This window comes from Phycodurus eques, chromosome 8, assembly GCF_024500275.1.
Source record: "Phycodurus eques isolate BA_2022a chromosome 8, UOR_Pequ_1.1, whole genome shotgun sequence".
In the NCBI taxonomy this organism is placed as follows: Eukaryota; Metazoa; Chordata; class Actinopteri; order Syngnathiformes; family Syngnathidae; genus Phycodurus; species Phycodurus eques.
Genome location: NC_084532.1, coordinates 17,009,705 through 17,298,062, shown reverse-complemented (window position 1 = coordinate 17,298,062; position 288,358 = coordinate 17,009,705). Strand labels below are relative to the sequence as shown.

At 40.7% G+C, this 288,358-nt stretch overlaps 10 protein-coding genes and 1 non-coding gene across 22 annotated transcripts in view; 6 read left to right on the top strand and 5 right to left on the bottom strand.

The window, feature by feature from the left end:
* The first annotated feature begins 8,794 nt into the window (after window positions 1–8,794).
* hmcn1 (hemicentin 1) lies at window positions 8,795–88,331 on the top strand. The gene is given in 109 exon segments (XM_061683353.1): window positions 8,795–9,274; window positions 24,162–24,232; window positions 25,968–26,126; window positions 26,204–26,326; window positions 26,863–27,034; window positions 27,242–27,348; window positions 30,350–30,470; window positions 30,612–30,875; window positions 30,956–31,100; window positions 31,258–31,379; window positions 33,643–33,912; window positions 37,399–37,540; window positions 37,618–37,745; window positions 37,840–37,953; window positions 38,071–38,229; window positions 39,244–39,435; window positions 39,512–39,607; window positions 42,884–42,936; window positions 42,938–43,012; window positions 43,133–43,277; window positions 43,819–43,931; window positions 45,035–45,194; window positions 45,653–45,818; window positions 46,204–46,331; window positions 46,734–46,985; window positions 47,419–47,514; window positions 47,671–47,865; window positions 47,951–48,081; window positions 51,905–52,052; window positions 52,404–52,530; window positions 52,619–52,773; window positions 53,059–53,337; window positions 53,543–53,824; window positions 54,211–54,319; window positions 54,395–54,564; window positions 54,779–54,933; window positions 55,184–55,307; window positions 55,414–55,515; window positions 56,477–56,653; window positions 56,791–56,942; window positions 57,100–57,223; window positions 59,354–59,529; window positions 60,349–60,445; window positions 61,136–61,258; window positions 61,456–61,611; window positions 61,957–62,238; window positions 62,315–62,482; window positions 63,161–63,274; window positions 63,360–63,446; window positions 64,452–64,643; window positions 64,735–64,908; window positions 65,091–65,204; window positions 65,306–65,451; window positions 65,533–65,683; window positions 65,909–66,106; window positions 66,190–66,303; window positions 66,431–66,618; window positions 66,708–66,804; window positions 66,890–67,051; window positions 67,143–67,256; window positions 67,337–67,539; window positions 67,852–67,933; window positions 68,014–68,145; window positions 68,315–68,464; window positions 68,579–68,738; window positions 68,809–68,933; window positions 69,032–69,215; window positions 69,977–70,074; window positions 70,161–70,439; window positions 70,525–70,721; window positions 70,846–70,927; window positions 71,014–71,150; window positions 71,276–71,417; window positions 72,624–72,768; window positions 72,910–73,037; window positions 73,131–73,287; window positions 73,775–73,896; window positions 74,015–74,179; window positions 74,336–74,443; window positions 74,548–74,685; window positions 74,767–74,901; window positions 75,305–75,574; window positions 75,674–75,864; window positions 75,973–76,186; window positions 77,853–77,987; window positions 78,060–78,250; window positions 78,360–78,441; window positions 78,527–78,796; window positions 78,883–79,053; window positions 79,146–79,316; window positions 79,551–79,721; window positions 79,840–80,010; window positions 80,111–80,281; window positions 80,420–80,590; window positions 80,659–80,805; window positions 80,890–81,027; window positions 81,167–81,288; window positions 81,691–81,928; window positions 82,121–82,183; window positions 82,480–82,599; window positions 82,679–82,813; window positions 82,917–83,030; window positions 84,382–84,507; window positions 84,583–84,711; window positions 85,698–85,879; window positions 85,881–86,067; window positions 86,261–86,380; window positions 86,504–86,630; window positions 87,177–88,331. Coding segments are annotated over 109 exon segments (16,875 nt in total). The 5' UTR covers window positions 8,795–9,018; the 3' UTR covers window positions 87,544–88,331.
* On the bottom strand, window positions 48,228–48,309 carry trnas-aga (transfer RNA serine (anticodon AGA)). The gene has a single exon. It is a non-coding gene; the product is annotated as a tRNA-Ser (tRNA).
* Window positions 88,332–88,743: 412 nt separating the features above from the next.
* arpc5b (actin related protein 2/3 complex, subunit 5B) lies at window positions 88,744–92,377 on the bottom strand. The gene is made up of 4 exons (XM_061684675.1): window positions 92,113–92,377; window positions 91,199–91,271; window positions 90,943–91,119; window positions 88,744–89,936 (listed from the first exon to the last, which is right to left on the bottom strand). Exons 1-4 carry the CDS (start codon window positions 92,250–92,252, stop codon window positions 89,874–89,876), a joined length of 453 nt encoding a protein of 150 aa, XP_061540659.1. The 5' UTR covers window positions 92,253–92,377; the 3' UTR covers window positions 88,744–89,873.
* A 5,819-nt stretch (window positions 92,378–98,196) lies between these two features.
* Window positions 98,197–118,803, bottom strand: LOC133406764 (cytosolic phospholipase A2-like). Of its 3 annotated transcripts, none has more exons than XM_061684664.1 (19): window positions 118,392–118,803; window positions 116,398–116,497; window positions 115,832–115,913; window positions 115,094–115,242; window positions 114,734–114,847; window positions 114,567–114,604; window positions 113,766–113,910; window positions 112,257–112,393; window positions 111,649–111,871; window positions 111,430–111,544; window positions 109,828–109,965; window positions 109,623–109,712; window positions 107,117–107,182; window positions 106,217–106,347; window positions 106,016–106,127; window positions 102,092–102,276; window positions 101,712–101,901; window positions 100,369–100,526; window positions 98,197–98,756 (listed from the first exon to the last, which is right to left on the bottom strand). In XM_061684664.1, the coding sequence occupies exons 2-19, from the start codon at window positions 116,413–116,415 to the stop codon at window positions 98,601–98,603; spliced, it is 2,247 nt and encodes a 748-aa protein (XP_061540648.1). In that variant the 5' UTR covers window positions 116,416–116,497; window positions 118,392–118,803; the 3' UTR covers window positions 98,197–98,600. The 3 variants fall into 3 exon arrangements, with proteins under 3 accessions (XP_061540648.1, XP_061540647.1, XP_061540646.1); XM_061684663.1 differs by lacking the exon at window positions 118,392–118,803 and adding an exon at window positions 116,715–116,914; XM_061684662.1 differs by lacking the exons at window positions 116,398–116,497; window positions 118,392–118,803 and having other exon boundaries at window positions 115,832–116,387.
* A 534-nt stretch (window positions 118,804–119,337) lies between these two features.
* Window positions 119,338–123,711, top strand: ptgs2b (prostaglandin-endoperoxide synthase 2b). The gene is made up of 10 exons (XM_061684665.1): window positions 119,338–119,514; window positions 119,615–119,731; window positions 119,819–119,962; window positions 120,054–120,197; window positions 120,612–120,793; window positions 120,867–120,950; window positions 121,036–121,282; window positions 121,573–121,859; window positions 121,956–122,103; window positions 122,863–123,711. Exons 1-10 carry the CDS (start codon window positions 119,454–119,456, stop codon window positions 123,273–123,275), a joined length of 1,827 nt encoding a protein of 608 aa, XP_061540649.1. The 5' UTR covers window positions 119,338–119,453; the 3' UTR covers window positions 123,276–123,711.
* Window positions 123,712–140,363: 16,652 nt separating this feature from the next.
* On the top strand, window positions 140,364–144,045 carry pdcb (phosducin b). Of its 2 annotated transcripts, none has more exons than XM_061684667.1 (4): window positions 140,364–140,507; window positions 141,590–141,636; window positions 142,039–142,169; window positions 142,888–144,045. In XM_061684667.1, the coding sequence occupies exons 2-4, from the start codon at window positions 141,594–141,596 to the stop codon at window positions 143,401–143,403; spliced, it is 690 nt and encodes a 229-aa protein (XP_061540651.1). In that variant the 5' UTR covers window positions 140,364–140,507; window positions 141,590–141,593; the 3' UTR covers window positions 143,404–144,045. The 2 variants fall into 2 exon arrangements, with proteins under 2 accessions (XP_061540651.1, XP_061540650.1); XM_061684666.1 differs by having other exon boundaries at window positions 140,366–140,507; window positions 142,039–142,187.
* Window positions 144,046–148,664: 4,619 nt separating this feature from the next.
* Window positions 148,665–180,083, top strand: tprb (translocated promoter region b, nuclear basket protein). Of its 2 annotated transcripts, none has more exons than XM_061683096.1 (51): window positions 148,665–148,825; window positions 149,132–149,236; window positions 149,322–149,395; window positions 149,526–149,622; window positions 149,812–149,915; window positions 150,069–150,233; window positions 150,320–150,412; window positions 150,519–150,599; window positions 150,703–150,790; window positions 151,078–151,218; window positions 151,431–151,534; window positions 152,484–152,681; window positions 153,187–153,294; window positions 153,419–153,642; window positions 154,641–154,804; window positions 154,956–155,098; window positions 156,621–156,769; window positions 157,816–157,978; window positions 158,049–158,183; window positions 158,266–158,406; window positions 158,636–158,804; window positions 159,068–159,234; window positions 159,401–159,553; window positions 159,639–159,755; window positions 161,501–161,704; window positions 161,815–162,002; window positions 162,371–162,518; window positions 162,885–163,022; window positions 163,173–163,304; window positions 166,423–166,553; window positions 166,694–166,904; window positions 166,970–167,113; window positions 167,259–167,448; window positions 169,785–169,999; window positions 170,088–170,161; window positions 170,278–170,474; window positions 170,662–170,952; window positions 171,100–171,260; window positions 171,346–171,426; window positions 173,446–173,631; window positions 174,882–175,004; window positions 175,695–175,788; window positions 176,139–176,248; window positions 176,525–176,599; window positions 176,695–176,786; window positions 177,568–177,665; window positions 177,756–177,854; window positions 177,952–178,102; window positions 178,816–178,943; window positions 179,029–179,115; window positions 179,870–180,083. In XM_061683096.1, the coding sequence occupies exons 1-51, from the start codon at window positions 148,675–148,677 to the stop codon at window positions 179,917–179,919; spliced, it is 7,032 nt and encodes a 2,343-aa protein (XP_061539080.1). In that variant the 5' UTR covers window positions 148,665–148,674; the 3' UTR covers window positions 179,920–180,083. The 2 variants fall into 2 exon arrangements, with proteins under 2 accessions (XP_061539080.1, XP_061539079.1); XM_061683095.1 differs by having other exon boundaries at window positions 177,565–177,665.
* prg4b (proteoglycan 4b) lies at window positions 179,698–189,219 on the bottom strand. 6 transcript variants are annotated; one of them, XM_061683097.1, is made up of 15 exons: window positions 189,150–189,219; window positions 188,983–189,061; window positions 188,676–188,792; window positions 188,074–188,196; window positions 187,718–187,798; window positions 187,537–187,596; window positions 186,329–186,388; window positions 185,986–186,240; window positions 184,880–185,824; window positions 182,965–183,051; window positions 181,908–182,044; window positions 181,660–181,816; window positions 181,457–181,564; window positions 180,694–180,822; window positions 179,698–180,219 (listed from the first exon to the last, which is right to left on the bottom strand). In XM_061683097.1, the coding sequence occupies exons 2-15, from the start codon at window positions 189,047–189,049 to the stop codon at window positions 180,110–180,112; spliced, it is 2,436 nt and encodes an 811-aa protein (XP_061539081.1). In that variant the 5' UTR covers window positions 189,050–189,061; window positions 189,150–189,219; the 3' UTR covers window positions 179,698–180,109. The 6 variants fall into 6 exon arrangements, with proteins under 6 accessions (XP_061539081.1, XP_061539082.1, XP_061539083.1 ...); XM_061683098.1 differs by lacking the exon at window positions 186,329–186,388; XM_061683099.1 differs by lacking the exon at window positions 187,718–187,798.
* Window positions 189,220–194,654: 5,435 nt separating this feature from the next.
* Window positions 194,655–247,508, top strand: fcho1 (FCH and mu domain containing endocytic adaptor 1). The gene is made up of 27 exons (XM_061684311.1): window positions 194,655–194,757; window positions 210,656–210,705; window positions 220,112–220,203; window positions 223,738–223,812; window positions 224,561–224,702; window positions 224,842–224,994; window positions 225,168–225,272; window positions 227,058–227,156; window positions 227,298–227,394; window positions 227,610–227,727; window positions 227,938–227,962; window positions 228,427–228,487; window positions 229,968–230,149; window positions 230,315–230,339; window positions 231,987–232,037; window positions 235,769–235,820; window positions 236,214–236,338; window positions 236,454–237,530; window positions 237,696–237,802; window positions 238,522–238,717; window positions 240,295–240,409; window positions 240,507–240,662; window positions 240,748–240,880; window positions 244,068–244,264; window positions 244,746–244,810; window positions 246,614–246,781; window positions 247,226–247,508. The coding sequence occupies exons 2-27, from the start codon at window positions 210,676–210,678 to the stop codon at window positions 247,252–247,254; spliced, it is 3,675 nt and encodes a 1,224-aa protein (XP_061540295.1). The 5' UTR covers window positions 194,655–194,757; window positions 210,656–210,675; the 3' UTR covers window positions 247,255–247,508.
* Window positions 247,509–247,709: 201 nt separating this feature from the next.
* Window positions 247,710–276,211, bottom strand: rfx2 (regulatory factor X, 2 (influences HLA class II expression)). Its single transcript, XM_061684047.1, is given in 19 exon segments — window positions 247,710–249,361; window positions 251,293–251,335; window positions 251,409–251,562; window positions 253,518–253,726; window positions 253,814–253,963; window positions 254,216–254,313; window positions 254,446–254,597; window positions 256,692–256,804; window positions 259,750–259,868; window positions 260,033–260,151; window positions 260,411–260,530; window positions 260,697–260,734; window positions 260,736–260,879; window positions 262,062–262,136; window positions 263,336–263,603; window positions 263,834–263,916; window positions 264,756–264,845; window positions 265,268–265,376; window positions 276,178–276,211. Coding segments are annotated over 18 exon segments (2,199 nt in total). The 5' UTR covers window position 265,376; window positions 276,178–276,211; the 3' UTR covers window positions 247,710–249,245.
* A 5,140-nt stretch (window positions 276,212–281,351) lies between these two features.
* acsbg2 (acyl-CoA synthetase bubblegum family member 2) overlaps window positions 281,352–288,358 on the top strand; it is a 20,165-nt gene continuing 13,158 nt past the window's right edge. The window contains exons 1-2 of one of the 3 annotated variants that reach the window (XM_061684188.1): window positions 281,352–281,430; window positions 287,447–287,567. In XM_061684188.1, the coding sequence (XP_061540172.1) occupies window positions 287,470–287,567 (98 nt within the window). In that variant the 5' untranslated portion in view covers window positions 281,352–281,430; window positions 287,447–287,469. Of the gene's footprint in view, window positions 281,431–283,763; window positions 284,073–285,281; window positions 285,453–287,446; window positions 287,568–288,358 lie in introns of those variants that run through there. The other 2 variants (XM_061684189.1, XM_061684187.1) reach the window with 2 other exon arrangements.

Here is a 288,358-nt window from a genome sequence, read left to right as displayed (position 1 = left end):
CAATGAGGTGAACTTTATCACCCATAGAAAACTATAACAACTTCACGCTTTTCTGCAGGGACGTTACTCCCAGATATAGAACAATGTGTTACACGATCTCGTGAATTGTTGTTAGTACCCATTCTTGTCATGTAACTGCAGTTGAAACCAGAGGTTTACATACAATATATAAAAAGACACTCCCCGCCCCTCACTGTCTGACATGAAATCACACTAAACCTCTCCTATTTTAAGTCAATTAGGATTACCAGAATTATTTATATTAGCTAAATGCCAGAATAATGAGAGAATTTTTTTAAAGATAATTTTTCATTACTTTCTTCAAAGTCAGAAGTGTCAGTGTTTGTGGTGGCAAGACAAAAAGCTGGAGGACCCCCGCGCAGGGAGGCAAAGCACGATGAATTTAAAAAAAAAAATGTTTATTTTCAAAAACACAAGAGGCAAACAAGGTTCACAGAAAACTAAATACTAAATGAACAAAAGGCTCAAAAAACAAGGTTCAACCTAAGAAAGAAACACTAGGATTAAAATCACAACATAAAACAAACTTCATGACAAGAGACAAAGAGACAACAGACTACCAATGACAATCTGACAAGGACTGAAACCAGGGAACTAAATACACGCAAACTGACGAGGAACAACTAGACTAGTCTAGCTGGAGGAAGCTGATTGGTTGACACAAGGTAGCGGGCTGACGAGAACAGGTGGAGACAAAACCGAACAAACAGAACAAGACATTAACCTTGTCAAGGGACACAGGGGAAAACAAGACAGGGAATAAAACAAACTAAATATAATCAAAACAAAAACACAGACCATGAAAAGAAGTTGACATAAATTTCACTTAGTATTTGGTAAAATTGCGTTTAAACTGTATTATTTGGATGAAACATTTTGGATATCCTTTCACAAGCTTCTCACAATAGCTGGCAGGAATTTTGGTCTATTCCTCCTGACAGAACAGGTGTAACTGAGCCAAATTTGTAGGCCGCCTTGCTCATACATACCTTTTCAGGTCTGGCCATAAATTTTCAAGAGGTTTGAGATCAGGGTTTTACGATGGCTACTCCAAAACATTGACGTTGTTATCCTGAAGCCACTTTGTAACTAGTTGGCAGTATGCTTCAGGTCATTGTCCATAAGGAAGACTTATTTGCGCCTGAGCTTTAACTTCCTGCATGATGTCTTGCGATGTTGCTTCAGTATATCCACATAATGTTCTTTCCTCATGATGTAATCTATTTTATGATGTGTGCCAGTCCCTCCTGCAACAAAATAACGTCACTTCAAAGTCGCTAAGGTGTTCTCAGGTTTTGCGAGCTTCCCTTTTTTTCCTCTAAATGTAACGATACTCATCATCGCCCATCAATCGCTGGTGTATATATATACATATATATATATATATATATATATATATATATATATATATATATATATATATATATACATATATATATATATATATATATGTATACATATATATATATATATGTATGTATACACAAACATGGTGCACAGAGTCCATCAAAACATGCTTTGACGAGTTTGAACTTAGAGTCCTGACCTCAAGCCCATCAAACATCTTTAGGAGGAACTAGGACAGTGACATCTGACCTTACAAACGTTCTTCAGGAAATGGACAAATATTCTCACACTTCAAACAAGTAGAGAAAGATGGTTTCCTGCATCAACTCCACATTTTTGTATAATGAAACACTTTATTATTTGAAAAGCATCTGAGTACCCCTTAAAAGTGCTCCATAAAATAAATGTATTCTTTTATAGAAACTACACCTGATAACATTCACTGTTCTCTCTCTAACTCTAAAATAATGACTTTTAAATATTTGATTTCAAAGTTACATATAGTACTTCTACTGAATAAGCCGTAAGCAAATGTGTTTATTCTACAGTTGTTAGTGTGTCATTAAAGACACTTGTGTGGTTCGGTTTAGAGTGTACCTCATCCATTTCACTTTTTTTCTGTGTCAGTCCTCAGAAAGATAGAGTCACACTATTTCATCAACCCACGCTGCTTTGAGATTAGTCAAGTTTTGTTCGATACTTTTGTTATAATGCTTAATCCCTTTATATTGCTTGCATAAACTACTGAGGAACAGGGTGTACCCCTGGCTCTTGAGAAAGTGATGATTTATTTATGTTAAGAAATATGTTATGCAATGACATCCTGAAAGCTAGATTGGACATTGCGTTGACACTGCGCTTTTTATATCCTTATTTGTTTGCCATGCAAAACTCTTGAAAGCAGATGCTCTTTTCCCGCATTACGAGTGCGCAATTTGGTTAGTGAGGTTTGGACACCCATTTGTATGTTTCTATGTACATTTTCCCATCATCATCTAGGATATTATGGTACCTCTGCTGCTGCTGCCTTTCCCCCTCTCATTCACCATGTCTCGATTCCTGCAAAAAAAAAAGAATAATAAATTGTATAGTGTACACAAATGGGGTGTAAATGGTGAAAATTTGTGTGCACACGTGTTTGCATGTGTATCACTTACAGGGCTCTTACAGTATGCATCGTTACACATTTAGTGGGAACAGGTAGGTTTTTAATCTGGAGCCATAGAACAGAACAACAGATTACAGGTAGACTGTAATCTGCAGGCACTCCTTCAGTGTTCCCCTTGGGGGCGCCAAAGAATTTCTGAGATGCGCAGAGGTGATGGGGCGGGGGAGGGGGGTGGGGGGCATCAAACAAAAACCATGCAATGCCCAATGAAAAATCCAGAATACAGCCATAGATGTTATGTTGGAACTGGTGTAGTCAGCATTATGTTAGAAGAGACAATCGTAGCTACTCATTTGGAGATTTGTGTTTTCAGTAGTCCCTCGTTCATCACGGATGTTACGTTCCAGAACCCCAGCAATAGACAAATACTTGTGAAGTAGCGACCATATATTTATTATTTATATATATCTTAAAACCACGTCCTGGTGCAGACGTCTGTAAGTAAATTCATATGACTTGCTAAAAAGTTTCAGTTCTGTCTAATCTATTGTAATTACATTATCCCGAAGCTTTATATCTTGTCGATATGCATTTTGCCACATTATTTGAGTAACCAGTGTGTGTTTTTTTTTTCGTTTTTTTTTCTTCAACGGAACGGTATCAAACATTTTGCCACGGTGTATTGTATAACTACAGAAGCAAGAAATTACGACGTGAAGAATAAAAGCATAATTCTAAAGTTTGAAAAGTAGGTTTACATCCATGTTTTACAACTTCATATAACAACTATTTATGTCAGACTGCTGTGTGTGGTGAAAAATAATAGTTATCGCAAGCACTTGGTCCTAAATTGAAGCACTTTTCCAACACCTTTCGACATTAAAATTACATATGACCCTGTGTGTATGCACGTTGGAAGTGCAAAGACTGAACTCACATTGCTGTCCTCATTGGGCCAGTCAGGGTACAGTTGAGAATTATTTTTCTCTGCAAGCGCCATTTCAAAATGTTTTGCCTGTTCCTCTTGACCTAGACATAACCATCGTGGACACACAATAGTGTCATAAACACACACTCAGCTGTAACAGAAACTGGGTGCTCACATTATTGCGCCTCCTTGTGTTGGAAACACTGGTAGCTTTCTAAACTGCAGCCACAGTACACAACAGAATAGAATAAATTACACGAGAGTGATCAACCCACCAGATGGAAGTATGCATGCTCTCCTTCAGTGTTCCCCTCGGGGGCGCCAGAGAACTTTGAGGATGCGCAAAGACTGAAGGAAAAAAAAAAAAACAATAATAAAAAACATGCAATGGCCCGTGAGGGAGGAAATCCGTAGGCTCTGAGGTCAATCTTATCCCGCACATTAATTTTCATTTTTTAAAAAATGAAAAAATATTTGTTTTTGTTTTGTAATCACTTGAGAACTATACCACTCTATCCCTTTCTCTATCTGGCTAACACGCAGAAGCTAATGTTCACGTTTATCTAATCGGATTGGCTACTCTAATGTCCTGCTTTCTAGTTTTCCTAAAAAGAGTATCTCTAGTTTACAATTACTACAGAATTTGGTAGCACGAGATCTATTTGTCTATTTACTCAATACATTCTAAATGTTTATTGTCAGAAATGCACAGACCTTTTGTAACAGTATAAATACTGAGTATTTCATCTCAGTGGAAAGGAATATTTAAAACATTTTTTGTGAGTCTCTAGCTCTATAAAAGAAGAAAACAAGTTTTATTTAAGGTCACCTTTTGATTTGAGTAATAGACAACACTGTTGGAAATGTAGTATATACAGAATAACAACTACACAAAAAAAAGAAACGAAGACGAACTCATTATTATGTAGTAATGTATTTTTTCACAGTCTCTCACCTGCTCCTGGCTGACTTCTTTTTAAAAAATAGCATATGTCCATCTATTAAAAGCAGACATTTGCAAATAGTTTTTCATAAGGTGTCCTGTCGTAAACTAGCATTTAACTAGGTTAACACGTGGAGTTATGGCAATAAAAGCGACCTGATGCTGCCAGCGTTTTGTCTTTTTTCAAAACTGAAAATAAACACCCAGACTGCAAAAACTCAATATCTTAAAAAAAATAAGACTTATCACCTTGTTTTTAGACCATTTTCCCTTGTTTCAAGCTAATTTCTCTCTAAAATAAGTAGAGAAAAAGTTTGCTGGGGGATTTATTTATTTATTTATTTTTACACTCCATGGCACGTTTTTATTTTTTACGTGATTTTAATTATAAAATAAAAATAGGTCGAACATGATTAGCAAATCATTGTATTCTGTTTTTATTTATGTTTAACACAACGTCCCAACTTCATTGAATTGGGGTTGTAGATAAAGTTAAACCAACCTCAGCTGACTCACTTCCCAAGCGGTTCTGTTCCTCGTCATAGGCTTGGATGGATGTTCTAGCCATTGTGCAAAGCCCTGATGGAACAGGTGACGATGACTTAACAAAGCCAACTCTTCCAACCTTTTAAAGATTAAAGTGTCACGATTGGTAATCGTATGAAATAGGACTGGACACAAAAGCAGGCAGAGGCGGAGGAAGCAGATGAGAATGGTTTATTAAGTAGTAGGTCGTGGGGTAGGATATCCGAGGAGTGATGGTGGTCCATTGGAACGGGGAAGGTGCAGGAAGCGGGAGCGTGGGCAGGTGGAAGAGTTTAACGGTGTGACTGGAGCGGGCAGCGAAGCGGGAGACACGAATGGAGCAGTGGGGACGGAGGAGGACACAAGAGGATTAGTACAATTATAACTAACTAACTAACTAACTAAATAAATAAATAAAAGTAGGGCAGTGAATTTCAAAATAAGAGCAAGTAAATTAAAAAAAGGATTACATGTTCAAATAAAGCGCTTAACTTCAGAAAAATTATTTGAAAAAAAACCTAACAAAATACAGATATTATTTCATGTTTTGATCATATGGGTAGAAGCAAAATCATGCATTGTAAAAATGCATTATACATAGGTAGAAGGTTTTTCCAGAATTTTGAGGTCAACTTTGGGGGTGCGTATTATACATGGCATTATACACGAGAAATTACGGTAACAATTTTGGTTGTAGTATGTGTGGTGTGCTCAGATAATCTCAACACAGAACACCACACACAAAGATTCTGATCGACAACCGATCTAGAATAAAGTCCTTCAAGACAGAAATCTCACGTGATCAAACATAGTCTAACAAAAAAAAGAAAAAACCCTAGTATATACGTTGCGCTAATGTTTCCTGATTCCAGAGTGCTGCTGAAGGGACCAGAAGCAGAGTGTTGTAGAATGGTGATGTCGTCAATAAAGACTTGCTTTCAAAAATACTTCTCAACATCTGGTGAACCCGCTCCTACAAAGTATGACATCAGGTAGGATGTTTTCTTTTTTTAATTTATTTTTTTATTTATGGTGGGCTTTTGCAGATATGCAAAGACAAACAAAACGTTGCCCCGGTGAATAAAGATAATTCCGTTTCAGAAGCAAAACTAATTTCCTCCACTTTCTTCTCCGTGTCATGGTCCAGTTTGTGAACATATCATGTTAATGATCTTCAAGCTTTTAAGAGTGAACGCTTGCTCCAAATTGCTCTTGTTGTTTTGGTTCTGAATGTGGATCTAGGGGCGGATCTATTCTGGTGGGATACAGGGGAGCCTCACAGCCACTCCAAAATCCTGAAAAATTCGGCCTCACATTCTGGTGGGATACAGGGGAGCCTCACACACAATTCGGAACTATTTTTCTTATAACCTTCAATGGAAAGTTTTGAAAAAGCAAAGTTTCAAAATATTATTGGTTTTAATAAATCAAAGTTGAAGAATTTCAACATGGCCCTTGCATCCATTGATTTTTGTGTATGCAGCTCTCTGAGAAAAACTTTGGACACCCCAAATCTAGCAGCTAGATTGAATCATACAATGTAGGTAAAATGGGTTTAATTCAAAATTTTATTTTTGTATGTTTTCTACCGGATCACATGATTTATCAACTTTTGGTGCGAGACGGTGGATGACTGGTTGGCTGACACATCCGCCTCATACTAATTGCCTATAGGTGTGAATGCAAGTGTGAATGGTTGTTTGTTTATTTATATTATTATTCATATTATTTTATATGTGCCCTGCTGGCAACCAGTTCAGGGTGTACCCCGCCTCTCTCCCCAAGTCAACTGGGATAGGCTTCAGCTCACCCATGACCCTAGTGAGGATAAGTATGATAGAAAATAGATGTATGGCAATTTTGGACGAGGTAGCAATGTCATATAATATTCTTGATGGAATTTTGATTTAAAGTTCAAACTCAAAATAAAAATGTCTCATAAATTTGACACAACGGAGAAAAGTGTTGTTGTGAACAAGCCTGTCAAAACAATGGCCACAAACAAGCTGAAAGGATAATCAAATCAAATTTTTTTTTTTAGCTCAATGTATTGTACAAAATTAATATACTGTATACAAAGCCCTTTGTGAAAATTTGTATGCTAGCTACTGCTAATCCCCTCACGCACATTTGGTCTTTTTTTTTTTTTGGCAGGTTTGAGTGAAGGGGGATTGTTTTCACAATGCTCTTCACAAAAAAAAGAAACATTCTCATTTTTACATGATTGTCATCACATTAACATGTGTACGCTTAGAGTCAAAAGAGTGACTTGAAGGTGAGGAAGAAAAGGATTAAAGAGGTGTGAGTCATAAATCTCCCAGTACACACTGATTCAGGAATGAAGGCAAATGAAAGACTGCATTTTCCCAATTCATCATTGTGGGAGCTTGGTTGGAGTCAGGTGGTGCTTTTTTTGCACTCTGAGGTCAGAGCTCATCCACTGGCTTTTATAGCATGGCTCTTTTGACGAGGTGTGAAGGTATGGCATAATGAGGCCTGTTTTGAGTCGTAATGCAATTTCTTGTGACCGACGCACCTTCATTTGCATAACCAAGATATACAGAACTGATGAAAATGTTCTTGTTACTTATGTTGCACTGGAGTAATATATGGAGGCTTAACACAGAAGCATATGACAGATGCTGCATCTACGTTTTACTTTGTCCTTTATTGCTGTTCCCCCACCCAGTGTAAGCAAGACTTCAAGGTTTCTAGCCAGGCATACATTATGACCTAAGGCTACAAACTAAATGTTACTTCAAGCAACACACATACAGGAAAAGGGGCAGCAGTAGCTCTGTAAGGACTTGGTCTTGAATTGGAGGGTCACAGACACGTTTTGTCCTGCTTGGACAAAAATGAAGGGTAACTCGTCGTTGAGAGACGCTAGTTTGTTTCCCGACTACTAGCAATGATTGATGGCATAACAATTAGAGGGCAACCATGCTCGAAGCTTAAATACACATCACTTTGATGGGTTAGGGGGGTTCCCCAGTTCCATTGCCACTGCTGCCGAGGTGCCCTTGAGCAAGGCATATGAAGATTTGAATTAAGGGGTAGGGTTAGATAAGAAAATAACTTCTTACTTTTATGGACAAACTGTGTTGTGCACTTTGTTATAGTGCACAGCCATGTCCAAAAGTGTTTGTGACTCAGATTTTGTGCTTCAGTTCCTTTGCTGCTTTTTTTTTTTTTTTTTTTTACAGAATACTTTTATTAATTTAGTCTTATCGTTTATGTTTATAATACCGTTCTTCCATTTTCTATAGCGCTTGTTCTCATTAGGGCCATGGGTGAGCTGGAGCCTATCCCAGCTGGCTTTGGGCTTGAAGTGGGGTAAACCCTCGACTGGTTGCCAGCCAATTTATTGCAGGGCACTTATAGACACTCTACAATTCCCATTCATATTCACACCTATGGATGCATGTTTTTGGAAGGACGCTGGAGAAACCGGAGAAAACCGAGACACGCTTGGAGAACATGCAAACTCCAAACAGGAGTGCCACTGCTGAGATTCTAACCCCGAACCTCATAACTGCTAGGCAAATGTGCTGACCACTAGATCCACCATGCTGTCCATATATATTTGCTTTTTAGGTCCATCTAATATGTATATACTGCACTTCACAGTTCATATCACAGTTCTGACTTCATTGTTTTGATGTGTATTTTGCTATTGCAAACTGACATACAGCATATAAAACAAAGTGACACGTGATGTGACCATCGCGTGTGTTGTGCGTTGTGTAGCCTCGGCGCAGCCCCACCACCGTTAACCCCCCCACCCCCCCACCCCCAAGTGCTCGTCCAATCAGAGCGCCGCTACTCTTCTCGCGCTAGCGTGCGTCTTGCAGGCTTTGTGCTGAGAGGTGGTCTTCAACGAAGACCACTGACTCTGTACACTTGGAGCCCAAGAGAAGGGACTCAAGGCGAGGAAGAGCCTCGCAGGTCACTGCGTAAAAAGAAGGCACGGAGGGCACCAATGCTGCATCCAAGCGCAATACTTTTATTTGTCTTATCTTTTTAAAGTCGCTTGAGAAACTCAATGTCTGTGCTCGGTTATCAAGACTGACAGTTGGGCTTTGTATTTTATTTTACAATTACTTTTTGTTTTGTTTTGAACAATTTCATATTTTCGGATCTGAAATGGGCACCCGATTCGGGTGGTTCCTCTTTGCCCTTTCAATGGCGCTCTCATTCGGGCAGGACGCGGGCACCAAAGCCACAGAAGAGGACATCCCGGAGGGCGCTTCTACCCTCGCATTCGTGTTTGACGTGACCGGCTCCATGTACGACGACCTGGTCCAAGTTATACAGGGGGCGTCCAAGATTCTGGAGACATCCTTGAGTAGACCGAATCGACCGCTCTACAACTTCGCTCTGGTCCCCTTCCATGACCCAGGTCCAAATTTCATTTTCATTCACGCTTGCAGCATTTTGGATAGAGAGAAAAGTGAGAAATCTAATAGTTTGCTCACAACCCGCCCAGTGTTGCTCACACCTCCAGATGAGGTTTGGTGTCTGCACACGGATGTTCAGCCTGGCGGTCACTATCATTAGCATTCCGCCAGCTTTAGTGTACTGTGTGTGCTTTAGCGTTGCAATGTTATGTAGCTTGATGATTATCATCACCCAAGGGTGCTCTATTCTTTCTGAGCAGCTCGTGATCCCGATATGTACTCTGTTGAACTCATGCAACATGCTTTAAGATGCTTTTGTTTTCACTAGTTTCACAACTTTGACATACTAATAGGACAACTTCATGTAACTAGTAGGGCACACATGTCAACAAGTGCGTAGCACTGCAGTGGACGGCAGTAGGGGAAAAAATACTAGTAAGACACAAGATGTCATTCTACTAGTGCACTGAAATGTCTTACTAGTGAGGACAACAAACATACTAGTACATGGACCTGAAGCTAGATAACAAGGATATTGAATAAATGCTGAACTAGCTTTCCATAGAAAGTGTTATGAAGACAGTCTACTGTGTGTATGGAAAATAATGAGTCTGGGGGATCCCAGTTATAGAGTGATTGCTGGATAGTACACTGTCATAAATTGGGGTACACACTGTATCTGACACTCATTGCATTAATGTACCCTGTACGGTAATTACTGGACTCCGATGTAAGTCTTCGTACCCTTCCAGCACCAAAAAAGAGCAGGTATCCTCCCGTGATTCAGTGGTATAAAAGCAGTACACTTCAGGGTACCGCTGCATTGGCCATCAATTGAATCCCAGAAATGTAGTTGAGACCATATTTTTTGAATTTGAATTTGAATTTTTTAAATTAAGAGCCCCACATCTATCTTTTGTGAATATGTCAGATGTTTTCTGAATCTTCATGTGTGGATCTGGATGTAAGAAGTTGAAGGTGTCCATGATGTGAAAAATGCTCCTTTGACAAAAGGTTAACGGGGGTGGAAAGCAGGGATAAGCATGTGACTACATTTCGTATATCAACTCTGGGGATGATTATTGAGTATTTATCAACCTGCTGCACAATACTTATTGCAGAGGCGTGCATGCGCCCTTAAAGGGAACATATACTGTATATTTTAAAACAGTTCCCAGGTCTCTTAATAAGATGTCTCTGAGATGCTTTTGTCAAAATACCCTAAAGATGAAGAAATATATAACTTTACACCCCCTATTTTTTGTCTTGTTGAAATTAGCAAGAGACAGCCCTCATCCCACCTCATATTTTGCCGAGTCAATGGTGAGTACAGATTTCGTTACGAGGGGCATAGTTCAGCGTGGCTGCACATATATCCTCAAATTGAAAAAAAGTGACTCCACACTGGGAAACATCTGCCAGCATGTAAAACACAGCATGGATTGTCTTTTCACGTGTGGAGTCAACACTTTGTCAGTTACACTTGTCATTTACTGTAAGGACCTTTGCATGTAGCGCAGCGGACACATCACCAAACACAAATATACTTCCGTGGCTCTGGATCTTCAGCCAGCCTATCTTTCAAGTCATGGGGGGAGAAACTCTGTGCGGTGGTGTTTATTATACAAATTACCCCCACTGTTACGTAACAGAGGGGACGATGTTCAGAACAGCTTGGGCAGAATGGGCAAAATATTCACTTGTTTTTTTTATTTCACACTTGGTGGGTAGACATTCTGGAGACCCCACTGTTTGTATACAAGCACTGAAAAAGTACATTTTCCACTTTAATAGTATTATCTACTTCAAATACATTTTAGATGGCAGATAATAAAGTGTCTTTATTTTAAAACATTATTTTTCACAACAATCATTTTATGTCATGGAACACACAGAACTACAAATGGAATCTATAGAATCTTCCTATCCATGATTGGTTCTTGTAGATAAATGTAATATTTCAATCGAGGAAAGGCAAAATCTCTTTCCTAATGTTCTGAACCCCAGTTTGTATGCAGCTGTAGTCCTGAGAATAATAATTCTGCTCAGAGCAGTTGTGCCACTGAATAGGTCTGTGTGGATGTAAGCCTTAGTTAAGGTAATGTTCTGCAAATTAGTTTAGACCGAATCAACAGCACGTCTGCCGGTTGAGATAGGGATGCACCAAAATGAAAATTCTTGGCCAAAACCGAAAATGTGGAAACAAAGGCCAAAATCCGTATTTTTTATTATATTCCATAATCGGATACAAATAATCCTGTGTACTGTTCAATTTCACAACATAATAATTTATCTATAATCGTAATGGTTAATAAATTATGGCTTCAATATTTGTTATTTTAATGTACTTGCATTGCATTGCATTCGCATCAATCTTGTAATGGCGGACGTCTTGCAGCCAAATGTCTTCTCTTGCATGCTATTTTTGAATGTCCTATATCCACTATTGCTGCTGAAACGATGCAAATTTCCCCATCGACTAATAAAGATGATCTTTTTATATATATATATATATATATATATATATATATATAACTTATATTATAAATATTTATATATCAATATACCTTTAACCTTATAGGCAACTGTTCTCAGTTGGCAATGACGTAATATTTAATTTCCAGTTTCAGACAGTGTCCTGTGTCGCAGTGTATTCTTTTTTTCTGAGGACACTTATTAATTTGCCTGCTATTTTGCTGTTCAGAGTTGGATACTCTCTGTTATAATGCGCTTCAGGCAGACCTACTGTATGTGACAAGTGTTCTGCATCAACCAATCACTTATTTCGGTGTTTAGCGACTGCATGTCATGATAGCTTAGCAATTTGCATGGCTTCGCTGTCGTTCTCCTTTGAACTACTCCTCGTCCTCTCTTCGTGAGAACGATACATGAGCGATGCCATAGAGGTGATGATTAGTGACTTATGCTCCCTTGACACAGGACGCAAAGCCAACTTTGGCCTCCGCGGCTCCGCATTGTGTTTAGCTACATTTTGACCTGGATCGGATTACAAGATTTTAGCCTGTTTATTTGGCCCAATTTGGTATCGCAGGCAATTTCCCAGGTCGAGCATGACATATTTTGTGGATTATGTCCATGACCAAAGATTTGGTCCTTTGATAACCCTATGACAGAAAAATGAAAAGTTCAGCATTTTTTTTTTTGGATACCTTCCATGTAATGTGACGTATAAACGACAACCCTCCGACATGGTGCGTTGACATCGACCAATAGGATTGCATATTGTAATCGGCGCATCACCTCCCTTGCTCGCCATTCTCAACATTTATTCAAGCGCACAAACATTTAGAGCTTTAGAGCATGAATTGAAAGTACGCCGGCATGTTTACCTACAAATTTTTGTGCTAGCGCTAGCTAGCTACATAATATTATGTTACCTACTTGTGCATGATCATAAAAGTATCTGAACATTACCTAAAGCTTTCCTAGAAGAATGGACACGCCAGAACGTCCTCTCCGGAGCACTTCTGGCATGGTACCATCGCGAGAGACCAAATTTGTCGTTTAATTAATTTGTCAGGCATTAGCTAGCCAGCTGTAGCTCGTAGGTAGCTGGTGCGGCGCAAAAGAGCGTGCCAAGTATTGCCCGATAGTAACCAAACAGAGGAAAGCGTGGAGGCTGTGTGATTGTTCAATGTGGCCGTGCTGTTTTTTTTTTTTTCTTTTTCTTTTTAACTATAGTGTACACAACCACGCGGTGGCCACGGTTTTTGCTTGCATCATCACAATATCCCATCGGCCATGTTATTTCGTTGACAAACGTCTTTCGTCCAGAAACTTTTTTTAACAGTATCTTTTAACAAAAATATAATAAAATATTGTATTTAAGACTTTAGTTTACTCTTAATGCTTTTAACAGAGACAAAAGCATCCTAAGAGAGCTGAGAAATGGTAGTAGAGTTCAGTGAAAGGAGGGATTCCTATTCCAGATGTTTGTTTTCCTCAGCTAAGTTTCTGCATGTCACAGATTCTTTTTAAGCTCAATTTTGCAATCATTTATTTAAGCAGGCAGCTGTGTTGCCTAGAATAATAATTATCTTCAGGGAGAAACTATGCACAGTGTACACAAATGATGAATTAATTATTTAATGCCTCTGGGAAAAGCCAAAGAAAGTCAGATCATTAGCAGATAAAAAAGGAGGAAACAGTAGTGTAATAAGGCTTAATTCTAAGCAACTGTTACCCTCTCCAGGAATAGTCTAATCACATAACAGCTCTATTGTTGTCTTCGTGTTTGTCCACATTATGACATCAATTGATTTCTTAAAGCTTTTACGAGGATATGCAAATGTCTTCTCCAAAACCTTCAGGGAACCAGAGGATGAACAGCACAGCACACTGCAAGCCAAAGTAGCAAAATATTTCCCCAAATGTTCTTCCCCAGTATCTCTGCTGTCCTTCTTTGACCATATATATTTTAATTTTGCTTTCCCAAATAACCTTTTTTTATGATTAGAAACTGTGTCTGATAGATTTATATGCCCTTCCTCCGCTGACCCAGTAAGACAACACAGTCCCTCCTGTTTGATTTGGCTCCCTTTAAATCAGAGGCCCTAACTGTGACACAGTAAACATCCAAGAGTGTGTTTGTGTTTCACTCACCCTGTGTTTTATGCTTTAGTGTGTGTTTGTGTCAAGCGAGTGTCAAGAGGATGCCTGGATATTTGGTTCAGTCAGGAAACCCCCACAATCCCCAGACCTCCCCATCTTGCAGAGGGAAAGCAAAATGATACTTCATAGGTTATTTTTCTGAGGCACAGTCTTGTTTATTTAGCACTACACTCTCTAATGAATCTGTTGAAAGATACTGTTCTTTTAGTTTTCAGTTCCTTTATACTTTTAAAATATCGAGTTCAGATTCCTTAATTTTCACTTTTCCTCCTCTTCTTTTTTTGGATCAATCTCAAATCTGTCCATTTGTTTCTTCTGCCATTTCCAAGTCAGAAAATGTTAAAACTTGTTTCCAAGTCTTTGATGGAATTGCTGCAATTTCGGAATTTGCATTATCTTAAAAAAAAACCTGTATTTACTTCGGGTGAAGTTCTGTGACACTTAGGGCCCTATTTTCATGAGCGGCGTAAATCCTGTGCAGTGCGTGGGGTAACTGTCTTTGTGGGTGTTTTGCATTTTCTTTGTCTTTCTGTGTCTTCCAATAATGTAGCTTTCCCAAAATACTGACCATCATCAACAAGGGCTCTTCCATCCATCCATCCATCCATCCATTTCCTTTACCGCTTATCCTCACTAGGGCCGTGGGCTGCTGGAGCCTATCCCAGCTATCTTTGGGCAGGAGGCGGGGTATATCCTGAACCGGTCACCAGCCAATCGCAGGGCACATAGAAACAAACAACCATTCGCACTCACATTCACACCTACGGGCAATTTAGAGTCTTCAATCAACCTACCATGCATGTTTTTGGGATGTGGTAGGAAACCGGGGAACCTATTGGGGAAATTGTTTTTAATTCCACACCATGACCAGTATTCTGGAACAGGCTGCGTTCAACTTCACCTGTACTATACATTGAAATACAGGCGGATGGCTAATGTCATGTTACTGTTTGTTTAATTGGTGCGTTCTGGAGATTTCTTCTGCTAAGTTGATGCCCTGACTTGACTGGCTCAGCCAGCTCTCTTTAGTTAGAGGACTATTGAAGCTTGAAGCATGGAGTGAATAACTGATGCTGTAGCTGATTAAAGGCACTTATCCAAGAGCTTCCTTTGTTGGTGTTCATTGTCCACCATCCCCTTTTACCTTTTTTTTTTTTTTTTTAGAGCAGCCGTTTCTGTCTGAAGTGCCCCACCTATGTAAAGATTACAAGGAGCCTGCTTTTGGCTGGGCACAGTCAATAATGATGCCATTAGACAGGAATGTCAAAAGATAAATGAGGAGCTTTGGGAGAACAGAGTAGTTTGGCTAACTGCAATCTGTGTCTTTCAACTTGGTACAGTATATTTGAATGGGCTTACATTTTAAGGACGGGAGCTGCCTCACCTAAAGTGCCTTAAGGCACTCTTAAGACAATAGCTTTCGACTTCATTTAGCTTTGTAATTAGTGGTCAAAGGTTATCCCGAGGCCTACGGGAACGTGTGTTCATCCTTCTCCGTCCTATTGAATTAGCTAGGGGAAAAGGTGTAAGAATATCCTAGAAATCACTTAACATGCCCTGCCTGATGTGACTTACACTCCCCCCTCCAAAAGTTGAAACTATCACCGTATATGTGCAACCTACTTCCGCATTGGGCAAAATAGGTCGAAGCACTTCCTCCTGGCTCGGGTGAATGATGAAGGGGACCGTGACAAAACCCATCCATCCATCCATCCATTGTCTTCCGCTTATCCGAGGTCGGGTTGCGGGGGCATCAGCCTCAGCAGGGAAGCCCAGTCTTCCCTCTCCGCAGCCACTTCTTCCAGCACTTCCGAGGGGATCCCGAGGTGTTCCCAAGCAAGCCGAGAGACATCGTTTCTCCACCGTATCCTGGGTCGTCCCTGGGGTCTCCTCCCGGTGGGGGAGGCGTCCAGGAGGCATCCTAAACAGATGCCCGAGACACCTCATCTGGCTCCTCTCAATGCGGAGGAGCAGCGGCTCTACTCATCCCCTTCTCACCCTATCTCTAAGGGAGAGCCTGGACACCCTGCGGCGGAAACTCATTTCGGCCACTTGTATCCAGGATCTTGTTCTTTCGGTCATGACCCACAGCTCGTGACCATAGGTGAGGGTAGGAACGTAGATCGACCGGTAACTTGAGAGCTTCGCCTTTCAGCTTAGCTCCTTCTTCACAACAGCATACAAAGTCCGCATCACTGCAGACGCTGCACCAATCCGCCTGTCGATCTCCCGTTCCATTCTTCCCTCACTCGTGAACAAGACCCCAAGATATTTGAACTCCTCCACTTGGGGAAGGATCTCATCCCCGACCTGGAGAGGGCACTCCGTCCTTTTCCATGGTTTCAGATTTAGAGGTGGAGGATTCTCATCCCAGCCGCTTCACACTCGGCTGCGAACCACTCCAGTGAGAGTTGGAGATCATGGCCTGAAGAAGCCAACAGAACCACATAATCTGCAAAAAGCAGAGATGCAACACTGAGGCCACCAAACCGGACCCCCTCTACGCCTCGGCTTTACCTAGAAATTCTGTCCATAAAAGTTATGAACAGAATCGGTGACAAAGGGCAGCCTTGTGGGAGTCCAACCCTCACTGGAAACGAGTCCGACTGACTGCCGGCAATGCGTACCAAACTCTGACACCGGTCGTACAGGAACCGAACAGCCCGTATCAGGTGGTTTGGTACCCCATACTCCCGAAGCACACCCACAGGACTCCACGAGGGACACGGTGGAACGCCTTCTCCAAGTCCTGCCAGAGAGGTGACATTCCACGTCCCTAGAGCCAACTTCTGTAGGCGGGGATCGGATCGCCAAGGTCCCCGCCTTCGGCCACCGCCCAGCTCACACTGGACCCGACCCCTGTGGCCCCTCCCACAGGTGGTGTGCCCATGGGAAACGTTACCCTTTCGGGCTGTGCCCGGCCGGGCTCCATGGGTTCAGGCCAATTTTTGCTGCTTTATTAAAAAAGAAAAACTGTAATACCAAACAGCCATGAGTATTCAGACCCTTTGCTGTGACATTCATATATTTAACTCAGGTGCTGTTCATTTCTTCTGATCATCCTTAAAATGGTTCGACACCTTCATTGGAGTCCAGCTGTGTTTTATTATACTGATTGGACTTGATTAGGAAAGCCACACCCCTGTCTATATAAGACCTTAGAGCTCACAGTGCATGTCAGAGCAAATGAGAATCTTGAAGTCAAAGGAACTGCCTGAAGAGCTCAGAGACAGAATTGTGGCAAGGCAAGGTTACAAAAAAATTCTGCTGCACGTAAGGTTCCTAAGAGCATAATCCTGAAATGCTCCATAATCCTGAAATGGAAGACGTTTGGGACGATCAGAACCCAATTGAGCAGCTCTGGAAAGACGTGAAAATGGCTGCTCACCAACGTTCACCATCCAACGTGACAGAACTTTCTTTCTCAAATCTACATTGCGCCCTACTTGTGTTTGAAATATTTGAACTTGTTCTACCTGATGCAATGTCCAGTTTACATCTGGCATCCAGGTGTAGTTCTGCGGTAGACCTAATTTCTCTCTCTTTGTTTGCAACATATTCAACTGTGTGGTGCTGATGCATGCAGAAAGGTAGCCTGATTGACAAGAATGCCTGTATGCTTTATAAAACGTGTGTCAGCACACTACACGTGCTGGAGGAGTTACAGGCTACAAGGGTGAAGGTCAGTCTGCCTGTGCCCCCTGGCCCATGCGTCAGTGATGTGTGGGGGAGAAGTCATGAGATCCCCTCTCCATGGCTGAGTGGTAGAGACCACCTTACGTCAGTGTTTACCAGATGCCGTGCTTTGCTCATGGGCAACTGTTGTCCAAACAGGAAAGGCTAATACTGTATAATCAATCTCCTTTTTTTACACCACTCCTGGGCAAAGCTTAAAATTGCTTTAGTAAGCTCTGGAACACAAGCTGGAAATCTCCTAATAAGCATCTGTGTGTGGTCTACTGTGCTAATCTGCTGCATCTTAGGTTTCTTTGTCAATTTGAGAATGCATAATTATGCCTTGCTTTTTAAAACAAACAAGGCACTTTGCGCAGTATAACACTCAGTCAAAGCTGAATGCACTCGTTATAAAGTGCTCAGTCATGAGATTTGCAGATTTGTGGTTGCATTGTTGCCACTTAGTGTAGAGCCTCTACTTAACTTAAAGTAATCACTTAGGGTAATAAAGTGCATCAAATAACATGCCCCAGCACAGCACAGCCGTTTAATTTTTCTGCGCTCGTTCTGACCTTTCAGTGAGAAGCCTTTAGAGATTTAATAACCGAACAACACTCTAAGCCACTTTTGTCATTTTGAAGCCTCAACCCCAACATGTCACCAAGGTGATGAATAGAGCATCTCTCTGACCTCTTTGTTGTCGGACAGCACAGTGATCAGGTTGTTTATCATGCTTTTGTTTTCAACGTGTAAATCAATCACCATCACTTTTTGATATATTTTTCTGTATTTTCCTGTGATAAACAGTTTGTTAGAAAAGTTAATGACGTTTGGCGGAGTATGGAGCAACACTATAACAAAGACTTGGAGTCATAAATATTCTCAGAATTTTTCCTGGAACATTCTTCTTCTTGGGTTATGAGCAGTATTATACTGTATTTTTCAAGTGTAGCTTAGAGTTCTGCATGGATTAATAATATAATTCATAATAATTTTAGGGGGAACCCAAGGGAGAAATCTATATTTGCCTGTCTCCATGAAGTTTCATCTGGAATTCATCAGAACAGCATAGTTAATCCTCATCTTCAATCCTTTTATGATGGGAAAGGTCATTAAAGTATTGTCAGAATGATAGTATTGATTAAAATTGGAAGGGTTGTTAATTAGATGCTATTTCCCTCTTGTGTTAGGCATTTCAACCAACAAATCATGATAATATGGCCCAGATGTATGTTTACCTGGTGTCGACTATATCCAGATCATGGAGTTCAAGTGCATGGTTGAACGGCGTTAAGGTCAAGGGTCAACAGTGGAGACGGGTCAGACAGGGTCTGAAAATGTATAACTCATGCCTCCCTGTGGCGCCAACCTTTGAATTCCACACAGGAACATACAGTATATCTAATCTTCACACACCTAGAATAAAGGTTATCCCAATTTATTTAGTGCAATTGCATACATTTGTCTAAGGATATACGTATAAAATAGCTTTGCAATGACACGTCACTGAATGAGAAATCCAATTTTATCTCATTTTCATCAAATTCCTTATAGGAAAGTGTTGATTATTGGTCACTTTTAGGTATTGTAATTTGAAGCACTTTTGAATCATACATGGTTATGTGGAACCACGATGGGTCCAACGTTAATACATTCCATTGCCTCAGCCTGCAGAATTCAGTTACTTAAGAGCGAGAGGATTATGCTCTTATTCCCTTTGAATTGTGTTTGTAGACAATACAGACTGAAAGTACTACATGCATGACTCATGCTGACAGATGACCTGCAACTTCCTCTAAACACTAATTTGGGATGTTATCGTCAATCACATTGCAGTTTAGTGTTCTTGGATGGACAGCAGTCTCAATTGCAGTTATGAATGAATCCACCAATCTGTTTCCCACACACAAATGCACATATACAGTAAGTGCCTCAAGAGATGTCCCTGTGTAGTGACCAATGGTCACACCTGAGAGCCACATATAAATTGTTGCTGTCACTTTCAGCTCGTCCCATCAAGGCCACAGCGGGTTAAGTGCACAGTTTTTACACCGGATGCCCTTCCTGACACAATGCACCCACTATTTTTTTTTAAATCTAGGCTTGGAACCGGCAGTGGCTGTGTTTTTGGTCACTGACTTAGAATGTATCTCTTCACGACCAGTGCGAGAGCCACCCATAACTAGACCTCATAAATGCACAAACAATTCCCAGAGCACATAATTAAGACATCCCTTGGGGTCACTCACTCATCTGTGTTGTGTCTCCAACAGCGAAAAACCAGTCAAATGAGTGACTCATATTGGTTTCAGATCTCACATCACTCTCAGGAACAAACGCCTCATCCGGATTGCTTTGTCTCTTGTATGTTAGGATCTTCATTTTTGGTTTCATACAAGTTTGTGTGTGTATGTGTGGATTTGCAGCTCAAATGTTAGTGTGGGATCGAGGCCCGACATTCTGTGATACCACTGCTGTATTGAGTGGGGTGGTGCCACAATAAGCAGCCTATAAACACGGTGGTCCTCCTCCGTGTTGGGGAACTTTCCATTACATGCTCATGCTCATTTATAGTAGTTTGAAATAAAATCCTGTCATCTTGGTCACTGCAGGCTAAAAGTCATTAAACATTGGCTACGGTTGTCTAACATGGTAGGCAGTGAGCGAATTGAGGGGTTAGAATGGAGTAGAAGGAACCTAGCTGTACTGTCGTTATGGAAAATACAAGAAGGAAGCAGAGCCAAGGCAAGGTCTTGCTTAAAATGTTCAGCCTATTTGTTTTCCACCAACATCTAGATTTCTTATTAGGGAGATGCCTTGGCACTTGAATTACGTCTGATAAAAATATTAACCTAATTGTACAAAAATGAAGTTTGGTCCCAAAAGTATAACAGTGAACATGTGCATGCTCACTAGTGCATGCTGAACAGCGTGCAGTTCCAATTGTGTTCTCTCAGTGAGGCCAATGGAATGAATTACACCCCTTAGCTGATGGTCATTGACAGCCACTCTTGTTCTGGCACATTTTACCCTGAGTCAGCGGAATGACAGTGCGCAGCGTGTGTTTATAGCCTCTGTTGCCTTTTAAGTGCCGCAACAGCTACTTGTTGTGAACTGTACACGTGAGTGTGTGGGCTCAAAAATGTAAGACCCTCACTGCCCTTTCTCACACTGACAGTGGCAACGTTTAAGTCGACTGCCACTGAGGTCGTACCATTGGAACTCGACCAATATTTTTATTAAAAAGTTAAATTTAAAAAACACAAGGAATCAAGCAGCAGCACTGAATGGATTTTGTTCAATCTCAGAGGTTACAAAGACTGTGCTTTGGTTTGTTTAACTTTTTTTGTGAAGGACGAGCAGTTAAGACAACATAGCATTTTCTTTTCAGTCGGCCAGGTCTGCTTTGCCAGATACAGTTAGACTACTTGTAGAAGATGTCTTCTTACAAACTAATTTTAATACTTTGTATTCTGTGTTTGGGCCAAAAACAATTAGTTGCTGTGCACTAAATGCCCCAGTAAAACAGGTAAACTGGTGCAGACATTTATCAGTGGCGATGTGTTTATGGCCGAACAGAACCATTTTTTAGGTCCCTATTAGAGGACATATTCTGAGAAAAGATGTATGGCTGCCCTGCTTTTCTGAACTGCGCTGCTGCCAAAAAAATGATTTCCTGCGAAGACATCCGTAACTGTGACCCCCTCAGTTGAGTGGCCTCTGAATTCCATGCTGTTGATGTAAGGAAAAAGAAAGTCACACCCCAGTGAATACAAATGCAATTCCAACTAAATTAGCCTCAGTCTGAATGTTAGTCTGAGGTGAAAATGACATTTGCCAACTTTTAGTCCACCTCATTAAATGATTATTTGAGGGTTACATCTTGCATGTGATGTGCAGATGTGGCCTGCATTCATGGCATTACAGATGGATGCTGTAAGAATAGGTGAGGCTTTGATTATTTGCTTGATTATTTACTTATGTCAACTTGTATTACTATCAAACTGAGACAAAAGGAAACGTTGCAGATCTTTAGTTCTGTTTGTCTGATCTATGCTGGTCATTTTTTTTCTTGGTTGTTCTTAACAAATTTTGCCAGCATTCTTTCACTCTTAGTTCATTCACTTAGCCTTACTCATGCCAATTATGTGTTCTTTGTCATCTTGGAGACAGCATTTATTTCTTTTCCTTTTCCCTCCAGCCAGGATTGTAGTCAGGTTTCTCCTGTACTGCACGTTGGTTTGTGTCATGTAAATGTAACAAATTGGATCTGGAACACTTGCGGGATCTTTGCACACAGAAGCCACTGACATTAAATATTATTTACATAAGAACATTTTACAGAGGTATTCATGTTTTCTTTGATTGAAAAAAAAAATGATTGAAAAAAAAAAAATTAAATTCTGCCCAGCAAAGAGAGACTCACTTATTGTATTTCCTAAGGATATCACAAAAACACTGAACAAAACTTACACACAAGACAGTTTTCAACTGTCCGTAATTATTGTACCGTTCACCAATAAATAAGAATTGTATTTTGTTCATTATCTGACATTTCCAGTGTTCCTGTGCGTAATCAGTGCCAGTCCCTGCAGCCTACTCACCTGACATTTTTTGGGTCCTACTGCAAAACACTCCATTCCTGGAGAATTTTAGAATCAATATTTATCTAGCAAAAAAACATAAACCATTTAAATAAAATACATGATATACACAAGAGATGATGATTATTAAATGTATTAATGTGTGCAGATCGCTACAGACATGTTTTGCTAGTCGAACTTGGCTTGCTCTGACCAATCAATCCGAGGACGGAAAAATGGTGACGTTATTCTAGGCCAGCTAGCTGGCTCTTTGAGGCGAATTTGAAATCTGATTGGTTAAAGAAAAATTCCCATTTCTAATATACTGTAGTTTAACTTACATTTTTATATGTGCCCTGCAATTGGCTGGCGACCAGCTCAAGGTACCCCGCCTCTCGCCTGAAAATACCTGGTATAGGCTCCAGCACGCCCGCGACCCTAGTGAGGATAAGCGGTACAAAAAATGGATGGATGGTCAGCACTATTGATTCTGAAGGCCCTAGGAGATTACATTGACATGGCAGCATGAAGAGGCAGAAATCTATCCATCCATCCAATCTCTTAATCGCTTATCCTCACTAAGGTCGCGGCTATGTTGGCGCCTACCTCAGCTGACTTCGGGCAAGAGGCAGGGTATACCCTGAACTGGCCACCAGCCATTTGCAGGGCACTTATAAACAAACAACCATTATCACTCACATTCACACCTATGGACAATTTTGAGTCTTCATTTAACCTACCCTGCATGTTTTTGGAATGTGGGAGGAAACCAGAGTACCCGGAGAAAAGCCACACAGGCACAGGGAGTACATGCAAACTCCACACAGGAAGGCCAGATTTGTACCAGGGATCTGAAAACTGTGAGGCAGATGTGCTAACCAGTCTCCACCACACAGTGGCTGAAATCTAATTGGACAAAATAAATACGTAAAAATAATAATAATTGGACAAAAAAAATCTTACAAACACATAAACGTACTGGAAGCAATGCAGACAAGAAAAACCTTTGGGAATAAATTAGTCATATATAAATAAACAAATATTAGTATTTACTGTAGGTTGTAAATATAGGTCAGTGTTTCTGATAGTGTTTAATGATCAAATTCAAGACTGTTGTTTTTAGGGTATTTTTTAATTTGATCTAATCATCTCAAGGTAAAAGGAAAGTGCAAAGTGGCGTCTTTGTCTGCATATGTGTTGTTTTGTAGCGATCATCAGGCTCATTCCACAGCACAGCTGCAGTGGCTGAAGTCATTCAGTTTGAGTTAAGAAGAGCTGAGCAGCTCATTAACAGTAAGACGAGAAACAGCAGTGACTGCCAACACAACACTGAAAACCCAAGTCTCGGAGGGTCAAAGCGTGAAAAAAATGTGAACATTTGATAACTTAAATGTATTCCCTCTGCAAAAACATACAGCAGACATATATAAAGTTAAGCCCCAAAATATTCATACCTTCGCCAAATGTTGAGGTAGAGTGATTTTTATTGTGCTGTGTGATTGTCTGGGAACCAGTCCAAGGTGTATCCTCCCTCCTGCCTTAAGTCAGATGGGATATGCGACACCTCACCCAGAACATGATCAGTCCTAAAAAAAAGGCTGGATGGATTTGTTGGCTTTTATATGTCGGGTATGTTTGGCTACAAGAAAGTGCTGAAAGACAGAGGAAGTTGTGTGAGGAATGTACATTTAAAATATTTGCCAAATTTCATTGTTCTTTCGTTAAAATAATGAAACTAAATTATTAATATCCCAGAAATGGTTTGGGAATACAAGCTTTTGACCATTGTAAAGGATCACTATCACATTTTGTATAATCTGCAGCATTGTAACTATAAATGTACAACATTGAATATGGCCTGTATTTGGAAAAGGTATGAATAATTTTGGACATTTCAACTGCCTGGAGCTAAGCATTTGCCAAAAGGATTAAGCGAATGTAATTATTCTTATTTTACATTTTCTAAAACAGACATTGTTTTTTATTTATTTTTTTGCAGAAATTGGACCGGTAACAATCACAACAGACCCGAAGAAATTCCAGTATGAGCTGAGGGAGCTGTACGTTCAGGTGGGTTGGGCAGGCATCAGGTTTACAGAGGTTCAGACTGGCAGCAAACAAAGGTCATGTCACAAAACAACTCATGCTGAAAAATTTTTTAGGAATGGATAATGAAGCCTAGTAAGTTAGTCTGCTACTTTGCGTTCACAAGAGAATAAAAGTGACTTTATTGGGCTAGTTTTTATGTGTATTCGCTTTACATCGTGTCAGAAGCAAGAGGATCTACAGCCCAAGAATTTGATCAGTGTTGATCAACAAAAATCCATCTTAGTCTTCTATTATTTCCTATTGTGTGCACATTGCAAATGAATGAAATCTGGACTCTCCCTAACTAATGGAGACCGGCAAGAATCCCTCAGAGTAGTTTAAAGCAAGCTGTTGGCTATTGTCTGTGCATCCTTAGGCTTGAGTTTGTGCTAATCTGGTGTGTGAGTGTGTCGCGTGGAGCATGGAGACAATCTAGTTTCCTCTCACTTCCTGCTTGCTGCACTAGCATGCCTATCTGTCCTTCCTTCACCCTTCCACTTGTCCAAAGATGTTTTTTTTTTGGGTTTTTGTTTTTTTAAATCTACATTTCAGTTATTGACCAATTAATAGTTTTTAAATGTTTTGGGATCTTAGAAACAAATGTTTTCAAAAAGAAATTCAAAAATATCTTGAGTGTGCCAATATTGGGTCAATTTGGGGAGGTGTCTGAGTCCAAAAGCAGTCTGAGGACTGTCTCATGCCTGCAATCCTGCAGAGGATGTTTCTCTTTGACACAAGCAGTCAGTCAGACACAGATATTGACCAAAGAATAGCAGCCAAGAAGGGCAATCACATGCTTTTCTAATCTACTTGCTTTCTTTGTTTCCTCTCTGTATCACTCAGTTACGTGACGACTGACTGCACGCCCCACCAGCTTTAAGGTCCACAAGAATTTTACGATTGGATGGAGTTTAAGTTGGGTTATGATTTACATACAGGAGATGACTTTTATCCAACTGCAGCGTGCTCCATTCCTGGTCAATGCCCCACCATAAACAGAAGCAATACACAAATTTGAGGATCAATAGCAACAATTTGGCATTTGCCGATTGTGTCGAATCTGCAATTTTATTTCAGATTGATTGCTAGATTTCATTTAAATAAAACTTTAAAGCATATTTTCATGTGAATGATATCATGTCTTTAATATTACAACCGCTCTGGAGATGATCTGAGTTTGAACTTCGACTCAGGTTGTCTTGTGATGTTATCCGTGTGCTTGCATGGGTTTCCTCCCACGTTGCAAAAACATACATGTTAGGTTAACCGAAGACACTAAATTGTCCTCAGGTGCGAAAGTGACAGAAATTGGATGGCGACCAGTCCAGAGTGCACCCTGTCTTTAACTCAAAGTTAGGTGCAATAGGCTGCAGCTCTCCCACCACCCTAATAGAAAATGTATGTGATGTATGGCTGGTTTTGGTCATTTACCAGACAACATTATTGTGGAGCTGAAAAGCCAAACATTTGAAACGTTTTTGAGCAGTGGTACTGTTCTTATGAGACGAAAACTGAGCTGTCAGTGTGTTGGCATGCGATGGTAGTATGGCACAGTCAAAAGAGTCATGGCGTAACACAACTATGCTGATGTGTTGCAATTCTTCTCCAACAAAGTGTACAAGTACAGAATTGATACTACGTCAAGCAGATATATTCAAATGAATTCATTTGGTAACTATAACTTGGAATGTGCTAACAATACTGTTTTCATTGCCAGGGTGGTGGCGACTGTCCAGAAATGAGCATTGGTGCGATAAAAATTGCCCTGGAGATCTCACTGCCTGGATCCTTCATTTACGTCTTTACAGATGCCCGGTCCAAAGATTACAAGCTCACCTATGATGTCCTTCAACTCATCCAGCAGAAACAGTCCCAGGTTTGTCTGTTATTCTTGGAAATATATATTATGTGATAATTCAGACTGACGTACATTTGTATTGTGTGTGACTGTAGGTTGTGTTTGTGTTGACGGGGGACTGTGATGACAGGACTCACATTGGCTACAAGGCTTATGAGGAAATCGCCTCCACGAGCTCGGGACAGGTCTTCCATCTAGACAAGAAACAGGTCAATGAGGTAAGAGTGTTACTAAACAGAAATTCATTCCTGCATTTCTGTACTCCGACGAACTTTGAAGTGCAAGTTTCAAGTTGTCTGAGTCATCGGGAAAATATTTTGATTCACTAAGACATGCCTTGGCCATGGTTATAAAACCAGTCAGTCATGGTAAAACTGCAGAATTTAAAAAGGAGCAGACAATTTACAACTTCTCTGTATGTGTCTTTCATGGAATTGAACTACAGGTCTAGTTAATTAGGAATGTGGTTGGTATCAATCTTTACAAATTATTTTAATTCACTCAAAATTACTTTGGACTGTTTGGACATCACAATTGAAGGGATTTCTAGTAATTCAGCCAATGTGTAGAATTGATTGTTGATAAATCATGCACTGAAGCAATTGATTGAAAATGGAGCATCCAGCAATGGCTCTGTTGAATTAGTACAGTATGTGGTCAAAAGAAGATTGATAGACAGACAGATCAGATCACAATCATCAGCAATGTAAAGATTTATTGTCAACAAGTAATGGTGGCATTTTTTATGTCATAGGTTTTGAAATGGGTGGAGGAGGCTGTGCAGTCCTCAAAGGTCCACCTGCTGTCAACTGATCACTTCGCTGGAGTCAGCAACACTTGGCAGATCCCCTTTGACCCCAGTCTCAAGGAAGTCACTGTTTCCCTCAGTGGCCCCACACCAGACATCCAGATTATAAACCCCCAGGGTAAGATCAATGTTACATACATTCAAATGTGTGTTAAGACTGCCTTTTTAAATGGACTGTATTTTTATGACACAGAACAGGAAGAGATAATTAAGATCCCATAAACAATTGATAGACAATATTTAACCATGCATGCGCAGGCTTTGATAATGTATTTATTTTTACGAAGGGGCGAATAATAACCCCAGGTTGATGTTTTGCCTCCAGGGAGGATCATGGGGAAGAGTGATGGTCTGACTGAGCTGTTGCACATTCCCAACTCTGCCAAAGTTGTCAACATCAAGGACCCGCAGACCGGGTTATGGACTATCAAGGTATAAGATCCTGTCTTTACCTGGAAATGTGAATGACATTACAACCTTGTAACAACAAATCCCAGCGCTAAGCTGTCTTTTAAAAAGACCTACAGCAAATGGTTCAGGACTGAGGTTAAAAATCACACCCCAAGAGGCAGCTGGGCCTTTGAGGAAGGTTCTTAATTTGAATTACTGCGCTAATATGTCAGGGTGTTCAGATACCGTGATAACCAATCAATTTGACATGCATGTTTTCTCCAAGCAGTCCAGGTAGGTAGTGAAGAGGCTGAAACACTCACCTATATTTTTATTTGGGCATACATCTTGTAGCACCATCCTTGTATTGTTAAAATTAATGGCACCCTTCTATCAAAGTAATGCCAATTGGGACACACATTTCACAGTGTCAACGCCAGATGTTGGAAAATGGCAAGCATTTTTACCTGAGTGATTTGTGGAAGGAGCCATGTATTCTTTGCTGATCCCTGCTGTGACATTTACCCGCATAGCTTCATTATTGTGTCAGTACTCACTTGATTTACTGGGAAACCTATGAGCTCCATAAATGTGGCATCCCAAATGACTCAGGTGCTACAGTGAAACATTTTTTTTTTTTTAAATTCACGGTTTTAGTTTTACATTGGGATTTGGCTATTTATTGGAACTGTAACACACACCATGACCAATGAATTAATAAATAATGGGTTGCTCTCAGCTCTTCTGTTGCTCTTAAATCTTACTGCTTTAGCGTACCAAGAAATTTTTTTGACAATTTTATGTGTTCAACCTTTCTGTTCCAGCACTACTGTCTCCTCAAAAATAATGTTTAATGCACTTTGAGTCCAGTTCTGTCTTACAAGGTACAATCAAGGCCGCTGGTTCCCAACCTTTCCTGTGCTCTGCACAAAAGGTTTATGGTCTTACACCTCTACAAAAAGAGTACTGTGTATAATCTGTTGTTTTTAATTGACTAAGAGAAAATAATACAGTATATGGTTGCTGCAGAATTAAAACATTATTTCAATTTATCAATTTGATGTATTGTTAAAATTTGGGAGCCTAACAACCAGTGGCAATTGTCTTAACAAGAATCAGGATTTTCCACCAGAACTTTGTACAATAGGAATATTCAGCATTCTGTGTGTTACTTCTGGGAGCTCTTTTCATCTTGTGCTATTTAAACTTTTCATTCGATTTTTGCGGGAACTTGAATAAAAGTACTTTATAATTACATTGACAGCTTTCATCTAAAGGCTTCTGTCCCATTTGATCACTTACTGTATCGTTCCTGTATTGTCATTTATCTCAGTCCAATAAAAAGAGAAAAAAACCTTCCTGCATTCTTGTTCATGGTGTTGACCATGGAGCCCTTTTCCAAACTCAACTCCTCCAAAGCTGTTTGCTGTTTTCAAGATTAATATGAACTCTTTCTCATATGTTTCTCAAAGAACTGTGGAAACACACTTCATGGGGATTTGAGTGATGCTGGTTTTGAGTAATGTTAATAGTCTGTGACAGGACAGAGAAGTCTAAAGGTCTGGCCATAGATTGTGTTTGAGAAGGAATTGGATCCGCTTTAATCTGCTTCCAATCAAATATTCTACAGTGGGGTTGAGGAAGGTGTTTTACCCAGATGTCTTACATGCAAAATGTCTGTTTCCAATATTTCACACTTGCGTGGTTTTTCTTCCAAAATGTTTAGTCCACTCATTTTCTATATACAGCTTTTAACAATGTCTTGTTCTTCACTGTAAAAGTGGTCAGTGTGTTAAAATGGGTTGTAAATTGCACATTTCATAATTATGTCTGCACCTAATCCATTTTGTCCTTGTGGCATTGCATTGCTTCAGGAGCTTCACTTAGCAGATGTTATCCTCCCAGTATTACAGTATGTACAAAACTAGAACCCACTCTGTAGACTAGCATTCTTTTGAGAGGGAGTTTTGTCATCTTAAAATAGTGTTCTCTTTCATGTTAGGCAAATGCTACTGACAGTTAAAGTGCACCCACTGCTAAGGCTGCGACACCTCCAAGGTGTTTCACCTCACCACACATATACTTTAATCGTAATTACTCAGTCTCCAATGTGGGCCAGGCATCAAAGAAGAAGACCGTGAGCCATTCGATGTATTTGATTATAGTGATTGTGTGTGTCTAATTAAAGTACAGTATGCATGTTTGACTGATTGGATCATTTTCAAATTGTGGATGTTTTATAAGGTCATGTGTAAGATGCTTGAATGTCAGACAGTCAGACTTAATCATTTTGGCTTGTGGACACTTGCAAGCACACAAAAGGCTGTTATTGAACAGAGGTCCTACCTCCTCTGTCTGTTTTTGAAAAGATAAAAGCAACAGCTGTCCAGAATGGTTAACAGCAAAGATTTGTAGTGAATTCCAGACAGAGCATTTACAGACCAATTTCTGTATACCAGTAAGAGCCGACCCCAACCATAATTTGATATACTCAAACATGCAAACATTCTGAGCGGCACACCATGAGACAAGGACACTAAAACCCAAATGCAGTCAATTACAGTTAGTGAAGAATTGCTTGATAGAGGCTAAAGACATGTAGGTGTAGTGGGGTGGAGTGCAGTATATCATTCGTCAAAAAGAACTAAAACCCATGGAGGAAAACGTGAGCAAGGAGGTTACAACCCTTGTGTGGCCTTCTACTCTTAGTTGAAAGTAACAAGAAGGCTAAAAACAAGAGTATTAGTCAGAATTAGCTAGCTAGTAAGCTACAACCTACAGGTCGTCTTCTATTATTATGTGAGAGCAACTAACAAGGAATGTAGTAAGGCTGAAACCCAGCTATTGTTGCGGTAGTCCAAATTAATATTTCTGATGTTTATATATATGTATATACATATATATATATATATATATATATATATATATATATATATATGTATATATGTAGTGTGCAGAGCCGTAAAATTCTGGGTTCATTACACATGGACAGTTTATGGAGGGTTTGGGAGATTTATTACATGATCTCCTCTTTTAATTTCAGACTTCTAGCGAAGGAAGACACTCTGTTCGAATCTCAGGTCGCAGCAGTATAGACTTCCGAGCTGGGTTCTCTCGAAAGCCCATTGTGGATTTCAAAAAGACAGTCAGTCGCCCAGTCCAAGGTTAGTGAGGTTAAATTGTTTTTCCAAATAATAAGGGTCAACACAGCTTTGTTTGTCTTTAATCATTATTTTCAATTGTGTGTCGTCATCGGACTTGTTTTTGAATATTACAATTCAACTATAAATGAACTTTCTGTCCAGGTATTCCCACCCACATCCTCCTGAACACAACAGGTCTTTCTCCACCTGCTCGGGCTGACAGGCTTGAGCTCTTGGCAATCACAGGCAAAGTTATTAAAACTCTGCCAATCCGCTACTACCCTGAACGCCAACCATACAGCCTCTGGAACGTCACCGATTTGATTCCACCAAATGAAGCGTTTTTTCTGCGGCTGACAGGATATGACCGGGACGGTTTTGTGTTCCAGAGAGTTTCCAGTGTGTCCTTTTCAAGTATTATCCCAGGTCAGCGATGCAGGCTGTAAATATATTGACAATATGAACAATAAAGGATTAACTTTGCTTTCGGGTGTATCTCTCGTTAGATGCCCCAAAAGTGCTGATGCTAGCAACTACGCATGGTTATTATCTCCAGAAAGGGGCTGTTAGATGTCAAGTGGAAAGCCTGATTCCCTTCACGCTTCGCTTCAGCAGGGATGGAAGACGACTTGGGGTGGATCAGCTATTCAGGTTAGCAGTGACGGTGACAAGGACACTAAACCGTTTTAACTGCAAACAGAAAGAAGTGATTTCACATTGTACAATTATCATCTAGATAACCTGAATATGTACTTCAATGTTCTGTATTGTTGGATATCTTAAAGCTCCGAGACTTATTTGATTCCAGTGAGTCTGACACGGCATCATGGGAGATAGAAGAGGTAACTTTAAAGGATGAAGGATACTATGAGTGCATTGCTGTCAACAGTGCTGGGACAGGACGAGCTCGCACCTTCCTGGATGTATCAGGTAAGCACAAATTTGAACACAAGTCACTTACACTTACATATGGATATTTTCTAGGTTAAAATAATAATATTCACAAGCATCCCTGAATTCATTCAAACTGCAATTGTACGCATTTTTGTCTTCAATCAATGGGAGATAATAATAATAAGTTGTTTTGGTGTTTTTTATGTAATAAATAATCAATGAATCTTTGTTCATTTCAGTTAGTAAAATTATAAGAGGCGGCACGGTGGAAGACTGGTTAGCACATCCTCCTCACAGTTCTGAGGACCGGGGTTCAAATCTCTGCCCAACCTGTGTGGAGTTTGCATGTTTTCCCCGTGTCTGCGTGGGTTTTCTCCGGGTGACTGGTTAGCACATCCTCCTCACAGTTCTGAGGACCGGGGTTCTGAGGACCGGGGTTCAAATCAAATCTCTCTGTCACATGCAGGGTAGGTTAATTGAAGACTCTAAATTGCCCGTAGGTGTGAATGTGATTGCGAATGGTTGTTTGTTTATATGTGCCCTGCGAGAGGCTGGCGACCAGTTCAGGGTGTACCCCGCCTCTCGCCCGGAGTTAGCTGGGATAGGCTCCAGCCCGCCCGCGACCCTAGTGAGGAAAAGCGGAACGGAAGTTGAATGAATGAATGAAAACTATAAGAGAAAACAAGGACACCATAACACCATATGAGTCTTATGCTTTTGTACAAACACATTTCTCATTATATAGAAATCTTTTGTGGAACATTATATTTTCAATTGTGATGAGTTACAGCATGATTGCTAGAAGTCATATTTGTCCAAATGCTGCTTTCCAAACTTCCTGCTTTTTGAAACTCCCCCAAGCTCACTTCAAAGGAGGCCTAGGATAATGTCGGGAAAAAAGTTGAAACTCCGAAACCTACAGTGGGCTTTCAAAAGTAGTCATACACCTTGAAAATTTCCACGTATGTCAACCTTCCATTAGATGGCAGAAGGTACAATAAACCTTTGTATCCACCTTTTGCCATTAATGCTACAGAATAAGTCAGAGTTTCCTGCAAGTACATCAGCTTCATGTTCAATTAAATACGCACAGAGTTCACACTAAGTAAATCTGTGAGGAAATTGAAACAAAATCATCATTATTTTGAGGCCTTTTTTTTTTTTTTTTTGTGTACTGTGGGAGTTTTAAAATGTAAAATGGCTTGTCTCAATAAAGGTTGGAAAATATTGAGTTAATCAATGTATCGCTTCAGTTGTTCAAAACTGTTTGAAGACATCGTTGTTAGTCACAACATTTTCTATTATTCCCGGGCCAGTCACAGTCAAAACAGGGTGTAAGGCACCCAAACTTACAAATACACAATTCACATTCATACAGATATAAATAAAGGTTTTCCTAATCCAGAAAATCTCAGCATCAGAGCCCAAGCTTCCATTTCCTCTCTCTGCTCCCTTGTCTTCCTTTTTTCACAGTTTAGCTTGACTTGGGAGCTGCGGAGGATTGGAGGGGAATTGATAACACTCCACATCTCATGGGATGGTAACATGAAAAGACAGAAATAGCGAACGCTTTGTAGGATAAGACGTTCACACTTGATAAATTAGGGTTAAACAAAGTCTGGTAGAGGTTTTTATAGTGTGGGTTGTTTGGACCAGTTTAGCTGGAATATGATCATTAAATGGATCAAAGACATGGAGCCATGCTAAAATGACGGTGGAAAATGGGAAAATCAACAGTTATGTCTGCTTCTGGAGCCTTTATTAGGGTTATATATTTCATTCAGCTGGTAAAAAAATACCACACATCATTATCTTTTGGAAGTCAGCGTTATTGAGTTTTGTCACAATACGTCACCAATGCTGTTCAATTAGTTGCGGCTTTATCCCAATATATATATTTTTTCTCTTCTACCGTTGGTCTGGCATTAAGTGAACCTGGACCACAAGTGACATAAAACCCAGTATGTATCATGCACTGCACTGACCAAGATCAGAGATCCATAAAACCAGTCTCAAAGAATCGTCCATAATCCGCACCACTAGATGCTTCCTTGTTCTAAACCTCATGTCTACTCAAAGTTTCTTGGATATCAGTTAAGTCATATATGTACAATCCTTCTACAGTAATTTAAAAATGACGCCAAGAACAAAAAATATTTCCGTTCTTCTTACATCTTCTGACAGTCAACATACTGTTACATTATAATGTGTAGAATGCTACCCTACAATAGTGTCTATAAGAAAACCTTTGTATTTCATACTTGATAATATAAACTAATATGATTTCCTCCTTCTGCAGAGCCACCTCCCGCCATCACAGTTCAAGCCAATGTAACAGCTTCTCCGGGATCCCAAGCTGTCCTCACCTGCCATGTTGTCAGCACAGTCAGCTTCAACCTGACGTGGCTGAGAGAGGGTCTCGATGCCCGCTTGGACCCACGGGTACACATCTTGACTGACCTCTCGCTTCAAGTATCTGCTGTTACGCCAGATCACTCAGGCTGGTATGAGTGTATTGCTGTAAATGAAGGAGGGATGACAGCAGAGCGAGTGAAACTCATTGTGCAAGGTAAGGAGTGTTTTTATAAATATGCCCATTTTCTGTTGTGTACAAATTGATTTATTTCTAAGTCTTCTGAGTGTTTCTAGGACATGGGGTCCGTGTTTTTAAAATGTATTTATTTATTATTTTTTTAACAGTATATGTGTCTTTAGGTGTTAGTATCTCTTTGTGTTTCAAATTTCTACGGTGTCGCCTCACAAAAAGGTGCTAATGGGTACGAATAGGAAAGAGAATTCTGAGGTCTCTGATGTTAGAGACAGATGGTCTGGCTCACAGTCTCTCTGTTGTAGTTCATCCCAAAAGATGTTCAACTGGGTTAAGGTCAGGGCTATCAAGTACACTATGTTCACTAAATTCATCCAACCATGCCTTAATCGATGTTGTTTTATGCACTGGCGCACAGAAAAGGACCTGCACACAAAAGTGGAATTCTAAAACACAGTAATTGGTTATTAATCATGTCGTCTGGTTGAGTGATTGATTTTATTGCCTACTATCCCCAACTGTTTCCATTAAGATGCAAGTATAGACTTATCCACTGCCTTGGCGTGTGTACGAACTTTGATTCAAAGGAAATTAAGCCTTCTCGCTTAATCCCTGACGGTTGCCTGTTTAGTTTACACTGTCTAAAAGGCCAACTCGTTGCAAGACCAAACTCATTCCTAATATAGCGGTATGATCCTTTGGCTCACAATATTTCATTCTAATGCTTTATTGGACATGTGAAAGGATTTATGCCCTCTTGGGCAACTCCAAAGCAAGGATTTTACATTTCTAGATAGTTCTGTTCGTCACATTTCAAGAATCAGGAGCTAGTTGTTCAACTGAGAGAAAGTAACAGCGGCACCACAGTGCATGCCAGGAAATGTTCATACAATATACAGTAGCTATTAAATCTACTAGTATCAGATAATCTCTGCCAGAACCCATTATGGACAGTCAGAGCGTCAGCCTCACACTGGTTAGAGCGTCAGCCTCACAGTTCTGAGGACGCGGGTTCAATCCCCGGCCCCGCCTGTGTGGTGTTAGCATGTTCCCCCCGTGCCTGCGTGGGTTTTCTCCGGGCACTCCGGTTTCCTCCCACATCCCAAAAACATGCATTAATTGGAGACTCTAAATTGCCCGTAGGCATGACTGTGAGTGCGAATGGTTGTTTGTTTCTATGTGCCCTGCGATTGGCAGGCAAACCAGTTCAGGGTGTACCCCGCCTCCTGCCCGATGACAGCTGGGATAGGCTCCAGCACGCCCGCGACCCTAGTGAGGAGAAGCTGCTCAGAAAATGGATGGATGGATGTTCTAACATCTTCAACTGTAGTTACTTTGTTATACAACTGCCAGTCCCATAAGAAGTTTATTCACAGGCCATATTGTGCGACCAAAATTCCTCCTTTACAATTTTTGCCTGATTTTGATGCTTATCCTTTATAACTTTCAACCTCCCTGCTTTTTTTATGCATGTTTGTATTTTAATTAGTCTCTTCTCTTTTGTTGTGCTTTTTAAAAAAAAAAATTGTGTGTGCCTCATCTCCCACTCCTTCTCTCAAACAGCTGTCAGCAAGCCCTGGGGGGATTGTAATTACCCCCCGGTCTTTGCCATCCTAGTCATTTGCCTCACTTTGAAGAGGGTCAGGTCTGATGACCCACAATACTAGACAGAATATAGTGGATGTGATAGTAGGTTCACATTAAGCTAAAAAACAAACAAACAAAAAACACAACAACAACAAAAAAGAAAAGCATCTGTGATGCCATGTGCCATTTTCTTTCAAGTGAGCCTGCATAGCAGCACTGAGACAGAAATCTTCTTGTTATTATTGGACCGATGACTCACATACTGTTCAAGTTACATTACATATACGTATAATATTGGGTGGCACATTGGACGTGTGGTTAGCACATCCGCCTCACAGTTCTGAGCTTGGGGATTCAAATCCGGGGTTCTCCCCTTGCTTAATTCTTGATTCTGATTAAGTGGGTTTGTCCGGGTTCCTCCCACATTCCAACATGCATGTTCATTGAAGGTTCATTGAAGACACTAAATTGTCCAATTGTCCAGTGATGTCCTCTGACATCACTAAAATCAAAGTACTTTGGTGGTACAGCTGTTATATCCATAAATATTACATTTGAAACGTGACCCATAATTGGTGCAGACATACGTATACAGCAAATGTGGTGAAAACCTTTGTGTTTCAAATCCAGCCTTGCATGTGTGGACTTTGCATGTTCTGCGTGGGTTTTCTCCGGGTACTCCGGTTTCCTCCCACATCCCAAAAATATGAATGGTAGATGAATTAAAGACTCTAAATTGCCCGTAGGTGTGAATGTGAGTGCGAATGGTTGTTTGTTTATACGTGCAGTGCGATTATGCTGGCGACCAGTTCACGGTGTACCCCGCCTCTCGCCCAAAGTCAGCTGTGATAGGCTCCAGAATGCCCACGACCATAATGAGGATAAACGGTTCAGAAAATGGATGGATGGATGGATGGACAACAACAGAAACCAGTAGCAAACTTTAAAGAGAACTAGGGTCTAAATCATTGGGTTTTGTACTCATGATAGCATAGCGGTTCACTTAGCTAACTTTTGTGCAGCTGATCAATTCCCCTTCAATCTTTTGACTCACAAGCAGTCTAAGGTGTTGTCTAAAGTCAGCTGGGATAGATGCAGAAACTGCCAATAGTACCATAACAGTATCTGCAGTAAAAAAAAAAAGAATGGATTGTCTTTTTTATTGTCCCACTTCTAACCACAATTTGGAGGTAAATCATAAAAAGGGGAAATTCAGCCAGGCTAGTTTACGTAAGTAGGTGAAATGGATGATGTTAGGTGGATAATAAAGAATCTTAAATTAGGAAACTGATCGATGAAAGGCAGAGAGTGGATTTGTGGATAACTAAGGAGGGGAGGTTCTGTGAGGAAGCATCTTTTAAAGACACATTGCTGCTAAGTTAGGTCAAAAGAATGTGTCTTTGCCATCTGTGGACAGGGTGACTTCATATATTTAAAGAGGCAAGTGAGAGGATAGCCTAGATGGCCCTCTGACATATGTAGGCCAAAGGTCAAAAAGTACAGACCCACATCGTATGGCAATCTGGTGTCTACAGCCCCATGCTGTGCTATGTAAAACGGTAAAAGGATGAAATCATTTTCTCACATCTTTGACGCACCCTGGAATTGTCATGTCTGCTGGAAGCACAGTTTCCCACACTGTGCTTTCTACAAGCGTTCTTCAGTGACTGAATTTGGCAGTTCGAGTGGAACACACCCTTAAAGGGACGAGGGACACATCATGAATCAATTGGCTTGTCTCTGAAGATTCCACAGTTTACCAGGTCTGGGGACAACATGAGGAGGTTGTGGAAGATTATTTTTTTGCAGCAACACTGAATTTGATTGAATTTATGAGTGCCTGAATGAGATACCGTAGAATACTGTTTTCCTGATTAGAATGCTTGATTATATAAATCTTAAATGTCATTTTCTCTTTAGAGGTGCCTAGAGTCTCAGTAGAGCCTCGGAACCAGACGTTTATAACAGGAGAAGAGGTGAAGATCAAATGCTTGGCCAGCGGCTACCCTCCACCCCTTTTGGCCTGGACACACAATGGCTTGTTTATCATGGCATCGAGCAGGTAGTTTCGCTATTTATTTGAAAAGTTTGGACCTTCTATTGGCTCTTTTTTAAGATGTAAAATCAAATTTTGTTCAGACACAGAATGACAGCTGATGGCATGCTATCAATAAGAAATGTGGAGAAGAGGGATGAAGGTGCTTATGGCTGCTTGGCGAGCAACCAAGCTGGAACTGACGCAATGGTTTCCGTCCTCACTTACATTGGTAACTGATACGCAAAGATATTTACTGAACATACACATATGACAAGATATATGACAAAAACTGTACAGTGCTTACTTTAGTGCTTCCCCTGTAGAATCTCCTGTGGTGACAGTGGCTGTTGATGAGATTCTCACTGGCAGGGGAGAAAGCACCACGATGGCCTGTTCTGCATCTGGAATCCCTCAGCCAGAAATCTGGTGGTACAAAGGTAAAAACAGAGAAACAGAGCAATGTGGATGTATTTTAGACGAAAGAGAAAATATTTAGGGAAGAAAGTAAAGCTGTGTAATAAGTATAACGTCAAGCAATCTCTTCTGCTCTCCAGGGGATGTAAAATTGCAATCAACGTCTTCAGTGGACATCGATGCACTGGGAGGTATAATGACCATCGAGAATACCCAGGAAATGGATGCTGGAGATTACACTTGTGTGGCTTCCAACACTGCCGGCACCTCATCAGGAAAGGTTGCTCTTGATGTTGGAGGTAATTATTGCCTTTCTTTTTTTGTTCGTTTCCTTTGTATGAGCAACAATTAAGTTCAGAATGAACTAAGAATATGAATGCAGATGTAAAGCACTATGAAACTAGCACACTTTATTACTCATATTTAAAGGAAGCCGATTGTCGTTTTTCAGTGATCTCGGTTTGATACCAGTTGCGTGTTAGCGAAAGATATACAGTACCATAGCAAATCAACACCTCAATGAGCATCTTTTATCCCATTTTGAACGCTTTATAGCAGTAAATGTCACAGATGCTACAGGTTTTGAGTGAGTGTGTAATTGGCATGCTAACAGCAGGAATGTTCACAAAAAGCAGCAGTCTTTAAACTGAATGTTTGAAGGCTGCCTCAGACATTGAATATGCCAGTACATCCAGCCAGGTCTCACAACAAACAACCGTCTAAACCCCACAAGCCTCGGAACAACACATCAGGTTATTCACTTTAGATATTGTCTGAGATCAGTCATCCTCTAGACCATAGTAGTATGTTGGCGCAACAGATTAGGGTAGGCCAGTGTTCTCTTTTTACACAGTGGATGAGTGTTCTCTTCAAAGACAAATCTTGGTTTATACTCAGGCAGGCAGATGGAATGGTGTTGGGTAGGCTAGCAATGATTAGGATGTGGAACAGATCAGTGAAACATCCAGAACATACTCGTGTGAAATGGGTACATAATAATGCAAATGCCTTTTTGTACTGGTAGTAAGACATTGTCAGATCAAGGGCACAATATGCCTGGTTTATATTTTAATTAGCTGTGTGGTGTGTTCTTTTATAGAGCGATAAAAGATATACTTGGATTGTTTGCACATGCACACAAATAAAACAATGAGGGTGTTATTGTGTATAACTGACACAAGTAAGTCTCTGGGACAGTTCTTTGATGTGTCAGTGCACAATCCTTATATACTGTAATGGCCAGTTTGGTTCCATGTAGCACATATTGCACAGATTAAATGTAATGACCCCTGCCTTCTTCAACTTCATTGCAGATGCACCAAAGTTCATCCAAAAACCATTAAACCTGACAGCGGACATCGGCTCCAATGTGACCCTACCGTGCCAAGCCCAAGGCTATCCAGATCCACAGGTCACCTGGAGCAGACAGGATGGTTTGCCCCTTTTTATTAAGCACCACGGACATAGCACCATTACTCAAGACAAGGGAGGTCTTCATATCACCAGTGAGTTTCTCATTTACTGACTGCATGAGAACTATATTATTTGGATTTACACATGACAGTTCCTTTCCTATGTCAGAACTGTGGGTTGAGGATGAGACAGAATATGTCTGTGAGGCTTACAACCATTTTGGCAAGATCCAAACCCAAGCAAGCATCACTGTGACCGGACTGGGTAGGTACAAGGATTATTAAATATGCAAATGCTGTACCTTGTTTTATTTTATTCATTTGTCAATATTTACCAGGTTCACAGATCTTGTATGTGGAGTACAATTCCTAAAACAAAATAGAACATCCTACAAAATTTGTGTCAGAATTTTTCTTAATGTGTCGCTTTGAGCATTGACACATGCTACTTCATTAGCGCTTGAACATATGTACCTTGTTAACCACTGTTTCCGTTTGACTGTTCCTCTGCTGTAAAAACACTCTAAACCCTTTTATGTAGGTCAAAGGTCAAAAGGTACAGAACCACATCGATGGCATATATTATATATTGGAATATAATCTTGTCAACATTTTTACATTCACACAACCTTTGCGAGGATAAGCAGTACAGAAAATGGAGGACATATACACACAAACACACAAAAAAAACTTAAGCACATGCATCGAGATATATTTCGGACAATACAGGTAATTGAAGGGTAGAGTAGTCAAAATAAGGAATTAGTGGCCACAATGTGTGTGTGAGTTTGTATTACCAAGGAAACAATCTCCTTTTCTCATTCAACACCCATTTGTATGTCACAAATTGCACAAATTACATCATTGTTGTTTGTGTGAACATGTACCGTCTCCAAATAGATAGGTGTTTGCATATATGTGCACTGTGTGGTGCTGAGTGAAAAACAGAAAGTATGTGAACACTCTGTAACTACTTGGATTTCTGCGTAAATTGGCCATAAAATTTTATTTAATCTTCATCGAAGTCACAACAATAGACAAACACTTGCTTCCTATCATTGTGAAGCAGAATTCACCAAGCGTTGGATTGTTCACCCACTCATAGGGAACGGGAGTTGGGCTTATACTGTTGTGAGACAGGTTAGTTTTACCCTACTGATGATGTGTTGTTGCAATAGTAATCTTAACACACAAGTAATTATTCTGCATTCTTGTTTTTGTTGGACACTCCAAGTAAACATTGACAGTGCAGGGTGTAAAATGTATGTGAACTCTGAGTCTAATGACTTTATTAACCAATCGGAGGAAAGAGTCAGCCTACCTAGAGTCCAATAAATGTGATAAGAGTGGAGGTGTTGGTTAAAGCTGTCCTGCCCTATAAAAAAAAGCCGCCAGTTCTAAGTTTTCTATTCTCTAGAAGCACTGCCTGATGTGCCTCGCACAAAGGAGCTCTCAGAATACCTACAATTGCGTATTGTTAAATTTCATACCACTGGAAAGGGTCACAAACGTATCCCTAAAAGGCTTTATGTTCATTAGAAAATTAGTCTAGAAATCCATCCATCCATTTTCTGAGCCGCTTCTCCTCACAAGGGTCGCGGGAGTGCTGGAGCCTATCCCAGCTATCATCAGGCAGGAGGCGGGGTACACCCTGAACTGGTTGCCAGCCAATTGCAGGGCACACATAAACAAACAACCATTCACACTCACATTCACACATAGGGGCAATTTAGAGTCTTCAATTAACCTACCATGCATGTTTTTGGGATGTGGGAGGAAACCGGAGTGTCTGGAGAAAACCCACACAGGCACGGGGAGAACATGCAAACTCCACACAGGCGGGGCCAGGGATTGAACCCCGGCCCTCAGAACTGTGCGGCAGATGCTCTAACCAGTTGTCCACCGTGCCGCTAGTCTAGAAATTGAGAAATTTAACCACTTTTGCTAATTCCCGAAGAGTGGCCATCCTGTAAAGATGACTGCAAGAGCACAGCGCTGAATGTTCAGTGAGGTGGAGAAAAACACTGAGAGTTAGCTTATAAACTTATAGAACTCTCTGGCACATGCTAATGTCTCTGCTTGCCAAATCTACTATCAGTAAAACATTAAACAAGAATGGATATTTCTGGAGGCCACCACGGAAGAAGCCACCAATGGCCAAGAAAACGTTGCTACAGATCGACGGAGTGTCTTGGTCTGGGACTGCCTTTCTCCCTGAGATTGCTATCATTGACAGAAAAATGAAAGTTTATCAAGACATTTTACAAGAGCCCTTAAGATCATCTGTCTGCCAATTGAAGCTTGGAAGAAGATGGGTGATGCAACAGGACAACAACCCAAAGGACAGAAGTGGATTAACAAGTGAATGACTTCAACAGAAGAGCGGCCCAGCCAGAGTCATGACCTCAACTCGATTGAGATGCTTTAGCAGGACCTCAAGAACTGAAGTGAAAGAAGACTGGTCAAAAATTCCTCCTTATCGTTGTGCAGGTCTATTCTGTGATTATAGGAACGTTCGGTTGAGGTTCTTGCTACCAAAGAAGGCTCGACCAGTTATTGAAGCCAAAATTTGACATACAGCACCTTTTCTAAAACTGCACTGTGATATTGTGCTAAGTAAAAACATACAAACATATATAGATTTTTGTGTGTGTGCTATTAGAAAACTACAGTATGTTATGACCAAGATTAGATGATACTTTGTGACCAATTTATGCAGAAATCCGGATAAATTCAAAGGGTTCAAAAACTTTTTCTTCCAACTGTATATGATTGCATTTTGAATTTTGCAGGGAAGCAAAGGGTGAATGTCCATACTTTTAGCAGATGTGGAAAATGCACGTGTTTATATTACTTTCTGTCGACAGCAAGCAATCTTTTTTTTCCCTCTCACTGTAAATATAAACTCCTTATAGCCTCACTCATGGCCAGCGGCTTCAAATCAAATTGGATTCCACATCATTTGAAAAAATATGTGTACAATTAAGACATGTAGCATGAAGGTTGCAGCAAGAGTTGTTGTTAGCTAGTTTGATCTCAGGATGTGACATGTGCCACAATTCTTTAAATCAGAATAATCTTTATACGCCAAGTATGTTCTAAATACACACAAGGAATTTGTCTCCGGTAGTCGGAGCCGCTCTAGTACGACAACAGACAGCCGATTGACAGAGAACACTTTTGAGACATAAAGACATTAAGAAAAACAGTCACTGAGCAATATATATATATATATATATGAAGATTAAAACAAAAAACTATGAGATGTTTAAAAGAATGTTAGCCTATCCCAGTAAGCATAGGGTAAATGCATAGTCCACCCCTGACGGATCAGGGCTGACAGAAACAACCATTCACACTCACATTTGAGCTTAGAGACAATGTAGAGTCTTTACGCAAGCACATGGACAACATGCAGAAATGCCACAGATAAATAGAACAAAACCCAAAGGTCCTCGTAGACATGAATGCACTTTTTCATTGTCAATGGTCAATTGCTATTGTCCTAAGCAATCCATGACTTTTTGAACGTTATCTACAGTGCCGCCTATCATTGCAATGAGTCCGGTGGTGATCAGTGTGCTCAAAGACCAGCATGGTGACTTTACCCTGTGTAATGTTGGCTGGCAATCCGCTGCCTGAGAGACAGTGGTTACACAACTATGGCCTTGTAAGTACAACTATCAATAAATACAAGTTAAATAAAACTGTTTTGTTTCTTTGCTATGCATATGTTCTTTGACTTGAGTATCATATATAAATTAAAGCCTATAAACCTGCCTATTTTCAGGTGACCTCAGATGAGTATGTGACCATATGGAGGGATGGCAGTCTGCACATTGAGCGAGTTCGGCTGGACGATGCTGGTGACTACACTTGCTTGGCTGAGAGCGTTGTTGGGGCCACCAACCACACCACCACTGTCAACGTCTATGGTATGGTGTTTATATATATATATATATATATATATATATATATATATATATATATATATATATATATATATATGTGTGTGTGTGTGTTGTGTGTGTGTGTGTGTGTGTGTGTGTGTGTGTGTGCGTGTGTGTGTGAAGACTAAAACAGAAAACTATGAGATGTTTAAAAGAATGTTAGCCAGATTAGTCATCAAAGATAAATGCAAAAGTATGCCATAGAAGCTTGTCTGTCATATGCGCATTACACCCTTTTATTCAGTCAAATTCATTTTATTTATGTATTTTTTGTTTCCCCAAAAATGTCAAAGGCTATAAAGCCTTGAAGAAATGTGTTGTGTGACTAGAAAAATAAAACAGGTTGCGATTATGGGATCGTAACAAGGTGGGGAGAAAGGAAAATGTATTACCTTTGCCAATACTGTCTTCCGTGAAGGAAAGACATTCTCCAGATGCTTCTGAGATGCAAGACATCCTGATAATGTTAAAATAGTTCATCCACAAAAATATTGCAATGACTTTCCTACTTTGTTTTTGCTATTAGTGATTCCATCCATTCAGCATGGCCCTCAAGTTTTCAGCACAATTGAGGGGAAACCCATCTCTCTGCCCTGCCATGCCAGTGGAATACCTAAACCCAAGATCACCTGGTCTAAGGTCTGTATTGGTATTAATTGATTCTGATTCTGAACATCATGTTATAGTTATATACAGCATATACTCCTCAGGTACATGGGTGAACCAAGAGCCTATCCCAGTAAGCATAGAGTAAATGCGTAGTCCACCCCTGATGGATCACCAGACAGTATCAGGGCTGATAGAAACAGCCATTCACACTCACATTTGAGCTTAGAGACAATGTAGAGTCTTTACGCAAGCACATGGACAACATGCAGAAATGCCACAGATAAAAGGTCTCATCTGTAATCTTGTAAGATAGCAATGTCAAAAATATGCTAATTGGTTGCCGTACTGGCAATACAGAAAATAATCATTTTACTTCAGCAGAATAATAAAAGAGAATGTATACAACACCCCTGACCCTAGTGAGGATAAACAGTTCACAGAATGGATCGATGGATGGTATACAACATGAATTGGAATTTGACATTTTGGGGCTCTCTGCATCACTGTCAACCAGTTTTATGGCATGACTACTGTCGTATTAAATCATTTCAAAGACATTCATCCACATGCAGGAGCATTTTATGACACATTGATTCCATTTGACACATATTGTAGGCATATTGTAGGCACACCTCTCACCTTAAAATTGTGACAGCTGATTACCTTTTTGTGTGTGTTAGACAAGGATGAGCTCTGTGAACTAAGATGCAGTAGATACTGGATGTGTGTATTCAATATCTCAAGTTTTAGGGGTTGTTTAGTATTACATGACAAGAGGCCACCCATGTTACACTGTAAATCGACTCTGGAATTTCAGTATTCCATGATGGGTAAATGCGTGCGTGCCTGTGTGAGGCCACGTTTATTTACCATGTGTTGCACCATTAAACTACCTGTGTGAACTGTCTTAAAGGTACACAAGATGCTAATCCCTGCTACTGTATGTCCCACAATCAATATATACAGTAATCAATAGCACACTATGCAGCAGATACGCGCTAGCTTTGTTTTTTGGTTCATTTGATTGTCTGACGCATTTCATGTTTTTGTCCAAATTTCTTTTGAGTTGAATCGTTGGTATAGTGACGTGAGTAGCGGGTGTTTCCATTCACCCTTTGAGATTTGTTTTGAAGGGTGGCGAACTTGTGAACTTGGGTGGTCCAGCCTTCTCTTTGGACTCTGACAGCAGCCTGCTCATTGCCTCACCCTCTGGAAATGAGACAGGAGAGTTCCTCTGCACAGCTGCCAATACTGCCGGTCACACCTCGAGAAAAGTTCAGCTTACTGTCTATGGTAATGCTTATGTAATACATTAAAGCTGACACTTCTGAAAGTGCTTAAATGTCAATACAGTAATGCTAACTATTCTTAAATATTGGGAAACCCCATTGACTCCAGACAATTGGCCTGATTCAAAAATACGTTTGAAATAATTTCATTAAATGTGTTCTTAAAAAGGTTCATTAAAAGATTTGGGGAATTATGAGGTCATTGTAATGATGAAGATATACTATTACGCTATTTAAATCCTAAAATATCATATGTATGTATGTCTGTGAAGTATTAATTCAACAGTCTTTTTAAAAAGTGCTCAGTAGCTAATTTTGTGAATCAGGCCCAAAAATGTTTAGTTCATTCAACTGTGTCCTGTACCGTAAAAACACCTTGGGGTCAACGGGTTGAAGGAACATTATGTGTTTCTCCCTGAAAGACTGCATACAATATACATTTTTTTTTTTGTTTGTTTCCAGTCCGCCCTAGGACCAAGGCTGGCGGTGCCAGTGGCCCCTCTGATCTAATGAGAATGTCAGTGATAGAGGGTGAGGATGCAATTTTGCCATGTGATGTCCACAGTGTCCCTCCACCCTCCATTAGCTGGGCCAAGGAGAAGCAGCTCATCTCTCCTTACTCCCTGAGGTAAAACATACATACATATTTGACCCCACGCAATGTTAGTCACAAATCTCTGTGGATACTTTTGGTATGTTAGAGATATTAGGATAGAATACCCATATTGTCACTGCAATCCAACTGTATTGTGCAATAAAATGAGGTTTTTCAGACGCATGTGCAAAACATTATACGGTACTGATATGGACAAATAGTATAACATAGCTATGCAAAATATGACGCCAATACAATAAGTAATATTTAACTTAACATAGACATGATCTGAGCACAGTGTTGTGTAATAGGCAACATTGTTCAGTCTGTACTATGGTAGAGTATGAGAACCTTTTCCATTAATATTTGCACTGTGTCTAATTAATAAACTTGCTTTTAATGTCTGTGTTCCTTCCAGGCACAACCAGCTCCTTTCAGGCTCACTGAAGATCTTAGAGAGCAAAGTGTCAGACAGTGGGCTCTATGTGTGTGTGGCCTCCAACATTGCTGGCAACCTAACTCAATCATTTGAACTGAGTGTTCTGGGTAAATTGACATTAGCATTATACTGTACACTACAATACTAGCAAAAAAGACCATGTTACATTATTAGTTTATTTGTGATTCTGTCACAAGATAAAATTATCAATGGTATGTACATAGCATAATTTTGGGGTGCTGATTTTTGATTTTGAAGTCATTGGGACACACCTCATAATGAGGAAAAATTAATTCATCAACCTAGAGGTGTAAAGCAATTCTGTGCTTTCTTTATCAATTATCAAGTATTCCCAGAAGAGTAGAAGCTGTTATGGCTGTAAAAGGGATAACATTGTTTTCTATTTTCATTTCTTGCTAGGTTTTCCAATACTTTTTTTTTCCAGAATGTACTTACTTAAGATGGGAGAATCAAATGTATTATCTTGACTTTTATTATCTACCAATCAGTGCCCCCGAGTATTCAGACTGGTCCCAAGGTCATGAAAGTCCATATGGGTCATCCTGTCGAGCTTCTGTGTATAGCGCAAGGGGTACCGAAGCCAACCCTTTCCTGGACGAAGAATGGCAGGAGGTCTCCAATGTCACCTGACGGCAGTCTCACTTTGAGCCCAGTGGGACTGGACGATGGAGGAACTTACACCTGTACAGCAGCCAACATTGCAGGCAGTGATGAAGCTCAAGTTCAACTACTAATACAAGGTTGGTTTCAAATATGATCTAATCTGATAATATCATTGTACAAAATGTTGGGCCAGGCCATTTTCAGGATTTTTTGACTTTATTTTAATTTTTTTGGTACACTGTTTTCAATGCATGGCTTGTTTACGGGCACAACATTAGGCACCGTATATTTGCTCGATATAAATGGGTTCTATAGAGAGCTGTATCAAAAAGTATATTGTGTGTGTGATGATGACATTTGGTTTCACTTTTCACTCAAATTTACTGAAAATTACCAGTAATAATTTTTCTATAATGCTGGCACACAAACACGCACACACACTCTCGCACATACAGTACACAAACAAGAGCTCTTATCTACTTTTGTTAACAGTTTGACCCTGGAAGATGTCTGCACTCATCTTTTGATAACTACATTGTGGTGTGTAACTGTCCCTGTTTGTATTTTCAGTTCCACCAGTGGTCGAAGTATTGGAGCCCCCATTCAACAGTCCCTTACAGGAGAGAATTGCAAACCAACGTATCGCCTTCCCCTGCCCTGCCAAAGGTACATGACAGTAATCACCTATGCTTATCCACAATTTACTGAACATTGTCTACTGTGAAGGCGCTTACAGTACTTGAAAAGTATCTTAAGTATTGTCACCTCTGCTTTTCACAACCATACATTACAAAACCTTTTTTGCTCCACTTGTTGACGCAGGCCTTCCCAAACCAGTGATTCGATGGTTGCGTAATGGCCAGGAGCTGACTGGTAATGAGCCCGGTGTGTCTATCCTGGAGGATGGCACACTGTTGATTTTGGCATCTTTGTCACCGCTGGACGACGGGGAGTATGTCTGTGCTGCCGCTAATGATGCTGGGTCCACAGAGAGGAAGTACAAGCTCAAAGTCAATGGTGACTGACCCAATTAATGTGCTCAGTACCACTAAAATCTTTGCTGATTGGATCTCCTATTATAATCACATGTAATGCTTCCCAGTGCCCCCCACACTCCGTGACAGTGATGCATCAGGAAACCTGTCTGTGGTTCAGAGCCAGCCCACCAATTTGGCGTGTGATATAACAGGAAGTCCGACCCCAGTAATCACCTGGTTCAGAGACGGAATTCCTGTAAGTGAAAGGAGCCTGTACAAGCTCACATTTGGGACTTCATAGTTCTAGGTTTTTCACTGTGAATATCATCATAGAGACTTTAATGAGCACTCCATCTGTTCACATGCTGTATGATCAGATTTTTTCTTGAAGTTGGAAAATGCCGTTGTTGGCAGGATTCGAACCTGCGCGGGGAGACCCCAATGGATTTCTAGTCCATCGCCTTAACCGCTCGGCCACAACAACCTGTCAGGATGTGGCTCTCTATCGACCTCATCATTATTACATGTACAGCGCCAGTTTTTGCAAAAAGAAAGAAATACAATAAAATCCAAATCCTATCCCAGGCCCCGCCTGTGTGGAGTTTGCATGTTCTCCCCGTGCCTGCGTGGGTTTTCTCCGGGCACTCCGGTTTCCTCCCACAACCCAAAAATATGCTTAGTAGGTTAATTGACAACTCTAAATTGCCCGTAGGTGTGAATGTGAGTGAAGTGTGAGTCTTTGTTTGTATGTGCCCTGTGGTTGGCTGGCAACCAGGTCAGGGTGTACCCCACCTCCTGCCTGATGATAGCTGGGATAGGCTCCAGTACGCCCGCGACCCGAGTGAGGAGAAGCGGCTCAGAAAATGGATGGATGGATGGATGGAGATATATCTATATATATATATATATAGATATAGATATAGATATAGATATAGATATATAGATATATACACATACAGACCCTTTAAAAAAATAGAATATCATGAAAAAGTTCATTTATTTCTATAATTCCATTCAAAAAGTTAAACTTTCATAGATTATAGCTTCAGGGCCCATAATTTCAAGTATTTATTTGTTTATTTTTACATCATTTGGGTTTCCAGCTCATAAAACCCACAAAATCAGGAATTCAAAACATTTGAATATTGTGAAGAAATTACCATTCTTCATTTTGTAGAAAAAAGAGAAAGAAATTAGGGTCATATTAAATCACTCAAAATATGGTACTTTCAAAACGATGTTTTCATCTTCAGTACTTGGTTGGGAATCCCTTTGCTTTAATCACTCGATGTGCCATGGCATTGAGGCAATCAGCCTGTTGCATTGCCTGGGAGTTATGGAAGCCCAGATTTCCTTCATGCTGTCAGTTCTTTGTTTTTGGGTCTGGTGCCCCTCATTTTCCTCTTGATAATACCCCATAGATTCTCAATGGGGTTTAGATGTGGTGAGTTGGCTGGCCAGTCAAGCACTGTGATGGCATGGGCATCAAAGCAGGTTTTGGTGCTTCTGGCGGTCTGGGCAGGGACCAGGGGCCTAATGTAAAAAAGGTGTGTACGTTCTTTTTCATGGCAAAGTTCAGATGTATCAAGAGTGAAATGTCCGTGGAAATGTGCGGTGCCTCACGCCAACTTCATGGCTGGCGTGCGCACGTTTGTGCAGCTGTTGGTGCTTTGGCGACACTTAGAGGTGATGCTGGGAAACTGTTATAATAAATCTGCACATCAGAGACACATGAGCAATTAGCACTGATGAACAATTCATACCCGACAACATTTGATTTCAACAATGTAAAAGAAGCAAGGACTCGGAATTCACTTGTTGACCAGTGTATTTAATGAATCACTGATATTTCTGAGGACGCCTATAAATTGATGAAGGCGATCATTTATGCCGCCTATTGCCCTCACAATCTTCTCCTGTGACTCTAGCACAGCACGGGTGAGGACACGGCCAGTTGGGCCGGCAGCAGCAGCCGGTTGTTGAAGTGTAATTGATTCGCAGACGGTGGGGATGCCGGAGGAGATCTTCCTCCTGTTTTGGCTACACTTTGGCGGTGGGCAGCTGTAATGCACCTAATCCACCGTAATGTCTGACCACTTCTTTTTTAATTCAGCGTGTGCGCACCGTTCTAACTCAACAGCAATGACAGCCGCACACGCTGTCCCATTCACTCCTTTTTCGCTTGACGTTAACGCTGGAGGACAGCGTGCCAAAAGAGCATTTTCTTGCGCGCAACCACTTCATTGAGCAACTTCACATTCATAAAAAAATATTTTTCTTCATTACCATGCTCATTTTCCTTTTTTTCCTGATCATGCAGAGATCGGGATCCCAGGCGCAGGATTCATTTAAATATGATTTGCATATTTAAATGTGGGCATGCACAGGGAGGAGTCGGCTACTCCAACATGTGCACTCATTTCCACGTTGATTTGGATGTACGAAGGAAATGTGCTTGGATTCATGCGTACGCACAGATTCATACATCTGGATATTTTTGTGCGTACGACGTTTTCTGGATTTGAGTGAGCGCCATGTTTCAATAAGAAATCCTCTAAAACATTCTGATAGACTGTTGTGGTGACCTTGGATTTATATATATATATAAATGCATTGAATCTGTCCTCACCTATGTGGAGTTTGCATGTTCTCCCCGTGCGTGCGTGGGTTTTCTCCGGGCACTCCGGTTTCCTCCCAAAACCCAAAAATATGGATGGTAGGTTGATTGAGGACTAAATTGGCTGTAGGTGTGAATTTGAGTCTGAATGGTTCTTTGTTTATATGTGCCCTGCGATTGGCTGGCGACCAGTTCAGGGTGTACCCTGCCTCTCGCCCAAAGATAGCTGGGATTAGCTCCAGTACGCCCGCGACCATAATGAGGATAAGCGGTACGGAAAATGGATGGATGGATAGATATACAGGGATCTCGTTTGATGTGTGTCCCGTGTCTGTGATGCATGAAAATTAGCATGGACGCGTTAAGCATATTCATTCTGCTTCCGTAGACTCATGGTTTACGTACGTATGTTTGTGTGCGTGCGTGTGTGTGTTAGTGAAGAGCTTCCAAACACAGCAAATCAAAAGTACCAATACTGTCTTGGTGCTAGCCAATCAGAGGCAGAGTGGGACAGGTTATTGTTCCATACAATGGACATGGGAGTTTTTTCTGGATTCAATAAACATTCATTGTTGTGGTAACACCCGCCACGCTGCTCACGACGCTGGCAGAACGGTGTTTGCAACACAACCACAACTGGGACACTTAAGGGAAAGTTAACCTTTTATTACATTTGCTAGCCTGCGAACTAATGAGCTAGCAAACTTATTTATTTATTTATTGACATTTACGATCAGCAAGATTTAAAATTGGACTTCTGGAATTGTCCTTTAATGTTCTTTTCTGAGACAGAGAGAATATGATAAAAATAAAGAATGGGAAAGTTATTGACAAAAACTTTGCTATGTATTGCAAGTAATTCAAATTAACTAACAGCATTGAAAATATTTTAAAACCAATTTTTTTCTTAGTATTAGATATTTCTTAGTAGTTCTATAACTGAGTGGCTCCACTAAGAGCAGGATAGGTAGTTAATGTCCTGTCTGTATAATGCCCCCCACCCCCCAAAAAAAAAGTCAAATGTCAATGTTCCGCGTTATACATAGGTATAGTGGAAAATGAAAAAAAAATAACTTTCCCTTTTTATAAATGTATGCCGCCATCAAAAGGTAATGAAAAAGCTGTACACTTTCATTCCAATATGCCACCGCCAACTAGAGGTTACGAAAAAGGCTGTGAATGTCAAAATAAGAGGAAGTAAATAAAAATAAAGTATTACATGTTCAAATATAGTGCTTAACTTCAGAATAATTATTTGAATAAAATAACAAAATGCAGATAATACTTTGTTTTGATCGTATGGGTAGAAGCAAAATCATGCATTGTAAAAATGTATTATACATAACTGAAGGGTTTTCCAGAATTTTGAGGTCAACTTTGGGGTGCGCATTATGCACGAGAAATTACGGTACTTTTTTTGTATGTTGTATGTTATTTAATATTTCATTATGTTGTTCAATAGGTAGAGGCTAGTAACAGCATTGAGATTCTCGATCAGGGCAAAACCTTAAAACTACTGAAGGCAGCCATAGCAGATGCGGGCAGCTACACCTGTAAAGCCATCAACATTGCTGGCAGCACAGAAAAATACTTCTTTGTGGATGTACTGGGTGAGTAAAGGCAGTCACTAATGACTAACCATTAATTTAATCTCTATAAAGTACAATGCTGCATTGACAAGCAAGTTGCTCCGGGGTGGGATCTGTTTTAAAATCTTGGCTTGTGCAGTTCTGTGTGGAGGTTTGCTATTTTTGTCTCTCTCCACCTGCTTCAACTTCCTCCCACATTCCAAAAAACATGTTTGTCAGGTCCTGTGTTATTGTTAATGAATCATTTAATTGATTTGTGGTAAATCGAAGGTGTACCCCTCAATATTAGCCAATTGACATAGGAATTCCGGACAGGATATGTTAAAGAAATTGGAAGAATTAATGATTTATTAACCATATTTCCTCTGTCAGTCCCACCAACAATTGCAGCGTCAGACTCCCCCCAAGATATGTCTGCAATTCTCAAACAGGAGATCAGTTTGGAGTGCAAAACGAAAGGTGTGCCATTTCCCACGATCCAGTGGTACAAGGACCGAAAGTTAGTACCCAATAATATTATAATGGTCAAATTCAGTGAAGTCCTTTTTTAATCTTTCTTTTTCACCTATGCTTTGTCATGTTTCTAGGGTGGTATTTCTCGGGGATCCAAACTTGGAGGTCACGAATCATGGTCAAGTTTTAAGAATAAAGAGTGTCCGTCTAGGAGACCAGGCGACGTATCAATGTAGTGTCATGAATAGAGCAGGCAAACAGTCCAAGGACTTCAATCTCAGCGTGTATGGTGAGTGTTTTGACAAAAAAAGTACTTATGGAGTGAGGCATTCCTGTTGTATGAGCAATCCTTTTTTATGAAATGCCGTGACAAAATATTGGGAAAATATCTCTGCAACATCTAATATGGCTTTAAGAATGGCATGATGTAAAAATCTCCAGAGAAGGATTTATTGCTATTGGTTTCTGGAAATAGATTAGTTAATTTAATATGTCATTAAATTTGTCACACAAAAATCTAGAGGAAAATTCATAAATTAAAATGTTTTTTTTTTTTTTTTTCCTTGTGTTCAAGTTCCCCCATCCTTAAAAGGTGGAAACAAAACAACAGAAGTCACCGCACTGCTGGACACAGTCGTCACACTTGAGTGTGAGGCACGGGGAGTACCACTCCCCATCGTCACCTGGTACCGAAAAGGAGAGGCCGTCCTGTCTAGCCGTCAGTCTCAGTACATAGAGCAGGGTCGTTACCTGAAGATCCCTCGGGTGCAGGCATCTGATGCTGGGCAATACACCTGCAAGATGACCAGTGTGGCCGGGACAGCTGAAAAGAGCTTTGAGCTTGATGTCTACTGTAAGAAATCAATATTTTATTCTCGCTGGGCTTCTACAATTTACTACTGACCATATTTTTACACTGTAAATACTTTTTATACTTATACTAATATGACACTTTGGTTTGACAAAGCTGAAGTGGAAGTAGAATATCAGATAACCTGAACCGCTCTCTTCAATTTCTCATTCTTTTTTTTTTTTACTAATTCATCTTCCACTTCCAGTGCCTCCTTCCATCGAAGGGCGACAGAGCGGGGCTTCTGAAAGAAAGGTAGTTCTCGGTAAGCCTCTCATCTTGGAGTGTGAGGCAGGTGGCTACCCTCCCCCTTCCCTTACCTGGCTGAAGGATGGAGTTCCAGTGCAAGATGGAGACAGTGTTCATGTCCTCGAGCAAGGGAGGAAACTAAAACTCCTGTCAGCCATGGTTTTGGACTCGGGACGCTATGTTTGTGTGGCAACGAGCATTGCTGGGGAGACAGAGGTCAAATACGACGTCAGAGTTTTGGGTATGCACAAATATCTGTGGGGACATATTTGTATTTTATTATAATATAATGCATTTCACGCATTATCAATCCAATCACATGCAAAAAATAGATTCTCCAGGCAAATGGGAGAGGCTTTTAGGCTGTTTTTTGTTATATTTTGGATGCCTTGCAACACTATTCAAACCTCTATCCCAAGTGCTTTTAAACACCTTTGTGTGTCATATGTATTGTTGATTCTTTGTATCTATACTCTGTGTTTGGATTCCACTTGTGAAAGTTACACCTCCTTTGTCTGAGTGCCTTTGCAAATGTAACTGATACGGTCTTGTTTAAAATAAGGCCCATTGCAAAGACCAGAGGATATGTACATGTGAGAATGTATCTAAAAAAATAATTTCTCTTAGTGCCGCCTTTAATTGATGGAGGAGATGAAATGACTGACAGCAATGTAATAATAAACAGTCCTCTGGAGCTGGACTGCCACGCCACTGGGGCTCCTGCACCCGCCATAACGTAAGACCTCAGATTTATAAAATGTTTATTTTACCTGTTACATAGAATTCGGAACAAAGTCATCTCCGTCCTTAGGTGGTATAAAAATGGTCAACTTGTCACACATGGCGAGGGGCTTCGACTTGCAGCCAATGGATGGCGACTGATTATCCCCCGCACTCAGGTCTCGGACACAGGTCGCTTTCAATGTGTGGCCACCAATGAAGGAGGAGACCATGAGAAAGACTTCAATGTGGTTGTACAAGGTAATGCTTTCTTCAAATAAAAATAAAGAAGTTTTATATTTGTGCATTAAATATTTTGCAACATACAGTACGTTAATTCAAAAATGTACAGTCTAAATTCAAGCTGCAAGAAATCTTTGGGTGAATATTTCTATTCTTTTTCTTTTCTTGCTTTATCCAAATACTATTTTGGCTATTCTCCCATTCTATAAGTCTACCCTCTGAACTATTCTAGTTCCTCCATTGATTCGATCCCCTGGGACTGCTGAACGTGCGGTGGTTCTGCATAAACCAATCAGTCTGGAGTGCATCTCCAGTGGCATCCCTGCGCCCACCATTACCTGGCTTAAAGACAGTCGACCTGTTGATACATCACAGGGGCACTTTAAGGTTTGATCAATTGATTTGAGTATGACAAGTAGTCGTTGTCTAATTAAAAACAAGAGTTGGTCTTAGTTTTATTTGATTTAAAGAGTAGAGAGAAAGAGAAGAGGTATGTAATGTAACTCTTCACACCTAAAACCAAGACAACTTTTTTGATCTCTGAAATCTAGAACAAGCAGTGAAACTTGCAATTTAACATGAACGGTAATTAGACATGTTTGTCGTGTGTCTGTGTGCATGTTTTTTTGAACACCAGCTGGAGTCAGCAGGCAGAGTGCTAAAGGTCAAAGGGGCAAGACAAGAGGATTCTGGGAAATACACCTGTCTGGCCACAAATGCTGCTGGTGAAGCTCAAAAAAACATACGGCTCAGTGTCCATGGTAACAAAACAATACAGAGTGGACTCCTCTGTGTCTTGTTTTCTCCTGTGTATTGTTATGCTACTGTATATATAATTAACTCTGTGTGTATGCGTGTGTTTCTTAGTGCCCCCCACAATCTCCACCACTGGAGACATCATCAACCAGACCATCCTGTCAGGCTTCTCTACTGAGCTTGAGTGCAAGGCTGCAGGCAGTCCATTACCTGGTGAGACTCACAAACAACCTCTGTTCTTTTCTAGTTCCGAGGCAGTTTCTTCTGACACTGCTCTAGCCTTGGCTTACCCTATGACTCTATCAGCAGAAAATTGATCTCAGATGACTCCCTACGGTTACGTCATTCTATTCTGACTGCCATTCATTCCATGCAATGTAGCGTGTACTGTACAGATAAGCACCCGCATTCCAGCATAATTGAAAATTTTATACGGATGTTTTTGTATTTTGGATCTGATGTTGCATTCCAGATCTACTGGGGTCTGTGAAATAATGTAATGCAAAAATGTCCTAACAGGCATCTTCTAAAACAGGTCTAAAAAAGTGCTCAACTATTTTAATCAATTTCAGCTATGAGAGTGGACCCCCCTCATATTCGCAGTTTGGCATCCACGGATTCATGGATTTATTTTCCATTTTTTCCCCTTTTTTTTTCTGTTTTTTTTTTTTCTTCTTGGCCGGAACCAAACCCGAAAATGCTTCATGGTGGTTTATCCGCGCTTATTCAAGAATGTTAAGTGTTTTAAAAAAACAAAACAAAAAACATCTTTCCCCGCCCCCACTGCTGTTATAATGACCGTCAATTATCCGCTGATTTTCACTTTTCACAGTGTGGTTCTTTCCCTACCCCCCGCGAATAGCAGTGGTGTACTATATCTGTTTCTCAGAATTGTTTTGCCTCCTGCGCACATTGAACTAGAACAGAAGTTGCAATGCCCTCAAAAATTGCATGTGAACACTCTTTGCCAAAGAAAGATGAATTGAGGATGCTGATACTGTTCGATACATGCATATCACCATGCCATATGTTGGCAATCCCCAGCAACCATACTCAAACATGCAATAAATACTACAGGAAAACCATTTTTCATGCAATAAAGAATGATGATGGGCAATATCAATAGTGTGATTGCTTGCCTCTTAATGTTGACACACGTTCCTTTGTGTAACAGCGATAACATGGTACAAAGATGGCCGACCTCTGACAAGTGCAGCGGGCGTGACTGTGCTAAAACGTGGCCAGGTGCTTGAGATTGAAAGAGCTCAGCTATCTGATGCAGGGATATACAGATGTGTGGGAGTCAACTTGGCTGGAGTTGCAGAGATATCCCGCAGTTTGCAGGTGTTTGGTCAGTGTCTTTTTCCCCCCCATTACTGCAGATGTTTTCTGATCCTTTATCTGTTTGTGTCAGTTAAAATATCAGATCGTTGTTATGGATTTGTTCAGTAAATAAAAATTTAAAAAATTCCCTCTTTTTTTATGTAGTGCCTCCAGTCATCTCGAGCCGAGGTGGCACGGTAACTGTGGTAGTGAACGAGGCTGGTAGACTGGAATGTGAGGCCACTGGAGTGCCCTTACCTGGTCTCACCTGGCTCAAAGATGGCAGCCCTGTGACAAGTGTATCCCATGGCATACAGGTTTTTTAAATACCTTTTTTGTTGTTGTTGAAACAAACAATAAAACCATGAGATGCACAACACATTATTACTAACAATATTATTATTAAGCCTTTCATCCACGCATATCTATACAGTAAATAGACAGACACACTCGCTTACTGTGGCCGTCCCTCAGGTCTTGTCCGGTGGCAGGGTGCTGTCTCTGAGCAGTGTACAGGTGAGTGACACGGGCAGGTATACTTGTGTTGCTGTCAACGCTGGAGGAGAGCAACAGCGAGATTATGATCTCCGGGTTTATGGTGAGTCCATCAGCATTTATTGGTTGTTCTGTTCATTCTTCATTCATATTAAGCCATATGACACAATTTCACGCTTCTTAGCAAGTGTTTGTTAAAGTCCATGGATCACTCGTGATACCTCTAAAAAACCTTAAGTGGTCCATGTGATTCTCGTGGGTGCGTTATTAAAACATATTTGTCATATTTTTTTTAAACAAAAGCATAATTTAAATGAGGCTTCATGCACCTTGCATCTTAAATGTATAAAGTACATTGCCAAAGTGCAGTGAGATACCACAGCCATAACATTAAATTTGGAGTTTAAATGTCTCAGTATAAACAACACCCTTTCTCTCAATAAAACAACGAAAGTCATGCAATAACGGAATGACTAAACTACATTAATTGTAAAGCAGTAAGGGGTTGTAAAATGTAGTGATGGGGCAGTAAACTCTTGTTTTTGGATATTTGGAGAATTACGTTCTCTAGAATTAACTTGTCCTTTTTCTGATGAAGAAATGGAAAAACACCAATCAAAAATCTCTGGGGCTCTATGGGTTTGCTCTTGATTTAAATCCCACTCCTGTGAGTCAAAATGTTTTTTTCAGGATCTGACATGTTTTTTTGTGCCAGAAATTTGCTTATATGTTAAAGTATTTAAAATATCAGTAAAAATGATTGATGATGATGATGATGAATGATAAAAGCTCTTGGCAAGCACTGAGGAACAAAAGCTCTGCTTGTTCCATTGTTCCCTTTACATCTTTTTCTTATTTGTTTTACTGACAAATTGCTTTTGTCATCAGACTGCACTTTGTCTTCCACCAGACCAACAGATCACACCGGTAGTGTACCACAGGGGTCTTGACAAAAGCACGTGTATTGAGAGGAAGTGCGGTTGGAATAAGCTTAGCCTTGCAATAAACATTGTCAGCTTCCTGCAGGGTGCTGAGCGTGACGGCATTTCAGTTTTTTACACAAGTCCAATCAAAGTCACTTTGGCAACATAAGACATGGTTTACATGGAGGGAATTATGGGGGCTGCACATGTGTGTCTGTTTAAACATACACTGGATGTATGCGGAATGCAAACATCCACATGGTGAGTATTTCCTCCGAAGGATCAAGAAGAGCTTGTCTGAAGAAATGAATGCAGATTTGCTGTGGTAATTGCTCCCATTCTTCAGCAGTTTCCTGTGTCTGGCCAAATACTGAGTTGAGGGCCTGTTTGAATCCTTCCCCTGTGACTTGTTCTCTGTCTGTCAATAATGTGGAGGAAATTGCTTTGTAGGCATTTGATCAGTCAGGCCATGTTTAAACAAACAAGCAGAGAGAAATAATGAATGTAGAAAACCTGAGTAATGACCATAACAGGTGAAGTAATACAGTTGCATGTTGACTTATCTAAGGTTATTTCATTTAGTTCTTGAAATAGGCTCCAGCACAAATGAAGATCACTTCTCCACTACAGTCCTATTATGTTGTTGTCCTATTATGTGAGCTTTGCTTTCATTGCTGCCAAGATCTCAACATCAACATCTCAGTGCATGTGTAATTTAGGTAGTGGTTAGGTGTTTGATAAAAAAGCTGTCCTGACTTTAAATACACAAACAAATGTTGAGTGGGTTTATTGGTGCTGTCTTGGCACAAGATAATGAGCACCAAATGCCCAAATTAGAAAATCATGTATCAAGTAAGATCACGTCACTCTGCCCAGATAACATTAATAAACTATGATGCAGAGTGAAAGTGAACATCTGTAGAGCTCCACTGTCCCCTTCACATAAGAATTTTTTTCTGCCTTCATAAGAAAAATAGTGCTTAGTGCTCTTGGTCAATATATTTGTTATTGTAATTTTGGTTTACTGTGGTGTAGTACTTCACTACATCATATAGAGAGGTATCTTTCTTTTGCCTCCCTCATTTCACTCAATAAAATAGTAACCAAAACACCTTTTAGTATGACCCGCCACCACAATGATAAACATATTGTGGAATTAAGATCCATTTGACAGTTTTAATCAAACCAAGCATCATTATCTTTGTTAGGACAACATTTTGATGACGCTCTTAGTGTGTCCAATATGTTTAATGATATAATCTTCTGCTTGAGGCGTTTTATTTGTAACCGTACACACATAACTTCCACAGTGCCGCCCGACATCAAGGGTGAGGAAATGAACGCCACCGTGATGCTCGGTAGTCCTGTGGAGCTGCACTGTCTGAGCGATGCCATTCCCCCACCAACTCTGTTGTGGCGCAAAGATGGTCGCCCACTCTTCAGGAAACCTGGTCTGACTCTCTCAGCAGATGGAAGTTTGCTCAAGGTAGGAAATATACCTTGGCAAACAACTACAAACTTAGTGCTAAAATCACTTGTTATTTCCCACCTTTTCTTTAGTTAGTAGTATATGTCGTATATATTTACTTGAAGTGTTTACATACACTAAAGGGACAAACCTCTTAATACATTTATTAATAGGTTAAGGTAATTAATCAATCAGGGCTTGGCTTTGACGCCTTAATTAAGCATACTACGACGGCAGCACAGTGGTGTTGTGATTAACCCGTCTGACTCAAAGTTCTGAGGTTCTGTGTTCCAATCACGGATCAGGCCTTCCTGTGCGGAGTGCCCTGTAATTGGCTGGAGACCCGTCCAGGGTGTACCCACCAAAGACAGCTGGAGTAGGCGCCATCTTAACCACAACCCTAATGAGAAAATGTAGAAAATAGATGGCTGGATAGATAGATGGATGGCGGATGGATGTCCAAAATGAAGACATGTATCTTTTTCCACCTTTGTGGGAACAGTTTGGCGCAGCTTAGATACGTTTGGTGTGGAAGAATGTGGGAGCCCAGTCTTCAGCTCCATTAAACACTTGTAGGATGAACTTGAGATTGTAAGCGAGTCCACTTCTCATGTCCTCAGAAATGTTCTTCAGGGTGAATAGACACAAATTCCCATAAAATCCCATCTAAAATCTTGTCTTTCCAGAAGAGTGGAGAGATGGGAAAACTCCACACATTCTTGCTTTATTAATTCATGTAGGTGTAACGGTTGCGTGTCCCAATACTTGTCCATAATAGAATGTACAGTGTCAGGATTGGTATTAAGTGAACAATTCCTCTGTAAATCCGATTGCTAGATTGCCAGTGCTCAGGTGCACGACTCTGGCAGATATACCTGTGAGGCCACAAACATTGCTGGCAAGACAGAGAAGAATTATAACGTGAACGTGTGGGGTGAGTTTTGTGCTTTGTCTTTATGTGTTGCTATAATAAAGCATTCAAACAATGTATTTTACAGGGTACTAAAGCCACGATGTCAAAACTTTGTTATATTTTAATTGTGCGTATCTTCTTTATCAGCTGCTGTTTACTTAAATCGATAAGCATTTATTCTTAAGAAAATATGTTTAAAACATCGCATCTCCCTTCTTATACAGGCTTATGAGAGCCACCATTTTTAGATTGTGACACGTATTCGCCAGTTCTGGCTCATTAGGCAGCTTTATGTACAACGAAAACCATACAGATTTAATAAATATTCAGCAAAGGACAAGCTTCATATTGCCGTTGTTGCACAGAATCCTCACAAAAAAGAAAATAATATGAGCTGACACCACAACAGACGGAAATTGGAGTTAATAGATTTTCTCTCAAGCTATTTCAACCCTTTAGATTGATTGTTAATTTGCAAAAATCACAGACCACGTGGGGACTGACCATTGGTATCGATTTGTGGAAAAAAATATTTAAAAAATGGACCATATTTGGACTTACAAGGCTTCTGTCCAACATCAACGATGTGAAGAAAAAGAAAGAACATACAGTACATGGATTGTGATTGTTTCCTTTACACCTCAGTGAAATGTACCTGTAAAATTGGTTCAGTACTTGGCACCCCTTTTTGGGGACTTATCATTACTACAGTTTCTCCCAGTATTCGAGGCTCAGAAGAGGTGTCACCGCTCACAGTGATTGAAGGAAGTCTCATCACACTGGTGTGTGAATCCAGTGGAATACCACCTCCCAGTCTGAGCTGGAGGAGGGATGGTAGGTTTGAATGTTTATATTTAACAGAATATATGCAATGTTATAGCAAGAACAATACCGGTATGCTTCTGTACAATACACTTACTGTGTCTACAAATATTTGCTGTGAACAATCTGTTAATCATACATATGTAAACTGCAAAACATTAGTGGGTGATCAATACATTAGTGGGTGATCTTTCATGTATGCGTTTCAGGTGCGGTGCTCCAGCATGACCAGCGGCTCAGGGTTTTGTCAGGCGGTCGTCAGCTCCAGATTTCCAGTGCTCAGAGGGCAGATACAGCTTCCTATGTCTGTATGGCCTCCAATGCAGCCGGCAGCACCTCCAAGGAGTACAGCCTGCAAGTTTATGGTTCGTATACTGTAACTGATATGAGGCATCCATTTATTACTTCAGTCAAGACAAATTTATTTCCATATTGCAAATTGTATCTGTAATATGTCCCGGTCTAATAAAATGATGGTTGAAATAAGTGGGTTGAGTATAAGTTGAAAAAAAAAAAAAGTTTTTTCATTTTACACAACATTCCAACTTCGTTGGAATTGGGATTTGTATGAAAAACCTCCAACTGAAATATCTGTTTAGTATTGTACTGTACATATTAACTGCAGAAGAAACCACAGGAGTTGTCTAGAGACATATAGTATACTCCTTAAACAAACATATGTAACTAACTGTGTGCTCTTCTCACTTCAGTCCGGCCTTCCATCAGACGCAGGGAGGGCAGCGCAGATGACGTCATTGTGACAAAAGGAGGCAATGTGACATTGCAGTGTGCTGCAGATGGCGTGCCACGGCCAGCAGTCAGCTGGCTGAAAGATGGACGACCCATCACAGGCTTGCATGGGGCTAAGCTTCTGAATGAGGGAAGGCTGCTTCAGATTAAAGATGCTAAGGTTTCAGACACAGGACGCTACACTTGTATGGCTGTTAATGTGGCAGGGCAGGCAGACAGCAAGCATGACATCAGTGTGCATGGTATGAAGCGTCCCCTATTTTGTTTAGTCTAATTGCATTGTGCTTTAGTTTACTTTTTTTACTCTCTGTTTTCCAGTCCCACCTACTATCATTGGTGAGGTTCAGTTCCCAAAAAATGTCAGTGTTGTTGTGAAGAACACTGTGGCTCTTAGCTGTGAGGCTTCTGGTATTCCTCTTCCTGCCATCACCTGGCTGAAGGATGGTCGGCCAATCAGAGGCACCAGTTCTGTTCGTGTTCTTTCAGGTAAACTTATCCATCCATCCATCCATTTTCTGAGCCGCTTCTCCTCACTAGGGTCGCAGGCGTGCTGGAGCCTATCCCCAGCTATCATCGGGCAGGGGGCGGGGTACACCCTGAACTGGTTACCAGCCAATCGCAGGGCACATACAACAAACAACCATTCACACTCACATTCACACCTAATGGCAATTTAGAGACTCCAATTCATGCATGTTTTTGGGATGTGGGAGGAAACCGGAGTTCCCGGAGAAAACCCACGCAGGCACGGGGAGAACATGCAAACTCCACACAGGCGGGGTCGGGGATTGAACCCCGCTCCTCAGAACTGTGAGGCTGACGCTCTAACCAGTCGTCCACCGTGCCGCCACTAGTATTTTATATATATAATATAAATGAACATTATTTCTATGGGATGATGGTGCTATTCAAAAGTAAAGTAAGATGAATTGGGCATACTCTGTTTAGACAAACATACTGACAGTTAACCTGGAAGCTCATCAAAGAAGTCATGGATTATTTTTACATCTGAGAGCATGATAGCCCAATTTCTAGATAGTTTACTATGGACAGACTGCCATTTTAGGATCTAGTGTACAATTTATGAATGTTTTTAAGCCTGAAATATGTATAAACGTTGCCAAATGACAAATGATGATTAAATTTAATGTGTTTACTCTCTAGGTGGACGTAACCTGCGTCTAATGCATGCTGTGGTGGAGGATGCTGGGAGGTACACCTGCATTGCATCAAACAGTGCTGGAGAAGAAAAGAAGAATTTTGACCTTGATGTCCTTGGTAAATGAAGTTTTCTTTTGTTTGTTTTTTTGTACATATGGAGACATTGATTACTCTTTAACATGTTTTTACCTAATCACAACAGTTCCACCAAGCATTGTAGAACAAGGAAGTGTTACAGACACAAAAGTGAAGGAGAGGCACAACATTACTCTGACCTGTGAGGCCTCAGGTAAAGAACATTATATACTGTAATTTCTCGTGTATAATGCACATTTTTTGCCCCCAAAAATTGTCAAAACTCAATACTGCGCATTATACATAGGTATAGGGGCAAATGGAACAAAACGTTCACATTTTATACATGTATGCCGCCATTCTGCCTGGGTAATCAAATATATGAGCACAACTGTGTGTTTTGTAATTTACTAAATAAAAGTAGGGCTATGAATTTCAAAATAAGAGCAAGTAAATTTAAAAAAGGATTATGTGTTCAAATAAAGTACTTAACTTCAGAATAATTATTTGGGGAAAAAAAATAAAATACAGATAATACTTGTATATAATAAATGTTTTGATCATATGGGTAGAAGCAAAATCATGCATTATACAGGTAGAAGGGTTTTCCAGAATTTTTAGATCAACTTTGGGGGTGCGTATTATACATGGGTGCGCATTATACATGAAAAATTAGGGTAAGCGGGGTGTCAGACAAGTTCCAGTACTGGTCTCAGAAAATATATATTTCAAATCCAAACTACAAATGTTCCCCTTCGACGTAATCCCCCTTGAATCTAATGCACTTTCCCAGCCTTCTCTGCCATGCCGTTATGCATGGAAAGATTCTTCCGGGAACCTCTGCAGCATTGTTGCATTAGCCATCTTGATGTCGTCCACATCTTCAAAACTGGTCACCTTGATGACCCCTTGAGCTTGTAAAAGAGGAAAAAAAATAGCACGGAGCTCGGTCGGGTGAGTAGGAAGTTTGGTTCGGAGCAGCGATGTTCTTCCCAGGAAGGAACTGTCAGACGCTTTTCTTGCCCACCCAACGAAACAAAAGCCTCAGGATCTCTTTGGCGTGCGAGTTGATTGTCTGCCCCGCATTGAAGTGAAAAGATCAAAGATTATAGTTTGGATTTGAAATACAATATATCTTTTTGTGACTTTGTTGACATACCTCGTACATGCCCACACCATTCTCTGCAAATATTGAAAGTCTGTATGTCACTTTTGTTAGGTAACCCAATTCCAGAAATTACATGGCTAAAAGATGGGAAAGAACTGGTGCCTGATAGGCACAACCATGTCTTGTCTTATGGACGTTACCTCCAAATTTCTGGTGTGCAAGTGGCTGACACTGGCAGATACAGCTGCCTGGCATCGAACAATGCAGGGGATCGCAGCCGCCATTTCAACCTCAATGTCCTGGGTACATACACACAAGCTTGCTGAGGTTCATTCAGTTACTGAATTAAAATGTTGTCACGTTCTATTATTTGACTCTCTTCTATTCTTGTCAGTTTCTCCTACCATTGCTGGATCAGGACCGGATGGTTTGGCAGAAGAAGTGACGGTAACCCTGAGTAGCCCCACCTCACTGGTGTGTGAAGTTCAGTCGTACCCGCCTGCGCTGATCACCTGGCTCAAAGATGGCATAACGTTCGAATCCAGTCATAATGCCAGAGTTCTTCCAGGTGTGGTATTATATTTAAGTCTATCTTGAATTCTTCTAAAGGTTATTTCACATCTAACCACTTCACTGACTTGGCCTACATTGATCGATATGTTTCATGTCAGTGACAAAACATGATATGAATAAATAACCTGAGTATTGTAGACATGAATATTCTGAAGTTCTTTGTTTATCCTTTCCCAGGTGGGCGAACCCTGCAGATTCTTAAGGCAAAGGAAGGCGATGCGGGGCGTTACACTTGTGTCGCCACTAATGAAGCTGGAGAGACACTCAAGCACTATGATGTCAAAGTATATGGTGAGCTTACACCAGGAGCATGTTGTGCCTTATTTAATAAAACTGTCTTGACTCTCCTCATTTTAAAAACTGTAATGCTTTTTTTTCTTTGTTGACCTCAGTCCCCCCACAAATCGATAAAAATGATATTCCAGGCGAAGGACTGACCCCGAAAGAAGTCAAGGTCAAGGTCAACAGCACACTTACCCTGGAGTGTGCAGCTCAGGCCTTTCCTACCCCAGCGTTGCAGTGGTACATGGACGGAAAGGTACATGATCATCTTTTCAGTGTAATGCATTTATGTCTAAGTTAAACTCTCATTTCTCTTGCTGATCCTTCTTCTGTATAGATTCTGCGGGCAGATGAGCATGTGTCCATCACAGCTAATGGTCGGATTGTTCAGATCAGACATGCTCAGGTGTCAGACACTGGTCGCTACACTTGCATAGCCACTAATGTAGCGGGAGAGGACGAGAAGGACTTTGATGTAAATATACAAGGTGAACTAGGTTGACTGATGATAATGTGCCTGAGACCAAACGTGAAATTAATGGGTTTTTAGATAATTTCTCTTTCGCACAGTTTTTTAAAATCATCATATTTTTAAATCATTCATTCAATCTCATCAAATGAGAATCCTGTACTACTCCATAACCCTAAAACTATTCCATGAATTATATACAGTGCATATGTTTTTTGTTTTTTTGTTTGTTTTTTGGCCTCAGTTCCTCCTAGTTTCAACAGACCCGCTGGAATTGGTGATACACTGTCCCCATCAGGCTTCGGAGTGGATGCTCGTGATGTGATACTCAATAATCCAATCTCTTTGTATTGTGAGACCAATGCTGTACCCCCTCCTACACTCACGTGGTACAAAGATATCCAGCCACTGACCTCTAATGACAATATTCTGATCATGCCAGGTGAGACAGAAACAACTGAAATAAAGAGTAGAAAGAAAGAGAACGAGCCCATGCATACCAACATGTCAATGCTTTACTGTCAGGAGGAAGAGTGTTACAGATCCCCAGGACTCGGACGGAGGACTCGGGCAGATACACATGTGTGGCAGTCAATGAAGCAGGCGAAGACTCCATTCACTATGATGTTAGAGTATTATGTGAGTACATTACATTGAACTTGGACTGGATTCAGCATTTTGAAAAGAGTTTTTGCAACCTCTGTTTATATATATATATATATATATATATATATATATATATATCCATATATCCATCTTATATTAGGGCCCCCTACTATACGAGGAATACACAGAGATATACCTGATGAGGTGACAGTCTTGGCCAATAAAACAAGTATTTTGGAATGCCACGTGAATGGAAACCCCGTCCCCAAGATTACCTGGTTTAAAGACAGTGAGCCAGTCAGCCCTGATGGCCCTCATAGGATTCTGTCCAATGGCAGAACACTTCAGGTAGCAGGTCTGCGACTGTTACTATATATCTAATTAACGCATACATCTAATACTATGCATTCTGTGTCGGTACGTGTATGCACTGTCAGGTGTTGACGGCTCAAGTGTCTGACACAGGACGCTATGTGTGTGTGGCTGACAATGTGGCTGGAAGTGTTGAAAAATCCTTTCATCTGAATGTGCACGGTAAGACAAAGAAATTGTAAAATGAAAATGTGTTCCAATTAGTTTTTTTTTTTCCAACACTACGTCGGTATCTTTCTTCTTTCAGTTCCTCCAACTATTTTAGGCCTAAACCATGAGAATGTGACAGTAGTGATCAACAACTTTGTCTCCCTGTCGTGTGAAGCCACTGGTTTACCGCCTCCTACCTTGAGTTGGTTAAATGACAGGGGTCCAATTCAGGCCAACCCCAATGCACTCATCATGCCGGGTATGTTAAACTGATGTCAGGGAGAAGTACTAAACTGTCAAATGTAATTACATGAATTCTTAATGTATAGCAGTTTAATTTTTGCCTGCAGGTGGTCGTACTTTACAAATCCTGAAAGTCAAAGTATCCGATGGTGGAAAGTACAGTTGTGTTGCCATGAATGCAGCAGGAGAGGCTTACAAGAACATATACCTGACAGTTTTTGGTCAGTCCTCCCTTTATGTAATGTACACTGAATGCAAGAAATGTCAGAGTAAAAATGTTCCATTCTTATTGGCCTCTTAGTTCCCCCGAGTATCCGGGACAATAACGGGGATTCTCCTGTGATTGTCAATGTGCTTGCGGGTAAACCAGTGACTCTGGAGTGTGAATCCAATGCAGTACCACCTCCCACCATCACCTGGTACAAGAATGGAAGGATGGTGACAGAGTCTGTCAACTTGCACGTGCTGGCTGGGGGGCAGACGCTTCAGATCAGAAGCTCAGAGGTGAGTCTCATTTTTGTAGTTTTGAACACCTATGATGATTTGTCAAGTCAAGTTGTTTGTACATTGGTGAGCGTGTGCGTGTGTGTGTGTGTGTGTGTGTGTTTTTTTTTTTTTACCTCTGATGTTTTTGCCAACTAAAACATCTTCCTCTCCGTTGGGAAGCCTTAATTTGTTTATGCTACAAATTACTTTTCAGCAGAATGTTAGCGCTTTCCTAAAAAATTGAAATGTTTACATAGATCTGATATATAAAAGGATAATTATAATTGATTTAGAATCTTGATTTTTAGATGTGTGTCATTTCACTTTCAGGTGTCTGATACTGGGCAATATGTCTGCAAGGCCACTAATGTTGCTGGTCAGGTGGACAAAAACTTCCACCTGAATATTCATGGTATTCAGTTTTACCTGACTATTTATTTAATGTGCATTTTATTTATAAGTTAAGACTTATTATTTGGACGTTGCTTGCAGTTCCTCCTGATATCGATGGCCCAGCTGAGGAAAAGGTTGTAGAAACTATCAATAACCCAGTCACCTTTGCCTGTGATGCCACTGGGATCCCTCCTCCCAGTCTCATGTGGCTGAAGAATGGACAACCAATAGGTAAACCTGTTCCCATGAAGAGATGCAGAGACCATTTTTTTGTCTTGGTGGTCTTCATGCCCATGTGAATGAACAGGTTCTAAGTGTCATATTGAAAAGCTTTGAACATTGAATGAAGTTGACATATTCGTTTTATAGAATGACAATTATATGAATGTGATTTGTTTAGAGAGCTCCGGTTCTTTGGAAATGCACATCTTCTCTGGAGGCAGCAAGCTTCAGATTGCACGGTCACAGATGTCTGACCGTGGCACTTACACTTGTTTGGCTTCCAACGTGGAAGGCAAAGTGCAGAAAAACTACCACCTCACCATACAAGGTACCTGTGGACTTTGAACTTGAAGTTTCATGTGAAGAACATGTTCTTAAGCTAATATGTTAAATTTCTTGAGTGCATCCACTTGACTGGAGCTAAAACCAACAAAACTCTTAGTCCCTCCTAGTATCTCTGGGTCAGAGCTACCCAGTGAGATTGGAGTCTTGCTAAATGAAAGCATACAGCTGACATGTCAAGTCCAGGGATCGCCAACTCCGACAATCCAATGGTTAAAAGATGGAGAAGTCATCAACAATGCAGGGAATAAGGACTTCAGGTACATTGCTACATGCAACAAAATAAATGATGATGATGATGATGATGATGATAATTATGACGATGTTTAGGATCAGTCCAGATGGCAGCATTCTCACTGTGACTGCTGCCCACACCACTCACAGTGGCAAGTACACCTGTGCAGCCTCCAACAGTGCAGGAGAAGAAGACATGATATTCAATTTGAATATATATGGTTGGTCAAACACAAAAGTCAAATGTTTTGCATAAACAATTTTGTCCAAATTTATTTACTCTCCTGTTAATCACCTAGCACCCCGCTTACTCCCTCAGTGCCTCCTGTGATCGAGGGCATCAGTCAGAAAGTTGAGGAATTGACCACAGTCCTTGACAGCACAGTCAACATCGAGTGTGTTGCAACAGGATCTCCTCTGCCACAGCTTAATTGGCTCAGAAATGGCCTTCCCCTTGCAGTGTCCTCACACATACGTCTTCTCTCTGCTGGCCAGGTGCTCCGGTAGGTCTTTGGACAGGGCTCTATTCAGAATCTCCTCTGTGGGCATACACCAATTAAAGTGCAACCTTACTATGAATGGTTTTCCCTGTGATCTACTGTATCTTTCTGTGTAACCCTAACCAGAAAACTGCAATAATAGCACTAAAAAACATTAGATAGATTTAATTTTGTCTCATGTTGCAGCATCTTTCCATTATCCATAGTAAGAAATAGTACAAAAATGTTGTGTATATGTACATATGTACTGTACATGCACTCCGGCACTATTTTATGCCATCTTTGTATGGGTGCGGGACTACCATGCCTTAAATACAACTGCATTGTTGTGCTCATCACGACACTCCAGTCTCATACCTTTATAAAGTCATTGTATTTTTATTATGCAAAACCATATCTTCAAGTTACAACACAATGGACTTAGGAACACAGGTGCAAACAATTCAGCAGTCAAAAATAAGTGTGTATATATTGGAGGGCTGACGAGAACAGATGGAGACAAAAATCAAACGAGCAAAGAAGACATGAACATGGGACACAGGAAAACATGAAACAAATGAAATCTAATCAACCAAGTCAACAAAAAGCAGAGAGTGCAATTCATTTTCTCAATCATGACATCGTCTAATTATTCTGAGAAGTGTTCATAGAAAGCATCTATCGGTAAATGCCACATTGTTCTTGAAAAGTGCGACGCCTATTTGCAACTTTCTTTAAAAGTCCAAAATGTAACAGCATGCTTACATGTTTGATGTATCGACCAGGATTACACGCACCCAAGTGTCAGATGGTGGCACCTACACCTGTGTCGCATCAAATAGAGCAGGAGTTGACAACAGACATTACAACCTACATGTGCATGGTGAGTCTAATGTGGTAATGTTTTATAGTCTTGCGGTGCAACTATTTGGAAAACTCTACACTGTTACATTCATTTTTTCCTCTCAGTCCCCCCAGTTCTGGATAGCGCAGGAATCACAGAGGACATGACTGTAGTTAGAGGAAACCTGGTTTCTCTGCTGTGTTTCGCTGATGGAACTCCAGCCCCATCTGTCACCTGGCTCAAAGATGGGGGACAGCTCTCATCAGAGAAGCAACTGAGACTACTGAACCAAAATACTACTATGCAGATCCTCCAGACTCAAGTCAGCGACACAGGACTCTACACGTGTATCGCTAGCAACACAGCTGGTCAAGCAAGCCGTCACTTTAACTTGAAAGTGCTTGGTAGGTTAAAGTCATAGTAAGACCGTTAATGTCTCTCCCCACCATTGGATTTATGGTGGTGATGTGTCTTAACTTTCCCTTTCAGAACCTCCACAAATCGAGGGATCTGGTGTAGCTGCAGAAGTGTCTGTGGTGGTTAATAATGTACTGGAGCTTCAGTGTGAGGCCTCAGGTATCCCTCCACCCGCCTTGACATGGCTGAAGGATGGACGTCCCCTCCTCCAAACAGACAGCCTGCGACTCCTTCAAGGAGGAAAAGTGCTCCGTGCGGCCGCAGCACAGGTCACAAATTCCATTATTCTTTAAGTAGTACTCTGCCTGGTTAAATCTAAACTATTCACAACATACATGCTACAATACACACTGTATTTAATAACATAAGACACATGTTCCAATGTTAATTCAGTTGGAGGACACTGGCAGATACAGCTGCTTAGCCAACAGCCCAGCAGGCGATGATGACAAAGAGTTCTTAGTGCGAGTGCATGGTGAGTAACAGATGCATAGTGAGAGTGAATGATGGTACCCTCACCTTTTGAATGGGCTGTAAAATGTATCAAGCTTTGCTTTTCAGTTCCCCCGAACATTGTGGGGGAGAGCACACCTCAGGAGGTGTCAGTGTTGCAGAACAGACAGGTGACTCTGGAATGCAAGTCTGATGCTGTTCCACCTCCAACTCTAAACTGGCTCAAAGATGGTCAACCATTGCAGGTAAAAAAAAAATAAAAATAAAAATATATATATATATATATATATATATATATATATATATATTTATATATGATTCAATGACTTCTCCTGATTTAAGTGCATTAATGACTTTTGCCATTGTTTAGTTGTCTGCACGTGTGCGCGTTCTCTCAGAGGGCCGCTACTTACAGATCAACATGGCCACGCTCGGTGACAAGGCTCAATATACCTGCGTGGCCAGTAACATCGCTGGCAAGACCACACGAGAATTTAACCTGATTGTCAATGGTAAATGTATTTGTTTTGTATATTAACCAATTCAGAATGTTTGTAAACAACAACGATACTTCCAGGTGGCAGAAGGTGGGCGACTACCACTGACCTGAACTAAAAATAAAAAATGGGTTAGATTTTTGGGTTAGATTTAGATTTCTTTGAATTTCCCTCAAAAAAAAAACAAGATCTAACTTAATCCAGCAAAACAAGTGCGTGTGGAGGATAAGGCAAGTGGGCATTGGAAATACAGTGGCCCGTTCTAATTGCAATGCATTATTGACTAAGCTTATATAAATCGCCAATGAGCATTTTGGGGGTTAGTTTCCCACCCACACAAAAAAAGAAAAAAGGAAAACAATAATAAAAATTGAAAAATAATGGGAAAAAATTTGCAAATAAATTGAGGGGAAAACAATTTACGAATAGGTGAATCTGTGGGTGCCAGACATGCGGGCGTCTACCTAATATAGTTCTAAAGAGAAGATAACAAGACTGCCTGGTGGCGTAGTAGCCACTTCAAAAGAGACAGACCAAGAACCAAACCTCCATTATCGGGTTGAAGAGTGAAGTGTGTGGAGTTTAAGTGAATGCCTAGCTAAGTAGACGAAAGCGCACTATCAATTTCACCTCCCAAAGAGCCCTTGTGTGGCTCACCCACTGGGCAACTAAACCAAGTAACAGAAATGTCAAGCTCAAGCGATCATATTATTTTTAGTTAGATAACAGGGAAATGAGATATTTACCATAGCCTAACAGATTGTAAGTCACAGTATCAGTCACCAAAAGAACCACTCAATGGCAAGATAGGCTCATTTACAAATTATGGTACCATGCTTGCCTTGAGGCTACATCTACCATTAACAAGGTTAAGGTTTTATACATTGCCATCTCCTGGATTTTTAACCAGTTTCTCTGTGATAATGTTAACTATGTCTGAATTTCCACTGCATCTATTTTTGAATCAACTTACCGTTGAAATGTAAACTATGGTGGTGGAGAAGAATGTTAAAATCATCTTTCAAGGCATATAGCCTGTTTTCTCAATTGGTCTTCCTTGGTCAAATAACGTGTTTGTTTACTAGTGGTCCCATTTGAGAATGCTTTGCCTTTTGCCACTTGGAAGTCATGTTGAATTGGTCTATATAGAAGGTTAAATTGATTGAAAGAAACTGTATAACAAGACTTGGGGAAAAAAAACATGATAATTTATCCCTTCAGTGGCCCCAACAATCAAAGACGGCCCTCAGGCACTGTCAGTTCGTATTAATAAGCCAGCCGTGCTTGAGTGTATTGTAAGTGGTGTACCAGCACCTCGAGTCACGTGGAGGAAACATGGAGCCATATTGGCTGGAAATAACCCCAGGTACAGGCAAACTCTGTCAAACTCATAAAGTTGTCTACTATCATTCAAATGTTGATTTTTGCTTTTTCTAGGAATTACCCATCATTGTTGTGCAACCTCTGCTATCAAAATTTGCTACTTCCTTTATTTATGTCCGTGCAGGTACACATTTATGGAGGATGGCTCATTGCACATCCACTCTGTACAAGTGACTGACACCGGCCGCTATTTGTGCATGGCAACAAACCCAGCTGGCACACAACGCAAGAGAGTAGATCTTGAAGTACACGGTGAGAATAAACATGCAAAGACATAATGAATTGACACATTTAACTGTGTCCATCAGCCAATAAACATGTTATTTGTATGCTCTCATCTCGCAGTGCCTCCGTCTATTCTTGATGGACGCACCAATGTGACGGTTACGGTTAATGTTCAGACCACCCTCTCTTGTGAGGCCAGTGGCATACCCAAGCCCTCTGTGATCTGGCTGAAAAACGGCCGAGGAATCAATACTGACCAGAACCAGAATATGTACAGGTTGATTCAGGTTTCCTACCTTTCTGTTTCATTATCCAGGATCTCCTAACTCAAGCGGCTGTTTCACTAGACAGAATATTTTGCATACTGTATTATGTGTTCATGTATTTTACATTACATTCTAGCAATACAGTGTTCTCTTGCTATTTTGGAGGGATAGGGACTGAGCCCTGCCACAAAAAGCGAAAATGTGCTAGTTATTGACTTCCCCTAAAAAGGATTGTACACTTTGTACAATAGGTTTCTATAGATATTTGGCAGCAAAGCACTAAACATACTGTAGTTCCTTTGGCAGCAAGGTTCCACAAGATGGTGGCAAAGCACTACATGAAGCCCCTCAACTCACTTCATCTCAGTTCCTTGGCACCAAAGCAATGATTTTACAATATATGAGAAAGGGCTTTTGCTTGAGCACGAAACAGCAAATAGGCAGGTTTTAATTTAGTACGTTAACTGATTTAACAATAACTTAATTTTTTATGTGTAGGTTGCTTTCATCGGGCTCTCTAATAGTGATAGCGCCCACAGTGGAGGACACGGCTTTGTATGAGTGTGTTGTCTCAAACGAGGCAGGGGAAGATGCCAGATCCATCAATCTCACTGTCCAAGGTGAGCGACATCATGATTCCTATTATATTATGTTTAAGAGTGTCTGGACAATATTTTGATGGTGATTCTAAAGTAGAAATACTTTCAGTCAACTATTTAACTGCTGCTGTCTTCCCAGTTCCTCCATCAATAGCCGATGAACCCACAGACCTGGTTGTAACGAGATTGTCCCCAGTGGTCATTGCCTGTACTGCATCAGGCATCCCAGATCCCACAATTCACTGGAGCAAAGACGGCGTCAAGCTGGTCACACAGGGACAAGGATACAGAATCTTGCATACAGGTCAGGGTTTTAACGGTTTTGTTAGTACGCATTTGCAACATCCTTAATATTTTCTCAATAGCTATTACAGGCATACCTCATTTGAGTATCTGGTGATTGTATAGCAGTGATTAATCACTGCTATGATGCTGACTTGGGATATTGGACTGTGTTCAGGTCAAGTAGAAATAAACTCAGCTGAGCTCAGTCATGCAGGACGCTACTCATGCACAGCCAAGAATGCTGCAGGCTCTACTCATCGCCATGTGCAGCTTATAGTGCAAGGTAAGAAGACAGCTTTTTGGATCTTGAGTACCGGTAAATTATTTCCATATATTACTAAATACTACAATTAGGTGAAATGTTTATTTTCACTTTGATTTCCCCAGAGCTTCCTGTGATCCATTCACACCCATCCGCACTGGAGGTGATCCTCAACAATCCAATCTTGCTACCCTGCAGGGCCACGGGCTCACCAAGGCCGACAATCACCTGGCAGAAGGAGGGCATCAATATACATACCACAGGTAGCCACCACGTCTGTGTGTGTGTCTGTCAGTAATCACGTTTGATCGCTTGTAAAAGAAAAGTCTTTTGTTTTCCAATAGGTGGAAGTTTCACAGTGCTACCTAACGGAGGTCTACAGATCACCAAGGCATCTGTGTCCAACTCTGGAACTTATATATGTGTAGCTCAAAACCCAGCGGGTACAGCCCTGGGAAAGACCAAACTCAGAGTACAGGGTAGGTAAGACAAAATTAAGTAACTGTTATTTCAACAGCTTAATTTCTTACATTGAATGGTCTCCAGGACTAAGTCATTCATTCATTCGTTCATTCAGTCATTCATTTTATTGTTAAAAAAAAAAAGAACACCAAGACAAGCAATACAAGACAGCAACGTGTGTGGAGATGAAACAAGATCCAGAGACAAACAAGAAAAGATGTAAAATTTTAACATTAAAAAGTGTGTAAACACAAACAAACTTGCAGTCAAATGCAGTCACTCAGGTCTTAATGTATGGAGTTGCTGAGTTGCAATCAAAATATATCTACTCTCATTTTTCCCATATTGCTTTATTTGTTTTTAAATAATTCAAATTATATTCACGATATGGACATCTTATGGTTGTATGGTCCTCTCCAGTACCTCCAGTCATCAGCTCAGAAACCCAGAAATACCTGGCTCCTGTGGACTCCTCCGTGATGCTGCAGTGTCACTCGGATGGCGTCCCTCCACCTTCTGTCACATGGCACAAAGATGGGCAGCCCCTGGGGGAATCTGTACGTCAGCGGGTGCTCGGTTCAGGCTCCCTTCAGATCGCATTCATCCAGCCGGGCGATACGGGAAGATACACTTGCACTGCTGCCAATGCCGTGGGAAGCACGAGCCTGGAGATGAGCCTGACTGTGCAAAGTGAGTTTTCCTAAATACAAACAGCTCACTGTTAGCACATTGTATTGCATTATATAAATCAAATCACCTACTGATCATTAATAAATGTTCTCTTTACAGTTCCCCCCTCCATTCATGACTTAGCACAGGAAGTAGTTGTGTTGGAAAGTAATCAGGCCCAGCTAGCATGTGTGACAAAGGGCGTTCCTCAACCAACCCTGTCTTGGGAGAAGGATGGTGTTCCTTTCGGAGAGGGAACTGGGGAGTACACCATTTTACCCTCTGGGGAGCTGGTTATCGATACTGCTCAGGTGAGGCCTATAGCTCTGTATTCAGTGTACTTACAGTATATTGTTTGTGCTGTTTATTTTATTGCATGAAAATGAATGATCTCCCTCCTTTTCCACAATCTACATCAGCCTGGTGATGCGGGCAGTTATACATGTGTTGCCACCAACGAAGTGGGTCATGACAGTCAGACAGTGACCCTGTCTGTTCATACCCACCCTGTCTTCACCGAGTTGCTTGCAGACGTCTCCCTCAACAAGGGCGAGCGCCTCCTGCTGGACTGTGGAGTCAGTGGGATCCCCCCGCCTAGGATCACATGGGCCTTCAACAACAACATAATTCCAGGTGCATCACTGATTATCAAAATGATACCATAAAACAAAAAGTATTTTGGGGGAAAAAAATCACTGAACATTTGTTAAAAGAGACATATTGTGAACAGTTTCTAGGTGTCTTAATAACATGTCTCGGATATTCTTCCATCAAAATACCCCAAAGATCAAGAATTATAGTACGGTTTCCACCCCGTGACTGTTTGAGGGGGCAGTCCTGTCTAATAAAAATGAGCGACTGGTAACTATACCATCCCATTGCTTTGCTACGACAAGGTGTCAAACCCAAGGACCGGGGTCCAGGTCGGGCCCTCAACATCATTTTATGTGGTGCGCGAAAGCAAATCATGTGTGTCAACTTCCATCATTCCTGCTAAAATCTGTACCAAAACTTCAAATTGTTATATGTAATAAATAATGTTGAGATATTGGATAGTTGGACAGACTATTATCCTTCTGATTTAAAAAGGTTATCCATCAATTTGTTGTGGATTTGTAATAATATGATGAGGTGATTAAACATTTATATGGTTTCACAGTCATAACGGGCCTGTGAGGAAAACAGAATGTAGCTCGTCGCAAAAATGAGTTTGACACCCTTGGTTTACGACTTTTCGTAACCACGATGAGCGGGACGGAGCTAGGCGGTTGAAGGAGGCAAGCGTCTTCTACTTTCTTTCGGCGAAATACGCTGTTTTGAACTCAGAATATGTGAATCGTATATATCCGATGAGTTTTTCTTTGGGGCGGGGGGTCGTCATCGCTGGCATCATAGACTGTTTTGTACTCCTTGAACGCTGGCAGCTAGATCCGTTCCACACATCCACCATCAACACACAGATGTAATTTCTGAATATTACTCCATGGCGGACGAATATGCGAGCGCATTGGCCTGAGGTTCCGCCTGTGCGCTCAGGACCTCAAAATTCAAAAATAGCCAGTAAAAACAGAAAAATATTGGACTTAATAGTTTCCTGGAGGATGCATTTGGGATTAGCCTTTGAAGTTGGTAATAGTGAAAAATGAAGTGAAACAGACAATGATTGTAGTCAATTCTTTTCCAGAATGAGAGCGCTTAAAGAGGAGGATGCTATTCATGGGGCACAGCTTGAAGCAGGCATCAGGTGTAGGTGGTGATGGGCCTGGCTCAAGTTGGAGGCCAGAACAAAACGGCAAAGAAAAATGAGGCAAACTTAATTTTAATCTTAAATTTGTACATCAACATGTACTTGAGCGGTGTAAATATGTTTTTCTGCGTGAAGAATTTTACTTACATTTAAGAGTCTTCCAGATTGCTTAATTTATGTTAAAAAATAACTAAATAAAAATGTCTGCAGAGGCCCGGGGATCCCCCCAGATCCCCCCTACAATGTTTTTTTTTGGTCACCTTTTTCATGCCTTTGGTGTTTGCATGTCTGAATATAACCTGATGTCCCACTGCTTTTGCCCTTAAAATGTAACAACATGAGAAAGTATATATATATTTTTCCCTATAATCCACTTGACCTAAGTTTTGTGTTTCATTGACTTGTATTGAAATTAAACAAAACATGATAATGAGCTTGCACGTGAGGGAAGATAGGATTTTATTTTTTATGTTGATGAAGTTTTATCTTCATTTAAGTTTGACTTTTTTTGAACGATTTTCTGTCATTGTCTCCGATATGTTGCTACTGTAGTTCACTATGATCACATGAGCGGCCACAGTGAGTTGGTGATAGAGAGAGTGAATAAAGAAGATGCTGGCACTTATACCTGTATGGCAGAAAACTCAGTTGGAAGTATCAAGTCTTTGGGCTTTGTCCATGTCAAAGGTAAGAAGACATTTATCCTCCTTTAAAACTTGCATCTTAAAACTTTATCATTATTTTATTTTATGCTTTCAGAGCCTCCCATTATTGATGGGGACCTTAACTCCAATCGTATTGAACCTTTGGGCGGCAATGCCATCCTGAACTGTGACGTTCGGGGAGACCCACTTCCCACCATCCTGTGGAGTAAAAATGGAATAAACTTGCACATAAACAACCGCATTCGTCAACTGGACAACGGTTCTCTAGCTATCTATGGCACAGTGGTATGAAAGCACTGTAGATCGTGCGTCTAATACAATGTAACATTTCCACAGTTAAGTGCGTAGCTTTTTGACACATTTTATGTGTGGGTTTTAATTACATTTTCTACAGGTTGATGATGCAGGCAACTATATTTGTGTGGCAACGAATGATGCTGGTGTTGTGGAAAGAAGTGTCACGCTGACCTTGCAGAGTAAGCGCTAAGTGAAAGTCATTTTCAGGATTGACCAATACAATCGTGTGGTGAAGTCAACTTGCATCTGCATTATCTTGTATAGGTGCACCCACCATTATAGTAGAGCCTGTAACAACAGTGGTGGATGCTGGCACTACATTGGTGCTCAACTGCCAGGCGGAGGGTGAGCCTACCCCCGTGATAGAATGGTCCAGTCAAGGGCGTACTCTATTGGGCCGCGACCACTTCTCCACTCTGTCTAATGGCTCCCTTAGGGTAAACAGTGCCCAAAAGGAGGACACAGCTGAATATGAATGTGTGGCTAGAAACCTACTTGGATCAGTACTGGCTCGGGCTGGATTAACTGTTCAAGGTAAGTCCTTCCTCTGCCTGTAATAGTCATGGTCATACATAATAATACAAAAGTTGACAATTGCGTAATTTCTTTCTGTTTTCCAGTTCATGGAGGCTACGCCGAGTGGGCTGAGTGGGGCCCTTGTAGTTTAACATGTGGGATTGGTTCTCAGAAGAGGCAAAGACAATGTAACAGTCCTCTTCCTGCCAATGGAGGACGCCACTGTGCAGGATCAGACACGGAGACACGCAGTTGTCACGGGAAGCCTTGTCAGGGTAGGAGTACCGTTAACGTCTGGTGATGGGGGATGTTACATGAATGTGCATGCAAGACTGCAAATCCTCAGTCTTTACTTTTCAATCTATAGTTGACGGTAACTGGTCAGAGTGGTCTTTGTGGGAGGAGTGCTCTCGTACCTGTGGTCATGGTAACAGAACAAGAATGCGGACCTGCACTAACCCCCCAGCTCAGCATGGAGGGTGGCCATGTGAGGGAAGGACCATGGAAGTCATCATGTGCAGTGTCCGGCCTTGTCCAGGTAAGAAGACTAATGTGCTTTTACTCACTGTAACACTCAAGTCACTGGCCATAATACTTAATAATACAATCTAATGATTGTCTAATAAGATTCTAATTCAGCTTTTGCAAAGTTTATGATGCTCAGTTTTTAAAATATTGATTACATTTTCCTCAAAGTGTAGTATTATGGGTTAGTATCTATCTAACAGTGAAGGCCACCAGTGAAGTGCGGACTCTTTTTGCACTGATACAGTGGCAGGTGGCTGGGGGCCTTGGCTACCTTGGAGCCCATGCAGTGAGACCTGTGGAAAGGGTACGCAGTCCAGAATCCGACTGTGCAACAACCCCCCGCCAGCATTTGATGGATCACCGTGTGAGGGCACAGACACACAAACACAAGTGTGCAAGGAGAGACTATGTCCTGGTAAGCACTCTGTGGTGGACTGTATCCAAGCCTCTTTGTTGAATTAATGATACAGTATGTAATAAGGAAATCCTTTTTCAGGCATGTAGCTAACTTAACAAATGATTATATTCACTAGTGGATGGGAAGTGGTCATCGTGGGTGAGCTGGGGAGCCTGCAGCGTTTCTTGTGGGGGCGGAACCAAGCAGAGAACACGCCTCTGTGCCAGCCCTGCCCCACAATACGGTGGCAGGCAGTGTGACGGCAACGACGTACACATTGACTTTTGTAATAGTGACCCCTGTCCAAGTACGTTATCACCAGTTTAGCCGTGTGTTTGTGTTGTACGTGATTTCGTTCTTGTGGTTAATTTCTCGTCCTTTGATGTGTGTGATATTGTGCCCATCAGTAAATGGGAACTGGGGTCCATGGAGCAGCTGGGGCAGTTGCAGCAAGACTTGCAATGGGGGGCAGATGAGGCGTTACAGGACATGTGATAACCCCAGGCCGGCCAATGGTGGCAGAGCATGTGCAGGCGCGGATGCACAAATACAGAGATGCAAGACAGCCACGTGTCCTGGTGCGTGTTTGTAACTTTAGTAGAACATTGTGTCGGCTTGTGTACTGAAAAACATTCTGTGATTTTTGGACAACCATGCTGTTTGAGAGAGTTTGTCTGCACATGTGGTTCATGTGAATCTGTTTTGTGTAATTGCAGTTGACGGTAATTGGGGACTATGGCAGTCTTGGGGAGAATGCTCTGCTTCCTGTGGGGGTGGAGAAAGGAGACGCATGCGTCTCTGTAATACCCCATCACCAAGCAACGGTGGTCGCCTGTGCCCAGGAGACTCCTCCCAGCTGTCCAGGTGTAACATCAAGGCCTGTCCAGGTAAGGCATTTGGATATAGAACGTGCCTTATACTAAAATCCATGTTAAATATTGCATCTCGTTGTCAGGTGGGCCACAGATGGCACGAGGAAGCATAATAGGGAATATCAACGAAATCGAGTTAGGTATCGCCATACTGAATGCCACCATCATAGACACCACATCGAGTGGCAGACTCATCAAAGCATCTATTTCAAATATACCAAGATCATTAGGTCAGTTTTAGAAGTAATTTTGTAAACCTTCATTACTTGGGACATGTCAAATTAAATGCCTCAGTCCTCTAACTTTGATTCAAGGGCCTGCAATGAGGAAGCTCATCTCCATCCTCAATCCCATCTACTGGACCACTGCACAGGAGGTAGGAGAAGCTGTCAATGGGTATACATTAACCGGAGGTATCTTCAGGCGAGAAACGCAGGTGGAATTTGCCACAGGTAGATATGCGGCCATTCACATAAACGTCATGACAATGCAAATATTGCTTCATGTGTTTAGTATGGCTCTAAAATGCTTCTGTTGGAGAACTGACATTTTAAAACAAATAAGTGCAGGGATCATATTTCTCACACTTAGGTGAGATTCTGAGGATGACTCACATTGCCCGGGGCTTAGACTCAGATGGAGCATTGTTACTGGACATAGTAGTGAATGGACAAATCCTCCAGCTGCCCTCACATGTTGACATCAGCATCAAGGTACACACATGAATACACAAATAAATATGATACATTATATCTTCTTTTTTCCCATGCTTTTTAGAGCATTTCCACTTTTAAATGATATTTCTTGCACTGTATGCTGTTTTTTGTTTGTATTGTTTTCTCTTTGCTTTTAACGTTTCTAAGATGTCTTTTTTTCTTTTGTTTTAAATGCTTTTAGTCCTGTAAAGCACATTGAGTTATCTTGTGTTTGAAATGCGTTATATAAATACATTTGCTTTGCTTTGCTAAAGTTTCTGCTTGACACATGCAAGTGCCCCTTGCATCCTTCGATTTTTATGTATGCCGCCCACGGAAGAAAAAGTTTGGACACCCCCGTTAAATAGTAAATAACAAAAAGTGACTATGCTAAAGCCACGTGAGCTGTGTTCCTATCAGGACTACACAGAGGACTACATCCAGACAGGTCCAGGCCAGCTCTACGCTTTGTCCACACGCATGTTCAGCATTGACAGGGAGAGCGTGCCCTACTCTTGGAACCACACCATCTCCTACGACGTGTCCAGGGGCAAGATGCCCTACCTGGTGGAGATGCTTCATGCCACAGCCATCAGCGCTCAGTATCATGCCTTGGAAAAGGTGCTGGAATACAGCATCCAAGCTCGTATCAGCAAGGGTGAGAGAACGGATCTTAATTAAGAATGAGGGCAACATTATTTTTACCCTGCAACAGAGATTAAGGGACCCAAGGCTCTGTTCGAGTATAGCTTTTCTTAGTTTTAGTTCCTAAGTTGATCTGCTCCATTTCCGGTTGATTTGCTTTTTCTGTCATTCATACTAGAAACAAATCCAATGCTTTTCATTCCAGGTGATCGTAGTAACCGGTGTCCTCATGGGTTCACTTTGGTTTCTGCAGGCCCATACTGTGCAGGTGGGTGTTCTTTGCATAATTTGTTGTCGATAAGACTTTATTATTTTATTATTTGACCTTACAATGTTACTAACAAAGTTGTATTTGGCATAAAACCACTCATCCTTTAAGAATAAAAATACAAGGCAGCTCTTGAGGTCCATCTGTGCTAATGTCAGTCTTACATAAAATACTGAAGTGATACTAGGGTAAATATGATACAAATATTTTAACAAAGAAATCTACTCAAGTAAAGTAATAATATGTAGACTCTATTATATTACAAGACTGGTTAATGTGTTGTTTATACACTGCAGATGAGAATGAGTGTGAAGTGGGAAATCCCTGTTCTCATGCATGTCACAACGCCATGGGCACCTACTACTGCTCTTGTCCCCGTGGGCTCACGATCTCAGCGGACGGCAGGACCTGTCAAGGTATACAACACTCATACACACACACACACATTGAATGTCCGCTGTTGTCATTTCGTAACCAAATATTCATCCCCACCAGATATTGACGAGTGTTTGCTGGGTGCGAACGTGTGTCATGCCGGACAGGACTGTGAGAACACTATTGGATCGTACCGCTGCGTTATGCGCTGTGGCCGCGGCTTCAGGAGAACTGCTGACGGTCACAGTTGCACAGGTACAATAACACAGAAAGATCAGCAGAGCCTTGAATCATGCCTCTTTCCAGTGTAACATGTTGAAGTCTTAACTTTTTAAATCTCTCATCTTTTTGTACTCAGATATAAATGAGTGCCAGGAGTCCAATCCGTGCAATCAACACTGTCTTAACACCATTGGTAGTTATCGGTGCACCTGTGAGCCCGGTTTTCAGCTCAGAAACCGACGCTGTGTTGGTAAACGTCCCCTTCAAAAATCCTAACCTAAAAGCAACATATTTACAGGGAGTCGTCAGTTCATACACATATTCGACGATTCATTTATCGTGCTGTACCATATGTTTAGTGCTGTACATAATTTACACATATCCTGTTTGGGCTACAGAGAACCTGGAGTCTATCTCACCTGACTTCGGGTGAGAGGCGGGGTTCACTTTGGACTGATCACAGAACTGACATAAAAACAGAAACATTTACTTTCACACCGGAAGCGAGAGAACCTACGTCAGCGAACCAAAATCCTGAATAGCATTCAAATTAAACCGTAAACAGCCAAACAATCCTAAATTGGCGACTACATGTACAGTAAACTGCAGATTTTTTGGTGATAGTGACCGACCCCTGCCGCGAATAGCGAAAAAAACATTGCATTTGACGCTCCCCAAAAATGTTCATAATTACCTCCATCCATCCATCCATTTTCTTTACCGCTTCTCCTCACTTGGGTCGCGGGCATGCTGGAGCCTAGCCGAGCTGTCATCGGGCAGGAGGCGGGGTACACCCTGAACTGGTTGCCAGCCAATCGCAGGGCACATAGAAACAAACAACCATTCGCACTCAGAGTCATGCCTACGGGCAATTTAGAGTCTCCAATTAATGCATGTTTTTGGGATGTGGGAGGAAACCGGAGTGCCCGGAGAAAACCCACGCAGGCACGGGGAGAACATGCAAACTCCACACAGGTGGGGCCGGGGATTGAACCCGGGTCCTCAGAACTGTGAGGCTGACGCTCTAACCAGTCGGCCACCGTGCCGCCTTCATAATTACCTATACTGTATACATTTTTAAAATCGTAAATATACCACAAATTATGATCTCAAAACACTTTAATATCATTCTTACTCATTTTACGTTACCCTTGAAAATAAATGGCTTAGAGATTATTTCATTTTGAAAAAATGCACATGCAGCAGAGACTCTGTAACTTCCCCTAACAATCCAGGCTGAACTTTGCTCCTCCCTGTCATACAAAGATATTTGTCTCTCAGTCAAGATGTCACACAACTCAGCAATGTACACCCCTTAACACAAATTAGTACTTTCCTATTAGTCAGGGCTCTGGCGCCATCTTGTGGCATTTTAGAGCATTATAGAAAGCACACAAAAAATGTGAATAAGGGAGCTCCTCAGCAAATAGCTGAAGATAGGTTCCACAAAAAAACATGAATGGGTGAATTTGTGAGGACCTAATAGGAAATCGGTGGGTTTTTACTGTACAGCATTTAAACAACTGGTATTCTGGGAAATGACACATTGTAGGTTTTTTTTTTTCCAGAACTGATGTATTTTCTTCCAAATGTCACCTCAGATATAAATGAGTGCAGACAGAGGGTTTGTCGATCAGACCAGCAGTGTAAAAATACACGTGGGGGTTACAACTGCATTGACCTGTGCCCCGGTGGTATGACCAAGAGTGCCAATGGGACATGTGTAGGTCAGTATTGTGTGTTCTTTGTGCATGTAAGACATCCGAGTTGTGTTCTTCCACTTACACCACACTCTGTCGTAGATATTGACGAGTGCAGGGATGGCATCCATCAGTGCAGATATAACCAGATCTGTGAAAACACCAGAGCGAGTTACCACTGCACGTGTCCACGTGGCTACCGATCTCAGGGTGTGGGCAGGCCCTGTGTTGGTACGTACTTCATCTTTGGCTCTTCTACACACTTATGAACCATCAGTAGCTTTCAAAAGTCTTCATTTGCAAAGATTGAGCAGCTAACTTTTGCGTGCACATGTAACTTAGAAGGAAGGATTATTTTTGTATTTTTTTTAAAGGGCTTGCTAGTTGCTTGCGCTTCTCTTGACCTTACGTAAATCTGCCAGCAAACTCACTCCTGTAAACGCACACATTATCCTGCTGTCTGCCATCTTGTTCAAACATCACCGCTTGCTTACATGACTCAAGTGCTGAAAACTGCCTATTTACTTATGAACTCTGCATCACAAACGTTTAGAGATGCAATGCATGGTACCGTGCCCTTATTCTTCTTAGACGAGAGAGAATGGGTATGGAAAGACTTAAAGAAGAAGACAGTTGATAGTTCCAACCCTCAGTGGTTTGGACTCGTACTTCGACTGTACAAAGACCAGCACCTTTTCATTTCACATCATTATCACACTCTGTCAGTTCTCACTCTTCTACTTTAGGCTTTTCAAACTCTCGTTTGACCCTGCTTCGTAACGGCACACTCCTGCCTGTGACATCATCAACATGTCTTGTAGTTGTCATCAAATTTGAATATCACATTGTCGCAAACTTGATGATATTTTTTTTGTAATTTGAAGGTTTCATCTTCATAACTAATTTATCATTTGTGATTCGAAGCAGCAATAGATGACTGATGTGTATTGAGTCTCAATACATTTCACGTGGCATTTTAATGTATTGTTGTTCAGTGGGGTAACTGAAATATCCCCCCCCCCCCCCCCCCCCCCATCCTCATCTCTCCTGTCTATTTATGTGACCCGCACCACATTTCTTTTATTTCTGTCCTTGTTATCTTTTCTCCTCAACCGTCTCCACATGACTTACTTCCTGTACTTACTACAATTTCTCCTATTCTCCATTACTGCTTTTTCTATTCTCCTGGTGCTGGTCTTTGTTTGTGTTGAGGGCAGATATAAATGAATGTGAGCGGCTTCCGCAGCCCTGTGCCCACCGGTGCGTCAACAGTCCAGGCAGCTTTAGGTGCACCTGCCCACCGGGGCGCTACCTGCTGGGGGATGGCAAGTCTTGCGCCGGGCTTGAGCGCCTGCCAACGTATGAGACTTACTCATATGGCTTCCGAACATCACAGTCCATACCCTGAACGCAAACCCTACCAGCGTCTCTACCACAACTTGGCCTCTCACAGCTATCACTCCTTCACCGCCAACACAAGGGGGCACGACAGTGGCCGTAGCCGCAGAGGAGTCCGCATTAACTCAGCGCATCAGGGCCCCGGAGCTTGTCAGGAGGGGTTTGTGTCCAAGGATGGCCGCTGCTTAGGTAACTATGCAGGGTAGGCAGGGTCACACAGAGCAACACAGTGCACCTGCTTCAATTTGGACTGAAAATTTTGATTATTTTATTTTTGTTTTATTACACTGATTAGAATTCTTCCATGGAAGGGGCAAAATACACTATGTGTTCCACTCCCCAGTTTGACGATGCACTGCTTGCCTTCTGTGTTATGTGCCAGATATCAACGAGTGTGAGGTGAGGGATGCCTGCCAGCACGAGTGTATGAACACACCAGGGAGCCACAGGTGTCTTTGCCCGGCTGGTTACCACCTCATGACCAACGGCAAGACATGCCAAGGTGGGCGCCACACTTCCATACACACCATACATTGTGTTTGAATGACTGATAACCAGTTTAAAGAAAACGTCACTGTAGCACATAAAAAGACATTTGGATGTAAGTTGCCTGTTGTATTTCTAGATATAGACGAGTGTCTTGAGCAGAGCATCCAATGTGGATCCAACGGCGTGTGCTTCAACATGAGAGGAAGTTACCAATGCATTAACACACCTTGTCCACCAAACTACCAGAGAGAGCCCACCACAGGGTAAACAGCTGAGCCCATTTAAACTGTCCGCTCCTCATTGTCGTGTATATTTATGTTCCAGTGACCTTCAAATTTGTTCAACCGGGTTTGTCTCATTTCTTTCCATTTCTCCATGTCATGTTTTTGTTTTAAACTCTAGTTTCATTTAACATATACAGTACCTATATTGTAATAGAGTCACTGACACCTGAACTCACCTGACTTGCACCATGCATGTAGCAAGGGTTCTGTTCCTACACAGTGATGGTGTGAATGGGAGTGGGAAGGGCTGTGTGTGTGTGTGTGTGTGTGTGTGTGTGTGTGTGTGTGTGTGTGTGTGTATGTATATATATATATATATATATAGAGAGAGAGAGAGAGAGAGTCTAGGGTGTACCCCACCTCTCTCAACAAAGTCAACTGGGATAGGTTCCAGCCCACCTGCGACCCTAATGCGGATCAAGTGGTATAGAAAATGGATGGATGAATGGACAGACATTCAAAATGTGTTGCTGCCTCGTTGCAGTTTGATAAATTCTCACCTTATGCCTGCGATCTGTGTTTCAGGTTCTGTCTGAAGAACTGTCCTCCAAATGACCTTGAATGCGCTCTGAGCCCTTACGCCCTCGAGTACAAGCTGCTGTCTCTTCCCTTCGGAATCGCAGCCAACCAAGACCTCATCCGACTGGTGGCCTACACGCAGGATGGCGTGATGCACCCGCGGACAACCTTCCTTGTGGTGGACGAGGACATCACGTTGCCTTTCGCCATTCGAGATGAGAACCTCAAAGGGGTGCTGTTTACTACTCGACCTTTACGAGAGCCTCACACGTACCGCATGAAGGTGCGAGCCCTGTCCTACAGTGAAGACGGAGGCATTGAGTATCAGACCACCTTCATCGTCTACATCGCCGTCTCGGCCTACCCCTACTGAGAGCACTTTAAATGACGCCAGGCTGAAGGTGCGTCGGGCTTCGGTTGCATCCTCCTCATGCAGCTCCACTGGGATACACTGCGTTCACATCGAGAGAATGAACTAAGAACATTGACTTGTGTGTGAGGGAGGGGCTTTTGGAAAAAGTGGATTGAAAGAAAAAACATGTCATGGCTATTTATTTGTTTTAATTCCTGTCCTCGTGTTTGTAAGGCCTTGGTTAATCAATAAATGATTGTTTCCTGTCACTCACAAAACGCTCACCAGATGCACAGAAAGGCATGGTCACTAGTTGGTCAAAAGTATTGGGACATGTGGCCGTTACACCGACAGGAAGTGAAAATATAAGCATTTGTGAGATGTGATGGAACTGAGTGAAAACGTGCTGGCCAACCATCTCTCTTTTATGAGCCTGAGCTCTGGTGCACATCATGCTGGAACAGGAAAGGGCCTCGACCAAACTCGTCCTACATGAAAAGGATTATCCAAAGTGTCTCGATAGGTCTTGATGAGTTAAGATTGAGGAGGAACTAAATCCAACCCCTGGTTGATTAATTGACTTGGTGTGTCCCAAGGTTTTTTGTTTAAATACTCAAAGCTTTAACTTATTGGGAAGTTCTTGAACATAATTACATTGTGGAGAAGTGTCATTTTATATGTGGCATAAAGGCACACTGAGGAAGCATCCCATCATACCCACGCATCATGAAAACCCTGGTTTATGTCATCCTGTTTTCCACCAGCTGAGATTTATTTTATTTTAAACTTGTACATAAGTGTTGTTTGTTACATTGCAATACTGTACTTATCCGATTTTTTAAAATAAAAATTTAATTGCATCACAGCTTTAATGGTAAAAAGGGGTACCCTGAGGGGTAAAATGTCTAACTTTGAGATTTAACGTTGGCATGTCACCTCTGGCCTTCCTGTGTGGAGTTTGCATGTTCCGACGTTTCCTCCTACATTCCAAAAACATTTATGTATGTTAATTGGAAACTCTAAATTGTCCATAGGTGTGAATGTGACTTTGAATGGTTGTTTTGTCAAAATCGTATGAGCCCTGTGATTAGCTGACGACCAGTCCAGGGTGTACCCTGCCTCCTGCCCTTAGTCAACTGGAATAGTTTACTGTTGAACCTAACAAGGGCAAACAGAGAAAATGGATGGATGGTAGGAGAACAACAACAAAAAAGACAAAAGTTTCAACCAGCATTGATACTATTTATTTTTTTGTCAAAAAAAGCACAAACATAAAAAAGGAATATTTCGTAAGGCAGTTTTTTTGTACATCAGTTTGGTTTGTTTCCTTGACGCCTCGCCCTTTGACTAGAAATACATGACGCAGAAGACAATCACATAGTTCTTCTCATCATGTCAAAACAGCCTTATACTGCATTAGAAAATACATCTAGCATGTTGGAATGCATAACCACTGATGACAAGCTTGAAGCATAATGATTCCATTTCCAAGAATGAAAATAATGTCAACTGTAGTGAAGCTTTGGTGGAACACTGAGGAAACTTCACACATTAGAGATTCGAAATAAGCAGAGAAATCAAAAACTGCTGAGGGAAATTGTCTCTAAAAAGGGTTGCTGCTCTTACATAGTTGTCTTTTCTGTTGACGTCATTTTGTTTACTACTACACAAGGACATCTAAGTCATGTAAACTGACATGTAATCTAATTGTTTCATTTGGCAACAGATGAGCTACCTCGTAAGGCAGACAAAACCTTAACAGGTTTCCCCTGGTTATACAAAATGTTTGGGATAAATAATGATGTCAATGACAAATCAATGTGCCTTATATTTGAACTTAGATACGGAACACACAAAATATACAAAAGACAGGTACGGAAATCCTGGAGTCAATGCTCCAATTATATTTTTTAAATCGACAATTAGTTTCTGTGCATAAACACACAGACCAAATATGTATCACCCATTATTTGTCTCTCCTATTAAGCAAGAATCCTGATTTAGCTCGAAATCATTTAAAACATGTAAATGAAGTTGGGATTTGGTCATGAGGTGGTTAAACACAATAAACATTCCTGTTTAAAAATGAAAAAATAACTACTCTTAAGGTCATTAGTCCTAGTTGAAGAGCTCCTAGAAACAGAAACAGCCGGGAAGTGTATGCACTTAGTGACGAACATGATTTTGAGCACGAGGATAAATGTGCCAAATTATTTTAGAACCTAGTGTGACCCAGATAAGATTAGCAATTTGATCTGACACAATCCCACCATCTTCACTCATCTGATTTTCCTTATAGTCCATATGCCATCTGATACATTGTGTGTGTGTCTGTCAAACGTGCTCCACATTTAGACCGTCTTCCTGGCTGTCAACACCCGCACAATACTGCCCACTCCTCCGGCGGCCAGCGCCTGCAAATGAACGCAAATGGGTTTATTTACTTGTCAAATATTGGTAAACTTCTACTTCAGAAGACAATAGCATCATCCTACAACTGTAATATTTTTCAAAATACATTAATATTAAGGAGGGGGATGAATACATCGTCAACAGTTCGGAATTCTAGTGTTTGTATTTCAATGCTATGTTGTGTAGTAGAGTGAGTTCCAACCAGTGTGCCATGAGAGATGTGTGCCAACAGAAATGATCCCATTTTACTTTATTGGTGTAAAAATTATTATTTATACAAATTATATATATTTGTTATCTGGCCGTGCCAGCAACATATAGTGACAGGCCTTATATGGCAGAATGTGAATAACTGACGTGTATCTCCTTTTTGTGTTGCGGTGTGCTATGACATCTTTGGAATTAAAAATATGAGCGTTGGCTCACTTAAGGTTGGGAAATGCTGCTGTAGTGAGCCTTGCACAGCCGGCAGAAGACACAGTTTATTCCAACACAGTTACTTTGCTGGCCAAAGTTTGAAGAAGGTTGCAACCAAGTCAAGCCATCGCAGCCATGTTGTTATGACACTATTATGCCACTAAGTGAATCGACAGAGGTTTACGAGTTAAGTGTGATGTCACCAGAATGGCAGAGGAAAAGTGGGATGACAACAGAGACATTCTTGCTTTTCTTATGCTTATAATGTATCGGTCATTACCTTTGCTTGCATTTATTTCAGCAATATCACAATAATAATACGATATATAATGATTATGCCGTTTCACCTATACAATCAATTCAATTATTAAATACTGTATCACAATGCTTTAATTGCAGCAGCAATACCTATAAAAGAGATTATTAGTAGTATTAAAAATTACTAGTCAACTAGCGATATGGAATGGAGTGTGTCAATTTTAGAGGTTCCGCTGTACTGATGTAGTAGGGTAATTTAATTGAAACAAAACATACTGTATAATATATTTTTTTTTTCTAATATTCCTGAGTGGACCCGACATCAAAACGAACCTTTTCATGCCACTGCAAGAGGACAGCGCTGCTGTTTTCCGATGGCCTCTCAAAGCCTTTGTAGATGTATTTCATAAGCAGGTCCACGCCGTTCTTGTCCAGAGACTGAACTCCTTTCTCGATGTCGCTGCTCTTAAAGGCGCTAAGGACCTTCAGCACCAAGCTCTCAGCCCGGTCCTGGTGGCATATTGGACTGACATGGGAACATGTAACCACTGGACTTGAAGCTAAAACGTCAGAAAGAACCAAAACCCACCTTGACGTTCTGGTTCTTGGTGTTGATGGGTGGGTTCTTAAGGACGGCGTGAAGAGCTGCCATGTTGTCTCCTGTGCAGAGTCCAGTTAAGGATGTCAGACATGTTAACAAGTAAAATTCAACATCTTAAAATAGAATTATAACACAGACAGCAACCTGTGATATAAACACAATGATTGTTTTTACTGTATTTATATTTTCGAGGAGCATCGGCAAAGCGGTGTGCGCCTCGGGCAGTAACACACCTTTGCACGCCACTGGGAACACTTTTCCTTCATTATTGTGCTAAAATTACAGTGAAATTGAAAAGAATCATTTGTGTTAAATCATTATAACGAAATAAATGTTTTTTGTTTTTTTTTTAAAAACGTAACTAACCAGTCAGGAATCTCGCATCTGATAGGTTGAAATATGAGGTGGGCGGGGCATGGCGCTTTTACAATCAGGAGGTGGGGGGGGGGGCATGGCGCTTTTACAATCAGGAAGTGCCGCACTTTCATACCTTATAAGGCCTTCCATCCAAACATTAACGGAAGATTGCGTTGAAGCAACATTTCCGAGACGGCACACACGACAATAAAATGTTTAGCATTCACTCGCTTGCCGAGAATGAGTGGTATAAACGCGAGAAGTGTCTGATAAAACGCGAAAGGTAGCTCGCTTGTATCGTATTTCGTTAAACCATCCGAGCCTGCTCTCCCTGGGAAGCAGAAATCCCTGGAATGTGACTGTCAGGCAAGTCTCGGCAGTGACTAGCCTCATTGTCAACGCCCGATTAGCAAGACACCGAGCCGCCCAAGCACACACTAATACAGGGCATTTTGGACAGTATTCCATCGTGCCATTTCCCATTAGCATTTCCCACAATATGGTTTGCATGCTAGCATAAAGCAGGATAATAACGTAAAGGATATTGTCTGATGAGGGAGTCCACCTCCGCCTCGTCGGGACCCAGCTGGTTCTCCCCTCCGTCCTCTTCGTCCACAAATTTGTTCTCGTCGTACTCATCCACGTCCACTCCCCGGAAGCGGGCGGACATCACGTTCTTCGACATTTCGGTAGTGGGGGAAAAAAGGGCAACTCAATGAATCAAAGAGCGCTAACGTTCAATCTTAATTTCCGGCCTTGTCGCAGTCGACTACAAGCAGGAAGCCTCCTGATGTCCTCTTCTTCCTTGTGTGCCTTTTGGTTTCCCTATTTGTACGCCATCGCCACCTCGCGACCAAAGTGTTGAACTGCAAGCAGCCGTCACCGCGACCGCTAGAGGGCAAGCACGCCTTACAAATGAACTATTACAACTACAGTATTCAGGGATGATATATATTACAGTCATTTGAATATCCATATTTCAACATACTGTAAAAAGTAAGATATCCAGTTTGAAGTTGTATCAACTCTCAACTCAGCTCTTATGTATGAAAATAGACGTACATATTATTTGAGTATTAGACAAAACTGAAAAACTGAACTGAAATTCTGTGGAAATAATTGAATTGTTCAAATGTGGAATGTCAGATTTGGGATGGTTTGAATCGGTCGAGAAATGTGGAAGGAGGTGATAAATACATACAAATTCTCTACATTTTGGAAATAATGTGAAAAGGTGGGGTTTGGGGAAATATTAAAAAAATAAAAAATAAAAACAGTTCCCAAGATGTCTTGAGTTAATTGAATATTTAGAAGTTGGGATGGGTTGAATCGGTCAAGAAATGTGGAAATAGGAGGTAAATGTGTCAAATATCTCTTATTTTGGGGAATTTTGTTGTGAAATGTTTCTAACTTGGGTAATGTGATAATTATTGGACTATGGAAAATAAGCTTTTATGTCCTGAATGAGATAAACATTTTTAAGTGAATCATTAAAAAAATGTGAAGGAGGTAAATGTGTAAACTATCTCTTAATTTGGGAATTTCATTGTGAAAGTGTGGAATTTTATGAATGTGGGAATAATTTGAATGTGGAAAAAAAATCTTCCAATATGTCTTAAATGGCCTGAACACTTTAAAGTTGGAATGGGTTGAATCGGTCGAGAAACGTGGAAGGAGGTAAATGTGTAAAATACGTTTGTATATATCTCTCATAATTTTCCTATTTCATTATGAATAAATAAATAATAGGAATTTTACTGTCCAACGTGTGGGATTTGGGAACTGTGAGGATTATGAAAATGTGGAAAATTGTTTCCAAGATACAGTATCTTGCTCTGAATGAGCTTAACAGGCTGACGTTGGAATTGGAAGGATGGGAAACTTTGTGCTGAAACTCTTGTTCACTTGATTCGGGGTTTTTGAGTGGAAAATGGGGAATTGTGGACACAGTGGGAATTTGGTACGGTGGCCGAAACAGGTCATAACAATCGCAAACGCTCTCAACATAGCGGCATGATATGGAATAATGACACAAAACAAAAATGGGAAATGATGTATATCACCCTGATTATTATTTCAAACCATTTTATTCATAGATGCAGGTTCATAAAACGTCACACACTGTTTTTAGGTTTGATGACTGAAGTCAAGGACTTACAAAAAAACACACGCCTTGAACTGTGTACAATTATATGAATGTTGTCTGTTCTGATTAGACCGCTGACTTTTATTTTAGTTATTTCTTTATTTTTAGCTTGCATTTTCCTGTTATATGTACTGTTCATGTTTTGTGTATGCTCAGTTTTTGAAAATTGTTTTTCCTTGCGGAATGTTTCTTAAATTGTAAAGCTAGACTTTGATTAATAAAGTTCAGAAAAAAAAGTGACTGAGTTTTAATAAGTTTTAATGAACGAAGTTGGAAAATTAAGTAATTGTTTGTTCATTTATCTCATTAAATGATTGGTTAACTCGTTTATTGTACATAAAACATTTTATTTATTTACTAGAGTATTTTTGAAATAATTGGGTAATTCACTATAACATTTATTATTAATAATTTAATTAAATACATCATATTTTCATTTAAAATAAGCTAAACCGTGCAACCGGTTTTAAACAAAAACTATGTCATGGTACTGTTTCGAAGAAAAAGAAGTGACTTGTTTGCAGGTACGGGGTACAACTGGTTAGAACATCTGGCTCACAGTTCTGAGGACTCGGGTTCAAATCCAGCCTTGCCTGTATGGAGTTTGCATGTTCTCCCCGTGCCTGGGTGGGTGTTCTCGCGGTACTCCAATTTCCTCCCACGTTCAATTTAATTAATTAATAAAAACAATTTGTTTTTTACTATTGAGTTTCTTTTCCTCCCTTGCAAGTCTAACATTATTAGTTAGAGCGGTTACAACTTTGATTGAATATTGACCCAAAAGTGACAAGTGTGTTGATACTCACAATTAAACATACACTACTCGATTTGCTATTAAACAACTTATTTATTATTATTTTTAAACTTGGATGAGTGAAGGGGAAAAGACTTTTAAAACTCCCACAATTCAGTTTTATGGGGCGCTGGAGAAGCAGCTGCCATCATGTAAACAGATGATCTATACATCCTTTTGGCTTGGTAAATTTCCACGTTAATAGTTGACGTGTGCGTGCGTGTGCGTGTGAGCGTGTACGTTCATGCGTGTGTGTGAGTGTGTGTGTGTGTGTGCTGATTCATGGTGCGCTCCAACGGGTGGAAATATTTATTTTTCTGGCTGCAGGTGGGTGGTCGGTGGTGATTCCTGAAAGCTCCACGTCATCACGGATTTTAGGATTTTCCTGCTCTGAGAGAAAGTGCGTGTTTGTCAGAGCAGGAAGTGGGGGGGAATTTCCATGTTGAACTTCAACGCAGTGAACTTTCAAAGACTCTCAAGGAGGATTGGACATAACACAAAAGCCACAAATACAAAGTCAACCTGTCCTCTTTTTACTCCCCAAAGCCGTCATATTTACTGGGATTCTTGTTGATGTTGCTATGACAACAGGTAGTGAAGCTAACTACTTTATTTCACTGATGTCTTTTTCAGGGCAGAATTTTTAATTTCCTTATCTGCTCAGTCTAGACTGTTGGCCTCCTGCCGAAGGGGAATAATAGTTAATATTGCATGCGCTGTATTCAAGTGTGGTGCTCAAATAACTTTCAACACACACACACACACACACACACACACACACACACACACGCAGTATTTATGTGTTCATAGCAGGGACACACACCCACTCATACAGTGTTGCGTGCATGGGTCATGAGTGTCCTCAGTGAGGGCATTTAGGAGTGCCCCAGCCCATCAGTGTTATGTGCGTGACTCAGCACATCAAAAGGTTAGGAAACAGGCACATACATGAGCTTCACGTGAAAGCCCTGAAGGAATGTATTATACCCATCATTTCCTCTCGTGTAAGGTGCATACCAGCTAGACACAGTATACAAATGCAGAGCTATCATCTTTTTTTCCTTTCAAGCCTTCCAGATGCTCTCCGTGCAAGAGCAAGAGAAGAACACTGTTGTGAAGTATTTTAAGCACATAATTAGCTTCTTCCACATGATGAGCCTTCAGCTCATTAAAATTGGGTAATGTAATAACTTGACATGTGTTGTGTGGGAGCAGGGCTTGGAGACATTGTAGGTGGTTTTCTAGATTTTTAGAGGTTACTGTGATTTGTTATTTTGTACACAATCCTGGAATGATATTTTGGCATCGTTATTAAGCACCATAGTTGTTTTATGTTTTTTTTTTTTTTCTCAATAAGCAACTTAAATGTAGGTGAGTGTTAAGAAAATAATGAAATAACATCAGTTTTTTTCACTTTATTAACTTGTCGATTCTGATATTTCATTCTAGTTTGATTTTTATTTATAATTTTACAGTAATCATCAATATTATTTTTTCTGTGAGAGTGTAAACAGTAGTCAACAATAAGTTCCTGTAATTTCGTCGACTCCTTATCAAAATGGTTCTCGCCTGTTGTCATCCTGAACGTTATCAGTAAGTATGTCTGTGGTACATGTGTGTGTGTTCATAACAGTGTGGTCAGTTTTAACAAACAAAAGCAAGTGTGTGTGTGTGTGTCCTTGTGTCCTGTAAGCAGCAGCATTGAAATATATCTTATATTGGTGACCCCTGCAATATGGCCTTTCTCAAACTTAGTGTACATTATGTTTATTATGTTTGTGTCTCAAGGAGGAACTACATTTCCCATTTGGGTCTTCAGCAAAAAATGCTCTGCACTATAATACAATAGTGCACAATGCTGTACAATATGACCAATCTGATGTTTATCCTGTGTACATAAATGTATAACGTTCAGCATGTGATACTTGAGCAAGTTTGACCAGCTTCTATTTTGCTTGTTCCAAATGTGTGATTTTTTTTTTTTAGTAGTAGCTGTAGTTCTACCCTAACTGACTCTTAATTTTACTCACAATGATTGTGTTGTGCTGCTCTTTGCTGTTGTAACGCGAATTTCCCCAGTTGCTGTCTCATAGTTCACATAAAAAAATGCATTATTTCAGGAGGCTGTTGCTAGTATGAAATCACAGCAAATATTTTTCTAAAACAAACACTACATTGTATTTTAATTGCATTTGTTTTGTCTGTTCCCTTAAACAATTGTCATTCAGCAACTATACCACAGTTGATGCAATTCTGTATGCCTTACACTTCAACATATATGTGTCTGTGACAATGTATAAACACAAATGTGTAACATCACAATAATTAACAAATTCTAATAATTTGACCTATTGATAAAATGTGAATATTAGTCCTCTCGTATGCAGCCTTGTAACACAGTTTACATGGATTTGAGGATGAATTGTGCGAGAGGAAATCTAAAATAATAATAATAATAATAAGCATGATTACAAGTAAAAATCTCTGGCATATCCAGATTTTATCAAACAGTGTTACACACCCATCTCCGTTTGCCATGCAATGAACTCATCAAAACAATAGATCAAAAATGTAACTACAGCAAACATAAAAAGTGAAGACAAATCATTTGCTAAAAACACAGACTTTTTTCTGGATATCATCCAAAGCAGAGTGGTGAAACATGAGTACAATAGTGGTCAGAAGCATTTCAGTGTAAAATTCCACTGTGTGTAGCCTTTGAGCCTCTGCAGGTGGAGCAATAATGTGCCGAATGCCAGGCTTCCACAGCTGGAGGTGTAGTGTGTAAAATTCCACTGAATGAGAGCTACCGTTTACTGATGCTATCTCACAGCCTCAACTTCCCTTCATCTGACCTGAGCTCCACTTTGACGTGTGAAAAAAGCCAGTCAGCTGGTGGGAGGTTGAGGAAATGGCCACCGGAAGACAAGCTTGGGCTTTATCTCAAAAGTAGCCTGAAACAACACAGTCAGGATAATAAACACACCTTTAATCGTAATGTAGAGAGAAGCAGTGAGGCCGTTTCTAAGGTATCAGGTGTTGTTTTTGTATAATGGCTGCTTTAATACGAGGCACTCCCCGCTCCCTCCCTGTAGGTGAGTAAACAGCATTGAAATGTTTGAGGGGTAACACTCGGTGTGTTTAGAAGTTACCATCAAACAAATGGTTACAAGCTTCTCTTGCATGATTTCAGTCAGGATTACATGTTTAGACGAGTCCTTCCGCTGGAAAAAATGTTGTGTTGTGTATTAGAAGGTGGAAGGAAGTTCAACCAACAAACAGATATAGTGCAAGGCTTCTTACAGTGCATGCAAGAGGCTCCGAGTCAAATTTGATATCATAAATTGAAAGCGGCGGCACGGTGCACGACTGGTTAGCACATCTGCCTCACAGTTCTGAGGACAGGGGTTCAAATCCCGGCCCCGTCTGTGTGGAGTTCGCATGTTCCCCCCGTGCCTGGGTGGGTTTTCTCCGGATACTCCGGTTTCCTCCCACATCCCAAAAACATACAGGCTAGGTTAATTGAAGACTCTAAATTGCCCATAGGTGTGAAAGTGAGTGCGAATGGCCAGTTCCGGGTGTACCCCGCCTCTCGCCCGAAGTTAGCTGGGATAGGCTCCAGCACGCCCGCGACCCTAGTGAGGATAAGCGGAACGGGACATGAATGAATGAATGAATGAATGTTGTAGGCAAGGTGGGAAAGTACTTTACTCAAGTAAGCAGTAAGATATAAAGGCATTGATATGTGACTTAGCTGTTTCTTAAAAAGCAGAATAACGATATCTTGTTGCTCACACAGTATAATTGTTGACATCCAGTCTCAGCCAGGGGTCAACAAAACATCAGCTGCTTCTGATCTACGAACAGTTTTCCCAGGGTGCAAATGAAGTCAGGTGAAAAATGTCAGTGTGTTTCTAAGGCTTTAACCAGTAAACGTCACAGTTCTTGACTAAACCCCATTTTGGTCCAATTCAGCAACAACATCATGACACAACATACAAAGTCATCATCATTTTCCAAAAAGAAAATGCTGTACTATAAACGGAATCAAAAAGTGAATCCAAAGTCTCCATCTTCTAGCAGACTACTGGTTGTTACTGGTCGTTTCCATGGTGAGTCCAGGGTTTGGCATGAAGATTCCTTTTGAGAAACCTCTTCTTGGGTATCTCACTGAGGGAGAAGGCCGACGTGCGGTTTGAAGGATTCTCCTTCCGAGACACGATGCAATCTTTGATGGCATCTTTAATTACCTACAAGAGGCAAGAGCAGGGATTAGCGCCAACAATAGTATCTTCTTCAAGCGTCTGTCTCGGTTTGCATGTAGACTTTGTCTGACCTGATTCACAATTGAAATAAATTTATCAGCAACGCGGAGTGAATTCTGTTTGAAACAAATAAAATTCAGCTACCAAAATGTATCCTATTTCCCGAATTGAATGAAAGCACATCTACAGTGTCGTTTCTCTGCCTTTGAGCAATGTTCAAGTTCAAGACGTTGCGATACAATACAGATAAACCTTGTCAGTGTTAGTCAAGTGCAATCATTTACTTGTGTTTAGTTTCTGACCATGTCTTTTCCACTTCACTTCCATTTACAACAGCTGTAAATTCTCAAAGCATGGAATGGATTGTTTGTTTACATTCAACCTTTAATTGCTGGTGGTGCAGCCAACTCGAGTGACAACATGTATGCTGTGATGGCGAGATTACAATTCACACACTCATACTAGTCAGTGGAGACAAATCATGTGCATCTTCCCACAACGTGGTTGACTGTCTAACGAGAGTTCTGTATGCCAAATGACAATGTGAAGGGAGGTGTTCTTCGCTCCCTCTTGTGGGGAATGTGATCGCAACTGCGTACACCTTGCGAGTAAACACGTACACCTTGTTGTAAACACCAACAAACCACTAGCAGAAAAGCAGACGGCCAACACAAGGACTGTAACCGTTTGGTCTCAGATAGATTGGAAGCATTGTGGTAGTCTGTTTTGAAAGCATATTTTTAGAATGTATTTATTTATTTAATGATTTATGTTTTATGTTCAATTCCTATTATGTACAGCACTTTGTCACAGCTGCTCTTGTTGTTTTATTTTTGTTGTCTTTCTTTTTTTTTTTTTAAGTGCTCTAGAAATAAAGTTGAGTTCAGCTGAGACACTACAGCAGCAGTCACTACTATGTGAAAAAAGAATGAAAAGGCACTCGAAATGTTTGCAGTGTCTTTACACAAGTCACAATATGGACAAAGAAGTCACAGGCATCTTTATCTTTATCACACTTCTGTCTAGGAGCAAATGTCTGGTCAACAGCCAAATATCCATCTATTGTATCTTCACCTGGTCATCTTTTAATCTCCAACAGCAAGTTTTATCACTAGAGCTGGCATAAGGTTATCAAAATATTTTTATTATCACTGAGCCTTAAACGTCAAGTACACATCACAACTGTGGGGGAAGCATGGGAATAAAAAAAACAATGAATCCCAAATGTTGCCTTAAAGCAGGAGGTGTGGAGGGATTTGGAAGTGATCCGCCTGGCCATTGCATCACATCTGGCTCCTCACTCAGCCCGGAAGTGACTCAGTTACAGTCAATGAAAGTCAGGCTGCCCTTTCATAGTGATACACTTTCACTTGATTACACTTGTACTGTAAGCGTAGAAAGTTTTAATGTTGCACAATAATATGATGATGACAATTGTACAGTGACAATGCAAATATGCAAAACATTCCCAAAGACCACATGGACCACACTCAGAAATTAACTCATGGACCTTGACGCGGCCACAGCCATTTTGCTTAAAAAATAAAAAAATAAAAATAATATTTAGAATTAGAGGCCAAGGAAAAGCCAAACTGACCTCCAAGTTGTTGAGGGTGTTGAACTCCATGAGGTCGTGGAGTCGCGTGTAAGCCTCGTTGGAGTACTGGAAGTTGAAAGTAGAGAATGGCGACTCGGGATCGTCAAAGATGTCGAAGTCTGCCAACTCCTTCTCTTTTTCAGTCTCTCTGGGAACACCTTCCGTCATATAATCATAATGGGTGCATCATGAATAACTTTATGAACCAGAACTTGATGAACCAGATCATTACAGAATTACTACTGTTTTGTTGATCTTATATAGCTATATGAAAGGAGAACCATATTATAAAAAACTCTCTCCTTGTGCTTGCTTAGGTTTTCTCCAAGTACTGTTTCCAAAAACATGCATCTCAGATTAATTGTCCAAAGGTGTGAATGTGTCTGTGAATGGTTGTTTGTCTGTACGTACCCAGCTATTAACTGGACAAAGCTTATCCCACTTCACCCTGGTCAGTTGTACAGAGTGCAGTGAGTGGGAATTGATCCTAAACCCACTGTCCAAAAGTCAGCTTTCTAAACCTCTACCTTAACAATGGCCCAGTTAATTCCTACTGCTGCAATTATAGGATAAATGCCCAACTTGGGTCCATGTGTAAAACAAATTTACACGTGACGCATCGGCTACGTACTTTGTCAAGAAAATCCTCAGACAAAAAGCAATCTGCAGGAAAAAGTTGCCGTTTGGAAAATTGAAGCAACCAATAGGAAACTGATTCAGCATTCAGTCTGGATAACCTCCTTCTCTACAAACTGGAAGTCCATTTATGGACTATGTCGACGGTCAGTGTAAAAAATACAAAATAACTAAAAAAATGCAACTTCTACAAACAGACTGCGGAAGTATGTGGGCACACACAGCTGACTGGACATAAAGAGAGACTGGAGAGAAGATGAGATGGAGATGAGGTGTTCGGATGTCTTTGTGAGGATGTACCATGATAGATGGCCTGTTTACTCATAACTCTCCCACTCCACTGACAGATTCCCTACCGGCACCTGGCTCCTCAAGGAACCATCCTTCTCACAAACAGCTCATTAAACACACACGGACTGCCGCTGTTCCTGTCTGTGTGCACATGCAATTCCAGACTGCAAAATGTATGTTGGTTTAAAGACACGTAATTTCCATCAATAACCACAGCAACCCTAAGCACACACATTAAGTAGTGAGCAATGGGGCGCAACGGGCAAGAAATAATTATCTGTCCTCTAGAATTATCGCGTAACTTCAAGGAAGACATGCCTCATGTGCCTTTACGGTAAAATGGCATTAAGGGGTGCAGTTGGAATGTTTTTCCTTACACATATCCTGTGGAAAGCTCGCCATATGCACACACTTACCAGGCGCTTTGAATTTCCTGAAGTTGATATTGACCAGGACAAAGTGGATGACAGTGGGGCAGTTCTTTTCGCCTTTTTTGGGTTTGAACACATAGCATTCCTTGAGGCCCTCTCGGTCGAAGACCTTTGGATCGATTTTCGGGAATGGAAGCTTGTTCATTCGAGCCCACTTTTCAGCCAACAGGAGCTCCTGGTGTGTACATTTAAAAATGATAAAGTAATGACATGTAAAATTCTGCAAACTGCTAGCGAGGTGTAGTGGCAAAGGCATAGCGCTACCCAAGATGTCAGCTAGCTTGAGGCTAAGATGTACTCTATTTGCCTAAATGTACTGTTACATCCCGAGTACAAATCTATCTTAACACAAAGGGGAGTCAGACCTTAAACGGGGGGCTGGAGTCACTAGGTCGTGCAGAAAAGTCAAAGGAGACGATGAGGTCGACGCCACGTTGGGGCCGCAAGATGAGAGGGTAGGGGAGGTTGTAGGTGAGGCCGCTGTCCACCACGTGGATCTTCTTACTCTTCACATCCAGAGGCTCATAGATACGATCAAACTCATCTGGGTCTAAAAAGGTAGAAATAAGGCAAACGAGAATAAATGCCTAGTAGTGAAGTGTCAGACGTTAGCATGGGAACAGTTTTTAAACAACACGGACAAGGAATTCATTAATCAGTGTTTAAGGGGTGAAACCACACAGTTGTACCTTCTGTCCCTTCGCTCTTGCATTAAATTCTTTAAATTGGGGCTGTCTAAACATTTTCCATTCTAAAAATGAAGGTTGCAAAGGCCTTGTTGAAATTATTGACCTTATGTTTATTAAACATCCATCTATTTTCTTAATCGCTTATGCTCACGAGCGTCGCTGGTGTGTTTGATTATTGATAGATTTTAGGTGTTGACTTGGCTTTCCATGCCTTTTTGCACCTCCCTTCATGTGTTCAATACTTTTTGCCTTTCACGTTATTACACATAACTTAATTTCTGAGCTTATTTGTTCTACATTCTTTGTATGTATGGATTACTTGGGTTGTTCCTCAACATCTAGTGAAATATTCATGTCAATAAAACTTTTGGAAATATATTTAGTGAGAAAAATGGTGACATGTTAAATACTGGTGGCACGGTGGACAACTGGTTAGAGCGTCTGCCTCACAGTTCTGAGGGCCGGGGTTCAAATCCTGGCCCCGCCTGTGTGGAGTTTGCATGTTCTCCCCGTGCCTGTGTGGGTTTTCTCCGGGCACTCCGGTTTCCTCCCACATGCCAAAAACATGCATGGTAGGTTAATTGACAACTCTAAATTGCCCGTAGGTGTGAATGTAAGTGCGAATGGTTGTTTGTTTGTATGTGCCCTGCGATTGGCTGGCAACCAGTTCAGGGTGTACCCCGCCTCCTGCCCGATGATAGCTGGCTTAGAAAATGGATGGATGGATGTTAAATACTTATTTCAGCCGCTGTATCACTTGTACCTATACCTGTGGAATGAGTTCATAACACATTGTGGATGTGTACCATGAGTCCAGAATTGGTTGACATGATGATTAGGAGAAAGGTTGATATATTGTGTGTCCAAGAGACCAGGTGGAAAGGCAGTAAGGCTAGAAGTTTAGGGGCAGGGTTTAAATTATTTTACCATGGTGTAGATGGGAAGAGAAATGGAGTAGGGGTTATTTTAAAGGAAGAGTTAGCTAAGAATGTCTTGGAGGTGAAAAGAGTATCAGATCGAGTGATGAGGCTGAAACTTGAAATTGAGGGTGTGATGTATAATGTGATTAGCGGCTATGCCCTACAGGTAGGATGTGACCTAGAGGTGAAAGAGAAATTCTGGAAGGAGCTAGATGAAGTAGTTCTGAGCATCCCAGACAGAAAGAGAGTCGTGATTGGTGCAGACTGTAATGGACATGTTGGTGAAGGAAACAGGGGTGATGAAGAAGTGATAGGTAAGTACGGCATCCAGGAAAGGACTTTGGAGGGACAGATGGTGGATTACATCTTGTGCAGACGATGTAAACTGAAGGAGGTTACCGACTGTAAGGTAGTGGTAGGGGAGAGTGTGGCTAGCCAGCATAGGATGACGGTGTGTAAAATGACTCTGGTGGTAGGGAGGAAGATTAAGAAGACAAAGGCAGAGCTGAGAACCATGTGGTGGAAGCTGAGAATGAAAGAGTATCATGCGGCTTTTCGAGAAGAGCTGAGACAGGCTCTCGGTGGACAGGAGGAGCTTCCTGAAGACTGGACCACTCCAGCCAAAGTGATCACAGAAACAGGCAGGCTTCTGGCAGGAAAGTAGAGAATGAGACTTGGTGGTGGAACCTCAAAGTACAGGAAATCATACAAGGAAAGAGGTTAACTATGAAGAAGTGGGACACTGAGAGGACCGAGGAGAGGAGAAAGGAATACATTGAGATGTGACGTAGGGCAAAGGTAGGCAAAGGCCAAACAAGAGACATATGATGACATGTATGCCAGGTTGGACACTAAAGAAGGAGAAAAGGTATCTATACAGGTTGGCCTGTGGAGGTATGGAAGCATCTAGGAGAGGTGGCTGTGGAGTTTTTGACCAGCTTGTTCAATAGAATTCTAATGCTTGAGAAGATACCTGAGGAATGGAGGAAAAGTGTACTGGTGCCCATTTGTAAGAACAAAGGTGATGTGCAAAGCTGTGGGAACTATAGAGGAATAAAGTTGATGAGCCACACAATGAAGTTATGGGAAAGAGTAGTGGAGGCTAGACTCAGGACAGAAGTGAGTATTTGCGAGCAACAGTATGGGTTCATGCCGAGAAAGAGTACCACAGATGCATTATTTGCCTTGAGGATGTTGATAGAAAAATACAGAGAAGGTCAGAAGGAGCTACATTGTGTCTTTGAAGAGCTAGAGAAAGCCTATGACAGAGTACCCAGAGAGGGACTGTGGTACTGCATGCGGAAGTCTGGCGTGGCAGAGAAGTATGTTAGAATAATACAGGACATGTACGAGGGCAGCAGAACAGCGGTGAGGTGTGCTGTATGTGTGACAGACGAATTTAAGGTGGAGGTGGGACTGCATCAGGGATCAGCCCTGAGCCCCTTTCTTTTTGCAGTGGTGATGGATAGGCTGACAGATGAGGTTAGACTGGAATCCCCGTGGACCATGATGTTTGCAGATGACATTGTGATCTGCAGTGAAAGGAGGGAGCAGCTGGAGGAACAGTTAGAAAGATGGAGGCATGCACTGGAAAGAAGAGGAATGAAGATTAGCCCAAGTAAAACAGAATATATGTGCATGAATGAGAGTGAGGCTACAGGCAGAAGAGATAGCAAGGGTGGAGGACTTTAAATACTTGGGGTCAACCGTCCAGAGCAATGGTGAGTGTGGTCAGGAAGTGAAGAAACGGGTCCAAGCAGGTTGGAACGGGTGGAGGAAGGTGTCAGCTGTGTTATGTGACAGAAGAGTCTCTGCTAGGATGAAGGGCAAAGTTTATAAGACAGTGTTGAGGCCAGCCATGATGTACGGATTAGAGACAGTGGCACTGAAGAGACAACAGGAAGCAGAGTTGGAGGTGGCGGAAATGAAGATGTTGAGGTTCGCTCTAGGAGAGACCAGGTTGGATAAAATTAGAAATGAGCTCATCAGAGGGATGGCCAATGTTAGACGTTTTGGAGACAAAGTTAGGGAGAGCAGACTTCGATGGTTTGGACACATCCAGAGGAGAGAGAGGCAGTATATTGGTAGAACGATGATCAGGAAGGAGCTGCCAGGCAAGAGAGCTAGAGGAAGACCAAAGAGAAGGTTGATGGATGTCGTGAGGGAAGACATGAGGTCAGTTGGTGTTATTCATCCATCCATTCACTTTCTTTTACCCCTTATCCTCACTAGGGTCGCAGGGCGTGCTGGAGCCTATCCCAGCTATCTTCGGGCGGGAGGTGACGTACTACCCTGAACCGGTCGCCAGCCAATCGCAGGGAACATAGAAACAAGCAACCATTCGCACTCACATTCACACCTAGGGGCAATTTAGAGTCTTCAATCAACCTACCACGCATGTTTTTGGAATGTGGGAGGAAACCGGAGTGCCCGGAGAAAACCACCCAGGCACGGGGAGAACATGCAAACTCCACACAGGCGGGGCCGGGGATTGAACCCCGGCCCTCAGAACTGTGCGGCAGATGTCCTAACTAGTCGTCCACCCTGCCGATATAAAGAATAAAGTAACAAAAATCATGATTTGAAATGTGGCATCATGAAAATATGGGAATAAGATGATCCAAAACCTAATTGTAGTGTGCATCTAGCTGGTAATTAAAACATAGCTTGTTGTTTTTACCTGTCACAGCATCCACCTCCTCTTCTGGTGTAGGTGCAGAGCAGATGTGCCCACTGACAGGAGAGAAAGGAATGCTGGTGTTCAGGTTCAGGCCCAACATAAAGTTATGCACCTGGTAAAGTGGGGAGACCAGCGAAAAGGTGAAATTTCAATTCATATACAGTACAGTAATTGGCCTTATGATGATGATATTTTGGTCACCTTGCCTGCGCGGCCCTCTCTGGTGTTGAACAAGGATGAGTCACTGAAAAGGGAAGTGAACATCCTTTGAACCCAGCTGGCCTGAGCAGTGCGATGATACTCATCCTCTGCCTCCTGGTTCTCTGTGCCACCTGAACACCATTATGTTGTTTTTAAAAGACAATTTAGCTAGCATATCCTAAGGAGACATAATCGAAAGCACACTGACAAGTACTGACAAAATTTATGTGCGTGGACATTTTACCATGATAAATTACATTTTACCACAAGTGACTTTGGTTTCAGCCTTGTCAGTATCAGTTTCTGTAAATTTCCCTGGGTTCGTAAGAAAATAAATAATATGAGCCTCCACTGTGCAGCAATGGGGAGTCATCTCTGTGCCAATACCTGACAAACGTAATGTGGAGGTTTGTTTGGGTTCTCACTATTTTCAAATACTATAGATCTGGATATTATCTAAATAGATAGATAAGGATAGAAATTTGTTTTCACTGGCTTTCTCAAAACGTTATAACGTGTGTTGTGCAAGCAATTCAAGCTGATGAGGTGTTCCTGTTTAAATGCTTTTCTGCAATTTAGAGAATAAAGCACAATGTCCAGTATTTTGTAATAGGTACTTCTGGAGCAAATGTTAAGTAATTTTCATTCTTATTTCCTTTCCTCTATCCCTCTATTTATTATCCACCCAACATTTTTATAGTGTCATGGCAAACACATCATTACAGAGGGAACATTGATGATCCTCTGGACTTTGGCCTTTGCGTGCAATACATGCAAAGGGAGAAGTCTTCCACAGATATGAAAAACAAATGGTCACAATTTCCATTTCGCTACTAATATAAGTCTTAATAAGTTCACAGATTCTGTTCAATGGTAAAAGCCACAAAAGTTGTAGCTCACCTTTGCGGGGTTCATCCTCGTTGTCCATACTGTCTTCTCCTACGATGTGCTGTGGTTTAATCTGCTCTGTAAAAATGAGACATGGAACATTTTGTGAAGCACCACAAGCGCAAAATGGAGTTTGAATTATTGGAATTGGAAGTGTTACTGGAAGAGGTAAACAAACATTACTCTTTTACAGAAAGAAACGAACTGTGCAGAAATTCTATGAAATTGGCAGACACATTCCCGTGTGCGTCTGGTCAGTAGATCAGCTTCATATCTGTTTGCGTGAGCATTAAGTTTGCGCCATTTTTGCAAGCGAGAACCTTTGTAAATCAGGTCCTTAGTGTTCACATCAAAAAGGATTTGGCATTTCTCTGACAATACTTAATAACCCAAAAAATAGACCAGGGCAGAAATATAATACAAGTGAAAAACAAATGCATTCTTTAACAGGGTGGAGGAGTTTCCACGTTTGGCACATTCAATGCATTGTGTCTGTACATGCAAAGGTCATCCTAAACAAATGCATTTGACCTAAACAAACAGCAGAAAATTCCCCGGAAGATGATACCTCCTAACTGTTGTGGGAATAACAAAGACTCACACTACACACACACACACACACACACTGAATGGCCCTGCTACATTAGAGTTTAATGTGAGCATGTTGACTTCTTTTTAACAATCTTTGCATGTTTTTTTTTTTTCAAAACATTGATTCACAGGGAATACCAGTGCATTTTGCATATATACAGTGCAGTGAAAAAATTCTCTGCCGCCGTCCTGATTTCAGAATATTTTTTAAATATTTGTCATACTTTTGCTTTGTTTCAGATCATCAAGCTAATTTTAATATATCACAAAGACCACTCAAGTAAATGCTAAATGCTGCTTCTAAATGATGATTTTATCTATTGACAGAAAAAAACAAAATTCTAGCCCTACGAAAAAAAAATAATTGTACCCCCCAACCACCTGGTTAAATTAGGAGTTAAATTTGTTGAATCAAGAAATCGCTTAAGTAGGCTGCATGATCTGAAAAAGAAACTCAAAAACAATTCAAGAACAAACCAGAAACAAAGTGATACAAATCTATCAGTCTGGAAAAGGTTACAGAGCCATATCCAAGGCTTTGGGACTCCAGCGTACCACGGTCAGAGCTTTTATCCACAAATGGAGAAAACTGGGAACAGTGGTGAACCTTCCCAGGACTGCTCAGACATCCAAAATTACTCCAAGAGTGCAACAACGACTCATGCAGGAGGACACAAAAGTAGCCAGAATGACATTCAAAGAAAAGCAGTTCTCACTGATCTCCGTTAAGATCAGTGTTCATGACTCAACCATAATAAAGACACCAGGCAAAAATGGGAGAGTTCCTAAAATCACTGCTGACAAAAAGAACACAAAAGCTCGCGTTACATTTGCCGAGAAACATTTTGATCAGACCCAAGACTTTTAGAGGACTATTCTGTGGACTGATGAGACAAAAGTTGAACTATTTGGAATGTGAGTGGCACCTTACATCTGCTGTAAAAATAACACAGTATTTGATAAAAAGAACATAATGCCAACAGTCAAACATGGTGATGGCAGTGGGATAGTCTGGGGATGATTTGCTGGTTCAGAACCAGTGATTAATGGAACAATGAATGCTATCTACCAGAAAATCCTGCAGGCGAATGCCCAGCCATCAGTTCGTGGCCTCAACCTCAAGCGCTCTTGGGTTATGCAGCACTAGAACAACCCGAAACATTCCAGGAAGTCCAGTTCTGAATGGCTGAAAAAACACGGCCAGAGTCGTAACGTTCAGAGTCATGGGTGGCTGGAGCCGACTTTGGGCAAAAGGTAGACGACACCCTATATTAGTCACCACTCCATCATAGGGCAAGCGTTCACACTACAGTCACATTCATCCCGTCACGGAGTGGGTACTGATCATGGAAGTCAGCCGAATTCACCACTACACTAAAAGTGACTATTCTCAGTATCCTGCAGTGTAATTATAGAGCACTAAACCAAGAATAATAAGCATCGTTGAATTAATACCGCTAACTGCTGAACATTATTATCATTGTAGGAGGATTGCTTTCTTTGTAAAGCCAGAATATTCAAATATGCCGCGTTTGTCTTGGTTCTCATTAGATTCTGTAGAAAGCTACGTTTTTTTTGTTTTTTTTGTACATTCCGTGAAATGATTTTCACTTTACTCAAAACAAATGTCACATACAACAGTTAGAAAATGGTTTTACTGATTAGAAGTGAATAAAATTCCTTGAAAGTTTCCTGGAGAAACAAACAACACAATAAATGTAATTGTCGAAAATAAGCAAAGCGCTAAAAAGTAATGTACGTTGGTAAGAACTTGGCACCTGACGTTTGACCGACTCAGCCATCTGGATTCTTAGATCAAAATAAATAAACAAAGAAACTCATTATCGAAATGTAACTTGTAGAATGCTGACAAGAAAGCTGTACGAACCAGGTCCAACAGAACCACAATCAAAGAAGAAGTGCTTACCTAACTCCTCCTCCATGGTGGAGCCTCCGGTTGTGTCTTTCACCCCAAGCACTCTGTTGAAAAGAATGGAGAAGGCACTGCCCCACACACCTGCCCCAGCCCCAACACAGATACAGTATATTCAATGCACTTATTTTTTATTTCACTTGTATAACGGGTAGCATAATCTTCAAAAGTGTGTTCATTTCAGTCACGCTCTCCTCACCCATTAGAAAGTGAAGAGGGTTTTCTTTGTATTTCTTGACAACTGTTCCCATGAAGAACTTGCTACCAAACAAGTCAGGTGTCATGAAGGTGCCGTATTTTGCCATTCCAATTTCATAGGGACTGAACTCTACCCAGTCTGCAAGTGAAATCTCAATGTAAGATCACACGACTCGCACCACCATATCATCACTAGAACATGGAAGATGAATAAATGAATTTGAAAACATCCTAAAACTTACAAAATAGGAAAAGAGTTTTGGAAAAAAACACAAATCACTTTCTGAATCTTTGGACTTCTTCCAGTCTCAAGTGAGCACCCAGATATGCTTAACAACTTTGCATAAATCAGGTTTTAAACTTTGAAGATTGTAAGGGACAACAATGTTTTATCCATACGATACCCGTGTACCCCCGGCAAGGCAAGAACATGAAGGAGTTTTTTTTTAATCCATCAATTCAACAATTAAACATTTTTTTTTAGCAGTTTTTCAGGGGAGGCTTACTGTCTGATGTTAGGCCACTTAAAACAAGCAGGAAGTCAAAATGGGCCTCAGGGCCAACAATGGGTATCAGCCCATACAGACTACATAAAAGCCTACTGAGGTTTACAACGCCGCTTGTCATCATGACATATTTGTTCAGGCTTGTATGACATACTGTACATCGAACAGCAACAAGCACTCCGGGCATATGACTAAAAATAGACATAAATGCACGCAAACCTACACTCGCACAATTATTATTATTGAAAATTGCTAATACTCAAGCAGGCTTTTGACACCAAGGTGTTTCCTCAGACAAGATTTAGTGTCAGAGGTGTGATGGGTGTGTGTTATGGTTATTGTCTTCCCCCTGTCTCGTACACACCTGCTCCTGAGAGCATCTTCCCCACCTGTGCCTCGTTTAGCCTAATTACCCTTTGCATTTAACCTCGTGTCTCATTCTTTTGGGTCGCCAGTTCGTTGTACCTTGTTGTCGCGTTCCAGCATTCCTTGTTTCCACGTCTTCGACTCACAGTAAGACTAGACCCTGTTCTGATTATTGGCCTTGCCTTTTTGCCTCACGTTTTTTGGATGCTGTTGCCTTTTTGGATTGCCTGCCTGTGTACCGACCTCTGCCCGTTTATTAAACCTCTCTTTTTGAAACTGTCCATTTGAATTGGAGTCGTGCATTCTGGGTCCTATCCTTTGTTCCGTTCATGACAGAACGAACTGGCCATAACGTGGACCCTGCAGACTCAGACCCGATGCGCAAAGCCCTTCAAGCAGAGGGTCAACGCATCTCGAAGCAGCTTGCTGCCCTCCACCTTCATCTAAAGGAACTGTCATAGCATCAGGACACTATGATGAGACAGGTGGCCTCACAGTTTGAAGAACTAATGAATATTGTTCAGAACAAGGAGCCAACTGGCACAGCACCCGATGCCACCACCTTCAAAAAGTGGATTACATCTGACCATCATCTATTGATTGGAGGCCAGACGCTTTCTATTGACAAATGCTTTTTCACTCTCTCCTGATGAATCCTGTGTATTCATTTTGAATATAAAAGATAGTTCTGGACTGTATCAGTAGTTACTCAGATAAAACACAATATTTACCTGCAAACATGAGCTCAGAAACATCTGGCTTGACATGCAGACAGGTGAAGAGGGGAAGAGGACTTTGCGCCTGGTTTATTTTCTCCTGAATGTCACTTAGCTTGATGTCCATCCTCTAAGTAGAATAGAAACATTGACTGATATAGTCGGAGTCCATTGTATACTACAGAACAATAATCCTATGAAGATGGAATCAAACATGTTTCATGCAGCCCTTACCGCGGGTATGAGTGTTTCTCCTATAAGCATACCGAAAACATCGGTGAAGGTAACTGGCTGTCCAAAGGCCTTCTTGGTCCACAGAGCTTGGATGTAGTTGGTTATATGTTGGGGCAGCAAGAGCCTCAATGGATTACTGCTGACTCTGTTCATTAGTTCCTTGTTGATCTCTTTTGGGCCCTTGTTAGGAAACTCAGGATGCGAGTAGAGGGTGGACATGTACCTAGAGACCCAAATAGAGAGGATTGAGCATAGGGGCACTTTAGTGTAAATGGAACATGTGAAAGTTGCAAGAACATTACCATATTTAAGCAGAAAGTACTGTACTTTAAGAGGTTCATTCTTGTTCAAGTTAAATGCATGAAAAATACAACACACCATGACTCATAATGGATAGATTTTTTTCATTTTTCAAAATAAAACACATTTGACACGCAAAAACGCAATACAATGGAAATTATATAAATTGGTCCTTCCTTCTATGCGGCCCGGTAACAAATGCCTCACGGACCGGTACCGGTCTGCGGAACGGAGGTTGGGGACTGCTGATATAAGGGACCAGACAGTAGTATGAAGGAAGAGAGTATTAAAAAAAAGAGAGTACCTACCAGGTGGATCCGGAGAGACCAGCAATATAGGTGGCACAGTCTAGGACTCCAGACTCAAACAGGGCCTTCATCACACCCGAGTAGCCGACCATGGCACGAAAGCCACCTCCTGAACCCGAGATAGCAATAACTGGTACCTGTATCACACATAAGAGTAGCGTTATCATTGGTGGAAGCACATTTAATCAGTTTGTATATGAGCCTCACGCTATCTCATCCTTTTATCTTCAAACTGCTCTTCTCTGCCGCCGCAACCTACACATATTGGTAAGTGCCCTCAAATATATTCCACAATTTCCTCATGGTGAATTGTTGCTTCCTGTGTCAGTGTGTGTTTATGTCATAAGCAGATGTTTGAAAATTCACACATTATTCCAAGAAAGCCACAGAAACAAGATGTCACATTGTGACATGTTAAAATTGAAGACAGTGGCTGGTTATCTCATTCCTCAAGAACTTCCTGTACATGGTGAACATGACAAGCCCTGGCTGCAGATTACAAACAGCCTCAGGGGCATCAGGCAAAATCCACACAAGTGAAGAAACAAGTACAAGGAACAGGAACAGAATGTTGAACACGTTCTGTTTGGGTCATATTTTGATATGAGAACTAGCAATTAAATTCAAGTAGGCTTTGCTTTGGCTTTAATGCATAAAGTGAGCGAAGTTCATCGCCAGAATGATGATACATGTCTTGGTAAGTTTTTTTCTTAGCAGTGCGAGGCCAGCAGCCTATGCGTGACTCCACATATACAGGCTGGAAACAAATGCTTATTTCCTGTACATTTAAAAAAATCATATATGTGATGTGTTTTTTTATGTTGTCGAGTCGTAGTTCTAGAAAATGTACGACATCAAGATTGACAGCTATACTTGAGTTTTATCAAATAAGTATGGCGACCCACAGAGCTGTGTTCTCAATTTGTGAAGACTGGCTTTTTAGATTTTATAAGCACTATTAAGCAAAATACAGAAGCGATTTTTACTTTTCTGTGGTGGTTGTAACACGTTTGGCAAAAATCTGGATAGAAATTCAGATACGGAATTAAATTTTTATTTTAATTAATTTTTATATTCCCGTCAAATTAAATCACTCTCTGTCCCTCTTGCGCATGTGTTATTCAGTTAGGACTGCTGTTTATGTTATGATTTACATTATTACAGGGCACAGTTGCTTGACAATGAAGGACATTTATTGGTTTCCACTGCCTCATTCTTGTCAGAGCACATGCCGCTCCTTGCAGAAACCGCTGCTCTAATCAATGTTGACAGCCAAAGAAACAAATCAAGCAAGTGGTGTATATCTAAGAATTCTGGGGGAGTCTTTAGTACGTCGAGTTCCCTTCTTTGAGCAGCCCCACTTTCTGTCAGCTCTCCCTTTGTGCATGTCATCACACCACAAACAGGTGCTATAGGTGGAAATGCTTATTGATGCTTCTAAAAATAAAAAAAAATAATAAAAAAAATATTTTTGACCTTTATCATACAACATTCCACACACATGCCCACCTCTTCTGGTGCGCTGGGAAGGAATCGAGGCTTCTCCATGTTTAGTAGCTTCTTGATGCCCAGCATCACTCTCTCTCTGCGGGTCTGCCGGAACTGTTTCTCATTCTCACACAGGGCCAGGCTGAAGCGTAGATCCAAGTTGGTGCTGGAGGCACAGAGATAAGCATTTTAGTCAGACAAAAGAGGGTGCAGTGGTGAGAAGCATACATGACTGTCTGAACCTCTATTCATTCACCTTTCCACAATAACCATCCATCCATCCATCCATTTTCTGAGCCGCTTCTCTTTACGCGGGTCGCGGGCGTGCTGGAGCCTATCCCAGCTATCATCGGGCAGGTTGCGAGCCAATCGCAGGGCACATATAAACAAACAACCATTCGCACTCACATTCACACCTACGGGGAATTTAGAGTTGTCAATTAACCTACCGTGCATGTTTTTGGGATGTGGGAGGAAACCGGAGTGCCCGGAGAAAACCCACGCAGGCACGGGGAGAAGATGCAAACTCCACACAGGCGGGGCCAGGGATTGAACCCCGGTCCTCAGAACTGTGAGGCAGACGCTCTAACCAGTCGTCCACCGTGCCGCCTCCACAATAACCAAAAGTGTGAAATGACCAGGCCCTCAAATTAACTCTAGGAAGTGAACTATGATTGTAAATAAATCCTAGAAATGATCCTGTTGATGTTTAATCGTTCTATCATGGGTAAAAATACCTGCACATTCTTGACACTCAGCAGATAACTACAGTATGATGATGACTGCAATAAATAGAACTGTTGTTTATGCTGAATAACATACCATATCTCCAGGAACATCTCTAAGTAGACCTTGGTTGCCTATCAAAACAATGACGAGGGACATTCAAGACGATTTCATTTCATCAACTTTTAAACGGAAACAGTAACAAGAGTAACAATGCTTGCAGAGAATTACAAAGTTCAATGTGTCAATTTAATGCGTCTCACTTTGCCAATAAGGAAGGTTTCCTTCTGTTTGTGGCCCACTTTGAGGTTGGAGATGTCAAAGGAAGCAGTCCCAAGGGTCTCGTCCATCACATAATTGGCATCCATTAATTTTACCTGTGTAAGAACAACAGTACACAGTTCACTTACGTTATATTGATATGTGTTTAGGCTCCCCCATTGTATACCTTAAAACCAGTTTCTAACCAGCATTGTCCAGAACAGGTATATGTTTACAAGAAAAGTATAACAGCTGCTGATGCCGCATGAATCATGCCGATCGTCATCCTATTATATCATACCAACAAAGCTTTTTTAACTGTATTAGCATCAGTGTTTCAGATAGAACAAGAGAAGTCCAACCTCAAGGACGTTCTGCAGGTTGGGGTCTAATATGAAATGAAACGTCTCGTCCCATTTTGGATTGATGTTGTTGTCTATGTGCTTGGTCTTCTTCCTGCTTTCTGGGGCTGTCAGGATGTACAGCTCCACATACGGATCTGGTGTGTCCACTGCACAAACACAAAGAGACACACCTTTAAACTAAAATCGTGTTGGTTAGTTAGTTGTTATTTTTCCTTTTGATTTGTTATTACTTGGTGCAAAAACAAGCTATACAGCACCCCCAAAGTAAGGTTTGGCAAAGCTGCCCTACATTAACAGCATTGGTGATCATCCTAACCATGTTTTATGTTTATGTGAAGGGTATTTGTAAATTATTTAACCAAAATGTAACAATTGTTATGATCCATCAATTTTCAAATTTACCATTTTACAATAAAATAATGGGAAATAGTACACCACATTGTTATTTCCTGATTGAAATGTCAAATTACAGTTGAGTAAAGTACATTTACTTGCATTCTTGAACAAAAAAAATAATCTCAAATGTAGGTATCAGAAGTTGAATGCTGTTTAAAATTCCTTATTCCTGTTCAGTCATCAAGTTCCTGTTTAAAACATCAAGACAGCTCATCAAGATGGTGGATGGTCTCTTCTTGTTTTTATGGCAGGTGGTCTAAAATGTGCTAATTAAGTTATATAACTGGATAAGTTGCAGCATGAATGTCATTTTCATGTATGCAGATCAAGCAGGCTCACACAAGTCCCCAAGTGCTCCCTTGGTGACGCTCTCTGCACGAACGACTGTCACAGTGAATTTGTGGGAAAATTGTTGTTCCACCTGAAATACGTCAGAAATCAATGTCATTTTAAATGTCACTACCTCACAATTGAAAAATATTACAAATCAGATAAGAAAAAAAGTCTGGAGCATTCAGTTAAAAATATCACATAAAAACATCAACAGCAACAACAACAGTTTGGGTGCTATTCAATGCCTGTGTTGCATAAATAAGAGGAAATGTCGAATCAAAAATTAACTGGGGACTTAATGTGGTTTCATACATCACAGCATATCATAACAATCATATTCTTGAAGAAAATGTCCAATATTTCAATCATAGTGCTTGAGCTCCCAATAGAGCAGGGGTTCTTGTATTTGATATATTTAAAAACATGCTTTTATGTACCATTAAACATATTTCCAAAAGAAGGTGCAGCCTCAACTGATGTTAACAGAAGAATGTGAGATGAGAAGAACATAGCCTAGCATTATTAGACTTAGCATTGAATTGACTGTGACAACATGAAGCATTAATACCCACAATTATATTAGACGCCATGGTGTTGTGTCAGTGGTGGAAGCCTTTATCAAGATGGGAAATCAGGAGCAGAACATCTCAGTCCTCAGTTTACCGTTAGAGCCTGTAAAATTAAACACATCATTTCAAAACGTATTAATCAATGTTTTGAAACAAATTTGACCAAGACTTTAGGTGCGACATTGGGACCCAGTCCACACATTCTTTTTACAACATTTGAAAACACATTTCAAATTCTTTGACTATTTCAAATGTGGCGGAAAAATGGTTAGCACGTCTGCCTCACAGTTCTGAGGACCCGGGTTCAAATCAGGCCTCACCTGTGTTGAGTTTTCATGTTCTCCCCGTGCCTGCGTGGGTTTTCTCCGGGTACTCCGGTTTCCTCCCACACCCCAAAAACACGCACACGAGGTTAATTGAAAACTCTAAATTGCCCGTACGTGTGAATGTGAGTGCAAATGGTTGCTTCTTTATATGTGCCCTGCAATGGGCTGGACAAACAGTTCAGGTTGGGATAGGCTCCAGCACACCTGTGACGCAAGTGAGGATAAGCGGAAATATTTCAAATGTGTGTGTGTGTGTTTCTTTTCTCATCTTTTCAGAAAAGAGTGCCATCACTGATGAGCCTGGCAGCACGTAGGAAGACCGTGTAGTCATCCAACCTGTCACGTAGTTTGCCTCAGTGGTCCAAATTCTACAAGTGCCAGCTCACTCTGGCCTCGTTCTGCAGCATACAATGGGCGCATGCAGGGCTGTGTGTGTGTGTGTGTGTGTGTGTGTGTGTGTGTGTGTGTGTGTGTGTGTGTGTGTGTGTGTGTGTGCGTGTGTCTGTGTGAATACAACCCAAAGTCGTCACGATACATTTTCATGCGTGGACAGAGTGACAACAGAAACCAGCAATAGTGCACAATAGATAGTTTTCCAAAAACATTACGTCACTGTTGAACTATCTGGTTTTAAAGTACACCTTACTGTCTTGGAAGCTGCAGTCAAACATGTTCCATTTGGGGAATACACTGGATTCATACTGGTCTTACCACTGCATCACAATTATATTTGATACAGTATATCGCTTCAAACATTTTTAACATTGTCTCGATGTGGGCTAAAAGACATTTTGACATTTTTTCATTCATTGAGTTGATGTACTGTAATTCAAAAGACAATTATCGCTTTCATTAGAGATGACATCATAGTAATATGATGATCTTGGTATGGTACACAGTACCATAAAATGTATGGTTCTTGTCTGGCCATCAGCCATCTACGATAATGCATCATTTATTGCTAGTTTTAGAAGTACATGTAGTAGTAATTACTCCTATTTCTATTCCTGATTCTGCTATCGTTATCTATATTGTCCAGTTTTCCCACATCATCCTCTGTTTCCCTAAACATAACCAGTCGAGGCAGATGGCCGCCCCACACCTAATATTGGTTCAGTACAAGCTAGGTTTCTTTTTGTTAGTGAAGCATTCTTCCTTTCCCAAAAGTACTTGTATTTTTTGTGTATATATATATATATATAATGCAATACAGCAACTTTTGTTTTTATTTGGCTGGGCATTTCCCATATAGTGCTAATACATCCGCTCAGGCCTGCTGCAAGTCACTCAACAGGTTCTGCCTGATTGGTTTTCCCTGGACAGATTATCAATTGCAAGACTACTATTTGACATGGATAATAATAGGACGTGAGAGTTGATATGGTTCGTTTACAAATGCGAAAGCACCTCTTAGACGAATTGACACATCCAAGAACAACGACGCGCATATTTCCCCTCTAAAGTCATCTGTTGCGCTCTTCAAAACAGATCACTACTACAACAGTTGAGTATATTGGCCCGTTTTCTTTCTTTAAATCACTATCGCCTCTTTGGTTTCCTCGTCATCTAAAATTGCGTAAACCCACGAATGCACTTTTCTGCCAGTGTGTCGTCTCTTAACAATGCCAAACACTTTAAAGGCGTGTTAGTGAGAAAACAAAGCAGACATACCTGAAAGAAGATAAAATGCTTGAACTCAAAAATCCTGCAAAAAAAAAAAAAAAAAAGTGTAACTCTAACCCGATGATCGAGAGAATATCATTCCGCCACAGCAGTCGCGGAGGGAGGCGTCGCCTGGCTTCACTTTGTCGCCAGTCGCCGGAGTGCAGAAGCAGCGTTTAGTTGAATGGGAGCGACACGTAAGCTGCTGGTAATATCACAGAAAACACTGATAGGAACTTAAGCGAGACTCGCTTCCTCAACGAGACAAAAAAAAAGAAAAAAAAGAAAAAAGCTGACTTTCTGCAGAGGAAGCTTGAATAGCTCCGCTCCAATTGCGCACAGTGCGTCCGCCTGTGTCCACTTGGGGGCGCGACGCGCTACTTCTCTGCTGCTAAAATGAATCACTACAACACTTCCAGCACGAATTCAATTGGCTTTAGGCAGTTTAGGCAATTATTTGGTCTTTTTTACCAATCGGAAATGTCAAACATTTCTTTGGAAGATGTTTTCTCCTATGAAAGTGCTATCACAATTGCCCACAAAGACGTAATCTATAAATCCGTTGTCTCCACGAAAAAAAAAAAAAAAAAAACTGTCAAGAAAATCTTACATTTATTTTGAGAAACAAGAAAAATATGTAAATATTTATTTTCTTATGATTATCTTGATGTGGCTGTATGTTTGTAGCTTCTTGTTTTTATCCTGTTTGTCTTTATCGAGTCTGGAATAATAAAGCAACAATGTATTCTTATTGTGGTTCATCTCCACGATTAAACTTAAATTCAACAAGTGAGGGGGGGCGGGGCGATATAACACGCGTTAAGATGACTCAACGCCAAAGAATTGATTGAGTTTGTGTAAGTAAAAAGTATGACTTCGACCTCTGTTTGTGTGTGTGAGAGAGTTACGTGTGATGGCACGTGACGTCACCCGGCAGGAGTCATATAAAGGTGGTGCGGTGGGCAGGATGGGACGTTCAACTCAGAGCGGAAGAACAGCGTGGAGGTGGAGAGCAGTGCGGCCGAGAAGAGAGAGAGAGAGAAAAAAAAGTTCACGCAAAGTCTTTGGAGTATGAACAAATACACTTTAACGCTTTTCGTCTTGTCTATTGGTTGTGTTGTGTGCCAGGGAGGTAAGTGATCTATCTGTGTGAATGGCTTCAAGTATGCCCAACGCATCTGGAGTGTGGCCGTAGATTTTTATGAATGACTGTCACTCGTGATGTTTCTCAGGTAACCTATGCTGCTCAGAGCCATGCCAGAACAGAGGTGTTTGCACAGCCCTCGGAACTGACGCTTATGAATGTGACTGCACACGGACTGGCTATTATGGTCCAAATTGCACAACCCGTGAGTACATCGAAACATCTAATCTTCTTGGCGTTATCAATGTGTTTTATTTGTTGAGTGAGTAACTTTTCTTTTGGATCTTTACAGCGGAATTCCTCACCCGGGTAAAAGTGCTCCTGAAGCCATCACCCAACACAGTCCACTATCTTCTCACCCACTTCAAGGGCTTCTGGAACATCATCAACAATATCTCATTTCTCAGAGATGCCATCATGAAATATGTGCTGACATGTAAGTCTATTGAGGAAATCAGCACTGAGCCGGGAGACGGTATCGTAGTAAAGCAAGACTAACAGCCATTCTTCTTTCATTTTTTTTCTAGCTCGCTCCCACATGGTTGACAGCCCCCCAACCTACAATGCGGATTACGATTACAAAAACTGGGAAGCCTATTCCAACCTTTCGTACTATACGAGGGCGCTCCCCCCGGTGGCACAGGATTGCCCAACCCCAATGGGAGTAGTAGGTGAGTGTTGAATCTCTGCCTCAGAGAAACCTGTTTTCTTAGATTCCTGAATACTCAGCAAGAGGTGCTTGAGTCTCATTACATCAGAGGATGTACTCTTGTAAAATGAGAATTCTTCTGGCTTGGCAGGCTTTTGGTGGGGGTGGATAAAAAAAAAAAAAAAACACGCACAAAAACTGGCCAAGTGAGGTTCTTTCAACAGATGTGATTCCCCTTTTAACTTGTAACTAAAGCTCAAGTGTGGCTGCCGTTGCTCATTTAAAGTCATATTGTCTGCATTTCATTCAATAATCCTTTTTGAAGCACGGTGCAATTTTTTAAAAATTATAATAACAATAAAACGCTTCAACATAATCAACTGAAGAGTAAATCTTCTTTGACTGACTCGGTCCCATTCTGCAATTGTTCACCCAGGTAAAAAGGAGCTCCCCGATATGAAGCTTCTTGCAGAGAAGCTCCTGTTGAGGAGGCAGTTCATCCCCGATCCACAGGGCACCAGCCTCATGTTTGCATTCTTCGCTCAGCACTTTACACACCAGTTCTTTAAATCGGACATGAAGAAGGGTCCTGCCTTCACCCTGGCAAAAGGTCACGGGGTAAGGACAACAATTTCTTTAGTCGTTAATGTACTTAATTTTTCCTTTATATTAATATATTATATGTTTCCAGGTGGACCTCAATCACATTTATGGAGACAGCTTGAAGAGGCAATACAAACTGAGGCTCTTGAAAGATGGCAAACTTAAACATCAGGTACATGTGGCGATGTTGTGTCACACTGTAGTCCCTTTCAGACTACACAAGTGTCTCACGTTTACCTACATATAAATAAATGCAGATGCTGGATGGAGAGATGTACCCTCCAACAGTAAAGGATGTGGGCGTTGATATGCACTACCCCCCTCATGTCCTCGACTCTCACCGCTTTGCTGTGGGCCATGAAGCTTTTGGCCTCGTCCCCGGTCTCATGATGTATGCCACCATTTGGCTCCGGGAACACAACCGAGTGTGCGACGTTTTGAAGCAAGTCCATCCATACTGGGATGACGAAAGACTCTTTCAGACCTCGCGGCTCATTCTGATAGGTGAGTTGATGAGAGAAAACTGTTGTATGGCGCTTTTAAGCTGTTATAAGAAGACTCACGAGACTGTTGATGTAATTCCCCTAGGAAGTTTTCAAAAGTGGAAGTTATGCACTCTATTTGACTAATCACCTACCTCAGACTCTGTTGCATACATTGGGGGTTTTAACTTTCACATTGTGAAACAGATTTTAACTGACAAAGAGGAAATGTTCACTGTAGAGAGTCCCATCATCATGATCGCAATACGCCGGTTTACTTCTATAAAATTGAATCCATTATTTTCCCAACAGGTGAAACCATCAAGATTGTGATTGAGGACTATGTGCAGCACCTGAGTGGCTATAACTTCAAGCTTAAATTTGACCCGGAGCTGCTGTTCAGCCAGCGTTTCCAGTACCAGAACCGCATTGCATCGGAGTTCAACACCCTGTACCACTGGCACCCACTGATGCCCGACTCCTTCCACATCGAGGAGAAAAACTACAACTATAAAGAGTTTGTCTTCAACACATCTGTAGTGACTGAGCATGGCATTGCCAACCTGGTGGAGTCGTTTACCAAACAGATTTCTGGGCAGGTATGTTTTTTTGTGTTGTTGCAATAATTACCTGAAGATTAACAGTGGTCATACTTTATGCATAGCAGCTTTTCTGTAACTGTTTTATTGTTTTAGGTTGCTGGTGGCCGGAATGTCCCAGAACCGATTCTGTATGTGGCTATTAAGTCCATAGAGGGCAGCAGACAAATGCGTTACCAGCCTTTGAACGCCTACAGGAAAAGATTCTCTATGACTCCATACAAGTCATTTGAAGATTTGACAGGTGAGGTTATCATTTCCAAGAGTACATTTGATACGGTTTGTTGTACGCTAATATGTTACTGCAAAAGCAACAGGAAGCTTAAGAAATGTGACAGGATTGCTGCACAGCTGCAAGAAAACACTACCGACTCACCTCCTCTTTGAAGTGTTAGGAATGTATTTTCACCAGTTTATAGTCGGATGTCCATCTCATGTTGAATAGTGTAAACAGATTTTCATGCCAGTGAACAAGATGTAAACAAAAAGACAAGTCTTCTTGCTTCAGAGAGGAAGTTTTAGAATAAAAAGAAAACTAAAAAGGTACACGAGTAAGACAAAGTATGTGTGGACACCTGTAAGAAAGACTGGAACAAAAGAAAAAGCAAGATGTATTCTCCTTTCATCCATCCGTTTGGATGCCGCTTATTCTATTCAAGGGTCACAGGTGAGGTGGGGCCTATCCCAGTTAATTTTGGACTTGGATGCCAGTAAAATCCAGGGCACATTTTGCCAAACAGCCATTCACACTCAGATCCAAACCTATGGGCACTTTAGAGTCCCCAATTAACCTAACAAGCATGTTTCTGAAACCTGGGAGGAAGGTAACCAGAGAGAACTTTGAGTCAGATATGCTAACCGCATGTCACCCCTTGCTACCTCGGTGTATCCCTCCCTTTTATAAATATAGGTATCCAGTCTAAGAATAAGGCAGATATTCCTAGATAAACCAGATTGATGAAAATCTACAAACTCACTCATTTCCTCCTTCCTCCTCCTTCAGGGGAAAAAGAAATGGCAGCTGTGCTAGAAGACATGTACGGAGATGTCGACGCTGTGGAGCTCTACCCAGGCCTACTTGTGGAAAAACCCAGACCCGATGCCATCTTTGGGGAGACCATGGTGGAGATGGGGGCCCCTTTCTCACTCAAGGGCTTGATGGGCAACCCCATCTGCTCTCCAGAATACTGGAAGCCCAGCACCTTTGGAGGAAGCGTTGGATTCGACATTGTCAATACAGCATCTCTGCAGAAGCTTGTGTGCGATAATGTGCGGGGACCCTGTCCAGTGGCATCATTTCGCGTGCCTGACATCGAAGATACAGGCTCCGTCGTCATTAACTCAAGCACGTCCCCCTCACGCAGTGGTGACATCAACCCTACAGTCATTTTGAAAGAAAGGACTACTGAGCTCTAATGGGGTTTTGGATTCATTTGAACTATTTATTTATTTATTTGTTATTATTTATTCTATTTATGATAGAAATTCTACGTAAGCAGACTTTTGTATGTAATTTTAGATACTTCTATGGCTGTGTTTATTTATTAAAGGAGAATGTATAAGTTATTGTAAAATGAAAGACCTCAGTGACTGCAACCTGATACTTGAAAGCTAGTTTACGATTCAATCACAGTGTAAGTTTTGTTGTTGCCGTGTCTTTAGACAGAGTGCTGCTTGTCTTCCACTTGTGATTATGCGTTTTCTTCTGTTTTACTGTAACACAATAAATGTTACTTCTTAAGATCTGGAATACTACTGGAGACAGTAAAATAGGGGCACTAATGGTAATATTCACAGTGGCTCACATGATTGTAATAAGTATTTCGGATGAATAAATTATATTTCTGACATACACATGGCCATATGTTTGTCATTTTGATCTGAATTTAATATAATTCATAAGAATGACTTTGATTTATAGATCCCCATTTCAAGGGACCCAAGGACAATTAGCAATAATTCATGGGGGGATTAAAATGTATCTGCGTGTGTGCAAGTATTTGTGTTGTGTTACTGGAGTTTTATGACTGAATACAGTAGGAGACACAATAGCTTGTGGAACAGCCGACAGAGTTTTGGTCCACTCCTCTCGATAATGTTGCTTCAGTTCACAATGCACATTTCTCTTTTTAAAGGCATCGCCGCAGCATTTGAATTGGGTTGAGGTTAGGGGTGTGTAAAAATATCAATTCATCAATGCATTGCAATACTTCCCCACCTCAATACAATATCAATTCAGCAAATCCTCTGAATCGATTCACCTCCTGACCACTGAAAGCCGCTCTGTGTTTTTGCGTATTACGGACGGAAGACGCACTCAACCAAACAACGACAAAATGGCGACCCAAGCAGTCGTGGCAGCAGCAGCGTAAAGTACTACTTTTTAAAGTACTCTACTTTTAAATCTGACGTTTGGTGTCATTTTGGATACCTCTGTAAATTCGGAACACAGAAAATGGACAAAAGACACTCGAACCACAATACACAAAACACCAACATGAAAACACTGTCAGAAGTCGCCGTCCTGAAGCTGAACACAGGGTTGAGACATCGGCTTTGGAATCGTTTAAGTCTGTATAAAGGGCGACTGACCCGTACGTTGGCATGTATGTAACTCACTTAATTTCATTTCTGACAAGTGGGAATTAGTTTGAATTGTTCTGTAGACTAGAGCCCTACAACAGATTCGACACAGGGAGCAATATATTGACCTTGTTGACAGAGGCAATAAATGAATGGGGTTTGACAGAGAAAGTACCAGCAATTGTCACAATGCCGCACACATGGTATGTTAACATTAATTATCAGACATCAATATATGTGGAATACGGAGGGCCAAAACTACAACCCCAGTTCCAATGAAGTTGGGACGTTGTGTTAAACATAAATAATAACAGAATACAATGATTCGCAAATCATGTTCAACCTATATTTAATTGAATAAAATTAAAAAATAAAAATCAAACTGATAAACTTTATTGTTTTTAGCAAATAATCATTTACTTAGAATTTTATGGCTGCAACACCTTCCAAAAAAGATGGGACAGGTTGTGTTACATCACCTTTTCTTTTAACAACATTCAATAAATGGTTGGGAACTGAAGGTACTAATTGTTGAAGCTTTGTAGGTGGAATTCTTTCCCATTCTTGCTTTATGTACTGCTTCAGCTGTTCAACAGTCTGGGGTCTCCGTTGTTGCACATTTTCAATGGGAGACAGATCTGGAATGCAGGCAGGCCAGTCTAGTACCCGCACTCTTTTACTACAAAGCCACGCCGTTGTAACACATGCAGAATGTGGTTTGGCATTGTCTTGCTGAAATAGGACAGGGGCTTCCATGAAAAAGGCGTTGCTTGGATGGCAGCATAAGTTTCTCCAAAACCTGTATGTACCTTTTAGCATTAATGGTGCCTTCACAGATAGTGTAAGTTAAGTTACCCATGTAAGTTACCCAATTTGGGTAAATTTGACTTCTTCACTGCTTATCTTATTGTAATAATGTGTTTGAGCTCAAATGTTGCAGGTACATTGGTCCACCACAAATCTAGTTTAAGCCAGTTTTGGTAGAGTGAGATGAGATCAGATTTTGACACTTTAACACAACGTCCCAACTTCATTGGAATTGGGGTTGTACTTTTTCAATGGAGAGCTGTCTTCCCGTGTTTACCTTTATACTCCATACTTGCAAATAAGCAATTATTGTGCACATTTTTTATTTTCATTACGATTTCCAAGAGGCAGTAACATTATTAAAGTTTACATGCACTTTACCCTTTCAGTGTTTATACACAACTGTCATGTTTTTGACTTTTGTACTCCATGTGCACAAATAAGTTATGTACACATTTTTATTTTCAGATGTTTTATTGCTTTAAAAATGTTATGTGACATACGGCATATGTTTACATGGCATTACAAATAAATATTTCAAAATGTCAAAATGTACTCATAAATATTTGTGTAAATCTACTTTTTACAAAATCGATATTGGAGCATTTAAATCAATATTGAATCCAATTCAATTGCAACCTAAAGAATCGAAATCAAATCGTGAGGTTGTTAACAATGCCCAACCCTAGTTGAGGTCTAGTATTTGATTCATTTCATCTTCACCCATTCATTGTAGATTTGTTGAGGTGCTTGGGCTCATTTTCCTATTGCATGACACAATTTCAGGAAAATTGTAGAGGTTAGACAGCAAGATGCCAAGATCCTGCGCTTTCAAAACCAAGCAAAATTCTTTGCCACAGTACGTGCTTGATCATTGCTATGAGGTGTTGGGGCTGATGTTTGGTTTTCGCCCAAGGTGGCACCCGGCACGAACCATGACCACACATCTCTGCATTGTCCGTTCAAAGCTCTCTATAATAGGACAGCTAGGCCATGCTATTTTAGGAAGAAGAGAGGACGAGACTTTGTCCCGTCCAAACAAGCCATTGCTGTGTAATATTTTTCTATTTGTACTATCATCAGCGTGAAAATGTAAGTCTTGAAAGTCTAACTCTTTGTTGTTGTTGTTTTTACTATATCTTGAGTATTATTATTATTATTATTATTATTGAGTAGTTCCAAATACTGCCAGTGTTTTCCACTCATCAATAATTCTTGGAAGGCTGGTCTCTGAATTGCTATACTAATTGGCATGTACTGTGTATTTGCTTCTCTAAGATTGTTGCTGATCATCTGTGGTCTTGGCTCCTTGGCTTTTGCATTACACCTGAGTGCTCCAGACCATCCATCTATCTTCTACCACTTATATTGTTCAGCGTTGCAGGTGACTTGGAGCCTATCCCAGCTGTCTATGGGGGACAGGCAAATTCGACCCTGAAACCTGCATTGGCCACCAGACAGTTGCAGAGCACTCAGAAAACAGACTATCATTCACACAAATCAATGTTTTTATATATTGTGGTGCTGATGAATCACACAAGAAAAAGGGAAAGCATTTTGGTTTGCAGAAGTAGGCAAAATTGAGCAATCTCAGGGAATTACACACTTGTATGTAATGCAGTTGATAAATCACCAGATGACGCTTAATCTCACCTTCACTTACTAATGAGCAGAACTGACCAAAATGGCTCCCAGCCAAAATGTGCAGTGGTGCAGTGGAAACTGTAGTTAATTACTGTATTATCACTTTAAAGTATTTCACTGTAAAGTATGTGGTAAAAAACTATAGAATTTACAGGAATGTATAACATTGAACTTTGTCTCAGAGAGTTCAAAATCTGATCTCATCGATCGATGCCACTCTGCCAAAACTGGCTTAAACTAGATTTTTGGCGGACCAATGTACCTGCATCGTTTGAGCTCAAACACAAGCAGTGAAAAAGTCAAATGTACCCAAATTTCACAATATTGGCAAATTAGAAATACAAAATCAGTTGGTTTGAGTAAAAACTATTGATTTGACTTAAAAACACAAATCCAATAATAAAGCACATGGAAAAGTTCAGTTTAATCAGAATAAACAAGTATTCTCAACAAATTAGATCAATTTAAATTATATATACCCGTCTGTTTGAGTTCAATACAATCTGGGTTTACAATGTTGTACGGACTGCTCCTACTTTGAGACAAGTAGAAGTTTCTATGATCTATGGTTCAAGAAACCACATACATGTTTGTTTTAAGGCTTCATGAACATTCCCGAAAATGTCCATGTTTTGACAAATGTTTTGCCAGGAAAGCTGATCATCCTTTTTACTGTACATGAGGTGTGAGGAAATGGCAACCAATCCAAATTCAACGATGAGAGGAAATCATTTGTCAGCAACAGAGGTTGGCAACATAACACAATTATTTTTCCTGGGTCGCACTCCAAATCAAACAATGTTGACGTGACTGTCGGCACAAAATTGTGAGTCAAGCCACAGACAATCATCCCCTTTAAACACAAACAATAATGGCCATATTTTCCCATAAACACAAACAACACTTTTACTTTTTCCTGTTCACTCTGGGCTATTAGTTGGAAGAAAAAACAAAACTACACAGAAGCCCTGGGAAATTACATTAATCAAGTCATGTGCATCAGTTGTCATTTGAACTGCCTTGCCTCCTCCGTTTGCTGGTCTTTGTCCTCCAAAGGACCAGGCGTAGGATTCCCTTTCACAAATACTTGCTCCATCACGGCATGAAAATGACCTAATTGTGTGTGCACATTGTTCAGTTTCCAGACTGTCACTTGCCCGAGGAGTGTTATTATTCCATTACGCAGCAGTGTGTGGCATGCTCAGGTTCTGGTCTAGGAGAGCAGGCTAGAGAAACGCATCTCGCTTTGTGTGAGTGTAATCAGGATAACTCTGAACCCATATCAGGCATGGACGGAGTTAGCCAGAAAGGGAGTTACGTGACGCCTTGCAGGTGCGGGCTTGAATCAGTCGTGTGATGATGCGAGCTGCCAGGCACACTTGAAGCGCTAGCACTGACCTATCCACGTTGTGTGATACCTACATTTTATCTCCTGTTTGTTGATCAAGCTAGTGATTTATGTCAAATCATCAAATAAACCAAATCATTCCAAGGTCATCCATATAATGCTTCCCTGGATCTTGGATAGCAAAGAACATCGAAATGGCAATCCCTTACAGTTGTACAGTGGGGAAATTTACAAAGATGACACAGAATGAGGAGTAACTGGTCACTTTGACTGGACTGAAGAGATGCAAGATGACCAATCTACCCCTCAACCAGTATTGCACCACATCCTGGAACACTATTTTTGCTTCATTACATGGAGACCGGAATGACTCAATTAAAAATATTTAACGTTAGACCATGTCACCACCATTGCTCTATATCACTGTGAGTGAGTTGATTCATTTTGGCATTTCACTTCAGACCGCCTCAAACTTTAAAATAATTGATGCCTTAGATAATTTCAGCATAGTTGATGTACACTGATGAATCATAAAGATAAGACAATGTTTTTTTTTTTAAAAAATGATTACAGATTGTGTTCAGGAGTCTTTTTCTACCTTTAAGACCTTATTGGGAATTTAGGTTAAATGTCCAAATTGTCTAACTGCCATGGCCAAACCATGACTGTTCCGACGGACCATTCATTCATTCATTCATCTTCCGTTCCGCTTCTCCTCACTAGGGTCGCAGGCGTGCTGGAGCCTATCCCAGCTATCTTCGGGCGAGTGGCGGGGTACACCCTGAACTGGTCGCCAGCCAATCGCATTGCACATACAAACAAACAACGATTCACACTCACATTCACACCTATGGGCAATTTAGAGTCTTTCAATCAACCTACTTCGACGGACCACTGTCAGGAATAATAGAGAGGTCAATTGTTTTTAGGTTTTGGACAGTACTGTAGGTGGTTTTCAGGTCACTGCTCTTTTTCTGAAAGCGTTTGAGTCACACTGTTCTATGATACTAACAGTATATGTACTAACTGATCCATCATTCTACTCAGCAGTATTCTTAGTCAAATTGATATGTGTATTTCTGATTGCAAAAACTCAGTCTGTAGAAACTATAACATGATACCATGTGGCATTTTCCCTATTGTGTGTGTCTGTGTGTGTGTGTGTGTTTGTCAGGTTTCTATGTGAAGCCTCTGGCAGCATTCACACTGCCTGGGGAAAGATGTCATTGTCTGTGATCTGTGTGTGTGTCATAAATCTTAGCGGTTTCACTTGAGTATTCATACAAACCACTTTTTTTCATGTTTTGTGGGTGAACATATGGCCGCGGTGACTGTGAGGAGCTACCAGGAGATAATACAGATCAAAATGATTTATTGGTGTGTCTCATCTGTAAGTAATCTTTGTGGAAAAGCACGACCTCGAAAGTCAACACAGATTTAAAGTATGTCCTATAACTGTGGAAGGTATAGAAGACCCCTCCTCTGAATCATCAATTTATTTCTGGATTAATAAAGAGAAAAATATTAGGGCACTGACCCAAGAACTGAAAATATCTCTTCACCCACAAAAACCTTTATGAGGGACGAGGTCACTGACGGGGCTAACCGGCCAACAATCCCTGTTGCAGTTCTGTTGCAGGTGTTTGAAGAGTTTTAACAAATCTGTATCTGGCGTTCTCTGACTTGCTGGACGGAAGATGGTTTGGCACCCATTTGCCAACTGGATAAATAGCAACCTTTTAAGGTTACATTGATGGCATCTTCCCTCTCCATCACACGTTATCACTGGGTGACACAGCAACAAAATAAAAACACAAAACAGCTGTGAAGCTTCTCCTCCACGCACATGGATGACAATCCAATCGTACCATCCACACACACTTACTCACCTTTGAAACTCACGTGACAGATGCCAAGTGAGGACCTAAAGAAGCGCAAAGTGGATGACACCACATACCAGAGACGTTAAGAGACAAGGAAATGATCGTCTGGTTATCCAACTGAACACTGATAACGGACTCTCTGAAAGTCAGGCAGAGATTATGAGATCACCTTAATGTACTGAACAATGAGTCTTGGCTCTGTTCAAGGTTTCTAGGGATGGAGTTTCCTGGGGTTTCCGGGGGGGTTATAGGGATGGGGTTTCCTCGCCATAGTGCTTGCTCTTAAGGGTTTTGGTGCTATTAAAGTAAAATGTACATGACTTTGTAAATTGAAGTCTTCCAGTAATAGCCCCTATAATTTGTTGTTCCGCTTTCTTGAAACTATGAAAGTTTCACAAATGACTTGAGAATGTCAGCGATTTGATTTGGTGTCTCCCTCGTATTCCCACGTTAGTAATCTCGGGTGACTCCGGGCTTTCACCTTGACACACCTTGAATAGCTGTCATATCTATTTGCTTACCTCTCCCACCATTGACTGTCTGCATTCCACTTGCATATAGTACATCGCTTTCGAAACACTGTTATACTTATCAAAGTGACTGACTGTATACTTAAAGTTATGCCTATATTTGATGGCAAGATAAGGTAACTCATCTCGACTTAATTTACACAACAGTTTAAAAAAGAACTGCAGCTGAAACATGGTATTGTACATAAATATGTATATGAATAAAGATGTAAGTATCGACTTTAAACTTTAAAGGAAGCTGGTTAGTACTTTTCAGGTATTTGTGCTTACAGTATTATAAAATGGTAGCTGCAGTAATCAGTCTGTAAAGTTCCCTTTTTTTACATAGATGATGGGAGAGTCTATGAACAGGCATCCTGAAATTGGCAGGGCTGCTTCAACTATTCCTAGTGACTATTGTCTGTCCAGCAAGGCCATGCTTAATTTAAGACTTCAGTCAGCATGTAACTTTGATGTCAGCGGATTCATCTGTGATGTGTAAATCTTCAGCAGCACCATTTACATTCATGAAATTTAATTTTCATACATTTCTTTTGAAGGCAGGTTAGAGGAAATCTTTTGCCTTTGCATACAGGAGTTGAAGAGTTTTTTTTGGGGGGGGGGGTTTCCCTTGCACGTTGTTCGAAGCTGTAACGAGATGAGAGAGGAGCAATACTGAAGTCTCCATTGACCAATATGAGGATATTGAGATCGTAGATGTCACAATAACAGCGTCCATGACATCACATTTGCTACAAATTGACTTTGAAAGTAAACAAGCAACTGTAGTTTCCTAACTGCCAGTAGTTTGTCTGTCGGTGAGTAAAACACCTCACAATTCTCCTGTCCCATTTAGTCGCCTCCCTTTCAACAGTAAATCCACAAGTCAAATTCCATTAATTACATTGTTTCATTATTTCATGGATATTGTGTGGACAGTAACAACTAGGGTAGTGTTTTACTAAGTAACTTGGATATTGACTATCACGTGTACATCGCCTGAAGCCTTCGCCAAGCCTTACCTGGCCAAATGTTTCCATGACATCCTGTGCTGTGTTGCCACAACATGTCAGGGGACAGGTAAAAAAAATATCATCCCCGCAAAACTCTGTTGTCTGTCCGTTATCTAATACTAATGGGGTGTGTGTTAATGTCGTAATATGAGAGCGCTTGTAATGCTTGATTGTAATGCTTGTCAGATAACTATTTTAACATTTCTTATTTAAAAAACAGTTCACTCAGTCACACTGCCAACATGTCTTAAATACATTTGTTTAAAACAGCAGGCCAGTTCTGTTAATAGCAAACTTTACCCAAACAAGAAACATAAACAGTTTACTGAAGTGGAGACTTTTATAAGCAAAGGATCATTTAGTCATCTGTTGCTCTTGTGACTATTTTCAACAGCAGATCACTGTATAGTAATAGATTAATAGTTTTAAAACATTTTGCCGTGATTACTAAAACATTTCACTTCCGTGTTACCATTCGCTTGGTTATATGTAAATGTATCAATTGAACTTCTTGGTAATGTAGTTTGACTAATAATAAATGCATAGAATTTTCCCAAATTCTACTTTGTGAGGAGGAAACAAGTTCATGTTTCAAACCACTGAAAAAAATGTACAGTCTGTTAATTATTGTCCAGAATGTATCACTCGGATTTACTAGCTCGAACTATTGTTTTGCTATGTCTACTTCCTCCTTGAACAGGGTCAAGGGAAATGAAAACAGCTCTGTGGAAAGATATGGATGTCATCAAATTAACTGGTGCATTTGTTAATTTGATGTAATTTGTGGAGGAACATTCGGCCACCATTCACTAGTGTGACTCTGCAATGTCAGCAATTCCCTTAACAATAAAAAATGATGAATGTAAGAAATCCTCAGTGGTTGTAGAAGTGAGTCATGATATTCAATGGAGACTACAGGCAAACACACACATGTATGTCCAGAGGCTGGCTCTAACAAACAGTGTGACTGAAGAGGAAGTGAAGTACACAGTGAACCCTTAGCAGGAAGTTCATGTGGGAGAGGACGATTGGTTTCAAGTGAAGACTATTTCCAACTTGAAATACTGATCATGATAAACACGTACATACAAACGAATCTTCCAGTTGGGACAAGTTTTTCACGTTAGTCTGGGGCCAAGCACTAGAACTTACTTTGAGAAAAAGAAAAAAAAAAAAAAAAAGATCACTGAAGACTAAATTTTCTGTTATGGTTCGGCAAAGTTTGTTTTATTCTGGTAGTACTGTATTATTTGCATATATTGGCATTCATAGTCAGAGTAATACAATGCATATAATATATATATATATATATATATATTTTTTTTAGTATAATCCAATTACAGTCTTCAAATGGTCGTATGACTGTGTTATACAGTTTTAGTTTTAGCTTTCTGGACATTTTTCTGTCTCCCATAACACATGACTTAAAACAGCTACCTAAAATCAAAAATTGAGGGAATTCAAATTTTACAAAATGTGGTTGAAAATGCACTATTTTCTGAGCCGTTTCTCCTCACTAGGGTCGGGGGCATGCTGGAGCCTATCCCAACTATCATCGGGCAGGAGGCGGGGTACACCCTGAACTGGTTGCCAGCCAATCGCAAGGCACATATAAACAAAGAACCATTCCCACTCACATCCACACCTACGGGGAATTCAGAGTTGTCAATTAACCTACCATGCATGCTTTTGGGATGTGGGAGGAAACCGGAGTGCCCGGAGAAAACCCACGCAGGCACGGGGAGAAGATGCAAACTCCACACAGGCGGGGCCGGGGATTGAACCCTGGTCCTCAGAACTGTGAGGCAGACGCTCTAACCGTGCCGCCTCTTTCTTTCTTTATTCATGTAATTATTTATCCATTCATGTTATTACTATTAATTTCACCCCTATTTAAACAATGTATACCTCAGTTATCGATACTTTGTGTGATAATATAGTTTCACGTTTTTATTTCTTAAAGACATGCAAGGACGCCGCCAGGGATTTGGGGCCCTGTGGGAAAAAAACAAAAAACAAAAGCTCTTTGGGCCCCACCACTCCAGTGCCCCAAATTAAAAATATTTTTTTCTGAGGCCCCTGACAGTCGTCAGGTCATCACATTTCTGCCCATTATGGCTCCCATGTAGACATGCTGGTCACTTCATGCATGAGTGTAATCCTCTACTATAGTTTGGTTTTTTTGTGTGTTCCTGTAGCTCCTCCCAGTGGACTGCTTGAATACAATGGCAGAAAACACATACTCCCTGTAAATTCAAGCAGTCAAGAGAGGCCCTCAAAGTAATTTTACTTTTGGTTGAACAATATTTATGAATGGGTTACAATTGTGAACTCACACTCCCTTCCTCTTCTGTGCGAAAAACACTTGAAAGCAGAGTGTATGAAGGGACTTTGTGGAGTCAGTGAAACTGGTCATCACATTCTGTGCAAGGAAATTCAAACAATCCTGTCATAACGTTTTTATCATCAGCATCTTGGATCATGCATACTGGAGTCCAAACTCTAAAGGCTTTTTTCACAATATAGACATTTTACATTTAAAATAATCTTGATTAATAAGTAATACATTTGGTGGAGGAACAGGCAATAAATAAAATGGGTTTCTGAATGGGCAGCACGGTGGACGACTGATTAGAGCGTCTGCCTCACAGTTCTGAGGAGCGAGGTTCAATCCCCGGCCCCGCCTGTGTGGAGTTTGCATGTTCTCCTCGTGCCTGTGTGGGTTTTCTCCGGGCACTCCGGTTTCCTCCCACATCCCAAAAGCATGCATGGTAGGTTAATTGACAACTCTGAATTCCCCGTAGGTGTGGATGTGAGTGCGAATGGTTGTTTGTTTATATGTGCCCTACGATTGGCTGGCAACCAGTTCAGGGTGTACCCCGCCTCCTGCCCGATGATCACTGGGATAGGCTCCAGCACGCCCGCGACCCTAGTGAGGAGAAGCGGCTCCGAAAAAGGATGGATGGATGGGTTTCTGAAAGCAATCCAAGTTCCAATAAACTATTTTGGATGGCTATGATACAATCTGGAATTGTGCATGCATGAAAACTGTTCTGACATGTTCATTCACGCACACGCGCCTGCTGCTCTCCTATGATTTGAAAGAAAAAAAGATGAGGTACAACAAGTCATGTTTATGATACCTTCGTTGCCAGGCAGCAAACCACAAATGCTCAAAATGATTTTGGGTTATTTTGTCACCACTACTAAACCACCAGAGAAACAGATGTTTTCTTGTTTGAGTTTCCACTGATCCGTATGTATTCTCCACAGAATTTGATGATGTGAATAGGAACTATATTGTACATGGTCAATTCCAGTTATTCTCGAAGTGTGGTTTTCGGGCTCTCTCTATATGTAAAAGAATCACTGAATTAAATACAATAAAAATGTACAGTATTTAAACCATGAAATTCAATCAAACATATAGAATCAAGCTTTTAGCTATGCAAGAACTTATTTAAACAGTGCAGCTGTATTTAACTTAAGTACAGCAAATGTGCTTTTTAGGACTAAAACGTTGGCCTCTCTATATATTTATTTGACTGTATTTTAATGTTGGCCATTGTGGTGATTCTTGGAGAGCTAGCTATTTTTTTAGGTGTACTGGTTTGAGAACCACTGGTCGAGAATATAGTGGTCAATTATAAAGGGATGTAATAAGGTATGGGAAGCAGATTGATGACTATAAATATAGCTATTTATACCAACGTATAGAGCACATAAATTGCTGATTAAAACTTACTGGTGCTATTGGTTTGCTATTTTTTGCATTGACTTTTCAAACTCGTATTTGATCATTTCCTGTCCTCAAATCCAGGCATTTACATATGCAGATTAAGACAGACATACCGTTGAGAAAAACAAATGTATTCTTTCTGTATGTGAGATTCCAGAAGGTAAAAAAAACTCCTGAGTCAGAGTCAGAGCAGGGCAACGTCATTTGAAGCCGAACGGAATTTTGGACAGTCTCCCAAAACACTGCAATAGCCCGGAGTTGTCATAACATTGGAAGGATCTCAATCCTTCCCGCTCACAAGGGTGATAAATGTGTCAGAAGATAATAAAAGATTTTAAAAATAAATCCATCTACAGCAGGTCAGAGGAAAATTACAGACCTACAGAACAGTTTTACTGAACACCTCAGCAAGGAATCATAACTTGGCAGGAATGTTTTAATAAAAGACAAATCAAAATTGAGTAATTTAAATCAAGGAAACTACTCATTATCATTAAGCCTATTAAACTTAACTACCATATGCACCATTAAATGCCCTGGAAATCTTTTTTATTTTTTGACATTTTCAACCAAAATATTCATGAACGGATTATAGAAAGGATCTTAACCAAATTAACTATTTAGCCATCATCACTAGCTGCCATGCACTGCGTCCACTAACAACATGGTTGCGAGCAGAAAGGAGCTAGTTTACAAAAGTAAGTGTTGGTCACTATATTTAGCGACTTTTCTGACAATCGCAAGGAGCCAATTAAGGTGTCAATTACACTGAACATTGCCAATGACATGGTGTTCATTTATACTTTGCAAAATTATTTATAAACATTTGGAAACCTTTGACTGGAGTTATGCGCTTTGAAGCCACAAACTTTTTGCAGTGGTCACCTTGTCTCACTTATACAACTCTACTGTATATGAGAAAAGCACATAATGTACTGAATGTGATGATACATCTCAATCATAACAGCACTTTTAATTGACCTGAAACTAAGGGAGGGAAATATGATTGGTTCAGTATGTTTGTTTCATTCAAGAGCCGGTTCCCGAATGTACATCCATCCATTTTCTCAGCCGCTTCTCCTCACTAGGGTCGCGGGCGTGCTGGAGCCTATCCCAGCTATCTTCGGGCGAGAGGCGGGGTATACCCTGAACTGGTCGCCAGCCATTCGCAGGGCACATATAATAAATGAGCAAACAACCATTTGTGCACACATTCACACCTAAAGGCAATCTAGAGTCTTCAATCAACCTACCATCCATGTTTTTGGGATGTGGGAGGAAACCGGAGTGCCCGGAGAAAACCCATGCCGGACGGGGAGAACATGCAAACTCCACACAAGCGGGGCCGGGATTTGAACCCCGGTCCTCAGAACTATGAGGCAGATGTGCTAACCAGTCGTCCACCGTGTCAATCAATTATCAATTATTAATAAAATGAAAACATGTCAACATGTAATTCAATGTAATTTAAGCAAATTTGTTATTTCAGAAATGGTGGTGGTAGCATCATGCTGTGGGGGTGTTTTTCAGCTGCAGGGACAGGACGACAGTATGCAAACAAAGGAAAGATGAAAGTGGCCAAGTACAGGGATATCCTGGACGAAAACCTCCTCCAAAGTGCTCAGGACCTCAGACTGGGCCGAAGGTTCACCTTCCAAAAAATCAATGACCCTAAGCACACAGCTAAAATAACAAAGGAGTGGCTTCAGAACTGTTTTTGAATGGCCCTGACTTAAACCCAATTGAGCATCTCTGGAGAGACAATGCCTGAAAATGCCTGTCCACCAACATTCACCATCCAACCTGACAGAATTGGAGAGGATCAACAAGGAGGAATGGCAGAGGATCCCCAAATCCAGCTGTGAAAAATCATTTCCAGAAAGACTCATGGGTGTATTAACTCAAAAGGGTGCTTCTACTAAATACTGAGCAAAGGGTCTGAATACTTATGGCTCTGCGATATTTCAGGTTTTTTTATTCAATAAATCTGCAAACATTTCAACAATTCCGTTTTTTTCCCCCGTCAATATGGGGTGCTGTGTTTACATTAATGAGGGGGAAAAAATTAACATATATGATTTTAGCAAATGGCTGCAATGTAACAAAGAGTGAACATTTTAAAGGGGTCTGTATACTTTTCGTACCCACTGTACCATGCAAATACAACAACAACAAAATACAAATACAACAACAACAAAATACAAATGCAGTTTCCACAGAACGTAATATGCCTTTAAATGTTGGCAAGGATCTGGATGAGAGTTTGGAAACGGGAAATAATTCCACAATTTCCTCACTATGGCATCAAAACTTTTGTGAGTGAAAAAAAAAAAGGTTTTTTTTTTTTTTTTTTTTTTAAATCATAGGCCAAAGATTTAGTACAGGTGTGGTTCTGTTACTCAATTCTCCCAGGACTATTATGATCATTCAAGGATAAAAACATGCATGTATTATTGTGAGTTCTGTTTCGTCACTGTAATAAAATATTGTGAATTATGATACATTTATTTATTAATAATTATCATTTGTGTCTCATTATCTCTGCTGTATATTACAAACATTCATAAAACACCAATCTTACTATAGGCAACTAAAATTATTTTCACCGTCCGCATAACAGAAAAAGCGCAATCCATTAAAGACAAACATTAAAAAAAAACACACACAAAAAGAAATTCTCTCAAGAGAGAACAGACCTCCACCAAAAGTGAAAAACTGTGGTATGTATATCAAACAATGGATCCTGCAAAAAATTTTTTTATCAAACTAACTAAAATATTTGTATTCACTTACTTAATTACTATGTATAAGCGTGAAAGCCTATTCACTGAAAAATAGGTTGAAGTCCTCTGCCGTGTGTCAAAGAATTAATGAAATCTATACATGCATTCACACTAAAAGATTATTTGCGATAGTGTGAATGAGATTGTATCATTTGCATTCTGGGGCAGGAGAATGTCAAAAGATCCATTGAGAGGAAGAATGGAAGAAGAAAATGTGGATGCGAGGAAATATATTCCTCAATCCACATTTTCTTCCAATTTGCATCAAAATGTATTGTGTTCTTGCTATGCACGTGTACAGTACACAAAGTTCCATAAAAATCAGTGGAGTGTTTTTTATGTAATCTGAATAATTAATAATGAACAAACAAAACATTCAACAGGGGGTGTTAACAGAATCAGTGTTGCCAGTTTAGTGACTTTTTCTGGCACCCCTCATCGCCTACCACTGGTTGATTTAACTAAACCAGAGATTTTAATTGAGAAGCAGACTGAACATTTGGAACTTGAGTGGTATATTTTTCAAGTTTGGTGCTGGTTTGAACCAAACCTAGGGCAGAACCACAGGGGGGCGAAGCATAGTGTTAAGGGGGCAGTGGCACCCCCAGAACCAGCACTGTTAGGGTTGCGGGTGAGTTGGCACCTACCCCAACCCCACTTTGGCCGAGAGTCAGCACTGGGCTGGTTGCCTGCCAATCCCAGGGTGAAAACTAGAAAATGTACAGTACTATCCGACATAGAACTATGACCATACAGGTATGGACAAATTTGACAAAGCAAAAATTGAAAGGCAAAAATTTGACAAATGCTATACATCATTGTGAATGACAAGTTTTAAGATGTAAAAGAAAATGCCACCAACATTCTAAAATTGATTACAAGAAATAGTTGCATTTCTTTGAAAAGGAGTAAAAATATCCTGAGCCCTGACGCACAGAGGTTGAGTGTTGACCTGTGTAGTGTAGTTAAAATAATACAATAGAGTCATCAGGGATGTGATGACTATGATCTATGATTATTAGAGACAGACACAGTTACAATTGGGATTAAAGAAAACCATCCGCTTATCCAAAAATCAAGTTTTTATGGTTGTAGAGAGAGGGATATAAATAAAGAAAGAGCAAGGCTGATGAAGTATTGTCAAGTCCTGGAACATGCCCTGCTGAATAATCTGCTGTATTCCATTTTAAGCATCCAGTGCTTAGAGAGAGAATGAGATGATGAAAACCCCAACTGACATGCGTGGCTCCTCTGTGTGCCTGAATTTAAAAAGTCTGCTAATCCTTTAAGCCAATAAATACAGGCCACAAAAGGGCAGAAAGACGACACACAGAAGTCAAACACAATTCCACAACCTGATTCAGAAACCTTTTGGTGATTCAACATTTGACAGAAGCACATTTTACAACAGAAGAAATGCACATTTTCCAAGTGAAATGGGATAAATATATGGCATCTACACTATTTACACTGCGTGTACAGCATACTATAGTTTACATCGGCCAACACAACATTTTGACAACTTGCACAACAGCCATCAAATATTCCACCTTTGCAAAGATACAGTATGCGCACACGTTCAGTTTTAATATAAATGACATCCTCAGAGAGGTATTCACTGAACGATATGTTAATTATTGCGGTTGTAGTTTGCGGTTGCACTATACTTCATGATAATGAGAGCTGTGCAATAGTTTGGTAACCGCAATTAGTTATATGGAGCGAGTCAAAACCTTTAGACACAGCTCATGGACAACAGCATGATTTTTGTGTTGATATACAACGTGATAGACGAACCATCCTTAGCTAGAGGTGCTTTATGTTTCGTAAGCTTGCCTGCATATGTTTATTTTCTGTGAATAATTCAGTGCCTGGGAGAAAGTTGACTGAGTTAAAAATAAGACTTTCCTTTAACATTTTAATGCATAGTGTTCTTGCTTCAGTGAACTCTTGTGATGTGATGTGTCAAGAGGGAGAGACTGAAAGACAACAATGTTGCTTCAATGTATTGACCAAATCAGCTACCTTTTGGAGGAAAACAGTTAATGTCTCCCTCTCTCTCTCTCTCTCTCTCTCTCTCTCTCTCTCTCTCTCTCTCTCTCTCTCTGTCATGGGTAGTTGGGCCTGTATGAAGTAGAGGCTTCTAATTGCTGAAGTGAAATCCTCTTAGGATCTATTTCCGTTAGATCTACAGCGTCTTTTTTGAAATCTCCATTAGACCCTGCTCATTGGCTGGATAGAACCTACGCAAAAACACACAACAAGCAGCAACAGACAATTCTAGGAAGTGTAGACCAGTGCGAAGTTACTTAGTACACAACCTCAAGATATTGTGAAAGGTAAGACAAAATATTTTAAATTCTTCTTAAATATTATTATACAACTCATTATCAGGGCATTGTTTGTGTATATACATGTTTTGTATTTATCGACAATATGTTTACTGTTAGATGTGTTTACTGTCTGGGGGTCAATAATGCTATTTTCCTCTCAAATATTCAATCAATTATTTTTCAATTCATTATGGAAATGTCTTTTGAATCACTGTATATTTCCAATTTAGAGTTGCATTAATTTGAGTATCATACCAACAGATTTAACTAACCTAATAAATGTGGAAGATTAGTTAAAAGGTACGGTCTTCATCAAAATCTAAAAACAAAGAGCAGTTTATTTTGCCAATGCGTCATGAGTCCATCTTTCCTCAAAGGACTCACTGTGTATCTCTAGCTTTCAAACACATATGTGCATTTGGAAAATAAACAATGAAACATTCATACAGGACTTCACGTGTTCCAGCTAGAACTACGTAATCAAGGCAAATCTCCCCCAGTGACAAAGACCACCAGCCCAGATAAGCTTAATGGCTTCACCCAAAAAGGAAGACGATGCTTAACTGTAACACTGGACGGCAATTTAATGCAATGAGGTTTTCATTGTGAAAATCCATCTCCTCAACAAATTGCGACATGAAAATCTAACATCCGCCAAGTTGATGCAAAGCCAAACAAGAGTGTATGCAACGTTGGCATATTGCAAAAATGTTTCATATTTCACATACAGTAACAAGCAACAATGAAACAACAATGGGATGACTTACGTTATTCAAAGCACTATTCATGCCTATATTATTCTTATTCTTTCGATAAGGTTATTGAACATTGCATTTTTTTTTATAACAGTATCTACAAGAACTAACAAAGCCACTGAGAGACCCGCTACAGTTAACTAATCCTCTTAGAGAGCATTAATTTAATTAAATATCATGGGAATCACTTTGTAAACAAATCCAGAGTTATAAAATTATCTAAATGCAATATGGTCTTTCATATGAAACATATTGGTGGCTATCATCATGCCAACCACCATCCCATAATTTTGAAAATTCACATTATTTATTCCAATTGTCTGCTTTACACAGAAACATGTGTGACAAGATTGACCTGGAAGAAACGGCAACCCACACGGGTGAGTGAAATAGTGTTTAAATCATTATATAACTTTTTAAAATATTGTAGGCTCAGTGTGGGCTTCTGTCAAATCTTGTGTGTCAAGTAGGGGTAAAAGTGAATGTGAATCTGTGTAAGTCCTCTGAAACTTCTCCATGACAAGAAAATGCTAACAGAATTGATTGTTGATAGGGAATGTTTCTCTAAGTGGATAACATCCAAGAAGAAGGGTAATCTTTTTTTCTTAAGCAATTAGTACTTGTACAATTAGTAGGCTTTCTTGAGATTGCCATGAAGCCTTAATCTCTTAAACACCACGTCACCATTTCTCAACATTATACATAAAACAGATGTGTCCTGTGAATTAATTTTGAGAATGCTGCTCAACCCAACTAAATGCTACTTGCCAATATTTCAAAAGGTCCCAAGGGAGTCATCAATGACTGGAGGAGGTTCAAGTTGGAGAGCATGGAGCAGGAAAACCTGCCACCTGCAAAACGGGAACTGCTCAGACAAATGTCATCTCCTCATCGGCAAAAGGATGACTCGAGGGTAAATCTTAATCGCAAGGTATACAATTGTATTGAAGAGTTGAAAAGATGATACTTTGGTATTGTCATTTTTAACACCAAGAATTGTGTTTAAAAAAATCCAACGTGAGGGTCTTTGCCTGTACAGTATTTAGAATTTCAACAATACACTGCTGCATTAATTGACTACAGAATAATAGCTCAACAGGAAGTCTGTAGTTAAACAAAATGAACGTTTTCACATTTTATTAAGGATAAGCTGGCAAACTAATGTGTGAGTCATCGGACAGGAAGCAGCAATTATGCAGTTGGGTAGGTGAGGCAACTCCCCACCAGTTCCAGCAGAGCTTGCTGTGATGAAAAAAAGCTTTAACTGAGTAGTGAAAAATTGGTGTGGGGCACTTGAGTTGCCATTGTAAAATAGTGGCATACCATAGTGTTGTTATCTATGTCAGTGCAGTATATTGGGATATGACAATTTCTTGATTGTGCATTAGGGCCCAAATGATGTTCCTCACAAATTATTTTCATCTATGCTGTTACACTTACTGGCTAGGATATATTTTTGAAGGCGTAAAGTTTCTTAACCAATCACACTGACTTTTCACATTTTTTTCTTTAGTATATTGCGACAGATTTGAGTATATTCTAGTTTTCCTAGTCGTGGTAGTCTTTCCATGCAAAATGCCACTGAATATTCAGAGCTAATCTTGTCAAAATTAATTTCTAATTCTTTTCAGATGAGTGTGCAGGAGTATGAACTGCTTAAGGAGGAGGATGAGGGCTGTCTCAAGAAATACAGAAAGCGGTGCATGCAGGAAATGCATGATAAGCTAAGTTTTGGGCCAAAGTTTGAAGGTGTGCACGACCTGGAAAGCGGGGAGGCCTTCCTTGAAGTCATTGAGAAGGAACATCACAGCACAGTGGTCGTAGTCCATATCTACAAGATTGGAGTCAAAGGCTGTGAAGAGCTCAACAACTGCCTCGACTGTCTGGCTGCAGAGTATCCCACTGTTAAGTTCTGCAGGATTGATGCAGTTTCCTCAGGTGCTGCTGAGAGATTCTCAGATGAGGTGTTGCCTACACTTTTGGTCTACAAGGCAGGTGAACTCCTAGGGAACTTCTTGGCCTGTACTCAGTACTTAAATGAGGAGTTCTTTGCTACAGATGTTGAGGCTTTCCTCAACAGCTATGGTTTGTTGCCAGAGAAAGAAATGCCTACGATAGATGATGAAGAGGAGAATGATTTGGAGTAAACAATCATTTGTGGGTGCTGAGGAGTAAAAAAGTATGTCTGGTGGGTTGTATATAGAGCTTAATGAGGATAATTTGCATATCATAAAATGTGGCTAAATCTGTGATTGTGAGAAGGGTTCTCTGGGAGGCTGTTTAATATCCCATTGGTGAAGGGTTCTCAGGCATGGCTGCACTCAAATATGGTTAGGGTTAATTATGGAAGATTGAATTTGTATTTAAATAGTATAAGCACCATAACCTAAACAAACAATGTCAATGGAATTTTAACCAATCTGGTAATGTTTTCTTTTGTAATGCTAGAACATTTGATATACTACATTTAATGCAGACGTGCATAATGCAATATTTGAAAGTCTTTTAGCACTTGACTGGATCAATTTGTACTACAAGAGCCATTTAAATTGTTGTGATAGTTGACCAAAGGGCTGCTTCTGGTAACTTGATTTTACCAAAGAAGTCTGGATGTGGAAAAGGTTGTAAACAGACCTGGATAAATGAGAAGTGAATCTATTTGAATGTACAGTTTTTTGTGTATACAGTACAGTATTTAGTAGAAGTTCAAAATGATCTGTGTCATCATCATACTACGTTTTGTTCAAATTTGCCCATAATTTTAAAGAATAAAACAACATGAAATTTCAGTTTTGGGTGATTTGCTCCGATCACATCCACACATCAGAATGTAAATCCTTTACATGTATTCATAACAACGGCATTATGTACAGAAAATATAACATTGTGGTGTTTTGCAACATATTCTGATAACTAACCATTCTGTGTGCAGAGGAACATGGTAAACATATTGATTGAAATGTTTAGCTTATTGAGAGGCTATTTGTCTTCAGTATAATAATGCAACACGGTTGTGGCAGTGGTTCGTATTTCTGCCTCACAATCTAGAGGTTCTGGTTTGTCTCTCTCTTAGTACTCTGGCTTCCTCCCACATTCCCAAAAAATGAATGTTAGGTCAATTGAAGATTGTAAATTATCCCTTGGTGTGAATGTGATTGTGAACGGTTTGTTTATGTGTGCCCTGCAGTTGGCTACGGACCAGTCCAGGGTGCACTCCCCTGCCCCCTTGCCTGAAGACAACTGGGATAGCAGTATAGAAAATGGATTCATGGAAGTTTTAAGCATACTTTGTCACATTTGATCTTCAGGGTTTGATTCTTAATACTTTTTCTCTGTTTTGTCTTTTTGTTCAAAAGTGCCTGGTGGATCAATTTGACGTTCTTCCTACAGATTGTAATGCTAAACTCCAATGCACTTTTGTCATTGTTTCTATCCTTGTATAGTTTGAGGGGATTTAGCAAATGAGGTTAACATAATGCTTTGTTAACAGCTGTCTCTTGACACGCACCAAAGACGAGACTCTCTAAGCCCCCTACCTCAATTTTTATTACGGATTAAAATGAAGACAGTCACTCATTTGAAAGAAACAAAGACATACTTACTTTTAAATGGGAAGGAATTTGTTTGCATCCGTTTCGAGTAGATACTGTCAAATGCTATATCCAAAATACCGTATTGCATTTGCATCTGCTGCAAAAGCAAATAAAATACAAATGTCAGCGTTATCCTTTCAACATGAAAAGCTAAAGCTCAGACAAACGCACATCAACACATTCCAGTGATTCGGCCTTTTTGGTTATGTGTCAGTTATTATATTTGTCTACTTATGTGGATTTGTGTCTCAAGGTTCAATAATATATGACATATTACCTGCAAACTAGCACTTGATTCCTAATTAGTTTGCAGGCGTTTGAATTTTGCCACCGTAACTAAAGATATTCTCAAGTTGGTGTTTTCACACGACCACATCTGAGAAGGCTTGCATAGCCTCAAGCTGGTAACACCTCACATGCCTAAGATTTATTAGATTATTTTTATACCAAGGTTTTCATGAGGTGTCAGAACATGTAGTCAACTGTAGTCTCAGACTCCACCTGTATCAAAGAACCAATGTACATTGCAATGACAAAAATCTACCTCTATCAGAAACTGAATGACCTCTCCCACATGAATAAAACAAGAGTCAAACTCATTCAACAGAACAGGAAGTTGTAAGTCTTCATCTCCCATCCAAAGTTATCTTTCGGTTCTTCAATAATAGGAATTTAAGGAAAATTTGTTGTTGAGATACTGTTACATATCGGCAGTGACATGTTGTGTTTTTATTAGGAGTGTAGTGCCTCACATAGCTGACTCTGGTCCATGTGTTGTGAGATCCATTCCCACTTAATGCCCCATTCACAATTGCCCTGTTACTGACTGGTGATTAGTCCAGGATGTAATCTTCTTTGTAAGTCCGCTTGGATAGACTCAGCTAAAACAATCCAGTGTAGGATGTTACAATCAAGTAATTGATTTTTACAATACATTTTGGACTTGCTGCCCCCCAAGAATAGATACAAGCACATCAGCATGACTATTTCAAACATCCTCTTTTCCCCCCACACACAGGTCAAGCAAAGATGGAATCGTGAATTTACAGAGAGGAGATAGCGGGGGTGGGGGGGTCTTGGGAAAAAAACATCACGGGGTGACTCATTAAACTGTCCAATTGTCTGCCAAAATGTTTGCCCCTCCATTGGTCATATGTTACCACCCCCATACCTGACATTATATTCATCCACTTGATTATACCATATTCACTAATCAAAGGAGGTTTTTGCCTTTTGTGTTTGGACTTGTAAGAGCCCAGCTGACATGCTCTAGTTCACCCACATAAATAATGTCACCGTGATGATGTCATTATTGTGCTATACAGCACACTATTGGTCACTCTCACCAAATATGGACAATGGGCATAGAGGAGATTGCATAACTGTGATATGTGTTTACTGGTTTTCAACCTCAATGAAAATATAAACAAGTTCACATACTTTAGACGTGATTTTACCCTGATAGGATACAATAAACGTATCTACATTTAAAGAAAAAGAAATGCTACCATTCAGCCACTATACATGACCAACTGAGAAGGAAAGAGGTAGGTCATCAGAATGCAACACATATAAGCTCAAACTACAACACCCCCACATTCACCTTTAAGTCAACCTCACGTGTGTTTGTCACGCAAGGCTAATGTTACTCCTGAACCTTCATGTTAATTTCTGTTGAAATGTGAAACTTGAACCTGTACAAGCCCATAAAAATGAATGGAATGTCATTGTCAGCATGGTCACTCTCCGGATGGCAGCGTGTGTTACTCTGTTTCTTGCTATCTGTTAACACCTTAAATTGTATCTTCTTGTTTCTACTGCCCTGCTTCTACAAAAATATGTTTGGTGCACATCGTGGTAACCAGGTGTCACAACTGAGTTTAAAATAGTTCCGCTGCCTGGAGACAAACCGCTCCTTTCATTCCTCTCACGTTCACTTATTTAGTAAAACTGATGAAAGAAAGACATACCCACCACCAATAGATGCATGTCATAAGAAAATAACATAATAAGATAATAAGAAAATGACTTCATTCATTCAACTTCATTCATTCATTGAGATTAACATTCTCCTGAATTCCCAACAACATTCCATAATATGAAATTACTCAATTGAGCCCTGTGGTGTTTTTTTTTAAAGCACATTCTCAGCTCATCTGTATCCTTGGTAATCACCACCCTACTTGTTGGCAGAGGTGGGTAGAGTAGACAAATATTGTACTTAAGTATGAGTACTCTTACTTTACAATAATATGACACAAGTAAAAGTAAAAACTAGTCCTCCAAATAATTACTCGAGTAAGAGTAAGAAAGTACTCAGTGAAGAAACTACTCAAGTACTGAGTAACTAGTGAGTAACTTCTGATTTATGTTTTTAAATCAGAGCATGAATGTCAAACAAAATAAAATGTGTACAACTCAACTGATTTATTTTGTAATCATTTTGAGAGGGGAGATAAAAATAAACAACTGAAATACACTTGAATGTGATTGACTTGGACTTGACGTTTAACTTGCTGTTCTGTTTTAACAGGTCTTTTACCTGGTTAAATAAAGTGTACATTAAATAAATCTGCTTGCACAAGGATGCACTCCCTCTTATAACTGGCATGTTGCTGTGTTCAGAAGTAACACATCACATTCAAACTCATGTTTAATGGGAGTCCATGCACATCTGCCACCATTTTAATTTTTAAGTGGAAAATAAAACAACAACAAATGCATAGGGCCTTACAGAAGCATTATTTGCTTTATCCACTAAAATGGATGAATGAAGATGCTGTTTGCTGACCAGACTTATTGAAAGTGTGTGTGTGTGTGTGTGTGCCTGCGTGTGTGTGTGTGTGAGACTGCGTGTGTGTGTCTGCGTGTGTGAGAGACGGAGAGAGAGAGAGAGAGAGAGATTCATTCATACCCACCTCTGCTTGTTGGTTGAACTAAGCATGATATTTGGCTACAGATTAAATGGTATTTCCATTTTTTTCTACTACTTTTCATCATTGCGATAGGAGAGTGGGGTAAGACCCTTAAGAACAATGTCTGGTTTCTTTGAAAATCTAAATAATTTGAATATCAATCAACATAATACATACACAAAAAATATTCCTGAGTAAATACGTAATGAAAACATACCAGAACAACTTTGTTATAATAAAACAAAGTAAAATCTCCTAAAGGGGCAGCTTACCCCATAGCCTAATGAAGAGAAGGCCCCTACTCGGGGAAGAAGTCCCCTACCCCACATTAAATTTTGATCCATACAAACTTGGTATTTATGCATAATATTAAATTTTATTTTCAGATTTTGACATTGCTCTTACTTAAACTGAAACACAAATGTTGCATTACATATACAGAAATTATTATGGATTGTTTTTAACAACCTTTTAATTATTGCCAATTTCAAACTGTGACAAATCACAATAGCAAAGATTTGTTTTAAATATCTAATCCTATAAAACAGTTGCTTTAGTTTGAAAGTCTTCAGTGAGTTTTTCGTGTATTTGTTTTCCCCCTTGAACTATTACCCCTCTACATACAGCGCCAACTTCGTTTAACTCTCTGTTACTACCATCTGCTGGTGATCCCTGTCTAACAAGGCAAGCCAACATGAATTTAATGCGCTACTTACTGGCAAACTGAAATGAATCAAGGAAAACATTGTTATTTTTTTTAATTTTACTGATATTATTGTAATTTTAAGATTTCCACAAATTTGTCCCGTAAGAATACATCATGTAAGAAATACATGTCCCACAATGCACCAGTGAGGTTGACGAAGACAAATGGCAGCTCTGCGCATGCGCGTGTCACCCCTCAGGGAAAATGGCGGCACTCTTGCTGCAAGACTTGGATAGTTCCGAGCTGTCTAAGTTATCAAAAGAAACACTTAACCAACTCGAGAAGATTCTGTCCGATCAGCTTTATGAAATTGACACTCTCAAAGCCCAGCGGGAACAATTCAGGGTTGACAGTGGTAAGATATGTGCCGTTATTTCGCTAGCTGATGGTGCTAAAAAATATTGGGCTTCGCTTACCATGCGTGCATTTGGCAAATACGTCTCTGGACAATTTTGGCATTTAATGTCATTTCAAGATAGTGCGTACGGCTGTCTACAGTGAATTTTATTTAGCAACTGTTGTAGGTCGCAATTAATCTTCATTCGCCATAACGCATGCTGTTTTCAGTAGGACGATAAGCAATGCTAAATTTAGCCATGTTGCGTACCTAATACTAACAAACAATATGACTTTGTGCTTGTGATTCCTTCATGTCTCCCAGAGCAACATTTCTTTGACAAGGTGAAACAGTTGGCTCAGTCTCAGGAAGACGTTCTGAGACAGACACAAGAGAACAGTCAACTTAAAGAGGAGTTGGAGGCAATCGGTAACGGTGAACTTTGCGACATAAACTTATCACATCTCTGACTTTGATGCAAACTTACTGTGTATGTGGTTTTGCCTTATTGTAGCGGATGAGCTCAAAAGTGTTCGTGAGAAGAACCAGCAATATGAAAATGCTCAAGCGAAGTCGTTCTCAGAAAAGGTAGTTTAGTTTATGTTGTCCATTTACTTAGGCGGTAGGTTGATTTGTTTGTTTGCTCTGAAAATAACATAATAATCTGCCAATACACTGCTAACAGTTTGATGAATCGTATTTATTGACGTACTTTTAGATTATGCTTTCAAAAGCCAAGGAAGAACTGGAGAGACAAAAGCTTGAACTTGTGCGGACACTTGAGAGGAGAAGCTTGGAACTGGAGCAATTAAATGGTACGGGCAATTAACCCATTAATTATTTTTTTTTTTTTTTTAAACCGCTTGTCCTCATTAGGGTCACAGGTGAGCTGGAACCTGTTCAACTTGCACTTAAACTAAATTTACTTGTCTATTTTTGTGCAAAAATAGTAATAATCCACAACCAATACCAAAGTACTTATTTTTTGTTTGTTGTCCCACTAGATGACTTGAGGCAACTGAATGATAAGTTGGTGGAGGTTCGTGCCTCAAAAATGTCTCAGCAGCTGAGGTTAGATGAACTTGAAGTAGCGGAAGTCAATCTCAAAGTGAGTTGTAATTAATTTATTCCTTTTTATTAGATTAATATTCGGCCACAACATAGATTTCACATACTACGCAGTATAGTATTATAATGTAAAAGTGTATAATTTGGTGTGATGGAGCAAACTAACATGACTTGTAATGGTTCACTATTCCAGTATAAGGAGAAGCGTATGGAACAAGAAAAAGAGCTGCTGCATGGACAAACCTCTTGGCTGAATGCGGAGTTGAAGGCCAAGAGTGAAGAACTTTTGAGCCTGTCACGACAGAAAGGTAATGAAATCCTGGAACTGAAATGCAGCCTGGAGAATAAAAAAGATGAGGTATGCTTATTTCCTTTGTTGATATATTAGCTGTGATAACAATATATCCATGGATTGAGTGAGTTTATGTTGTGTGTGTATTGTAGTTCAACAGAGTCCAGGAACAAGTGGCCAGTCTGAAAACATTAAATGAAAACCACCAAAAACAGAATGAGGACCTAATCCAAAAACTGAAAGAAGTATGTGCAACCTATGGGTGCTTGACATTTTTCAGTCTTTTTGTTAGTTGTAGATGGAAAGCAGTTGATTTTTTTGAAATTATTTATTTTTTTACATTTACTCAAGGCTAAGGAACAACAGACCACGACAGAGGAGAAGTTCAGAAATGAGCTGAATGCCAACATTAAGCTCTCCAATTTATACAAGGTATGTTATGTGAGATAGTGTGTTCCAACAACACATCAACATTTGGTATTTGGTTGGTTCAAATGGAAGCTAAGTAGATTGTAATGCATTATTGTTGCTGCAGGTAGCAGCAGCTGATTCTGAGGCCAACGGTGAGGAGCTGAGTCGAGCTGTAGAGGAGTTGCAGAAACTGGTACAAGAGGCAGGGGAAGGTATGAGGATACACGCATTTGTCCCAAAAGGAAGACTATTTCTATATTTAGTAGGGATGCACTGAAAATTCAGTCACAAAATTCAGTTTTTGGGAAGGGGGCAAAAATGGCCCAAAAGTGCATTTTTGTTTTTTTGGCAGAAACGGGACGTTGTGATGACTTAAGCAAAAATCTAAATATGAAAAACCTAATATTTATACATGTATTTATTTTATATCTCTGTTTTTGTCTGTTATTTGCCCTGTCAATACTCCATTTTGGTGCTTTGTTTTCTCCTTTTGCTGAAGCCAACAAAGCTCTTGAGGATAATTTGCAAGTGGCCAGTGCTGCTTCGGACAAGACTGTTGTCGAGCTCAAGCAGAGGATCGAAGTACTGGAGAAGGAACTGGACAATGCCAATGAGCTACTGTCTAACTCTAAACAAAGAGGTAATTTTGGTTCTGTTGTTTTAAGGCTATGCCCTTAGATGCATGGTGTCACTGTAAATTTTTTAATTTTTTTTTTATTGGTAGTCACTAAACCAGCTTACATTTCACTGACCGTTGGCGACCCAACAAAAACAGACCTTTCTTTAAGTTTCTTTTTCATTTCTGATTCTGTCTGCATGTATTTGTTTCTATTGCCTATTTTGTATGTCCAGGTCCAGTTGGCACAACGTCTCTGCTCACTGAGGCGCAAATGATGACAGTGTCTCCTACAGCAGCTGCTGTGGCAAAGATTAAGCCAGGAATGAAGCTGACCGAGGTGTGTGAAATTAAATTTCAACTGTAAAATTTGCTTTATATGGAGCTCACATGATTTTGCTGCTGTTATTTATCAGTAGAACTAAATTTAAGGCATCTAACAAACAACACGATGCTAAGGCTTATGTTCATTTCTGGCACCACCATCACTGAAGTTCATTAAGTATTTCAGTTCGGTGTTGGCATGGATGTGTGTTGTGGATTTGGTCACCAGGTTGGCTGGGGATTGGCTTCGCTGGGGCTCTGTGTGGTGTGGGCTGGGGCTCAGGGCGCGCCGTGGGGTCCTCCTATGGTCTTGTTCCGGGTGTTGCGCTGGTGTAGCTGGTCATTGATTTTGGCGGGGTTGGGGCGTGCTTTTGTTCGCCACCGTTAGGTGCGGGCGGTTCTTTGTGTGCGTTTTTCTTCATTAGTTTTTGCCGCTTCTTCGTTGTTTTACGCTGCTACTTATTTGGGGTGGGCGGGCTGGGGTGTTCGGGTTTGGGTGGCTCCGGGGGCGTTGGTCCCGCTTCCGGTCAGTTCTCGTTTCTCTCATCCTGTCATACCCTTTTCTGTCCTCACTTATCTGGTTCTCTTGGTTAGTTATTCCATACCTCCCGCCCTCCAATCCCTCTCCCCCACCCCCTTATCTACAAATAACTGTTGTAACCCTTTTCTGTCCGGCTGCATTTTCAATAAACATCAGATTAATTTAAAACATTTTAAATTAAGCAGAGGGAGTATTTCAAACTCCCGTGTTGCACAGCAAAACTGTTCCAGCACAAAGGCATAAACAGATCCACCATTCTGCAAGGCCATGCAGCTGAACAGGACAGATTAAAAAAAAAAAAAAAAAAAAGTTTAAAACGTTTTTCAGTAGTTTACATTTGATACACTTGATATTTTTGTGCTCGCTGTGGAGTATTTTGACTTGTCTTTCTTATTGTGTTTTGTTTCTGGTGTTTTTTTTGTAGTTGTATACTGCCTATTTAGAAAGCCAGGAGCAGCTGCAGTTGGAGCGCCTGGAGAACAAGCGGGTCAACAAGTATCTCGATGACATAGTACAAGAAGTGGAGGCAAAGGCTCCCATTCTGAAACGGCAGAGGGATGAGCATGAGCGCATGCAGAAATCCGTGGCGAGTCTTTCAGCAAAGCTGGAGCAGGCTGTAAAGGTAAGTAGCCGTATGTGTGTTACAGGATTCCCACAAGTGCTTGAAATAAAATAATTCTCTCAATCTGGGAATGAGGACTTACTTTATCTGATTGACTGCTGGCCTTTAATATGAGCATTCTGATTTTTACACTGTCACATACTCATGAATCTTTATTTGTAAGTTAACTGTGTATAGGCTTGCCTGTTTTATATCAGCTCTGCCAGGCAATGTCTACTTAAAGACAAATAGCTGTGGTACATTTCATTTTAAACAAGAGACAAATAAAAGGAAAATGTGCTATGTGTAAGAAAGAATGAGTTTGAACTTTGATGAGCTGTATGAGCCCTAATTTTCATTCATTCCTTTCAATTATTGAATTTTCGTATTGCCCCTATTATTCATATGTGGCGAATTGTCTTGGAAGATTTCATAATACATTCTTTCTTCTACTGTGGACACATTTTATCCTTGTTTTTTTTAATGTCAACAGCTTTCAATGTCTGCACGTTTGTGTCTGTTTCAGGAGGTGCACCGCCTGCAGAATGAGGCTGATGAAGCCAACAAGCGTTCCTCTATTGTAGAAAGGGACAATAAAAGGTTTGAGCTGCAGCTTGCAGACACAGCTCAGCAGGTAGGTTCTTCAGACAAAAAAGGTTGGCGTGGTTATATATTAAAATCGGGAAAATCTGAATTATGAATTTAAAAAAACAATTTTTTTTTTCTCTCCAATGTTCCCCCCCCCCCCTTCATGTTAGGTGCGCGTGCTCCTTATTGAGCTTGAGGAGGCCCGAGGAAATCACGTGTTTCTTGATGAGTCGAGCTCGGCGGATGTTAGCAGTACCTCAGAAGTGATCAGTCAACACTTGGTGACCTTCCGGAGTGTGGAAGAGCTACAGAAGCAGAATCAGCGTCTTCTGGTGGCCCTCAGGGATCTCAGTGATACCCAAGAGAAAGAAGAGTTGGAATCCTCTGGCTACAAGTATGTTATTGTCGTTTATCTATCCTCTGTGTAATATGCAGCGGAAACTCCACTTTTACGATCAGTCATCACTAGGGATTTCATAGACATGCTGTTGGTGTTTCTCTGGCTGGTTTTAGACTGACAGAGTTTGTGATTCAGGTATGCACAACTGTATAAAGAATGAAATGTTGTTGCATTTGGCTCAGCCACGGCATTTAGAAGATAAATTTTAAATTACATCTATAAAATGTACGTATGTAGTCAATATACTTAGGCAGCAATAATTTATATATACATAGTCAGCTTTTGAGAACTGCAGTCATGTACAGCATCATTTGCAAAATACAACAGTAGTGCAATTTAGTGAGAGTCAAAAATTGTAACGTTATTTAGCAGTCTGATGGCTATTTTGTAACCTGGTAGTCCTGCACCGAATGCTGCGGAACCTCTTTCCAGAGGCCAAGAGGGAGAACAGACCATATTGGGGGTGTGAGGAGTCATAGTCTCTGTTTGGGATTTGCAGCGCTTCTGTGCCAACTCTTGAATGGAAGGGAGGGTCCCAATGATCTTCTTCGCTGTCCTCACCAGTCGCCTCACATTTGTTACACTTTACATTTACACTGCAGGTCTAAGTGTCGGATTTCAACTTAGTTCCTCAATGCGATTTTTGACTATTTAGATTTATTTTTCAAGTGAGCGATATCCAACATTAACATGACCCGTATTTACATTTACTGAATCCTTGAAACAACCCACATGCGCCACTGTTCAAAATGTAGGGGGGAAGCCAAGCTGATTTATATCCGATTTTTCTCCACATTTGAGGCCTCATTCTGACTTTGGGATATCTGATTTTCATCCATTTTCCCTCCTCCTCATGCTGCCACGATATCTGCAGACATATCTGAATTGTACCACCTGAGAACAAAACTAAATGGAATCGTATTACTTAATGTAGTGTAGATCCAGTAATGTCTGTAATGAAGAATTAAGCTAATCAAGGTGAACTATCACAGCCGCGGGGAAGTGGAGCAGACATTGGAGACCACTCTGGCTGAGGTGGAGTCTCTGAGGGAGCAGCGCAGCCAGCACATAAAGATGACAGAGTCCATCATGAGGCAAAGGGACCTGTACCGTGTGCTGTTGGCTCAGGCAACAGGAGTCAGCTTCCCCCATCAAGGTACCACCCACATTGCAAATCATGAAGATTCTGTTAATTGTATATGGGGAAAAAGATGTTGAAGACATTGAATATAAGCTTCTTCCACATGAATAATTGATCTAATCTGATCAATGTTAGGCTCCCTATTTAGCTCAATTTTCTGTTTAAGGTACATCACCTGAGGAGATCCCACTCACGTCCACCCCTGGCCGTTCACCTGCAGCCACTCCCACCACCGGAACACCAACTGCACTTGTCTCCATGGCAACTGACTCTGCTGAAGCATTGGAGGCCAAGGCAGCTTTGCGACAGGTGTATTTACTTTATCATTGTATTTTAAATGTGAAGTCAAAGCCAGAGCTACAGCAATGTCACCAAGTGCCATACTTTATTTGAAATCCTAAGATCCCTGTTTCCACCAAACATCAATGTGCACAGTCTACAACACAATTTGGAATGGTAAAGTCTGAAATGTCATGCAGTTCCGTTGCTGGGTGTGTAGACAATATTTCCCAAGTATCCACGTTATTGATGATGGCAATGCAAAAAAAATGCATCTATCAAAGAGACAAATGTTCCCCACACTCATGAAAGCCCACTTTTTAGATTTCTGAGTGGCAGTTGGAAAAATAGGACAAAACTATGGAAGAATAGTGCAGTTTATTTGGGATCCATGTCAGCTTCTGAGAAACTCTACTGCATTGAAATTTGTAAATGTTCATTTCGCAAAATAATTTCCAATCGGTCAAAATGCGACACCCTATGCATTCACCCAACATTTATATTACATTACATGTTGTTTTTTTGTATCATCACTGAAACTGTGTAAAACTTTGATGATTATAAGTCTGTTTCGGGCTGGACAATTATGGCCAAAATAATAATCATGATTATTTTGATCAATATTGTAATCACAATTATTAATAATGCTTATTCCTCATGTTAGGGAAACAGCTTTATTTTTATTGCACTACTTTTCAACAATCGGACAGTTTTCAGTGCAAAATGAATCTTTAAATAATAATAAATGAATAATAGAAAATAATAATAATAGAAAATAAATTCTGCTTAATTAAGGGCTAACTTTATAAATATGTTTTCACAGAGCACAGTCACGAATTGCAACTTAACGGAAGCAAATACAGTCAATGCATAAAACGCAATACCAATAGGCTGAAAGCACTGACTTTTCATTTGAAAATCCCCGTCAATATAGTGAATTGTCAAGGAAGAGTACATCTCCGTTGTTCTGCTTGACCATTGGTCAGTCGCGCATTGTCACAAATTGCAAACAACTCAACAGTTGTGATTTCCCTCTCCATTTACTTCTGGTATTATTATTATTATTTTTTTATTTCTTTTTTTTTTTTTAACTGCGGTCAGGCCAGCCGAAAAGTTGAAGTCAAGGCAACCGCAACAACAGATGTTAATAGTGTCTTCCCGTGTCCTCTCCGCCAATGTGCTGTGAGGTACAACTACATTGGACATCAATGCCATTTCAAGATTTTTTCAAGTTGGCTACAGAACGGGGTGCCGGCAGTTAATGAAGCCTTAACCATACGTTCGCCCCCTGGTGGCTGGCTGACTAGGTTGTGGGCACTGCTACAAATGAAGCACTTTTCATATGCATCAGTGCCCGCGCATTTTAAATGCATTTTTTTTTTAAAATGGTGCCGATCAGGCTCATTTAATCGTGGCAGCTAAAATCGCAATCACAAATAAAATTCCATTAACTGTGCAGCCCTACATCTGTTGTTCAAAATACTCCTGAGTTGTTTGTGAATCTAAAGCTTTTTCAAGATATGTAATAGGATGTGTATTCTTGCATATGCAGTTGCAGGAGGTGTTTTCCTCCTATAAGAAGGAACGGGTGGAGAGTGGCAAAGCACTGAGCGAACAGAATGACAAACTCCTGGAGCAGCTTTCAGACCTTCGCTCAGAGAATGCCAAGACGGCAACACAGTTGGAATTTGCCTCCAAGAGGTTTGTTCTATCTTGAAGTGCAGGACCATTTACTTTATTTTTTAATTACCACATAATCTCTGGAATCAAAACATTCTGTGAATCTGATCACTGTCTTGTTCATTCTAATATCAAAAAATGTTGTCTTAAGAAATAATTTCAGTAATGTATACTTTATTGTATCCGTCCTAGTCAAACTGCTATCATAAACCTTTTTTTATTAGCTTTGCAGACAGTTTATAACCAACAGTTTGACCTTAACCGTGTCTAAAGTGTCAGAAGTGTAAAGGTTAACTATCAATAAAACACTCACTCACACTTGGTAACAAGTTACAATGCCTGGTTAGTCAGTGCCTGGCTAGCTACAGCAATGTTCGGCACTGCATTATGACAGACACTTTGGTCGAATTCCTAATTCTACCAGATTACCGCCATTAAAATTTTAAATTGACATAAAGATCATATTCATTGAAAGATGATTCTGATTACTTAATTTTTAATTAACTTAATCCAGAATGTAATCCATTCATTAATAATACGTAGAAACGTTCTTACTCTGCGCAGAAGTTCAACGTATACGGAAAATCACCGTCGAATTTATGACATGTGCCTACCAGACAATTTTATTTGCACCACCGTGCGAATGTTAATAAATCAGAGTTCATTCTAAATTAAGGGCTCGCGGCACTCCAATCTGCATAAACCGAACCGCTATTTCCCTATAAAAGGACTGCTAACTGATGCATCTCACCCAATGCGCAAAGGTTGAAAGTTGTAAGACATGGGGCCCCAAAATGAGGCTTTCCGATCATCGGAAAGCTTGCTAAACACAGATACTGATAACATCTAATAATCATGTTAGTCATTTTCTTTCATTCGTGGAAACTTCTGTCCCCTGCTCGTTTTTAGGGAAGTTCCTGGAATGGTTCCTGCGGTGGAAAAAGGGCTATAGTGTATTTCTGGCGTCAACCAAATTGTAACACTTTTCCTTATGTTACGTTGAAGCTTGATTTTTACATTTGATTCATCATCTTAAAGAGTAACACTCTTTCTTTCACCAATTTCAGGTATGAGATGTTGCAGGACAATGTTGAAGGCTACAGGAAAGAAATTGCTTCCCTCCGAGAGAGAGAGCAAAAGATGGCCTCTGCCACACAGAAGCATGAGCAGACCATCAACACATTAAATGAGGATCTGCGAGCTGCACTGGAAAAACTTTCCATGGCAGAGGTATTTTTAATCACGAGATAAATTGCTGCTATGGCCATTTGTGAAATAATTTAATTCATCTTCTTTGAAGGGTCTTGCTGAGGGTCTGCGTAAAGAGAGAGACATGTTGAAACTGGTTGAGTCGAGGTTGAATCAAGAGAAGGATATGATCTCGAGCCAGCAACAGAGTCAGAACCTTTTGATGACCAACCTTCAGGCTATTCAGGTAAATTTAACTATCTGGAATTTCTCCCTCACTGCCATGCACACAAAACTATCGGTTCCAAACATAAGTTATTGTTTTATAGGCTACACTTGAGCGTTCAGATGCTGACACACGTCAGCGTCTTAACAGCCAGTTAAAGAAGCAAGAGCGAGAGATCTCTCAGCTGCAGAAGAGGCTGGAACATGAGGTGGAACAGCGGCATTTGCTGAGCAGAAACCAAGAAGTAGGAAATTTGATTTGAGCTCTGTGTCTGTTTTGAGCCACCACACTTTTTTTTTTCTTTTTTTCTTCTTCTTTACAATCAAATTGATGGGACTTAGCATGTCAAACGTTATGAGTTTAAAACGAGGGATAGCTTATAGAGATGTTTTTCCCCAGATGGCACAGTTATAAAACAATGAACTGAGGGCTGAAAAAGCATATACATGTAATTCTTTCCTTCCTCTGCTAAGATCCAAGTATTGGAATCAAAGCGACAACTTGAGACGCAAGTGGCTTTACACCAGAAGACTAAAGATCTGTTGAATGCTGCCGAGGTGGAACTCGACTCCCTCAGGTTGCAGCAAGGTAGCAGTGAACGTCGTCATATCCTGGGCTCCCCCTCGACGCCTAAAACTAGAGGTTGGAACAAACAAATATGCACACAAACTGTTTTACATTGATTGAGTTGCACTAAGAAATAGTTCTTGTTTACCAAAGTGACCATTACCATTCTAGTTGCTATTACAACTTTATCTATGCAGATTGCTTATTTGCCATGTCCGCCTGTCCTGTTTATGAAACAAATATTCACTTGACTAGACTTAAGTGTATCTAGTAATTTCTTCTAGTCGCCCACGTGACAAAAGAGCAGTTTAAACAATGTTATTAAATTATTCTCTCAGGCTTGCAAGTTTCACATCAAGAACATGAGGATCTTCAGGGTCGCTTGCTACAGGCTGAAACACGGGCAGAGCAGCTGGCAGAGAGCCTAAAAGAAACCACTTCCAGCATGGAGCAGTACCGAGCCATGGCTCAGAGTCTGGAAGAGTCCCTGGAAAAAGAGAAACAGGTGAAGGACACTTCTAAGGGGAAAAAAAAAAAAAACATGCACCCGTCATATTAGTTATATATTACGGCAGACTTTGTCTCATATTTAAATACAGTTGTCCCAACCTTTCTGTTGCTGTGTTATTTTTCTTTTTATAACGTTGAGATTTTGTATCTCTAATGTGCAGGTAACGGAGCAGGCCCGTGCTTCTATTGAAAGTGGTGTGAAGGAGGCTAAGCAGCAGCACCGCAGGCTTGAAGAGAAACTTCTTGATGCTGAGAAAGAGAAACAGAATATGGAAGAAGAAAATCTGAAGGCTATAGTGTCCCTAAACGAGCAGGTAATCACATTTCTTTCAAAACTGTTCTTAACTGTATATTTTTGTCAGTCTCTGAAAAAAAATCCCTTTATCATAACCTAATTAGATGGATGGTCTCCGAAGGAATCTGAACAGTGTCCAGGCAGAACACCACATGGGACTGCAGCGTTTATCAGCTGCTGAAGCCCAGCAGCTACAGGCTTTACAAGACAGTCATGAGCAGGTAAACCACCAACCTGTTTATTGGTCATGAATATGATCCTGTCAATGATGGATATTTACCTACAGCTGAGTATTTCATTTTATTTCCCTCAACCTAGTGTAGTGTAGGGCTGAATGATATGGACAGAATTTCATATCTCAATATTCATGTAAGATATCGATACGATAGGACTGTGGGTTCAGTGAAAACTAAGCATTTTTTAATTAAAATATTATAGTACAAAATAATTTGAAAAGTGCAATTTTATTCATTAGAATTCACTGTCAGTCATTAACAAAGTAACCAATAAAGTAGATATCAAACATTTAACTGCAGCTCTGCTTTAACAATAAATATACTGCACCTGATGCCGCCTGATGTTTTCAAAGGTAACATAAGTATATTCAAAATGTATTAACCAGAGGTGTGTTTGTGTGTGAGTGCGTGTGTACATATATCATTCTTTGAGAGGAACACAGTAGCCTTGTCAAACGTGTGGTTTCAGACAGGACCTCTCACAAAATAAGATGTTGCTCACCATGTGCAGTACTAAAAACTTAATTGTTGTGCGATTCACATTGTAAAACATTGTTTTGCCACGTTGCCTCGTCGCAATTTTCGCTAAGCACGGCCAACAAAGCGCCTGGTTTAAAAACTTGTTTTTAATCCAAAATGCCTCCAAAAATAATGGAAGATGACTTTTTTTTTTTGTCACTAAATCTGTTGAATTCCATCAATAACGTCCGCTCTCGTCATAAATTCCCTGCTGTGTAGGAAGTACGCGCCCTGTGTGCTTGTGTCTGCCCATTGCTCCTGCCCTCGGAATGTATGTCATTGGCTGGCTTTAGCTGTCAAACCTGGCAAGAATGAAATGTGGTTTGTGATTCACTGGCCTTAGCGTTGCATTAATGAGCAAGATTAAAAACGAGCTGTCCATGCAATTACGAGCGAGGAAAATGTAAATCGTTATTGTTGGTTTTGAGAACTTAATATCTTAAATGCTCATATCTTTATAATAATGATCTATTGTTCAGGGGTATTTTTTTTAGCGGTTTTTGTTTTTATTATTATTATTATTATTATTATTATTATTTATTTTGTTTATTTTTTTTAAAGCGGGTATTTTTTTATAATCTGAATTTACACTGCTGTGGAAAAGTATTAGCCCCCTTCTCAAATTCTTATTTATGCATAGTTTCCTCACTTTGCTTAAAATAATCAGACAAATATAACCCAAGTGAACTTAAAATGCTGTTTTTACATGGGAGTTCTTTTGTGGCCTCCTGGATGAGTCATTGCTGTTCTCTTGGTGAAATCTTTGTCGGCCAGCCACTCCTGGGAAGGTTCACCACTGTTTCATGTTTTGTCCATATGAGGATAATGGCTTTCCCTTTGGTTCACTGGAATCCTAAAGCTTTAGAATCATTTTTTGTAACCTTTCCCAGACTCATAAAGTCCAGGTCTGGAGGTAATCAGGCTTGTGTGATCAGTGAAAATTAATAAAAAATTGTGATTAGCCACGATGAATTAATGATTTAACAACTTTTTCACAGAGAGCCAGGTAACTGAATAGTTTTTTTTCCCCCCTTAACGGAAATCACCATTTTAAGCTCACTTTGGTTATATTTGTCTGATATTTACATTTTTTTGATGATCTTAAACATTAAAGTGGGGAAACTGCACAGAAATATACAAATTTGAGAAAAATGGGCTAATAGTTTTTCATGGCACTGTAAACTGGTTATGTTTTCTATCAAATTTCTAAGGCTAAGCTGGCAGCTGAAGCACAAGGCAAGTATGAGCAGGAGATGATGCTGCATGCAGCAGATGTGAAGGCTATGCAGAATGCTAAGGCTCAGGCCCTGCAAGCAGCTGAGCTCAGACATCAACTAGAGGAGAAAGCTCAAAGGGCCAGTGCTGAGCTGATTGAGGCCAGGGTATCCTGGGGGGAGCAGGAAAAGATCCTCAAGGTGGGTTTCTAAATTGATTAATTTCATAGAAGGCCACACTGTATTATGTGTCCTCTCTAATGTGTATACTGTTCAGACTTACTGTATTTCATTCCATTTTAATCTCACAGGAGGAGATGTCCAAAATAGAAAGCCGCTATGAAGAGATGCAAAGACAGAACGTTCTCTTGCATGAACAGATTCAGGCAATGAGTACCAAGATGGCTGATAATTTGCAGCGTGCCACAAGTGAGAGTCCACTAAACATCTCTCTGACTGAAGAAGGCAAATCTCAAGAACAAGTCCTTGAGATTCTAAGGTAGCACGTTTACACCGGCAAAATTTTGATTGCGCTATAAAACAGTCAGTATAGTTCACTGACCTAATATACTCTCCTTGTTAATTGTCATTAGGTTAAGTTTGGTGTTAGATAAAGTGACAGTCGACAGTAACTGAAATATTGCTGGTTTAACTGTTGAAGTATCTGTGAACAAGATACTCTACTCGCAGTGGTAATTTATACTACGTCAATGTCTGAATGAACCTATTGGAAATTCCTTCCAAAACCACATGAACCATAATCCTTGTTTGATTTTGGCAACATGACAAGCCGATTTGAATATTATGAAATATGAAAGTGCAAAGGTTCTATACAATTGCAAACTTTTTACCATTATGTGTCAACAGGTTTGTGCGTCGTGAAAAGGAGATTGCAGTGTCTCGTTTTGAGTTTGCTCAAGGGGAGAGTTTGCGTTACCGTCTAAGAGTTGAACACCTGCAACAAGAGCTAAAGGAGGTTCAGGACAGCTTAAGTGCTGCACGAGAGAGGATGCAGGTACGTTTGTATGTTAAAGGAACCGACAGTTAATAGTAATGCTTATCTGCAATAATGTATGATACAGAAAAGGTGGCGGGAACCTGTCTTTGCCCAACATATACGGCATGTGCCAAGAGATTGGACACTTTTATTCTTACCATTGAATGAGTGTGTCCACACCTATGGCTGATACTCTAGAAGAACATTATGTGACGTGCAAGTTGACAATTTAAACTTAATCAATGAAAAACAAATGTGCCAATATACTTAACTCATTCACTGCCATTGACGGCTTTAGAAGTCAAATATCCATGTTAACTGGGAAGGCTGGCAGTGATTAAACAATAGTTTCTGACCAAAATCTAAAATGCTGTTGTGTGTCAGGTGACGGCAAAGACCTTGACCCAGCATGATGAGCTGATGAAGAAGACAGAAACTATGAACATCCTGATGGAGACCAACAAGATGCTGCGAGAGGAGAAGGATAAATTGGAGAAAGAGTTGCAACAAACCCAAGCTAAGGTAGGCTGTGTGTGTGTGATGTGTGATCCAAAATATCCATATACACTTACGTTAAAATTGACCAGATACAGAGACATCACAAGGTCTCTGAGCACGTAGTGTTTACATCCTCAAAATTGATTCAGGTTAATCACCTGATTTATCTTCCAGGTGCAAAAGTTGGAGTCAGACGTTTTGCCACTGAAACAGGCAAATGCTGAGCTGAGTGAGAAGAGTGGCTTGCTACAAATGGAGAAGAAAATACTCGATGAGGAGATCAAGCGCTGGAAGGCTCGAACACAGGTTGGTGATAAGACCAAATGCGCTCCCCTCAATGGTGCCAAGCACAAAATGTGGCCAGTGGGCCATCTTACCAGGAGTATGTGCTTTAATGTACATAAAGATAGCGCTAAAACAATTTGGCAGTGTTCAACAGTTTCACCAGTGCAGGCTCTTCTTTTGGAGACCCAGTACTATTTCTGGCCCCCAGGAGTGGCTACTGAGCTACGGGTCCTGCAGCCCTTCCCTTTTGCCCCATGTGCGTTCTTTTGCGGTTGGATCCCAAGTCGTGTAGTGTATTTGTGTATTTAAACTGCACTGTACAGTATGTGAGAACAAGGCAAAGTACAAATAGTGATTTCTGTATTTAGCAGTAGTTGGAAGTAAACTGATAATATACAACCCCAATTCCAATGAAGTTGGGACGTTGTGTTAAACATAAATAAAAACAGAATACAATGATTTGCAAATCATGTTCGACCTATATTTAATTGAATACACTACAAAGATATTTAATGTTCAAACTGATAAACTTTGTTTTTAGCTAATAATCATTAACTTCAAATTTTATGGCTGCAACCCGTTCCAGAAAAGCTGGGACAGGGTCATGTTTACCAATGTGTTACATCACCTTTTCTTTTAACACCATTCAATAAACATTTGCGAACTGAGGACACTAATTGTTGAAGCTTTGTAGGTGGAATTCTTTCCCATTCTTGCTTGATGTACAGCTTCAGCTGTTCAACAGTCCTGGGTCTCCATTGTCATATTTTACGCTTCATAATGCGCCACACACTTTCAATGGGATACAGGTCTGGACTGCAGGCAGGCCAGTCTAGTACCCGCACTCTTTTACTACGAAGCCACACTGTTGTAACACGTGCAGAATGTGGTTTGGCATTGTCTTGCTGAAATAAGCAGGGGCGTCCATGAAAAAGACGTTGCTTGGATGGCAGCATATGTTTCTCCAAAACCTGTATGTACCTTTCAGCATTAATAGTGCCTTCACAGATGTGTAAGTTACACATGCCGTTGGCACTAACACAGCCCCTTACCATCACAGATGCTGGCTTTTAAACTTTGCATCCGTAACGGTCCAGATGGTTATTTTCCTCTTTGGCCCGGGGGACACGATGGCCACAATTTCCAAAAACAATTTGAAAGATGGACTTGTCGGACCACAGAACACTTTTCCACTTTGCATCAGTCCATTTTTGATGAGCTCGGGCCCAGAGAAGCCGGCGACGTGTTGTTGATAAATGGCTTTTGCTGTGCTTAGTAGAGTTTCAAGTTGCACTTACAGATGTAGCGCCGAACTGTATTTAATGACATTGGTTTTCTGAAGTGTTCCTGAGCCCAAGTGGGGATTTCCTTTACACATTGATGTCGGTTTTTTATGTAGTGCCGCCTGAGGGATCGAAGGTCACGGGCATTCAATGTTTGTTTTCGGCCTTGCCGCTTACATGCAGTGATTGCTCCAGATTCTCTGAACCTTTTGATGATGATATGGACCATAGATGATGAAATCCCTAAATTCCTTGTGATTGTACGTTGAGGAACATTGTCCTTACACTGTTCGACTATTTTCTCACACACTTGTTCACAAAGAGGCGAACCTTGACCCCGCCTTTGCTTGTGAATGACTGAGCAATTCAGGGAAGATCCTTTTATACCAAATCATGGCACCCACCTGTTCCCAATTAGCCTGTTCACCTGTGGGATGTTCCAAACAGGTGTTTGACGAGCATTCCTCAACTTTCTCAGTCTTTTTTTGCCACCTGTCCCAGCTTTTTTGGAATGTGTTGCAGCCATAAAATTCTAAGTTAATGATTATTTGCTAAAAACAATAAAGTTGATCAGTTTGAACATTAAATATCTTGTCTTTGTAGTGTATTCAATTAAATATAGATTGAACATGATTTGAAAATCATTGTATTCTGTTTTTATTTATGTTTAACACCACTTCCCAACTTCATTGGAATCGGGGTTGTAGTTTACTGGAAGAATTAAATGCATAAGGTTCCAGTAACAAGTACAGTGGGTAAGGAAAGTATTCAGAACCCCTAAATTTTTTGTATTTGTTATATTGCAGCCATTTGCTAGAATCATTTAAGTTCATTTTTTTGTCCTCATTAATGTACACACAGAACCCCATATTGACAGGAAAAAAACAGAATTGTTGAAATTGTAGCAGATTGATTAAAAAAGAAAAACTGAAATATCACACAGCCATAAAAGTATTCAGACCCTTTGCTCAGTATTTAGTAGAAGCACCCTTTTGAGCTAATACAGCCATGAGTTTTTTTTGGGAATGATAGAAGTTTTTTCACGCCTGGATTTGGGGATCCTCGGCCATTCCTCTTTGCAGATCCTCTCCAGTTCTCAGGTTGGATGGTGAACATTGGTGGACAGCTCTTTTCAGGTCTCCCCAGAGATGCTCAATTGGGTTTAAGTCAGGGCTCTGGCTGTGCCATTCAAGAACAGTCACGAAGTTGTTCTGAAGCCACTCCTTCGTTATTTTAGCTGTGTGCTTAGGGTCATTGTCTTGTTGAAAGGTGAACCTTCGGCCCAGTCTGAGGTCCTGAGCACTCTGGCGAAGGTTTTCGTCCAGGATATCCCTGTACTTGGCCGCCTTCACCTTTCCTTCGATTGCAACCAAACGTCCTGTCTCTGCACCTGAAAAACTCCCCCACAGCATGTTGCTGCTACCACCATGCTTCACTGTTGGGACTGTATTGGACAGGTGATGAGCAGTGCCTGGTTTTCTCCACACAATACTGCTTAGAATTAAGGCCAAAAAGTTCTATCTTGGTCTCATCAGACCAGAGAATCTTATTTCTCACCATCATTAAGTCCTTCAGGTGTTTGTTTATTTATTTTATTGTATTTATTTTTCTTTTTTTTTTTCTTTACCTCTCTCACTAAGGCTCTTCTTCCCCGATTGTTCAGTTTGGCCGGACGGCCAGCTCGAGGAACGGTTCTAGTCGTCCCAAACATCTTCCTTTTTAGGATTATGGAGGCCACTGTGCTCTGAGGACTTTTATAACAAAGAGTGAAAAAAATTAGGGTGTCTGAATACTGTCCGTACCTACTGTATATTTTGCTTTATTATTACTTTATTACTCTATTTATTTTTTTTTAGCATTTGGTGAGTCAGCAGAAAGATTCAGATCCAGAGGAGTACAAGCGTCTACATTCAGAGAAGGAAGTACATCTTAAACGTATCCAGCAGCTCATTGAAGAGAACAACAAGATCAAAGCAGAGGTAACCAGGTGAGAAATTTCAGTTATATCTATTTGGAGTGTTCTGTTCACTAGACATAAACTTCCAGCAGTCCTAACTCCATTCGACTGATTAGTTAACTATGTACTTGCATAATAATTGATTATGTTCTAAAAACATCTGTCTTTAGGACCAGCAACCTCTCAACATCCCAGCAAAGCCAAATACAAAACTTGCTTGATAATTTAAGTAAGATAACAGATGACAGAAATTTGCTCAAAGAAGAAGTCGTTACAAAGAGTCTTGAAATCCAGGAGAAGCTAAAGACGATTACCCAGGTCAAAAAGCTTGGACGTCGCTACAAGACTCAGTACGATGAGCTCAAAATAGAACATGACAAGGTAAATGCACCAAACACTCTCTCTTATAGTTTATACCCCGGTTAAACCTTGTACTGTATGTCTAGATAATAGCTGAGGCTGCAGGCCCATCCAAAGAAGAAGAGGCTCGTCAAGCCTCAGTTCAGGAACTGCAGGGGCTTAGAGACTCTCTCAGTCAGGCTGACATAAGGATTAAAGACCTGGAGGGACAACTGGAGAACATCAATAAGGTGACCCATCATCAAATATGTTCTTCCTTTGTTGTGATAGTGGGTAAAGTCTACAGCCATACATTTCTAGTTAGTCAAAAGAATTATACAATTCCACTGGAAACATGTTTGCCCCTTTTTATGTTGTACTTTTCCCTTTAAAAAGGTGGTGGCAGAGCGTGAAATTGAGGTGCACAATGCTCAGGAACAGTCAACCAGGCTGCAGACGGAGCTGGGCAGGCTGAGACAGGAGCTGCAGGAGAAGGAAGACTCACTGAATCAGCAGATGGCAGACAAGGTGGAGAAGACCAGGAAGGCGTTTGTTTTTGCCAAGCAAAGGATCAGCCAGCTCACAAGTAAGAGAGTGTTCCTTCCAATCATCAGCATGATGATGGTATTTAGTTAATGTAATTTTCATTTTTGTACGTATCTTAATGTTCTAAACGGTTGTTTTATTTTGTATGTATGTAATGTGGATGTACAATGCCTTTTAAAAAGTATTCTTACCCCTTGAACCTATTAATATCCCATCTTACAACCACAAATTAGGGTTTTTTTTTAATTGAGAGTTTTTGATCGACCAACACGAAGCACATCATTGTGAAGTTGAATGGAAATTATACATAGTTTTATAAGAATTTAAGCAAATAAAAATGTGGTGTGCCTTGGATTCAGACCCTCTGCGTCAATATTTTTTAGCACCACCTTTTGCTCAATCAAAATCTTTTAGGCTATGTCTCTACCAGCTTTGCACATCTAGACATTCTTTTTTGCAAAATGGCTCAACCCCAGCCAGATTGGATGAAGAGCATCTGTGAACAGCAATTTTGAAGTCTTACCACAGATGATGCTTTTAAACCTCTCTAACTTTATCTTTCTATCTTTAACTGTCTTGTGAGTTCCTTGGTCTTCATGATGCTGTTGTTCACGAGTGTTCTCTAACAGACGACTGAGGCCTTCACAGAACTTGTGTATTTATTCTTGGATGAGCTCGGTTCCCAATGGATATCAGACAGCTTTTGAATTGTTTTTTAACAGAATTATTTTAACAGGCCTTGACAAAAATGATGGTAACCCTAAGAAAGATAGAACCATAGGGCATGTTCAAACAAAGTGTGTCCTCTAATTAGCATCACGTGTCTTCAAACTTGTAATCAGTCGGTTAGCCTTTTTAAAGGGTGACAGGTAATCACTGTGCTGTTTAGTGACATGGTGTGTATTACACTAAACATGGACCAGAGGACGTAAAGAAGAGAGTTGTCTCAGTCGATTAGAAAATAAATTATCGACAAGTATGTTAAAGGTTAAGGTTATAAGACTATCTCCAAGCAGCTTGATGTTGCTGTGACTACAGTTGCACATATTCTTAAGGAATTTAAGATCCGTGGGATTGAAGACAACCTTCCTGGATTTGGCCACAGGAGAAAAATGTATGACAAATTGAAGAGGTGGATAATATGAATGGTAACAAAAGAGCGCAGAACAACCTCTAAAGAAATTAAAGGTAAACTCCAAGGTCAAGGTACATCAGTGTCAGATTGCACCATCGGTCATGTTTTGAGCCAAAATTGACTTCAAGGGATGACCAAGGAGGACACCACTGTTGAAAATAATAATAAAAAACGAGAGGAATTTGCCAAACTGCATGTTGACAAGCCACAAAGCTTCTGGGAGAATGCCTTATGGACAGACAAGACAAAATTTGAGCTTTTTGGCAAGGCACATCAGCTCTGTTCACAGACGCAAAAATGAAGCATACGAAGAAAAGAACACTATCCCTACTGTGAAACATGGAGAATGCTCTGTTATGTTCTGAGGCTGGTTTGCTGCATCTAGCACAGGGTGTTTTGAATCTGTGCAGTTTACAATAAAATCTAAAGACTGTCAAGGTATTTGAGAGAGAAACGTGCTGCCCAATGTCAGACAGCTTGGTCTCAGTCGGAGGTCATGGGTCTTGCAACAGGATAACGAAACACATAGCTAAAAACACCCAAGAATGGCGAAGAGCCAAACATTTGACTATTCTGAAGTGGCTTTCTATGAGCCCTGAACATATGTGGAAGGAGCTTAAACATGCTATCTGCAGAAAACACCCTTAGAACCCGAGGCACCTGGAGCGATTTACTCATGAAGAGTGAGCCAAAATACCTGGTGAAAGCTGCAGAAGTCTCTTTGAAAGTTACAAAAAACGTTTGATTGCAGTGATTGCCTCAAAAGTTTGTGCAACAAAATATTTATTGAGGGGTACCTTCAATTTTGTCCAGGCGTGTTTTGTGAGTTTGGTTTTTAAAAATAATTCCGTTGAACCACAATTCAAAAGCAATGTCTGATTTTCATTCGTTCATTTTTATTACATAGGTACTTTTGTCAGATTCAAGTTATTTCTGTGACCACTGGGTTTTTCTTTCATTAACAAAGGGGTGCAAACAATGTTATCCGCGTGTGTGTATATAGCTGTGCTTAACTACAATACTAAGAACATTTTAAAACTAGTGAAAGCACTGAAACATCAAACTGCACAACAGTAAAACACGAACACTTAAGTACTAAAATCAGACACTAATAATAAAATCACAACAACTGCATGTTTTGAGACAATCGTAAGATTATGTTCTCCCCATTGCCGTTTCGAGTTGCACATTTTGTTTTTCTTTGTTTATTTGAGTCTTAAATATGCATATGTCATGTCCAGGCGCCAAAGACGAATTGCAGAAGGAAAATGAGGAGCTAAAGCAGCGATGTGAGGAGCTAAAGCAGCTAAATGAGGAGTTAGACGTCCGTGTAAGCGCGATAAAGTCTCAGTACGAGGGTCGGTTTAATCGACAGGAAAGAGAACTGAGAGAACTGCGAGGTCAGCAAGAAAGACAGGAGCAAAGAGATGAGCCTGTTGAGGCGGGTCCAAGCAAAGTGAGTCTTCGGTCTTTGATGAGATTTTATGTTCTGTAGAAAATAGAAATCAAATATGAATATGACTTGGTGTCTGTTGTGGTTCTAGCCTCAGGAGCAGCAGAGAAACACGGAACAGAGACAGATCAGTCTTAAGTCAACCCCAGCTGCAGATAGGGGAAGGTATGATCCACAAAAAGTAGGGGATGGGGGTGTGCTAAAGCATTCAGTGAAACACTTATCCAGTGCACCAGAGTAATACAGATGTGACCTGACCGTGTGCCCACCTTTGTGCTCAGTGCCAGCACCTCTGAGCCGCCAACTGCCAACATAAAGCCAACACCTGTAGTAGCCACAGCTAGCAAGCAAGCCGTCAACCCCGGGAACAAACCCACTCCGAGGGCAAGCATCAGGCCCATGATCACCCCAGCCACTGTGCCCACTCCAACACCCACCGCTACCGTCATGCCCACAACACAGGTCGAGACACAGGAAGGTAAGTCTTAAGAATGGCAGGTAGAAGCTTAAGCATTGTATAGTAATGTTTGGAGTCACCCTAATCACATCCAATATATCAATTATTTAGCATCTGGTTGAGTGTAAAGTTTTTAAAGGAATGTCAACTATCAAGTCATTATGTGATAATTAATGAATTCTACATAATCATCTAATTTGCTCTGCAGTCATGCAGACTACAGAGGGCCCACCAGTGGAGCACGTGACTGTGTATGGGAGTGCCAGTGGTTCCGTGCGCTCAGCAAGCCCCAACATCCAGACCACCTTAGCCAGCCCCATGTTGACTGTGCAGCAAACCCAGACACAGGCCACAGCCTTTGTCCAGCCAACGCAACAGCAGAGCGTCACCCATGCGGAGCCAGTCAATCAGGAGCTGCCGCCTGTGGTAATTGAGGCAACACAGAGCTCGCAGGTGGAATGGCCTTCAACGTCCTCCACCTCTGCTGTATTTGGAACAGGTGAGAATAAATTAAATAATCTATATAAGTTTGAGTGGGAAAAGTACAGTACATTTGGTGAATTGACCTGTTTTAAATAAGTCAATTCACTAAATGTTCAATCTCACTATCTGAGATTCGGCCAAATAGAATCCATGCTTTATCTAGTTTCAGCCACACCCGGATCTTCTTCCTCAATGTCCAAAAGGCCCCGTGAAGAAGATGAAAGTAGCAGCACTGTGGTCACAGACACAGAGGCTCCTCAAGAGGACACCTCCAGGGCTCCCATTCCAAAAAAGCTGCGCATTATCCAGAGAGTAGGTCCCGAGGTGAAGAGGTTACACAGCTTGCACATCTTCATTGGCACTTTATTTTGAATTTGTTAAAGACACTGGTGTCATGTGGTCCTCTCAGGAAGAAATGATGACTGATGACAACGCTGAGGCTGAGGGGGTGGTACCAACAGACAGTCAAGAGGGTATAGAAGCCAGTCAGGTATGCCAGCATACAACATAATAATGTACTCAAGAGAAATGGGAGCAGTTAGTTGTTTGTGAAAATATCCAAAACCAAAGTAACCTACCCACATCAAAATATGATTTGATTAATTTTTGGCCGATGCCACGTCCGTCACAAATGTTTGTATAAATCAGTAGTTTTTGTGTTGTGTACCAGTTTTTTTGTGTACCAGTTGTATGATTGCTGTACAAATGGTAAATCAGACACTGGAGTTCAAATGTCCTGTTTACTTAGCTGAGACATTTAGATTTCCCTGAAAAAGCACTACATCAGTGTTTTCCAACCTTTATTGAGCAAAGGCACACATTTTGCATTTAAAAAATATCATCTCACGCCATCAAACAAAAATGTTACAAAGTGTATACAGTACTTTATAGTGAAATAATGATGATATCTTAGTCAGTGTGAAGTGACCGATTTTTTTGTTCGGAGATGGCATCCAAAATGTCTAGAATCATGGCACTGTTAAAACAGCTTTTCCACTCAAAAACATAACGAACGTTACATATGTAACAAGGGCTCTATGAATCCCCAATGATCACCAGACGGCGGTGCTAAAAGCACTGAAAATTCCCTTTGCACATGCATACCAAAAAAGTCATATGGTGTCCGGTGTCACATGGGCTCAGCAATCATCTCGCGTGAACACGAGGTTTCTGAGTGACACAATGCACTGGCGGTCATTTGGTATTCATAGAACCGTAGTTACATGTGTAACTTTTGTTCTCTTTCATCCTTGCTGACCGCTAGATGGCGGTCCCAGTCAACATTGCATGTAGACATTCCACCACAGAGACTGGCCGTAGCCCAGTCCTCACCATCCGAGAGGCGCCTGATGCACTGGCAAGCTCATTACTATGTGGTAGGCATGGAACTGCCATCAATGCATGGATCTCCAGAAAAACTATTGCCAAGTGGATCAGGACCGAGTCATCCTGTGCAGAGGCCTCTGCCACCAGTGGCCTCAAGGAGGGGACCAAAGGCAACAATGCAGTGAGAGTCTTCCATTGTGAATGGCCAAACAGGACCCCGTACGTGACAAGCTGAGGCAAGGACGCGCAGCAGCAGCAGCTTACGCCCAACACAAGACCAAGTGTTAGAGCCACAAATAAAGCCGTGTAAGCTGAGGGAAGAGTGCGTAGCACCTACTCAACAAACTGGAGACACACAGAACCAGCAGGTCACTTTGCAAAAGCCACCACGCCGTAAGCTGGGAGAGGGGATGTGAACACTGCCATCACCACCAGAAAAAAGGAACTCTGAGCCCCGTGTGACACAGAAACTTACACCTGTTATTTTTTTGGTATGCATACTCAAAGTGCGCATATATTCAGTGCATTCAGCACTGTCTGGCTGTCAGCAGGGATGAACTAGAACTGCGTCACCTCAGTCGGGTTCCCAGTAAAAGTATATCCAAAGCAAAGATAACGTTCATTGTATTGGCTAGGGTTCTTTATTCATTTATTTTTCTTGCCTTGAGCTCACTACTTATGAGGACCTTCACGTGGTTCATGTTTTCTATCCAGAGCCCAGGTCAGATTTTAGTTATTTATTTCAGTATTTATCACTGTCTGACTCGAAGTGTGCCATGACTTATTCTGTTATATGAATGGCATTAGGTGGATACACGGGTTAATTGAACCTTCTGCAATCCAGCGGAAGAGCACTTCATTGTTTTGCCTGTCACGATAGGTCGTAGGCAATAATGGTTGAACACAGATGCAATATTGGTGTAATAAATAAAATTTTGACCAATTAAATGAAATTGGATCATTTCCCACAGCACACCTGATGAGCTCTCGCGGCAGCGGTTGGGTATCACTGCATTGCACTACTGAACACTATGTATGAAATGAAATTATGTTGAGATCCTTCATTCTTGGTTTTAACGGTGCCTGAAATCCACCTCATCACGTTATGTTAAAATGAGTTGCTAAGAAAATACTTTATACAAGTAGTTTTTATGTTGTAAACATTGGTTGTTTGACCTTGTAGACTGAAGAGCTTGTGGCGCTGGATGAAGATGATGAGAGTGCAGCCTCTCAGTCTACCATCATGCACCAAGAAGTTGCTCTCACACAGCGTGAAACTCCTGACCAGCAGCTAGAAGTTATAGTCATAGTAACCGATACGGAGAGTGAGGAAAACCCAGAAGATGGGGATGAAGAGGAGGATGAGCAGGTAAAGTAAAAATGGGAAAAAAAATATGGTTTGTTTAGACAGCACAGTGGGATGATTGATTAGCATTATTTCTTTACAGCAAGAGGATCATTTTATTGACTCTCAGTTCTGAAGTTTCTATGTTTTATGTTTTGTTTTTCTTATCCCGTGCGCATGAGAGATCTCTTAGGATTTCTTCCCACAGTCCAAATACATGTACCATTGTGTTTAGAATCATTGCAGCGAGTTATTAAAAAGTAAAACTCAAAACCTTTATAAGCGCTTTTATTTCCCTTCATGTAAATGCATTGGGAGCACTGCATATCCTATTCTAAATCAAAACATTGGAATATTGAAGAACATTTATATTTTCCCCACAAACAAAAATTGATCAAATTTGTTAGTCTTTTAGACAAAAATGGCCTGTTCCATTCATCAATATGGCCACCAGCAATTTAGAACATCGAGTACTGTAAAATTCGTTGCATTAATTTAGACGTTTATCTTGTTAAATAATTTATTTATTGTATGTTAAGAGTTTAGTCCACATGGCTAACAGTAAGTCAGAATCGTTGCCAGTGAGGGTTGGACTACGCCCTGCCCTTTGTAACAGATTCTGTTCATAACCTACGGCAAGAATGTCTAAGCGTAGCTGAGGTGTTGAGGGGGTTCAGTTTGTTGACCTCAGTATTGCGAAACTGCTCTTTGCGGGTGATGTTATGTATTTGGCTTGCTTAAGCGGGACCTTCAACTCTCGCTGGAGCGCACGGGAGAGTGTTATGCGGTTGTGATGAGAATCAGCACCTCCAAATCTGAGGCCATGGCCCTCAGTCGTAAAAGTAAAGTGTTGAGTGCCCTTTCTCAGTTGGGGATAAGGTCCTGCCCCAAGTGGAGGCGTTCAGGTTTCTTGGGGTCTTGTTCACTAGTGAGGGAAGAATGGAGCAGGAGATTGACTGGTGAATTGGTGAAGCATCTGAGTTTGCCCACCCATGTTCGAAGGGCAATTGAAGAATTAGGCTGCTGAAAAAAATCCCCAAATCTAGTTATTAAATATATTATACTGATTTGATTCAACCGCTGTCTAGACCCTGTGAACTAGTATTCTAGTCGAGGACGGTTGAATACCGTTCCATAATGGTTGTCAGTCTGTCTCTTTGTCAGTCATGTGATTGACTGGTGATTAGTTCAGGGTGTACCTCATCGCTCACCCCAAGTCAACTGATACAGGCTTAAGCCTCTCTGTGACCCTGTTGTTGTTTTATCTTCTGTAGGACTACGATGAGGGTGATGTGGAGGAAGAAGACGAGGAAGGTGACGGAGGTATAGAAGACGGAGAGGAGAGCAACGAGGGGAGTGGAGAAGGCAATGAGGTGTACGAAGGAGATGACACAGAGGTTTGATTAGCACACGTGTCGAGTACCCGCAGTGACAGCCTGACCTCTACACTCACCCACACACTTGTCATTTCCAGTAGACATGTTAACCCTTCCCGCATTATCTATGGTCCTCTGTGCCTCCTAACTCGACTCAGTTTTTCCACTCTAATCCCAGCAGAATTTTACCTCTGTGTCATAAATTGCACAGGGCCAATTCGTAATCTCTTTGAGTGAAAGTAGCCTGATGAACTACAAATCACTACTCATGTTGTTTTTGTGTAACTCTGCTGTTATGTAATAAAAGCATGACAGTTACCAAGTTTTGCTGGAAAGAAAACACTTGCCAGCTGGCTCTGAATGACTGAAGTTGGCACGAAAAAAACAAGTAATAACACAAGTTAGTTTTGACCTCCGAAGAAAAAGCAACAAAGTAGACCATTTCGGTTAAGCTTTTAAATTTACTAAGAGGTGTTTATGGCACATTTGAGAGTTCCCTCGTAGTAGTTTTAATTTTTAACATTCTGGCCCTTCTCCAAAGGGGCCCGTAATTCTATCAATTCACAGCCCACATCATTAAATTGGAAAATAAACCATTTTCTGTCCCTTTGTAGTCAGCTTCCCTTAAATGTTAGTTTTAAGTTCATTAGAAGTTGTTTTTATTTCTGAAGTATTCTTGCAAAACTTTTTTTTGTTCCTTCCTCGTCTCAGGGAGCTGATGTAACCGATCCAGGGACAGAGACTGAGGAGAGTTTGGGGGCGTCTGACTCCACCCAGAGACCAGCAGATTCCCAGACGGCCAGCTGTAAGATCCAGGAAATCTTATTAATGCACACGTGTTGCTCCACCGCAGACTCGCCCAATGTGCTCACAACCTGTCCCGTCATCTAATTAGTTATCGAATGTTTAACCATGACTTAGAGAGCTGTAATGTTGTTGTCTGTCTGAAGAAGAGGGTAGCACCAACTGTCCTCTTGTTCCTACAGTGTTCCTACTTAAAAAAAAAAAAAAAAAAAAAAAAAAAAAAAAAAAAAAAAAAAAAAAATCTCAAATGTGTCTATAGGGACTCTTTACCAGAATGATAAAACTACTGTAAGAAGATTCTGCAATGAAAGACAATTTCACTTCACTGACATATGTCTCCAAATATTTTAGTTGAGGCCACGACAATGGAGGCCTTCTCTACTGAACAACCCATCACAAGCTCTGGAATTCGTATGCCCCAATCACCAAGGAGACCAACACATCCACTACCTCCCACTCAGGTATGTAGCACATAGCACAGATCATCTGACAAGGTCTACTTACAGATAATGTTACATCAGTGCTTTCTTTGAATACCCTCTTCCTTGATTAACATGAAACTTATTTATAATAAAATGCAATATAGGTCAGATTTAATTTAAAAAAAAAAAAATTATCCCACTGATATTCATTACTTAATGACGTTGTATTGTTTTTGAACTACCATAGAAAACTCATTTTGTCATTTCATCATTCAGCTTCAGTGGAAAAGTGTACCCTTTTCTTGTTTATGTTAGATGTCCCAACGGATCCCTGCTCGTCGCCAGTCAGTCGGCAGGGTCCCCCAGCTCTCTGGGGTGCCCAGCAGCGTTGTAAGTCACTCTGCAATATTTGTTTCATGTGCCACACCCAAACATGCACAAAGCGTGGAACATGACACGATTTAACCAACTGCTCCTCTTCACAGCAGCACCAAATTGACGACGAGGACCGGATGGTACCTAGCGCTCCCACACTGGTGATGCCACACCGCTCTGATGGTTTTGACCAGGCTGTCCAGTAAGTCTCACACATGCTCACCTTTTAACTCTAGCAAGGGTATTGCTGGTTAATACATAACAGAATATTTCAGCAATTGTCAAATGCAGTAATATGAACCCCTGCTATTCGCAGGATATAGGGAATGAGCCCCGCCATGAATAGTTAAAATCTGTAATAGTCACCCTACCAAAACAGGTTTGTTATTGGCTACAAGACGGTGGCAAAACATTTTTTTTCCTATCATACAAGGCTATGGCCTGACTAAATGAAGCGCTTCCCCTCAGATTACACCCAAGAAATATTTTTATTTTATACATGACTTTGCCTTGAGAGCAAATAGGTGACTATTACAGCAAATGATGTAATTTTTTTTCCTGCTAACTACTACTATTTTTTTGTACTTTAAGATAGTCTGAATGACCTGTGGCAGTATGCTGCCTCTCACAGGTCAGTCTTGCCACCACAGACGTCTGGTTTGGGGGAGGAGACTCATGTTTGTCGGTGGAGATATGCGTGTGCTTTCTGCCGTACTACTGTGTGATGTACTCCACATGACCAACACAGCTCACCACACTTTATGATGGGAGAAAGCAAACACATGCCGATTTGCTATGTTTTGTTTTTTAATCGTCAAGTGTGGCGTAGAGCATGGGTGGACCCTGCTTTAGCTGCATTTTTTTGTCTTTGAGTTCAAAATGAAATCACTTTTATCATAACAACTCTCCATGCATTTGAACTTTGGTGTCTCCATGCTTCTGCTGATTAATTTCCCCTCCTAACTCAGTATTTCTTTCAGCAGTTCGCCCCAAATGGCTTCAAGTCGGGCCTTCCGTTTTGGCCAATCGGATGACGTGCCACAGACCAGCTCAGATCTCGGCCAGCTTGCAGCTCAAGGAGGTACACTCCCACCACGCAGTTATGTAATTGTGATTTCTGTGAACCCACTTTAAATGGCAAAACATCTATTGTGATTGTGACTGTCTTCAGGTCTTGGGATGTTTGACAGCCCCTTGTTCCTAGCATCTCATGAAGAGGAGTCTGGCGGACGAAGTGTTCCCACCACACCACTGCAGTTGGCTGCCCCAGGTATCCCTTAGTTCTCATTGAGATACTGAACATGCCAGCTCACGACCACAGTGTCAAAGAAGCAGCATGTATACGCTCACTTTTCTCACACTGTTAGTCTTCTCTGAGGTGGTTCCATCAGACACCGCAGAGCAGGCCTCTCAGTCAGTTCCCATGGTGAGCACGTCCACTCCTGGCCTACTCACGGCAGGCACAGCCAGTACAAGCGAGGAGAGAGACGACATATTTCTGGAGTCAGACCCTGATAAGTAAGACGCCGTCTGTGTTGATATTAGCAGCTGAGACCAAATACTTCAACTAGTGCTTGAAATTCTTAAACATTTCATTGTGTTTTTAAAGTTGAATGTTGCATCAAGCTCTCTAAATTGCTTAAAAAAAGTACTTGCGAGAATAAACAAATCCACTTGCTCCTGGCTTTGAGCTGATTGACTGCTTGGTCAAAAAATGATTGGTTTATATCCAATTAGACAGACAAATTACATTTTATTTTATAATTTTATTTGACAAGACAGCAATTTGTACTCGTGTAAAAAATTGCTGTTTTTAAAATGCACCTTTGGATTTTTATTACAGCACTTAGTCTTTTTGGGTAGGGCTCTAGCATTTCGGCGCGTCTTAATGTGGCAATATTTGCCCACTCTTTGCAAAAATGCTCCAAATCTGTCAGATTGCGAGGGTATGTCCTGTGCACAGCACACCTGCATCACAGTTCTAGGGACCCGGGTTCAAATCCGGCCTCGCCTGTGTGGAGTTTGCATGTTCTACCCGTGCCTGTGTGGGTTTTCGCCAGGTACTGCGTATTATACATGGGTGCGCAGGAACCCAGTTTGGGTCTTGACCTTGAAAATATTTGGGGGAACCCCTGATTATAGTAAAATACAATCTCGTTCAGTGTCTTACACTGAAATACAATAAAACAATGTTTTGTATGTATTCTTATAAAAATTGTACTTCACGTTAGTTCCAGGCCAAGTGCTGAGAGTTCGGTGGATGCTGTGGTATCTCAAGATGATTTGGTGGAGCCCAGTCAGCCCTCAGACGCGGCCAACCTGCCGTCCACAAGCCAGGAGCCTTCCTCCAGCTCTGCAGGTACACTTTGTGACCCAACATCACCTGACATTCTCATGCATTTCAACACAAGCAGTCCTTTTGAAAGTTTCGTCGCTCTCTGCAGATACCAGCAGTGCTCCAAGCAGGGCTGCACCCAGCAGACAGCTGCAGCGTTGGCCAGGAAGCCGCGGTGGGCGCGCGAAGAGAGGAGGTAACATTTGCGCTCTCCTCGTCCAGTAGCACCCCATACACATCAACATACTAGATACTGCCTTCTCGTAGTGTTCATATTTACTGAATGGGAGGTCCTACATTTGATCAAGGATTCCTTAAAAAAAGACTCGTAACTCATAAAATTGGCTTCCTTGAGCCTGCAGATACTGTATTTTGAAAGTAGTTTTATATATGTAGTTGGGGTGCATCTCGATATTAGAATACAGTTGAAATGTTCATTTATTTCAGTTGTTCAATTCATAAAGTGAAACTAATCGATTCATTACATGCACAGGAAAATACTTTTCAGAAGGCCAATCCTAATCTCTACATAAAGAATAAATACGATTGCTTTGTGATATTCAAAGTTTTGGGTTTTGCTTAGCTATAATCATCAAAATTGGATGAATAAAAAAGTAAAATGAAACATTTCGCTCACTGTCTTGAATTTATATAGTTTATTTTTTTTAATTAAACTATTGAAATAAATTGTTTTAACTGGTATTCTAATTTATTCAGATGCACCTGTTGCATAGATCCACAGTGCTGTGCTTTCAAAGCTGTAAGAAAAGAACCATGCTTACAATTTGACACTCTTTATTGCAAATTAAATATACAGTTACAGAGTCTGATTCTAATGTGAATATCTTTGCATGCTTTTTAAAGGTGTGTGTTTTCATCTGAGACTTGAGAAGCACATTTTATTCAGTCGCTATATGTGAGGTTTAAACCTATTCTGTGTATTCCGATAGGGCAAGCATTTCCTTCTCGAGGAGTCCATGGCAGACGCATTGCAAGATGAAGCTCCTGCTGGGAAATCCCTGACAGGACCTCCTTGATTCAGTCTTGATCTTGTTCACCTGTTCTAAATCCCTTTGCTTTTATATTGCTTACAAATAAATCCGGTTTTGATCACAGTCTGTGATGAAGTGATGTGCTTTCTGAAACATTTTATTAAAGGTTTTAGATCAGTCCAACATGGTCTGTGGTCATCAGAGTGTTTGTGGACAATTGATGAAGTTGTTGTTCTGAGCGGATGGGTTTTCTCTTGGGGGAGTGACAACGGGCTGCTCACCATCCATCCTAATATTATAGGATTTAGCTGCGAAAGACATAAAAACACATCAACTTGGTTTTGGGTTCTGTCTATGTTAGTTAGGACATTCCTGTGCCATGATGGGAAATGTATACTTGGAGGCATTTAAGAATTAAGTATCTATGGTATGAAATACATCCATCCATCTTCTATAGCTGGCGCTTATTACAGCTGACTTTAGGTTAGAGGCACAGGGTACAGACTGATCGTGAGCCAATTGCAGGTCGCACTATGAACAATTTGGTCTTCAATTAACCTACATGTTTTGGGAATTTGGAATAGAGCTGTTTTAAAAACAATAAAATCTAGAATATTACTATACTTGAGAGTTTAAGCTATACTTGCACTGTTATGGAACTTTGACTGCAGTCAGAACTGCAATAAACTGTCTGGCACACCCTAACAGACATGGTCCCTGTTCTAGACTCCTCATAAATAAGTTTAAAATGTGTTTTTAGGTGAAGCTCTGCTGTTACTTACTTCTAGAGAAGACATAGTATCTGTAGCCCTCTGGTTCCCTGAAACTGGGGACAGAAACGGCAGAGGTGATGGTGGTGGGGAATCCTCGCCAGGCCGTCCGTATGTTGATTGTGGGTCCCAAAAGTGATACTGGAAACAAATCTGCTTTGTCAAAAACAACTCGTTAACATTTCACGCTTAATGTTTCTCATAAATGGTGCTGAGGCCCTTTCCCATGTGCTAAATCTCACAGGATCAGGTTGTCCCTCTCAGTTGAGGCATGACTCATTTTCCAGAAAGCTGTTGAAACTCAAAAGTGGCCTGCGTGAGTTCACTGTGTTAAATTGCTCTGCTCACACCCACTGTGACATTTACCACACAATTTCACTCCAAACAGACTGGAATCCACTCCCTTTATCAGAAATTCTGCCTTTTAGATGGTAATTATGCTCAGTTTTGATTGACGCTGTCAGAGAGGTATTCATTTCACAGTCTTCCCTAAACAAGCCACACACTCTGGCCCACAACATCCTGACAGAGATGGCACACTCGCTCTTCCCGTGCCGCCACACAGCCTGAAAACAAAACCTGTTTAAAGAGCTCATGTTAAATCGTGCACACGCTATCAAAATGTGACAATTCTTTTTTTAAAAAAGGCTACCACAAGCTAGATCGCTGACTTCGTCTGGGTGACAACCAGTAACGGAAGTGTATTTTGGGCACAGTAGTTTTATCTAAATTCCCTCACGCAGTGAGACTTGTGTACCAGTAGTGTTATTCCTACCTGCTTGTCTCACCACTCGGTTGCGGACTGTGTAAATGGCATAGTGGGGTTTCTTGTTACATGATGGACTCCTGCCAAACTTATATGAATATTTCTGCACCAATCCACCTGGAAGAATCAACAGAGAGTGGGCATGAGTTCATCCATTGTGTCAAAATGCAATATTGAGTAATTGGCTATAAAATGTGGTAGATGTGGTTCACCTCTCTTGAAGAAATAAACAGTTTCTCTCCTCCTGCGGTACTGAGGCACAGACAGAGCAGCTGTGATGTGACCTCGAAGTCCATCAAAGCCTGCCTCAACAACCTTTGGATAGCCTGGGTCCAAATTATTGTTCTCAAATCTCCAATACTGGTTTCCCTGCAAACAGTATGAAACGCATACATTAAAACGTGATGTTTCCATTTGTTTTCCTTTTGTTAGATGATTCAAATGAAGTCACACAAATGACCTTCAAGATGTACGTTTTCCCCTGACAATTGCAACGGGTGAACACAGTGTCAATGGGGGACGGGACACCCCACCCTTGTGTGATGTCACGGGCAGGACCCGGAACCCTGTTTCTGTCCAAAAACCAGAAGTAGTGACCTGTGGACCAGAACATTAACACATTATTAGACTTGTCCACCTGCAAATGAGAACACTCCAAAAAACTGTCTTAACTAGTAATAGCTATGATCATCATCAGACTTTCAAATCCTATGTAAAAATTACAAAGATTTTAACTACAATTTCACGTCAAATACCAAATCAGTATGCTGAACATAGTCAAAAGCCTTTTCCTTCCTGTCACATACACTGTAAAAGATCAGAAAATCAATAAACACATACAGTTCAGATGAAGACTAGCCATACCCTTGCCAAATTTTAAGTAAATGTGTATTTATCAAATCTTCTGGCTGGACCCAGCAAAAGAAAGTGGCAAATATTTGCTACTTTCAACATTTTGACAATAGTTTCAATGTCCAAAAATATTTTTATACTTTTTTTTCAATACAGGCATATCCAATGCTCTAAATGTGATCAGAATGCTATATCTGTTATACATTATGCTAGGAACTCCAAGGATCCTTAAAACTGTCAATGATATGAATCATTTGTAAATGGAGAATTTTTCATTGACATCAAACAACACTTGGTACAGTCTTTTGCTACTGTCCGGCTGAAAGACTTTCATTTAATGCATACAATTTTATTTTTATGGCTAATCTTGGGCTTAACTCTATTTTCTAACAATACATTCTGAAAAGGTTTGCCTTCATGAGCACGCAAAAAAAAAGAAATGGGTTGACTCCTAAAAAGTGGTCATGTAATAATGTTAATGTCATATATTAAGATGTGAGATGAACACAGAAGCACTGGAACTGAAAACAAATTGTGGCTCTTTCTCCTGTCAGGAACTGCGTCCCATTGTCACAACAACAAATTAGATTTTGGGAACCATAATGACTGTACTTTTCTGTACTAATCTTTACTTTTTGTAATGTTTTTCTCATCTTGACACCAACCTCTGAAGACCGCAATTGTGCCGTTCTTCAATGTGGTGACTGCGCCGGCAGGCCGCCCGCTGCACAGGTTTGTGTCATTGCTGTCATCTGGAAATAAAGACATCTTTAATAAAATCATCGCTCTGGGGAAAACAAAAATTATAACAGCAATTTAATCTGAAGGTGGGCGGTTCTGGGCATTGAAGTGATTTTCTTTCTTTTTTTTAACTTTTTATGTTTTCTTATGGGAATTGTTTGAACTATTCACTCTATTCATAATGTGGGAAATCAATAATGATGAAAGGAGATGGCTCAATTTTCCCTGGTACTGTGCACAACTTGCCACAAGATAACTTTTTTTGGACACCCTTGCTATACATCACCGAATTGTTATGTTCACACTGAATCTCCTTGTTTTATTGTTTTGTTTTGTTTGGTTTGAGGGGATTGTACATCCTGAAGTATATGAAGTCATGTATTACGTTGCCATAAAACTTTAGCTAACTTCGGTAGTTATCCTAAAAAAGAACTGGCTCGACCTACCCTCGTCTCCCCTACCACCAGCACTGTTAGACATTCCTGTAAATTCGACTGTTATTTACCACAAACCTTACGGTAAAATACATTAAAATGATTTTACAGTAATTAACTACAGTTTCCACTGCATCGAGGAATGTTGGTCACACAGAGAGTCTATAGCATGCAGGAGAATTTTGAAGCTGTGTGCTCCCAGCATGCATTGCGCCATAAAATGTTAAACTGTTGCCATAATAAAGACATTAATCCTTTAATCTATTTTTAATTTTCCATGCATCCCTCTGAACCGCTTCTCCTCACTAGGGTCGCGGGTATGCTGGAGCCTCTACTAACTGACTTTGGGCGAGAGCCGGGGTACACCCTCTGAACCGGTCGCCAGCTAATCGCAGGGCACATATAAACAAACAACCATTTGCATTCATATTCACACCTATGGACAATTTAGAGTCTTCAATGAACCTACCTCGCATGTTTTTGGAATGTGGGAGGAAACCAGAGTAGCCAGATAAAACACTCACAGGCACAGGAAGAACAATGCAAACTTCACACAGAAGGCCGGATATGAACCTTTGATACGTGCTAACCAGACGGCCACCGTGACGCCAGCTTTACCCATCTATCCATCCATCCAGTTTCTTTACCGCTTATACTCAGTAGGGTCGCGGGCTGCCGGAGCCTACCCCAGCTATCTTCGGGCAGGAGGCGGGGTACACCCTGAACTGGTCGCCAACCAATCGCAGGGCACAGAGAACAAACAACCATTCGCACTCACAGTCACACCTACGGGCAACTTAGAGTCTTCAATTAACCTACCATGCATGTTTTTGGGATGTGGGAGGAAACCAGAGTACCCGGAGAAAACCCACCCAGGCACGGGGAGAACATGCAAACTTCACACAGGCGGGGCAGGGATTTGAACCCTAGTCACCAGAACTGTGAGGCAGATGTGCTAACCAGTCGACCACCGTGCCGGCACGCCAGCTTTCATTCAATCATATTGAATGTAATTACTCAACCAAAAAAAATATTTGGCGAGTAAAAATGCTGAGTGGCTAATAACGCTGGGAAACCACTAGCCACAGTGGCTGGTGAAAAAAAGAAAAAAAAAAAGTCAAGCCACTGTGCAAATATAACATAAAAACTCTTCATACCTCAGTCCATTAACAAATCAACTTGAACAACCAGTAGAATAAGATATGAATGGATGAGGATGACAAGGTATATTGCACTAAAGTAAAGTATATGTGGTGTTGATCTATATATGTATTCATCTATGCATCTGTCCCTTGCTCCAAGACAAATTTCTCCATCAACCATGACTAGAAAACTTACGATTCCCAGACTTCCTTTCTTTTTATTTTCTTAGAATGTTGTCCTGATATTCAAAGCAAGCGTTTACCTGCTTGGTAGTCTCTGGCACTATCCACAGTCTGCACTGCATCCACTGGCTTAGTCCCAGGTTTGAGAGCAGGTTTATCCACAGGAGCTGTAGTTGTCAGTAGACTGGAAGGGTTTGGCTTGTCCTGAGGTTTAGGAGTGGGTTCAGATGATTGAGGACTGGTCGGTATCTGGGTTACTGTTTGTGGATCACTGGAAGGTTTTGCTGGTGTAACCTCATTCGAAGAATCAACCTGTGACACATCTATAGGCCAAGGATTAACAGTTGTTATGACATCAAGGTCGGACCCCACTGGAGAAACACTAGTGGAGGGATTCTCAGGGTCCGATGGAGAGGAATCGAGGTGTGTTGTAACAACTAAGGTGGTTGGGATTGATGGTGAAACCACTGTCGTCGAATCAGGAATCATAGGTGCTTCAGAGTTTTCCGCATCTGTGGAGGACTCTTGTGTGGATTCTAGGGGTGCTGAAGTTGTGGAGGGCTCTTGTGTGGGTTCTGGTGACACTGAAGGTGTGGATGACTCTTGTGTGGTTTCTGCTGGCAATCCTGGTGTGGAGGATTCTTGAAAGGGTTCTTGTGGTACTGAATGTGTGGATGACTCTTGTGAGGGCTCTAGAGGTGGTACTGAAGATGTGGAAGACTCTTGTGAGGGTTCTTGTGGGGCTGAAGTTGTGGACTGCTCCTGTGAGGGTTCTGAAGTTGCAGCTACGTTAGGAGCTGTAGGGGAAAATGAGGGTGCGCCCTCTGTTTTTTCAGAAGCAGCTTCAGTCGGAGCACCATTCTGTGCCTGTGATGTGATCTCCTGCCGTGTGGTGTCAGTTGTGGGAGACGGTTCTGGTTGGTGCTCAGAAGTCAGAGTGGGTTGGTTGGAAACCTTCTCAGCTGCAGTGGTGGCTTGAGGGGATGCTGTTCCTGAGTCTGGCAAAGTGGTAGCATCACTGCTATCTGGAAATGCAGGAATAGCAGATGAATCAGAAGAACTCACCTGTTGTGATCGTATTTACAAAAGTCCAGAAAATCAAGTACAGTGGACCTTCTGAATCCATCTACGTACACATCAAAATCAGCCTCGAGTTACCGCCCGTTGTACTAGAATGTTTACACACCTGCAGTAGTGGTGACGCCATCAGAAATGTCAATTGTGGTTAACTTGACCTTGTCCTCTGAAGGTGTCGTCGCCGATGTAGCTGCCTCTGTGCTGGCCTGTGGAGTGTCTGTTATCAAGGTGGCTTGAGTGGAGACCAGATCCAGTGGCTCAGCTGGGGATGACCCATACACGCTAGTGCTATCTGGTGTCTGACTTTCCTCTGGAACTTCAGTGTAGGACTGGTCATCACTGGCCATGGTCTCGGTGTACATATCTATATCCACAATGTCATAGTGTAAAAACACTGCTACAATTTGCTGTGAAAGTGTAAAATGTCATTCGTTTCCCATAAAATCGCTCACCATTATTGACATTATCTTGTGTAAATGATATTGGATTCACCACCGGAACCTCATAATTATCTGTCACATGAAAATATGAAACAAATGATACAAATGTCTGCACGCTAACGCATGAATCAATACTTTCAAAATACATTCATACTAAGGAACAAGCAATGGAACTTACTGGCCATTACGTCTACAGGAGCAAAACATGGAAGAACATATGGATTTAATTCACTATTCCGAGAAGTCTTTACGCAAGATGGTGGAGTGCGTCTGGAGAATTTGCTCCATTCATCCATGAATATTGTGAGGGTAGAGTTGGACCTGAAAGAGGGCCAGTCTCACAACCATCCCCAATTGTGTTTGATGGGGTTGAGGTCATGGTTCAGTACGAGTTCTTCCACACCAGAATCATCCAAGCATGCCTTTATGACCCTTGCATTACGCATTGGTGGCTCAGTCATGCTGAAACAGAAAAGGGCCTCCCTCAAACTAATGATTTGACCCATCCCTGATTGGTTAATTGCCAGGTAACAGATTAAGAGGTGTGTTCGAATACTTTTGTCCATAAGTATATGTCTTGCCATCCTCTTTTGCTTTCCCTCTCTTGGGTGTGAAGCTGTACCCATTAGTCTCCCACACTATGATCGCAACGGCTCTCTTGTGTTACTGTTGGCCACTCAAGCTTGTGGTTCTTGGCTCGTTCCTGGATGGGGACCAAACCACAGTAATAGAGCCACAGTGGGACAATCGCTCAAGAACATCCTCTTGATCATTTAGTCTTGCACCACTGGAATCCATCCAGTCATCCATCCATTTTCTATAGAACACGGGTGAGCTGGAACCTGTCCCAGCTACAGTATGTTCACTTCAAGTACAATTTTTCTCTTGTCTAAATTTGTGGGGGGAAAAAAGCTGTAGTGTATCCAAGCTGACTTTGGGCGAGAGGCAGGGTACACCCTGGACTGCTTGCCAGACAATTTCAAGGCAGATATAGACAAGCAACCATCCACACTCACACCTACGTATGGAAACATGCATGTTTTTGGAGATGTGGGACCCGGGGAAAACCCAAACAAAAGGGAGAACGTGCAAACTCCATATGAGAGGCCGAAGCCGAGATTTGAAGCCCAAAACTCAGAGCTGTGAGGTAGAAGGGCTAACCACTGTAGCCACCATGCTGTCCCACCACTGGAATATTGGACTAAATTTCAATTCATTACCTTCGTCGTTTTCCCCGCTGAGTGCCAAAGGTGGCTGTTCTGCTTCATTTACAGTATCCTCTGTTGAAATATTGATAAATAAATGTTAGAGGGATCCCCATATGCAGTGTAAACAATATACTGACATTACATACAGTATAGATTTTGTTCAAAACAAGCCTTTTTTCCAAGTTAAAGATACCTTTGGGCTTTTTAGCATCTACATTATCACATGAACTACTCGTTCCTGGTGCTGTTGCACTGGATGCTCCATTGTTTTCCTCTGTGGCAATTGTTAAGACAAAAAAATAACATCAACCCAATGTGTTGCTGTGGATTCCTGCATGCATTGCATGCTACATGCGGGTTGTCATGCAGGACTACTTGGTATTGAACGACTATTTTTACCATCTGTACCTGTGCTATTTGTTTATTGTGTTGTTCATGCAAAGTAATTGAACTCCAAGTCATTGACATGGATAATGCACTGTATTTTTTGCTCAATATTTGTTTCAGAACACTACACTGATCATGCTGAATGTGCTGGCCAAAGCTTGCCTTCTGGATCACAGTGGATCTTGTAATCTGGACAACACTGCTTGAATTTAACACAATCAGAGTCGCAGCTACACGGTTGGCCTCTCTTGAATGATTCCCCACATCGACCTCTACAGGAGTTCTCTGTGGCAAATAAATGTAACACGACACACCTGTGCAGTGAGCTGCAGCAAATGAATGTAGTACATAAACAATGACATTGTTTTTATTCTTGAGGAACATGAGGGCAACAATATACACTCACCCGACGCTTTGGGGACATTGGCGGGCCAACGAAAGCCAGTATAATTATTATCATTATTATAAACAAAATCATAAAAACCTTTCTTTACAAGGATAACAAAACAAAACATGTGAATGATGACATTTTTTTGTGGTTGTACTTAGCCAATATTATGACCAGTGAGAGTAAATTGGAGTGTACTGTCTCAATGTATATATTGGTGAAAGCTTATAAATGAACCATTGGGTCATCTGTTGAATGCTGAGTGCTGAGCGTTTGATCAGCGTTCAAATATACACCTGCCCTGCCTCTCAGCAAAACCAATATTGATAGTTTGACATTGAACTGAGATATGAGGGGAAATACAGTATTCACTCACTTGTGGTGCATTGAGATTCAAAGTCGTGGCAGCATTCGCCGTAGGGCATGCAGTTATAGTCACATTGGCACAGGTAACCACGGTAGTACTCATTACCACATCTCCCTCTGCAACTGGCTGTTTGTGGGAAGACAGCATTGAATTACAGAAAAACTGAGTGGAGAAGAGATCACACACACAGGCCTCTCTGTCTGGTAAGTTATTGCCACCATGGTAAACATAAATGAGTACAACAAACATTATTTATGATTTGTTTACTCACGGCATGCATCTAAAAGTCCCCATATAACTAAAGCATCATACTCACTTTGACTGACAGTTGGAGTCAAGGCACAAGCCAGCAGAATAAGCGAACGTAGAAGAGTCAAAGACATTCTCCTGTATACCTGAAAGTAAACACATTAAATTAGGAAATCAATGTTTCTTTTTCTTTAACCTGAATGACTGCAACTCGTGCACAAGAAAAGTCCGTACCAAGCATAAGTCTCTGTGTTAATCCTGCTTGACTTTGGAATCCTGCTACTTTTAAAGGCTGAGAGAGGCCGGCTAACTTCGTCATAATCGGCAGATCCGGTCTATAGTGGAAAGCGATGAGCTCAGGCCGCAGGGAGGGTCTTCTCGCTCAGACAGCGCGTTTCCTCACTAACACCTGGCAGTACACCAGGCAGACTTCTGAAAATAAAAACTTTATAATGAGCCACGCACAGAAGACAGTTATTCCGTCACAAGTGACCTTTTTCATCAGGGTTCTTTTTTTGTATTTCTATTTTTTTATTACGATTATTCCATGTGTGTCAAAACAATACTGTCAATTATTTTCAATGGGTGAAATAGTTGGAACTTGATAACTATTGAAATACATTAACTGATTCATGGCCATTTTTAAGTTTAAGTCTCCCACAGAAAAAAACAGAAAAAAAAATGCGGCAACCAAAAATCCCTTTTGACATCTAAAGTGAGTCTGCATATACAGTATATTGTGTGTGTGTGTGTGTGTATATATATATATATATATATATATACACACACACACACACACAGGGTGATTGAAAAGTAACTCCATATTTTAAAATACTTATAATTTATACATATGTTGTAGTATTTTTCGAAATTTTTTTGTGTATGTTCCATGATTAAAGGAGAAAGTCTAATCTACAAAACCAACGACTTTGGAAGAACTTGAAGGGTGAATACGAGAAGTTATGTCTTCCATCCCACAAGAGTTCCTTGTGAAATCAGTTAATGCGGTTCCCAGGGAGCTTGAGAAACTGGTGGCTAATGCTGGCACCGATATCCACTTTGAAATAAAACTCCATGCAATACACTTTCTTCTCATGTTCATTTCTTGTAAGAATTATAGTTCGGAAATGAATTACAAGTACTTAAAAATTTTTTCAATCACCCGGTATATACTGTACTTTTGTACAGTATTGAAACGACAAGGTAAATTCCTTTGTTTTTGTTGTATGCTGAAGACATTTGGGTTTCAGATCAAAAGATGAATATGAGGCAAAACTTCCGAATTCCAGCTTTTATTTCATTGTATTTACATCTAGATTGTTGATCTAGAGTGTTAAACAACTCAGGACAGAGCACCTTTTGTTTGAAGCCACCCACTTTTCAAGTGAGCAAAAGTATTGGAACAGACATTATTAAATTAACTTAAAGTGAATAACATTTAATATTTGGTGGCATAACCCTTACTTGTAATAATTGCATCAAGCCTGTAACCCATTGACTTCACCAGACTGTTGCATTCTTCATTTGAAATGCTTTTCCAGGCCTTTACTGCAGCCTCTTTCAGTTCTTGTTTGTTTCTGGTGGTTTCTCCCTTCAGTCTCCTCTTCAGGAGGTAAAATGCATGCTCTATTGGGTTAAGGTTCAGTGATTGACTTGGCCAGTCTAAGACCTTTGACTTTTTCCCCCTGATGAAGTCCTTTGTTGTGTGGGCAGTCTGTTTTGGGTCATGGGGAGAGGCAGTGTGTGTGTGTGTGTGTGTGTGTGTGTGTGCAAAAAAAGAAAAGGGAAAAAAACACAGTGTTGTGTTTATGCAACGCGAATCCACTATATATTACAACGTCAGTCACTGGCATTATTGTGGGGAATTTGATTCCTTGTCTCAGTGGAGATTTAAAAAAAAAAAAAAAAAAAAAAGCCCTTCATTTTATTCACCACAAGGAGAGTGGAACAAGTGGGTCCAGTACGCTCTCTTGTGGTGACACTCTGCATTACTTCCCATCAGGCCCTACTTTTTGCGTATCATTGCCTGAAAAACGACGAGCTGTGTCATTTGCGTCAGAACTAGTTGTAACCATATTGATAAAAACTGGACTCTCGACAGTTCAATTAAGATTGGAAGTTTAGTGCAAGTCAGGAAACTTCAATATTCGAGGTGTACGTCACTTTTGTTGTTGTTGGGACTACACTTGAAAAGACACTGTGGTTATTTGCGTTTCGAGGGCATACGTTTGTGCGCATGGGATCCGCACATATCAGAGGCGCCGCAACTGACTTCCATGTTACACGCCCATCAATAACAATGCGCACTGCATCAACAACGTGTCACAGTTGGAACCCTCGCCTAGGGCCTCATTCTCGCTTTTTCCTTCTGGCTGGTGGCCCCCCACGCTTGATATTGGTTCATGTTCGAAAGCCCACATTATTGACATGCTTGTTAATGTCATTGTTTTATTTCCCACCGTCTGAATTTTAAATATCCTATTTTGATGATGCACCTAGTAGGCTACCGATGAAAAACCGAAAGGGAAGTCAACGTTTTATTTGACTTCTCTCCTGATGTAGCTATTAATGACTCATTTAAGCAACGTTTTGGACTTCAAGGCGCGCAGTCGCGGACGCGCCTTCGTTTTGTGACGTCATCTAACGCAGGATAGCTGGGCTGAGCGTGTTTTTGTGGCTCGTGCATCTGTTCACTGCTGAACTGCATGCAGCACCAATGGAGCAAGATATAACCGAATCACCCGAGCAGGTTGAAGTGACTGCAGGACATATGGAGCACAACACGACTGATGCTCCTCTGGAGGAGAAGGCAACTGCAGAACCTGAGGAGGAGGAGGAGGAGGAGGAGGAGGAGGAGAAGGAGGAGGAAACCATATCAGCACTTCCTGCGGAGAAACCCACTGGTGTGCCTCAAGAAGAGCAGGATGAGGAGGAAACCACAGCAGCACTTTCTGAGGAACAAATAACTGATGCACCTCACGAGGATGAAACCACAGCAGCACCTCCTGAACAGGAAGACACCTCTGCACCTCAGGAAGAGGAAACCCTTGCGTCAATTGAGAATGACATGGAAGTAACTGGAGTGACTCAAGAGAGCAAGGCACCTGCATCGCTCGTAACTCAGTACACGCAGACGTTGAAGAACTTTTCTTCCAAAGACCATTATTTTGAACAGCAGATAGAGCAACGGAAAAGAGAGTTAGATTTAAAGCTTCAACAACGAAGGACCACCAATCTGCTCCTGCAGATTATGGAGCAGGCTGCACCGGCTCTGGTGTACCAGGACTTTGAGAGACAGAAAAATCGGTCTGCAGCTGAGGAGTCGGGCTCGTTCGACCTCCTCGGACCCGCCGCTGAGAACATGGCCGAGGTCCAAACCGGCACTGATCAACCTGATGAACATATCAAAGCAACCGAGGATGAAAAGGAGAACGGGCAGCACAGAGGAACAGAGGAGGACAAAAACGAAGAGGTTGAACGCCACCGAGGAACAGAGAATAAAAAGGACAACGAGGTCCAAGAGCTCCTGTCACAGACAAGTCGCACAAGTATCCAGCACAGGAGGCGCAAGGCCGAAGACAAAGAAAACATTTCAAAAAAACAGTCAATAGGGGAATGGTTAAAGAATTTTTTCAAGATAAAAACCAAAAACTAATGCTCATCTGAGTGAAAAGTGTCTCCCTACCTCTGAGCTAGTGTGGCTCGACACAGGTATTTAATTTCCCCTGGGATGAGATACACACAATGCTGTTACTAGTGATATACAGTAGGAGAATAATAATAAAACGACATTGATTTTTAATGTAAGACATCAGCGAGCACCGTAGAGTAGTAGAATTCATTCACAGTCCTCATTAGGATCATGGCTCAGGTGAGCTGCCCGAATAACCCGCCACATTAACATTCACACCTACTGACAATTTAGTCTTCGATGAACCTAACGTGCTTGTTTTTCACATGTGCGAGGAAGCCACAGTCCACGGAGAAAATCCACGCAGATGTGGGATTATGCAAACGCCACACAGGAAGGCTGGAGCTGGGATTTGAACTCTGAACTCACTGTGCTGCTCCTACATGAACAACTAATATTGTAAAAAAAAAAAGAAAGAAATACCCCTTAGGTATGGAAAACCATTTCAGCATTTTGTCAATGTTTTTGATTTCCAGCAGCTTAAAGTCCATGTGCTAGTATGATTTTTGACCTTACCAGAAAGAAAATGAATGTCTTACTAGTAATGTTTTATTTCTACTTCTGCTATTCACTACCTTATGCACACTAGTACAACTTGGGCATACTAGTTGGACAAGTCCATGTAACTAGTGAGGGGAAAAAAACAAACTAGTTGACATCTGCATGTTACTTGTATTACTATTGAAACGTTTGATGTTAACTCGTAGAATTTGATATCACTAGTGGGACAGTTGTCAACTAGCGCACAGTTTTGCCTTACTAGTAAGCTGTTGTTGACCTACTAGTATGCCAAAGTTGTCCTAGTAGTGAGGGGGGGAAAGCACACTAAAACAAGGTTCACACCTTGACCTGGATAGCAAGGATATACAAATGGATATTTATTTGATATCCAGCTTGGTCGAATGGTCGTAATAGTAGGCCAAAAGTGGGACTAGTAGTGGAAATAAACTTTACTCGTAAGAGACACTGTTATTCTACCAGAGCATCTGAGTTGTGTGGCAGAATTGTTGTCTTAATAGTGAGGAGAAACAGTGTACCAGTACATGGACCTTAACATGACATAACATCAAGGATACTGAATAAATGTTCAAATGACTTTCCCTATACCGTAGACAGTGATTCCCAACCAGGGTGCTGTGGTGTGGCACACTAGTGTGCAGTGAGAGATCGTCAGGGGTGGAGCAGGAAATTAGCCAATCAAGAATGAATTCAATTACAATGATCAATTACAAATACTGTATATCTTTGTTCATCTATGTCAGCGACGTATAGTGTCAGGCAGAATAATTATATGCTCTTCCATTAGAAAGAGGGTACAAGAAACCTGTTGCCATTGATACAAGAGAATACGTCTTGGCTCCTGCAAACCTATGAGCTCCGTATTAAACGGGCCCAGAATTCACACTAAGTGCATGACAGTAAATTAAGACAAGATCGTCGTATTTTAGTGTTTATTGTTCCATTTTTTTGTTGTTGTTTAGTAGTGTGCCGTGAGATTTCTCCAGGTTAAAATGGGTGGCTTCGCTGAGTGAAGACTGGAAAACTGCCGTCGAAGCGTCTCAGATGAGGAGTAGTTTAGTGATGTCGATGTAGTTGCTGTCCTCATCCAGCAGGGGGTGCCCTCGTTTGCTAATTAGGTTTGTGTGGGGAAATTGAGCCGAGAAAGTCGTAACAAAAAGCGACAGTGCCAAATTGCATTCATTGCGAGTACAATGTGTGACATTGTTACGTTCTCAGACCTTTGCGCACGTAGTACACTGTCAATATTCCTTATAGGTTAGAAGCCGCTCTCAAATGACGAATGCTAGCTAGCGTCTTCAAGTGCCAAGTTTTTATTTTTTTTAAGGATGGGCGAGCCCATGTAAATAATCAACCAATAACATATTAGTATACACACTTAAAACACGCCCCTGTACCGTTGCTATGCCTCCTTCACGGGTTCTCTATGAGTGACGGAACGGGCAGCCAGTCGTCGCTGTGCAGGGTGTGAGCGGGAGTGCACACTGGAAGGCTTTGCTCATTTCTACTACAACAAGCATCCAGCTGAGAGTGAGGGTCGGTTACCAACAACACTGTAGGACGGAGGCTGCCGAAACACCGGGGATGGACAATGCTATATAAAGGTCTCCGGAGGAGTCTACACAGCCACAGGTCATAAAGTAGCCTTTATTTCAATTACAAGTGTGTTCAACCTCCGTTAATAACGCAATTGACTTGAGAAGGCGTCGTGCGGTTTAGTCATGCATGGCTGTGACAGCGGTTGTTTGACATAAGCTAACGCAGCAAAGGTGTAGTTGACCTGAAGAAAACTTCAGTGTACAGTATGTATGGAAATGATGGAGCCACAGTTTAAAGTTTAGTTTTCTTTCACGTAGTAGAGAAACGTGTATTTTCGATTGAGGCGTACATTGTGTTTTAACGTTGTATAGAAAAATTAATGCTAACTTTAAGGCAATATTGAGTATGAATTGTTTCGTTTTAACAGGTTTCCCCAGATTGGTTTCAGTGCGGCTGTTTTAAACATAACCAAGATCTATAAGGCAAATGCCAAAATGTACACAGTACTTTTCATGCACTGGTGGCACCGTTGCTAAATGAGCTCAAACACGTTATCTTTTCATTTATCCTCTGTGATGCCTCCTGACCACCACATGTATCAGCTTGCCATCGGACAAATAGTTTTACTTTGAGTGAGGTTTCAGATTAGTTGCTACTCAAGAGGATATGAGCTCAATATTGGGTTTCTTGGCTGGGTGCATGGGCCCCAAAAGGTTTGTCGGTCTGCTGTAGATATCCAGTTACAATTCATGATTTGATCGATCTTCCAATCAGTTTTGATCAAATTTTCATTCCATACTCAATTTAATTCCATATTGTTACAGAATAGCTCTGGTCTTTATTTGTGAACCCTGATCCCTTCAGATGCAGAAAAATGCACTGCAGTTATACATGATTGTATAATTCTACACACAGTATTGTATATGGGATTTTATCCTGCTCTCCCCAAATGTAAATTAACTTCCAGACCATGTGTGGGTGCAAAAATATGTAAAGTACAGTATATACTGAAGCTGGCTTGTTGATTTTAACGGTGAAAAATATCATGTGGTGCAAGTCAGTAATATTGCATTTATTAGTTATTCATATTTTTATTTTTTCATTCAAATTGTTCAGAGAAATAACCCTCAAACACCGACATTGTGTTCAAAACTGGAGCTTTACAAAAATCAACTTAAGTACTCTTGAGTAAGGAGGATGAACAATTGTCTTTTTTTTAATCATTGATTTATTGTTCTTTAAAACTAAATGGTCATTTCAAATTACATTAACAGAATTGAGTTCACTTTCGCGTTTGATTAAATTACAGTGATGTAGGAAATAAAAGTGAAACATTAAAATTTTTGTCATTTAACATTTCATTGCTGAGAAATATATATATATATATATATATATATATATAATTTGGTTGCACAGTTAATTGAATTTTAATCGGGATTCCGATTTTGGCTGCCACGATTAAATGAGCCTGATCGTCGAAGATTTTTTATTTTATTTTTGTAAAATAAATGCGGGCACTGCTGCATATGAAAAGTGCTTCATTTGTAGGAGTGGCCACAACCTTGTCAGCCAGCCACCAAAGGGTGAACATATGATTAAGGCTTCATTAAGGGCTCTGTGGCCAACTTCAAAATAATATCTTAAAATGGCATTGATGTCCATTGTAGTAATATATTAAGTTTTTATTTTGAAGTTGGCCCCCTCACCACATTGGCAGAGAGGCGCTGTGTCACAGTAAGACATAACTGTGGTATTAACAATCGTAGCAGCTGCCTTGACTTCAACTTTTTGGCTGGCCTGACCACAATGACCTGACCACAATAAAGAAGCTAACAAAAAAAAAATACACCAGAAGTAAATAGAGAGGGAAATTATAACTGTTGAGTTCTTTGCAGTTTGTGGCTGTGCACCACTGACCAATGGTCAAAAGATGATACAAAGGGGATATGACAAACATATTTTGTGCTGCCAGTCTGAACATGGCCTAATTTGACCATAGGTGGGAAAATCTGAGTGTGAATGTTTGTTTATCGAAATGTGCCCTGCTGTTGACTGGCGACCAGTCCAGGGTATCCCGCCTCTCACCCTAAATCAGTTGGGATAGGCTTGAGCTCACCTGCTATCACAATGAGGACAATCGGTGTTGAAAATTGATGGATGGATGGATTTTGACTTTTTGTACTACTTTATGTTTACTTCTGCTGCTATTTCTATTCCTTCCTTTTTACGATATGAATAAGAGTTGATCTTTCGACATTTGGTGCAGCTGTCGAGCTGAAAGTTTGAAAATAGTAGCAGTTGCACCAAACTACAATCTAATAACAGAGCCAGTGACAAACAAGTGGTAAGCACACACAATGAGGAGAAATAATAAAATAAATAAAATAAAATAATAAATAATAATATTCTCTTTGACTGATCTTGTTGCTTCCGAACAGTTGGCTCACCTTCAACATGTTATACACTGCCCATGACGTATTAATCACATATAAGCTTACTTTCCATATGCAGAAGTCATTCTGGCTGCATTGCCAAAACCCAGAGGCCAGGAACATAAAAGCAGCAAAAAGCAAATTGAATGTTTTACACAGCACAAGCAAAACATTTATTAGTCACTGTTAATAATTTATTAAATGTGTTGCATTATAAGTCAAGAGCCCAGTGACCAAACATGACTGAACTAAACAATTGCTAACAATTTACAGTGACCGTCGCACACTTACCGACGCACTATTTAAAAACTGCGATCCCTGCTCTTCTATTGGGAAACGTTTTTAGGTTTCGCATACAGACCCTTTCCAAAAAATGTTAAAATCATGGAAAAGTTAATTTATTTCCATAATTCCATTCAAGAAGTTAAACTTTCATAGATTATAGATTCAGGGCCCACAATTAAAAACATTTCAAGTATTTATTTGTTTATTTTTACATAATTTGAGCTTCCAGCTCATAAAATCCACAAAATCAGGAATTCAAAAAATGTTTAATACTGTGAAGAAATCGCCATTTACTTTTTAATTTTTGTAGGGGAAAAAAAGAGGAATTTAGGGTCACATTAAATCAAAATATGGTACTTTCAAAACGATGTTAATATTCAGTACTTGGTTGGGAATCCCTTTGATTTAATCACTGTCCCGTGGCATTTAGGCACTCAGCCTGTGGTATTGCCTGGGAATTATGGAAGCCCAGATTTCCTTAATGCTTGCTGTCAGTTCATCTTTGTTTTTGGGTGTAGTGCCTCTCATTTTCCTCTTGATGATACCCCATAGATTCTCAATGGGGTTTAGATCCAGTGAGTTGGCTGGCCAGTCAAGCACTGTGATGGCATGGGTATCCAACCAGGTTTTGGTGGTATGGGGTGGGGCCAGGTCCTGCTGGAAGATGAAATCTACATCTCCATACAGATCCTCAGCAGAAGGAATCATGAAGTCCTCAAAAAGATTCTGGTAGACTGTTGCGGTGACCTTGGATTTAAGAAAGCAGAGTTTATCAGCACCTGCACTGGACATTGCACCACAAATCATGACTAACTGTGGATATTGGACACTGGACCTCAAGCAGCTTGGGTTCTGTTCTTCACCCGTCTTCCTCCGTACCCTCGGACCTTGATTCCCGAGTGAAAGGCACACTTTACTTTTATCGGAAAAGAGGACGTTGGACCACTGGCAGACAGTCCAGTCCTTCTCCTTGGCCCAGTTGAGACGCTTCCTACATTGGCTCAAGCTGTGACTCCTGCCTCATTCCACTCTTTCTGGATCTCTGCTAGATTCTTCATAGATTGTATAATCTATGAAAGTTACATTTTTTTGAATGGAGGTATGGAAATAAATAAACTTTTCCATGATATTAAAATTTTTTGGAAAGGGTCTGTATAATGTACTCCCCGCAAAGGAAGAAGTGGATTACCCTGGCCTCTGTAGCTGTGCTATAATAATACAAATAGAGGAAAACGGGCAAGAAATAAAGGAGTGTGTGTGGATATTTGAGAAGCTGTTGGCAATGATAGCCCCATTCATTGACTATGCTTGTGAATTTCGGCAGTAAAGGCTCTCCACGCTTTGCTTTTTAGCCCCAGGTACATATGGAATCTTAAATATTATATTAATATAATATTAATAAAATTATTTTATCAGAGGTGGGTACTAACGCGCTACATTTACTCCGTTACATTTACTCAAGGAACATTTTGGATAAATTGTACTTATCAGAGGTGGCACGGTGGTCCACTGGTTAGCACGTCTGCCTCACAGTTTTGAGGACCTGTGTTCAAATCCGGCCTCGCCTGTGTGGAGTTTGCATGTTCTTCCTGTGCCTGTGTGGATTTTCTCCGGGTACTCTGGTTTCCTCTCACATGCCAAAAACATGCACGTAAGTTAATTGAATACTCTAAAGTGTCCATAGATATGAATGTGAGTGCGAATGGTTGTTTGTTTATATGTACCCTGCGATTGGTTGGCAGCCAGTTCAGGGTGTACCCCGCCGCCTGCCAGCAGTTACCTTGGATAGGCTCCAGCACGCCCGCGACCCAAGTGAGAATATGCGGTGTAGAAAATGGATGAAATGGATGCACTCCAATCAAACGACACAAGAAGTCACATCCGCACACAAAGTCTTCTATTGGGCTTTGCGGGCCAATCGAAGTAAGTTGTGCCAGCCCCTTGCGACTGGTGTTTACAGAGTAGGAAAAACAACAGCTTTAACATGCAGCGTAGGTTTGTCACTGCCCAAACCTGGATATTTCAGATCACTTCAAACTTGAGAAAGCACCTTGTGGTTTTCTCTCAACTTAGTTTGTTTTTTTTCACTTAAAAATTTAAATGGTGGCAGGTTTGTGTGGACTCCCAATTTGAATGTTGCACAAGGATGCACTCCCTCTTTTTACTGGCATGTGGCTGTGTTCAGATGTAACACAGCCACATGCCAGTTATAAGAGGGAGTGCATCCTTGTGCAACAAGATTTATTTTATTTAAAAATACCTAAAAAAAAAACCTGGCATTTGAACAGGGGTGTGCATAATTTTTATATCCACTGCTTCATTCTTCCTGTATTTGTAAAAGATTAAAGATTGTATTTATGTTTTAGATTAAGTGATATTGTTCAGCAATATCTGAATTTGCACATTCATATTTATTGAGTTATTTTTATTTTATTTGATGTTCATACTCTGATTTAAAAAAATAAATCAGAAGTTACTAGTTCCTCAGTACTTTTTTTCACAGAATACTTTCTTTCTCAAGTAAACTTTGGAGGACTACTTTTACATGACCCATATTATTCAAAAGTAACAGTACTCTTATTTGAGTACAATATTTTGATACTCTACGCACCTCTGTGTATTATTGAGAAACAAATTATACATGTAATATATTTACTGTATTGGCCGAGTGGATCTCACTTCGTACCCGGAAATGACCTGTTTGTTGCTAAAGACGTCATAATGGAATGTGACATTTTTGATTGGCTGTTAATCTGCAACGTTGCGATGCCCTTCGCCTGCAATTCATATTTCAAATTGCAACAAAACTAGTTGCCAATAGTCGGCCACTCATTAAAATGATTTGCAGAACCTTGCACATTGCGCCTCAGTTCAGTCGTGCGTCTCCGTGTGCGGTTGCCCTAAGATAGACATGCAGGTTAGTGCATATGATCTTGCTAAGAAATACTGTTTCAGTCTCTCATGAAAGACTGTGCTTGAGGCTGCTAATGTGTCCGGCCAAGGTGCCTCTCCTCTACAGATGGAAGGATCCTGGGGCAATCTGGTCCTGGCTCTGTTTTTGGGTTAGTAGTTCATTTACTGCCTCGCTGTGTATGACGATCAACTCATATTTTATGTAACAAAACTAAATAAATAAAAAAAACTGAAAAAGTTGGTCGCACCAGCACATGATTTGGTCGCACCATTTTTTGAGAAGGTACAGCATGACCATGGCATGCCATAGTTTTGTATGAAGATTGACTGACTCAAGATATGATATTTGCAAAATATGTTACTGTGGACAAGAAGTTTGTCCGCAACAAGCAGTAACAGACAAAACCGGTCAATTAAATTTAAAAAAACAAAGGCTTTACTTTTATTTGATCATTTGTTTGACTCAGAGGGGCCAGTTTTTATAGTAAGGGCTCCTAACCCTCGCCCCCTGGGAAAACCACTTCATTTTGAGCATTACCACAACCCTATGATTGACATACATCTAAAAACAATTGCATAAGTGTACCACCACATATAAAAGTATCGTTTATGATTATTCACACTATTTTGCAAATTATTTACTAACAAAACAAACCAATTTACCTGTTTCAAATTATCGTCCCAAACAGAACATGGATAAATCATTACTACTGCAGTTATCACACTTTATTTTAATGATAGTTTGTTTCCCCTAACCCTTTAAAGGAGTCTAGGCTTTTTAACTTTGCACATATCTTCATATGTCTATGCTATAAACAGGGTTTAAACAAACAGACAAACGGATAGATTGACATATTTTAGCTTTGCTAGCTTCATAACAAAGTTATTAAAACCTTTGCAGATGACTGTGTTTATTATAAGGAGTGAAATGAAAAGTAAACTAATATTGAGATGATTATACGTGACGTCACTCAGGGAAACAACTTTTGGTTTTACTCCAGTGACAGATGTAGCAGCATTGATAATAATAATGTTGCGTAACAAGAAAAGCTGTGGGTGACTTGTGTCTTGAGGAGTTTACCGGCTTACTGAACTTTACAAGGTAGGTGTGTGTAGCTATCATGCTCACCAGTAGTCCAGATGAGTTGACGGCTCACACTTGTCATTTAAAACTAATAAGTAGCGGGCCAGCGTCAACGTCGGTACATGGTGGGCACTGGCCAGACACAACTGCGTACTTTGTGGTGACATATGTGATGCGCATGTACGCGACGGTGCTGTTGATAATAGCGTGTCCTATCTGGAACCGACAGTAATAAAATTCTGTAAGTTAGCTGGACAGTGAATCTAAAACCGTAATATAGCGGAGGATTAATGTATCTGTATTCTGTGATAAGTTGCAGGGACTCATTGTTTCCAGACGTGTGCGTCCTGGGACTCACATAGTTTCATTAGTTTTTATTATTAATAATTACATTTGACCACAAAAAATACAGCCAAATTTCGTTACAATAGTTAATTTTTATTAACGACTGTAATTATTATTTTTTTGTCACTTTCACATTATTTCAATGACCATTGTACATGATTTTTCTTTTAAATGGACAGGATACCAACAATTTAGCCTACATATGTTCAAAAGTGGTTATATATATATATATATATATATATATTTTTATTTTTATTATTATTTTTTAAATGAACAATTAATTGTTATGGTTTGCAAATTTACCCCAGGTATCAACCAAGCAAATATCTCTCAATGCTCCATTAAATGAGTGTCTACTAGTTCTTGACTTGCTCTCCTTTGATTTTCTGTCACTTCTCTCTATTTGTAAACTAGTGTTGATGTAGTATTTGTTCTTAAAATCCATATACAGTGAAAACAATGGGAGAACACAACAAAATGACAATAAAAGCAATGTGAGTCATTAAATAAATAGCTACTAGTGTCAACATACTCTTAATGCACTGAGAGGTTGCGTGAATGTCCTTGTTAGATAGTGAAGAGTGTTTTCTGTGGCACAGCAATGTATTCTCATGCAGCTGCTTTTGCAAGCGGTGCCTGCCTGGCACATGGTCACGGACTGCAGTAGTGCTGCATTGACAAAACTACATTCAATCCAGGACAATGGGGGGATGACTGCCTGGCCTTTGTTGATCACTCTGATTGCTCCCATATTTCCTCTCTTAAAAAACAAATATTTTTATCACTTCAATGGCTTTTCTGTACTGTGCTGATTTTTACCTTGTCATTAAATACAGGTTATGTCACCTCCTTGGTGATAATGTTTGATGTGCCTTTGTTTATGTGTAAATTAAGCATTGGCTTGTTGTTGTGGTTTGCAAAGACAATTTGAGAGTGCAGATTTTGTGTTAGGATTATCTGTCTTTGCATGAGCCACACAATGAATCACCACCAGAATTAATATACCGGTAGTAGGATTCATATATTCATCTGCATGTACAGTACATTATGTAGAAGGTCCACACACTGTTGAGTGAGACAAAGATAAATCATCGTTTATCATATTAATGTGGAAAAAGCACCTTCAATTGAGAAATTGATCACAGTAAAACGGAAAACATAGGGAGAGAAACCTGAATGCAGAAGTGTACAAACCCATAAGATGAAACTTTGCTGAAGTCAATTTAGATTTTTATCACTGTATTCAGTCTGTTCTGCCTATCAGCATGCCACACCTTTACAACCAAATGTCTTTGTTAGAAAATGCTTCCGTCTTGCCACCCAACTTTATAGCCATACATTCGAAGAGTGCAAGAGGCCGTTTTCGAATGTAGGAGATGGCTGCAGCTCCTCCAATGTTTGTGGACTTCTTGGCAGCCTCCCTGAACTGTTTCATTCTTTTCATCCATTTTGAATTAAGGGATGCCCAGTTCATGGTAATGTTATTGTTGGGCCATATTTTCTCCACTTGTGGATGATGATGATCTTTGTGGATCATGTTATAGTCAGTGCATTGGAATTTTGTTTTCCTTTCTCTGATTATAATTGTATTTATTGTCTCATATGTGTGGGTTTCTTGATTAATAATAATAATAACTGTAATAATAAGCGGCGGTGTGGCCAACTGGTTAGCATGACCGTGGGTTTATATCGGCTTCAGCCTTCCTGTGTGTTCTCCCTGTGCTTGCATGGGTTTTCTCCGGGTAGTCTGGTTTCCTCCCACATTCCTGTTAGGTTAATTGAAGACTCTAAATTGCCCTTACCGATGAATGTGAGTTTGAATACTGGTTTCTTTATGTTTGTCTCTACGGTATGTGTCGTGCGATTGGTTGACGTCCAGTCCAGGGCATACCCTGCCCCTCGACCGAAGTCAATACTTCCCAACCTTCGAGCCAAGATACAACATATTTTACATTAGAAAAATCTCATGGCACACGACCAACCAAAAATGTCACAAAAAGATTCTATATGGAAATAATGATCTCATCTCAAATTACCAGGATTTACAAATTTACTTACTCAGTGTAAAATCTGGGCCTGTTTAGTTGAACACAAAGCTTATATACTCACAAAAATGCATTATTGGTAGTAAACAAATATATTTTTCAGATTTTTAAAAAAATTATTATTTTTATATTTTTTCCCGTATCGGACTGGATCTAAAATCCCAGATTTTACCACTCTTATAGAAGCTGTCAAGTCCATGCTCCACTCCAGTACAGTACAATTTTAGGGTTGTTTTTGTAGTCAGCAATGATTTTGAACTATGCATTTTGTGACATTCTCACAGCATTGTAGAATTTTAGTTGGTCGCAGAGTATTTGGTAATTCAGTGTTTTTATTTTTCCTCCATTTTTTCTCCACCAGCCTGAAGCTCCATTTTAATGTCATTACTTCTTCCATTCTCCAAGGAAGGTTTGTTTTTGTTGATAACATTTTAGTTTTTGCTGAGGCAACTAAGTCCATGCTCACCCGAAGTCTGCTGTTAAAATCATCGACCAAAAATCTACTGGGGTCAGGTAAAATGGGAAGAGGACATTTGTTTAAAACATTAATGAAGTTCGCAGCCACTTCTTAGGTGGTTATGATAATTGCAATATATCGTGGCTAGTGTGAGCAGGCATGCTAGCAAGATTAGCAGGCTAGATAGACTGAGGGATGGCAACAAGTTAGGCAGGCAGCCATGACTGTGGGCAAAACTCAACCTATAATGATATGCGTCAGAAGTGTAACTTATTCTACGCCATGGAGGCGAGGATTACTTAGTGTTTAGCCGCTCCAGCTAGCAAGTGCAGCACGTAGCTAGTATGGACTTGGCCCAAGTTAGCTTAGCACGCCGTGAAGCATTTTCCCCAGTTTGCAAGAAGGAGAGAGGTTGGGCGACTATTCAATGTGGATGCATTTTTGTATTCTTTTTTTTTTTTTAATAAGATATAGTGTACGGCACGGTGGCCGACTGGTTAGCATGTCTCCCTCACAGTTCTGAGCACCCGGATGCAAATCCGGCCTCGCCTGTGTGGTGTTTGCATGTTCTCCCCGTGCCTGTGTGCTTTTTTTCCCTGGTACCCTGGTTTCCTCCCACATCCCGAAAACATGCATGGTTATTAATTGAAGACTCTAAATTGCCCGTAGGTGTGAATGTGAGTTCGAATGGTTGTTTGTTTATATGTGCCCTGTGATTGGCTGGTAACCAGTTCAGGGTATCCACCGCCTCTCAGCCGGAGTCAGCTGGGATGGGCTCCAGCATGCCCGCGACCCCAGTGAGGATAAGCGGTACAGAAGATGAATGAATGAATGAATGAATGAATATAGCGCTTTCCGCAGTTTTTGCTTGCATCATCCCAACGTCCATTTCGGCCATGTTGTTTCAATGTCAAAAGTATTTTTCGGTGGATGAATTATTCATGCATCACTATTAATATACAGTAATAATTAAAAAAATAATAATTTGCCATAAACTTGAATGCAAAATAAATTTGGATCCAACCAAAAGATGAAATAATCAATAGACTAATCGATTAAAAAAATATTAACTAGCAGCCCTAGTTAAGATGTTAAACATTATATAATATTACCTTTACAAATGGTAAAGCTTTAAATGAGGCAATAGTTTAACCCTGGAGCAGAACATTTCTACAGTATTTCCATTATTTCATCCATCCACAAGGCTCTGCACTAACATTTGCACTAGTAGCACTGGTTGGTCGCACCAGGACATGATTTGGTTGCACCATTTTATGAGGACGTACAGCATGACCATGCCATACAATAGTTTTGATTGACAGTGACTCGAGATTTTATATTTGCAAAATATATTACTGTGAACAAGAGGCTTGCGGGCAAAAAGCAATAGCAGACAAAACAAATCAATTAAGTTTAAGAAACAAAATAAAAAAAACAAAGGCTTTACTTTTATTTAATCATTTGTTCAACTCAGAAGGGCCAGTTGTTATGTTGTTCCTAACCCTCTTCCCCTGGAAAAAACACTTCATTTTGAGCATACCACAACCACATCATTGACATACATTTAAAAATGATTGCATAAGTGTACCACCACCATATAAAAGTATCGTCTATGATTTGCAAATGATTTACTAGCAAAACAAACCAATTTACCTATTTAAAATCATAAGCCCAAACAGGACATAAATAAATCATTACTGCTACAATCACCCTGAATAAGTCGCCCGTCAGTCGCAGGGCACATATAGACAGACAACCAACCACTCAGACTCACATTCACACTGTCACTGAGTGGGAACTGAACCCACGCTGCCTGCACTCAAGTCAAGCAAATGTACCACAACACCATCAGTGACATCTGTTATTCCTTAAGGGGAAATTATTTTCCAAATCTTAACAAATCAGAGGTTGACCAATGTCCTAGAATGTATTGTCGTCTGTGTTGGAGGTTCCACTGTACATGACATACAGAGTCCACAGGCATTGGAGTTTTACATAAAACTACAAAATATGCACATTGAAACATATGTGGCCACAGCAATGAGTAGACATGTATACATGACAAATAAGGCCTGACAAGATGATTTTCTCTCCCTGCTATGCCAAACTGAAGGACAGATGAGTCAATGCACAGTGAAGGTGTCAGTTACGGAAACTGCAATTGTTACAGTGTTCAATTATCTTGGATAATACAAAGAGGGAGAATGCGAACTCCTCACAGAAAGGGCCCAGTTAAATGTCAGGGTAGAAGCTTCTGGCTCGAGTGAAAACACAAACCACTAAACCAATGTGCGTTTGTCAAGAATTCAGATGAAATTCGAAATAAGAGGCTTTTCCCAAAATTTCATCATCAAATGACAGCTGTTAGATTATTGCATTCATGGCTATGATTTAGCCATATAATTTTGTCTGCTTTATATCGCTCCTTATTACACCATTTTTTTTTTTATTTTTTTTTTAATTACTTTAATGTACCTTGTCTGTAGGATCTTATACATCTGGAGTTGGGGGGTACCACCTATTTAGCCTCTCACAGCAACATAAACCTACAGAAGGGGAAGGCCATCTAGGTGTTCAAGAGGTGTGAGTTGTTTGTGTTAACCTTCATTACCTTGTTTGAGACATCTGCGAGTACCCACTCCACTGTAATAGTTCCCAGCCTGACCTGTGACCACATGGGGTCAGAGCTCACACCTTTCTCTTGTTCTACAGGCTCATGCTGAGTCCCATAATACTGGCCAAAATAAACTGCCATTTAAGCTCTGTTCCTCTGTGTTTAAAAGTGGTGCACCAAGGTGTCCCTTGATAAAAGAATGCCTTTTTCTTTGTAAAACTATAAGTGAAAGTTATATTTATACTCAGTGGTAAGTCTTAGTCCACCATTGGATATGTTGTTTTAGCATTGCTATAATTATTATATGTAATTGTAGCTCAGTCGTATGCTATTATATAACCAGAAAAAAATTATAAAAATCAGCTTCTAAATGCTGATGTAGTATTTAGTGTGACCTCACCTTGCACTTTAGCACTAGCAGGAACCTTTCGCAAAATATTTGAAAATGTATTTCACAAAACGAGTTATTCTGAGTTGAGGCAGAAATGTCTGCTTCCATTTAAACTACAACACAGCATTTGTTTGTTTGCTAATAATAGTAAAAATAATAATTAATAATACCTCAGATTTATATATTGCCTTTATATGCAAGGTTAACAGTCCTGTTGTTGACCAATACTGGCCACTCATGCCAGAGTACCATCTGCACCACTTGCACACTGATTGAGGAGTATCTGCAACATTTGCACAATCGACATTGTCCCAGATTATCGCACGACTAGTCACTTTAAACTGCGTACATTCCTTGAAGTCTCGGTGCCCTTTGCACAATGGTCATTGCACCGGACTATTGCGATATTAGTCATTCAAACTGCTCTAATTGCGAGAGGACTCTGCACCTTTTTGCACAATTGTCACAAAAAAAAAATAATAATAATTGTACCGGCATTACAAGATTAATAGCAACCTTTTATTGCTCAGCGACTGTTTTTCTCAATGTCTTTATGTCTCAAAAATATTCTCTGTCAATTGACTGTCTGTTGTCGTACTTGAGCAGCTCCAACTACCGGAGACAAATTCCTTGTGTGTTTTTTTTTTGGACATACTTGGCAAAATAAATATGATTCTGATTCTGACATTTGTGTCATCTAGTGAAAAGACTTGGTCATCATAGACACACATACTCAGCAAATATAAAAAGGCATCCATGTATGAAGGCAGTCCGTGGGGAACCCAGTCTAGGAAATGTCAGCATTTGTCTTCATGGCTTTCTGTGTACAAAAACAGAACTTGTAATATTCAAACATCAAACTTCTTTGTGATGATTCTGTTGTTTCGTGATGTATGCTACTGAGTACATAGTGTAAGTCGAATGCACAGGAGGTGAGGGGCTGTGCTGGGTTTTCTTATATAAATTCATTCTACAGTGTCATTATCTGTTTCTGTAAGCATAAAGAGTGTAAACACAAGGATTAAGAACTTTAATGGCCATACAATAAATAGAAGGTGGAAGGTAAGTGTTTTGTTTTTCAGTTCAATTAAGTTGATGACTAAAGTTTAAACCACACAAGTATAGTATCTACCCACACAACAATCACCATGGCGGGTCTTCCACTTCCATTATCCCTCTAATCACTCCTCCACTCAGCCTCCTTCCTTCACGCTCCCCATCCTCTGAGATTGTCTTCTGAAGTCTTTTATAAATCCCTGTTATACCCCAGATGCACCCTTCCTACGTTTCTCGTGTGTTTTCATGAGGACGGTGCTAATCTAAACCTTGTTTTTTTTCTTTCTTATTCAGATCATAGCCTTTGTGATACTGTAAACAAGGGCTGCACAATATGGGGAAAGAATGACATTGCGATTTATTTTTTATTTTGAAAAATGTTTTTTTACTAACCCTGCGATATATATTCCGATGTGAAAAAACATCAGAATATGATAACATACTCGTGACGGGAAAACCAGCACACATTTCTCTTCCAGCCTCTCTGTATTGTTTGGAGAGTTTAAAATGAAAATAGCTTCAGTAGAAAATAATCATTGCTCAGTAGTGCCTAAAGGTATACTGATTAATTTGTCTGAAGTCATTATTAAATGCACTGTAATGTTGAGCAGGTAATAGTCCAGCCAGACATGAAGTTTAAGTAATCTATTTTCATGCCCATTTATACTGTATAGTCGTTCGCCAATGCCGACCGAACACTATTCATTTGTTATTAATCAATATGTTATTTTACATGCATTAACATAATATGCATTAGTATATCTATACTTGAGTGCATTTGTTTAAGCAACACGTTGTTGCGTGCACCTGAAGTTTGTCCCCTCAATTATGCCGTACCTCTCCAACCCTCCCTCTTTCCCCAAGTGTAATATGTTGTGATGTGTGTTTGTTCGTTACATTCTGAAGGGCTATAGAGAAAATGCAGGCGTGTATTTGATTCCATTATCCTTATTAATAGTTATTATACAAGAATATATCTATTTATCACTGGGCTGCTCCGTGTGTGTTGTTTGAAGGGCTATAATTTACCGTAACATCGGTGCTAATATTATTAGCATGTCCAACCAGGTCCCTCTGCTGGTCACTTATTAATATTACAGTTGATTCACTGCATATCAATAACACTAACATCGCAGGACGTACATCGCGATGAAAATACTCAAACGATACATCTTGGAGAACTACTGTAAAGCACAGCTATTTACGGGGGTGAGGGACTGAGCACTGCCACGAATGATGAAAAATGGAAAGTAATTGAGGCTCATATAATGTTTGATTCCAAAACGGTTAAATATAATTTCACACTCAACATACAATGGGTGGTAACTTACTGTAATAAACAAATAACAAATTTAACAAATACTGTTAATGACATACTTTTCTCACTGTCCCGGCTATATGGACGGGTGTTGTCCAGAGTTTCCGTCTGTTTGGCTTTTCCTTTGATTTTTTTTCCCCCCCCCACGCTGCGTTGCTTGAACGCGACATGCTCCTCCTTGTGTACATTCTTCAAGTGCCCGATCAAACTGTAGCATTTAGATGACGTTCCCCACAACGTACTTCAGTTGTGCACAGACTGCAAATAACCTACGTGTTGTTTGTCTGAGACACCAAAGAATAGTCCCACACCGGCGATGTGTTTTTTCACTGACAAGATTGAAAAAACTTTATTGCCCGTCAGATAGTTTCAGTACTACGCCACAAGACGTGACGAGGCTAAAAATACACTAGCTTTTGGATTCCTACGCGACGCGGAGTAAATGTCTTTTGCGGAGCCGATCGATGACGTCATTGATCGGATCGGCGAATTATGACATGAAAGCCGATCGGCCGATGAGCATAAAATACTAATTATCGGCCGATACCGATCAAACTGATCAGATTGGTAAAGTCTAACCCATATGCAGCAAAGACTTTCCGTAACCTCCACTACCAACCTAGGTTAATCTTGGCTCCTCCCTGACACACAAAGATGTTAGCTCTCAGGCAAGCTTTACCACTTATACATACAGTACTTCGTTGACACCAACTACTACTTTCTTATTAGCCAGGGCTTTGGCGCCATCTTGTGGCTTCGTAAAGTGTTATATAAAGAGCACAAAAACTGTAAATAAGTGACTTTAGTCAATAACCTGACGAAAAGACTCCACAGAAAAAAAAACTGAAATCGGTGAATTCGTGAATAACGAACCGTGACTGTGTGTGTGTGGGGGGGTCACGTTGTTGTGCTTGTTTTTCAGACGGCAAATACGAAGTAATTCAAGAACTGTGTCTACTCTTCATACAGTATAAACAGGACAATTAATTAAAATTGATCGTTAAAACATGACATAAAGTTCTAATATACGTCCTTTCTACATCCTTTACAGAGCGTGGTGACTGTTGATTGATGATGGCTTTCTTTCAGAACAACTTCTGGGTAAGTGTCTCAATCTCTCTCTCTAAAACTAACAACATTAGTCAGTAAATACAAACTATGCCTGTGCTGGTCAAATTGATCCAAATACACAAGGGTTACATTATTTTTAAGGCAATAGAGATTGATCTACTGAATTAATTGTATACTTTTGCAGTGCTATTGTATTTGGCTTTCTATAGTCTGATTGTCTTTCTAATTTCAGCCATATTAAGATAGAAAATTATTCTATTCTATTATTCTATTCTTTGATTCTTTTCCACAATCAAAGTTATTTTCTAAATGCTTTACCCTATGAAAATAAAGGGCCGTTATAAGACAACATGGAAAACAAGGATTTAGCTAGTGCAGACCCACAATTTAGTCTCTTAATTAAAAAAATATATATAAAATAAATTCTAGATCAGGAATTAATTTTGAAACCAATGAAACAGAATGTTTGCTAGGATACCTGTATCCTATCACGATAAACTGTAATGTGATGTTTGGTAGATTTTGCCAATAAGAAAATGCTCAGGCGGCACGGTAGACGACTGGTTAGAGCGTCTGCCTCACAGTTCTGAGGACCAGGATTTGATCCCCGGCCCAGTCTGTGTGGAGTTTGCATGTTCTCCCGTGCCTGCGTGGGTTTTCTCCGGGCGCTCCAGTTTCCTCCCACATCCGAAAAACATGCATGAATCGGAGACTCTAAATTGCCTGTAGGTGTGAATGTGAGTGCGAATGGTTGTTTGTTTAAATGTGCCCTGCGATTGGCTGGCAACCAGTTCAGGGTGTACCCCGCCTCCTGCCCGTTGATAGCTGGGATCGCCTCCAGTACTCCCGCGACCCTAGTGAGGATAAGCGGCTCAGAAAATGGATGGATGGATGAAAATGCTCAATCTGACCTTACATAAACAGTGCAATCTGTTTATACAAATGTTTTTCTAATTGTTTTACAGTGCCATCAGTGTCTTGATTCCATAATGCAAATACAATCAAGAGTGATACTGCTACTGCCTAACAAAACTTAAGACACTTAATTATAAAGAGTCAAATTTGTATTATCTAATCTCATATTTGCAGTTTTTGTGGAAGAGCTATTGGAACAATACTGGCGGATGCAGCTCTTTAGGGTTAGGGTCAATGTCCACTTTCCCTTCATCTAAACAGTTTAATTCTCGGCATTCCTCCTTTAGAGTCAAATACTGTAACTACTTGTAAAACTAAAAACCTGTTAATTAATTAGCCAGTCTAGCTACTGTATTTAGGGGGAAAGCCACAGTGATCCTTTTGAGCTAAAGTACGTTCACAATGCCTCCCCAAGTCATCCTTTCCAGTAACCAAAGCGCCGTCCTTGTGGTTCAATGCTACCCATATGTACTGTAATATACATTGGATATAAAAAAGACTGTTGTGTCATTCCTTTTCTGACATTTTCGGAGTCACATCTTACATTGTCCTCAGAGAACTTCCACAGCAACAGTGGGATGTCATTTTTCAAAGTTGTATCAGTCAAGGGAAGGGTAGAAAATAATTTCCAAGGCATTAAATATATCAAGGAACAGAGTGAAGACAGTCATCAAGTGAAGAAAATAGGGCACGTCAGTGACATTACCAAGAACTGGACGTCCCTTAAAAAAAAATAAAAAAAAATTATCCTTTAAATGATCGCCTTTGACGACATGTTGATGTCGCTGCTACGAAATAATGCTCCTTCATGATGTTTTTGACACCATTTTGCTGTGAGGCCATCTACTCTTTAAATTGTCTTGTAAGCAGGAAACATTTGTGAGTCAGCGAAACACTGCCACACTGACCATTCAGCAGCTGTTTGATGTGGGACTTAAGGTGGGCTTTGGGGCTATTGGACTGATCGATGGTTGTTACACTTACTATCTGTGGTGTAAAATGATGAAGTCCGTGCATTCACATACTGTATTTAAATGTACACAAAGAGGGCACTAAACAGTATAACCTCCTACAAGGTGAATTACAGTACATTGCCAACATTTGTTCCAAGTTGCAACACATCAGTCTTTGGAGTTTTCACATTTAAGTCTGATCAAATCCATTTTTAGTCTGAATTGAATGTCAACAAAAGATGGGGAATACTAAAAAGCAGCAATGAAAGCACTTACAGTGGAGCAAAAAAGTATGTAGTCAGCCACCAATTGTGCAAGTTCTCTCACTTAAAAAGATGAGATAGGCCTGTGAATTTCATCATAGGTATACCTCGCCTATGAGAGACAAAATGGGAGAAAAAAAATCCAGAAAATCACACTATCTGATTTTTAAAGAATTTATTAGCAAATTATTGTGGAAAATAAGTATTTGGTCACCTACAAACAAGCAGGATTTCTGGTTCTCACAGACCTTAACTTCTTCTTTAAGAGGCTCCTCTGTCCTCCACTCGTTACCTGTATTAATTGCACCTGTTTGAACTTGTTATCAGTATAAAAGACACCTGTCCACAACCTCAAACAGTGACACTCCAAACTCTACCATGGCCAAGACCAAAGAGCTGTCAAAGGACACCAGAAACAAAATTGTAGACCTGCAGCAGGCTGGGGAGACTGAATCTGCAATAGGTAAGCAGCTTGGTGTGAAGAAATCAGGTGTGGGAGCAATTATTAGAAAATGGAAGACATACAAGACCATTGATAATCTCCCTCGATCTGGGGCTCAACGCAAGATCTCACCCTGTGGGGTCAAAATGATCACAAGATCACTGTGTTTTGTTTTTCTTTATTTCCGTGGAAACTCCGCTTCGTCTCCTTGACTTGGCGAAGCTCGTTTCCCTGCTTCCTCCACTTGCGAACCATGGATTCGTTGATCTTGAATTCTCTCGCGGCTGCTCGATTCCAATGTTCCGCCGCGTAACTAATAGCTTGCAGTTTAAACTATGCAAATGCTCCTTTGCAGTAAAGGCTTCTTTATACTCGCGCGGACGGCGGCCACGCTGACGTCACTGCGGCTATCCGGCGCGTAGTTTGCCTTTATACTCGAGCACAACCCACGCGCGCAGTTTTGAAAATGTACTGCAGTTCACCTCCAAGTCGGGGGTGTCGCTACGGCTGGTATTGGCGAGGACACCGCAGGGTGGCGTTTCCTCTGCATTTTTTTGGCCACGCTGAGTATGTCATCACAGAATGTGACTAAAATGGACCAATCACGAGAGATAATCTCCGCGGCGGCGTTTGCACAGCAACTATTTTTGCCGTTTGCGCGGAAAGCTACGCAGAGGGGCCGCGCGCGGCAATTCGTCGGTGACGTGACGCAATCCGGGTGTTGTCGGCCGCGCGACCGTAGGAGTATAAAGAGACCTTAAGCCTTCATAGGAAAGTTGCCCTGTAGAGATTTTATACATTTCCATACACCAACCCCCAAACTTTTTTCTTTCCCCGAGTCCCTTCATTGTGATGGTAATGAGCTCCCTTGTGCGTAACCAAAATGGTCAACTTAATTGATGAATAAGAGATTGACAATGGGCAAGGGAAGAGGGGGTTTGCGTGATTCACGTGAAGGATTTTCATCAGACTCAAGTATTGCGTTGTGGCACTAGAAGAAGGTTGGGTTACGCCACTCATATTGTGCTATGTGCAACAACTTGACATGTTTAATAAGTGTTTTTTTTTTTTTTTTTTGGGGGGGGGTATGCTCGCACATTGATCCAAAGTTAAGAATTATTGTAAACATTATGTAGTATCTGCAGTTCTGAGATTATGTTCCAATAGGAACAATTGCAGGCTCTTTTGTCTGCCTCACAAATATAAGCCATGACACTTTAAATCAACCCCCTAGCATTTACCGTCTGTGTTCATTGTTCTCAACAAAATCCTCAAAAGAAAGCTGTGCTGAAGCAACAATGGATTCATCTCTAATCCACCCTGTATTTCTGATGAACACACATAATTATTTACCAATTAAAATGTACTGTACGTTGCCTTGAATCCCCACCACAAATGAATCTACACACACACACACACACGCACACACACCAAAAACTTAACCTGTCTCAAAGTTTTTTGAAAGTGAAATCGATGTGGCAAAGTTGAAGTTGCCTACCATGAAGGGAGTTACCTCAAGCAATACAGGATAACCCCCACATTGTAAACAGTTTTCTCCTAAAATCAACTCAAGACTAAAAGACTCATCACATGAAACACGAACTACATGGAAGCAATGCATCAACGCCATGAGTAAATATTGGAATACATTTTCCTTATCACATTTGTGCTGCGTTGCTCAAAGCAGAATTGGTCCTATTTCTTTTTCAAAAATGTTTACTGTGAACGATCATTAATAATACTGAATGGTCATACAGCTGGCAGACATTGGGCGGTCAGCAGGAGTGAACAGGAGATGTGGGGTGTGTGTTTCTAGGTTTGAGTGGCAGCTCACCTATCTGGTGTGAGGGTCAGGTTGCAACAGCAGAAGCCTACCAACTGCATCAACAGGACAAATTCTTGAGCGTAATCATCAATCTCTCCGGTCTTTCCCCTATTTCATACAGACACAACTCCTGTGTGCAAAACCTTACTCTTTCATTTGTTCTTAGTTATCTAACAACAACAAACACCATATGGGAATATTTTAAGGCGACACTGCCTTTTTGTATGGAGAATTGTATTTCTGTTTCTGACCCAGGATCTCCTACTTTAGCAGTCTCCAATAGGTTATGTCTTGGAACACGATGTTTTAAATAAATTAAATTTATAAAAAAACACTCTTAATTGCAACATGTGTTTCTCTGCCTCCTGTCAGTCACATACAGTTAGTACGGAAAGTTTTCAGACCCCCTTAAATTTTTCACTCTTTGTTATATTGCGGCCATTTCTTAAAATCATTTAAGTTAATTTTTTTCCTTATTAATGTACACACAGCACCCCATATTGACAGAAAAAAATGTAATTGTTGAAATTTTTGCTGATTTATTAAAAAAGAAAAACTGAAATATCACACAGCCATAAGTATTCAGACCCTTTGGTGTAACACCATTTTGGTTACATATATTTAACTCTGGTGCTGTCCATTTCTTCTGATCATCCTTGAGATGATTCTACACCTTCATTGGAGTCCAGCTGTGTTTGATTATACTGATTGGACTTGATTAGGAAAGCCACACCCCTGTCTATATAAGACCTTACAGCTCACAGTGCATGTCAGAGCAAATGAGTCGGGAGATGGGAGAAAGTTCTAGAAAGTCAACCATCACTGCAGCCCTCCACCAGTCGGGGCTTTATGGCAGAGTGGCCCGACGGGAGCCTCTCGTCAGTGTAAGACACATGAAAGCCCGCATGGAGTTTGCTAAAAAAAAAACAACAACAAAACAAACACCTGAAGGACTCAGAGATGGTGAGAAATAAGGTTCTCTGGTCTGATGAGACCAAGATAGAAACTGTTGGCCTTAATTCTAAGTGGCATGTGTGGAGAAAACCAGGCACTGCTCATCACCTGTCCAATACAGTCCCAATAATGAAGCAAGGTGGTGGCAGCATCATGCTGTGGGGGTGTTTTTCAGCTGCAGGGACAGGACGACTGGTTGCAATCGAAGGAAAGATGAATGCGGCCAAGTACAGGGATATCCTGGACGAAAACCTTTTCCAGAGTGCTCAGAATCTCAGACTGGGCCGAAGGTTCACCTTCCAACAAGACAATGACCCTAAGCACACAGCTAAAATACCGGAGGAGTGGCTTCAGAACAACTCAGTGACTGTTCTTGAATGGCCCAGCCAGAGCCCTGATTTATACCTAATTGAACATCTGTGGAAAGACCTGGAAATGGCTGCCCACCAATGTTCACCATCCACCCTGACAGAACTAGAGAGGATCTGCAAGGAGGATGATCCCCAAATCCAGGTGTGGGGGAAAAAAAAAAGGTGTGAGCCAAAAGGCTCATGGCTGTATTAGCTCAAAAGAGTGCTTCTACTAAATACTGAGCAAAGGGTCTGAATACTGGCTGTGTGATATTTCAGTTTTCCTTTTTAATAAATCTGCAAACATTTCAACAATTCTGTTTCTTTCTGTCAATATGGGGTGCTGTGTGTACATTAAGGAGGAAAAAAATGAACTTAAATGATTTTAGCAAATGGCTGCAATATAAAAAAAAGAGTGAACAATTTAAGGGTGTCTGAACACTTTCCGTACCCACTGTATCTGTCAAATGTACGTGAAAAGTACCCAAAAATGTAAATAAATAAATAAAAAGAATAATACTACATGCTTAAATATGCTGTTATCCTGTATTCCCTCTTTATTAATCAAAGTGCAGCCTGGTCCACTATGTGTTTACAGAAGGATGTAACTTCCCACATAATAACTATTTTCATTGAAATGTTAAAAAACTATTAAAAAATAATTAAAGAATAAAATAATTATGGCATGTTGATTTCTACCACCTTTGTTGTAATCCACAACATAATGAAATGGTGCATGTTTTTAGGATGGGAAACTGGATAGATGGATGATTGAGTATGAGTTGGTTGAAATCACATTTGAATAACAGATGCAATTAACTTGAAGCAAATACAATAAAAAAGTCAAGTTTAGTACTGCACACGCTATTTTAGACTATCCATTTATATAGCTTTAAAGTCATGATTGATTTTTTTTTACATTCATGAATAATTTATTGGTTATAAGGGACTCTTATTAGTAGTCATTGTATGTCATGTATATTGGTCAGGTGGTTAGTGATATGTCAGATAATGCAGGCAGCTCAGAAGTCGCTCTGTCTGTTCTTTCATAGATGAGCTGACAAGTCATCAGTGACAAAGCTGCTACTAGCTTCCATAAATACCTTCCAAAAGTGCTGTTAGTTTTGTCATCTGCTCCAGTCTGCATGTCTCTGTGCAGATGTGTGTGTGTGCGTGTAAGTGTGTGTGTGTGTGTGTGTGTGTGTGTAAGTGTATACGTGTGGTCAAGCCTTGCTTGTCATCCCAGGCATTTCCCTGGTACCTGGGAATTGGTCCGTTCTTCTCCGTCAGGTTATTTTAGGACCTGAGAAGCAGCTCTCTTGGTTGCACAGAAGACAGAACTCTTTGAAAATGTGGATTGAGACACAACGCAGAGCTTTTTAGCAAAGCAAGGTCTTAGGCACTTCCCGCAGTTGTGCAGTTAAGTTAAATGAGGTGTTGCTTTGTACAATTTCAAATTTCGACAACTATCTGTGAAACAGTATGAAGATCTTAAAAGTCCTGTACTGGAATTTTTTTTTTTTTTTTTTTCATTTGATGTGTGTACTGTTTTTACACTGTCCTTGACAGTTGTGGAATTACATGCCATCAAATGGGACAGCCAAATATTTTTGCTGTAAAGTACTAATTTTAATTTTGAAGTCAAGAGTAATAAATGCTCCACTTTCACTGCAGAGTACGCAGCTGCAAAATACTAAAGATCTTGTTTTTGCAGAATTAAAGCTTTCATTCTTTTTTATTTTTTTTTAATTGTAACGGTTTTCAAAATAATAATAATAAGTTAGGACCAATCCCAATTCTACCCCTTAGCCCTTCACCTTCGTCTTAGCCCTTGGTTTTGTGCGTGCGTGAGAAGGAAGGGGTGTCCGATTTCCTAGGGAAAGGAGAAACCACGTGTGGTCGGGGAGAAAACCCTCCTCAGTCCTTTGGGACTGGTCGGGGCACTTCGGTCAGGCTTGGGACCTCCCTGGGTCGTGGGCGGTCGGTGGCGTCCCCCTGGTTGGGTCCCCTGCTGGACGAGCTTGTTTCCTTCCCTTCCTTGATGTGCCGGCTCAGCAACTCTGAACACCAGTTGACTAACATGCATGTGATATGGTGTTTATTCACTAATAAGTTTGATAGAAACACTATAGACTTTCATTAGTTGTGGTGGGATCACTAACAACAACACAGGTTATACTAACATATCAACTCACAGGTTCTTACAGGTGTTTAAACACTAAAAAAGAATCCCACCGCACCACTCGACAGTAGCACTGCCTTGCTCATTTTCCCACATCCTGTCCTACCCTTTTCTTTCCTCTCTTATCTGGTTCTCTTGGTTAGTTATTCCATGTCCTCACCGGGTGTCCCCCCCTCCAGCTCCTCCCTCCCCACCCCCCAATCTACAAGTAACTGTTGTAATGTTACTTGTGTTTTAGGTGTTCAACCCTGATTGCTTGATCAGCTACTAAAAAAGCAAAAGTTGTTAATTTTTCTTTTAGAAATTTTCCCTAAATTACACTTTGCTGGTTACTACGCAAATTAATTAATACATCAAGTTGATCAAATTCCACATGATCAACAAACTATCATTTATTGCCAGTTTATTCATAGACACATTTACAACACTAAAATAGGGCTGCACAATATTTTGTTAAAGCATTATCATCACGATGTACATATGTGCAATAGCTGTGTTAGGTTGGTGTACTGCAATTATAAAGTGAATCAACTGTAATATTAAAAGTGAACAGCAGAGGGACCTGTTTGGACATGCTAATACGATTAGCCCCCATGTTACAGTAAATTATAACGCTTCAAACAACACACGGGGCAGCCAAGAGTGTTGTATACTTATTCCCTTGTATGATAGCTGTGAATGACGACACGGGAAAGAATGTACACCTGCTGCATTTCCTATTGCGCTCTTCAGAATGAAACTAGGCAGGCACGTGGCAGCTGTGTGAGTGCGCAAGGTGTGTTCAGGGACACTGCGTAAATGGGAGTGAATGTGTTCTTTTGTAATACAGTACGTTATTGTAAAAATTGCCCGTAGGTGTGAATGTGAGTGCGAATGGTTGTTTGTTTCTATGTGCCCTGCGATTGGCTGGCGACCGGTTCAGGGTGTACCCTGCCTCCCGCCCGGAGATAGCTTGGATAGGCTCCAGCAGCCCGCGACCCTAGTGTGGATAAGCGGTAAAGAAAATGGATGGATGAATAGTCAACCAGAGCTGCAAGGAATGCAGTTATCAATGACCTTTCACCTTCGTTCCAATCATACTGTGTTGCGTGTTTTCGTTTGCACACAAAGAACAAAAGTTGTGTTTTTGTTTTAATTCCTCATTTAAAAAAAACACCATTCAAGCAACAAGTTTTTACTCATGTTTTTGAGATTGTAGGGTGAAAGCTGCAGCTGGCTACTAGTGTGGACTAAATGGGTGGCAACAATGGGGAAATGAAATGCCAGTATTTTGAGGGTAATAGCCATCAGCAACATTAAAAGTAGTTCATTTTTTAATGATACACTGAACGATGAATTGAACGTTGAACAAGTTAGTTTAGAAAATGAACTTTCTCAACACTGATCCTGTACTATTTTACATCGCAATATATATCGCAGGTTTAAAAAAAAAATTTGAAAAAAAAAGAAATTCCAATATTGTGCAGCCCTACACTAAAGAGCTACCTGATTTTCTTATAGTGTCGTGCTGATTTGCTAGGAGGGTTTTAACACACTATTTGTGCCTTGGCAGGGGGAGAAGAATGCCGGCTTTGATGTGCTCTACCACAACATGAAGCACGGCCAGCTGGCAACCAAGGAACTCGCAGAGTTTGTCCGTGAGAGGTAAGGTTTGTGTGTATTTACGAAAATAAGTGAGGGAGGTGACGCGATTGATGGGAATCTCTGCACACTTGTGTACTTAGAGAGGTAGTCGAGTTTCTGCCAGCGTTGTGTGAAATGTTCAGCTACTATAAACAAACCTACTTGAATTTCATGCTTTTTATCTTTCCAAGTTGTTCATGATCTATGACTTGGTGAAGCGGCTTTGTTAAGATGGTGGTGCAAACACACTCTGCTGTGACTTCTGATCTCTGTCTTCATTACTGCGCAACTGTCTCTCAAACTATCCATCCATCCATCCATCCATTTTCTGTACCTCTTAGCCTCACTAGGATTGCGGGCATGCTGGCGCCTATCCCAGCTATCTTCGGGCGAGAGGCGGGGTACACCCTGAACTGGTCGCCAGCCAATCGCAGGGCACATATAAACAAACAACAATTCGCACTCACATTCACACCTACGGACAATTTAGAGTCTTCACTTAATCTACCATGCATGTTTTTGGGATGTGGGAGGAAACCGGAGTACCCGGAGAAAACCCTCCTCAGTCCTCAGAACTGTGAGGCAGATGTGCTAACCAGTCGTCCACCATGCTGCCCCAACAGCAACATTGAAATAAATTTCTGACTAGTACTGGCTGTTTAGTACATGTGACGACAATCTCCTGTCTTTTTTCATATCTCTGGCATCAAGCTGAAAGCTCCTATGTCCAAATTTGGTCAATTTCTTTTTTTTTTCACTCAATGATACTATTGGTCAGTCCCCACGTGGGCATGTAATTTTTACAAATTATTTACCAATATATAGGGTTGAAAATAGCTTGCTCCCTTTGACAATGCAATGGTAATGGATTTTTTGGTTTCCTGAAAAGGGATGGAGCGGCACGGTGGACGACTGGTAAGAGCGTCAGCCTCACAGTTCTGTGGACCGGGGTTCAATCCTCGGCCCCGCCTGTGTGGAGTTTGCATTTTCTCCCCGTGCCTGCGTGGGGTTTCTCCGGGCACTCCGGTTTCCTCCCACATCCCAAAAACATGCATGAATTGGAGACTCTAAATTGCCCGTAGGTGTGAATGTGAGTGCGAATGGTTGTTTATTTGTATGTGCCCTGTGATTGGCTGGCAACCAGTTCAGGGTGTACCCCGCCTCCTGCCCGATGATAGCTGGGATAGCCTCCAGCACGCCCGCGACCCTAGTGAGGAGAAGCGGCTCAGAAAATGGATGGATGGATGGATTGATGGATGAATGAAAAGGGGTTGAGAGGTTTCGTAGGCTATGTGGTAGGGTGGCAAGACAGAATATGTATCTTACAATGAAAAATCAATATACATTTCTCCTAGCCACACTTGTGTGTAGTTAGCCACAACCTCACGTGTGTTTACATGGCTAAACCTTTAGCCACACTTAGTCAGTCCTCGTCACTGGGAACTAAGCCGATAAGCTTTAACAATGTGGGCCCAATTAAAACTACCTAGTCGTCAATCAGGAGTAGAGCTGAATGATTTGGGGAAAATAATCTTAATTGATATAGCTTTTTAAATTTTGTTTAAACAAATCTTGCAATTGCGATTTAGCAGGCGATTTTTCGGGAGCAAGTTGATCTTCGGCATTATTCACGAAACACAGGAAATATATTATATTATATTCTATACATTGTATATAGCCAATAAATTAACAACCCTTTCCTGTACCAGTCTTAAATGTAGTGATTAATCGATACAAAGAACAAATCTTTATTTTACAATTTGAATTGTAAAAGTAAAAACCTTCCATCTCAGTAAAATATTGATTTATTGATTTACCTTCATGCCTTGTAAAATAATGCTGTATAATGATGCTCTTGTCAGTATCAGTAATACTGCTGTCAATGTCAGTCAGGTTTAGAGATATGGACAGAGTGACACTTTTCATCACCAAAATGAGCGTATAAAAGCGGTTCAAATGGTAAACTGTATTAAATGATAATTGTTTCTATCAATTAAAGTAAAAGTGTTGCGATGATTCACTTGTTATTTAATAATCCTCAAGAAGGATCTCTCACCAGATGTCTTGTATCTCACCGGACCACGTGTTTTAACATACATTTGATAACTTACTTTAAACTTTGCTTAACTGTTATTAAAGTTTATATGATTGCGGCAGTTTGATCTTGTTGCGGAATACAAGTATTTTCTATGAGAAATAAATCGTTCCAAATACAACCAAATCAGAGGTCATCTATCTTCCTCGAGAAGTGCACTTAAGTGTCTTATTGAAGTGTATTGTTTATCATATTATATCTACTCTAATTAGCAGTTAGCTGTGATTAAATTAAGACCAGTAATGAGCTTCTGCTGGGAGGTGAACACACATCATGCACTGTCACTACGAGTGATAAAATCCTGACATTGATTCCGAGGGTTTGTGCACATTCCTTGCAAGAGGAAATTCACTTATTGGCTGACACAGACAACAAATCAGCTGTCAAGAAATGAAATGTGTAATCCCACAGGATGAGAGAGTCTGCGGTACTGATAAAGTACATCCATCTTCTACCTCTACATTGCCGAAAGGCTTTTCTAATGAGAGAACATATTGAACACAAGAACAACTCTGACAATTTTATTGTCGTCTGTCACCTATCATGAATTTTGGATAGCTCTTTAGTAAATCCAGCTGACACATAAGAGAGCTGCTAATTCGACATGTGGAAGACTAATGATAAACACAGTTGGTGGTTATAAATGTCGTCCGTGGAGGTTGTGTCTCTTTCTTTTGTGATAGATTTTATGATGAACAAACCTTTGTTTTTAATTCAATTGGGGAATAATTGTATTGATTACATTGGTATTTAGAGAGTGCTTGGCCTACTAATGCAATAGTGTACATCATAGAAACAGCAGAAAACAACAACCGAAACAGACAAACCAAAAAAAAGAAAAATGATCCCTGATCCTGGTTATACTGTACAGTCGATAGTGTTGTGCTCCATTCCAGTAAAGCATCATACAAAGTGGTTAGCAATTGCCTAACAGTAAGGAAAAGAAGCCTGTATATTGTAAGGATTGTGCACAACTACAGCATCTTTCATAAGCAGCACCATATGTTTGTGTTTACATTAAACTCAGTCCTCAGAAGCAACTTGCTATATTCCCCCTTCGGATATTTGGATCAATATTACTATATTCTTTCTCCTTGGGGTCTGCAGATTTGTTTTTAAAGTTTAATGCACGGCCTAGCTAAATTAGTCCATTAATCATTTCCACATGACTTATATCAGGATTTACCTGGCACTAACAAGAATGCATTATGGTCATCTAAAGTATACATTCTCATAAAATATGAGGGTTTAATAATGGTGTTACGAAGAATAAAGATGATTTTGATGCACTAACTATTTTGCTGTTGCAGCTTTGTACTGCAGATGTATACAAGTGGACACACAAAAGTATAGTGTATAGGGAAATATGAAATATGTTGCAATGTCCAGGTTTCTGTGGCTACCTTTTAAATAAGAGCAACTGCGTAAGTTATTCTGCTGATGTTTGTTTGTTTTTCCAGAGCTGCCATCGAGGAAACCTACTCCAAATCCATGGGCAAACTGGCTAAGATGGCCAGCAATGGAAGCCCACAAGGGTGAGTGAGTGGTCACATTTAAATACAGATTGCCAATAAATTGTATACTGTTGGAAGGGTGTTGAGCCTCAATTATAAATAGTTGCATGACTACGTATAAGATATGGATGAGTACCATCTGCACCACCAAATGTTCACATTCACTGCTTGTCTTTATTATTATTATTTTTTTTATAAAGTTTCTGTTCTCTGCTCTTTTTAAACAATCCAAGCACTTTCACCATATTATGTATAATGTATATGTTATATTTCGGCGCAAGAAAACATTTGTTCCTCCGTTAATAGTGAAGTCTTTGAGGAACAGTCTTGTTTCGTTTGCCTTGCCATAATTTTTTTGTTGAACCCAAATGTAACATAATTAAATTGTCTTTCCAAGGTGGGGGTCAAGGTCACTGCGTCCACATATTAGTTGTTAATGTCTTAGGAAGCCATCTAATTAAAGGGATAATGTCTCAGGAAGCCATCTAATTAAAGGGATTTAATAAGCATAAGTGGCTGTTTGGGCCATCTAATTAAATCCCTTTAATTAGATGGCCCAAACAGCCACTTATGCTCAAGGATGGACATATTTCAATGTGGTGGTCAAAAGTCAAGGAACCTGTAATTTCAAAAATAGTACAAATAGTCATTTGTAGCAATATTTATTGAAATAAGCCTTTATTGTTCAAATTCAAGTTGGTTACAAAAAGCACTGGAATTTTAGAATCCCTTTTAAATGCATTTTGCATGTGTGTTTTTTCCCCCCCAGGACGTTTGCACCAATGTGGGACGTGTTTAGGGTCTCTTCGGACAAACTGGCTCTATGCCATCTTGAGCTCATGAGAAAGATGAATGATTTAATTCGAGACATCAATAAGTACGGTGATGAGCAGGTCAAAATTCACCGCAAGGTATATGTTTGGGAACATTTGAGTCTCATTATAAATATTCTGATTCAAGAATTTTGAGTTCTATCTTTCATGTTCTCACTCACAGTGATGATCATATGTAATTTTTATTTTTTTGTGCGTGTTTGTGTGTGTTATTCAGACAAAAGAGGACATGGCAGGGACAGTAGAGTCTGTGCAGGCGCTGCAAGTTCAGAGTGGCCACCTTCAAAAGTCCAAAGAGGGTTACCATGCGAAATGTTTGGAGCTGGAGCGGCTTAGGAAGGAGGGAGCTCCACAGAAAGAGCAGGAAAAAGTTAGCGACTTAAAAACACATGTCATTTTAAGCAAGATGGAGATAAAATCACTCCTTTATTGCAATTGATTATTGTGCATTTTGTATAAAAACTGTTACTGTAATTAAAAAAAAAAAAAAAATCCCCTCTATTATGAGGCATCAAAAAAATAGTCTTTTCTCTCTCTCACTAGGCGGAGCTGAAGTCTAAGAAAGCGGCAGAATCGTTTGCACTGTACATCGAGAAGCACAATCGAGTGGGAGGAGAATTTGAACAGAAGATGAATGAGTCTACTCAGGTCAGCTCTGATTTCAGAACCGCTTGTTTTTGTTGTTTTTTTGTCCACCACCTTGCATTTACAGTCTATTTGGGCTCTTAGTCCCAACCGTACTCTTTACCCGACTTAAATGGTCCGTAACTTCAGAACACATCAGGCAACATTGTGATGATTTTTTTTTTTTTTGGTATTGTGTTGACAAATGTTATTTAGAGAGGGTGATAGAGATGCTATATTTAAGTACAGCAAAGCCAGGGTACATAGAAGGGTAACGAACAATCACTGAACATAGAAAACAAACAGAGACAAGGGGATAATAATGTGTGTGGTGTTTTTTTTGTAGTGCGCAAAAAGAGTTTTGAGCGACTTGTGTGTTTAGTGTGTGTGGAAATAAGCAGAGCAGGAAAGCAGACAGATAGGAGTGAGAATTTATGCTGGTGGCATGGGTGATTCCGTTTTTTTTTTGTTTATCTAAGCAAAATTGGAAAGAATGACACAAACTACAATATACTTTTGACAATTCATACCGACAACAGAAGTACTTATCAAGAAGAGCCAAGGCGTGTCGGCATCACAAAACAGTTGGCCGTCGACATATAGCTTATCGACAAGTAGAGAAAGGCAAACTCTTGTTTGCCTTTCTCACGGTGATTCTTCATCAACCGGTACAAGATTTTACGCCTCTCGTTGATTTCCTTGGGGAACTGCTCGTTCATTCCAAACGAAGTCCCTTTGGGCTCACGACCTTTTGATTTCACAAACACTGCTGAAAGTGTTCAAACTTTGCAATGATGGGACGTGGTCGGTTTCCTGGACGAGGACCTCCCAATCGGTGAGCATGGTGAAAGGTAATCTTGTCGACTGTATCTTGCTGTATCTTGAGCACGGACATCATGAACTTTTTAATCTGTACCTTGGGGTCTTCCGGAGCATTTTCTGGAATGCTCGAGAAAATGAGATTGTTGCACATGCTTCGTGACTGGAATGTCCAGCGTAGTTTCTTTCATGATTTTATATTCCAGTCTAAGAGTTTGTAGTTCCGCTGACGTTGACATCATGTTTGATCTAAGCGCAGTATGATCTAATCTTAGCTCTTTGACCTGTTGCTGCGTGAACTAACTCCAAGCTCTTTCTGAGTTCGGTGATCTCTTGGCGAAGCAAGTCAAGTGTAATTGACAATTTCTTGTCGATTGAGAGGAGGACAGTAGTCTGTGTCTCTGTCGAATCAAGTAAATCCTTGGTTGAAATAGAAGAATCCGCTTTTTTTCTCTTCAGCGGCAGCTCGACGTGGGGTCTGATAACCTCCATGACAGACGAGTTGGCATTGAAGTAGCTGCGCGAATCGCAAGTGGCTCTCTGCGAGTTACCGCTGCTAGCGAAGCTGGCGAAGGAAAAGAGAGAGAAACGAAGCGACCATCTGCCGCTGAAAAAGGAAAAAGACTTGTGGAAAGAGACATTTTGTCTTGTAGTAGCTGCTTTTCCAAGTCTATGCAAGGGGCGCCGGCATGTTTTTCGTCTTCAGAAATCATGCAATCTCTCGCATTGTCACAGCATGCTCACGTCCCTCCTCAGCCCTCCAGCCAAACCAACTCCGGACTCAAATGCTCGTTCAAGTCAACACCGATTTGTGCATTGCCCTAATATGCAGTATGCTGGCTGCTGAAAACATTTCAACAGGTCTTGATCACAGTGGTAACACAATGGTGGAAAGCAGAAGCATTTTCAAAATAGGATCTCGGTACACACGAAATAAACTATTAGGAAAAAAGACTAATTGTGTGTCTATATGCATTTGTGTTTATGTAGAGGTTTCAGGAAATTGAGGAAACCCACTTGCGACAGATGAAACAGTTAATTAAAGGTTATTCCCACTCCATAGAAGATACCCATGTACAAGTTGGACAGGTATGTTTGACTTGTCACTGAAAGACAAATTTAGCCACACATTATTGTTGGACTGTAACACTGGTAACATCTCGGCCCTAATATCACAAATCATTCACAAAATTTGCATGTACATAATCATTATTATCTGCTCTGCTGCAGGTCCAAGAGGAATTCAAGCAAAATGTAGAAAATATTGGCATCAATAACCTCATCCAGAAATTTGTAGAGCTTAAGGGCACTGGCAAGGAGAGGCCAGGTACTGTTCACTCACTCAGATGAAAAGCATACAACTTCACTGTGCAAGACCATAGAATGAACATGTCAGAATAATTCAAACTGGCAAAATAAAGTAGGGACGGAGAAAATCCATATCTTGAGCTTCAGTGTGGCTAACACACATGAAGGATTTAAGCAGTGTAGTACTGTATTGACTATGTATGGGAAATGGGTGCTTATGTGTGTGTTCTGCAGCTGTAGTTGGTTTTGAGGAGTACATGACAGCTCTAGCACCCGAGGGGGGGAAGAAAAGTCGGGCAAAAGCCTTCAGGATCCCTGGACTGGGCAAGAGGGACAAGGAGCCAGACTCCACGTGAGCACAGACAGATAGACAGACAGTCTTACGCATACGCATGTGCAGACACACACACACACACACAGAGTCTGTGTCCACACACATGCACGGTCTGTGTCCTGATTTTTTTCATGTTTGATGGGCTCTGTTTTTTTCTGCTGGATTCAGTAAGTTTTACTGAATAATTACTGATAAATCAAAAATAATTCCTGTATGTTTGTTTTGCAGGGATTCCGCTGTGACAGAGATACCGGTCAGTATCCTACGTTATTCACATCCACCACAGGTGCTGCCAGTGACAACAGTATCAATTCACTGTGCAAAAAAAAAAAAAGTGCAAAAACTCTCTTCCTTGTATGTTTTCTATGGTAAAATCTGGTGACAGGGGATCAAGTGTGTAATATGAGGCACTTCCCAGGTTTTCGAAGTGGCTTCTCTACTAATAATGTGTGTAGTGTCAAAATGCCATTTAACTGAAGGGGAGAAAGCAAAGAGAAATGTGATTTTGAGAGGAGAATTAACACAACTGTCCTCACAATTCTGTTCTTGTGAATATGAAATAACATTTAACTTAAGGAAATCCTAGATTAGAATCATTAATCATTACGAACATTGAAGTACTTCATTGTATACATATCAGGCTGTTGTGCTGGAGTTTGGTGATGTTTTGAGCCAAAAATTGGGTCGATATACATTATAATGTTTTTGTGTCTGCAGAATTCACCCTTTGATGTTGACGATGAAGGATTTGTCATCCGAGTTGACGGCACTCAGAATGATATCCCTTTATGCTCATGATGCTACAGTAGTTGAGACACAATGATGAACTAATGATACTAGATTTGACCTTTTATTTTGTAAATGTAGAAAATTATATGAAGACTGAGCGCGACAAAAGCGTTTTCTTTTTTTTTTTCTTTTTTAGGGGGCCATCTTATCAGATTCCGAGGTACTCAGTGTGTATTTGCATTGTACTAGTATTTGTAGGCCTATATGAGGTAACCAAAATAATTAATTGGTACTAGTAAATTACTGTATTTATTTGGTATCTCTGCATACACTTACAAGGAATTGCAACTTGTGGTTAATACAGTACCCCGCCTCTTGCCCGCAGTCAGCTGAGTTGGGCACCAGCACACCTGCGACCCTAGTGAGGATAAACTGTTTTGAAAATGGATGGCTCGATGGTTAATACTGTGTTATCCTATTCAGCAGCATGGTGAAATAGCAGTTAGCAAGTTTGCCTCTCCTAAGGATAAGGGTTCGATTTTCGGCTCCAGCCTTTCTGAGTGGAGGTTGCGTGTTCTCCGCGTGCTTGCGCAGGTTTTCTCTGGGTAATCTGGCTTCCTCCCACATTACTAATTTTCCTCAAAACAAAACATGTCACTACAGGATCTTGGTGTAAAATACAAATCATTTGTCAAACTACACTACAGTGTCCCATGTGCCTGACAAATTATGCAAACTTGACTCACACATCACACGCACAACAGGCAGTTTTCACTTAATTAAACCTCATGTGACTGTACAGACTGAAAAGCCCAACAGAAAAATCTCAAATGGAGCGTTATTAGGAGGTAAGGTTGTTCACACAAACGGCCACGTCCGTTGCTTCATTGACAGTTGAGTGGGACAATTATTTCAATCTCTATCCTAATTAACTGAAATGCATTACCTTTATTAAATCCAAATGAGAAATTCAAGATGAACTGCTTCACACCAGCATTGACAGTGTACTAAAACTGACTCATGCCTGGGCGTCCACATCGGTTTATCATCCCTTGTCCTGACAGCCTCAAGATAACAACTGCTGTCTTTGTCACTGTCCCCTTTTCTCATTAGACACAGTACAGCCACATGTGACAAGGAGTGAAAATAGAGACAAGAAGTAGCTGGTATTTTGAAAATACATGTCCAACACACTCTGATGTGCTATTAATTGTTACTCACCCACGCCCGTTTTTTTAATTACCTTTCTGTAAACCTGCATCTTCTCTGTGTTCTGATTAAATCGAAAATTGTAGAGTATCTAATTTATTTCTTCTCTCTAAGGCTTCTGTCCCAATACAGGACCACGGGCAATATAAACTCAGCCTCCTAGTTCTCATTTGTAATCTACAGTCATGTGTTCCCCAGTTATTATACTCTGGATGCTATCAGATTTATTTTTGATTTGGGGTTATTTTACATTAAACAAACCAAACAACATGACACCATATCTTATGAGGGTTCTCCTTGACTCTCCTGCTCCTCTTCACGCTGCTCAAAAGAGAAGGAGAACAACTTCTACTCCAGTGACTCAGACTTTGATGATGAGGAGCCCAAGAAATTCCAAATCCAGATCAGACCAGTGGCAAATAGCAACCGCAGCAGTGCTGCTGCCTGTGAGAAGCAACTGAAAGCCACCGTGGGGAGTCTCACCCTGCCACCCAACAGAGGGGTATAGTGTTCTTTAGTTGCCTTTAAGGATTATTGTGTATTTGCATAAGAGAAATGGCCGAAAACTTAAAAAAAAAAAAAAAAAACATTGCAAAATGGTAAAATATGTAGTTTTATGTCTAACAACAGTGGCACAGGGCTTTGAAATGTCCTTCTTGTCTTTTAGGTAAATGTCAAAAGGCATCTTTCCAGTAAGTAATTTTATTTATTTATTTATTTTTCAAATGTTTTTACACTGTTCTATTCTCACTGAGAAAAAGTAAACATATTCAAATCTGAGATACAGTCACCTCCAAACGTTTTAGAACAGTAAAGCGAATTCCTTTATTTTTGCTGTAGACAAAAGATTTGGGTTTGAAATCAACCTGTCAGCGTTAATTCCAGGTATTTATATCTTGATCTGATCCAAAACTTAGATTACATAGATTTGCATTATTTATAATGAAACGCCATGTTTTTTGGAGAGCAGAAGCATTTGAACTAGTGTTGCACCCAATACCGATGCCAGTACCTAACTGAGGTATTTTGACATAGAAAATAGCACGGTACCGTTTTTTTATAGTACCGGTATTATTTAAACAAAACAAAAAAATGAGACAGTGCTCCATTTGTGTCTTAAAGGACAGTACACAAACAGGCAGCCTATGACTGCCTGTTTTCCGACAAGTTAGAATTGCCTTGAAAGTGTGTAGGTAGGCTATTGTGTGTGTGTGTGTGTGTGTGTGTGTGTGTGTGTGTGTGTGTGTGAGCCAGAAGAACCAGTTAGCAAACTATACTGGTTGCTTTGCAAGTGCCAGCTGTACAGAAGTGCAGGTACCTCCCTCTGATTGGTCTGATTTTGAGTGCCGTCATCGTAAGCAATCATTGGCTCTCTCCTTCCTCATGCTAAGTTGGAGCTGTATGTGCCACATATGCGCATCTCTTGCTCATGTACTAAAATGTGGCCCCTCATGGAGGATGAGGCCCTACATACAGTGCGCGGTCTGCATTTAAGGAGGGGTGGCTCTGATAATACTGCATACTAAAAGCTTGTTTATATCATGCATATACTGTATATAATGTAGATATACAATTTTATAGGCACACACACACACACTAAGGCAATGCAGGCATCGATCTAATTGTTTTTTATAAAATGACTGTTAAGAATGGGCTACTTCCTTTATTACATTATTTTTCAAGATTATCCTAGTATTTTGAATGAATTTCAATACATTTATAAGTATTTGAAGTTGTTTTTGTCAGTTTTCATTCCACTGCTTTTATTGATGTTTTAGATTTTTACCGTGGTATCGTTTCAGTACCGGTATCGAGGTATTTTATGCAATTATAGTATCGAAGTCTTTTGGTATTGTGACGCCACTATTTTGAAAAGAAAGACTTCTGCATCAAGTGCGACTCAGTGAGATCACCAACCTTATATTCTTTTCACCACAGCCTCTTTCATTTGCTGGGTGATTACTCCCTTCAATCTCTCTTTTTCAGCAGGTAAAATGCAGGCTCTATAGAGTTCAAGTCTGGAGATTTACTTGCCCAGATGAATACCGCTCCTTTCAATAATTTGCTCACCAGTTCAAACCAATGATCTTGTCTTTTAAGATCTGTAAATTACGTATCTGATCCAGATGTAAGTAGCTGGAATTAAAAGCTAAAATATTGATGTCTTCTTTCATAATTCATCTTTTAATGTCAAACCCAAATGTTTTCAGTCTTCAGGAAAAATAAAGAAATTTGCCTCACGGTTCCAATACTCTTGGAGAGGGGTATATATACTGTATGTAAACGGTTAAATAATGCAATGCTGAAAACTTACTCATTCTGAATGTTTGTCTTTACAGGAAACTCGAGTACAGCTGGACATACAGAAGATGAAGGAGCCTCTCCGAGAGGTTTTTATTTGATCTGTTTCCATGTTATTTTGTTGCTAGCTTTCTCTGCCAGACTAATTTAAGAAAACAATAACTGCAGATAATCAAAACACCAAAAATGAATCTATCTTTTTCAAATTTTGTATATTTTTATTAAATCAAGGCTCAGGCTTTACAGAAACCATAGTCTCAAGTGTAAAATGATCTATGTGAGTCCTGGGATGCACGTGTCATGGAAAAAATGAGTCCCTTCAACTTAATATCACGGAATACAGATACAGTAATCGTCTGCTATATCACTGTTCTTGCTTCACGGTCCTGCTCTATTCCAGATTTTTATTACAGTTGTAACGCTCTTTGTTTTTTTTTTTTTTTTTAATATTGTGTGTACAATATTTTTGTGTTATTCATTGCTCTTGCTCTCTCTCAATATATTATGTGTTTAGGCCTGTCACGATAGCAGATATATTTTCCCCAAAACTATCACTTTATTATATACATTGGATACGGGAAAGTATTCAGACCTCCTTCAATTTTTCACTCTTTTTTTATATTGCAGTCATTTGCTAAATTATTTTAAGTTTTTTTTCCCACATGAATGTACACACAGCATCCCATATTGACAGAAAAAAACAGAATTGTTGAAATGTTTGCAGATTTATTAAAAAAAGAAAAACTGAAATATGACACAGCCATAAGTATTCAGACCCTTTGCTTAGTATTTAGTAGAAGCATCCTTTTGAGCTAATACAGCCATGAGTCTTTTTGGGAATGACGCAACAAGTTTTTCACACTTGGATTTGGGGCTCCTCTGCCATTCCTCCTTGCAGATCCTCTCCAATTCTGTCAGGTTGGATGATGAACGTTGGTGGGTAGCCATTTTCTGGTCTTTCCAGAGATGTTCAATTAGGTTTAAGTCAAGGCTCTGGCTGGACCATTCAAAAACGGTCACGGAGTTGTTCTGAAGCCACTCCGTTCTTTTAGCTGTGTGCTTAGAGTCTTGCAGAGTCTTGTTGGAAGGTGAACCTTCAGCCCAGTCTGAGGTTCTGAGCACTCTGGAGAATGTTTTCGTCCAGGATATCCCTGTACTTGGCCGCATTCATCTTTTCTTCAATTGCAACCAGTCTCCCTGGCCCTGCAGCTGAAAAACACACCCACAGCATGATGCTGCCACCACCATTCTTCACTGTTGGGACTGTATTGGACAGGTGATGAGCAGTGCCTGGTTTTCTCCACACATGCCACTTAGAATTAAGGCCAACAATTTCAATCTTGGTCTCATCAGACCAGAGAATCTTATTTCTCACCATCTTGGAGTCCTTCAGGTGTTTATTTTTTTTTTTTTTTTAGCAAACTCCATGCGGGCTTTCATGTGTCTTGCACTGAGGAGAGGCTTCAGTTGGGCCACTCTGTCATGAAGCCCCGAATGGTGGAGGGCTGCAGTCAACCATGACTTTCTATAACTTACTCCCATCTCCCGACTGCATCTCTGGAGCTCAGCCACAGCGATCTTTGGGTTCTTCTTTACCTCTCTCACCAAGGCTCTTCTCCCCGATTGCTCAGTTTGGGCCAGACGGCCAGCTCTAGGAAGGGTTCTGATCGTCCCAAACGTCTTCCATTTCAGGATTACGGAGGCCACTGTGCTCTCAGGAACCTTAAGTGCAGCAGAATTCTTTTTGTAACCTTGGGCAGATCTGTGCCTTGCCACAATTCTGTCTCTGAGCTCTTCAGGCAGTTCCTTTGACCTCAAGATTCTAATTTGCTCTGACATGCACTGTGAACTGTAAGGTATTACATAGACAGGGGTGTGGGTTTCCTAATTCAGTCCAATCAGTATAATCAAACACAGCTGGACTCCAATGAAGGTGTAGAACCATTTTAAGGATGATCAGAAGAAATGGACAGCACTCGTAAAATATGAGTGTCACAGCAAAGGGTCTGAATACTGGGTCTGGCTGTGTGATATTTCAGTTTTTCTTTTTTAATAAATCAGCAACAATTTCAACAATTACATTTTTTTTCTGTCAGTATGGGGTAAGATGTGTACATTAATGAGGGAACAAATTAACTTAAATGATTTTAACAAATGGCTGCAATATAACAAAGAGTGAAAATTTTCCGTAGCCACTGATATGATACAGCATAATTATGCAAGCACATCCTTTTTAAGAACAATTAACTTTTAATTCTAATAATAATAATGTAGCACAATTCATAAAATATGTAAAAAATATTAATAAAGCAGACTCAAGCTCTGTTCACAAAAATCGCACTTAAACAAATATTAAACATCTGGCACAGAGGTATAAACAGTCATTAATGCCTTAAGAGGCAATATACTGCCAATCAAGTTTGCATTTGGTGAAGAAAAAGTGCCAAGTAGTGAGTTTGACAGCAGAGCAAGTAGATCAAAGCAACCTGTTTTGATTCAAGATTTGAACTACTTTTTAAAAGTCTGCAGCCTTCCTTTAAAAGCTGTTTTGTCAACTTGTTCAATTGCTGCATCTCTTAGAATAGTCATGCTATACTGTATATAATGTGAGCATACATGCGCCATAGACAGAGTCACGTTTGTATTTGCATTGTTTGCAAGCTGGTGGGAAATGTCCCACTGTGTTTTTTGTTCCCAGCTGACAAATGTGTTCATATTGAGGTTTTAAGTTGTGTTGTCTTTGTTGTCAAATTCGACATGCCAGGTCGGTGGTGTTAGCCTGATGGCCGCGTTCATCTGGCTTGAATCCAAAAGGTTCCCACATCGTCGCAGTGGAGTTAGAAACTTTGAAACTAATTCCATTTATGCTGTTCAACTTTCTGTCATTGTATATCTACCGGCTCGTGGTCAGAAAACCTAGCTTTTGCATTTTAAAAGCACGAACGTGAGCACATGCACAGACACAGATATGACCGATCAGACGGGCCTTTCACTATCTCTGATCGGTTTAGAGACTACGATGGGTTTCATGTGTTTGCTTTCAAGTCGCGGAAATGTTTTTTTTCTCCCCCCGCACCACTCATTAATTAAGGCACATATGTGATCAAATTAGTCAAACTCTACAGTCCTGTGTCTGTAAAAATAAAAAATTCATATGCCAGATTTCCAGCACCATGCCGGAGTACTAAGCCATAGCTCTGCCTCGTAAAATGCAGATTGATCATACTGAATGCGTACCTGCCAATTTTTGTGCGTTTCAGACCGGGACACTCATCAAATGAGATTCCTGAGAAAAAGAATACCACATTTTGAGTACCATAGTTTAGTTTATTTTTAATTATTTGAAGTACAGTGTAAATTGCAGCCATCATTTACTGTGAATTAAATTGCTCGCTAAACCTCATCAAGCATCACTGAGGAGATGAGTATTTGCAGCCAACTGGCTGACCTTGCCGAGACCACCTTCCAATAGTCACAGCCACCTTCTGCTCTTGTGCCAAAATATGTTTGCTTAGCAACACTATTTGCTAGCTGCCAACAGCTTTGGCTGCAGTTTGAGATTTCGTTCAACTGCTGCACTCCAGTAGCAGTGAGGCTTTCTTTTATATGTAACGATATTATTGATAAATCTATGACGACAATCATGATGCATGGTTACAACAAGCAACAGCAGTGGTTAGAGTTTAGTAGCATCTGGTTAATTACTGGTATTGCTTTACGGGAGAATATAGACAGTTTTTCTTGTCTCCTTTCTAACTTCTTCTTGGGTGCTCTGATGAACGTTTTTGCTGCTGAGTCACCAATTGTGTTGTAATTAAAGATGGTGACCAGGAGGGGCTGCGCAGGTCAACCTCCAGTCCTGATCACAGCAGGTGAGATGCTCTGCCACTCTTATCGTCTCATTCTGGTTTCTTTATGTTCTGGCCTGTTTTGGGTGTGCTTAAACTGAATTGGCCTGGTGTTGACACCAGACTGAAATTTTAAGATTTGACTCTGAAAGTTCCATTCTCTTTAAACATGATTCAAATCAACGAAAAAGTAGGTGTGGACAAAGTTTAAGAACTAAGGCTTTTCTTAGCGTGAGAGAAGGAAGCACATTTTATTCTTGCACCTGCATAAGCACAATCCTGTGAACATGCACTAAGCAGGAGAGATCGCTGCACAGAACAAGCACCCTTAGCTATTGGAGTTTCTAAAGGGCACTTCGGAGTCTCGACCTGGTGAACCAATCTGCATGACTGCCTGAATTACTTTCTCTTAATCAGGTTGAGTTCCACTGCATCCGGTACTGACAGTCTGTTTGGACCTCCGCTTGAAACAGCCTTCAAATTCAAAAGCTTTGGTGGTCGGGAACAACTCCAAGAAAAAAGTTCTGTTGGTGCCTCTGAATGTAAGAGTAACGATAAACATATTTGGTATTTTACTTTGAATACTCTGCTCATTGTGTGGCAAATTAACTGTTGATTTCAATTCTCTTTTTTTTTTTTTTTTTTTTTTTGCATCAGATGCTGCCTTTTCATCAGAATCGTCCTCACCGGAGAACATAGAGGACTCTGGTCTCGACTCACCATCGCTTCAACCACTTGGACCCTCCCCTGAGCCGGTGGGCTGGGCGGCGTGGCCCCCTGTTTCACATAGCAAAGAACAAACACGAGGGCGACCTGCTGACCCTTTCCTCTCAGTCTTCCATGACCCCTCCCCTGCTCAAAGTCCTCATCCACAGGATGACCCTCTGACCGCCTGGTCCATTGGCCCATCCCGTTCCTCTAGACTCCCTTCAGATATGGACTCCTCCTCCATGCGTTTCCCTCCTTTTCAGCAGTCCTTCCCCTCGTTGGAAATTGAGTCAGCGGTGTGGAACTGCAGACATCCCCCCGAGGATCCCTTCTTTGCTCCTTTTGACAAGAATGTCTCAAAGGAGACCTTAAACCTAGCTGACGTCTGGCCACGCCAGCCTCCACGCCCAACTCAGGAAGGACGAGGGACTGAGGTGCGAGGGGACCCGTTCTCCATCCCTGTTGTCGCTGATACCAAGACGCTCCCGCCCCCTTCTTCCTCCTCTTCCTCATCCACCTCATCTAACCGTACAAACCGAGACAGAAAACGAGACCGAAGCCTACCGCCGCCTGTTTCTTCTGATGACCCGTTTGCAATCACCATGATTGGCAGCCCCACCCACCAGTCATCACTGGCTGCAAAAGGAGGAATAATCCCACATAGCAGTGGTAGCATGACCAACAGCAATAGGCTTGTGTTTGATCCCAGCCAAGGATCTTTTGCCCAATCCCAGCCCAAGAAGGAAGTCGTGCATTGGAATTCTTTTCATAACCCATTTAGCGAAGGCTCCTCTGGACAGGCAGGAGAGCCGAGCAGTTCCAAACCAAGTGAAGGAGGAGTAGGTCAGGGAGATTTTGCTGGAGAGAGGAGAAAACATCGATCATCAGAGAGCGAACCTCGCCGAAACGCTCCTCCCCTCACGAGACATTCTGGCCCACAGGAGGATCTTTGTTTCTCCACAGACAAAGACCAAGACTGTCTGGACATCAACACTCCGCTACCTTGCAGTATTATCTCTCACAAAGGTATGGATATCCTGGACCTATAACAAGTCACGTATATTCCAGTGAAATTTAAGCAAAACCCCACTATTCTACCATATAAAAAGAACCACAGTTTGAAACAAAAATCTACGATACTCCTGTTTCATTTTATGATTGAGACTCAGTCCCTTTGTGTGTCTTTGTAAGCTACCAAACACAACTTCAGACACGAGTCAGCTGAGGTGGTCACAGCAGCTCTTTCCAAGGTGAACAGGACCAAGAGGAACACAGCTCGACTCAGCTGCACTGACCGAGTGAGTGTGCAGTTTCTTTCATGAATCAAGTTTTTTTTCTTTTTCATCCATCCATTTTCTGTACCGCTTATCCTCACGAGGGTCGTCATTCACACCTACGGGCAATCTAGAGCCTTCAATCAAACCACCACGCATATTTTTGGGACGTGGGAGGAAACTGGAGCACCCGGAGAAAACCCATGCAGGCACAAGGAGAACATGCAAACTCCAAACAGGCGGGGCCGGGATTTGAACCCCGGTCCTCAAAACTGTGAGGCAGACGCACTAACCAGTTATCCGCCGTCTATTTCCATATGCAGTAAATTACATTTATTTTGCCCGTTGTTTATTTCAAACGGGTAATTCACACTGCGCTGAGATTTAAGAAAATGTGTAATTTTTTTCCCAACATTTCTTAGCCTTAATACATGATTAGAAAGAACTATGTGTAATGTTAGACACTAAGCTAAAGCTATGTACCATATACTATACACTCACCAGCCACAAAATATAGTACACTTGCACAATCGAATATAGAGCTGTATTAAAAACTCTTCCTTCATAAAGGTAGTAATGCATTGATTGTCACTGTCAGATACGTAACAATATATTTATTATTGTGCTTGTACAATCAACAAAGGTGTAAATGTTGTTGTATTGGATCTCCTTACATTGTGGTCCGTTGTTACAGGCCTGTTGTGTCCCGCTAATGTGGACCCTTTCTTGTCCTCTCTTCTCAGTCACGGTCGCTGTGCTCTTCGCCTTTGCCGGAGCCCAGCCCTTCCCTCACCTCCTCATCTTCCTCCAGTCCCAGTGAGTGGGGGCCTCAAGCCAGGGACGTTGAATGGGGAGGACAGAACCGAGCCCCCAGCCCTGCCAGGGTGGGACAACCCTCGCCTCTGCCCTACCCGCTCCAGGACCACCCAACAAGACAAAGTATGCAAGACTTAAGCTCGGCTGATTGTTCATTTAGAGCATGTAAATTGATTCCTCACTATGATGGCACCGTCAAGACTGACTTGCTTATGTTTAGTCTTCATCTTATTACAGTAATAAATAAAATACAACAGATAGATGTAGTGTTGCACCAAGTACCGATACCAGTACCGTACCAAGGTATTTTGATGTCAAAAAATTAAAAATAAAATAAAAACTGAGTGCGACAGCGCTCAATTCAATTCTTAAAGGCCAGTACCCAAAAAGCCGACAGTCAGCCAATGACTGCCTGTCTTCCGACAAGTTGTGTACGCGGGACTGCGTGCTAGCCGGGAGAAGGAAATGACTTCAAACTGCCGACGAGCTCCTCCTGACAAGTTAGCACCCGTTAGCCACCGAAACGTAACCTTAGGGTCTGCCGCTCACGAGAGGCTTTGTGAGCAAAGTCACTGTTATATATACTACTGTGCTGTTAGGCAAACTCTGCATTCGATGCACATGGGCGTCAGTGTTACCTAGCAGGAGGTCGATAGCATCAATAGCATGAGAGGACTTAGCGCAGGTGTGCACCGCACGGAAGCCCAGCTTCGAGCGCTCCAACCCAGATACATTCTACACTCATTGTCAGAGACCACTCCGGAAATTGGGGAGTGCAAGAAGAATAAAAATCCACCCGAATGCAAAAGGAAAACTACTTTTTATCCAAGTGGAGCAAAAAGGTCCACACAGCACTGGCCGGCCACTGGGTGGGTGTTTACAATTGTTTATAATGGGAGAAATCAAATGCAGTCAAATCTTCATGCTTGGAAGATTGAAATGCACAGTATTAAGTCTAAGTATAGAAATACAAATAATTAACATAGTCATGGAAAACATATTAGACCCCTGGTCTCCTCAGTTTCCTGTTCATTGTTAATACCAGGTGCAACTAAAGGTACCTGTTGTTTGGACAAATATAATGATAAAAAGGAAAATAGCTCATAAGAGTTTAATATAAGAGATGGTATCTAGCTGTAGCCATTTTCCATGGTTTTCTTGATGATAACCAAAATTATAATTAATAATACATACTTTTGTATTCTTAAGGTAAAATGCCTTTCGTAGTACCTGGTATTATAGTGAACAAGAAATTGAAGAAACAAGGGTGGTATATCATGCATATATATACGATATATAGATGTACAATTTTATAGACATACAAACACACATATTCGTTATATAATATATATGATAATGCAGGCATTGATCTAATTATAAAAAGAAAATGACAAATGTTAAGAATGGGCAAATTCAATTATTTCAACATCTTTCAAGTTTCTCGTAATTTTTTGAATTACTAAAAATAAATATAAAAGTATTTGAAGTTCTTTTCTCAGTTTTTATTCCACTGCTTTAACTGATGCTCTAGATTTTTATTGCATCAGTAGTGTCTACACATGCATTAGAGTGGGATAAATGTTAATTGACTGTCACTAAAAAATGCTTCTTTAGTCAAATGTTTCGGAGACTTCATTTTAACATGACATACTTAATGTGAGACTGCAACAGTCGCTGACGCTAAATGTGGTGCTTTCAAGTGCACCTCTCCCGAGGCCCCAGTCCTATTTCCCTCAGCGCTCAGGAGGCTTGGCCTGTGGCAGCGGCCATCACGGAGTACATCAACGCTTACTTCAAGGGTGGACAACTCAATCAGTGAGCTTGAAGTTGCTTTCTTTGAGAATGACGTAATTCTAACAACTTCTTTGCTGTTAATGGACTATAAAAAAAAAAAATCCTGTCGTTCCTCTAGGTGTCTTGTGAAGATCACAGGTGACCTGACCATGTCCTTCCCAGCAGGCATCACCCGCATTTTCACAGCAAACCCCAACGTCCCTGTGCTCAGCTTCCGACTGGTCAACATTTCCAGAATAGACCACTTCTTACCAAATCAGAAGCTTCTCTTCAGGTCATTTAGTGTTGTTGTTTTTTTCACCTACATGCATTCTGTTATGTTGTGCAGTTCAGAACGAACAGCCTCTATCTGCACACAGTGATCCGTCTCAGAGTGACCCGGACGCCCGAGACTTCTGGTTCAACATGCAGGCCCTGCAGGTCTACTTGCAGCGGGAAGCTGAACTCAACCCCAAGGCCTCTTACTACAACATTGGATTGCTCAAATATCAGGTCACCATCAGACACTCTAAATCTTCCAATTCTTTGTGCTGCACACTCACTGGCCACCATATTAGCTGTGCCATCTAATGGAATACAGCAAACAGTTCTATGAATAATTCAGCCTTTATCAACAGCTTTGTATTGATTGACATCGTTTATTATTGTGTGGTGTGGAAGAACACTGTGCCATACTCAGATGACTTTCTGTTTCGGGACAATAAGCTAGAACCCCCTCTCAGTATGATGCAGCAGATCTCCCTATACTGTGGCCCTATTGTTGTGATCGATGAGTGTACAGTATATTGCCTTGTCTTCATAACGATCAATCCGAGAGGTTATTTCTAACATTTTGTCCCTCTCATTTACTGTATATTAGTGAGGTAACCAGAACAGTGCTTCCCTTCAAAGGCAGAATGTTAGGCACAACTCGGCCCCACTGTCCAATTAGTGTACCTTTATAAAGGGTTTGTATTTATTTGTATGTATGATAGGGTTAACAGTGACATTATAAACTCTAAACTGTCCGTGATGCTGCATTCACTATTACGGTGGTTCTCAAACTCTTTACACCAAGTACCACCTAAAAAATACTTGGCTCTCCATCGTACCACTATAACGACAATAACATTAAAATACAGCAGCATACAGTTCATTAAAAAATGACGCAGAGGTTGTGTTCCTAAAAAGTACATTATTAATTAATATTATTGTAATTCACTGTAACAGTATGCACAGTTTTGAAGGGACTGGACTTCATGATTTCAATTACAGTGGGTGTAGGTATTGCACACCACCATCGTGCTGCGATGCATGCATGGAGCTACACGTTTGCAGTAAAAAAGAGTGTGCGTGTCACGCACGCGCACACACAGTCACTTGTATTATACCGCTACTAAAAATAACCCCAAAAGTTACATTGTTTAATATAAAAGGACACTATTGCTGTTCCATTTGGCAAGATCGTTGTACCTTTTGAGTAAAATAATAATAAGAAAAAAATATTCAAGTAATCTTGAAAATATCTGGAACAGGTTAATTTGGCTTATATTTATCTCTGAGCTCCCTCCACTTTCTAATCATTACTCTCCTACATAAAGTTTCAAGTCTTATACGATGCACCTTGATTGAAATTTTTCATATTTCATATCCATATTGAATTCCATATGATTTCTAATTTAGTGAAATCCTTTAGACTCACTTTTCCAGTAGATGTCGCTCTATTGTTACTCTCTCTACTCACCCCTCCTGATTCCTACAGTTCAATATGTGTGGAGGAGTCATTATTATTAGTCTATTATTATTATTATTATTATCCACTGATGGCAGCTATAAGTGAGTGAGCTCAACTCCCGTTTCATGGTGTGAATTCCTGAATAAAGTTCACTCTATAACCTCCTTCATATTTATGTAAACAGCTAGGAGCTTTCAGACTAATGTCAAGCTAATTAGTTGCATAGGACTTGACTCTTAGCTGGGGTCCGGAGCTAACTAATTGTCTCAACCAGCAGTGATGAAGACTTAAGGCTTCTTTAGACTCATGAGGGCAGCGACCGCGCTGACGTCAATGCGGCTATCCCGCGTGCAGTTTGCCTTTATACTCGAGCGCAGCCCACACGCAACAGTTCTTTACATTTGCGAGATGCCGTCTCCTGTCAAATGAAAGTTACTATTATTACAAATTGCTTTTTTTTTTTTTTATTGAAATGTTTGTTGGTGCAGTTTCTAAAGGTGACTGGTATTTTAAAATTGTTTATAATAAATGTTTCCTACCACGTGACAGGGTGCATACATTTCTATATATCATCTTTATCTACTCTAAAAACACCTTTTTATAGAAGGAACACACAGTATTTTGACAAACTAACTTTATGGCCTAACGTCGGCCAATAAATAACACAAACAGCAACCATCACAAAACACCAAACATTTGTAAACACACACACAAAACAGAGACCAAACAGAATAGAATAGAAAAGAACGTTATTATTATAATCACTGTCATAGGAACAGTGATTATCAGTTAGGCATCTCACAATTTGCAGCATTGAGGTAAAACAGAAGCGTGCAATTATCAAAGAGACAGTTCTTTAAAGAACATACAGTTATTGACATTTGAGAAAAAAATCCATATTATGATATGGTAGTAGTGTGATTGTTTACATTTAGGTATTGCAGCTTTTTAATTATTCTTTTATTTGTTTTATTTAATAACGGCAGCCCGTCCTTCACTTTCTTTTTCTCACGCTGCTTTCAATCAACCTTGTGAGCTACCTACACAGGCACACGCTAAATGTGGACGCTAATAGGCAGGCAAAACATGGACTGGCCTTTCAGTGATAAGGACGTTCTCTATATGAACAGATTGGATAACGATACACTACAAGGGCTCTCGATCTGACACTATAAAGTGAAGGGAAACCCATACAATATGATCATAGTTAAGTGAACAATGATAGACTAGGAGATTATTCATTTCAACTCATTTTCTGGCCACTTTATATTGAATTTGCTCGTATTTTATTTGTAAAGGGGGGAAAAACAAAAACTAATACAAACAAATCATTTAGGCTGAGGCCGCCCTAAAATAGGCCAAATGACGCCACTGCTGGACACAAATGTTAAGTAAAAATTGTACCTAAATAAATCTTTGAAAACAAACACCTTTAAAAGATTCAAAATGCAAATGATTTGAACTTAGGTAAATACAACTATTGGATTTTTAAAAAAAAGTTTAAGGCACTGTAAAAATATGTACAATTTGAACATTTAATTCAGGGATTCTTTCACATACCAGGGAGCCCGCGTACGACTATTGGCACTTGTACCACGGTTTGAGAACCACTGCACTATAAGATTTATAATAAGATTATTATATCTTTAACCTGTATGTGTGTGCATGTCTGTGTCCTTGTGGAAAAGCGGTGGTTGGAGTTGACCTTTTTTTTTTTTGTAGCGCTTTGAGTTGCATTTTATTTTGTATAAAAAACACTTATAAATAAAGTTTGATTGATTGCTTGTTTGGTAAAATGACATTAACTGAGATAACGTGTCAGAGATTAGTGATGAATAATCTACTACTCCTATTTGTAACAGATTTAATGTCTCATACCATTTTATGTTTTTGCAATAAATAATGGTAATGACCTGTTCTGGATCGTATTTCAACCAAATGATAATGCTGTTAATGTGCGTGCAGGTCTCTTCTCAGGATCCAGCCCGGGCTCCTCTTCTGCTGTCGGCGGAATGCCAGCGCAGTGGCACAGTGACCCGGGTGTCTCTCGACTACCATTGTTGTCCCGTCACCGCGCCGTCCACTCAGCTCACCGCTGTCCAGGTGCTGCTGCAGTTGGACCACACTGCGGCCGACCTGCAGTGTCAGCCGCCTGCCTCCTGGTGAGCGAACGCTGCTAGGGATTGAGAATTGAAAGATAATCTTTACACGGCCGCGTCATTGAGCTGGATGACTATTACACACAGGCACAGAGAGGCATGTTTTATTTTGTTAAAAGTAACTACATATACATTTTAACTCTTTATATATATATATATATATATATATATATATATATATAAATTCTCATTTGGTCTGTCTCATTGTTGGTTCACTTGACTGCACATCCCTGCAAAGTATTACAAATAAATGATTGGCCATAGTGATCAGGAACTGGCAGACTCCCAGGTGGCATTGCACACCGTCAACATGCTGACCCTTAACTGTGAGCGTGTGGACCTGTGTGTTAGACAATCCACTGAATGCGTTTGTTTCGCGGGCTGGTCTAGAAGCTAAAAATAGCATCCGCAGATGGCACCACTGCGTCTTGACTATGAAGGAGAGAAGGTCAAAGAGTCAGCGAGTGTTTTTGCGGCTCTGCAGGAACGCCGAGGAAAGACGTCTGCTGTGGAAGCTCGGCAACCTCTCGCCCACCAACCACAGCAAAGGTCAGAGCCGCTTTTCTCCTCTGCCGTTGAACAAGGACGGACGGGAACATAAGAGGGAGGAAGTTGAACATCTTGACACTTCCCCCGTACCTAATCTGCTTGTTGTTTCTTTTTTAGTTTATCATTAGCTTCTCTCAGAATTTCCTTGATTGGCTCTTCATCTGAGCATCACAAGCAAAGCAGATGTTCAGCCGCTCCTGGTCGAAATGCATCGGTCACTTTCTAAGCATGTTTTTCTGTGGCTGAGGCCTGTTTATGTGAGGTGGAATGTGGTGGCAAAGTAAATGTTTAACAGCATGCACGGGAGTCTGTATATTCTAATGGTTCTACACGTTCATATCGATATGCACTTATTATCTTAACAAAGATAATAATGATTGACTCTGTTAGAGGTGTCAATGCAGTGAAACCTCTAAAGTTGAACAGAATGAGTTTCCTGATGCTGTTCGACTTCCAATAATTGTTCCCACAGGGAAAAATGTACTGTATGTGTATACTGTATGTATGTCTCATACTGATGGACACACAGAGTGCTCCGCCTCTTAAACTTAGTGTGGGGATGTCAGTGCCTTGCTCAAGGGCATATTGACAGTAGTCAGAACGCAGACAAGCTTCTCTCCAACAACGAGTTGCCATTTTACGTGTTGTTTGCAGCGAGATGGATGAGCTACTGCTGCCCCAAAAATGTTTGCGTAGGAATTTGTGCCAGGATCAGAAAATCTTTAACTAATAATTATTATTTATGGTTTTGAGTAACACTTTGGCAATAGTTTCATACAAGTGTAAAAATAAATTGGCAACTGTGTAATAAAACTGATGAAACAAAAATAAAATAAAATAAATATTCTCACCTATTGGCATTTTGTAGGTAAAGATCGAATTAAGTGTTGCGTAAAATGTGCGTGTAGTTTAACATCTCCTTGGCAAAATGAATTGCCGTATGTAAAAATACAGTGAAACCGACACTGAGCCCTGCCGTGAATAGCGAAAATCTCGGTCGAATTGCCGCCGACCCAGAAAGGCTTGTAATTGCCTATAAATGCCACATGATGGCGGCAAAACCTTCTATTAGGAAAAAGCGATGGCCTGACTAACTGAAGCGCCCACCTCACTTTAAGGTGGTGCCAAAGCAATAGTTTTTTGTATTACACAGTATCTTTGGGCTGAGCACAAAAATAGCGAATGAGTGACTTTTTTTTTTTTAGCAAATATGGATGATAAGTTCCCCCCAAAAAATGTGCTAATGGGCTGCTTTCACGAATGCCGAAGCGTGGCTACACGGGGTTCACTGTATGTTTAACATTCAGTCTAGCTCTGTGTTTCTCAAACCTTATTGACTCATGGAACATAAATGACATAAAGAAAATCGTACAGCGCACCACCAAAAAGTCACTAAAAGTGGAAGCACGGGTTAATTATGTACCTTTGCCAACTGTTGGTAGAGCATCTCATTGTTCCGCCTGTCACCGTATGTTGCTGGCATGGATAGATGAACAAAGAGTAATTTTTTCGTAGTTTCTGCGGTTATCAGCCTTTTCTTATCTGCTTTTTTTGGTGCTACTCTTCTGTTGTGGTGTTACGAGGAAAAAACGAAAAGTATGGAGTAACTTCTTTGGATGCTCACCATCTCATATTTTACAACCATTGAGGCGTTCGACTTTAGAGGTTCAGATGCATTTTTATTATCATGGTTGTTTACAGTGGAACATCTTCCTGAAAGAAATTTTGGGGACATGATTACCACGTCTTAAACTGAAGCCGCAGATCCGACTAGATTGTGCGCCATCTCTACCCGTCTTCCAGGCTCGGGGACCCTGTGTGCCAGCTGGCAGTGTTTGGAGGTCCCCCACGGCCCCCCGCCCAACCTAGCTGTTCAGTTCGTGGGCTCCGGGGCTTCGCTGTCGGGCATGGACGTGGAGCTGGTCGGCAGCCGCTTCCGCATGTCGCTGATCAAGAAGAGATTCGCCACAGGTGACACTTCCAGTGACATTTTCCATTTGCCACCACGTTACAATAAACGGTGTATAAATTGCTTTCTAAGCCATTAATAAACAGTGCAAAGTACAACTAAAATGTTACAACTTATTGCTGATTTGAAACTGAAAAATGGAGCATTACTGTATGTTGTAATATTTAATAATGTGCCATCTCCTTTTGTAACTTATGAAGGCATATTAGTGTCACATTGGAAAGAAAAAAATTACTGACAGGATAAAGTTGCACTAAATGTTGCATTTTGTTCATTAAAAATGTTATTTTCATGAGAATAGTCATATTAGTTTCTAATTTTAACAAAACACAAATATTAAGATCTTATAAATTCAAATATTGAGTCAGTGACTTGTTTCATGGATGGTCGATAACAAATGTGACATATTTTCTCACTACTTTTCCACCTTGCCGTGTGCCCGACAGGAAAGTACATGGCAGGCTGCACCCTGTGAACACCGTGACAGTGTGGCTCTGAGAAGTTTTCCACCGTGGACGTCGAGGCGCATTCACCGGTCATCGTTGAAGGACCACAAGCACTTAGTTGTGACAGTGTATTTACTGCTACGTTAAGACCAAGCCTCGTTTTCAATTGTGCGTTGTCTCCTCTTTTCCTGGAGGAAAGTTCGTCATCTTTGTACCACTGGACTGCAAACTAAGCTAAACGTCAAAGCTGACTCGCTATACAAGGAACCAAGTAATAAATAAGTTAAGCATATTGTGAACTGCAATTTAACTTTTTGTTTTTTTTTTCTTATTGATGTAAAGAGTACTGAGTCACTGGCATACCCTAAATGATTAAACGGGGTCATTGTTAATCATTTTCTCAGCTTAAAAAAAAAAAAAAAAAAAAAAAGCACTGTTTGTATATGTGTTTGTTCCAAAAAAGAGGATTAGATAAGTCTTTGGTTAACACCAGTTTATTATTATTACACATTGTGACCAAGTACAAAATACGTCTGAATTAAGCAGTTTACCAAACCACCATGTGTCCTTGGCCTAAATAAAGTCGAGGTTTAAAGTGACACAAAATAAGGGTTCAGTATACTTGTCAGAGGACCCAAATGTAGTTCAATAAAAAAGAAGAATCATAGGCCAAAGATCTTCGAAAACATTCAAAACAACACCCAGAAATTAGCTTTTCCAACGCACTTGAAGGCAAATGACTGACAGGAACATATTTCAAAAAGCCTTAAATAAGTCAGTACAAGAGTGGAGGGGTGAAAAACTGAATCGAGTGAACACGAAGAATAGTTCATCTAACTAAGAACTACTCTTCATACGTCAAACAAATGACTCACGCAGTCTAGTCAGTTACGAAACACTTTGTTCAGATACAATGAGGAGAAATGAGGCCACAGAACACACATTTTCTACGTCAGATAAAGATATACTGAATATATAATTTAGTGAAATGGTAATCCTCCGCAAAGGTGCTCTGTAATTCTACTGTAATCCCAAATGGGCCTCTTCGGCGCCGGATGGTCTTCATCCCGCTGAAGATGCTGACTTGCTACGACAGGTCTGCAGTGGGCGGGCGGGCGGACACGAGAACTATTTACAGCTCACGCCATTGTGGATCAAACCTGTTACCTGTTACATTATTTGAGCCCACTGGAACACACCCGAGAAATCTATTGAGGTAAACGGCGGTGACTCACCCCTCGGTTACCCAAATGGCACACAGGACTAGATCTGCTGCGAATGTATGGAAAGCCGTTTGAGCATTTATTCGCTAACCATCCAAAGGTCCATGTACTAGTATGCTCTTTGTCCTCACAAGTAAGAGGATTCAGCGCATTAGTAGAACGACTATTTTACTAGTAATGTTTTTTCCCCACAGTATTGCTTGTTGGCAGATCTAGTTCCATGTTGGTAGTTTGGATAACCACACCCCCTCTGGCCCCTCACACATAAAACTACAATGGCCAAGTTTCTGAGGGTGAGGTCCTTTGGGTCCATCGGTTGCATGTTCATCTTTTTCATTTTGTGAGGTGCAGAGGCAACGAGGAATACACACACGCACACACCTCCACTTTCGCTGTGTGAAAGGTGCTCTGAATGAGGTTTGCAGACGATACATTCGTAGTGCGGTCGAGGCACAGCTGAGGGACAGGCTGACATCTGCAGTGATGGGGTCCACGTTAGCAATCTAAGGCACTCAAATGACACCATGGCACAGCTAATTGAAGTCAAACAAACAAAATTATAATAATAGAATTAAAACACATGAACACCGCACACACAAAGTTACAAACCCCATGAAAAATGGACTGCACAAACTCATTCACAGTTGCACAAAACAAAAGGAGAATTTCAGATGCGTGTTGTGAGTTGAGATTGCTGCTGAGGAGAAAAAAAGGCAGCGCTGTTAACGTTGCCGCCAAATCGACCTGGGACAAATGTACATGAGCGGAGGACGCGCCGCCGGCTGAGCGGAACGCCCTCACATCTCCTGCAGAGGGTGGCTCATTTCGATGCGCTCCCGCTTGACGGCCGGCTCGCTCCGGGACACGTCGGCGTCGCTGCCCAGGTCGCTCATCTCGTCGGAGAAGGACACGTCTGACGGACCGGAAAGGCTTCATTAAAATTCCATTCAACTTTTAAAAACTAACATTCACATCCAGCAAGGGTGCGAATGATGAACTGCAATACAGCAGGGGGGAACACTACATACAGTACTGTGCAAAATTGGTTCACCATTTCATTTGCTGTATTAGCAATGCCATAATTACAGGAATGTATGTCACTTGGTAAAGCACATACAGTTCTCCTCTGCCAGGGCTAAACTGATGAAAGTGTGTGTATGTGTGGGGGGGGGGGGGGGGGGGGGGACAATAAAAGCACTATTCAATATTCATCAAAAATATATTTCCTGTATCCGTACCTTTATCCAGATTGACACCATTTTTTTCCCTTGTCTCATGCAGCACCCATTAGTGGAAATAGTTTTTGCGCAAATGTTTGGGTTGGTCCATAATCATTCTCTGATTATTCGGGCATTTAGCAAATTTTGGTAATTCTAATTGGCCTAAAACAAGAAAAGGTTAGTCTGTTATCATGTCAGACAGGAAGACAAAATGTCTGTTTTTGATATCCTTCCACAAGCTTCTTGTAATAGTTGCCAGAAGTTTTGTCCCATTCCTTCCTCACGGAACAGGTGTAACGGAGCGAAGTTTGCAGGCCAACTTGCTCCCACGTGCCTTTTTTAGGTCTGCCCATAAATTTTCAATAGAATTGAGATCAGGGCTTTGCGATGGCCACCCCAAAACAGTGACTTTTATCCTTAAGCCACTTGTTACCCGGTTTGGCAGTTTGCTTCGTGTCATTGTCCATTTGGAAGACCCATTTGCGCCCAAGCTTAAACTTATTGAGATGTTGCGTCAGTATTTCCACGTTCTTTCCTCATAACCCATCTGTTTTGTGAACTGTACTCGTCCTTCCTGTGCTAATAAAACCTCACAACGTGATGCCGCTTTCACGGTATTTCAAAGTTGGAATGGTGTTCTCAGGCTTGCAAACTTCCCCCTTTTTCCTCCAAACGTAACGAAGCTCATTATGGCCAAACAGTTCAACCCATGGCGGTAAATTATAATTGTAATTGTTAACATTGTCAACATTGTTGTTTTTTTTATTGTAAAATCCCTGAAATATGAAAACAATTAGCTGTAAAGTATTTTCAAAAAAGAAAGTATATATATTTCTGCCCCCCTTTTGGTCCCTTGTGCACTGCTGGGTCAATATTTAATATACCATGGAGTTGTCCATCCATCCATTTTCTGTAGCACTTTATCTTCACAAGGGTTGTGGGCGTGCTGTAGCCTATCTCAGCTATCTTTGGGCGGGAGGCGGGGTACACCCTGAACTGGTCGCGAGCCAATCGCAGGGCACATAGAAACAAACAACCATTCGCACTCACAGTCACACCTACGGGCAATTTAGAGTCTTCAATCAACCTACCACGCATGTTTTTTGGGATGTGGGAGGAAACCCACCCAGGTATGGGGAGAACATACAAACTCCACACCAGGCTGGGCCGGGATTTGAACCCCAGCCCCCAGAACTGTGAGGCAGATGCGCTAACCAGTCCCAACCGTGCCGGCCCATGTAGTTGTAGATTATTAAAGGCGGGGGGAAAAAAAACAAAAAACGTACAAATTTATAATCAAAACAAAAAGTCCATCCCAGACCTTCAGAGTTTTCAACTTTAAGGTCAATTCAACCCACAATATAACTAACAGCAGGTTTAACCAAATAGAGGAAAAACAACCAAATGAAAGTAATAATTCAAATATTATTAAAGGTCTCTCAATACTGTAAATGCTCATCTGTCCGACTGTACAGCTGTAAAAATCAAAATGAATGCTATGAAAAATGTTCATAAAAACAGACTTTTGCACAGTACTGTATATTTATACGGTAGTATTTATCTACTGTATATATATATATATATATATATATATATTTTTTTTTTTTTCAATTATTATTATTACCTTTTTCCATGAGTGAAGGCATCATGGAACTCAGGTCACTGAACTGTAATTTAAGAGAAAGAGGACAGTGAGTGTGTGAACAAAGCAGATGTTAGCGTGAGCAGAGTTTCCCACACCTCCCCCATGACAGCGATTGGCGTCTCTCCAGTTGCCTGAGCCACGCGGTGCTCCACCAGGTAGAACATGTACTCGTCGTACAGCAGGCGGATCAGGTGGAAGGAACCAAAACTGGCAGCGCTGCGCAGAGTCAGGTCTCTAATCACCATGGAGCTGTGTGTATGTGTGTGTTGGGGATAGCGGGGAGACCAAAGGATAGCACCATTTGATGAGTCATTACAATGTCTCTGGGGTTGATCGCAGCATTGACACCAGCTCCCGCACTTCACGCTCAACCCCCTTCTCACTGTTTTTTTGTGTTAGTTTACTGTTATCCGCTGTAAAGTGTCTTGAGTATCCTGAAAAGCTCGATATAAAGTTTCATGTTTTATTATTATTATTACAACAAGTACAGTAGCTTTCTTCCATGAATTTAGAACATTTATGAGAGAAAATTTGGGGACAATGCATAACATCAGTTGACAATAGAGCTGCACGATTAATATTAACAATTCATAATATCAATATTGTAATCACGATTATTAATCACAATGATTCCTCATTTTAGGGAAAAAATCTTTATTTTTATTTAACTTTTATTTAACTACCTAAATGTGCTATTACAAAGTGCAATCATTAATTGCAACTTAAAGGAAGAAAATACAGTCAATGCATAAAACTGCAATAACATTAGGCTGTAAGCACCTACAGCCCCAATTCCAATGAAGTTGGGACATTGTGTTAAACATAAATAAAAACAGAATACAATGATTTGCAAATCATGTTCACCCTATATTTAATTGAATACACTACATAGACAAGATGTTTAATGTTCAAACTGATCAACGTTATTGTTTTTAGCAAATAATCATTAACTTAGAATTGTATGGCTGTAACACGTTCCAAAAAAGCTGGGACAGGTGGCAAAAAAGAAAGTTGAGGAATGCTCACAAACACAACCCCATAGCATCACAGATGCTGGCTTTTGAACGTTGCGTCCATAACAGTCCGCATGGTTGTTTTCCTCTTTGGCCCGGAGGACACGACGTTCACAATTTCCCAAAACAATTTGAAATGTGGACTCGTCGGACCACAGAACACTTTTCCACTTTTCATCAGTCCATCTTAGATGGGCTTAGAGAAGCCGGTGGCGTTTCTAGGTGTTGTTGATAAATGGTTTTTGCTTTGCATAGTGTGCCAGTTTCAAGTTGCACTTACGGATGTCGCGCCGAACTGTATTTACTGACATCGGTTTTCCGAAGTGTTCCTGCCACATCGATGTCGGTTTTTGATGCAGTGCCGCCTGAGGGATCGAAGGTCACTCGCATTCCATGTTTGTTTTCGGCCTTGCCGCTTACATGCAGTGATTTCTCCTATTATGGACCGTAGATGATGAAATCCCTAAATTCCTTGCAATTGTACATTGAGGAACATTGTCCTTAAACTGTTCCGACTATTTTCTCACGCACTTGTTCACAAAGAGGTGAACGTCGCCCCATCTTTGCTTGTGAATGACTGAGCAATTCAGGGAAGCTCCTTTTATGCCCAATCATGGCACCCACCTGTTCCCAATTAGCCTGTTCACCTGTGGGAGGTTCCAAACAGGTGTTTGACGAGCATTCCTCAACTTTCTCAGCCTTTTTTTGCCACCTGTCCCAGCTTTTTTGGAACGTGTTGCAGCCATAAAATTCTAAGTTAATGATTATTTGCTAAAAACAATAAACTTTATCAGTTTGAAGATTACATATCTTATCTTTGTAGTGTATTCAATTAAATATAGGTTGAACATGATTTGTAAATCATGGTATTCTGTTTTCTTTATGTTTATGTTTAGTCATGGTTCCATATGTTTTATGGAACCATGAATTTGGCTCTTTACCAGAAAATGTCTATTCTTGGAAGATGATTTTTTTTCTTGAAAAAAAAATACGAACTTAGTCCCATAATACAATGGGTTTTTCTCCTAGAAATAAAATACTATTGTTGAAATATTAGGACTTTATAAAAAGATTTTTTCTCCCCAAGAAAAATTGTAATATAAACACCTTCCTTATTACTTTATGTTAGTGTTGTATGCTATTATTGTATTCATTTATTTTTAATACACCTGTTCTTGTAATGTACTATACCTGTAGAAGGACCATTTAAGCAGAAACTGCCGCGCTGCCTTGGGGAAGCTTGGGCTGCCCTGGTGGGGCTTGAGGACCAGAGAGACCACATTGTCCAGCCAAGTGGCCCACTGGTCCAGAGAACTCTGCTGCTGCAGGGTGACTTTAAAGTCCTGCTCCAGACGCTGAACCACGCTCTCGTCGCACTGACACACCCACGACGCCTGCTCCTGTTCCAACCGCGACGCACAACACAGTCAACAAGAGTGAAGCACACAGAGTGTTAAAACACTGACCATTAAGTAGCTGTCCACAACCTGCACGTTAGCAAAGTCGACCCGGTTGAGGTCGGACAGCATCTGGTTGATCTGTGAGGTGTTCTGGAGGACGGCGCGCGCTGCCTGGGCCAGGTGGTTCAGGCTGGTGTAACGTCTCAGCGTCTGCGCAAAGGCACTGACCACCGCCACCTACACGCACACACACACACACACACACACACACACACAGTTCAAATAATTTAAAACCGGACCCGACATGTTTTCTTTGGTTGTCTCACCACATTATTGGTATCAGTCAACATGTATACAATTTGTTTCCTTATGCAAATACATTTCTTCAGACATTTTTGTCAAAAATAGCCTCTCTATAGGAATTAGAACAGCGCCTGTTTCAGTGTAGGCCTGTAAAGTGAACGTGAACAAAAGTGGGTTTCCAGTCACCTTAGTGCGGATGATTTCTTGAGGAAAGCTGGTCATGGCGTTCGTCAGCCATCCCTCCAGACTCTTAGCGAAGTTCCTGATGGCTTGAGTGAGAGTGCCTGCAGGAAAACAACAGGTTGAGTAGAAAATCCGCTTGTTTCATTCACAATAAGAGTGAAGTGATGGCAACCGACTGCAATAAAGATTCCTTAGTAATATGATGATAGAATATCTGAGGAGAATCTACTGACTGGGAACAGGACGTAGCACATCCGGGATCAGGATCTCCACCAAGGCCTGGTAGAGGATGTGATCACAGCTTCTCATCCATAGTCGAACTGGTTCATATTTACACAGATTTACCAGCTTCTCTCTCGGCAGCACACCCTCCAGTTCGTCATCACTGCACGCAAATGAGACAAAACATTCCAGGTTAACAATGAAGATATGGCATGTGGTCAAATTGTAACATCATCATAGTTTGTGGTTTTGTGAAAATCATTCAAATCTGATCTTGAAAAGGTGAAATGATTTCACACTTTCTGTAAGAACCGGCATTTCCCCCTTTGTCTTGTGTCACTGTCCTGTATAAAGTTGCACCAACAAGAAATGGAAGGAGTAACGCTGGCACGACAATTTTCTTCCTTTGGCAGTAATATCAGTGGTGGAACAGAGGCACGACAGCATCTGTGTGTAAGAGGATGTGGCAGCGACCGTAATGTACTGTGAAGTTCATCACCCGAGACTCACTTCTCCCGCAATAGAACATTTCATAATGACCTGAACTGATGACTAAAAAAAAAAAACTTGCGGTTGCGGTTTATTTTATTTTCATTTTTTCCCCATTTAAAAAAAAAAAAAATCTTAATGATGGAGGGGGCCACAATTTTTCATCAGTACTACCAGAGGACCACATCGCGCACTTACTGACCAGATGTATGGAAAAAAAGTTATGTTAAAATAAGATGTAAAATACATTTGTCTGTTTTTATTGAACCAATGTTCATCACAGTAGCTTAATATATTTTATGCTCAAATACATGTACAGTATAAAAGATCCACACTTCAACAACAAAGGGTTTGAAGCAAACAACAAAATAACCACATATTATGATTTTTTTTATTCCAGTACAAAGCGCTGTCATGCACAAAAATTCGCATTCAAAGATGGCACAAAACTGCTTGACAGGAACCCAACATTCAGTGATTTTGTGCAGTTTTTCACAAAAATCAAATCACTCAATTTTTTTATATTATACTGTTTGCGCTGAAAGTCATCCCCAAATTATGAGGCCTACACGAACTTTGCAGTTGTGTGCATTACAGTAACCGCCTGATCATTTCTGTTGTATGCTAAGCTAAACTAAGCTAAGCTAAGCGTTACCTGTCATCTCACCAGATTTGTAAAATGCTAGTGTGCTCCTCCTGTTAATAGTGCAAAACAGTCTCCTTCTCCAAGAGCCTCCGTTTGCCTTGTGGGACTCATTAACGCAACCTATAAACTGCTTCCCAGCACGGTGGATGACTGGTTAGTACATCTGCCTCACAGTTCTGGGGACCGGGGTTCAAATCCCGGCCCCGCCTGTGTGGAGTTTGCATGTTCTCCCCGTCCCTGGGTGGATTTTCTCCGGGCACTCCGGTTTCCTCCCACATCCCAAAAAACATGCGTGGTAGGTTGATTGAAGACTCTAAATTGCCCGTAGGTGTGACTGAGTGCGAATGGTTGTTTGTTTCTATGTGCCCTGCGATTGGCTGGGGACCGCTTCAGGGTGTACCCCGCCTCCCGCCCGAAGATAGCTGGGATAGGCTACAGCACAGCACCCCCATAACCCTTGTGAGGATAAAGTGGTACAGAAAATGAATGGATGGATAAACTACTTCCTATTCTTCTTCTCTGATAAAGGAGACCAAGTTGAAGCGCTGCTAAGCGATGCCTGCCATCTTGTGGTGAACAGTGGTATTATAACTTAAAACTAATGAGGTATGGTATGGTATTTTATAATTTTCCAAAAAATAAATAAGGGACCACTAAGAGTATTGGCTCTGGCCGCATGTGGCCTGCAGGTCACCAGTTGCCCATCACGGATCTAACTTAATTGAGCTGAACCTGTGGGTGTGAAGGGTAAATGGAGGGGATGTCATAAATTGTTGTAAAGAGAAGATCGCAACAAATATAACGTGTAATCATAGCTAATAATAAAAGCATGTCTCCTCTCCAGACAACGTTTAGTCAGTCAGAACCAAACTTGGGGCAGCATGATGGAATAGTGGTTAGCACATTTGAGGAAGTGCTATAAAAAAAAAAATTGATGGATAAATCCTATGGCATCCAGGAGTATAATTTAGGGTTGTTTTTTTAAATAATTTTAATCAGGTTGAGGTTTATAACTCAGCCCTTGGAAATGTTCTCGCTGTTAAACGGTCCCAGACTCCAAAGGTTTGAAAACCCCTGCTTTAAAAAAATAAAATAAAAATAAAAATTTCAAGCCTTGCTTACCTGTTGGGGATGGTGGTGCTCCCGTCACTTGATGGTGCTGTTGAGCACCAAAAGGTCTGCCAGAGTTTCTCAATGTAGTGGAACTGGAGGTTCATCACCACATCCAGAGTGGCCTGCAGGGAGGGGAGGAGGAAGAGAAGCGAAGAGAAGAGGGAGTGAGGGCGGGGAAACATTGAGAGGTGAACCATGGCAACCAGACACACAACACAGATCCTACAGGCAGCTCCCGCTCACTGTGGGCCCCGGGTGCTTCCATGGCGAGCCAGCGGCAACGTAGCACATCAATCATGGGCACCATCCCTAAAGGTCACGCTTAGGTTTCATCTCTACTTCAAATTTCAGCTGCATTTCCACACATTTCTGTGCCAGTGGCAACGTCACTTTTCCTACATATGTGTACATCTTGAAGCCAAAAATGAACACAGAATGTAATGTACAGTGGAGCCTGGTATTAAATTAACTTAAATGGGACACATAAGGAACTGAGGACAAGTGGAATCCCGCATCACCACAAATTTATACATCCAAAATGACAAGCCTCAGATAGAATAAACAGCAATAGATAAAGTAATCATTTTGCTGAGCTGTTATATAACACAGCAGATCTTGTTAATAGATTGGCAACAGTACAATGAATGTGTTAAGAGTCTCTCTGTCTCTCTCTCGCTCTCTCTGTCTCTCTCTCAGTGTGTGTGTCTGCATGTGTGCGTGTGTGACTGCCTGCCGCTGGTTCTTTTTACACAGCAGTGTAGGCTTCGATCGCAAGCTATGTTTTCACGATGACTTAGCTGTCACCATGGCAACCTTGTTTACGGTCGCCCCCAGCAACGGGTCAAACACAGAACTCCAAAACAAAACGGAGAATTCCCCATCTCCCTTTGAACAAGCGCATAGGTTCTGGCTTCACGGGGAAAACAACATGCCTTAAAAAGAAAGACAAAATCATACTAAGGAGCAAAAAGACATGATCCCATTCGTGGCCATGGTTTGAATATGTTCTGTGGCATAGATTCTAATGTAACTGTACACACTTCAACAAATTTTATTAAACAGCTACAGTCAATCTCGCTCTACTCTGCAGGGGAAAAAACAATACGGTTTCAAATGAACATTTATGGCCCTGTAACTAAAGGCAGATAAAGAGAAGCCTCTGCTAATGAGATAACAGGTCATGGTTGGCTCCAAATGAAGGGAACCAAGTCAGCAGCATGAACATTCAACACACTGGAGGCAAGAAGCGCTGTGAGAGCGGCAGACAAAGGCGAAAGGCCGCGAGCCTGTCCGCAGACAAGGCAACACAAAGGCCCATGGGGGGGGGGGCCACCACAAAGACACCAAGATATCCAGCCAGCACAGAGAAAGGTTAATTGGCATGTCTTGAAAGCTGCCCGTGGAAGAAAAGAAGATTGCAACAAAGGGAGTATGGGGAGGATGGACGAGGGGAGGCCGGTGATAATGCGATAAAGCACTTGGCTGCTTTAATCACACAAGCTCCTGTCTGTAAAGCCCCCTGATTGTAATGTTTCTTATTATTTCCCTTTTCATCCTATGGTGGAAGCTAATTCACAAATTCATGACTGAAGCCCTCAAGTGAATTATGCAATCATATGATGTCTGACAAAGCTAACAGAGCAGACACCTGGTCATGGATTGCTTTGCCATTTAACACTAAATCATCCACCCATCCATTTTCTGACCCGCTTCTGACCCGCTCACAAGGGTCGTGGGGGTGCTGGAGCCTATCCCAGCTATCTTCGGGCAGGAGGCGGGGTACACCCTGAACTGGTTGCCAGCCAATCGCAGGGCACACATAAACAAACAACCATTCGCCCTCACATTCACACCTACGGGCAATTTAGAGTCTTCAATCAACCTAGCATGCATGTGTTTGGGATGTGGCAGGAAACCGGAGTGCCAGGAGAAAACCCACACAGGTACGGGGAGAACATGCAAACTCCACACAGGCGGGGCCGGGATTTGAACCCCGGTCCTCAGAACTGTGAGGCAGACACTCTAACCAGTCGGCCACCGTACTTACTAAATCATTTAGTAGGAAAAAAATGCTTTACTCTGCCGCTCTGGAATCAAATATTAGGTTAAAGAAATACAGCCGCCATAATGATTATGCAGCATGACAGCTATGCAGTAATGACACAATCAGCCGACCTTTACACTCTCAGCATCATTTTAAACATGTTATTCAGTCTGCCATCAGTCGTGTGTGATTGTGGTGAAAAAGACAAACTGAAACAACAACAAAAAGGAACAAAATTTGCCTCTTAGCACCAAAAAACATTTCCCATGTACCTTAGCAGATGTGGTGGTTTGTAGTACAAAGTAAAGAATACTCTAAACTATACTACGGAAAGTCATTTGTGTTGTCAGTCGAGCCAAAAAGATGAAGCGTAAAACTTTACATTGCGTTAATCAGATCGCTGCTGCTCAGGGATGCGTAAGATCAACAAATTTCACTGTGCATTGTGCCAAATAAAGTACCTTTACCGCTACACTATATTAAGGGTTCTGACTTACTGGGATTTTGACAGTAGACATGACAACCACTTAATGCTATTCTGAGCCACCATCAGCAATCACAAATTGAACTAGGACCTACAAGGATATCAGAAGAGGGATAAAATCAGTCAATTTGAAGAGTTGTCAGGCACTACATCACTTGAAAACACTTGGTGGAGGGCATTTGTATGTTGTTAATTTCCGATTTTATGAGCAGAGTACATGCATGTGTAATCACAATACAAACAAGGTTAAAGTTGCGTGGGAGCCAAGCCCCCACAAAGCGCACCAGAGTAAGACACTAAATTCATTGATCGGTGGGGGGTCTTTTATTCATTCCGTTCCCAAAAACTGTTTGCTCATTCCCCAACTGGCTGAACATAACATACTTTGTAAGGAGTGAAGTTGTAAATGTCAGTGTTTGTTGTTTTAAAAAGCTCTTGTCCTTGCAAAATATTTATTGTGGCTTGAAAGATTATTATTTTAAAAAGACTCAGAACGTAAAGGACTACAGAAGATGTGACGATGCATGCCCGTCACCTACCTCGCAGTGGTCTCTGTAGAGGGTCTGCAGCTTCTTGATGTCGTTCATACTGATGCGCTCCGGTGGAGGCTGAGTGCCCACGTTGGGAGCGGGAAACTCCGGCAAGCTGTGGGCTGTGTCTGCACGAAGCACGTATGTTGACAGGTCATCACTTGTTTCTCTCAAACATGCATGGTTACAGATTGGATATAAGTAAGATTTTAAACTAATGGAAATGCTTGTGTGTATGTATACGCCAAACATAATACTGCAGGGAGAAACATAAATCTTCTCATGCACTGACCGATGTACTGTTGGTGGTGTTGGCTCTGAGCTGCAACAGATTGTTCCGGAGTGTTGTTACAGTGAGAGTTCACACACAGGTTGTCAGGCATTCCATCCACCTTCTGCAGAGGTTTGAACCTAAACAGACAGGAAAGGGCAGGATATTGGTTTGATAAAAATTGATGTTACAGTTGATGATTCCTGTTTTAGAATAAAACCAGAGCATGGAAGAAGCAAAAGTATAAATAAAAGAGGAAAAGAACTGATTGATAAACATCTCAAGCCTCAGATTACAGGATATGAAAGAAACACTTCAAGAAAATTAACCATAATCACCTAAAAAAAATTAACCGGGGAGCGGTAAATTTGAGGAAGATGGAGAGCTAAGAATGGTGACCTTTGTTTCTGATGGACAGGCTGCTGCCTCATAGCCATGTACTGGGTGTCCTCTTGCAGCCGGTTTAGTGGAGAGTCTGGCTTCACCCGGATGCCATAATAATGATATTTTGAGTTGCCTCTGGAACATTCAAAAGGCAGAAAGCATGTCATCAGAGTAATCACAGTCATGAGCATGTCGCTAATGCCCATAAGCATCGTCATACTCGTTACATCGATAAGAGCTACTTGATTAACGTTATCAGGAGCTTCGGCATAACAGGGGAAGGACAAACTTAAAGTCGTACCTGGTTCCAAGACGCCGTGTCCTGAGACCCATGAAGACAGGAGCGAATGAGCTTGCCAAAGGAGGCTGCGTTGACCGGATCCAGTTTCTGTTCCTGGCAATGCCTCAAGTAATGGTTATAGAGGGAGCACCGGGGCAGGCTCACACCCTCAGCGGTTTCGTAGTTGTCCAGCAGCCACTGAAGCTAAACATACACACAACACAGAATCACAATCAACCGATGGAGCAAGTCTGCAACGTAGAGGAGCCGTGGCTCTTGTCCTCTCACAACAATGACACACACACACACACACACACACACACACGGCAAAGGAAACATTTACATATTTTACAGGTGGTAACACCACAAACACCTCACCTAAAATATTAGTTCACCATCTGCACCCATCAAGTCACTGAAGGTCAGTTGCACGTGTGACTACACAACAGCAGTAATTTGTGTGAACATAAACTATTCATATTCACATGCCTAGACCAAGACAGCAGATGTAGTCTGAGGACGTTTCTCTGTGTTTGATATATTGACAGAGAAGAATCAGATCCTGGTGATCTGATCATTCAGACCATGGTGACTTGAGTGATCTTCAGTTGAATGTCATCAAGAGCTGCCTAACTGAAACACACTGAAACAGTGAAAACATTCTAAATTTTAATTAAACGCAAGTTGTTGCTCTGGCAAATGTATCTTGTATACGCTGTATCCTAACGTGCACTACTTTGTGTTGCTTTTAGCAATAATATTGCCTGGATTGTGTGTATTTTTAAATAATAGATAAGATATCTTGGTGGTCCAGAGGCACATTCATATTATGTTATAACAATTATACTGTCTGTGAAAATATTATATGCATTGTGTCATCAGAAGGACTACTTACTACTCAGCCTTGTATACATAGATGAGCTTAGAACTTTACACATCACAAAACAACATTTGGCAGTTGTGATTTGTCTGTAAAAGGACAGACTCACTGGTGCAATGCAACACACCCATTTAATGATCGGGTAAATGTGTCCAAGTTGTCTAAGCGTGCTTCAGCATGAAGGGCCAGGAAGAGCTGACTGTTCTGAGCCTGAATTAATCATTGTTTCACATTAAACATGAATATTTAGGGGATATCTACATACAACAAATCCATGCAGAGTGCAGGTTAACGTATTTTTGAAAGTGACAGCAAATGAAAGCAGATCAGGGATTCATAATATTGGGACAATAATGCATGACAGCGGGACAGTGTTGTGTCAGTCAAGCTATTGCAGTAGGTGGTGTGTTCAACTTTGCAAACACAGTAAAAGCACACCACCTACAGGATCAGCCACCGACCCCACCCCTCGTGTCGCTTTCAAAGAAACTTCCAGATGGACTTACATGGCTGTTGAGCAGGCTGCTTTTGTGACTTGCAATTCCTTCAGACTTTTGGAGGTTTTCAATCGCCATTTCAAGCTAAAGAAAGAAGGAGCATGCAAAAAAAGTTGGACACAGAAGGGGGAGGAGGCAAAAGAGAAAGATAATTTTTTTAAAAAAGTCAGAAATAAGCAGAAGTACATTAAAACACAAAAAAAGATAAAGGAAATAAGACTGTTAGCAAGCAGCCAGATCTCTGCATTTCCATTAAAATCAGTCAGTGTTACCGCCAAAACCATTAATGCCACACACAAGCATGCAAATCAAGTGACCTAGAGTTTAGTTAGGTCTGGCTGGCAGTCAGAAATGTATTCAAATAGGACCCACAAATACAGGCACAGGTCATGTCAAGCTCAGAGACAATAGGTCAGCAGGGCCACCCCCCAAGTCCCACAACTTATCAAACAATGCCTCTGGAACACAACAACTCTGGCAAAATAAGAACCCGAATACACTGACATCATGTATGGAACTGTTTGCAGAGTGCATTAAGTGATTTTATCTTTGATTGGTAAAGTGATAGGGACATTCATTTGAGCTGGAGGAGGAAATTAAGTCCCAAAGAAAAGACGTGCTACTGCAGCCAACAGGAGACAGAAGAAAAAGAAAAAAAAGAGGAGGCATCGTTCCAAGCCCTAAGAATGTTCCCGAGGGCTCCTGGCCAAATGGTAATGAGCCCCAGGGGTTGCTTTGTTTCGCAGGGCGCTCAAGTGCCTGTGAAAACCTCTGAAACAAGGCATGGCTGAATTATTCAAGCCAGTGTCCCGGTTTTACAGGCAGTCTTAAAGTCCTGCTCCACTGCAGAGCCGGATGGCCCAACTATAGCTGCTGTAACATTTGCCACCTTTCCACCCTGATAGTAATCGTAGGACCAGGATATTCTGCCTCTGTCTGTGTCGCATGTGGTCATCGGGATGCTGCAGGTGTTTAGAGACTTTTTGGGGGACCTTCTCGAGTGACTGTATGTTGCTCCACCCAGCTGTCCCAATCGAATAGAGGAGTTCCGGCATATCCACGATGTGGCTTTGCGGCTTGCCATTTAGTCAAGTGGTCAACATTGTGGCTAAAATGTGTCACGTAATAATTATGTGGTGACGCAATGGCCACTTACGTGCCAATTCCCTCGTACCACTCTGCTCGCATTATCATTTGCTTGAATACCAGCAAGTTCTTCATGTTATTATTATCACACTGGTATGGAAAGAGTGCAACAAGAAAGTTGGATATGTGTTGCTCACCATGGCTGAAGAGGAGCGAGAGGAGTGTGATATATGGTTGCGGTTTCCTTCCATGTTTCCTCCATGGATCAAATAGGTGCTGCCGCTGGAGATGATATGGCTGCTGCTTACATCCATGGCAATGCCCACCATGCTATGAGGCGGCACCCCACCACTGGCAGAGGAGACAACGGTGGCGACGTGAGCTCCACCGGCCTGCGAGTCAAAGTACGACCCCCCGCTGCTCTGACCGTACAACTGAGCCTCTGGGTTGTAGTAGGCCGTGCGACTGTGAGGAATCACTGTGATTAGCATGCAGCGAGGACATTCACTCATGATAAAAATTGTAAACGCCAAGTGAGTTTTAGAGTCAGGCCAAGAAGTAAATGTGAGTGGATGGTTCAGTGCTAACTACACTACAGCGGCATGATGATATTGTACTATCATGTATGACTTGCTGGTATTTATTTAATGTATAATACTGTTGCTATAAATGTGAAATGCTGTAACGATGCTTACATTGTTCCATTAGTGTAAACAGCCTCTCCACCTTCCCCTACATAGTGTACCTGGGATGGATAGACATGCTGTGACTGCTGGACCTACAAAGAATGAACACAAATTCAAAGCAGGGCAATTTTAAACCGTGATTTAGTTTTTCAAAAAACATAAAACAAAGACACCCTGGAAGGTGTCAAGCACCCAGTGTCTGCTTTTAGGCAATTATAGTATAATATATACCCAAAAGACAAAGAAACCCGTTTGTCTCCTCATAGGTGGAGGAAGTAACAGTGATCTAGTAAGACGAAATTCATGCAAGCAGCTCTGCGGGGAAATATGTAAGCACCATTGTGTGAAAAGCTAGTCACAAAACTTAGAATACTCAGTTACTTAACTACGTGTGAAAAAATGTGCAGCTCAGCCTGAGACGATGTCTGTTAGTGTAGTGTGGACAAAAAAGGTGGCAGCTATAGAATTGTGCAGCCAGCATGCCAAGATCCTGGTCATAACACAAATATCCCTACTAATTCCCAATGAGAGCATTTAATAAGAAGCGTGGTGCAAAGACACAGGCAGTGGGCCAGGCTCAGCCAGGGAAACACTTGAGAGCATAGGATGCTAGAGTAATTATTCAGCTTTAATCAGCAGCTTTCAGTTAATGATTGACTGCTAGGCCATTATCAGAACAATATATGTACTCAATATGTATTCTCACGGTCTGTTATTGTTTAACCTGAATGTAAATTATGAACTCAATTTGACACAGACAATAATAATAATAATACACTGATATTTTACACAGCCGATATTTAATATTTATAATTGTCTTTTGACTTTGCTGATTAAGAAAGTAAGGCTCAGTATCAGAAGCTTAAGGACCAAGGGGTATGTGTTGTTCACATGTTCACAGCACTGTATATGTATGTACAGTACTGTGTACCTGCGGAGAAACCTGTTGAGCCCTGGATACTGAAAGCTGCTGTACTTGTCCTCCCTTCTGAACTGAGCCTGTGGCTTGTACCAGCGCTCTCTGTGTAGATACAAGACATATCTCCATTACAAAGGGATGCATGTATTATAACACAAATGGTCATATTACCACCAACAGATTCCATTCCTTGAAAATAAGCGTTGACAGAAATCCCTTATGCAAACAGCTGAGATGGGGACGAGGATTAAATTTAATGAACAGTACACAAGCCCATGCTATGCTCTTTTAGCAACGTATCAGTTGTGTGTATATTTTAGTGAGGTGGTGTCTCATTATAGTATGGTGATTAAGATTTATTCAATTAAAAAAATGTAGGTGTGACAGCTTGGGTTGAAATTTGGAAACACCCTGAAAAAATATTCTAATTTACCAACAAGGGACTATAGATCATTTACTACAACAAAAGGAGTGGCCTGGATTTCAAAATAATCGATAAGAGACCAGTCGCTTTAGCATCCTACCTGTTGGGAGGCTGGGACAGGTTGTACCACAGGCGCCTGGGCTGATGATGACGTCCGCAACGCTGCCACGCTGGGAGAAGTGTCGGAACCGCCCTCAGAGCTCTGCATGCTGGTTTGTTAGCAAGGTCAGGATCAAGCATGAGAAGAGAAAATAAAGGAGTTGGAGAACTAAAATGAAAAGAATTCATGAAACAAAAACACTTTTCACAGGTAAATATATCACCAGTCACTGCAGTCCACTTTCTTTAGGCTACAGGCAAGCACTGGCTGTGTGTCCACTGATTTCTGTACATTAACAAGTAACTCCATGACGCATAATAACGTACTACGGCGTGTTTTTCTTTGTTTAACCAATTAATAATGTTTAATAATTGAATTTTACAAGCGTGTCACTATGATGTCACACTATTTACATGGATGACAACTATCGAAATCCCCTCAATACAACCAAGGTAGAAACTCTTGGCTTTAACAAAAAATGGTAGCATTGAGAGATGGGACTATTCTATTTTTGGGGGAGTTTGTGGTTCACCACTTTCAGGTGATATAACGAGGCTCAGTCTTAGTCTTCATCACGAGCAAAACAAGCAGCTCAATTATACTATAGACTTGTTTTAAATCTGCAAACAGTACAGACTCAGGCAGGTATTTTACAGTAAAAAAGAAAGAAAACTAGATGGATTCTTTAAGAAAGGAATGCTTCCTAATGACCAAACCAAGACGAGCCACTCAACTTTCCTTTGGCTAATAATGTGCACTGCAAGTAAAAGAAAACAACATGACACAAAGTCTCACCCCAAAAAAAGGTAAAGTGGGGGGAAAGTGTGGGTAAAGGGAGCTATGAGATGATCCGAATGACAAGCGGGAATGTATTGAGGGGATTTCGAAAAGCTTCCCCTCAGAAAAAGTATGATGAAAGGGATGAAATGAAACAGGTCTGCAGGTCCGAGTAGGGCCCTGACGATATCCCGTGCTTGTTTTGAACGAAAGATACTCTCTAAGGGCCCAAATAATCCAGCTGATGTGAGGAAATTCCTCAATGCTTTGCAAACCTATTTTCGTTGCCATGGTGAGGAATCCATGGCAACCACCCCCAACTCAAACCTCTCCTCCCTCCCCGTTCAGCCCGTACCCCCAGCAACCAACCTCCCCCTGTCTTGCGCAAGAACTTTGGAGTGTGACTGCAAAGAGCTGAGTGGGGGAGGAAGGCGGAGGGTGGGTTGCTTTAATTTTGTGAGCAACATTAAAAGACGGTTGGACAATGTGCTGTGTAGGTTGATGGAAGAACATCAATAACTAAAGCCACGCTGAGATAAATCATAACACACGATAAGAACATGACAAGAAAAACAACACTTAGGCTGTGATAATCAAGCTCAAAAGCAACAGGTGCAACCACTCATGCTGCTAAGCTTTATCTGGACCAAATTAACTTACTGGGGCTTCAAAATTCTAACTACTCACCTTGTGATTTCAGTTCAACCATCTGAAACAACACAATCTTCCTGCAGCCACTGTGTCATATAAAATTAGCTAATTGTGCATTTGAATTTCATCCATAAATGGCATGCAGAGGCAGGCAGAGGAAGCACAAATCCAACATGGGCAACTTCAAGATACCAAGTCGAAAACAAACAGCCATCAACCAGCGCAGAGGCCCTGTTGATTCAGGCTTTAGTAGATTTTTTTTCTTTCAGTACAAAGCATCATATATCAATTGTTGTCTCAAGATTATTTTTGAAATGAGAACATAAGAGTCAATATCACTAGAAGGTGCCTTTGGGACTTCCCCATTTCACCCGAAAAAAGTTTTGATTGTCCATTGAACTTCATATTCACTGTATTATGTAGATGTTATGGTGTTAGAAATGCACATTGGTCAAGCTAATATGCCAAGAAAAAAAATACTCGAAGCAGACAATGTTAATGCAAACAGCAAAATATGTGAGCTTACTGATAGGATGGACAATGACAGGGTGGACATTTTTGGATAATGTCGGTCAATGAGTACATGGTGGCCCTTCGCTTAGAAACATGATTCAGTGAGCAAGCTGTGTACTGTTTAATAAATATATTTCCAATGTCTGAAAGGTTTTCATATGCATTGGTATTTTATTATGACAGAGTGGTCATGATGAAAATTACAAAAGTGTATGTACTCTGCAACCGCAGTATACCCACTTTTTCAGCCTCCATGAGTCCTGTTAAAGTTTGAATTGTCGGAAAAATTTAAATCCTGCCTGCATACAACAACAAAGACAAAATGTTGGTAGTAATGTCAGTGAAAATGTCAGAGGGTTTCTTAAAGGGGCAGTTACTCCATAATGACAGGATAGACATACATTTAATGCAAAATGTTCAGTATGATTATGAAAATAGAATATTAAATATACATGATCAAAATGACAAATTGATTCAGTATCATTTTCCCAATGATTATACAGACTGGAGTTAGCAGAGCAGTGTGTGGGACAAGCCAAAATCTCATACATCCAATTAAAATATATATATATAAAATGAAGGAAACACATTTTAAGAGACTTATGTGTGAAATGTTTGGCCACTTATAATAAGAACTCAGCTCAGAGTTTTTATTATTGTGCTACATTTTCATGATTGCGTAGTGATATTGACCCATTTACAATGTGTGGGGGCAAAAATCCTTAGCACTGTCTACTTTCTTAAATAAATAAATATATAAATATCATTATAATTAAACAATGAGATGACACAGACACTGCAGAAACTACAATAACCAACAAACAAGGAGGACCTAAAACAAAGTGTCCACGTCAGTGATAATCCACAGAATCTCAGCACAGTACTTTCCAACAGCCAGCAATGAGTGGAGTGGAAGTATGTCTTCTTCAAGATAGAAAACAATACATGATGTGGGTGTGCCACTTCTGGCTTTTCCGCAAGAACAAGCCATGACTAACAGACTGAAAGAGTATGTTGAAATAAATGTGTGTGTGTGTGTGTGCGCGCCTGTGAGTGTGTGTCTGTGCGTGTGTGTGCGTGTGCTGCGTGCGTGCATGTCTGTTCTGATATTCATAACAACATCACAGTCGGTCTAATGCTTGGTATTAACGCCCCAATTATCAACTTTATATCAAAGTCTTTACTGACATGTATTTTTTGTAGCAATCGTCCGAAAAATGGCAACATTTTAAGTAAAAAGCTGCACTTCTTGTTCAGCATTCTAGGGAATGGAATTTGTCAAAAGAGTGTCAGCCAAGTTCTAAATATACTCCCAACAAAACTCCAGTTACACATCTTCAAATCTGTAATCCCGCCCCACCCAAAAACATTTTTTTTAATAAATACAATCACTAAAGCCTTAAAAGCGGATTGGCTCATTTCATGGTTTTAAAAATCAATTAAAGTGCTGGATTTCATAGGTATAATGAAGTGCACCAAATTGCTGAGTTTAAAGAAGGAAAATGGAATTAGGGCAGAGGGTCTCTCTCTATTTGGTGTCACATAAGGTGAAAATTCACACAAACTTCCCAGCAGCAGCTCTAAAACACAAAAGTACAAAACTGCAGGAGATGGAGACCATGACAGCAAATTGCTACTCTGGACACCCTGCTGTTTGGGGCGAGACCTCATCGCCTCCAGCCCAGAGACACCTCCTCTTCACATAAAAGCACAAGCGGCTTTTCTCGGTACATCTGTGAGCCTTGTTCCTGCCACTACTATATGACAACTTTACAAAACAACGTCTTTCGAGAGTTACCTGTTTTAAAAGCTGCTCTAAAAAATTTTTTTTAAAACTACTTTAGAAAGGCCTACAAAAGGTGACTTATTCTGCAGCCTCTAATGCAGACAGGATTTAAACATGTGCCTGTGTCAGTTCAAACTTTAACAGGACTCCATCAGAGAAAAACACATACAGATGTTCAATTAAATAAAGGCACTCACAGTCTTGGCTTGTGTTTGCACTGGCTCACATTGTTTGCAGAGCAACAACCGTTGCCAGTGGCAACAACGTCCACTCCCGTTTCCAGGAGCCTGTTGCCATGCAACCAACAGAATACTTCCCAAACCAAACAATCCCCCCCCCCCCACCACTTGATCCCACTATCTCACACTAATTAGAAACATAACAATAAACACTATGTAAGCTATTAATTTCAGACACTGGGGAACACAGAGCTACTCCTGTGGTGCTATTATTAAAAAATGTGTAGACTTTGTGCTGCTTTAGACTTGAGTAAAGAAGACAGGATGAGGAGCTCTCTTTGGTGGTCAGTGGCAGGAAGGAGGAATGTTTAAATCTTCAAGAGTAAAACAGTCTATTCTTCAAGGTTGCTTTACATTCATGCCAACTGAAAACAAACCCAAGCCAAGTCAGATCTTTCCAAACTTGCGCGAAGAGAGAATAGTCAAACAGTTTGAGGAGTTTGTTGTTTTTGTTTAAACAGAAACAGCCACTTGTTGAAAATGAATAAGGACATCATTGGGGGGCTTGAAGAGACAGCCGACATGTTTAGTACAAGCACAATGAACATGCGCAACAGGTTGCAGGTGACGAGGTAATGTATTTGGGAATTCCATGTAGTCATTCAATAACTTTCTATGTAAATCAGATTACAGCTGGGGCCTGCAAGTGAGCGCTTTGATTTCATGAAATGACACACGCACACGCGCTTACACAAAAAGGGTGCATTGAGATGATGGAGATTTCCACAACAGACGCTGGTCTTCAAGCGGTCTCATTAATTCATGGCTAATCCAATCGCAGTGGCTCTTCGGAGTGCAGATGGCAGAGGAGAGAGTCAGTCTGAGCTCAGCACCCCCCCCCCCATCTTCTCCTTTCACCTCCCCACCTCAGGTCATCAGCAAAGCAACCTGTACAGTCCGTCACCATGCGCACTGCAAGCCTGACAGTCACAGCCAGATCAAACTGTTGCTATGGCGACAGTGCGTTTGCCCAAGCTCTACATTAGCAACTTCCTCCCCCAACACTGTACCTCTTCTAACCCTTTCCAGATTTCTATTACGACTACCCTGTCAACCCACTAGACCACGCCCACCTTGTTCTCACTACTGAACATATTGCGATACAGATTGGAGCGTGGCAAACCTGAGACTGGGGAAAAAATTGTGCAATCACTATTCTGAACCACAAAGTCTGTTGTTGCCCGCACAAATATATTTCCCAAAAAACTTTCTAACTTACTTATAAATGATAATTCAATAGAAAATGTAACTGTGTGCAACACTTATCAACATTAACAGAAAGCAAATTCAATCCAAGATTAAATACACAGAACATTTCCAACACAAGTTGTTGCTCACCAGATGTTCCAGATGGCCACTAAGCGCTAAATGATAAGAGTCCACACACTGGTATTGAAGCCATGGTTCATGCTCAAGCCACAGTCTGAGAAGACGCCAGTGTTTGAAATCACCTGAGTCAAGATATATTTTACATCACATCTCACATAAAAAGCAATGAGCTAATTAATGTTTCATTTACCATCCAAACAAAGTAAATATATTTTCTAATCCAGCCTCAGTCTGAAACCAACATTTAGTTAGTTCTCCTCACAAGTTACAAAAACTTACATAGATCATTGCTTTTGCATGGGAATATAAATTGATTACAGTTACCCCCCGCCCCCCTCCATGGGTGGGGTTAGGTTCCAGACCCCCGCGATCAGTGGAAACCAGCGATATGGAATAAATAGGGTATGTATTTAAATACACCCTAGGCATGTTTTTACACCATTTACGGCACTTCATTTTTCTTTAAAACCTTTTTAAAACAATACAAACACATTCAAACAGAGGATGCAAGAGCAATGGATGAGACAAAAATATTGTGTAAACGGTATTAAAAAAATACAGTAACATCTCACAATTGTTACAACACAAAAACAATCTGCGATATAGCAGGAGCGCAATTGAGTGAACTGCTATATAGTGGGGATTCACTGTATACACTCCATATTGGGTGGGTTTTCGCCGGGTACTCCCGCTTCCTCCCACATTTAATAAATGTGCACGTTAGGTTAAATGAAAACTTGCCCATTGGTGTGAATATGAGCCCGAACGGTTGTTTGTCAATGTGCGCCCTGCAATTGGCTGGCAACCAGTCCAGCGTGTACCCTATTTCCCAGTCAAGTCAGGTGGCATAGGCTTCAGCCCAACTTCGACTCTAATGAGGACAAGCAGTATTGAAACTAGATGGATGGATATACAGTTTACATAAAAATACTTTTTTCCCTCCCTATCTGACATGGAAAAGAATAAACTTTTCCTATTTTGGGTCAATTAGGATTACCGAAATTATTTATATTTGCTAAATGCCAGAATAATGAGAGAAGGACTTTTTTGGGACAAGTTTTCATAACTTTCTTGGTTCTTCAAAGTCAGAGGTTTTCATTAGTATTTTTTACTATTGCCTTTCAACTGTATGACCTGGGTGATACGCTTTGGATATCCTTCCAGAAGCTTCTCACAATAGTTGGCAGGAATTTTGGCCCATACCTCCTGACAGAACTCGTGCAACTGAGCAAAGTTTGTAGGCCATTTAGCTCGCACATAACCTTTCAGGTCTGCCCATAAATGTTCAATAGGATTGAGATCAGGGCTTTACAATGTCCACTCCAAAACATTTACCTTGTTATCCTTAAACCACTATGTAACAAGTTTGGCAGGGTCATTGTCAATTACGAAGACCCTTTTACACTCAACCTTTAACTAGCTGGCTTATGTCTTGAGATGTTGCTTAACTATTTCCACATAATTTTCTTTGAGATGGTGTTTTCATGCTTGCAAGCTTCCCTCTTTTTCTTCCGAACGTACAATGCGCATTATATGGCCATATAATATTTTTTTTGTTTTGTCAGAACACAGGACGTCTCCAAAAATGGAGGTCTTTGTCGCAGTGTGCATTTGCAAAATGTAATCTGTCTTTTTGATGTTTTTTTTTTAGTAACGCCTTCTTCGTGGCGGAGTGGCCTTTTAGCCCATGGACACTTTAGCCCATGGTCACTTCTGCCTTGGTTCCCAAATAAATGCCCCCATGAAAGAGTTCCTGAAGCACAGAAGAATTTGAAAACAATTGTTGGGTCTACTTGTTGGCAAGAGCGCTTACGCTTTGAATTACTTTGTTGCTAGTTTTGAAGCCAAATACACATTTCCCAACAAAGCACAAAGTCCATCGAAGAAAGGAAAAGTGAGGAAAGAATGGGGCGCTCCAGTTATCCCTGTCAGAAGGAGGGGGAGGTAATGGTCATTGTAATGCAAATGTCACTGCCTTCTCTGCTGTTTCTGGCAGGAAATTTAATTAGCAGTAGTGTAGCCACGATACAAACAGGTGGAATGTAAAGAATGCTCCTGATGACACTTGCGCACATAGGAGAAAAATACTAAAAAACATTTCATTTCACAACCAGTTTCAACTTGTTGCCACAGCATATGTACCAATCAGTGCTAACGTTTCTTTGGCATATGACAAGATCTGCTGCTTTGTATCCTAGCAACGAAAGCCCACAATGATTTACAAAATCACTCCAATCCTGTCGACTCAACTTGTCCCACTGATTCTTTAGAGACTATCACATTAATTAAAAACCTTCCCTATGGTGAACCTGCCACGTTAACACACCCAAACAGTACTATTAATTTCCACTTAATAAGCCCCACGAGGTATTCTCTGCTCTGATTTCAGGACATGCTTTTTACTTCGGTTATGGGAAGGCCCATTAAACAAAGCTCATATCAGACAGCAAAGGGTGCAAAACAGGCAAATCCAATGTTGTGTTATTATGATCAAGCGCATACAGCAGCAATGACACTGATCACACTGACTTCATGTCTGTAAGCTGGAGAGTGGACCGAGCACTTCTCCCTGGGGCTGCGGCGGGCCTCATCAAGATCAGCTAAATACAGCATCAGCAAACACACACGAACACACACACAGATCATGTGACCAAAAGCTGTGACAGGTCACCCACTGTCCAAGAGACCACTGCAGCTGTCCTCCTGAGAGCTACACTTTACAATACACATTGGTCTGAACAGCATGCACACTTTCATAAACAACGGGTAATAACAGGCACATAGAACGTACATAACGGCCTGCAAATTCGAATGGTTTTCAATGTGAAATGTACAAAAGAATCCTACAGCTTCAGGACATACACATGGTGAAGTAGAGTTTAGAAGTAATCTGCTTTAAAAAAAGTCACAAAATTTTGCAGTACGTTCATCATCAGTGCAAAGACATAGATCAACGACAGGCTACATTCCATTTAGTTTAATTGTCCCATTGAAGTACCTTTTCTTTGTGGCCTGCCTCTGCAAGCATGAAGTATGCAATTTAACCACATAGCGCGATGAAAATAACCTGATTAAACCACTGTCACTGAAAAGAATAACATTTTGCGTTTCGCTTTCTTTCCCTGACTTGGGTGTATTTGTGTGTCAAGTTGCCATGTAAACATAACATTGTCACTCACACATTGGGGTTTGGGGTCTTGACTTTCTTTGCAACCAGTTTTTGGGAGGGTTATTTGACATATCAAATAGTAAAAAGTTAGGTTTTCTGACATCTTCTTCACATATAGTTCATGAACATTTTTAAACAAAATACAGTGCAAAAAGTCATACAATTTGAAGTTCAAACAAAACCTTCCAGGGAAAAAAGCATGCTGCAATAGTCAATCAAACCTTTTCAACCAACATTATTTGTCGTGCATGTCCAGCAAAACTCAATGAAGAAAAACGTGTAATGATAACTAAGTGTAAATGGAACTTACTGCAAAATAGGTAAGTGTATGGGTACTTAGTACGATGGGCAATGCAATTAAATATCAATTGATTACACTAATCATATGCTTTGTAAATACAGATTATAGTACACAAACCATATTAATACGAACAGCGGTATGCAAACACCTTCCTCTTCACTCGCCATTACATGTCCGTCAGGGTGAGTAGTTTATTGCTTGGAAATTAGAACTACTAGGGGCACAAAAAGGATGTTCTGTTTTCTGTTATGTGGTTGAATATAACTGCAGTTATTATTGTGTTTAATAATTAATTACATATTAACAAAGCTTATGCCATAAAAAAAGTAATTACTTCCCGTCATTTGAGTTTGTAGGAATACACAATTGAAAGTTTGACTCAAGTGATTATGCAGAGCGGGGCTTAATTAGATACACTTTCATGCTGCAAAGATTCTTCTTGATGCTTCAGTGGTAAGTAGCATTACAAACGACAGCTGTCTCTGAAAAGAGCCTTCATTAGAATTACTGTGCCCCTGGAGAACAACAGAACAGACTTCCAGGGAGATTTCAGGTACTGAAAATGTGGCTGGAAAGTAGCTACATTATAAAATGAATGCCCAAAAAAAATTGTTTTAGATAAAATAAAATACAGATTTCTAACTATTCAAAATATTTTTTGAATACATGAATATTATTGTTAGTTCCCATTTGGCCATGGAACACCTATGATTGCACCTTACACCTATTCCTGGTGGCATGTTTCCATGTACTGTATGTGACGTGTACACAACATTTAGGCAATATTTTATGGGTTTTTACAGTATACAAGCAAGTTTGAATTTACAGTGGCGCAACTTCTGTTAAGTAACACATTGTGCAGCAACAGCACTGAGCTCTACTGCAAGAGATGCAGCGTAACTGGGAACAAGAAGCCCCCTCTGTGTAACACAGTACCATGTTTTGCCATGTTATTATTTCTTCTTCCCACAGAGCAAAAATATATATATTATGCCTATTAGTATTGTTGTATGCGCTGGTTGTATGTGATGCTGATTTGTGTGTGTTAAAGTAGCACTGGTTTGAAGTTTTAAAATTACTGTAACATCTATGCTAATTCCCGCTAGCCGGTCTATGGCATTTTTCATGTTATCATGAAGCTAGCAGACATTTGTTATAGTTTTAAACATACAGTTTTGTATGTCTTTTGTTTCATGTGTCAGTAAACTTCCTTCCAATAAAGACCTTGAAGCAAGCTCGTTTTTTCCCCCTCTTATTTCCAGAAGTGAGAAAAGATTTAAAAGAGGCACTGATAAATACTTATACAATGGTGTTTTAATAAGTTTAATGGCTTTAATAAGTCTAAACGTGTGTGGGGGGTTAGAACTATTAAAATGTTTTATAGGGACTTGGATTACTACCTTTCGCTGGTGGGTCTGGAACAGTTTCCCCCGCGATAAACGGGGGTTCACCTTGTGTCTGTTTGAATCAGATTCAAGAGTTAACGTGTAAGCGCTTCAAGTAGAAAAGAAGCAGCAGTGGAAAGGAACATCGTAGCGCCACCTAGCTGACACATACCAACTATTTGGACTTGTTTCAGGTTAACGTGACTGAGCTTCATTCAGCTTGGGAGGTGAGTTGATAGGCGCTGTTGTCAAGCGCAGCAGTTTGAGTTGAAGTGTTACAAAGAGGTGAGCTGACAGCAACGACAAAGTTTGAGCCCGCGGTGGCACTAACTTCGCTAGGGCTAGCCCGGCTCCGCCGCCACCTGCCCGAGTGCCAGCTAGTCCGGATAACGACAGTCAACTGCTCCGGTTAGTCCCAACGAGACATGGTTGCCGTTAACTCGCAACGACCAAGCGCACACGGGGAGGCCATCTACATTAGCACGAAGCTAAAAGCTCGCCGACTCCGGGAGGGTTTCGTTAGCACGAGCCTTCGTGCTGCCGCGCACAAAAGCGGGGGAGAGAGAGAGAGAGGGGGGGGGGAAGAGAGAGAGAGAGAGAGAGAGAGAGAGAGAGAGAGAGAGAGAGAGCCTTCGCGGCCCCCCGCAACATAGCAACAAGTGGAAAGTGATGCGAAAGCAGTTGGAACGCGCCGCGTAGCCAAACAAATACACGAGGGCATTTCACGAGGCAAAAATCGACATTTTGTAAGCTGACATACCGACTGGAAGCGTCGGCTGACTTGCAACACGGAAACAGCGTGTCAACTTAGGTTGGGAGGGGGAAATAACGCAGACTCCTTTAGCACGAGCGCCATGACATCACTCCGCTCTTGAATAAAAGTCACTTTGAAAGATTATAGTCACCTTCGTTTTGAGGAAAAGTTGTGCCTGTGTCTTTCTTGTCACTCTCTCGCACTCGTTCGGTGACCTCCAGATGCTGCTGCTGCGGCTGCTGTTGCTCAGTGTTGCGCCCGTTGGCAAGAAACTGTCTCCACGGCTACAGTCACTATGGCGCGACGGGGTCTCGAGGCAACTGTTGCTAGCCTGGAGTGGCGACGTCACGGTCCGCCGTGTGATGGGGGGCGGGCCAAAGTGGCAAATCCCACCCGCCTGCCACTTGCAACTGCCAGCTTGACTCTAACCACCAGGGGGCACTCTTGACCAGCCAAATGGTGGAAGACGATGCTTGCGTAATCACGTTAGATCGTTGTATAAATTGTATTGTTAAATAAAGATACAAAAAACAACCATACAAAATGTTACTTTATATGTAGTGGCAGTGTATGTTACCATGAAAATAACAAAAATCAGTATTAATTTTTATTTTATTAAATTTATAATCAAGCCTTGTCAGCTTCCAACCTGACGTCTTGCTGGTTGAAAATAACTCACTTCCTAAATCCCTAGCTTTGATTACAAATAAAGTATATTTTAAAATAATGGCCATCATAAGTGTAGTCCTATGTTTCCTCTTTATGCAAGAGTATAGAAAAGCAAAGAAAAAGCAATTTTATTTATATAGCTCATTTCATACACAAGGTAACTCAGTGTGCTTTATATGATTAAAATAATTTTAAAACCAAGAAAAAAACAGTTTCTACACAAAGAGAGAAAAAATAAAATAAAATAAAAGTACAATTAAAACATCTTACAGTGCAAGAGCTATCATTTAAAAGTGGAAAGGGGAGTTTTTAACCTGGACTTAAAACATGCACACTTGGGGCTGACGTCGCTTCTGTTGACAATTTTTTCCATTTGTGTGCAGCATAATAGCATATAAATTTTTGTATTCATAATTTCACACGGAAAGCATTTGATTTAACAACACTCGTGACGAATATGTGTATTTTTTTCTTTTTGTAGATACATATTTTTTTAAATTCCTCCTCAGTTTTTTCAACTATGTTTGTTGGTTGAACAAATACTAATAGGAGTGTACATGCGTGAATATTGCTGCTGTGTCAGTTTAATTTCCCTCGCGGGATTAATAAAGTATTTATCTGTATATCTACTTGTTCAATTTTTATTTTTTTACAACGTAGTTTTTTTTTGTTCGAAGTGCAACTAGCCCATTCTTCCTGCACTTCCGATTTTAACCACACAGTGGCAGCAGGCATCTAGTTAAGAGTATTTTGATCGCATGTGGCGACAGCGCATTCAAACTGACTTTGAAATATTAAAGGCCAATGTCATTGGGCTGTATGGCTAACAAACGATTCAAAAGACTCGAAACATTCATTCGGGTAGGACTGATCACGGAAGGCCGACGTTGTTTACTGGCAATCAACTCTATTTAGACGGAAATACTTTTGAAGCTCAAAGAAGAAAAGGAACGCTTTCACACTGAAGACCAAGCGAGCGTCTGCGAGGCCAAAGATGCTATCCAAACTGTTGGGAGTTGGTGGAGCAATTGTGCATCTGGGCCCGGCTGCACGGTCGACAAGCATCAGTGAGACGAGCAGTTGACAGTAGCGGTTCGAGAGAGCAATTTCACCGGAAGGGCTGGGCACAGTTTTAAAATCCTGCACACACTCTTCCATTCAAAATTTTTAAAGGCAACAAAAGAGCAGTGGAGAGGAATACACAGCATTTCAGCAGCACAATAGGCCAAAATAAATAATCATTGATTACAATAGGCTACTGTTGAGAGCTCTTGCCTTTTTTTTTGTGTTAAGGTTTAATGTTAACTAGAAGCATGCAATCAACTCAAGTTGACCTTAACACCTGGTCTGACAGGCTGCTATCATATTTCGTGAAGTTGGTTAATAACAATTTTAACCAGAAGTAGTTCATTTATAGTTTGTCGTAATTGTTTCTCAGGTTCGGATTGCCTCTTGCCAGGTGGATGGTAACTTTGTGCTGGGGTTTTCAACAAAACACTCTGAAGGACCCCACTAATATTGAATTGCGACACACATTAGTTCCACCTTTTGCATTGGTGCAATATCCCAATTTTAATATTTACAGTAGTTCCAACTTTTGCATTGGTGCAATATCACAATTTTAATATTTACAGACTAGTATGTACATGCATGCATGAGCTGCTGTCTTACTGTAGTACTGTATAGTAACTGTTTGGAGTGTGGGGGGGGGGGGGGGGTCACAGGAGGGTCCAGGAACAGTGTGAGGAGGGCACCCCTTCCTCGCCACTGGCTGTTTACTCACACAAGCCTCTTACGATGACGTCACCGTGGATGTGTGTGGGGTGATGACCTCCTCGCTGGGGGTGGGACAAGTGTGTGTGGTGTACCTAGAGGTGTGGAACTGGGGTGGGGCAACCGTCCCAGGCCGAGATAGAGTTGCTTTTTACGACAGCAGCAAGGTGGAGCCTTGGCAGCCTATAATAAGAGATCAGATGACTTACCTCTTTAATTTATACTTTCCCACCCTTTTTGTTGTTTGTTTAATGATTATTGTACGTCGTGGACTGTTTAGAAGCTGCGGGGAGGGATGAGAGTCGACTCAGCACTGGAAAGCTCAGACGCTAGAGAGATGACTGGATGGGACAAGATTGAACCAATCATTCTGTATGAGCGTTAGAACGTTTGGCTGTTTGAAAACTGCAGTTGCTTGTTTGCTTTCAAACTCAGCTTGCAGCAAACGTGAGCAACGTCATGCAGGCTGTGATTGCGACACCCTTAATCCCCGGCGCCCTTACTGGCCTAAGGAAATTTCAATCTTGCTCCCCTCTCTCATCTCTAGTAGCTTTAAACGTCATGTGCATCAAGAGACGATAATATCCTGCACCTTCTGTAAGCAAAGTGCCAGTGTGAAAGGAACTATGGTGTATTTTAGATAGAGAGGAAGATTTTGTCTGGTTATTTCTTGATTGTATTTTATGTTTCATGTTATGTTTTTGTTTTGTTGTATGTTTTATGTATATTTTCTGTACATCACATAGTACAGTTGTACTTTTTTGTACTTGCTTTTATTTTGCCTTGTTTTGCCCTGCTGTATGCAGTAAGGTCAGCATTATAAATGAGAAATAGTTCTCAATTGCCTTAATTACCTGGTTAAATAAATGTTAAATACAACGATAAATAAATAAAATGAGGTTACTGTACTTTTTGTTAAACCAGAAAGAGAAATGAAAGAAATGAAAGTGAAAAATGTTTGACGAAAATGTGACTTTACCTTTTTCAATTATTCATCTCTCATACAAGAACGGTTTAAAACTGTTGGCTTTTACATTGAGGAAACTATAACCTCTGGCTTGTGATGCTTGACTTCATAAATATAAAACCCAACTGCAGTATAAAAAATAGCAACTGTAAAAAAAACGTTTTCCAAACTACAATGAACAAAGTCCCTGGCAAGGAACCTCATAATAAATATACTGTACTGTGTGTGTGATATATATATATATATATATATATATATATATATATATATATATATATGGCGGCACGGTGATCGACTGGTAAGCACATCTGCCTCACAATTCTGAGGACCCGGGTTCAAATTCGGCGTCGCCTGTGTGGCGCTTGCATGTTCTCCCCATGACTGTGTGGGTTTTCTCTGGGTACTCCGGATTCCTCCCACATTCCAAACACATGCATTGCCCGTAGGTGTGACTGTGAGTCATGCGAACGGTTGTTTGTTTATATGTGCCCTGCGATTGGCTGGCGACCAGTTCAGGGTGTATCCCGCCTCTCGCCCAGAGTCAGCTGGGATAGGTGCCAGCACGCCCGCGACCCTAGTGTGGATAAGTGGTACAGAAAATGAATGAATGAACATATATATATATATAAGAATTAAACATAAAACATATTTTCCATTTCCCTTGAATAACTATGCAGACAAATCAACTAAAGTCATACGAATTAGTTAAAAGCTTCTTAATACTTTTAGAAAGCAGGTGCCTGCCCCAGCTCAATTTTCTTTTTTTAATAATGAAGGGGGATCAAGCACAAGTTGTTACAGAAAGCAAACAATCACCTAGTGTGTGTACACAAAACACATATATTGCAAATGTACATTAAAAATAACATGATGCGAAATAGACAACATCGGGGTTCAATCCCCGGCCTCGCCTGTGTGGAGTTTGCATGTTCTCCCGTGCCTGCGTGGGTTTTCTCCAGGCACTGCGGTTTCCGCCCCCATCCCACAAACCTGCGTGGTTGGTTAATTGACACCAAATTTCCCATAGGTGTGAATGCGTTTGCGAATGGTTGTTTGTATGTGCCCTGCGATTGGCTGGCAACCAGTTCAGTACCCCGCCTCCTGCCCGATGGTAGCTGGGATAGGCTCCAGCACGCCCGCGACCCTTGTGAGGAGAAGCGGCTCAGAAAATCGATGGATGGATGGATAAATAGACAACATCTCAATGTGTGGTACTCGGGCTTCCTGTAGCGGTATGCAAAATGTTCAATGTGCATAATGTTAGAGATCATTTTTTCCCCCCCTAATCCTAATCCAATACTCCTAATCCTAATCCAATACAGTACATTTGTTGAGTACAATTCAGTTATATTTAACTTTTAAGTAAAATATAGTTGCAGTGAATCTTTTAGAACTGTTTGTTTTCAAATGTGTTTACTGTGTATCTGTTAACTGTGCGTATGTTACAGCATCTTACATTAATATTACATAAAGCCCCTGCTTCATTTTTGAACACTTGGGCTTTCTACACAACTGTATTTTAATGTGAGTCATGATAGTGATACTTGTGGGAATATATTAAAAATGCAATTGAAGTGACAGCCTGTAAGGAAACGGTTCCTTTAAAAAAATAATAATAATAATACATTCCTCTAAATCGTTAAGTATCGTCTTGAAAAACATTTGGACCCGCGTAACAAAGACAATGCCAAACGTTAACGTCACACGTACAGATGAAAGAAATGAAACACGTACGACTGAGATCAGCACGCCTGAGGTGATCAGGAATGATATTCGTCAAATCGTAAGAAAACTCAAACGTGACGACAGTCCAAAAGCGGCTTTCGTGCTCCGGCCTTGACAACTTCAAGGTAAGATGCTTTGAGATACATTGCACCGATATGTGACGGTATTTTTGATATAATATTGCTTTAGCCAAGTACAGCGTCAGGAAACACAACACAACAGCAACGCTTGTCCGTTGATAAACAACGGGTCGTGTCTTAAGTACGACTTGGAATTAAACAATGCCAAAATGCAAAATAAATCAATATTACCGTTAAGTAGGGCATTTTTGTTGTTGTTAAAAGTAGAGCTAAACTTCAGGTTGCGAGTTTATTACTGCGGATAGCAGAGTTAAAGAGGCGGGTTTTTTTTTTTACCTCAAAAATCGTACAATTTATATCTGTAATGGAACGACATAGTCCTCAGTTGCCCAAACCACACACATACTTAAAATAACAAAGATGGGCTAAGTCCTGACCTTATTCGTGTACATATGAAGCGTCTTGCCATGTTCTTATGCCCCCTGACATCTCTCATGGTGTCACTGATTGTGCCCAAGGCAAACTACATAACTATGTGTACAGTGGATGTTTGCTATGAAAAAAGCTAATTTGCAACTACGATTATCTTTAAGAAATGATAACACCAGAGACCAACACACTATGTATTGTTTGCAACTTTTCACATTAATTGCTACTTTTTACATTAAATGTCTAAACCATTGCTGTAGGGCCTAATGGTACTTCTGGGTTTTTATTATTTAGCTAACAGCTGCTATACATTAGCTCACTCTATATGGAGGTTATTTTCGCTTTGAAAGAAAACTAAATGGAGAAAACTAGAGTTCGCATTATGTCTACAATTAGCTTCAACTAAATGTTAATATATATTGCAAGGCAGTATGTTATATTGTTTGCTACTTTTTCAATAAACGTAAACTATTGCTGTCAGGGCCTTAGGGTAGTTTTATGTTTTGATTATGGAGCTAAAAGCTAGCATACATTACCTTACATTGTGTTGTACTTTACTGAATAGCAAGGTTGTGGAACATATTTTGTGCAGGTAATTTTTTAATTTATTATTATTATTATTTTTAACTGCAGTATTTGCAGGGGTGAGGGACCGAGCCCTGCTATGCAAAGCAAAACAATGCAAGTAATTGATGCCGACTAAAAATATTTATATATTTATAATGTTTCAACTTTAAATACACCACAAACCTCCCCGACATACAGCTTGTCTCAGTCGACATGTATCACACAGTACTTCCTGGACACTAACAAAGTAGCTAAATATTGTACTCGAGTAAGAGTACTGTTTCTTTAGAATAATGTGACTGAAGTAAAAGTAAAAAGTAGTCCTCCAAATATTTACTTGCGTAAGAGTAAGAAAGTACTCAGTGAAAAAACTACTCAAGTAAAAAGTGGTGAGTAACTTATAAAAAATAAATAAATAAATAAATAATAATAATAATATATGTGAGTCCACACACACACACACACCCTGCCACCATTTAAATTTTTAAGTGCCCAGAAACCAACACATGCATTGGGCCCTACAGAAACATTATTTGCTTTATTCACTTAAATGACTGGAGAAGCTGTTTGCAGAACAGACTTAATGATTGTGTGTGTGTGTGTGTGTGTGTGTGTGGGTGTATGTATGTGCGCTCGCGCACCCCCATGAGAGGGAGAGATTGCAGCATGACAGAGCCCCAAAAAGCATGTTTTACAGTGATTTGTGACCATACAATAGGGCTAATGTTGCCAGATGCACTGCCAAAACAACAACAGAAACATGTGCAACTTACCGCATGATGTTTTCTCAAGTTAGATGAGGGCTGAACTTTCCGTGTTTGGGCAGAGGCTAGGCTGAAAGCTGTGGTTTTTCTGAGTCTGTAAAGTAAACACTCGCACGGCTGTGAGTGGGTTAGTTAGACCAGACCATGTCGTTGATTGACTTCGAGACTGTTTTGTGATTAAATAAACTTGACTTGATGCAGTAATCTGGAGTAATACAGCCTATAGGATGCTAAACCAACAAGACATTAAACCTTTAGTATAATGTCTAACTTAAGACACCTCAAATTGCAAGACGACAATAAATTGTGATCAGTCTGCAGTGCACCATAGAAACTAGCCCCTAGTGGAGCATCTGGTCAGTTGAGGAAGGATGTCAATGACTGAAAGTAACCTCAGTATATGGCACGTCAGCAGCCTCCGTAGCCAATAGCAGTTCAGCGCGTGCGCATCTGTGCACTCAGTTCGGCTGTCAGGTGATGCTGTGCTGCGGTGGCTCTGTGGCTTCTCTCAAAGCAATTGGCTGAGACTGATAAATACATGATGGCTGACATCAAGTGAGCGTGAGTTAGATGAGATAACATTTGCTTTGAAATAAGACGTCATGGAAAGAAAACGTCTTGCTTTCATATTCTTTTGAATACATTTGGTATGCCTCTACAGTGCATACATGGTTATCTGCCAGTTGAATGAAAACCAATAGGGGTCAGCTATACATTCCAACCCTGTTACTCCATCTCAGAGACAGGCATGTTCACAATGGGCTATTAAATGTCACTCTTGTACTAGGATGCCCTGAGAATCTGGTTTGTCTTCCTGTAGTCATCTTCACCAAGTTGGGGTGTTTGTTAAAGTGTCTAGTATGCCATAAGGAAGTACATAAGAGAGACTGAAGCTGACAAGTTATACAGTAGACATACTGTATACAGGTACAGTATATATTAAATTTTTGGTCGGGGGTGTAAACAGTGCCATTTATGATGATGAACTCTCTCATCATGATAACGTTTTCCATTTTTAGGCGTAAAGAACATAAGTGAACCCAATATAACCGGCTTATTCAGAGGCTGGCTTTACTTATTTTAAGTAAATCCTTCTTATACTCGTTCACATGAAGGCAACGTTATTTGGTCACTGCAAAACTGTTCAGCAACCTGTTTGTCTACGGATTATTGTCATTCAGCCAGGTATTCAGGCAGCAAAGCTCTTATGTAGTGGCTGTTCCATTACACTTATTTTACAAAACTCAGTGACCTGTGTGTTCACATCAGTTTACCAAAGCGACAGATCTTAACACTGCACATACAGGAATTTAGGAATTCTTCAAACTCATCAGGTAAATTGGCTTTTATTTAACAATCATGCTTATTTATCTTGTTGAAGTTAAGTTCCTATTGGTGCGCCCATATTTCTCATGACAAAACTGTATTAGTATATAGCCATATAGTGTAACGTGAAATGAATGTAGCTGCAGATGAATATTTGTTTTTCATTTGTTTTCATTTGTCAATGAAAAGCATCGTTTTATCCAAAACAGCACAAAGGTTTGCTGTTTTTGTTTTAAAAAAAATAAAAATAAATAAAATTTGCTTTTCATTTTGGCCAAGTGGCTTCTTATGTTAGTGAACATTAAATTAATGTCAATAATTAATTTAATATAAATGCATCTAATGCATTAATTAAAACATGCTGATTAATTTAATGTGAAGTACAACATATGAACTGATGAAGTTGTGCAAGTTGCTTTTGTGCAAGTTGCTTTTGAGCTGGGTTTACAGGACATGACAGTCCAATACTGTGTAAAAAAACAATTTGACCTGTAGTAACCGTAGCCAGCATAACTGTAGCATGTTGATTGGCTGTGTGTGTGTGTGCGTGTGCGTGTGTGTGTGTGTGTGTGTGTGTCTGCAGGGAATGTGTATCATTCATTAGAGGTTGTGTGCGTGTGTTGGGGGGGGTTGCACTTTTTGCAGCAACTTCCCCTTGCTTGATTCATTTAGCTTGCATGACCTTATATGGAAGATGAGTCTTGTGGGGTGAGGAATTCCGTCCAATCAGATTGCTTTGTGATGGGGGAAGTGCGGGAGTGTGTGGAAGGAAGCTGCAGACCCAGTAGGGTGGGGTTTTTCTGGGGGAGGGACCAACCAAGCCGGCTGCTGTTTGAAAATGAATGATCGGCTACTCATGTTGTAGTCGTAGACACACTAGGAGACAACATTTTACATACATACAAACTGAATAAGGTTAAAGGAGCTTGATTTTACACCAAAACCTCAACCAGGGCAAGAATCCATTTACAGCAATGCAATGTGAGTATTTCATTCAATTCTGCAGTTTTATTTCATGCAAATAGGATGGCTTTATCCTTTTACTTTCAGTAATAGCTTTCACATGCAAGCCTTTTCTGTGGCAAAAATACATCTTTGCGGCTGTTGCATGGAGGATCGTGTTTTCTTTCCCCCCCACTGTGGGATCCTTAATTTTAATTTCAAACAGAACATGCAGTCATCTTTTTATTCAACCTGATGGGAATTTGTGTGGCTTTGATGTTGAATATTCTGTATTAAATATTGACTATCTTAACGGAATGGGACGATCATTCTGTCAATGACACGTGGTGATCTGGTCAAGTGCAGCAAGGGTGTAACCCACCCAGCACTTGTTGTCAATTCAAATTAGTCCCTGTTAACAACGACACCAACGAGATGGCGTGTTTAAGGTCTCCAAAAAGGCAGTAATGTGGTCATACGTCAAGGGAGGATGATGAGGGTCTTGTCAAGTCTCAAACTGCTGCTCTGGGTGCTTTTCAAGAGGGAGCAGCTGGTGAAGGGTTTACATCATTCTTAGGGCTGATCAACAAAAACATATTTCTTCACAGTGTTTATTTAAAGGACAACCGAGACAGAAAAGAGGATCTGGCACAAACAGAGAGACATTCATTCATTTTATCTCTAATCTTGAATATTTTGATGACAACCGAGCTGAATTTACAGCCGCACAGTAATTTCATCCAGGGTTGGATTTGAGGAAAACAGCTTGGGTTGTGATCAGTTCTAGCAGAATGTTGTTTTGTTCAGTATGTTACTCCCAACCGTTGCAGGAATTGAACGGATGTTTCTCAGCACAACTGCTCTACTTTCATAATCCGCTCATGATTGCTCGAATGCAGTTGGACTCATGTCACTGTCAGTTTGAGAACTCATCTGATTATCCATTCATGACGAACGATCAAACAAAATAAGGAATTACAAACATCAGTGACCTGTTTTGAGAAGTTGAAATGGAGAAGAGGCCCACATTTTATCCGGTTGATGTTTCCAGTAAACTGTTGCATGATAAAGTAGCTTTGGTCATGTCTATATGATAACTAGATTATATTTAGGAAAGGCTTTTGACTCAGATTACTATGTCAATTGAATATTTTCACTGACAGAAGCTCAAGAGGTGATAATGAGCTGTCTCGCAACCAAATGTACACAACACATGGTGTTGATAGAAAATATTTACCATTTCATGTGACAGACATACATGGATATCAGAGTCATGACAAAACCACAATAGCACCCTCGACCCAATCTCCCTTTTCAAATGTTGCCGAACAATACGTCCGCTATGGAAAACAAAGAGTTTTACATCTGCTTTGCGTATGTGTGTAGTATTGTCCCCCTTGACCCATAGAGCATCAAGAGTGGGCAGAAGGATGGCTGGCTGCTTGTCTGTCACATGACTAATGTAGAATTGCCATGTGATGTGATTGCTCTCTGCTCTCTGCTCTCTGACCCTTCTGCAATCACGTGAACTCAGCTGTCCTGACAGGCCAGTCAGAACTGGGCTACAGGTCACATAAAGCAGACAAGGCCTCTGGTATACGCTTTAACTCACACAACTGCTAAACAGACCAGCAGAAGACCAATGTTATCATTTACTGAAAAGCGCAGGAGTCCGGGCAACAATCCTGGGCTGAAAACGACTTTGAAGGAGTATTGGTTTCTTGTGTCACGGTGGGTCATATGTTGGTCTTTACATCAGTGGAACAGAAGCCCACCATGCATATTAATTGTCAATCGCACCATTTGTCTGCATTCTGAAAGCTGATGAGCTGTGTTATAGTAACTTTATTCTTCAAATAACACTGTAGTAATTTTATTTTTATGTGACAGGATGTCATGCTCTACTTGGGTCACTGGAGAGATGTTATCAGATAGTGGTTTGCACTTGACTCAACAATGAACCAACATAATGATGGGGCTTGTGTTCATGTAAGTGACGTACAGTGCTTGTTGTTTGCCTCCTGCTCTTTCAGTGACGGTGTGTGAGCCCAATGTTATGTCTGAGACTGGTGTGCTTCAGCAGCCTCACTCCGTTGCCTTCACCGAGTCCGGCAACAATTCAGCACCCATTGATCACATTTTGGATATGGTCAAGTATGTACACTCACACCACAACACCTTGATCACAAGGTCTTTTTTACTTTTTCACAGTTGATTTCAATGCGAAGGACACTGTAATCACAAAACAATGAGCAATTTAGGGTCGCTGTAATTTGAAGTTTTTCTTTAATGCTGGATATTTTTAGTTTACTCCTTTAAAAATAAATAAATGTCTATACTGTTCTTTAAGTAAAAAGCATATTTGCTTGCAGTGCTACATGCATAAGTAAGGATCCTTTCACAAAAAGCCTTGGATAGTGGATACTAAAGTTGAAATTTTGTTGTTTCTCTACAAAGTATATTTAATTTTGTCTTGACTCAATGTGGGTATGCAGTAATCAATTTCACTATGCATATTACCAAGTCAGAGCCATGTTCTTCGCTGTCTTCCCTGACACTTGAAGTATCAGATGCTAGCACAGCAATTTTACAGATTTTTAGATCAAAATCAAGAAGATTTTAAAACATAAAACAAACTCCAATTACAATGAAGTTAGGGGTGGATGTCCATTAAAGCAATTGCATGCAAGTTAATGAACTACAAATGTAAAATATGTAATTTTTACACTGGAAAAAAATTAGTTGGTTTGTTTGCAAATATTCACTCATTTTGAATTTGAACTATGGACTATGTTCCAAAAAGCTGGGACTTGGTTAATAAAGGAACATCTTTGAAAGGCTCAGTCTGTCACGAGCAAGAATGGGGTTACTTTTACCACTTTGTAAACAACCTGCGTGAGCAAATAGTCCCAATAGTTTTAAGAACGGTTCTCAACATGCAATTG

Bases quoted from the DNA above. Each gene is read 5' to 3' on its own strand.
- pdcb (XM_061684666.1), top strand. From the start codon at position 141,594: ATGTGTGACAAGATTGACCTGGAAGAAACGGCAACCCACACGG. The intron at 141,637-142,038 runs GTGAGTGAAATA...ATATTTCAAAAG, and splicing joins AGAAACGGCAACCCACACGG to GTCCCAAGGGAGTCATCAAT. The intron at 142,188-142,887 runs GTATACAATTGT...AATTCTTTTCAG, and splicing joins GGGTAAATCTTAATCGCAAG to ATGAGTGTGCAGGAGTATGA.
- ptgs2b (XM_061684665.1), top strand. From the start codon at position 119,454: ATGAACAAATACACTTTAACGCTTTTCGTCTTGTCTATTGGTTGTGTT. The intron at 120,794-120,866 runs GTAAGGACAACA...ATATGTTTCCAG, and splicing joins CCCTGGCAAAAGGTCACGGG to GTGGACCTCAATCACATTTA. The intron at 121,860-121,955 runs GTATGTTTTTTT...TTATTGTTTTAG, and splicing joins CCAAACAGATTTCTGGGCAG to GTTGCTGGTGGCCGGAATGT.
- prg4b (XM_061683097.1), bottom strand. From the start codon at position 189,049: ATGTCTTTGACTCTTCTACGTTCGCTTATTCTGCTGGCTTGTGCCTTG. The intron at 181,817-181,907 runs GTCATTTGTGTG...TACTGTTTGCAG, and splicing joins GGAAAACGTACATCTTGAAG to GGAAACCAGTATTGGAGATT. The intron at 181,565-181,659 runs GTGAACCACATC...TGATTCTTCCAG, and splicing joins TGTTTATTTCTTCAAGAGAG to GTGGATTGGTGCAGAAATAT.
- fcho1 (XM_061684311.1), top strand. From the start codon at position 210,676: ATGATGGCTTTCTTTCAGAACAACTTCTGG. The intron at 224,995-225,167 runs GTTAGCGACTTA...CTCTCTCACTAG, and splicing joins CACAGAAAGAGCAGGAAAAA to GCGGAGCTGAAGTCTAAGAA. The intron at 244,265-244,745 runs GTGAGCGAACGC...GCGGCTCTGCAG, and splicing joins TGTCAGCCGCCTGCCTCCTG to GAACGCCGAGGAAAGACGTC.
- LOC133406764 (XM_061684662.1), bottom strand. From the start codon at position 115,940: ATGACATTGATTTCTGACGTATTTCAGGTGGAACAACAATTTTCCCAC. The intron at 111,545-111,648 runs GTAAGGGCTGCA...TATTCTACTTAG, and splicing joins GAGAAACACTCATACCCGCG to AGGATGGACATCAAGCTAAG. The intron at 100,527-101,711 runs GTAAGTGTGTGC...ATATGACGGAAG, and splicing joins CAGGAAATTCAAAGCGCCTG to GTGTTCCCAGAGAGACTGAA.
- tprb (XM_061683095.1), top strand. From the start codon at position 148,675: ATGGCGGCACTCTTGCTGCAAGACTTGGATAGTTCCGAGCTGTCTAAG. The intron at 151,535-152,483 runs GTGTGTGAAATT...TTTTTTTTGTAG, and splicing joins CAGGAATGAAGCTGACCGAG to TTGTATACTGCCTATTTAGA. The intron at 166,554-166,693 runs GTGAGAAATTTC...ATCTGTCTTTAG, and splicing joins ATCAAAGCAGAGGTAACCAG to GACCAGCAACCTCTCAACAT.
- arpc5b (XM_061684675.1), bottom strand. From the start codon at position 92,252: ATGTCGAAGAACGTGATGTCCGCCCGCTTCCGGGGAGTGGACGTGGAT. The intron at 91,120-91,198 runs GTGGGTTTTGGT...ATATGCCACCAG, and splicing joins CCAAGAACCAGAACGTCAAG to GACCGGGCTGAGAGCTTGGT. The intron at 89,937-90,942 runs GTTCGTTTTGAT...GTTCATTTGCAG, and splicing joins TCTTGCAGTGGCATGAAAAG to GCGCTGGCCGCCGGAGGAGT.